General features: G+C 51.2%; 1 protein-coding gene across 2 annotated transcripts; it reads left to right on the plus strand.

The window, feature by feature from the left end:
• The first annotated feature begins 44,032 nt into the window (after nucleotides 1-44,032).
• On the plus strand, nucleotides 44,033-239,071 carry GALNT2 (polypeptide N-acetylgalactosaminyltransferase 2). Of its 2 annotated transcripts, none has more exons than XM_002717390.5 (16): nucleotides 44,033-44,270; nucleotides 152,553-152,646; nucleotides 174,902-175,055; nucleotides 207,679-207,777; nucleotides 207,969-208,036; nucleotides 208,274-208,339; nucleotides 215,387-215,508; nucleotides 217,336-217,423; nucleotides 220,103-220,190; nucleotides 221,295-221,398; nucleotides 222,890-223,016; nucleotides 227,358-227,450; nucleotides 227,676-227,759; nucleotides 229,668-229,794; nucleotides 233,558-233,677; nucleotides 236,636-239,071. In XM_002717390.5, the coding sequence occupies exons 1-16, from the start codon at nucleotides 44,145-44,147 to the stop codon at nucleotides 236,789-236,791; spliced, it is 1,716 nt and encodes a 571-aa protein (XP_002717436.2). In that variant the 5' UTR covers nucleotides 44,033-44,144; the 3' UTR covers nucleotides 236,792-239,071. The 2 variants fall into 2 exon arrangements, with proteins under 2 accessions (XP_002717436.2, XP_051676653.1); XM_051820693.2 differs by lacking the exon at nucleotides 44,033-44,270 and adding an exon at nucleotides 58,360-58,534.
• Nucleotides 239,072-246,102: the final 7,031 nt, after the last annotated feature.

Consider the following 246,102-nt stretch of genomic DNA (forward strand, 5'->3'; position numbering starts at 1 on the left):
TTCTCTTTGGGGCAGCCTGGGGTGGAAGTGCCTTAGGGACAAGGCTCTTGAAAATTTCCTACGCAGTGAGTTCTGAGGGATTGGGATTCTGTTAGAGGGCTTCCAGGTTACGCGCTAAGGCTTGACATCGGAAGGAGTGAGCTGGCAATTGGGGTCACACAGGTAGACAAGAAAGATCCCCACTGAAGAGGCAGAAAGATAAAGAAGAGCCTGTAAAGAATTCTGGGGAGCAACACGTCGGAGACAAGAGGAAGATGAGGATGGCTGTGGCCTGGGAGCCGGAAGAGGGATGTTTTCTAGAATAGTCCAGCAAAAAAGGAATTTAAATCCCTGCACTGGATTCCACAGCTTGGGGGCGGGGGAGGGAATGTGCACTGGAGACCGTGGTCAGAACCATTTGAGAAGGATGCCGAAGGCAGAGCTCAGGGAGAGGCTGAGCAGACAGGGGCTGGGCGAGAGGCCCAGGACAGCGGCTGGGGCCCCCTTCCTGAGCGGATGAGGTATGGCAGGAGAGGAAGGCGAGAGTGCGAGCTGCAGAGGCAGGTAATCTTCCAGCCAGACCGGGGAGCTCTGCTCTGCTGTGGGGCTTTCCCCGCCCTGGCTCCTGCCCTGCACAGGCATTGTCGCCACCCTCACGCCAAGCCAGGAGTCTGTGATAAAACGGAGACGCAGGCTCGATGAACGAAATCACACCGGGGATGTTAAGGGAGGAAGTCTAGCCTTGCCTTGCAGCTGTGCCATGTCGAGGCCAGATAACGAGAGCTGTCTTCCTCCACCCCTTTCCAAGATCCAAGAACCCCAAGAGCCTCCTCCAAGCAAAGAATCAGGCATCACACCAGGCTCCAGGCCCAGAGTGTTCTGCACCATTCCAGAGGCTGAGCAGAGACCAAGACAGGGTGAAGGGCAAGAGAGGAGAGGGCAGAGGGCAGTGCGCATCAAGGTCACAGCCTGGTGACTGCCGGGAAAGGGGGAAATGGCTCCACCTCTGGCTGCGAACCTCCTGACCATGGAGCAAGCAGAGAGCTCTGATTCTCCTTCTGTTAGCAACTGTGCAACCCAGAAACAGCTAAGGAGGTGGCAGAGACGGAGGAGATGGTAGTAGGGTGAGGAAATTGACAGCCCAGGTGGCTGGGCCAGACCCAAGGACCCCGCCACCAGAGGCTGGAGGGAGGTGGCGTGGTGGAGGCTGTTTTGTCCTGGGAGCCAGGAGGCTGCTGCTTGCTCACTCACTCGCTTTTCTTCCTGGAGAAGAAGCAAGGTCGTTCTGTGAAGGAGGCAGAAGGACATTTGAGAAATGTGATGAAGATTGGAAATACTGAAGACACGAGTGAAACTATCAGGACAGAGAAAGCAAGCCCCTCGGAATCTAATGCCGCCCACCCTGGCTCACATCCGTTCTCCCGACAGCACTGAGCAGCAGCGGGCTGGGAGCCAAGTGGGGCAGGGCAGGTGCAGGGCTGCTGAGGAGCAGGGTGAGGGCACCAGGGATGGGGCAGAGAGATGGCTTCCTTGATGGACCACGTGGGGAGGCATGGAGAAGGAGAGGATGGAAGGGGCTGATGGGGGAAGGCAGGAGGCCGAGCTGGGGGGATGGACCACAGCACTGTGAGAAAGTCGACAGCAAAAACAGTAATCAAAGCTGGAGAAGAGGCCACTCCATTCGCAGAAAATGCTCCGGAGGTAGAAGTCCCCAGGGAACTTTCGGTTCCGAGTCAGGGCAATCAATGTAATTGTTTCAATTAGAACTTGGTGGAGACATTCTGAAATTTGAGGATAAATGGCTTGTATTTCAGCAATTCTCACAGACCGAAGACTCAACTGCTTCCTGTAAAATTTCACTCCTTTGTTGATTTCCTCTTTGGAACCGGGATAATCGATTCTGCTTCACTTGACTTCGGATTGATAATGATCAGACGTGAAATAGTCCTGGCATTTGCAAAGTCTGTGACAGATTTAGATCTGTCGGGGTGAGGTGCCCGGGCTCCCCCAGGCCCAGTCTTCTAACCTTCGTCCTGACAGCAAGCGTTTCCAGCCATGGCGGTGTCCAGCTTTGGGTGGGGCAGGTTACGTTAGGGGGAGGGGTTGCCAGGAAGTGCAAAGTCAATGCTATCAGAATTCTAGAGTAGGATTTTTTTTAATAGATTTTTTGGAAGGCAGAGTTACAGAGACAGAGAGAGGTCTTTCATCCACTGGTTCACTCCCCCACATGGCTGCAACAGACAAGGCTGGGCCAGGCTAAAGCCAGGAGCCTGGAACTCCATCCAGGTCTCCCACACAGGTGGCAGGGGCTCAAATACTCGGACCATCATCTGTCGCCTTCTTGGGCACATTAGCAGGGAGCTGGATTGGAAGTGCAGCAACTGGGACACAAACTGGAGCTCTTATAGATTGCCGGCCTGGCAGGTGACGGCTTAACCCACCACAACGCCAGACCCCAGAGGAGGATTTCTAATTTAAAAACACCTACTAAGCCCATTCGGGCTGCTATAACAAGAGCTCCATAGTCTCCATGGCTTGTAAACAACAGAAAGGTGTTTCGCACAGTTCTGGAAGCTGAAGTCCAAGATCAAGGCCCCAGCAGATTCAGCGCCTGGTGATGGCAACTTCCTGTTTTCCCATGGTGTCCTCATATGGTGGAGGAGATGAGGCAGCTCGCTGGGATCTCTTCCATCAGGGTTAGAATCTCAGTGCATGCCTTGTAGAGGGCTGCCTGGAACCGCCTAGAACCGCCTGGAACCGCCATCGCCCTGCAACCTCTGGCAGGTTCCTGAATCCTGGGAAGCGCCTCTGATCTGGGCCGTCTGCTGCGCAGCTCTCCCTCTCTCCTCCTCCCCTTTCTCCTCCCCTCTCTTTCCCTCTCTGCTTTCTGAGTTCCCCACAGAGCCTTCCCGTATGCACCGCACATTCTTGCCTCGAGGCGTTTGCTCCTCTGCCTCATACAGATCAGACACACTACAGACAACTGTTGCTCAAATAATTTTTTTAATGAATTAGTGAGTAGTGACATTGAGTCTGCCTGGGACTCCTTCCTTGTCTTCACAGTTTTAAAACCTTTACTTGCCTCAGCTTTAACCCAGCTCTCCTCAGAACTCATACGACACCCACTGCCCCAAGCGTATTCCTTGGCCTCCTCCCAACATGGCTATGCATACCGCCAAGCACCACGTCTTCTATTCTCCGGGGCTCTGCCAGCAAGAGGGTCCCATTGTGAGTTGTGGATTATTCAACCACTTCCTGTGACTGTTTATAACATAAATGGTCTCATTTCACAAAAATAACTAACTCCCATGTAGCAGCGCTTTAGGGCTCAGAGCATGCTTGGCCACGCATTGTCCCACGTGATCCCTGCAACGACCATGATGGGTCAGGGTTGGGTCCCCACTGATCAGGTAACAAAACCAAGGCTCCCACAGGAGTTGCAGACAATGAGAGAGCTCCAGAGGCAAAACACACCACTCCTTCCACTGTCCCAGGACTACCAAATTAAGCTTGTTTAGGGACAGATAGTTCCTGTGATGGTTGATGCTGTATCAGTTGTGCACCAGGGGGCACCTAGATCACAGGTGAAACCTCACTCTGAGGGTGTGTGTGAGGGTATTTCTAGAAAAGGGCAGCATTGACTTGGCGGACTGAGTGCAGATCACCTTCATCAGTGTGGGTGGGCATCATCTCATGCCTCAAAAGCCCAGGTGCAACACAAAGGCAAATTCTCTCCATCTACTTCAGCCAGGGCGTCCGTCACTTCCTGCCCTTGGACACTGGACGTTGGCCCTGCTGTTTTAAGATGCCAAGGTTTAAGTCACTGCCTTCTGCTGGCACTGCAGGGCAGAGAGTGAAGCCACTACCTGCGACACCAGCACCCCATAGGGGCACCCCTGACACCCATGTGGGAGACCTGAAAGGAGTTCCAGACTCCTGGCTTTGACCTGGCCCAGCCCTGGCCATTGTGGCCATTTGGGGAGTGAACCAGCAGATGGAAGATCAAACTCTCTGTCTTTCCCTCTCTTTCTGTAACTCTGCCTTTCAAATAAATAAATAAATCTTTTTTTGTAAAAAAAAAAATTAAAATAAAGATCACTGCCCCCCAGGCCCTGAGGCTCAGGCCGGAACTACACCAAAGATTGCCCCAGGTCTCCAGCTTGCAAGCGGCTTTCATAACAGTGGGAGCCAATCCTTCAGGGTAAATCCTTTTCTGTGCATCGTTGTATCCATCCTATTGAATCGCTGGCTCCTACAGCCAGGCTCACTGGGTTCAATGTTTTCGCCAGGGTTTCCCCTGCTCTCCTGGGGTGCTGGTCAGTGAGTGGACACCTATGGCTCCTCAACAACTGGATCGTCAACAGCACATTCTTTTTTAACTAAAAGTTCCTTCTATTTAAATGTCTGTTTATTAATTTTTATGTATTTTTAAGGCAGAGAAAAAGAGGAGAGACAGAGGTCTTCCATCTGCTGGTTCATTCCTCACTTGCCTACAACAGCCACAACTGGGCAAGGCCAAAGCCAGAAGCCTGGAACTCAATCCAGGTCAACTCAATCCACCTGAGCCATTACCAGGTCAACTCAATCCACCTGAGCCATTACCTACTGTCTCCCTGGGAAACCATCAGCAGAAAGCTGGAATCCAAAGTGGAGCCAGAACCCAAACCCAGGCACTATGATATGGGTGCAGTGTCCTAACCAGTGACTTCACCACTATGCCAAATTTCCACCCCAACAGCACACTCTTGACCTGTCACCTGAGTTAATTCTACCTTCCTTCCTCTCCAAGGGTTTGCTCCCAGCATAGAGCAACTATTAGACACTTGGAAAGTGGTAAGGATTCTAGTAACTACACTTTATTCTATGTGTACCTTATGCTAAAGGTACAAATCACATACTTGCATATTAATTGCTTCACTTTATTAAGTTTTAAATTAGACTAAATTCCCCACTAGGCAGATGGAAGGCAGAAATAAATTGATTGGGAATAGAAATTCGGTGCAGCAGTCAAGTTGCAATTGGGATACCCACAAGCCATATCGAAGTGCTTGGGTTCAAGTCCCAGCTCTGCTGCCAATTCTAGTTTCCTGCTAATGCACGTGACAGCTCAAGTATTTGGGTCCTTGCCACCCATGTAGGAGACCTGGATTGAGTTTCCAGCTGCTATATACAACCCTAATCCCGTATCTAGATGTTTGGGGGAGTGAACTGGTAGATGGAAGTGAACTGGTAGGTGGAAGCGCGCGCTCTCTCTCTCTCTCTCTGTCTCTCTTCTGTCTCTTTTTTTCTGTCTCTCAAATTAAATTAAATTTAAAAACAAATAAGTGCAACCTTTCCTGGGAGTGGTAACTCTCATTGTCAGAAATCTGTTTTTCTTTGAGAGTAACAAGTATCTTTGAGATCGGAGAATCGTGGAAGTTTGCACCCGAAAAGGTGCAAGCCTCCATTGAGTTTAACCTTTTTGCAGGTTTGGCTTCTCCTTCAGTTTTTGTTCTGTGGCCTGGAGGTTGGGGGAAATGTCATCTTGTGCTTCTCTTCCAAAGCAATTTGAAGAAGTGTGTGGCTTGCTTGGTTCGTGTTTGTTTTGTGTTTCCCTGCAGCTCAGCACGCACTGTCCTGAGCACTAGAGAAAGCCTCCTTCTCTAGAAGATTCCACATGTTTCCTCCCCATCCCCCCCCTTTTTAATTTATTTAAGAGGTAGAGCTAAATACACACAGAGAGAAAGGGAGAGTGAGAGCAAGAGAGGGGTCTTCCATCCACGGGCTCACTCCCCAGAACTGAAGCCAAGAGCCAGGAACCTCCCCAAGACATCCCACACAGGCACAGGGGCCACCCTCCCAGGCCACAGCACAGAGCCGGACCAGAAGGGAAACAGCAAGGACGCAAACCAGCACCCACAAGGGACAAGACACCGGCAAGCAGGCAGCGGCCCAGCCCACCACACCACAGCGCCAACCCCTCCGCCACATTCTACTTAACCTGTCTTTTCCTGTAGCTTTCGATGCCCCCAGACTGGGAAGGGCAGGGGAGAAAACCTGATTCAACCCTGTTCTGGGTGTCCCAGGAGAGCTGATGATCCTAGCAGCAAACAAGCAGAATGGCACAGGGGCTCCCACGGCAGGGTCTGGAGCACAAGTCTCTGGAGCCACAAGCCTGTACCCAGGGGGGCTATCCTTTTCCTGATCTTGTCACTCAACATGCAAATGGCATTGTTTTCCAGGTCAACTTCACATCACCATAATTTAGGATATTTGGCGATGTGTCTTTTTTTTTTTTTTTTTTTTTTTTTTTTTTTTTAGTTATTTGAAAGGCAGAGAGAGATCTTCCATTTGCCAATTCACTCCCCAAGTGTCCACAATAGCCAAGACTGGGCCAGGCTGAAGCCAGGAGTCCAGAAGCCAATTTAGGTCTCCCACATGGGTGACAGGCACCCAATCTCCTGAGCTATAACCTGGTGCCTCTCAGAGTGAACAGCAGCAGGAAGTCAGAACAGAGGGCAGAGCTGGGACTCAAACCCAGACCCCAGGGGCAGGCGCCCCACAGTTATGCTTCCACCTGTGGCACCGGCATCCCTTCCAGCCCCGGTTCGTGTCCTGGCTGCTCCACTTCTGATTAGCTTTCTGCTAATGGCCTGGGAAAGCAGTAGAAGATGACCTGAGTGCTGGGGTCCCTGTACCCACGTGGAAGACCTAGAAGAAGCTCCTGGCTCCTGGCTCTGGACTGGCCCAGTTCCAGCCATTGAGGCCATTTGGAGAGTGAACCAATGGATGGAAGACTTCTCTCTGTGTCTCTCCCTCTCTCTGTCTTAACTCTGCCTCTCAAATAAATGAATAACCCTCTTTAAAAATAAAGAGACCCTCTGATGTAGGTCATGGGCATTGCAAGTGGTGTCCTCACAGCTGCAACAAAAGCCCACCCCTGATGGTGACCTATTGACCACCAGAAGCAGAAACCAGACCTCTGAAGGCACCCTCAGGGTTCCCCAATGTGATGGCAAGGAGTCCCTTATAAGCACAAGGATGACAACACCCACAGATCTCTGTTTGCAGGGTGTGCCCTCTGGCAGGGGTGAGGGGCCAGGCAGGGACTCCCAGATGTGGATGGGCCCTGCCTCTTGGAGATGGGGTGCTTTTATATCACAATGACCCATCACTAACATTGAGCCCTGGGGAGCCTTCCAGTTGCCAAAGTCTTTCCTTGGCCAGCCCTGATCTTTGAATAATCTCTGATTCCTACTGGGCTCTTCCTTTGCTCCCAGAAGCCTGGAGGAGCTCTTCTGTCTTCAGCTCTCTGTACCTGAACATTGCCTTAGAACCCTTCTCAGAACCCTGGCTGCTACAAATTGATTGGCATTGCCCTGGGAATTGAAACCTGTTCACCTTCCTCGATGGTGGATGGCGGAGCCCAGTGACCATGGCCAGAGAACAGGATTTTCAGCCTGCGTGAGATAGCACGGAAATTTGGGCAGAGAGGAGGTATATTATGAAGAATAAACATCAAGGTACAAATTAATGTCAGCTTTTGATACATTAGGAACACATGCTATAATTCTTTTCTTAAAAAAATTATTTTATTTATTTGAGAGGTAGAGTTATAGAGAGGAAGAGACAGAGAGAGAAGTCTTCCATCCGCTGGCTCACTCCTGAGATGGCTGCAGTGGCCAGAGCTGAGCCAATCTGAAGCCAGGAGCCAGGAGCTTCTTCCAGGTCTCCCACATGGGTGCAGGGGCCCAAGGACTTGGGCCATCCTCACTCTCCAAATGGTCGCAATAGCCAGGGCTAGGCCAGGTGGGAGCCAGGAGCCAGGAGCCCAGAGCTCCATCCTGGTGTCCCGTGACTTGGGCCATTTTTCACTCCTTCCCAGGTGCATTAGCAAGGGGCTGGATCAGAAGTGGAGCAGCTGGGACTTGAACCAGCATCTGATATGGGGTGCCAGCAACAAGCAGCCATTTAATCCACAGCATAACAACGTAAGCCTGTTTTCCAGTTTTTTAAAGTCTTGGTTTAATTATGTGGCACTTAATATGAGTCGCTCATTTTGATTTGGTCTGTTGGGGCCCAGACCAAAACAACGCCTTCTCACAGGTTTTTATTTAAACTGCACACCTCCCCAAGAAAGAGAGAAAAACCATGAAAAGCTGAGAGCCAGAGAGTGAGCTCGGATGGAGCCGGAGGCCAGCGTAGAGCCAGTAGGTAGGACCACGGGCAGACAGAGGCCAGTGTGCTCCTCAGGTCGCAGCGCAGGGTTCCAGGGAAACAGGAAATCTTGCTGCCTAACTGCAGCTTCCTGCATGCCTGCTTAGGCTTGCTCTTCCCTTGGGAGCCGTCCCCTGAGCCATCCTATTCCTGCGGCCCAGGATTTCTTTAGCAAGGGAGGAGGGGTGGGCGCTGGCATCACAGGAACACATGCACTTCTGGAAAAAGTATGACTCCAGTGAAATTTGCAAGGATCACGTGCCCAAGGTTATTATTATTGCCCCCTTTATTTTTTCCAAGACTTACCTATAACTTCACTTCCTGTCCCAGAGCTTAGAGCTCAACACTCGCCAGCACTGTCCTCACTCCACCAACAAAGCTAATCTTAGGGAATCATCCTTAATAGTATCAAAGACTAACCAGGGAGACCCTTCACAGCATGTGCAGAGATGGGGGGCCGAGGGTGTGCTCCAGACAAAGGTCTGGTGACTCAGCATGACTCATGAGTGCCAGTACTCACTCAGCCAACATTTACCCAGTGACTGCTGCACAAAATCCTAACTAGCATGGATTGAGCCCTCTCGAGGTCCCAGACATCAATCCGAGCACATAGCACGTACTTACGTCTTTGATCCAACAACCTCCCAAAGCAGGTCTTACTATGATGTCCATTTTACAAATGAAAACATAAGGCACCAAGACGCTGAATAGCTTGGCGTGAGATGGGAAAGGGGCAGACCTGGACATTAAACACAGATTGTCTGGCTCGACCTCGTACACACTCTGCAACGCTGAGGATTCTCAGGGCACGCTCAGCCCTCGGCGAGCTTCTGCTCTAGGAAGGAAGAAAGCAGGTACCACGTGACTCTAAGTCAAGAGGGGTGGCATGGGAAATGTGCAAGAGGGTTAAGTAGTGTTGGAGAAGCAGGAGAGGTGATGCAGTGGTAAGCCAGGGAAGGCTTCTCTCACCAGCCTCGTCCGCCAACCCTAGGTGCATAGAGAAACTGGCAGAGCACACGAGCAGCAGAAAATGCGTGAGAAAAGGCAGAGATCCAGCAACCCAGCTGCATTTGGGAAAGGGCCAGCGAAGCCTGTTTGCCCAGAGTCGAATGGTAACAATAAGAACAGCAACGACAACAATGATGGAAGTAATGAGTGCTTCCAATGAGCCAGGCACAAGTCCGAGCCCTTTGTGTATATTAAGTAATTTAATCCTCACCACCACCTGCGAGGCCAGGACTCTCATTATCCACATTCTGTACAAAGACAGTCATCTGTATGACATCCACAAGGCCAGGTGCAACAGTTGAAATACAAATCCAAGCAGACCAGTCCTGATGCCTGTGACCTACACCCCGACACTGAACTATCTTTCCCCTGTCGAGGGTGTCCACAGAGCCAGCAAGAGTCAGCAAGGAAAAGACTGAAGACCTGGATTCAGACATTCACTGCCTAGAGACGAGATCTGGGCAACTGATTGAACCTCTCTCAGTACCAACTCCCAAGGGTATAAAATGAAGCTGACCCTTGCTCACCTTGGAGTTTCCGGGGGGATTAGGGATGACATATGCCAAGCCCCTGGTGTGGAAGTGGAAGAGGGCGTCAGCACACCAGGTGGAGGAACACATACCTGACCCAGCAGCTGACCTGAAAGGCCTTCAACAAGTGACAGAATAGCAGCTGCATTGTGAAAGGCGTTTACTGGGGGAAATAGACTCTTGTTGGAAAGGCCTAAGGCATTCCAGGGAATGGCTGAAGTTCTAGGTTTATCTCATCCAGAATTAGAGGTACATCCTCTAGGAACTCATCCTGGGAAAATAAAAGTGCACTAAAGATAAGTAGATAAGGATATGTCATTTACAGGCAAATAAATAGAATCAACTGAACTTTTTAAAAATAGGATCTTATGGGGCCGGCGCTGTGGTGTAGTAGGTTAATCCTCCGCCTGTGGTGCTGGCATCCCATATGGGTGCCGATTCGAGTCCCGGCTTTTCCTCCTACAATCCAACTCTCTGCTATGGCCTGGGAAAGTAGAGATGGCCCAAGTGCTTCAGCCCCTGCACCATGTGGGAGACCCAGAAGAAGCTCTGGCTCCTGGCTTTGGATCAATGAAGCTCCAGCAATTGCGGTCATCTAGATAGTGAATCAGCTGATGGAAGACCTCTCTCTCCCCTACTCTCTCTGCCTCTGCCTCTCTGTGACTCTACCTTTCAAATAAATAAATCTTTTTTTAAAATACCATTTTAGAAGACAGTATGATGACTAGTGAATTACTGAAGTAAAAAAAAAAGCAGGCTACAGAACAGTTCGTATCATATGACCTCATAAATAAACATAAACCTGTTTACATGTACTGTAAAAAAACGAAAAGCTATAAAAACAATGTTAACAGTCATACTTAGTTTATGGAATTAGGAGTAATTTTAACTTTTCTTCCTTGCCTATTCTTTGTTTTCCAAATTTTCAAAATGCACATGTTACTTTTTATATAAGGAAATACTTTAAAGCTTTTAAAACATATTAAAAATCTAGGATATGTAGCCTTAATTGGGACATTTTTAGTTACAATAAACTCATCAGAGGGATAATAACTCTGAAACATGTCAACATGGTTGGTTACTAGGTGTTTTATTCTGTTTCTATATTTGTATTTGTTAGCTAGTTTTGTTCTTAGAATTTAGAGTGGAGTAAATCAGTGTGGGCATTTGGCAAAGTGGTTCAGACGCTGCTTAGGTTGCCTGTGTCCCATATCAGAGTGCCTGGTTTCGAGTGCTGGCTCTGCTTTCTAATCAAACTTCTTTCTAATGCACACCCTAGGAGCCAGCAGGTGTGGGTTCAACTACTTGGGTCCCTGCCACCCATGTGGGAGACCCAGAATGAATTCACAGCTCCTGGCTTTGGCCTGGCCCAGCCCCAGCTGTTGAAGGCAAGTGGGATTGAACTAGTAGATGGAACCTCTCTCTCTTTCTCTCTCTCTCAGCCTTTCAAATAAATGAAAATACATTTTAAAGGCTTTTTAAAAAGATTTATTTATTTGAAAGGCAGAATTACAGGGGGCAGAGAGAGAGAGAGAGAGAGAGAGAGATCTGTTGATTCACTCCCCAAATGGCCACAATGGTCGAAGCTGTGCTAATCCAAAGCCAGGAGCCAGGAGCTTCTTCTGGATCTCCCATGAGGTGCAGGGGCCCATCTTCCACTGGTTTCCCAGGCCATTAGCAGGGAGTGGAGCAGCCAGAACTCCAACCGGCACCGGTACAGATGCTGATGCTGCATACAGTGTCTTAACCGGCTACGTCACAGTGCCAGCCTTTATTTTTTAAGTTTTTAAATAAGTTAGATCAAATGGAAATGCTGAACTCATTTTGCTAAACTTTATAAGAACTAAAGTTTTCAAATTGTCGCCACCCAGGAGGAGCTGGGCATCCCATATCAGCGCACTGGTCTGAACAGACCTCTCCAGCCAGCCAGCCAGCGTGACGGAGGGCAGATGTGGCATTCGTCCCACAGCTGTGAAAACGGGGCAGACGGTGGCTATCTCTCACTGCTGGCTCCCTGTTTCGGACTCTCAGTGTCACAGCGGAAAAATCATCAGATGATTAAGGCTGTGCTTAGGAAGCTGAGGAGAGCTGTTTTATGAGCACCTCTGCGACCATTAAATCCATTTTACTGTGGGCTGCGACTTTCTTTTATTAAAAGCCTGGTGCGTGCTACTTTGAACCATGTAGGGGAGCAAGCACGTGGCTTTAGGAGGCAGTTTCCTGGCTTTTGAAAGCACCCAGAACTCCCAGGAGTATGAACAGCAAGGCAGCCTTGGCTATCTGGGAAAGGGCCCAGGCAGGTGTGAATCGTGCTCAATGCCACCGAAAAGTGTTGAAATGGGAACTGTATGTTACAAATATTTCAACACACCAAAAAAAGTCTTTTTTTGTAACTTCTTGCATTCTATTTGTCCAAAAACTTTTATTTTCTTTTTAAGGATTATTTATTTATTTGAAAGGCAGAGTTACAGAGAGAAAGCAAGAAGGAGAGATTGGGAGAAAGCTTCCATCCACTGATTCACTCCCCAGATGGCTGCAACAGCCAGAGCTGTGCTGATCTGAAGCCAGGAGCCAGGAGCTGCTTCCGGGTCTTCCATGCGGGTGCAGCGATCCAAGCACTTGGGCCATCCTCCACTGCTTTCCCAGGCCATGGCAGAAAGCTGGATCAGAAGTAGAGCAGCCAGGACTCGAACCAGTGCCCATATGAGATGCCAGCAGTGCAGGCAGCAGTTTTACCCGCAAAGCCACAGTGCCGGCCCCCACTGTTGGTCTTAACCTTGATCACCTACCTGGAATGGTGCTGGCCAGGTTTCTCCACTGAAATGTTACCTCTTTATTCTCATAAGAATAAAACTTCCTTCTTCCTTGTAAGAAGGAAGTTTTAAATTATGAATTCAATTTTCCTAAAAGATATAGGACTATCACTAACATTTCTTCTTAAGTGATTATTTTTATCATTTAAGGAATTCGTCCATTTTATTTAATCTGTTGAATTTATTGACACAAATATTCATACTTTGATATTCTCTCAGTGTTTATAGAACTGGGAATAGTGGCCCCTCTCTCACTCCTAACCTTAGTAATTTGTGTCTTCTCTCTTTAAATTTTTATTAGTCTTTTCAAGTCCTATTTGCAGTAACTGAGGGGGATGCTAAAATGTTGTGTATCATCTGACAACAGCAGCTCTGGGTATCCTTGATCGCTCTTTATTATTATACTTTCTATCTCATATAATTATCTTTTCATCTTCACTGTTTCCTTCGTTTTGATTAACTCGGCTTTCATTTGCTCTTCCTTTTCTAGAAATTGATGGTGGAACCTAACTCATCGATTTTAGAGCCCTCTCCTGATGTAAGTACTTCAGGCCATAGATTTCTCTCCAAGGGAAGTCTGCTGCTTTAGCTGTGTCTGACAAACTTTTCCACGTTATGTTTTCATTTTCTTCCCCTTAGAGGTTTTTTTTAATTGTTGTACATCTTGTATGCAAATGTTCCTCATTTCCTTAGTGTTCTTAGACCCATTGGTTATTTAGAAGTGTGCTGTTTATCTTTCAGACTTTTGTGCAGATCTTCCAGGTGTCATTCTATGAATGACTTCTAGCTTAGTTCTTCAGTGTTCAGAGCACCTGAATTCTTTTTACTTCATGAAGACTTGTAGTGTGGTCCACAATATGGCATGCTTTGGCAAATGATTCATATGTACTTGAAAATATTGTAAATCGTGCTATTCTTAGACAAGGTGTTACCTAAATAACAAATGAGTAGATGCTGTTGTTTAAATCCTTTACATTCGTACTGATTTTATGTCTTCTTGTTCTATCAGTTTCTGAGAGAAAGAGATGGTCAAATCTGCCTCTGGGGCCAGCACAGTGGCTCACTTGGTTAATCCTCTGCCTGCTGCGCCGGGATCCCGTATGGGCGCCGGGTTCTAGTCCCGGTTGCTTCTCTTCCAGTCCAGCTCTCTGCTGTGGCCAGGGAGGGCAGAGGAGGATGGCCCAGTTGCTTGGGCCCCTGCACCCACATGGGATACCAGGAAGAAGCACCTGGCTCCTGGCTTCAGATCAGTACAGCGCTGGCGGTAGCAGCCATTTGGGGAGTGAACCAACGGTAGGAAGACCTCTCTCTCTCTCTCTCTCTCTCTCTGCCTCTGTTTCTCTGTAACTCTGCCTTTCAAATAAATAAGTAAATATTTTTTTTTTTTTTTTTTTTTTTTTTTTTTTTTGACAGGCAGAGTGGACAGTGAGAGAGAGAGACAGAGAGAAAGGTCTTCCTTTGCCATTGGTTCACCCTCCAATGGCCGCCGCGGTCGGCACGCTGCGGCCGGCGCACCGCGCTGATCCGATGGCAGGAGCCAGGAGCCAGGTGCTTTTCCTGGTCTCCCATGGGGTGCAGGGCCCAAGCACCTGGGCCATCCTCCACTGCACTCCCTGGCCACAGCAGAGGGCTGGCCTGGAAGAGGGGCAACCAGGACAGAATCCGGCGCCCCAACCGGGACTAAAACCCGGTGTGCCGGCGCCGCTAGGCGGAGGATTAGCCTAGTGAGCCGCGGCGCCGGCCCATAAGTAAATCTTAAAAAAAAAAAAAAAAAAAAAAAAAAAAAAAGACATGGTAATTTCCCAGATATTAGGCAACAGGCAGTGCAAGATTGACAATTCTGAGATGAGACAAGATAAATCCTGCAATTGTCCCTGCTTAGTGCCTGGAGGCAATTTCCAGCTATAGTACAGTGAGGGTATTCCCAGATGGTCTGAGGACCACACTGCGTTCCGGAGAAGGAAATTAAAACTGGGGCAGGAAGAGGAAAGGCAGCTAGAATTAGTAGGACAGAATAATGGGGGAAGACGTGCTGCACTGAGAGAGCTCTGGAAGTCCAGTCTATGGAACGAGGCATTCATGGGTTTATGTCACACCTTGTGCTCATCTATGTGTGAGGACACTTGCAGAATCTGGGGTGGGGTGGGTGGGGAGCAGGCTAGCATTGCTAGTGCTCACACACGGAGAGGAAGAACTTGTTTTCACCCTAGCCAAAGTGGATAGGCCTTGTAATACACAGGCCATCAGATAGCGTCCTCAGGAAAACGCCACCTTCGGAGCTGGGGTACATCAGCCCTACACTAAAGGCTGCTCCAGATCTGCCTCTGAGTGACCTAACCGCAAGACTTGGCATAAGCAACCTGAGCCGAAGTAACTGAAGTGTTGGTCAGAAGTGAGTCCAATACATTTAGAAGGAACAGCAAAAAAAAATCTAGCAGCCAAAAATGATGATGTCACAATGCACAGCACCCAAATACGAGCCCGCATGTCAAAAGCAAGGACATATCAATTCATCAGGAGAAAAAACAACCAATAGAAAGAGACGTGGAAATGAGAGAGAGAGTACAATTAGTGCATAAGAACAGTAAAAACGGTCATAGAAATGTGCTCCCTTTCTATGAGGGAGTAGGGGAAAAGACAAACATGAAGAGGCAGGATATGAAGGCTATGGAAAGACCTGAAAGCAACTCATAAAGATGAAGAATGCTGTATCTGAAATAAAATACCCTAAAATGTCATAGGAGATGAAAGGCATCATTTTGTAATAATGACCCAGAGGAACATCAAAATGCTGAATCTACATTAACCTAAGAGCCCAACTTCAAAATAATAAACAAGTAAAGCGATAGAACTGAAAGAGAAATCTGCAAGTTCACAATTAGAGGCAGAGGTTTTTTTGTTTGTTTGTTTGTTTGTTTTTTATTAGACAGGTAGAGTTACAGAGAGAAAGAGAGAGAGAGAGAGGTCTTCCATCTGCTGGTTCACTCCCCAGATGGCCGCAAAGGCCACAGCTGTGCTGATCTGAAGCCAGGAGCCAGGAGCTTCTTCCAGGTCTTCCACATGGGTTCAGGGGCCCAAGGACTTGGGCCATCTTCCACTGCTTTCCCAGGCCATAGCAGAGAGCTGGATCAGAAGTGGAGCAGCCGGGACTTGAATCGGCACCAATATGAGATGCCGGCACTGCAGGTGGCGGCTTTACCATGTTTTTAAATTTTATCCATTTTTCTAGTTGTATAAGGTAAGAGGGTAATTTCAGTCCCTGTAGTCCATCATGGGCTGAAGTGGAATTTACAATATTACTTTAACAAGTTTTGTTAGAGAGAGAGAGAGAGAGAGAGAGACGATCGGACAGAATCAAGGAAATTTTTTCTTTAGGTTGGCAAAGATATTCCCTTCTGCCGACGAGAGAGAATGATAAATGCCATTAGAGCTAAAGTTGGTGATACTGGTGGAAAGTTTCAAGAAGCTCATTTCTGGTGACATTTATTTTCTCTGTAATGTGAGAGGTACAGTCATCCAGCAAAAACTGGTATGAGACTTAAGAACACGGTGACAGTTTAAAGAACAGCTGCTGGAGGCAGAGAGTGTAAAGTAGAAAAGATTAGGGAAGAGAAAAGAGACTGGTGGCCAGATTAGAGGACCCACGTGTGAGCCATCCATTTGTAAAGATGCCAATCAAAGAGGAAAGTAACGCGAACAGCAGCAGTGAGCCCCTTCTGAAACAATGCTCTTGACCGCGAGAACACGACTCAATAAATCCAAGGTTCATGCACACGGAGCTCTATGGAGAAGTCCTTCATGGCTTTGGGCTGCCGCAGCCACCGGATGTACAGGCAAGACTGATGCCCTGGAGCGTAAGCACCGTTAGCGCAAGGTGCTGTGTTTCCAGCTCTGTTCCGCAGGGCTGGCTGCACAACTGGCCTCAGCTTCCTGGCTCCCTTTACTCTATTAAAAATAGAGAAGAGTTCATTCATGGTCAGACGCTTAGGTCAGAACCACACCTCCTGCTCCTGTGAAAGAATACCCAAGGGTAGGGACTTAGCGCTTTCAAAGAGGCACTGTTGGAACTGCTGGAACAGGCCAGCTGGCTTCACCTGGGCTGACCACACACGAGCCCTTCCTCTGGGCCTCGTTTGCCTGCCAGTTCTTACCAGCCCGAGACTTCGGATATGCCTACAGTCTCAGTTTATCACCCAAGTGTTGCTCAAACATGACAGCCACCCTGGTACAGCGTATTAGTCACACAACTGCTCACGGCTGGCGCACTGCCCCTGATCTTCTTGCTTTGATTTCCTATGTCTCTCTTGATGTTAAAATCACGACTGGGGCCAGTGCCATGGCATAAGCAGGTAAAGCCGCCACCTGCGACACTGGCAACCCATTCGGGTGCCAGTTCAACTCCCCGCTGCTCCACTTCCAATCTGACTTCCTGCTCATATGCCTGGGAAAGCAGTGGAAGATGGACCAAGTATATGGGCCCCTGCCACCCATGTGGGAGACCCAGATGAAGCTCCTGGATGCGGCCTAAACCAGCCCTGATGGTTGTTACTGGGGAGTGAGCCAACAGATGGAAGAGTGTACTCTGTGTATGTGTGTGTGTGTGTGTCCAACTTTCAAATAAATAAATCTTCAAAATTAAAAAAAAAAAAACAATTACTAGTGGTTTTGCCTGCCAGGAAGTTCCTGGCTTCTTAATTCGCTGGGTTTTTGTTTTTGTTCTGTTATGTTTTGTTTTGTTTTTTCAAATAATTCAGCACAAGGGTCCCTCCAGACTGGCCCCAGTTGCACTGAGGGAGCGCAGGACTAAAAGCAGGCCAGGGGCCGGCGCTGTGGCCTGACAGGTAAGGCTACCACCTGTAGTGCCTTCATCCCATGTGGGCAACGGTTCAATTCCCGGCTCCTCCACTTCCAATCCAGCTCTCTGGTGTGGCCTGGCAAAGCAGTAGAAGATGGCCCCTGCACCCATGTGGGAGACCCAGAAGAAGCTCCTATCTCCTTCCTGGCTTCAGATTGGCGCAGCTCTAGCTGTTGCAACCATCTGGGGAGTGAACCAGTGGATGGAATACCTCTCTCTGCGTCTCTGCCTCTCTGTGACTCTGCCTTTCAAATAAATAAATAAGAAATAAAAGCAAGCCAAACTAACACCATCCCACAGCTCCCTGCCAGCCCGCACAAAGGGCAGTGCCTTCCAGACACTAAACAGAACAGGACAGAAGCCCCTTGTAAGGAATCCTTACCAGCGATGGCAAGATCTAGGTGTCCATGACGAGATGGAGGTGTCCATAAAAACAACCTGGAAAGGACTCCCTTAAGACGGCCCCGGCCTTCACAGTAACTAACGTGTAACTACCACCTTTGTTCCTCGAGACAACGCATTTAGGTCACACAAATACCCCTAGACTGCGACCCTCAGCGGCGTGGTCTCCCTGCCAGCCCCTCCGACTGTACTGTTGGGAGCTTCTGGTCACTCCCACTGTCGCAGCTGCGTTGGGTCTCATAAGTGGTCACCAACTCCAGGACACGAACGCGGACTCCTCTCACCAGGTTTCCCGCAAGGTCGCCAAGGTGTGTGCCACGACCCCTGCTGGCCAGCTGCTCCGCACCGCTAAGCCCGGAGCCAGTGGCGGTGAGGACAGCCATGACCCAGGAGAAACTTCCTCTCTGCAAAGGGCATTTACTCTAGCACCAGCGGCTGTAACGCACGTTATGTGAGGTGACCTGAGGTCCTGCGACCCTGCGAGGTGCAGAGAGCTGCGGCTTCCCTACCCAGCCCCTCCAGTCAACGTGACCAGCCAGGCCCGGGAGCCTTCTGCTTCCCAGCTGCTGACGCCCATCTCCAAAGGAGCCTGGGCCGTGCTCCTCCCTGTTAGAAATATTGCATGAACCCACCCTTGACCTCAGCCCTCACCAAGAGGCTGCCAGACTTCTCCCTGATTCTGGCAGGCTCTTATGGCTGCTTATCCAGGTAGGACTCCTTTGCAGGTGGAGCCTGGGCACCACTGGGGTCCCAGCGTGGCTAACCCAGCATTTGGGACCCTCCACTGCTCCCTGGCACTATTCCTAGGCTGTGGGTAGCATCAACACGTGAAAACATGGCCGTCCAGTCTCAGACTTCACCGTGGTCTCTCAGATGGTTTGGTAGAAGGCGAGTCTGGAACTCAGAGGCACAGTGAGGCCTGGGAACGGGTCGTGGCCATCGTTCTCAATTTCTGTACCAGAGAACACTTGTTCCATGGGATGTTTTGTGCATTAAACTTGGGGGGGGGGTGGCATGATGTTTGGGAGGTGGTAAGTATGTTTAAGAACTCAAGGGTTGGGGGGCCGGCGCTGTGGTGCAGCGGGTTAAAGCCCTGGCCTGGAGTGCTGGCATCCCATATGGGCGCTGGTTCTAGTCCCGGTTGCTCTTCTTCTGATCCAGCTCTCTGCTATGGCCTGGGAAAGCAGTACAAGATGGCCCAAGTGCTTGGACTCCTGCGCCCACATGGGAGACCTGGAAGAAACTCCTGGCTCCTGACTTCAGATTGGCTCAGCTCTAGCCGTTGCGGTCAACTGGGGAGTGAACCAGCAGATGGAAGATCTCTCTCTCTGTCTCTACCTCTCTCTGTAACTCTTTCAAATAAATAAAATAAATCTTAAAAAAAAAAAAAAAAAAAAAGAATTCAAGAGTTGGGCCGGCGCTGTGGCCTAGTGGATAAAACCGCTGCTTGCAGTACTGGCATCCATATGGGTACCAGTCCAAGTCCCAGATACTCCACTTCGTATCCAACTCTCTGCTAATGGCCTGAGAAAGCAGTGGAAGATGGCCCAAGTCCTTGGGCCCCTGCACCCATGTGGAAGACCTGGAAGAAGTTCCTGGCTCCTGGCCTCAGATCAGCCCAGCTCGGGCCATTGCGGCCATTTGGGGAATGAGACAGCCAATGGATGATCTCTCTCTCTCTCTCTCTCTGTACCTCTGCCTCTCAAATAAATAAATCTAAAAAAAAAAAAAAAGAAAAAAAAAAGGAAGAAGAAGAATCCAAGGGTTAGGGAAATAGAACAAATTCCTTTGTTATAGGACTCCTGGGGCTTTGGATATGCTAATGTCCACAGTGCACCTGCAAGGGGATTTAGAGTGTGAATCATTTCCCTAATTTATTTGATACCAGAGCAGGTCATGAAAAAGTGCTCCCTAGGATTTTCTTGGCAGAAGCTGGTGCATGGACTCCAGTCTTCTCTGCTTGTCGGGGTCGCTTTCGCAGAGTACTGAGCAGGACAGCAGGCCGCTGCTCCCTTCTCCGCTTCTGCCCCGGCCTCTCAGGTGAGGAGGAACCGCCTGTGTAATCACGTTAGCTGCCTGTGGAGCTGAGAAACAATCAAGGAAAACGCCTGCTGATGGTGTCTCTGAATTCCAGGCCCTCTGCTAGGGTCTGATTGATCTCCTCTGTTTAGCATGCAGCATTTGAATCTCCTGCTTCTGCATGCTCACCACTGCCTTAACAATGCGGCTCTTGAAATATGCTGATAATTTCCTTTGAAACAACCGGCCTGTTCATTTCGAAATGACAAGTTTTCGCTCTCAGTCCTTTAACTGAACTCTCCTTGATTAAAGGTGTCAAAAAAAAAAAAAAAAAAGACAAAAAGTTCCCTTCTCAGTTCTCCCAACCGCACCAGTGAAAGAACGTGAGGGGAAGTTAAAAAAAAAAAAATAAGCCATGAGGCCTTCACTGTGGTATAACCTGGAAAGCCGCTGCCTGCAATGCCAGCATCCCAAAGGGAAGCAGCAGATAGAAGATGTCTCTCTCTGCCTCTGCCTCTCCTGTTACTCTGACTTTCAAATAAATAATAAATCAATCTTCAAAAGAAAAAAGGAGAGGCCGGAGAAAATAGGAATTGTTGTGCAGTTGACTGAGGAAAGAAACATGGACAGCCACTAGCATGCCTTGCTGGGTGGGTCCCCTGGAGGCAGCATAGGGGACTCTCCCCACCCTGCGTGACAAGGCTGTTAGGTGGGATAACACTGTGCTGACGAAGTCTCAGGAGGAATTTCTGGGATTGCATGCCCCAAAAGCCAGAGGGCAATGTCCCAGTGAAGAGGGGTAGGGATGGAACAGCTCGCCCACCCCCATATCCGTAAAAACTCCCATGCATGCAGACTGGGCACGCAGTCCTCTCCCACGAAGCCCACCTGGCCTGCCAGGTGTGCCCTCCTCATCCAACTTTGCTACCTCTCTTAACCACTACTCTCAGACTCACGGCCTGAAATTTTTTTGCACCAAGACAAGAAACTCTGATCTGCTCTTTCTGGAAACATGAGTTCCTGGTAAGACCAGACACCTGGAGGAAGGGGTTGAGGTCTTGGAGAGACTGCTGGACTGGTGGATTTTAACGCTGATATCAACCTCTTGCCAACATAGTCCATGTGTCTTGCTCCTATTGAGCCAATCAGCTTCATATGTTCCTCTGGCCATGTCATTATTTTGGTGAGAGCACTGTATTAACTGTATTTTCCTATTTCCGGTATTCTTGATGCTCTCACGTCTGGGGCCTTCCTGACTGGGAGAGATTACCCCTCCCAGGACCAGCCAACCCTTAGAGATAGCAAGTGTGCACAAGGGGAGGGTGCCTTTCATATGCAAACTCACACTCTGACTCACCTCCTTTATCTGGCCCTTGCACTCCAGGCGGCAATATTCCTCTGCTCTGATCAGCCCAGGGCCAGGTACACACAGCCAGAGCCTTCGGGAACTGTCCAAACTAGCTAGCTAATCCCCAACCTGCCTACTCTGCCTTGCTTTGTCCAAAATAAAGAATGCAGCTCATTCTTTCCCTTCCTTCTCTGTCCCCCAAGACCAGCCCGGTGCTTCCCCACGGGGCTCCCCTGTGCCCGCTGTGCCATGGGGTGGGTGCCACCTCGTCTTGGGAACCATAATAAAGTGTCTAAGTGTCTTTTCCGTGGTGATCATCTCACGATCTGTCATCCTCCCCCACCTGAATAATAGTAAAACTGACATTTTCAAGCAAGAATGACCCAAGTCCGCACAATCAGGGTAAATTTCTGGAGTCTTTCTTGACACTGCGGCCCTGAACAGTCTCTCATTGCATACCAGAGACAATTTTGGAGCCCTTCTTACAAGTGGCAGGTACCCAATAACCACAAGGGGGAGCCACCTACACTGGGCAAGGGACTGGAAAGTGAGAAACCAGTCTTTCAGGGCATCGCTGAGCCTCTGAACTTGAAGCACACCCATCCTGTCAGCAAAAAAAAGCACCCTCTAGCCAGTTTTTTTTTTTTTAATTCATTTACTTATTTGAAAGGCAGAATTACCCTTAGGATTTCAGTTTCATGGACAGGTTTATGCTTACCGTAGATGGTTAGCAGCCTCAGCATATGGTATCTTTTCTTTCCTAACTCACTTGAGAACTTTCACCTTTCCACTTGAAGAAGGCACTTTCCTGGCTTCTCTTTGGCATGCCTGAATTGCCAACTTCACTACTCTTGTGCTTAAGTACAATAGGGCTACTTGAACACCAGCACCATGATTCTGTGTGTGGATCCTTTATTGGCTACGCAGTGACAAACAGGTGGGTAGCATATACAGTGTGGAAACACTGCACTAAAGGATGAATCCTATCCTGGATGGGGTATGATAGCCTGAGATCTCACCATCCTACTCACAATGTCCAACTTAAGTTTCTAGAATTGTCTGTGTAATAGTTCTGGAGCACAGTAGATCTTGGGTAAGTGAAACTGTGAACAGGGTGGGTGCTACTCTTGAATCCACCACGATGCCTAGGCTTTCCAGGTCATGAGCAACGTGAGATGCTTTTCACTGAGCTTGCAATTACAGCTTCCTACTGACATAGGATGACTTCAGCAGCTTCCACGCAGGAGCCCCTGGCCTGGATTGGGGTGGCTATGCTGGTGTTATTCACAAGGAGATGGGCTTCCCTCATAGGACTGCAGCTCTACCGCATTTACCTTGTGGTGTCAGGGGCAAAAGAATGAAAAGTAATTGGCTAGAAAAGTTAGATGATAAAATACATTTGGACTATGTGTTTATTTTTATTATAAGATTTTACTTATTTATTTGAAAGGCAATTAGAGAGAGAGAGAGATCTTCCATCTGCTGGTTCATTCCTCAAATGGCTGCAATAACGGGCTGGGCATGGTCAAAGCCAGGAGCCAGGAGCTTCATCCGGGTCTCTCACATGGGGGGCAGGGGCCCAAGCACTTGAGCCATCTTCCATCACTTTCCCAGGTGCATCAGCAGAGAGCTGGATCAGAAGCAGAGAAGCTGGGACACAAACTGGCACTCTGATGTGGCATGATGGCGTCACAGGCAGTGGCTTAACCCATGATGCCACAACACTGGCCCCTGAACTATGTGTTTCAATGAAAGAATCGGTTTAATTTTTTAAGCATTGAGAAGAATGAGTTTTGCCACCTTTTTGTGAGTATGATGTTTTGACTCTGACACCCAGGTCCACCACAGAGCAATAAGCATAGAATACCTATCTGTGGGGAGTAATGGACGAGGGAGCGGCGTGGAAGACAGTGGGGGACTGTTTGCGCTGTTCAGCACATGGAGCAGCTCTGTCCGCCTCACTCACATGCCACATGACAGGTCCCAGCAGGTCTGGGCTTGCAGCCAGGCCACACCGCAGTGCACCAGAGTGAAGTCCCTCTTTGGGGCTCAATCTAAGAACAACAGGAGTCCCTACCACTGCCATTCTTGTCCGTGGCTACCACTACCCACTACAGGTGTAGAGCAAGCTACAGGAGAATGCCATGCAACAACTCTGGGGATAGGTGACCCAAGAGGCTGATCAGCTCTGCTCTTTGCAAGGTCCTTCTACATGCATGCCCTGGGAGCCTCACGGCTGTAGCCTAGAGGAGTAGCTTGAGATGTCCATTTGAGAGTAAAGGCAACCCATATTCTAACAGTGTGACTCAACCACTATCTTAACCCAAGGTTTGCCAGATACAGCTCATTGCCTTGGCTAGGTCAGAGAGGCACAGCTGTCAGGACTGGTATTGTGTGTGAAATTTCATCCATCAACAACAGAATCATGGGTTGACACTGTGGCATAGTAGGCTAAGCCTCTACCTGCAGTGCCAGCATCCCATATGGGTGCGAGTTCGAGTTCCAGCTGCTCCACTTCTGATCCAGCTCCCTGTGTGGCCTGGGAAAAGCAGAGAAATATGGCCCAAGTGCTTGGGCCCCTGCACCCAAGTGGGAGACCTAGTGTCTCCTGACTTCGGATTGGCCCAACTCCAGCCACTGTGGCCATTTGAGGAGTGAACCAGCAGATGGAAGACCTCTCTCTCTGTGTCTCCCTCTCTCTGTCTGTAACTCTCTCTCTCAAATAAATAAACAAATTTTTAAAACAAACAAACAAACAAAAAGTCAATAGTAGTAAGATGTTTGAGTATTTCTAGGTGTTCCCCATCTTGGGGCAGATTCATTTCAGTCCATAGAGAACTGGTTTCTGCATTTGGGCTGAATTTTTTGTGCAATGCAGTGCAGTGTTATACACTGTACATATATATCTTATTATTATTATTCCTTTTAGTCTGTGGTTGGGGGGGAGAAAGAAGTTGGCTGATATTTCCCTGTGTCTTCTAAACACAGGAAAGGAACACCAGCACAATGAATGGTCTCTATCAGCCCTGAGGGTGCTGGGGCCTCCCTCATGTCCCCACGGTCGGGCCTCACTCTACAACCACTCTCCTACATTACCTGGCTTCAACTGCCAGCTCAGCTCAGCTTTCTCGTTCATATTTCTGACCCTCACGTTCCCGTAGCTTTCAGATCCCAGTTCTGCTTCCCCTCATGCCTCCTGAGCTCTCAGCTCCGCAAGGCCTATTTCAGGGTGGGGGATGGAGTTCTGGGTTCCTGGCTTTGGCCTGGACCAGCCTTGGCTATTGCAGCCATTTGGGGAGTGAACCAGTGGATGGAAGATTTCTCTCTCTCTCTCAAATACATACTTTCTTAAGGGTCTATTTCTGACTCTTCAAGTTTTCAGTTCTGACTCCTTCCTCTGCAGCCCGTCCCTCATCTCCCAGTGGGACTGACCCCCAGGAGTTCTGCAGGTGCATGTCTGTCCCCTCTGCTGTGTGTGCTCCATGCCACCTCATGTGTCCCCCAGGCCTTCACAGGTAGAAAATCTCCCCTCAAGGAGATTTCCAGGTCCCGTGGATCTGGAACCGAGCCTTAATAATCATCCTGAAGACCTGATAGGGGATAGGTCTGGGAGGGGGGTGGGTCAGGAGGGCCATGTTTGACTTTGTCATCCATGTAGTAGAGAGAGCCAGATGCTTTAGGGAAAAGCACAAACCCAGGAGCAGGAGAACGGCAGGTGCTGCAAGACTCTGAGTTGGTTCTCGAGGAGGTCCCTGTTCTAGAAGCCTGTCCCTGCGCAGCCCAGCCACACTTCCTGTCCTTGACCTTCGTGCTTAAGCTGAGCGGTTTCTGTTTGTTGCCTCTCTAACCGCTGCCTCACCTGACCTCATCCTTGACCTGGTAGGAGGCTTTAGCTGACAGCACCTGCCCCCAGCTTCACTCTAGTTTGATTCTGACTCCAGCTCTGCCATCTTGGAGGAATCTGACCCAACCTCACCCAACATGTTGTGGGCTGAAGTATGCCCCCACCTCCTTTCCTATGTGGAAGTTCTATCCTCCAGGGCCTCTGAATGTGGCCGTAGTTGGAGATGGGGCCTCGAAAGAAGTCATAAAGTTAAAATTAGTCACCAGAATGGGCCCTAACTCAGTCTGACCGAAGTCCTTCTACGAAGAGATAAGGGTACACACACACTCAGGCGGAAGAGCAGCTGAGGACACAGGGAGACAGCACCTGCGAGCCAAGGAGAAACCTGGGGATAGACCAACCCTGCCAGCTCCTGGATTCTGGACTCTCTAAAACTGCAACAACAACAACAACTGTCTGTCTGTCTGTCTGTCTATCTATCTAGCCACATACATATATGCAATATTATATACTATACTATACATTATGTATAATACACAGAGAGAGAGAGAGAGAGAGAGAGAGAGAGAGAACTAAGGGCAGCTCCAGTTTCCAGGTGCTCAGCACAAAATCTTGGGACCAACTTAGCTCTTTCTCCCAGACCCCACCTCCCACCTGTCAGAAACCCCTGTTGGTTTCGCTGTCAGGACCTCTGGAGGCTGGCCCTTCTCATCGTCACCTGCTGCCACCTTGGCTCAGCACAGCCCACTGAGGGCTTCCCGTGAGGTCTTCCTGCCTCCGCCCCCTACATCAAACTCAGCACACCCTCCAGCATCAGACACGTCCTTCCTCTGCCCAATACCTGCCCCGGGCTTTTGGTTTGGCTCAAAGTTTTTAGGACAACCTGTGGGGTCCTACAGTCACAACGGCTGCAACCTCTGACCTCTTTCTACCTGCTCTCCTTTTGCTGAAGCGACACTAGCCTCCCACATTAGCTGTGCAGCCTGAGCAAAGTCCCACCTTGGGGCCTTTGTATGGCTGCTCCTGCTTGGAGCACTCTTCTTGCAGGTGTCTGTGTGGCTAATTCTCACACTTCCCTCCAGTCTGGGATTGAACATCACCTGCTCACTGTGGCCAGGCTGACCATCCCACCCCTCTCCCCCCTGCCCACCATGTCCAGCTATCCAGGGCACATTTTACCTCCTAATGTACTACCTACTTTTTCTCTCCTCCCCCATCTGTCACTGTGCTAGAATATACTCCCCAGGAAGGCAGGAACCTATGTCTGTTTGGTTGCCTGATGTAACCCACGTTCCTAGAGCAGTGCCTGGCACAAAGCCAATGCTCCTAGGATACTGATTCAATGAGGAAATAGAATTTGTCACTAGTCCACCCCACAACGTCCTCCCATGTCCTGAAGTCTGAAGCCAGGGAGGTGCCTGGAGCCACGAGTCTCCTCTCCACCTGACTGCTCCCACTCGCCGAGCCTGCTGCTGCTGCTGTCTCAGAGCTTGCTCTTACTGAGATCTTCCTTGCCCTGCAGAGACCCCACTCAAGTTCAGACCCACTGCGGTGCCATCTGGTGACACAGCAGGCCAAGGATCGGCCCCTCCACTGCAGTGCATCCTGCAGTCACCTAGGTCAATCTTTTTAAACGTGGCTCTTATCCTACCACTCCCCTTGCTCAAAAACTAACAACCCCCTCTGTTGTTGGTTGGGTCAAGTTCAGAGTTGCAGCCTGAGAGTGCTGCATCCAGGGGGCACCCTCCACCACAGCCATCTGCCACCAGCTCCTCCCTAACGCATACTCTGGGGTCGGAACTGTACCCATTCTCCGAGGGCCAACTCCAGCCCTCCCTGTGACCCTTCCCCGGCCTCTCCAGTCTCCTCTCTGAACGTGTCTCCTCTCTGAATTCTCCCAACAATTGAGGGCAGCTCCTGATTTAAAAACTAGATCAATGCAATAGGAGACTAAGGACAGTAAAGCTTTTTTTCACTTGGAAATCCTAAAGAGAGTCTGATGGCAACCTGGCTTGCTCTCCATCATCTATATTGCATTTTAAATTGTCCATTGCCCTCTTAATTGTCCGTACCCAGCACTTGCCACTTTATTTACCGCCTTAGTATCTATGTCGCATGTGCCTGCTCTGGCTGTCAGACAAGGCAGTAAGTTCCTTGAGGGTAGAGGCTGCTTTCTACAGCGGCGCCTTGCTTAGACATTCCTCAGGAACAAGGCTCATTTATTCCAAGTCAACTATGTTCACGAAGAAAAACAAAACATCTTCATAAATCATCCTAAGCAGAACCGTCTGCTTACGGCTGCTTGTCAGAAATAGTCCGGTTACGGTTTCTGTTTGTCTGTTCCGATTCTGAAGTCAACAAGGCTCATCTGAGGGGGAGTCTGCTCGCTGGGAGGCAGGCCTGGGCATCCGGGCCTCCTCAGTGTCTGTTTGCAGCCAAGGGTGGAGCTCTCCAGCCTCCCCCGCCCCCTCGCCCAAACTCACCAGGGTGGATGGATCTAGGGCAATGTCCTTCATCTTTATGGATGAATGGAAACTTAACCCTGCGGCACTGCACTCAGCACGCTAGAAGCTGAGGGAGTCCTGTGAGGGCACAAGTTGTTCTCTGTGTTCCATCGTGGATGCACCCCAGCAATCGAGAACAGAGCTTGGCACAGAGTAGATACTCAAGAAATACTGGTGGAGCAGCTGAGAGTTCTCTCAAAGGGTGTTTGCACTGTGAACTTCATCCAATGACATCTCCACCGATGATCAGTTATCTACTTGGGGAGCCATGTTCTCCCTCCCCACCCCTTTAGAAACAAAAACAGCTCAGAAATGACCAACGAGTAGTGTTCATGGGAGGCTGCACCGGGCCTGACCTCACTTGGGATAGGGGGTGTCATGTGGCTCGTAGTCTGGCCTTGGAAGCGGAAGAGCGATGGCGGGGTCCCTCCCCCCAGTGCCCATCCTCCTCGCTGCCACAGACTGGTCACACCCCTCTCCTGACCCAGCGTCTCTCCAGAGCTCTGCATCACTCATCCCTGCAAAAGTCATGGCATTTTCTCATTCACCTTCAAAACAGACCCGACTCAGCTCTCTCCCCGTCTCCTTAGGATATCCAACACGTCGTTCCGTGTTAAAATGTGGGATCTCATTTAAGGATTTGTCATAAAATTTCTCTTCTGGAACATCCTGGAACATCTAGTGTCCTTTGTAAGAAATTTCTAACAGAGATACAGCAACCATTCTGGGAATCAAATCCAGTTGCTAACAGAAGAAGTATAACTGCGTTGCTTTGCATGGACCCTTCCAAGGAATTATACTCGGGGCAGTAAAGTGTCATGGAATTTAACCACTGGCAGCTCAAGGACAGGGACCCTATAGAGTACAGTTTCTGTTTCCTTTGCACTATTTGGAGAAGTTCTAGGCCCAGCGCAGATCTGTAATAAACACCTGTTGAATAATTGATTGATTGACAGCCAGCCAAGCAGGCCGGATGTTTCTGTCTGGTGCCATGTCTGGGATTTTAATTTTTTTTTCAGTAAGAATTGTTGATTATTTTCACTGCAGTTTTTCTCCAGATTCCCCTCATTTGATCTTTATTTTCCTTTTCCTCCCAACTTTTCATTTGAAAAGTTTAAGATACAGACCAAAGTTGAAAGAATAGAACTATAACCCCCTAATGCTCTCCATCTGGCTCTGACAATGAATGTTTTTTGCACATTTGTTTTACCTCTTTCCATATCTATGTCTATATAGTTAGTATTTTCAAGTCTCTAGAACTTTTTTTTTTTCTGGGCCATTTGAAACTCAGTTACAGACATTAAAACATTTCACCCATATATACTCCTGGGAGAACCAACTCCTAAGAATGAGGGCATTTTCTATGTTAACACAATAGCATTATGAGAGCTAAAAATTACTAGGCATTTCAAAATATAATCTAATATCCCTTCATTTAGTCTTAAATTGGGGAAGCTTGTCTTTTAATCAGGTAATTATTTTGGCCCCCTAAATTGAATTTTAGTCCTGGTTTCCTGTAAATCTACGAGGACTTACAGGTGTGACCAAGTCCTGTACACATGAAGTAAGACCAGCAAAGTGTTGCTTTGTGAAGCTGGGGGTTGCCAGAGGCCTTGCATAACCATTAGATTTGTTTCTTTCTTTCTAGAGGTTTATTTATTTATTTGAAAGAGTTACAGAGAGAGAGAGAGATTGATTTTCCATCTGTGGTTCACTCCCTAGAAGGCTGCAATGGCTAGATGCAGGCCACACCAAAGCCAGGAGCTTCATCAGGGTCTCCCACATGGATGGTGTCTCAAACATCTGGGCCATCTTCCACTGCTTTTCCCAGGCCATTAGCAGGGAGCCGGATCAGAAGTGGAGCAGCCGGGACATAAACCAGTGCCACATGAGATGCCCTATGCCACACTGTCAGGTTTCTAACCTCCATGAGCTATCCAGTGTATGATTGTCCTCTCTCTCTCTCTCTCTCTCTCTCTCTCTCTCTCTCCTCTCTCCCCCTCAAATCAGTTTCTACTCTCCTTTGTCTACATGCATTGTTGAATGAAAACACTATACACGAGTCAGCTCCACGTTTGGCAATTGTGACTCAGTAGGTTTGGGATGGGAACCTCAGGAAATTATATTTTTGAAAAGCTCTCCAGGATTAGAAATTTGGCAGGGGAAGGAGGAGGGGAAAATCCCCCACGAGTCGCGTGGTCTGCCTACACAGCACTTCTCTGTGCGTCTTATGTATATGTGTTTGCAGCTTTCTCTAAGATGACTCCAATTATCTTTGGAAGTAAGTGGAGTACAGACTATAAATAAATGACAGACTTTCTCAGAACATCTTTTATGTGTTGGGACCAATCCTGGGACTGTGCAGCTGACACGGGGGGTTGGGAGGAGGCAGGAAGGCTATGGACTTTATGTGAGAGGGGCCTGGCTGGGTCTGCACTTGTTGGCCTTTTGCCTTGTGCTAATTGCCTAGTTGGGTTTGGATGACTTAGCTGACTTCTCAGAGCCTATGTTTGTCATCCTGCAAGATGACCCAAGTTGTAACCAACTCATGAGCACTCAAGGTCATGCAGGTGGAAGTCCAGTTGAGTCGGAGATGGGTTCACCCCAGAACCCACATCTACTTGGGATACTACTAAGGCAGACTCCTGAGAAGTTGGTGACCAGCACAGGGGAAGGGCTAAGAAGAAGTATATCTTAAAAATAATAGTAATAGGCCGGCGCCGCGGCTCAATAGGCTAATCCTCTGCCTTGCGGCGCCAGCACCCCGGGTTCTAGTTCTGGTTGGGGTGCTGGATTCTGTCCCGGTTGCCCCTCTTCCAGTCCAGCTCTCTGCTGTGGCCCGGGAGTGCAGTGGAGGATGGCCCAAGTGCTTGGGCCCTGCACCCCATGGGAGACCAGGAGAAGCACGTGGCTCCTGCCATCAGATCAGCGCGGTGCGCCGGCCGCAGCGCGCCAGCCGCGGCAGCCATTGGAGGGTGAACCAACGGCAAAGGAAGACCTTTCTCTCTGTCTCTCTCTCTCTCTCACTGTCCACTCTGCCTGTCAAAAATAAAATAATAATAATAATAAAAGGTGCATCTTACAGGAAGGCATCAATCCCAGGGGGTGAGGGCATTGTTGAGGGAAGTAGAGAGGGGTCACCTGCCCTCCAGATGTAGAGCGATAAGAGCTACAACGCAGGAGGGTCCTTGCTGAGAACACTGGCTGGTTATCCTGACTGTGCTAGGCTCACTCCAGGGACAAGCATCCTTCGCCTGGAGGGCAGAGGTGGTAGTGCAGGAGGGCACATGTGGTCTGGAGCCTTGAGAGAGAGGGTTTGCACAGCAGGAGAGTTGGGAACCCCATCTCACAGCACATGGCTCCCTGGAGAGAACAGGGGCCCCATTTAGTAATGCAGGAACCGAGTCACCTCAAAGCCCTTGTGGAGGCTGAGAACCCACCCCACCCCCACGCCCCGCAGTGTGGAGCCCCGGCATGCCCTGCACTTCGAACCTAAGGATGCTGGAAGGGTTATCAAGGTTTCTCTGACCTTCTCCTGCCCATCTTTCTCCTGCTCCTCCCTCTCCCCCAAGGCAGACCAGAGAAACTAGAATTCCTCTTCCCCAAGGCAGGTCCTAGAAACCAGAGCTCCTCTCCCCAAAGCCAGCCCTAAAAACCTAGAAAAAAGACTCACTTCCCCTGCCTTTCTGTGTGAGAGTTGGCCATGAGGTTCTCCAATCTACCTTGTCTGATAGTCGATCACAAGATCCTTATTCCAAAAGGGGGTTTATGCCTGGAGGCAAGAATGCTAAACAGAGGAGCTGAGAGGAATCTGAACAGATGGCCTTCCTGGGTTCCCGCCTTCATCTATGAGCACATGGCTGCATGCTGTCCATTCTCCATCAACCCTAGTGAAAAGAGACCACTCATCGTGTGTCTGAGTCCTCATTTCTCAAGGCTCCTGTGTCACATAAAACTTTGATTCAATTAATCTGTTTTTGCTTTTCTCAATAACCTGGCTTTTATTTTCTTTCTTTCCTTTCCTTTCCTTTTCTTTTCTTTCTCTTTCTCTTTCTTTCCCCTTCCTTCCTTCCTTCCTTCCTTCCTTCCTTCCTCCCTCCCTCCCTCCCTCCCTCCCTCCCTCCCTCCCTTCTTTCTTTCTTTCTTTCTTTCTTTCTTTCTTTCTTTCTTTCTTTCTTTCTTTCTTTCTTTCTTGCAGAGTTACAGAGACAGAGAGAGCTTCCATCCACTGGTTCACTCCCTAAGTGGCCGCGACAGCCAGGGCTGGGCCAGGTGAAGCCAGGAAACAGAAGCTTCATCTCCGACATGGGTGCAGGGGCCCAAGTACTTGGGCCATCCTCCACTGCTTCCCAAGGTGCATTAGCAGGGAGCTGGATCGGAAGCGGAGCAGCTGGGACTCAAACTGGTGCCCATAGGGAATGCTGACGTTACAGGCGGCAGCTTAACCCTCTGCGCCACAGTGCCAGCCCCTAACCTGGCTTTTGTTAAGGTAGCACGGTGACCCTCAGGATGAGAGCAAAAAGGTGTCACAGCTTTCTGGCCCCACACGCTCAGCGAGGAGTAGTCCTTTGTACAGCTGTGTTTTCCCAGGCTCATGTGGCCCGTGGCTCAGGTGCTTTGGTGGCTGGAGAGCTATCCAGAAAGAAAGGGACTAACTCTTGAGCTGACTTTCCTTGTTTACGGCTCTGGACCGACAGAGGCGCCAGTGAGATCGCTGGAAGAAGGACTCTGGAGACAAAAGGTCACAGGGACACGTGCAACCAGGAGACTCAGTCATCAGTGGCTTGACAGCTGCCCCCATAGAGGGCGAGCAGCTCTGTGCCCACCCACCGAGGAGATCTGGTAGGCCTGGCCAATGAAAATGTTTGGGCTGCACTGACTCCAGCAGGGGGAGCTGCTGAGCCCTCAAGGAAGTGTGGCAGGTGACAGGACGTCCTTGTGCAGCAGTGGCTTCAGGCAGGGGCAGAGGAAAACATTTAAAGTAAAAGGAGCAATGGTTCTGAGTGCTTTTAAAATTGGTTGTTTTTTTTTTTTTTTTTTTTTTTGACAGGCAGAGTGGACAGTGAGAGAGAGAGACAGAGAGAGAAAGGTCTTCCTTTGCCGTTGGTTCACCCTCCAATGGCCGCCGCTGCAGCCGGCGCACCGCGCTGATCCTGGCAGGAGCCAGGAGCCAGGTGCTTTTTCCTGGTCTCCCATGGGGTGCAGGGCCCAAGCACCTGGGCCATCCTCCACTGCACTCCCTGGCCATAGCAGAGAGCTGGCCTGGAAGAGGGGCAACCGGGACAGAATCCGGCGCCCCAACCGGGACTAGAACCCGGTGTGCCGGCGCCGCAAGGTGGAGGATTAGCCTAGTGAGCCGCGGCGCCGGCTCTTAAAATTGTTTTAAACTGAAGTGTAACTTGCACATAGGCAAGTACTCCAACAAGTCTGTTGAAAATGGAATTAAACGATAAGGTTATTTATCTAGCGGCACAGATTGATTTTACCTGCGGTACGGCCAATCACCTCCTTCTGACTCACAGGCCCTGCTGTACCACTTGCTGAGCTGCCTTGGGCAAGTCACTTAGCAGGGCCATGCCTTGGTATAAACCTGGCATTGCAATGGACTCTACCTCCTCAGATTGCTGTGCAGACTTAATAAAATAATATGCAAACAGGGCTGGGAACAGTGCCTGCCAAATGGGAAGCGAGTCACTAACTAACGTTTGTGTGTTAAAGTCATCGAGTCCTTTCACCCAAATCCCGTTGATCAACTATTTCTCAGTGACAGTTCAGGTCAGGAAATTTCTGGGGAGACTGCAGCAGGAAGTTGCCAGTAGCCAGTGGGGACTGGGAGATTTGAGCTTAGTCACTAAGAGCTACTCATGGAGGACAGGATGGTGACACTGCCAAGTGTCCCCGTCTGATAGGGCCAGCCTGTGACAGTGTGAGCACGAGCTCTTTAAGATCTTCTGTTTACCTGTTTCTGTGTGAGGGGACTTCAAAAAGATTCATGTAAAATGGAATTAGAAGATAAGTTGATTTTGATGCCAAAAAAAATTGAATCCGTGCATAACTTTTTCATTTTCCATTCACTTTTTGAAGATCCCTTGTAAATGTGCTTCATATAATATTCTGATTATTTAATTTCAGGGCTTAATATTTTAGTCCTATGTGAGCTGTCATCATTTTGTTTGCCTTTCTCTCCTGATTGGATATTTTCCTCTGTTAAAATATTTCAGAGAAAGGAAAATTGGACAATCAGATTATAAGTTGCTTTTGTATCAAGACACAATGTATCATTAAATTGTACAGGGCTCCTGACATCCCTGACAACAGTAACTGGGACGGTGAACTGGCAACAGAAATATTGAAGCTATATTTGTGTGTTGCTGCAAACATGTAGCTGTTCTTATGGTGCTATATAGCCAGGAAAAACAGCCCTCAGGGCTTCTGGCAGGAAAATATTGATAAAGGAAGTCACAGTGCTCCAAAGTTCCGGGAGCTGACAAAAGGGCAAGGTGACACTTACTGGAGGAGTTTGCCACTTGGCCCATTACCTAAGGAAAACTGTGGAAAAAATGCACAAGTGGCTGGCAGCGTGGTGGAGGTGTGTTAGGAAAGCAAGGACAGGAGCAGTTGTGCGCCTACCAGGTACAGTGGGAAGCAAGACGCAGTGGAGCATAGAGGCCTGGGCTGTGCAGCTTTAGTCGGGTGGTTTCAGTTTTCTGTATTTTTCCTGATCAGCAAAATGAAGCTAATAACCAGGGTCTACCACCTTGCAAGTAAAATGATAACTTTTTAAAGAAAGAAATTTCAGGGCCGGCGCCGCGGCTCACTAGGCTAATCCTCCGCCTAGCGGCGCCGGCACACCGGGTTCTAGTCCCGGTCGGGGCGCCGGATTCTGTCCCGGTTGCCCCTCTTCCAGGCCAGCTCTCTGCTGTGGCCAGGGAGTGCAGTGGAGGATGGCCCAGGTGCTTGGGCCCTGCACCCCATGGGAGACCAGGAAAAGCACCTGGCTCCTGGCTCCTGCCATCGGATCAGCGCGGTGCGCCGGCCGCAGCGCGCCGGCCGCGGCGGCCATTGGAGGGTGAACCAACGGCAAAGGAAGACCTTTCTCTCTGTCTCTCTCTCTCACTGTCCACTCTGCCTGTCAAAAAAAAAAAAAAAATTTCAAACTTGCAGAAAAGTGTCTAAAATAATTCAGAAAAGGCACATATACCCTTTACCCAGACTCAAGCTTTATATATTTTGTCACATGTGTTTTATCATCCTCTGAGGTCTCTATTTTTCCCCCTGAACATTTTCAAAATAAAAAAAAAAGTTTTTTTTTTTTTGAGGGGCAGAGAGAGAGAGAGACAGCCCTCCCATGCTTCCATCCACTAGTCCCCCCACCCCCACATTCCCTCCAAATGCCCACAACAGCCAGGGGCTGGGCCAGAACCAAGCAGAGATCTGAGAACTCAGTGCAGGTCTCCCATGTGCATGGCAGGAACTCACCACTTGAGTCATCACCACAGCCTCTTAGCGCTTGCAGCGTCAGCAGGAAGCTGGAGTCAGGAGCCAGAGAAGAGTATTGAATCCAGGTACTAGGACACGGGAAGCAGGCATATTAACTGCTAGGCTAAACGCCCATCCCGTGTTTCCCAAAGCTTTTCAGAGAGCATATGTATATCATGCCCCATTAACCTTTGACACTTCTTATTTTCTAGGAACTCAATCATTCTTATGTAATCACAGCACAGTAACAAAACCAGAAAGTTTCATGCTATGCTGTTTACGATAGTGTCCTATATGGTATGGAACACTTGTCTTAGTCCATTGTGTGCTGCTACAACAGAATATCACAGACTAGATCATAAAGAAATTTTCATTCTCAGGGTCCAAGATCAGGGCACTGGCTGATGAGGGCCAATCTGCGCTTCCACGATGGCGCCTTGAACTCTGCACCCTGCGCAGGGCGCGAGACAGGGAAAATCCACTCCACCTCCCATCAGGCCCCTCCTCCCAACCCTGTAGATTTGAGGGTAATGTTTCAGCATGAGTTTTGGAGGAGTTAAAAACACCACTATTTAATCTGTAGTCCATCATCCAATTTTGTTTATTTTCTTTATAGTGTTTTTATCCAATGGTGTAGGATCTTGTATTACATCTAGTGGCATGTCTCTTTTTAAAAATTTTAAAGTGTATTTATGTGAGGGCTCCCATCCACTGGTTCACTTCCCCAAATATCCGTGAGCTAAGATGGCAATCCAGGGTTCCCACATGGGTAGCAGGAATCAATTACCTGAGCCACTCTGCTGCCTAACAGGATCTGTGTTAGAAGGAAGCTGGAGTGAGGAGCCAGAGCCAGGAATTGAACACAGGTACTCAGATGTGAGATGCAGGGGTCTTCACCACCAGACCAAATGCCCACTCCTTATCATACCTCTCCTTAGGCCTATTAATCTGAAATAACTCCTCACTCCGTCTTTCATCATAATGTTATTTTTGAAGAATACAAGCCAGTTATTTTAGACTGTTTCTGGGTCTGGTTTTTTTCTGATACTTAATGATTACATTCAGGTTTTGTAACCTTGGTTGGAACACTGAGACTGTGATGTTATCTCCTTCTCAGGGCCACGCTGCATGACCCTCAGGAGTGATGCTAATTCTCACCATCTGGCCAAGGTCTTCTTGTTCCTCGTCACTGCAGACCGATAAGTACTCTCTTGAAAGACATTTGAAGACCTTGAAAATACCTCTGCTCAGGAAAAACGCCCTCTCCTGCACCACTTCAGCTCTCACTGGTGAGTCTTCTTCAGTTCGCTGTGATGGTTGCAAACGGAGATTCACTCGATACACAATTGTGCTTTCATTGAGAGTTCAGGCTTTGGCCATAAGTTCTTTGTCTCACATCAGTTGGTGTCCTAGTGAAACAGCCCCCCACTGTCCCCCACTTATTTATCTGTTAATTATCAGTAAGGACTCTTATATTCCTGCTTTGTTATTTATTTTGATGCACATACTGTCCCAAATTTAATGGGGTGGGGGTGTCCTGTATTTTTCTTTCTTCCTTTTTTGTTTTTAAATTTTTTTAAAAGATTTATTTATTCATTTGAAAGGCAGAGTTACAGAGAGGCAGAGGCAGAGAGAGAGAAATCTTCCAGCTGCTGGTTCACTACCCAAATGGCTGCAACGGCTGGAGCTGCGCCCATCCAAAGCCAGAAGCTTCTTCCGGGTCTCCCATGCAGGTGCAGGCCGTCTTCTACTGCTTTCCCAGGCCACAGCAGAGAGCTGGATCAGAAGTGGAACAGCTGGGACTCAAACCGGTGCACATATGGGATGCTGGCACTGTGGGCGGCAGCTTTACCTATTACGACACAGCGTTGGCCCTAATATTTGTTTATTTGAAAGGCGGAGTTACAGAGAGAGAGGCACAGAGAACAAGAGATCTTCCATCTGGTGGCTCACTCCCCAAATGACCACAACAGCCAGGACTGGGCCAGGCCAAAGCCAGGAGCCAGGAAGGAATTCCATCTGGGTCTCCCATGTAGGTGACAAGTGGGGCCCAAGCAGTCACTGGCGTTCATCAGGGGATGCCGGCATGGCAAGCCACAGTTTAACCTACTGCACAGTAACACCAGCCCAGCTCCTGTGTTTTTCTAATATTGCTCCCCCTTTCCTCCCCTTCCTTACTTTCTATTACAGCAAGATGTCCCAGGTTCATCCAGTACCTTCTAGGAATCAATCGTCTGTCGAGGGAAATCTTATAGTGGAAAATATAGAGTAGCGTTGAGAAACCAAGATCTGGGTACAAGATGTGTTAACTGTTCAGGGGCTATTAGTGATCTTTTGATGGACAGAACTAGGAAATTTGTGTGTGTGTGCCTGCGCATGTGCATATCTAACTATATGCACAGTTATGAGCGTGTGTGTGCCAATGAAATCCTGCATTCATCCTGTTATCCCCATTTCCAAATCTACTCCATGGCAATTTGCCTTGCCCTTCCCTTCCATGCATTACTCCCCCATTCCATCCAAAACAATACATTTTCTTATTTGCCCAGTCCTATCCTATGCGTAAAATAGTTTCATTGCTATACACAAAACACTATTAAAAACCTAAAGAAGAGTTCAAAAAATTCTATGCACACCTTTCATTCTCTAGTCTGGGGGTGTATAGCTAAAGTCTTTCATGTAAAAGTGATAAATACGGGTTCTTTCCCTCCCTATGTTACTCCTTTGCAGGGACATTGGGTTCAGATATTTCTGTCTGGATTCCCATTTTAGCCCTGCCGCCATCTTTGTTGATTCTATTTCGCATTTTGAACACGTGGAGCATTCTCATGTTGGCCGAAGCTAAATCTAGGAGAAACATAGACTCAGAGGAGCATCACTCCACCTATCCTTCCAGCCTTCCCCTCTCTTCCTGCGTGGGCAACCAGCTTCATTGTTTTCATAATTGTGTATGTGAGTGTTTTGTCAAAATATGCAGATGTATATACCTGTGCGTTTTCTTACTTTCCCTTCTTTCTTACACAAAAAGGAATACTCTGTTACACTTTGCTTTTCTGATTGACACACATATCCTGAAAATCACTCCATGGCTGTTCACAGAGATCTTCTTTCTTCTTTCTAATAGTCTTTTTTTTTTTTTTTTTTTTTTTTTTTTTTGCCAACAGGGAGCTTTGTCAAGCTTTTGATTTTTTTTGCCAGTTTGATGAGGGGATAAATACTATCTCTGTAGTTTTGATTTTAAGCTGTATTATGAGTAAAGCATAATGTTTTTTCCTATGTTTATGGACTCTAGCTCTTTACTGTGAATTGTCTTAGTGATTTTGCCCATTTTTATTTTTTTAATATTTTACCAGTGTAAATTCGTTGTGTATCTCAGCTGTTAACTCCTTTATCTGTGCATATGGAAATAATTTATTATAATTTGTCACTTGAGTGATTTGTCACTTGAGTGGTAAAATATACAAAGCTTACCATTTGGATCATTTCTAAGGGTATAGACCTATGGCATTACACATATTCACATTGTTCTGCAATGGTTACCATCATCATACAGAACTTTTTCATCCTAAACTGAAACTCTGTCCCCACTGGACAATAACTCTCCATTTCTCCCTTCCCTGAGTGCCTAGTAACCACCATTCTACTTCTTGTCTTTGTTTATTTTTACTACTCCGGGTGCCTCATGTAAGTGTAATCACAAATGTTCGTGTGTGTTTATGTGTGTATGGCTTATTTCACTCAGCAAAATGCTGCCAAGATTCATCCATGCTATACATATTTTACCTGCTACGCCACAGTGCCGGCCCCCACGTCCAGATTTTATTCTGATTGCCAGGTCTGCACCTGACAGTGACTTTAGGCTTGACGCATGTACAAGGGAAACAAACATCCATAATCTTTTCCTCTACCTCCAAAGCTGTACAAAGTCCCTATAAATGGTAATTCCTATCATAGATCTTTAATTCCATGCCACTAATAATGGTTTTGTTTCTCAGACAAAATCCTGATACACAATTGTTGTGCTTTCATTGGGAGTTAAGGCTTTGGCTGTAAGTTCTTTGTCTCATTTACTGCTCTTTGGCCTCTATTGACTGAGTTGAATTTTCCTTTATGGCCACATTTGAAAATTTTTTCTTTTGTTAAAATTTTTAATGATTTTTTTTAGCAGATTCAATATAGCTCATAGATACAATCTAAGAATAAAAAGATATTTATTCCCTTCTTCTTGCTCTCCCTCCCTCCCTGAAAAAAATTTTTTTAAGATTTATTTTACAGGGCCGGCACTGTGGCCTATTGGGTAAGGCCGCTGCCTGCAGTGCTGGCATTCCACATGAGTGCCAGTTTGAGTCCCAGCTACTCCTCTTCCAATCTAGCTCTCCGCTATGGCCTGAGAAAGCAGTAGGAGATGGCCCAAGTCCTTGGGTCCCTACATCTGCGTAGGGGACTCAGAAGAAGGTGCTGGCTCCTGGCTTCCGATTGGCGCAGCTCCAGCTGTTGCGGCTATCTGGGGAGTGAACCGGCGGATGGAAAACCTCTCTCTCTCTCTCTGCCTCTCCTTCTCTCTCTGTGTAACTCTTTCAAATATTTATTTATTTATTTATTTAATTTATTGATTTATTTGAAAGGTAGAGTTAGAGAGAGAGAGAGGAGAGAGAGACCTTTCACCCGCTGGTTCATCCCCCAAATTGCTGCAATAGTCCGGGCTGGGCCAGGCTGAAGCCAGGAACCAGGGGCTCCTTCCTCGTCTCCCTTGTGGGTGGCAGGGGCCTAAGGAATTGAGCCAGCCTCTGCAGTTTTCCCAGGTGCACTAGCAGGGAGCTGGACTGAAAGTGGAACTTGGGACTCCAATGACGCCAGCATTGCAGGCTTTAACCTGCTGCTCCACAGCTCTGACATGAAAAATCGGTTTTTTACAGGTAAATTAAGCCCACTGTAAATTAATATGACTGACATGGTCTGATCTCAGCTTTGTCATATTGTTTTCTGTTATAATGCATGTATTATGCTATATTAACCACAGTTGTTTCACTATGAAAACATTTTTTTGGAGGTTTTAGAATAGGATTTCCAATATTTGGGCATATTTAAATTTTGTTTTAGTGGTTACAATTTTGTTCATATTTTTATAATACTCTTAGTTCCTTTTTTTTATTGGTTTCTAACCATTTAACATTTAGTTTTAGTTTTATATGCTATCCTTTGGCTCCTGTCTACTTCCTATATAACAGATGGTTTATTTCGCTCCTTTCCTTCTCCTTCAGTTGTTTTCAGATGCACCTGTTCTACTTTCTCAGAGACTACAATGTGAACACACTAGTCTTGCATCCACAGAACATGAAATGCTGTCCATCACTCATTCTGTATGTTTCCTCGGTTTTCTCTGGGAAATGTGTATGTGGAAGGTGTTCTCGGAATGTCTGCACTCAGTTCACACCTGTCTGTGATCTAGACACCTGAAGCTGGTACTTTCTGTCTTTGAGGTCCTGTGTGAGCTGCTCCACTGTTGCCTTGCCTTGTGTGATGCTCTTAAGAAGTCTGAGGACAGCCTAGACTTTTTTTAAAGGAAGATTTATTTATTTATTTATTTATTTATTTATTTATTTGAAAGGCACAGTTACAGAGAGGCAGAGACAGAGAAAGAGAAAGAGAGGTCTTCCATCCGCTGATTCACTCCCCAAATGGCTGCAATGGCCAGAGCTGCACCTATCTGAAGCCAGGAGCCATGAGCTTCCACCGGGTCTCCCACACAAGTGCAGGGGCCCAAGCACTTGGGCGGCCATCTTCCACTGCTACCCCAGGTGCATTAGCAGGGAGTTGGATCAGAAGTGGAGCAGGGTCGGCGCCACGGCTCACTAGGCTAATCCTCAGCCTTGCGGCACCGGCACACCGGGTTCTAGTCCTGGTCAGGGCACCGGATTCTGTCCTGGTTGCCCCTCTTCCAGGCCAGCTCTCTGCTGTGGCCCAGGAGTGCAATGGAGGATGGCCCAAGTCCCTGGGCCCTGCATCTGTGTGGAAGACCAGGACAAGCACCTGGCTCCTGGCTTCGGATCAGCATGGTGCGCCGGCCACTGAGGGGTGAACCAATGGAAAAGGAAGACCTTTCTCTCTGTCTCTCTCTCTCTCTCTCTCACTGTCCACTCTGCCTGTCCAAAAACAAAAACAAAGTGAAGCAGCTGGGTCTTGAACAAACGCCCACATGGGATGCTGGCACCCAGGTAGCAGCTTCACCTAATATGCCACAGTGCCAGCCCCCAGACTTTTACCTCTGTGACTGATTTCATCTTTTTAAAAATCTAATGATTTTACTAAGGTAAGTTTTTTTTAACAGAAAATTAGCTTTTTTTTTTTTTTTAGGATTTTATTAAAGTGATACAAGTTTCATATATTTTGCATATAGATTTAGGCTAAGGTAAATTTTGGAGTTGATTTTTCAGACCAAGTTTTCCAGGGTACATAAAAGACACTTTTGTTTATGGATGTGAAATTTTTCTTATTCCTGGACCATTTTCTGGGATTATAGGTTTTTTTTTTTTTTAAAGATGTATTTATTCATTTATTTGAAGGTCAGAGAGGAGAGGGAGAGAGAGAGAGAGAGGTTTTCCATCTGCTGGCTCACTCCCCAATTGGCCACAACAGCTGGAGCTGAGCCAATCCAAAGCCAGGAGCCAGGAATTTCTTTTGGGCCTCCCACGCAGGTGCAGGGGCCCAAGGTCTTGGGCATCTTCTACTGCTTTTTCAGGCCATAGCAGAGAGCTGGATTGGAAGTGGAGCAGCCAGGACTCAAAGTGGCACTCTTATGGGATGCCAGCACTGCAGGAGGCAGCTTAATCTGCTGTGCCACAATGCCAGCCCGTTTACAAATTTCCGATTGTAGCTGTTGTGTGTGTTATGTGTCTATATCCAAACCCACGACACTTGGTTCAGTTTGAGATGTGGGATGACCATCTTCTTCTGCTTCATAATTTTTGTTGGAGTGGGGGAGTTTCATCAGCTGAATTGTTATGCTTTGCTTTTCTCTGATCAGAAATCTTATTTTCTGGTTTCTTTTTACAGTAACTTTGTATGCAGTTAATCTGGTGTTTGTTACTAGGCATTTCGAGGCAATGTTCCTAGTTTAATAGTATTCTCTGGGGCCGGTGCTATGGCAAAGCGGGTAAAGACGCCGCCTGCAGTTCCAGCATCCCATATGAGACCCAGCTGCTCCACTTCCAGCCCATCTCTCTGCTATGGCCTGGGCAAGCAGTGGAAGATGGTCCAAGTCCTTGGGCTACACCATGTGGGGGACCTGGCAGAAGTTCCTGGCTTCCGATCAGCACAGCTCCCACCATTGCAGCCAACTGGGGAATGAACCAGGGCATGGAAGACCTTTCTCTCTGTCTCACCTTCTCTCTGTTTAACTCTTTCAAACAATAAATACATCTTTTTAAACAACAACAAAAAAGAATATTCTCTTCTATCTGTGTACCGAAGCGTTCTTTGTTTTTAATTAAAAATGTTTATTTTCATTTTATTTGAAAGGCAGTGTGTGTTTGTGTGTGTGTATGCGCGTGTGAGAGAGAGAGGGAGAGCGCGCTTCCAACTGCCGATTCACTCCCCGAGTGGCCTCCATGGTGGGACTGGGCCAGGCCAAAGCCAGGAGCACAGACCTCGACCTGGGTGCCCCTGTGGGTGGCAAGGACCCAAGTACTTGGGCCATCCCTGCTGCCTGGCAGGGTGCACATTAGCAGGAAACGGGAACTAGGAGCTCAGGAGCTGGGAATGACACTCTGATGTGGGCTGCTGGGACTTCACAGTTATGCCAAACGCCCACTCCTGACTGCAGTTTCTAATAACCACTGGCGGTGACTCCGGGTGGGGCTGGCTGTCTGTATTTCTGCATCTTTAATTTTCCCGCTGACTTCCTTCTTTCCCTTCACTGCCAGGTCTCTGAAGGGCATCGCCTTTTTTCTGATGACCTGACTTTTCCCCAAAAGGGAAGCTTTTTCTCTCCCCTGGGACTCTGTTGGAGTTGATGTCTTTTCTTTCTTCTACTTAAGTCATTTGAAGTTCGGTTTTTATGACAGTCTTAACCCCAGGAACGCGGGAAGCTGTTTGTGTTTTTGCTTTGCAGGGGATCTGGGTGGATTCCCTTTTGACTCCCTGGACTTTTTTTTTTTTTTTTTTTTTTTTTTAATCAAGCACTTAGGGGCACTGGAAACTTTGCCTGTGGCAAGGGCATGGCCAAGGTTACACAGATTGTATTGCAAGACAGATCTGTTTTCTTACATCCTGCACCACGCTTGGTGTGCTGACTTCGTTCTTCTTTTACGAAAGCCACCAATGAAAAAGGAAAGATTTAAAAAATGGATATTGCTTTCCTCCTGCTTGATTTCATGCTTACGTAAAGCCACCACCACCTCGCCACTAAGAGCTCTGTTCATCCCCAGAGAAAGGGTCCTTTGAAAATTACCTTCTCAGTTTTCACCTCAAGGCCCCACCTCTGCCTAAATAAATACTCTGCCACCTGGGGATCAGGGGCGTTTTGCTGCAAGATTAGTAACAGAACTGCAGCAAGCGGCAGAATCGCGTCTAGGAGCGAGGGTCTGTCTAAAACTCAGGTCTGTCTGCGGATAACAGCGCGTCCGCTCAGGGTCTGGCACAGGCGGCGCGGACGCCGGCAGCGCTGCGGTGACCGACAGCGTCCACGCCCGTGTGCACGTGTGCGCTCCCCCCTCCCCGCCCCGTCTGGGGACAGCCACCTGTCACTCACGGGGGGCAGCGGCGCGGGCACGCAGCGGGGCGGGGCGGCGCCCGGCGCTCCCGGCGGAGGCCCTCCCGGCGGATCCCGGCGTGCTGCAGCCATGGAGACGCGGCAGTCCCCTCCTCCGGCCCGCACCCGGGCCCCCGCCGCCGCCGCCGATTGGTCGCCCTTTGCTCTCTGACCCCCCTCGCCGCCTTCGAGGCCGGCGCTTCCTGCTCGGGCGCCGCGCGGCGCTGCCGGCCCGGGGCGGAGCTCGGGCGCCGAGTGCGCGCCGCCGCCGCCGCCGAGCAGCTGCCGCGCCGGAGGAGGAGCCGCCGCCACGCCCTTCCCCTTCCTCCGCTCCTCCCCCGGCCCCCACAGCGCCCGCGGCCGGCCCAGCCAGCACTAGCGAGCAGCGGCGGCCGCGGCCGGCGGCCGAGTTGGGAGAATGCGGCGGCGCTCGCGGATGCTGCTCTGTTTCGCCTTCCTGTGGGTGCTGGGCATCGCCTACTACATGTACTCCGGGGGCGGCTCGGCGCTGGCCGGGGGCGCAGGCGGCGGCGCCGGCAGGAAGGTGAGTGGCGCGCCCTGCTGCGCTCTGGCCCCGGTGCCCACCCGGGTCCCCGCGCGCGTCCCTCCTGGCGCCAACGCGCCCCCTGCCTCGCTGCGGGCCACCCCAGGCTCCCCCGCTGCTCCTGCGATCCTCTGCCGCGACCTCCGCCTGGGCCACCCGCCCCCGTCCCGGGCCTCCAGCCCAGTGCCCGGAGCCGGGGCACAGCCGGCGCCTCTGCGCGCCCGGGGCTCTGGCTAGAGGGACCCGCTCGCCCTCTCTGGGCTCACCCGCCCGGTGGGCGTCTCCCTCCATCTACCCTACATCATCTGAGTCCTGTCCTGCCTTCGGGAGCCCCATGCCCTCTAGTAGGAAGTTTAGGGGTGGGGGTGTTGGGAGACACAAAGGGGTGGGGAGGAGAGAAGGGAGAGGCGGCCGCCTTTCTAACGTGTCATGCATAGGAGGAGAGAAGAGTCCAAGTTTCTTTTCAGCCTAGCGATAGCAGCGGCTGCACATGCTCGCCCCCTCGCTCCTGGTCACTCCGTGTGCGTGTGCCGCGTTTCTCTGCCGTTTATGTCTAGGTGCGGGGGCGCAGGCACTCCCCGCGCCAAATCAAACCCCTGGGCTGGTGGAAGGCAGGGGCCGCTGTGCCCCTGCGCTGAGCCAGGCCGGTTGCGGCCACCCGTGGACTTTTCCCCCTAGTTGCGCTGGCTTACTCGGCCCTGACCCCTCCACGCGGGCCGGACGTGGCCTCCTGCTCTTGCTTTTCCCGGCTGCGACCCCCCCGATTACTGCGGATCCACTTTTTTTTTTTTTGAGTGGGGGGTATTGTGGACAGGCTCCGAGGGCCAGGGGAGTAGGCGGTGGGGACTGCGCTAGCCGCCCTCCCCCACCACCACCCTGGAACCCCGTCCCGAGCCGACCACGCCGGACGGCCACCGGTGTTCAGGAGGAAATTGAGCGCCCAGAGAAGCCGAGACGGCGCCGTCTTGCCGCTGTGCGCCTCTGGCGAGAGCCGGAGCCGGACTCGTGCACTGGCCGGTTTGCAGTGTTTCTCTGGCCGATCGGCTTGGAAAGCGGCGGTATCTTTTCCGGAGCCCTGTAACCCTCAACCCCACAAGCCCAGGAAATCCTGAGTTTAACGGAGGTGGACCGCGGGTTCGGTTGGAACAAGGGAATAACTCCCTGGAACAGGACAAATGGCCCCAACGGTAGGTGGACAGACTTTAGCCCTGAAATCAGACTCCTACTGCCCACGTTGAGGTTTCATTGCCTTGTTCATTCGTTCATTCATTCACTCCCAGCTAATGGCCTTAGGAGGAGGCTGGTGTCTCACTTGGGTGTTGGTCAGTTCATGGATTTGCTTTCCCTAGAGAGACAGAAATGGAAACAGATTTCCCATGTGCTGAAGTGGCCTCACCTGCACCCGTGCCGACCCTGTACTTGTAGCCCGCTTGTTAAACGGTGTGTGTGTACCTGAGAGCCCGGAACAGCCTGCAGTGGTGGAACGCTCGCCGCCGATGATGGGACTAGTTCTGTCCTTGAAAACCATCGCGGCCTTGCGGTGGAATGATTTTGAAGAACTTTGCTTCCCGGTAAAGTGTGCCTTGGCCACTCACGGAGCCTGTTGTGCCTGTGAGACTTGGCAAAGCTTTCTGCCTTGCATGCAGAGAGAAGCAAAGAAATAAAGCATCCCTGGCGTTTCACATTCTTGGCTTTGCCACTTTCATTCATACAGGTGATTAGGAAGCACCTGTGTGGTGCCCGCTGCCCGGAGGCCAGCTTCTCTCATCCTGGTGGGCTTGGGCTGCTGGGGGCTTTGAGTGGTCTGCCTTGGTGAAGTCTTCAGACACCCCTGAAGTGTGATAGGTAGTTAGAAAAATGACAGTCGGAGAACTCCTTTGTGGCCCACTGAAGGGCAAGTGGAAAAGTAGGGGAAATGAACAGTTACACCCGGATTGGTGATTTGGGACTCTCGTCTCTGTCAACGAACTGGAAAACTTAATCCTGGCCCTTAGAATGGTTTAGTGATTTGTTGGTTCAGGAACAGGTGTGTAAAAGCAATAGCTTTTGAAATTGCAGAAACCTCATTAACTCCACACGGTGCGCCCTGACGGACAGAGTGGAGGTTGGGATGGCTTCTGGAGGCAGCGGCTCGCACCCTGATGGCCCGAATGCCTCGTCCTTCCTGCTGAATTGCTTCTTCGGTACTGGAAGTCTCCCCATTCCCTCATCCTTGTGATAAAGGCAGAGATGGGGCTTGTTTAGCTTGTGAAGAATGGGTGTTCCAAAGGGTAGTAGAGAACATCTGTGAAGGCAGAACCTGAGTACTTGCTTTGGGTTTATAGAGAAGAGCGGACTTCCATTTCTTCTCTTGTTTCACGCTGTTCAAGGCAGGGATCTCATTGCCTGTTCAGCCCATCTCTCTGCGTCCTGACGGTTTTCACGGGGTACTGGGCTGCGGGGACTGTCGGAGGGGAGCTTGACTGGGATTTCTGCTGCTTCAGCAGCCTGGCCGAGCTCGTCACTGTGTGCCCTGCCTGTTAAATAACTCATCGCAGAGCTGTTATTCTCCATTTGGCAAAACCCAGACAGCCAGCTCACCTCGGATTGCAGATTCAATAAACTAAGCAGGAACGGGTGCTGAAAACCAACCCCGGACACTGCCGAACCGCTTAGGATGTGTGTGTTAAAACAATTTATGCATAATGTTGTTTAAGGTTGCATTTCATTTACATTTTGGTACCTCCCTCCCCCTTGCCTATTTTGCTCTTTCTCCCTAAATTGATGATTTGCACTTCAAGGCTGCTTTTCCTTTGAGCATCTAAATGCTTTACAATTTTAATCTCGTCAAGTCTCCTTGGTCCTGATCTGTTGGCGGTGGGTGGAGCCAAAGAAGAGAAGTCCTTTCTGTTGCAGTGAGTCTGCCTGTGCCTGAAGTGTGGCTGTATAGGATGGAGATGCCAGGGCGTGAAGAGTGACCTCTGCTGAAAGACTGTGTTGAGCCCCTGACCCCTTGCCCGTGCTCCCCTGGCATTCTTGGTGCCAGGGGAAGTCCACGCAGACCCATTCTTTCCCAGGGTAGCAGCGCCATTCCTGGAAGAGCTGGTACAGGTGCTGCAGTCCTTGCTTGCTTGGGGTGAGGGGAGTGGGTGTCCCAGGATCTTGAAGCAGGAGGTGGTGGGGGTGGGGTGGGGCTCTTGGAACGGTGAGGCACCTCACTTGGCTGGAGCATGCCACTCAACAGGTAAAGTCAGGGAAGGGATCTGGGACCAAAGAGTAGAGGGCTTCAAATGCGAAGCCAGCTTCTTGGTTCTTAATTTGGTTGACCACAGGGAGGGACCCAGTGATGTTTTGGAGCTGGGCAGCAGGCATCCAGATGAAGGGAAATGGGATGGATTGACATTCTGGCACTGGGTGACACCTGGCTTTCCACCTCTTTCCGCTCTGTGACCAGTACTGATGTACTGAACCTGACCCTTGGTTTCGTCTTCTTTACAGTGGGAAAGATCGTGTGGCCCTTTTTGAGAATTAAGTGCTATTGTTTAGGTACTGAATAACAGTCTTAACAAAACAAAATGGAAGAAAATGGAGTGAGCTCAGAATCTTAAGTGATCTCTTGATTTCCTGAAGGTTGTCGATGTCTTTCTTCTTTGATCTTTCACCCTTAGCTCTGAGTTTGACCTGATTGGTTTGTTTGGGGCTTGTGCTATGAACGTTGAAGGCCATTAACGACCTGCTGTCTGGAGTCACCCAGAAGCCCTTGCCAGCTCTTTTGTACCTGGAAGTGGTGTCAGAGGGGAGTTGTCACCAGTGGACAGCCCAGCAAGGGAGCAGGCTTGGGGCACAGCTTGCACTGGTGGTTATGTCAGTAGTTGGAATGTCACGGGTGGTCCTGTCCCTGATCAGGGACTCCTGTGCTCAGGAGGCAGGCTGTGGGCTGGCCGCTGTCCCTCTGCAGCCCTGCTCCTGTCAGGAGAGGAGGTGGCTATAATTACAGGAAGCGTGCATGGTCCATGGCTGAGCGTGAGACCACCACTCACTTCAGTGGCTGTCAGCAGATGTGTATGTCTGGATGCAAGGTGGGGGGAGGGCTGCAGATTACACCTGCCACCTGTTATGATCAGTTTGGAGTTTAAAGAAAGTCCATTTGAAATGAGAGTTTGAAACTGAATTACGGAGAACAACAGGGGAGGAGCCAGAGAATGTGACAAATGACACCGTATTACAAACTTTCCTCTTTAAAGAAAGTGAAATTTCTGTATTCTGAAGTCATGTTGTGGCTGCCTGAGGGTGCTCAGGCATACTGGAAACAGATTGTGACTGATAAATAGCACAAAAATAACAAGCTCTTCCCTAGATCCTCCAGCACACACGAAAAAGAAGCTGCCGTAGCCGGCGTGGGGTGGGGTCAGCCTGCTCAGGACCCCTCACGCTTTGCGGTTGGGGGGATGGGGAACACTCTGGAAGCTCATAAAGGTTTTATAGAGGCCACAGGCTCTCTGTACAATCTCTCTACCGTAACTGCTGTTTGGATCAGATGAAGAGAGGATAAGAAAAAATAGTTTGAGGGAGTTGAAGGAAACACACACTTTCTCATTACGGCTGCTCATGTTTCGCAGGTTTTCGAGACGAGGGAAATCAGTTTGGGAGGGTGCCAATTTCAGTGTCAAAGTGGGCAAGGCTCCTGCTCCAACTTCTGACAGATGCAGAGGCAGTGAGCTTGGAGGAGTGGGGCGGGGGGCAGTGGTGAGACCGCCTGGGGCAGGCACAGGTACCAGCAGGAGTAGACCGTGAGGTTCTGGCTGAGGTCCTGGGGATTGGGCAAGGTGTTCCTGGGGAAACCGGGAAGTCTCCTGGGGGGCCAGGAGAAGCTGGGAAGACCTGGCCAAGCCCTGCCCCCTCCCTGGCCTTTGGGTTCTTGTGCTTTTTTCCTGGTGAGGCCTGTTCCGGCAACTCTACACGCATGCTGCTGAGGTGGACGTGCGGGTGGAATCCGGATGGAAGCGCCCCGTGCAGCCATGCCATGTGGACTTCCTGGTGAGGGTCTTCTGTGCTGGTGGCTCAGTGTGCTGCTGGCTTGGGAACCCTGAGTGCCGCTTAGCCTGCAGCTGCTCTGGTCTTTCCTTGCCATCCCTTTCCCATGCCCAGCAACTAGAGGGTTAACTCCTGCGGCTGCACCAGCCTATCTGACCTGCTCTGTCGCCTGCCTGTGTGCTCCTAGAGTTGTATATCCCTCCCACAAATGTGCTACTCAGATGAAAGGGGTTTGGTCTCATATCCATGACCTGAAGGGCACCTTCCCCTTCAAGTCTCTGATTCTGTGTTGCCACTGGGAAACCTTGTTTCACTTCCATCACCTCAAGAGTCCTGGCCTTTTGGACTCCCTTATGGACGAGGTTTCTTAAGGAAAACCCTCCTGAATGCATGCCAGCAAGGGCTGGCCCTGTCCAGAAACGGTGCCCCCTGCAGAATGATGTTGGCTGTGTTGCTGTGAGCTCACTGGCAGACTCATGCCCTCAGAGTGGAACTTGATCTTCTTCTCTTTAGTGTACAGATTCTTGGCCCTGTGCTTGAGCTTAAAATGAGCTCCAGGTGTGCAGGTGCTAGGCCTGTGCATCTTCAGTTTACCTGTTCAGTCGAGGAAGCCTCCCCTACCTTTTTCCTTTGTAGACTGTTTGCCTCTATTTCTAAGGAATTTAAAAAATAGAAATCAGGCTTAAGATACTAATCAGTTATCCCTGTGGAGACCCCGCCCCCCATCCTGTCCTGGGGTTCCTGCCCTAGGTGGGCAGCTCTGTGCTCCTGCCCGGCCTATCCCTGTGGAGACCCTGCTTCCTATCCTGTCCTGGGGTTCCTGCCCTAGGTGGGCAGCTCTGTGCTCCTGCCTGGCCCCTGCCTCCGGCAGCACAGAGAGAAGCAGCTAGTAGTTTATACCTAGTCCCGTCCAGTAGTGTGGGCCCGGGAAGCCTGTGTCATCTCACACAGATGGGGTTTCTTGGCATCCTGAAATGTAGACCGCAGTGATTCATCAGGGCTGGATTTGGAAAAAACCAAGAACGGTCACTTAGAGCGTCACTCACGGGCTTACATCTCAAATCCCCTGTCCGCTGCGGCAGGCTGTGAGCAGTGGCGGTGTGGAGGCCAGCACAGCACGTGGGCTGCCCACTCTGGGCTCAGCCTGCCTCTGCCGGGCTGCCTCCCTGGTAAACTCTGCACCCACTCTTGCCTCCTGGGAGCGCCCCACAGAGTGCAGGGCAGTCTCTCCTAGTGCCCTCCTGCTGGCCACCAGATTCTGCCAGGGTCTGCAGTTCCTGTCCCTGTCTCTTGAAGAGGCAGAATGGCCAGGCAGGCTAGGGGTAAAGTTCTGACATTCCCAGAGCCCACATCATGCCATGCATTTCGGCAGGGACAGCAGTACTTTGTGGGGGCAGTGCTGGGTCTAATCGGGGTTTCTCAACCCTGGCACTGTGTAGCCGTTTGGGGCTGGGTGGTTCTCATCGTGGGGTGCTGCCCTCTGCACTATAAGACATTAGCATCTTCCCCAGCCTCTGCCTCCTGGGTACCAGTGGTACACCCTCCTCTGCTCCCCAGTTTTTACTGCCAAACCGGTCTGCAGGCCTTACCAAATGTCCCGGCGGGCGGCGGCATCACCCGTGCTGAGCAGTCCCTGCCGGAGCCACTGCTGCCTTTGCTCTCAGTTCTTGTCCCTGGGCCTTTCGGGTTAGGTCCTCTCAGAACAGAGTTGCCTGTCTGGGTGCCCCGTGTGAAGAGGACCAATGTGAGTTTCAGCTTCTAAATCTGATAAATGCTTTTCCAGCATCTGCCACGTGCCAAGCACATTGCACCTACATCCCAGGTATTCATGAATCTTCTCTTCCTAACAGCCCTTTTCTTTCTCCCATGTGCCTGAGGAAGGAAGTGAGGCACAGAAAGGTCACGTGACTTTCTCAAAGCCCCAGGACCGGCAGGTGGCGGATCCAGGGTTGTCTGATGGGAGAGGTATCCCCCTGGGCTACTGGAGACTGTGGCAGTTGGGCCCCAGCCCTGAGCCGTGCTTCTGCCCACTGGTGGTGTGGGGTGGTGCTCGCTCTGGCTTCCGGGCTGCCCACGGCCTGCCTTGCTCTGGCAGTGCCCTTGTCCCACCTGAGAGCATCAGTGTGTTCCTGGAGGGTGTCTCAGCGTGGATGCTCGCACAGGAGTGCTTTGGCCGCAGTGTGGCTCTGTTTTGCTCTTTTCTTCATTTTCACCTTTTGCTCTGTGAAATTTATGTTCTTAACCCTTAAGTGTCTGCTTGTCCTAAAGATAGTTTCTGGGCCATCTTCTACTGCTTTCCCAGACTGGCAGAGAGCTGGATCGGAAGTGGAACAGCCAGGACTTGAGCCAACACCCATATGGGATGCCGGCACTGCAGGTGGCGGCTCTACCTGCTATGCCACAGTGTTGGGCCCTCATTCATTTTTAAAAATTAATTTACTTGAAAGGCAGAGTTGCACAGAGAGAGGGAGAGACAAACAGGGAGAGGGGCCAGTGCTGTGGCACAGCAGGTTAATGCCCTGGCCTGAAGTGCTGGCATCCCCTGTGGGCGTCGTTTCTAGTCCCGGCTGCTCCTCTTCCAATCCAGCTCTCTGCTATGGCCTGGGAAAGCAGTACAAGATGGCCCAAGCCCTTGGGCCCTTGCATCCACGTGGGAGGCCCGGAAGAAGCTCCTGGCTCCTGATCAGTGCAGCTCTGGCCGTGGCAGCCGTCTGGGGAGTGAACCAGTGGATGGAAGACTGCTCTCTTTCTCTACCTTTCTCTGTAACTCTGTCTTTCAAATTAAAAAAAAAAAAAAAAAAAAAAAAAAGAAAGAAAGAAACAGAGATCTTCATCTGCTGGTTCATTCCCCAAATGGCCACAAATGGCCAAGGCTGGGCCAGGCCAAAGCCAGGAGCCGCAAGCTTCATCTGGGTCTCCCATGTGGGTGCAGGGGCCCAATTATGTGGTCCATATACTACTGCTTGGGGGCTAGATTGGAGGTGGAGCAGCTGGGACTTGAACTGGCACCTATATGGGATGCTGGCATTGCAGGTGATGGCTTTACCTGCTATGCTACAATACCGGGCCCACCTTTCATTTATTCTTTCAGTGAGTATTTCTTGAGCACCTACTGCATGCCTGGCATTGCTTGGATATTTGGGAAGATGGCAGTGATCGCAGCCGACACAGCCTCCCTGTACTCAGGCATCTTTCATTCTGGTGTGAGCTGGGTGCGGGGGGAGCTAGATAATGATGAACATGATAAACTTCATAGTGTGGGCAAAGGTGCATAGTGCTGTGGATACAGCAGAACAGAGTACAGGGATTAGCAATGGGAGCAGAGAGATAGGTTGCAATATTAAGTTGGTGGTCACCTGGGCTCGCTGGAGAGGTGGGATTTGAGCAGGCTTGAACCAGGATTGGAGGGAGGTAGGCCTTTGTGTCTCACTATGCTCAGGGGCAGCCCTCAGGTCTCAGCTGTGTCAGCTTTTATTTACTTATTTTTTGGATGACCTCTATACTCCCTGATCTCATTTGTTAGGTAAATGAGCCAGTTTCCCTCCATGAAGGTTGTCCCTCCTCTTTAGGTTTGCTAATGGAGGCTTCTCACCCATCGTGAGGACATCGTGGTCATTCATTCTTGTACCACGGGGTCCCCTGGGTGATGTGTGCTTGCATCCTGGCTAAAATGCGAAGCCCACTCCCATCCCCTCTCCATCTCCACAGCCTGGGCGTGCTGTTCGCTTCGTAGACTGTGCCCGTGGAGCAGTCTCAGGTCTTGATTCCCGAGCGGACTTACGTGAAGCGCCAGGTGTGACTGGGCGAGCCGTCCGTCCTTAGGCACACAGTTACAGCCATGGCGTGGCATGCCTGCAGGGCGCCTTCCACGCACACTGCTGTTTAATCAGTAATCCTCCAGGGTCCCTGAGCGCCAGCTCCAGCGAGAATTTCCACTGTGATGTGATCTCTGGGAGCTGCTTTGGGTGACTGGGATTCACTGATTCGCATTTGCCGTAAACCAGAGGGCAGAGGCCTGCCCGGTACGTGGGCTCTAGAGATGGTGTTCTCAGCAGTGTGGATCGTGCTGAGGCTCTGGGATCCGTGGACGTTGTGGAGAGGTGACTCCGTTGCTCACAGCCTCTGGGAGAAGCGGGGTGGTGGGAAATTGTAGCTCTTCCTGGTTCTCAAAGTGAGAGTGTCCTGCTGCACTCTGTAGAAGCCACTGGTGTGTTTATGAGGGGGTCATTGGATATTTTATGGGGTTGGGCACCTGGATGAAGCAACTGGGACATGGCCACAAAGGACGGGTCATTTTAGAGGCTTTCCATTCAGGGGTGGCCATGCAGGTTTCTACATCTTTCATCTGAGGCTGGCCCTGGGAGGGAGCCTTTTTAAATTTTTTTATTTTTATTTTTTTTGCCTGAGAGGTGCTGCTGTAGAAAGTTGACATACTTCAAATGAAGGGTCTTCCTTCCTCAACTAAATCACCCTGTGGTAGCTTGAGGAGCTGTTGCAAATTAAAGGCCTGTATTTTGGAGATGCCCATAAATTAAGCACTCTGTTATTAGGATTTGGCTAAGTGTAGCCGTCTCTCATGTTGGGGGATTATATGGCCTGGATGGCCAGCTGATGGGCTGCTTTGCAGTCTCATTGTCCCCATCAAGGCTTCCCCATTAACCTAGATCCTGAGTTTTGCTCTGTGAGCTTCAAAGCTCCCACCCCTGCCCTGCCCCATCTGTCCTCTGCCACCAGCAAACGCGCCTTGCCCGCCTTGCCCTCTCGCTTTTGACCATCACTGGTTCCCCTTGTCTGTGCCATACCTTTTTCATCAACTGGGAGCTACCATTGTTTATAAAACACAGCATTATTTTCTGTACCACTGGGGAGGAAAAAACACTGTCCATTGAACTGTGGCATGACAGTTACTTATCAGCTAACGTTTTTATTTTCTGCTTACTGAAAAAGCTCTTTCTGACTTAATTAGACATCGATTTCCCCATATATCACTCTTGTACATGGATAGGAAGGAAATATAAGTGAAATACACCGGGTCAGGTGCTGCTGCTACTTTTTCAGAGTCTAACCATTCTGAGTCACCTTTTGGCTCAGAGACGTTGATGGGTGCCCCCAGGTGCGTTGGTGATACAGCATTTCCTACGAAAAACAACAACACATCCACAGAAACACACAGAGCCATTGGCTCTGGACTCTTGAGACAGCTTGGCAATTCTGTGGAGCCAGCCAGCTTTAGGCTGTCCTGGGAATTTTGCTGAACTCTCCAACTCCCCATCTATTCCTGTCTCACAACGATTTGGTTTCTAGGGGTCAGGAGTGCTTTACTGTTTCTGGGGTCTTCTAAGCCGTTGACACGCATCCTGTAGGTGTAGATGCCTGAGCGTGAGCTGGTCAGAAGGCATCAGGATCTTGCCAAACCTGCAGTCTTCAGATGTCGTTGACCGTGGGCGGGGTTGTGGGGTGCAGGTTACAGAGACAGGAGGGGCAGTTTAGATCTGGCCAGTGATGGTCTCTTTTGTTTTTCTCATATGTCAGATCATTTCACCTTTCTGAGAACTCCCCAGGCCTCCTGTCTCTGAGAAAGGAAGCCAGTAGCTGTTGCTTGAATGTGTATGTTTGCTTCTGTTCCATCTCTATTCCCAGAATCTGTGTACTCAAAAGTACTACTTCTGCGTGGTCTTTTTGCGCCGTGAGCAGCTGATGAGCATGAACCCACTGGGGTCATTTCTGAGCGTTTCCTGCACACGTTAACATGTTGTGTACTGGGGTCTATGGACGAGCAGACACTGCATAGGGAGCTTGGAATCACTGACCAAGCCAGCATGTTTTGGCAGACTTTTTTTTTTTTTTTTTTTTTTTTTTTTAAGGTAAGTTGAACAAGATCCGGATAGCAGATGAAGTAAGGCATTACTATTTTATTAGCAGTGATGGTGGCATCAGGGTTACGTTTTTAAAAGGTTGGAAAAAAAAAAAAAAAACGCGATATGGGGTATTTTGGAGATGTTCATAAATATATCTCCAGAACACCCCATATCTCATGAAGATACAAACTAAAGTACTTCCAGATACAATGTTGTTATAGCTGGCAGAAATTACCAGTTGACTGATGGGTTCATGGCACTTCATTATGCTTTTTTATTTGTATCTACTTTTTTTTTTTTTTTTTTTTGAAAGGCAGAATGGACAGTGAGAGACAGAGAGAGAAATCTTCCTTTGCCATTGGTTCACCCTCCAATGGCCACTGTGGCTGGCGCGCTGTGGCCGGCACACCACACTGATCTGAAGCCAGGAGCCAGGTGCTTCTCCTGGTCTCCCATGGGCTGCAGGGCCCAAGCACTTGGGCCATCCTCCACTGCACTCCCTGGCCACAGCAGAGAGCTGGCCTGGAAGAGGGGCAGCCGGGACAGAATCCGGTGCCCCGACCGGGACTAGAACCCGGTGTGCTGGCACTGCTAGGCAGAGGAATAGCCTATTGAGTTGTGGCGCCGGCCTGTATCTACTTCTGAAAGTTTCCTCTGAAAAACAAAGTTGATAGATGTGTACAGGCTAACATAATGAACCCTCTAAAAACTCCTGCTTTTTTAAAAAGCAACTTAATGGCAGTACAGAGGCCCATCAGGCTCAGCTGTTGTGTAGTTTAGGAATATTCAATAATGAATCATTTTCTGTTTAAAGATTTATTTACTTATTTGAAAGATTTACAGAGAGAGAGAGAGAGAGAGAGAGAGAGATCTTCCATCTGCTGGTTCACTCTCCAAGTGGCTGCAACGGCCAGGACTGGGCTAGGCCAAAGCTAGGAGCTTCTTCTGCGTCTTCCACATGGGTGTCAGGGGCCCATATACTTGGGCCATCCTCTGCTGCTTTTCCCGGGCCATTAGCAGGGAGCCAGATGAGAAGTGGAGCAGCTGGGACTTGAACCAGCACCCATATGGGATGCCCTTACCTGCTATGCCACAACAGCGGCCACAACAGCAGCCCAATGATGCGTCTTCTCCATGGATGCTTCAGAGGTTGTGCAAGAGGCAGACTTAACCGCCCGTATACCCAGGGAACTTTCGGTTGCCCTTCCTGCTGTAAGAATCACCCAAGGTCTTCGAGAATTGCTCATTCGGCTGAGCTTTTTGGTGGTGGAGTATGAGTTGAGATCACTTACACCTCAGCGAGCTGCTCAGTATCCCAGAGACCCCATCGCCCACCAGAGTTCACTGTGCATGTGTTACGGCCTGGAACACACTCCTCTGTTGTCAGGTGTGTCTTTAAGTTTGTCTTTTCTTGCCAATGTTTTCACTCATCCATGGCACTTATTAAAAGCTATGTTAGTGCACAGACATAATGAATGGTACACATTCGCACACATGGACACACACGTGATGCAGGCACGCACAGTCACAAACATGATGAGCGACACCCACAGACACACACACAGATACACATGATGCACACTCACACACGCACACAGGCACAGACATGAGCGATACACACAGGCACACACACAGACACACATAATGCACACGCACGAGGCTGGCTCGGGGGCTGCGCTGGGAGCAGGCCTCCAGCATGGCAAACAGCACCACCCCCAGACTCCACACGTCGGCCTTAAAAGCGTTGTAGTCCTCCCTGAGGAAAACCTCTGGTGCGCAGTACTCGGGGGTCCCGCAGAAGCCCCTCACCAGCGTGCCCTGCTCCAGCCGCAGGCTCAGCCCGAAGTCCGCCAGCTTGATGTTCTTGTGCTCGTCCAGCAGCAGGTTGCCCAGCTTGAGGTCCCAGTGCGCCACGCGCTGGCCATGGCAGTAGCTCACGGCGGCCAGTGCCTGGCCGAACAGGGCCCTGGCCTCGTCCTTGGCCAGGCCGCCCTGCACCCACACGTAGCGCTGGAGCAAGCCCCTGGCCGCCAGCTCCGTGACCAGGAACAGGTGCGTCCTCGTGTGCCACTCCTCCAGCAGCCGCACGATGTTGTTGTGCCGCAGGCTCCTCAGGATGGCTGCCTCCCCCTGCGCGGACAGCGGGCTGCTGGGAGAGGCGTCTAGCAGGAGGATCTTCACTGCCACGAACTCTTCCGACGCCAGGTGCCGGGCCAGCTTCACCAGGCTGAAGCCGCCCCAGCCGAGCACATATAGGAAGTCATACCCGTCCAGAGGAGGATGGACTTCCCAGGGGCCTTTCATGCTGCCGGTCACCTAACTACGCTCTCTCGACTCCCTAACTCGCTCGACACATGCTAGCTAATCACTGACCCTCACTGCACTGCCTACAACACAAAGGGACCACGGGGCCTGACTGCCCAGCTGACTAAGACACAGCACCAGCTACTCTCACTACTCTAGAGGCGAAGCCACAAGACTATCTCAATAAAGCAGAAAACAACAAAGAGGAAAAGCCACTAAATCCTCGAAAGCTGATACTTCTGAGCATGCTAGCTGACTAGAGTGGGGGAAGCAAAAATAAAGAAAACTGCAAAAAAAAGGCCAAATGGGCAAAACAACAACGAGGAGGAAAACAACAAACTGAACAAAACGGGGAAAAAGCAAAAACCAAACAGACCCAGAAACCAACAACCAAGAAAACGCACAAGCAACACCAATGAGCGCAAAGGCTGGTTAGATGGGTCCTAGTTACACAGATCACAAAAGAGTTCTCTCTGGGTAAGGCGGACGAAAATCCAGGCCCCGCAGTGGCTATAGATACTTTTTGGGGGCTCACCTCACATAGTGGTGCCTTATGAAGTCAGAGCGAGAAACGGACCAATCCCAGCCCAGCCAGGGACTCTATAATAATACGACTTTCATAACAGTGAGGCATTATGGAGTCAGAGCAAGAAATTGACCAGTGGGAGCTGTAGCTCATCCACAGTGGCTTTCTCCAGAATCTTCCAATTGAATAAAAATGATACCCAAAGAGTTTTTGGCCTAGGTTGGTGATCGGGATGGATACTTAACTTTTGAGAAACTCCAACCTGTAGATTGCTTCGGTGGCCTTCAATTTCTAGTTTAAATATGATGATAAGTTGTGTCTTTCGAAGACCTCCTAGTGTCTCCACTTAGTATATCCCCTCCTTCCCTCTTGACTGTCACACAAATAGAATACAACTTAGAAAAAAAAAATGAGGCTCCCTGCTTCAGCTCCTCAGGACCTACACAGCCCAGAAATGACGAGACTTGGCCGCATCACAGCCTCGGATCTGTCTCCTTGGGACAGCCTCGTGCTGAGCCCTCAGGACCAGTGTTTCTCCCGAGGAAGCCACAACCTCCTCTCAGGTAGGAAATGAGCCTGGGAACCCCTGCCCTACACAGCAGGTGGATCAGTGTCTCCTGCAGTTCTTCAGGAGCCCCCAGGGCCCAGCACAGCCGTGGGCCCCAGGAACACGTGGTGGTCCCTCTGCACCGACTGCCTAAGCCCTCTTGGGAGAAGAACCCTCCTTGGGGAGATGACCCCTCCTCCGGTTGCCCAGGGACATTGCACGATGCGATTTCTCCATGATTTCCTGCAGTGCTGGTCACCTCTTCAAGGCTGGGAGGAAAGAACCAGTACCCCAGGAATTCTCACTACAGTTTTATTACTTAAGCCAAAAAAATTAAAGTATGATGACTCTTGTTACTGTTTTCCATTAAGTAAAGGTAATACCAATCTTAATAAATAAATAAATAAAAGCTATGTTAGAAGCTGTGGATGATTTGGGACGCTCCCTTTTTATTGCTCCAACAAGACATGACTGCTAAAGCCTCATGTTCTACACCGCATTTGTAAGCCAGAGATGTTGGCAAATATATGAGACTGCATATTTTCTGTAAGGTGTAATTCCTGGTAACTTCAAATTTATATCAGCCTTGTCGCTGGGATGCCTCAAATGCTTTAGAGCCATTGCTCATTTATCTTGCTTTTCAGCATGCGTAGAAGAATGTCAGGAATGAATTTTCTTTCTGCATTCACCCAGACAACTTCTGGTGGACCCCAAGGTTATTAGCTTGCTCCAGGTCACGCAGTAGCAGAGCTGGGGCTGGAATTTTGATGTCCCTCCACTACCTACAGGACGGATTTGGAGAAAGTCTGCTCTGGCTGGCCTGCTCTCAGAGCTGTAGCCCCTGGGACGTCGGAAACTACAAATAGCAGGTTTCCCTCCTGTTGCCGTTGCTGCAGAGCTGCAGCTCCAGGCCTGGAAGGTACTGATTACCTGGGCTGGTAATCGTCCACGTAATCCTTACTGAAACTGCTGACGTGCACGAGCGAGGAGCCGGAGCTGGGAGCGGAGTTTGGTCTGGGTTCTTGGGTGGTCTGAGCTCCAGGCCCGAGGCCCAGCATCATGAGAGGGTCATAGCTGTGGCCATCACGGCCTCGTAAACGAGCTTATGTAGACAGGTGTGGGCTCACAGAGGGCATCCGTGTGCAGAGGGCTCTCCATTGGCACTTGGGTAACTTAGGAGACCACACAGAAATAATGTGGGTCCCCAAGCATTTGCCTAGGAAGCTGTGAGTTGGATGTTTTTATTTTTTGAAAGAAAAGAAATACAGATTAAACCTCTCCGCCCCCTTACCCCATCCGCATCCTTGGGGATAAATCTGCCTCGATATGTGTCATTATTCCAGTAGATTTTGTACCCAGGACATGGGTTTTATTTTAAAGAATTTCCTTCCTAATTGGCAGTGGCAGCGTGTGTGTTGTCATTTGCCTGTAATAAGTCTGTTTTTTTTGCCCCAGCCTTGGGAAGTGCTGGGCATCATTACCAAATGTGCCATAGTTGTTCGGAAGCAAATGTCTCCCCAGCGCCGTAACTCGCTATTCTGGGCTGCTGTGGAGAGGAGGCGGCCTCAGTGTAGGGCTGCTGTGTGTGGGATCTGTGCTGTCTGCAGAAACGTGAGCTGCGAGGACCTAAGGATCAGGTCAGACGCCCAGCCCTGTGCCTGATGCAGGGTGATTTCCAGGCAGTGGTTCCAGGCCCCCTGGGAGGAACTGATGCCAGTGGGAAGGTTCTAGTGGCTGAGGGTTGCCAGGGCAACTCCAGAAACCTGCACGGGCATGGGGGTTTGGAAGCAGTGTTGCCTGTTTCTAGCCCTAGCCTTGTGCACGGAAGCTCCTGGTGATCCAGCTGGCTGTAGGGCAGCACAGGGGCCCCAGGCCCTGGCACCAGAGCCTAAGTGTGGATTCTGACTTCTCTGGGTAGGTCTGTGACTGTAGATGAGTCACGGAACCCTTCCGTGCGTGTCTCAGTTTCTTCACTTACCTGTGTCTAGCGTGCGCCCAGCGCTCAGAGTGGAGCCTGTGCTGTGGGAGGTGCCAACATGGCCAGGGCGCATCTCACGCGTGGCGGGCCATCACGAGCCCGGAGCCAGTGCCCCTGACCAGAGCCGCCTCCCCTGCTGTGCTGTGCGTGAAGTCAGCACCTGCAGCATCCATACCCAGTACCTGGGACTTCCAGTCCCACACAGCTAGGTTGACTTGGAAGGAGTGTGAGGGTGAGAGGCCCCTGGAGGTCTTTGTTCCTTCTCAGATAATGCACTGAGCCCAGAGAGGCTGACGGAGCTGCTCAGAGCCCCCCAGCCAGCTGGCGTGAGCACCAGCAGACTCTTAGTCCAGGGCGGGGGCGAAGCTGAGGCAAGGAGCTACAGGCCAGAGCCCTTCCCCCTCCAGATTTGGCTGCCAAAAGGTTATTTCCCAGTTTCGCCCCATAAGCTCTCGTAACTTGCTTATGAAAACTTATACCGAGATGTGGTTTTTAACTGCGCGGCTGTATAATTAATTTTTAAAACTCTAATTGGCAACTGGTTTTTTCAATATCTTGAGCTGTTATTATCTGAATATACCATGTTATTTGAAAACTTTTCCACAAGGTTTTAATTAGTAAATGTTCTTTAGTTTCATTAGTTCCATTCCTGGCATGCTTTTGAAACTGTAGGTGAGTGACAAGTGGTAGACAAATTAATAATTGTGGCAGTGCAGCAGAGCTTCTGTTAGGGCTGAGTACTCGTTCTGTCAATTAGCAGGAGAGTCCGTGTGGTCTCTCTGATGCCTCTGATTAAGACAGCTTACGGCTACATTGCAGGTTAACAGGTGCACTTGGGGTGACTTTAGGGAGGAGCGTTCCCATGCAGACGCCTGGATCTTTGCTGCTGCCTGCTGCTGTGAGGATGCTTGGTCCAGGAGTTAGGAGCCTGGCTGGCCCCGTAGACCCGGGCTCGAATCCCGCTGTTGCTACTGAGTAGGTGTGAGGCATTGGCTGCTTTTTCCTGAGCTGCTGGAGATGATGCCAGGGAGTTCAGCGAGGGCTTGCCCCTTCCCCAGAGAGCCTCTGGGCTGGTGCTGGCCAGGTGACTCTGATCTAGGACAAAAACACAGGTCCATGGTGATGCCGGGTGTGAACTGTTGGGCCAGGTGTCAGTCTGGCGCAGAGGCGCCCATGAGGGAGGATGCCCACTCCTTTGGTCCTTCTCCCTCCTGTGGAGCTTCTGGAGCTGCCTTGGATCTAGGAGGGTCCCCCTTGCCTTGTTTTGAAGTGGACCAGTGGCCATTGAGGAAAGCCAGAAGTGTCGTGTTTGGCTTGCATTGCTAAGGTGCTCTAATTGGCCAGAGTGCAGTGCAAGTTCCCAGGGGCACTGGAGAACTAAGCAGGCCTGCCTGATGGATTCGTGGACATGATCGAGTGAGCTGATGGGGTGGCGATTTCATGGGTGTCTGGTTGCAAGTCCTGCTTTGCCTTTCTAGGTGCACAGGCATTAGGGATTCAGGCTGCTCATCTCCCGAGGCCTCGGGAGCTGGCTCACCCCGAGGGGTCCCCCAGGGTGGCATCCCCTTGCTCCCCAGTAGGCTCTCTCTCACCACACTCCCCTCCCCCCCACAGTCCTGAGCTGGATGGCCCAGGCACCTTTGTAGTTTCTGTTTTATTTGTTTATTCCAGGAAGGGGGTATAGTAGCTGTCAGAAAAGGGAGCCTCGAAACTTAGTCTTTGCCACAGCTGATGGTCTGGAAGGTGCGCATTGATGTGCTGCTTGGGTTGGTGGGATGATGGGGCAGGGGGCTGGGATGAGGGAGCAGGGGGCGGGGATGAGGGATCTGGGAGCTGGGATGAGGGAGTGGGGGGCTGGGATGAGGGAGCCAGGGGCAGGGGGCCAGGCTGGTAGACTAGGGAGCAGGACTGAGAGATGACCATTAAAGGTTGCCTGCAGCCCTCTGGTGCTTGCATTGAGTTCAGAGAGTTCAGGATTTAGAACCTGCGTTTTCAGGCTTTGGCCTTTCCTTCAGGTAGCCATCTCTTCTGCTCGATGGCGCCCGGAGAGTGTAGACAGAGGGGGGCGGCATTCTGCAGGTAGTCGCTTCAGGGACTCAGGGCGGGGGCACCACCCTTCATGTGGCGTATTTGGGTACTGCATTGTGTGGACAGGTTGCACATTCCTGTGGGCCTCTCTTGGCCCCTTCCCCTGGGAGGGGCCTGGAGGCGGCCCTGCTGTTCCCCGCCTCTGAGCTGCGTGTGAGCTGAAGGGGCTGGTGTTGGCCACAGAGGAGAAGGACTAGGCCTGTGGATAGGCCTGAGCTTTCTTGACTAGCACTCAGATAGTGGGGTGCATGCCTGTGAGGTGGGGGCTGTACCTCAGGAACGCTCCCCCTCACTATGTGCTGCTGTGGGCACCCAGGACTGTCCCAACCTGCCCGGTGCCTCTGAGTGTTTTTGTTGTTAAATGTGTATTTCCATTTACTTCAAAGGCAGAGCAAGAGAGAGAGGGAGAGAGGATTTTCCATCTACTGGTTCACTCCCCAAATGGCCACAACAGCCAGGACTGGGCCAGGCTGAAGCCGGGAGCCAGGAATACCATCCAGTTCTCCTGCATGGGTGGCAGGGGCTCAAGAATTTGAGCCATCATCTTCTGCCTCCCAGGACTCATTAGCAGAAAGGCAGATTGAAAGCAGAAAAGCCGGGTCTGGAATTGCCACTCAGATACGGGACGTGGGCATCCCAAGCAGTGCTTAACCTGCTGTGCCACAAACGTCTGCTCCTCTCTGTCCTCCTTTATTGGCTTACCTGTATCCCAGCAGTGGGAGCATTGGGAGGGCCGGCACAACTAGCCCCCTGCCTGCCTGCCTTCCTCCCTCAGAAAGGGAGTCGGAGGGGAGCCAGGCAAATGTGGGCCTGGGGTGTATAGTCTGGGGGCGGTATGGGGAGTTCAGTGACCAAGCCAATGTCAGATCACGCTACGTGGGGCTTCACGAGGGATCAGGTCATCATCAGGAAACGTCCATGGGGAGAAGTGGTGACTAGAAGGATCCAGCCTTGAACGTGTGGTAGTTGTCTTTCCAGGCATGCAGACAATCCTGTGCAAAATTCCCAGGGCCAAAATGAACTTAACATTCTTGGGTAACCAAAGAAGGACAACTAATAGGAAGAGCAATCAGAGAGACGGTTGGCTTGGTGAGCCTTTAGGACATTGGTCTGTCACTGTACTCCCTGGATCAGGCTCAGCACCCAGGCATTGGTGGGTAAGGTTCTGGGCGCGACTGGTGGGCCCATGGTGAGAACAGCTGAGCGAGCTGTGTGCTGGAGGGCCTGTTGTCCAGGGACTCTGCCTCTGCTCTCGCTCCTCCCTCTGGGCCGTCTGCTGGAGGACCTCCCTATAGGTTACGACGTCATTCTGCCCTTCTTATGCTGGGATCTGCATGCTGAGTGTCTGATGGGTAACAGCCCCGGATGTAGCAGTGGTCCTTGCTGCTGGTCCAGGCGGGGAGTCTGCAGCGTGTCTGGGTGAGAATCTGGCTTTGTCCCCAGGTGCAGTGTGGACATGGAATTGGGAGACAAGCACATCCGCCTTGTCATGCAGAAATGTTGTATTGCCATTGCAGCCGCCAGGCCCCAGCTGTGTTTGTAAGCTAAGCTGCTAACTCCTCACTGCTTAGTAGATGGAGCTGCTGCTTTTGCTTGTTTGAGGAGTGGAGCAAGACTGTGCAGGGATGCAGTATAGGAGAGAGATAATGAGAAACAGAATTATAAATTGTTAAGCGGTCTAGTCCCTTCCAGCTCTCTTTGGAAAAGAGGCTTCCACTATTAACCCTTCTTAAACCAGTTCATCATTGTAGAAAGTAATCTTTAGCCAGTCACCTCGGCTGGAGAATCCCCAGGGTAGTCCACCTGCTTGGTCTACACAGCTAGATGTTGGGTTAGACAGCTGAAGGCCTTTTATTCAGTCTAGTCTGGATCTTTTGGAGCTCCCTCTGACTGGCTCTGTGTGTGTGTGTGTTTCAATTAATTTGCTTTGCAGAAGCAGAGAGAACTTCCTTGTCTACAGGTTTACTCCTGAAAGGCTTGTGATGGTAGTCAGGAACTCAATCCAGGTCTCCTGCGTGGGTAACAAGGATACAGACACCCAGGCTATCTGCCGCCTCCCATGGTATGGAAGGGGCCAAGTGTCCCTGCGTGGAGTCAGCCAGAATCAGCCCTGGTCATTGCAGCTTTTTGTGGAGTAAAGTAGTTGATAGAAGCTCTCTCTCTCTCTGTCCTTCTGCCTTTCAAATCAATCTAAAAACAAAACAAAACAAAAGCAACAAAACCACAATTCTAGCCCTGCACCTGCTGCTTATTTGACCAGGGAGGTGGAGTGGAGGGGGCAGGGTGAGTGGAGGGAGACAGGGGACAGAGGGGAGCAGGTGAGAGGGAGGCCTTGTGGGGGCTTCCTGCACCAGTACTAACTGGCTCGGTGGAGACGGGCGCCTTCTTTAGTTTATATTGTGTGTGTGTTGGGGAGTGTTTCTTACTGGCTGAGAAGGAGAGCAGCAGTGTAATGAGCAGGTTTCTTTGAGTCCAGGGGATTTATGTACCTTTTCACTCTGTTCCTCCTCCTCAGTTTCACCTCCGCCCAGGACGTAATTTTGGCAGAGGTGAGGCTTGCGTTGGCAGGCAGCCTCTCCTGGGCTGCCTCTCAGAGCAGTTAATAACTTGTTATTCATAAAATGTGTCTGGGCCACAGCACCTTCCACCCAGTGGCGCCTCTGCCCCGTGGCTGTACCTCTGCAGGCCGCTACGAGTGTCCTGTACGGAGGTGGCACAGGCGGTGTCGAGCTTCCGAGGCCTTGGTCACCTGGTTCAAGGCTCAGCCTTGCCACGTACCGGTGTGTCCTTGGACGGGCACCTCTCACTGCCTCAGTCACCTCCTCTAAGAGAGGGAGCTGTTCAAAGGCTTCACTGCGGTGTTGGCCTGGTGGGCACCTAACCTGCCCCTCTGCCCTGGGCACTGCAGTAGCGGGGGTGCCCGTGGCCGTGGAGATGAAGGGCCGGCCTGGGAACTGCCGCCTGCCTTCCTTTCTTTCAGACAGCAGGCACTGGGCCAGCATCTGCACCCCCCTGCCCCCGCCGCGGAGGGAAGGCTTGGCCTGCTGGAGCACGCTCAGTTTCCGTATGCAAGAGCTGCCTCATCTGATGACCAGTACTAATTATCGAGTTTCACAGATGAAATATATGCAGGGTGAAGGAATTTGCCTGTTGATTGCACTCGAATTAACTGCATTAAAATTCAATTTCAAGGACTGCAGTAGCCTCGGACTCCTTCCTGCCTTCGTCTTCCATCCCCCGCGTCCCAGCGTTCCTTGCAACTTTCTCCTCTCTGCTACCTCCCGCCAGCCCACCCCGTGGGCCAGTGGTTCCCAGTCAGCAGGACCCGGGCAGATTCTGCAGCCGCAGATGCCATGGACCCGTCCCAGACCAGGCTCCTTCGGCACATCCGACCTCGGGCCCCAAGCTTGTGTTGTGAGAGGGGGCAGGGGTTCTCACGGTCAGGTTCAGGAGCAGGTGGTGAGGAGGGCAGTGGTGAGTGCTTCCGTCTTCTGCCATCACTGGTGAAGATCGCGGAGCCCTCCAGTGTCACTGATCTCGAGTCTGGTCTCTCCCTCGGGGGCTTCGGTGCTGGCTTTCGTAGCCAGAGTTAAGTGTTGATGGGCGTGTAATGAAATGCCCATTTGGTTACTGAGCGATGTTGTTAGCCATGAGTAGTTGTGCTGGAAACTTCCAGAAGCCTGCCATGTACAGTAAAAACAATGAACAGCGGGTACTAAAATTACCAGATGACAGTTTAGGATGTCAAATCAGGCAGCGTTTCTTACCAGCTCTGGGCTATGTGAGTGTAGGGTGGGTTCAGGCGTTCAGTGGTACAGCAACCCTAGATTCTGGTTCTCCATGTTATTTCTGTTTTGTTGACCAGATTAGCTTTATTTAATTTGTGTGTGTGTGTGTGTGTGTGTGGTAAAAACATGTAACACAGAAGCTGTGCTCAGGCCGTAGCTGTGGCTCACTTGGTTAATCCTCTGCCTGCGGTGCTGGCATCCCATGTGGGTGCCAGGTTCTAGTCCTGGTTGCTCCTCTTCCATTCCAGCTCTCTGCTGTGGCCCGGGAAGGCAGTGGAGGATGGCCCAAGTGCTTGGGCCCTGCACCCACATGGGAGACCAGGGGGAAGCACCTGGCTCCTGGCTTCGGATTGGCGTAGCTCCGGCAGTAGCAGCCATTTGGGGGGTGAACTAACGGAAGGAAGACCTTTCTCTCTGTCTCTCTCACTGTCTAGCTCTATCTGCTGTGCTAACCATTTTTTCAGTTGTACAGTGTTACATGTGTTCAGATTGTTGTGAAACTTCCAGAGTCCTGTGAGCTGTTCAGTCTTGTGTCGTGACGATTCTGTACCCAGTCCACTGTGGCTGCCCTGGCTGTGGTGACCGCCACCGTACCCTCTGTCTGAATGTGACCACCGGAGGCACATCACGTCACCGGGGTCACAGGTGCTTGTCCTGTTGGGACTGGCTTATTTCATTCAGCATAATGTCTTCAAGGCTTATCCTGTGTCATAGTGTGTGACAAGATTTGTGTGTGTGTGTTTTTTTTTTTTTAATCGATTCATTTTTATTGAGGTGGACTTCACATAACATGAAACCAACCATTTTAAATGTACAGTTGAGTGGGGTTTAGAACAACTGTGTCTGGTCTCGGAGTATGTCTGTCACTCCACACAGAAACCCAGCGCCTGCTAAGCAGTCACTCCCCATGTCCTTGGTAGCCTCCAGCCTACTTCCCGTCCCTGAGGATTTATGTAAGATACTTGACATAAACGGAGTCTTACAGTGTGTGTCCTTTTGTGTCTGGCCTCTACTGCTTGCCGTAGTTTTTTTGAGGTTCGTCATGCTGTCTGTAGCGTGTATCAATACTTCATTCCTTTTTGTTTTTCCAATTTCTTTTGACTATGGTACAATGTAAGATCACTCACTTCACACAGTTTGTGGAAAAGTAGACTTAAAAGATAAGTTGATTTTTTAAAAAAGATTTATTTATTTATTTGAGAGGTAGAGTTTGCAGACAGTGAGAGGGAGAGACAGAGAGAAAGATCTTCCATCTACTGGTTCACTCTCCACATGGCTGCAACAGCTGGAGCTGGGCCGATCCGAAGCGAGGAGCCAGGAGATTCTTCCAGGTCTCCGATGTGGGTGCAGGGCCCCAAGGACTTGGGCCATCTTCTACTGTTTTCCCAGGCCATAGCAGAGAGCTGGATTGGAGGAGGAGTAGCTGGGACTGGAACTGGTGCCCATATGGGATGCCTGTGCCACAGGCAGAGGATTAACCTAGTGCACCACAGCACTGGCCCCAAGATAAGTTGATTTTAGTGCAGTTTTTTTTTTTAAGTTCATGCATAATTGTTTCATAATTTGCATTTTCCTCAAACTTTTTGAAGACCCCTCATGCATGTAACAAAGCTGACCATTTCACTCAGTACACTGGCCCTCAGTCCGTTCATCTTGTTAGGAGACCACCACCACCCTCACACCCCGGGACTCTCTTCATCCCGGAAGAGTGAAGCCCTGCATCCACTCGACAGTAGCTTCCCATTCTTCTTATGCACCCAGCCCTGGCAGCCACCACTCTGCCTCCTAGCCCCGTGAGTTTGAGGGCTCTAGGTGCCTCCTGTGAGTGGCATCGTACAGATCCATCCCTGGGTTGTCTCAGTCTGCATGATCTCACGGTTCATGCGTGCCGTGGGGTGTGTGAGAATTTCCTTCTTTAAAGCTGGATGATCTTCCATTGTCTGGCTGTGTACTGCGTTTTGTTCACCCCCTTCATCTGCCGGCGGCTGGCTGACTTGCTCTCCCATCCTTTGGCTGTTGTGAATAACGCTGCTGTGAGCCTGGGTCTACAAGGACCTCGAGTCCCTGCTTTGAATTCTTTCGGGTGGATTCCCAGAGGACTTTCTGGGTCCTGTGGTAGTTTTCCATGGCAGCCATACCATGTTACACTCCAACCAGCCATGCACAGGGGTTCTGGTTGCTCTTCATCTTATCAACACTACTTTTCTGGTTTTGATAGTAGCCATCCTCATAGTCCTAATAGTTGGGAAGTGATAGCTCATCATGGCTTTGATAAGCACTTCCCTGGATTTTTTTTTCCTCTTTTGGAGGGATGGAGGTGAGTGTCCGTTACTGAGGTAGAGTGGATAATATAATTCTCGGGGGGGGGGGGGGGACTGTTGAAGGACAGCCTTTTCTGGATCATGTCCAAGCTGATTGGAAGTGCCAGCAACTGTTGTATGACTGGAGGACCCTGCTGTCTGTTGTCCTGTTACACGTGAGTCGTGTACCTTCCTGGGGGTAGACAGGGTTGTCTCCCCTGTGACCTGGGTTGGTGGGAGGCATGACGTGTCCCCTGCAGCAGTGCCAGCCGCCCCCTCTCCACAGGCCAGGCGACCTGAAGGCAGAGGAGCTGCTGGCGGAGCTGCTCTCCTGGAGTTGTTCAGTCCCAGGGGATCAGTTGTGCTTGAACAGGGAAAGAGAGGAGAAGGCAGGTGCAGGGCTGCTTCCTGAAGTTCCTAGGCTTGGTTGCTTGCTCTCCGGTGGACACACTGGCCCGAAATTAAGAATGTGCAATGTAGGTTTATCTAAGCAGGAGATGCAGCTCTCTGTTCTCTGCTTGTGCACAGTTGTGTGTGTGTAACATATCTGAAGAAATACTTGAGGCATGCGTGATTCTTTTCTAAAGCAGGCCCAATATATGTTCCAGCGTATACAGCCTGTGTAATCAAACGTGTCGTTAAAATAAGAGAGGCCGTCAGGGGCTGTTGCAGACTGAGCTTTGAGGGAGAGAATCACGTGGGTCTGAGGTCTCACTCTTAGTTTTATAGGCTTGGGAACTCGATATTATTAGTTCACCCAGAAGTTATCAATCAAGGATTGGGGTTTACGTGAGTCAGAACTGTAGGATGCTGGTGGCAAAGAGTGACAGGTCATTAACTGGTGATGAGAGTGCCTTTCAGAAAAGGCCGTTGCTCCTGGGGTGTGTGTGCTCAGCCAGCCGGGACACGGTCGGTGTGTGGCTCTGTTTTCTGTAGGCTGCTTCCTTTCCATCAGTCTGTGCAGCCTTGATGCATCGGCCTTCCCCGTTCTAGGCATCATTCTGTATTAGAATCAATACTGTCTCCCTAGGATAGTGATGGGGACTCATTTTTCAAAACTCCCAATGTGCAGTTTATTGAATTATTGTCTCAGCTGCAAACCCATCTGTGGTGTGGGAGCCAGCATTGCAGGCCACACCGTCTGCTTGGCCAGCTGCTCTCCCTTGCAGGCTCCTCCAGTAGGGGGCGGTAGAGGCAACGGCGCCTTGGGAGATAAGAAGGGCTTGGTCCTTCCTGTTGGCTTCCTGGTTCCCCAGCACTGGCAGAGCAGCCCTGTGGAGATGCCAGCAGCAGCCAAACAGCGTCCCTTCTCAGAGGCCCCCACCTGCGGGGTCCCACCTTGGTGTCCATCCTGCAGGCCTCTGAGAGTCAGTGAGTCCAACCTCTTCCCTGGTTCCCCCAGTCCTGGGGTGGTGACTGCTTCCTGTGCTTGCCACCTCCCTGATATCTTAGTATTCCCGTTACCTAATTATTTCTGTTGCTTAGTCACCAACTTTATGCTCCAATAACAATTTATATTAAAAAGGCTTGTGTGGTTTCTGAATTCTAACTGGGTCCTGACTGATCTGTCTGCCGTTTTTCTCAGCGTTCTTCAGGAGTCAGCCAACAAAACCAGTTTAAAAAAAATTATTACTTTGCAAGGCAGAGTTAGAGAGAGAAAGAGAGAGAGATGGAGATGTTCCATCCACTGGTTTATTCCCTAAATGGCCACAGCAGCTGGAACTGGACCAGGCCGAAGCCAGGAGCCTGGAACTCCATTCAGCCTGGTCTCCCATATGGGCCTAGGTACTTGGGCCATCCTCTGCTGCTTTCCCAGGTGCATTAGCAGGGAGCTGGATGGGCAGTGGAGCAGCAGGGACTGGAACCAGTGCTCATATAGGATGCCGGTGTCGCAGATGGCAGCTTAACCCGCTGTGCTGCAACCCCGGCCCTGAGCAAAACTGTTTCGCGATCGGACTCACAGCACAGTTAGATTCCAGCTCACCTGACTGCTCATTGGGTGCTTTCGCTCAGGTCTTCCTGATGAGATATTAGTTAGGTTCCTCCATCTCTTCTCGTCAGCTACATTTCTAAATCTCCAGCTCGGCTGAGTGATCGTCTGGAAGGTGGGGGAGGTGGACAGTGCCATTCATTTTGTTGGTTCTTTTTGTCTTTATTTTTGGTGGGTAACATTTCCCAACCTGTCTCCAGATTGTACACCCATTATGCAACAACTCAGAAACTTCCTTCAACTTGTAAGTGATGGTAGTTGTGTCTCTAGGCCATATATATTTCTTTCTTTTATTTTTTTTAAAATATTTATTTATTTACTTGAAAGAGTTACACAGAGAGAGAAGGAGAGGCAGAGAGAGAGAGAGAGAGAGAGAGAGGTCTTCCATCCACTGGTTCACTCCTCAGTTGGCCGCAATGTCTGGAGCTGTGCTTATCTGAAGCCAGGAGCCAGGAGCTTCTTCCAGGTCTCTCATGTGAGTGCAGGCCATCTTCTACTTGGGCCATCTTCTACTGGACTCGGGCCTTCCTCTACTGCTTTCCCAGGCCATAGCAGAGAGCTGGATCGAAGTGGAGCAGCTGGGATTGGAACTGGTGGCATATGGGATGCCAGCACTGCAGGCGGTGGTTTTACCCACTACACCACAGTACCTGCCCCTAGGCCATATATATTTCTGAGATTTGAGGTCAGTTATCATAGAGAGCATGAGTATCACGTGTAAACACAGACTCGCCAGACTAAGAGTTTTAAAGTGGGGGTGGTTAGGATACCAGCATCCTGTCAGAGTACTAGGATTGGAGCTCCAGTTCCACTGCAGATTCCAACTTCCTGCTGAGGTGCACCCTGGTATTTGGGTTTTGCAACCCCCAAAGGAGACCTGAATTAAGTTCCTGGCTTCCTGGCTTCAGCCCCAGCTGTTGTCAGCGTTTGGGGGCATGAACTGGCAGATGGGAGAGCTTTGCTTAGCTGTATTTCTGCCTATGAATGCATATGTTTTTTAAAAATGTTGGGACAAATAATTTTTTTTAAGATTTATTTATTTGAAAGTCAGAGTTACACAGAGAGAGGAGAGGCAGAGAGAGAGAGAGAGAGAGAGAGAGAGAGAGAGGTAGAGGTCTTCCATCTGCTGGTTCACTCCCCAGATAGCCTCAACGACCGGAGCTGCGCTGATCCAGAGCCAGGAGCTTCTTCCAGGTCTTCCACATTGGTGCAGGGGCCCAAGGACTTGGGCCATCTTCTACTGCTTTCCCAGGCCATAGCAGAGAGCTGGATCAGAAGTGGAGTAGCTGGGACCAGAACTGGCACCCACATGGGGTGCCGGCGTTTCAGGCCAGGGTGTTAACCCGCTGCACCACAGCGCCAGCCCCAAACCAAATAATTTTCTGGGAGGAGGGGGATAGGGTGGGATTGAAAGGATGAAGAAAGCAAGAACTAGCAAACGAGGGAGCCCTGGTGCTGAGCACTGACCTGCTCTGTGTGGATCCAGGTTACGCCTTTTCCATCCCTATGTAGCCTCATGGAAGCTGGTGTGGCAGGCACTGTTACCCCATTTAGAGGTCGGGAGCCTGAGACCCAGACATCGGGCTGGGCTGCGCACCTTCAGTTAGGCACAGAATTGTACCTTGGTAGCCGAAGCCAGAAAGGAGACGTGCTGGGCTGCATCGTCCTCATTTTCTAATTAAATGAAGCGTTTCCTTGTCAGGCATTTTTCTCAGCCTTCCAGCTTGATAAGAATCCAGTGGGCTTCAGCTTAAAGGTCATTGGACATCATAATGGTTAGCGTCCACTGGTGTGAAAAATAGCAAAAGCAAATGCAAAGATGCACACGTGGTCGTCTGTTTAAATCCACACCTGAGGCTGACGCAGGGCTGTGAAGAGAGAGAGAGGAGGACTGCCTCTCTCCCTAGGAGCTTCCTGTGGCCCTGACCTGGTCAAGGGCCGAGCTGCTGTGGCCGGGGTGAGCCCCCACCCTGCCTGCTGCCTCACTGCCCCTCGGCAGCACAGGGAGCTTGCGGGGGGTGGGGGGGCAGGCTTCGCTAAGCGGCATGACCCCACCCTGGCTGGCCGACTGACCGTGCAAACTTGGGCGAGGTCCTCAATCTCCCTAAGCCCTGGCTTTGTTGATTATTAAGGAGCATTTTTGTTCTTTGCTATTTCAGTATTTGCTTTCCCGCCTTACCTGGCCCACTGCTGTTACAAGGAGCACAGGTAGTAGAACTCAGACTATGGTAAGAGAAATGAACAGAGCAGGACAGTTTGAGGCAGGGAGAAGGAGGCGCGAGGTGGATGGGGGACTCTCCTTGAGGTTTGCCAGGTACCTTGTGTGTGTGTGGTTTTTTTGTTTTTTTGTTTTTTTGTTTTTTTGACAGGCAGAGTGGACAGTGAGAGAGAGAGACAGAGAGAAAGGTCTTCCTTTGCTGTTGGTTCACCCTCCAATGGCTGCCATGGCCGACGTGCTGTGGCTGGCGCATTGCGCTGATCCGAAGGCAGGAGCCAGGTGCTTCTCCTGGTCTCCCATGGGGTGCAGGGCCCAAGCACTTGGGCCATCCTCCACTGCACTCCCTGGCCACAGCAGAGAGCTGGCCTGGAAGAGGGGGCAACAGGGACAGAATCCGGTGCCTCGACCGGGACTAGAACCCAGTGTGCCGGCGCTGCAAGGTGGAGGATTAGCCTACTGAGCCGTGGTGCCGGGCCCCTTGTGTGCTCTTTCTCCTGATGCTCCCTGCAGGTCTTCAAGGGGGTCGTGACCGTGCCCTCCCCCATTACACACAGGACACAGATTCTGACTCACAACCTTACCTGTGTCAGGTGTATCACTCCTAATAGAGGGTGAAGATTAAGCAAAGATGCAGGTAAAGCTGTCTTCGAGGGCTGTGATGCACAGGGTTCATGGTCATGAGGTTGTCGGTGTTGCTACAGACTGGCCCTTCTGTTCCGTGTGCTGGTTCTCAGCTCGGGCCTGTCTGTATCTGAGCATGCGGGTTGAGTGGCTGCCGTCAGGGAGCGAGACGGCACCCTGGAGCCAGGCTGTGCTCACGCCTTCAGTAAGCCGAGAAGTGGTGCGGAGTGTGGGCAGTGGGCAGCACACCTGTGGGTTGGGTGGACTTCAGGGTGATCCGTCCAGTGGGGGAATGAGTGCTTACTGTGGACTACATGTGTTTCCAAGCATTTTGTGTGTTGTTGAAACTCATATAAAAACTCCAGGAGGGGCTGGCATAGTGGGTAAAGCCACCTCCTGCGAGGCCAGCATCCCATATGGGTGCCAGTTCATGTTCCTGCTGCCCTATATCCAATCCAGCTCCCTGCTAATGACCTGGGAAAAGCAGCAGCAGATGGCCCAAGTATTTGAGCCCCTATCACGCAGGGAAGACCTAGATGAAGCTCCTAGCTTTGGCCTGGGCCAGCCCTGGTCATTCGTTGCAGCCATCTGGGCAGAGAACCAGTGGATGGAAGATCTCTCTCTCTGTCTGTCTGTCTCTCTGCATCTGGGCAGAGAACCAGTGGATGGAAGACCTCTGTCTGTCTGTCTGTCTCTCTGACTTTCAAAATAAATAAATGTTAAAAAAAGAAAAAGAAAACCTCCATGAAGTTTTGCTGTCTCCACTCTGTAGATGAAGAAGCTGTCAGGTAGACAGGCTCTGTGAGCTGCTGCAGGTCACAAGTGTAGCAATGGTGGGGGTGGCACTTAATATTACTCCCGCTGGTCGCAGTGCGTGACTGTCCCTCATGGCGTGTTCCGGGGTGGGGTCCACTTCCTGGGTGAGGTGTGGAGTTCTGGGGGCAGTGACAGCTGCAGAGGGGACACTCCCGTGTCCCTTGGTGGTTGCTTCCAGTGATGTGCCAGGCTGTGTCTGCTCCCTGTGTGCTCTGCAGGCCACTTCTCACCCATCATGGATCTGGGCTGGGGACAGGCTTGAGCCAGTAGGCTGCTGTCTACCAGCCGCTGGCCCTGGCAGCTCTCGCGTTCCCTCCTGGGACCCAGCGGCCATGCCAGCAGACACCAGGCTGCCCTGCTAGATACGGAGAGGCTGTGTGGACGAGGCCAAGGCCGTGGGCAGGTGGAGAGGCTCTGATGTGGTCCCGTCCCATGGAGGATCGGACCTGTCCTGCCCGTGAGCCCAGAAACCTGAGGGCTGCGGTTGCTGCAGCCACTGCACTGAGGGAGGGCCCCCCGAGAGTCCAGTGCTGGCGTCAACACTGAGCCACAGCCAGCCTGCCAGGAGTGAGCAGTAGCCCAGCTGCGCGTCAGCACGTGGGATCCCTCTCTCCCAGCCACGCTGAGCCCCACGTCCCGCCTGTGCTTGTGGGTCTTCTCACTGTGGCACCTGCCAAGGTAGGATGAGCTGTGTGCTAATAAAATGTCCCATTCAGAGACGATTCTAATTATTGAATGGAAAACATTAAATATGCGCTTATCTGCAGTAATTATGACTAAAGCTTCCTTATCAGTGCAGCTTAGTCATTTGCTTAAGTGGTTTAAATGTTATATTTGTTAATATGCATATCTTGTCAGAGAGAATCCTGAGAGGGAGGGTAGTTGGAAAAAAAAATGCTGCCTGCTTGTTACTGAGGGCCAAAGGGTGCCTGTGGTCCCACACCGGTCCTCCCCTCCCCTCCCTTCCTGAACCTGGCTGGGAACTGCTGTCCATGTTGAATCCATCAGATCCTTCCATGGATCCCTTTTCAAACAGAATTAGCTTGCTCTGGACACCAGAGAGTCAGAGCACGCCGAGGCTCGAGGGCGCACTTCCTCTCCGCTTAGAGCACCCCGAGGGCCTGCAGCCCAGCCTTGCGTTTGGCGAAGACTTCCTTCAGCAACAGATGGTAAATAAAGTCTGCAGAATGAGTAATTCCTTCATTTCTGTCTGAATGGTTTGTTTAGAAGCAAACAGAATGGTCCCTCTTCCTATGAAGTTTGTTGTGAGAACATCAGGATCATACTAAGTTAGTGTCCAAAGCTACATCTGGGAAGAGGGGGCGGGAGTGACAGAAAGAGAAAGGGCTTGTTTGACGTTGGAGATTCCGGCCGGGACCTCCGGCCTGTGCCACGCCAGGGCCTTGCTTCACAGGGCTGATAATCCAGGTTGTTAAAGCACCAGGCAGTTTGCTCAGGTGACATAGAGTTGTATCACAGTGAGGTGATCAATTTCTAGTGAACCAAATTATTTTCTTACCTTTTTTCATTTTCTAATTGCCTTGTAAAAATTTTAAATTGTGGACATAAAACAGCGCTTTAACCATTTTTAAGCATACTGGCCAGCGTCACCGAGTACAGGCACATTGTGGTGTAACCATTACCGCCGTCTGCCTCTGGAACATTGTCATCTTCCCAGGCTGTCACTGTGTACCCCCTTCAGCCCTCCTTCTCTCAACCCCTGGCAGCTGGCACCCAGCATGCTGTTCTGTCCTGTAAGTACTACTGCAGGTGGGGTTGCACGGTGCTTGCCCTTTTGCCGGTGGCTTGCTTCACTTCACTTAACGTCCCCAAGCTCCCCTGTGCTCTACAGCGTGCGTGGTGATTTCCTTCCTCTTAAAGACTGACTGCTGTTCTCGTTGATGTACATACACATTTTTGTTTACCCATTCATCAGCGGATACTTGGGTCATTTCCACCTTCCACCTCTTTCTCTTCCTTACGTTTTAACAGTGAGACAAGGCATAATTTATCTTTGCTATCTCAGGACATTTTAAAATGTCATTTATTTGAGAGCAAGAGAGACAGAGACAGACAGCTAGCTTCTGTCCGCAGAGTTACTCCTCAAATGCCTGTAACAGCTGGGACTAGGCTAGGCTGAAGTTGGAAGTGAAGAACTCAATCCGGGGCTTCTCAGTGGGTGGCAGGAACCTAATTACTTGGAACGTCATCATTGCTGCCTCCCAAGGCCTACATCAGCAGGAAGCAGGGGTCAGGAGCCGAACTGGGTATTGACCTCAGATACTCCTGTGCAGGATGTGGGCAGCTTATGCTGCATTTATTTATTTATTTATTTATTTGAAAGAGTTACAGAGAGGCAGAGAGAAAAAGGGAGAGAGAGGTCTTTCATATGCTGGTTCACTCCCCAGATGGCTGCAACAGCCAGAGCTGCACCGATCCAAAACCAGGAGCCAGGAGCTTCTTCCGGGTCTCCCACCTGGGTGCAGGGGCCCAAGGACTTGGAGCATCTTCTGCTTTCCCAGGCCACAGCAGAGAGCTGGATCAGAAGTGGAGCAGCTAGGACTTGAACCCGTGCCCATATGGGATGCTTGCATGGCAGGCGGTGGCTTTACCTGCTACGCCACAGTGCAGTCCCCTATATTGTATTTCAACAGTCAGGCTAAACAGCTACCACTGAGTGTCTTTTGACAATGGAGAGTTATAATAAAATATATCAGATACATGTTGTATCATTAATACTTAATTGGTTGGGAATTTGGGACAAGTTCTATATTTTGAATCTTTAGGTGGTCTCTATAAAATAGTACTGCCAATTATATTTGGGTTTCAGGGATCAACATGAGTTAGTTTGTGTGAATACATTTTATAAAAAAGGACTACATAAATGTATTTTTTTTTTTTGACAGGCAGAGTGGACAGTGAGAGAGAGAGACAGAGAGAAAGGTCTTCCTTTTCTGTTGGTTCACCCCCCACCCCACAGTGGCCGCTGGGTGCAGGGCCCAAAGACTTGGGCCATCCTCCACTGCACTCCCGGGCCACAGCAGAGAGCTGGCCTGGAAGAGGAGCAACCGGGACAGAATCCGGTGCTCTGACCGGGACTAGAACCCAGTGTGCCGCCACCACAGGCGGAAGATTAGCCTATTGAGCCGCGGCGCCGGCCAATGTATTTTTAAAAGAATTATTTATTTCTTTGAAAGGCAGAGAGAGAGAGAATTTCCATCTGGTAGTTCACTCCCCAGATGGACATAATAGCCATGCTGGGCTAGCTGAAGCCAGCAACTTCATCCAGTTCATCCAGGTCTCCCACATAGGTGGCTGGGGCTCAAGAACTTGAGCCATCATCAGCTGCCTTCCCAGATGTGTTTGCAGGGAGCTAGATTGGAAGTGAAGCAACTGGGACCTGAACTGGCACCCAGATATGGGATGCTGGCCTCAAAAGCAGTGTCATGACGCCAGCCCCTAAATGTGCGTAATAGCAGAATAAAAGCTGAATTTTCTTGTTTGCATTCTGTGGAAGTAGATTGTACAGGAGAGATCGGGCTTAACATTTTTCTGAAACTTCAGATGCTTCACATTCACTCTTTTCCACCCAGACTTGAACTGCACGGGGCTGCTGGTGGAGTTGTGAGGTCTGACGGCTTATTGTCTCGCTGGATTGAAATGGAAGGAAGCTGTGCCAGTCTACTCCCTGTGTCTGTAGTGTGCCACTGGGCCCCTTGCAGCTTCTTTGCATCGCATGGTTATGAGCTGGCCTGAGTCTGATGATCCACTTCACCTGGGGCGTGGTGTCTCAGACCCTCCCTGCACATGAGGATGGATAATGGCGTTTTTTCCTCCCTACCTGACCCAGGCTCCTTCAGGGTGTATTCCCACCTCCTCCTACCACCTGTGGTGCATACAAGGAGTTTCATAGATTGTCCAGTGAATGATTAAAAGCGGAAGGGTGGAGTCCTGGCAGGGGTTTTAATTTGCTACAGTCCTGGGCAACCTGCCCAAACATTCTGTGTTTTCTAAATTTTAAAGTGTAGCTGATATTTCTTCAAAGGCCCCAGAGGACAGTGGTGAAACCGCACTCTGCACCAGATGCGTGCCCTGCACTGTGCGGTGTCTGCCTTCATCCTTAGTCCTGCCAGGTGAGGCAGTGACCCCCCTGATTTTGCAAATGAGCAGGTGCAGAGAAGGGAATAACTTGTTCAAGGTCACAAAGCCTTTAAGTTAAGAGAGGTGTGGGGGAAATGCCTCTCAAAATCTGTGTGTGCATATGAGTATTTCTAGATCTGTGTACATACGGCACACATGTACATACACATAATAGACACTATACATGTGTGTGCATAGTGTATAGCACTCACAGATGTGTTATACACCAGAGGTGCCTCATTGTAACTCTGGCTTTTGTAATAAATGTTAAATAAACACCACCACCACCCCTGCCCCAAGTCCCTTCCTTCCTTTGAGTGGTTGGGACCCCTGGGCCTTGTGTCTAGCTCCTGTTCGATGCCCCTGTTCTGGTCATGCGCGGGCCTTCCTTGTCACACATGGCTTGCCCACCGCTGAGTGAGTCAGGTGCCACGGTTTGTTTGCCGAACTGGGATTTTTCAGCCTGCAGAGTGTATTCCCAGTTTGTCAAGATAAATAAAACAGAGGCCTTTCTTGGACTATTTTTAAGCGATTCTTGATGTGATGCCAGTGGTGTTTTCACAACTTTTCAGGTCCCGGTCAGCCAAGCTGTGGGCCCCACGTGAATGATGACACAAGCGGCAGATGGGTGATGGGAGGAGAGGGGCACCCTGCGTGGAGCTGCGCGGTCTGTACGCCGGGCGGCCCCGGCCCCTGCCCCTGCCCCTGCCGTGGTGGGTGTGGTTATTCCCATTCTCCCTGAGACTTCCCTCTCCGCATCACGAAGCCTATAACCCGGCCTTCTCCTTTAGTAGCTGGGAGCCCTGGGCCTGGGGAGCGGACTGATATGGTGAGAAGTAGAAGCCCCAGGAAAGATATAGAGGAGCAATTTCCTTATCTTCCTTCCTGTCCTGTCGCCAGACAGAAGCACAAAAAGTATGAGAATGCCCGGCCTCTCGGCAGCTCTCCTCTTTGTTTTCCCCGGTGCTTCTTGCCGGGTTGCTGCTGGCGCGGTGCTCCCTTCTGGGGGAGCTGGCCACACTGTGTTAGCAGTGCACAGGCAGGGGGCCACCAGGGGAGCTCATTTTAGGTGCTGGTAAGCCTTAGGGGCTCACGGGGCTCAAAACATTGTCTGTTTTCTTTAGAAGAAGTGCTTTTCTCTCACCGTGAGAGCATCAGCCGAGGGGACACCAGCCGAGGCCCGGTGAGGGCAGGCATGTCCCGTTTACCGCGGTGCCCGGTGGCTGGCTGGCGCCTGGCGGGAGCCCTTGGCCGCAGGTGGGCTTTTCCATGCTGTAAACACAGGAGCAGTGCAGCAGCAGGAAGAGGGAGTTTTTGCTGGAGACAGCGCCTGCAGCTTCAGCTTCCGAATAAACGCAGTCATTTAGGTTTTGAGATTGAAGTCGTGTCTCTGAAACTATAAACCCAAACAAATCATTTCCTTGTTCAGATTTTAGAATTCCAGATGTATTTTTCTGGAAGAGCCTGCGGCAGCTGTGGTTCTGCAGGGGGAACGTTTAAACCTCAGGGGTTCCAGTTCGGGGTCCTGGAAGTGCCGCTGTTTGCCTGTGGTAGGTGGAGAGTGTGCCGCACGGGCTCACTGTGACGAACGTGCCTGCATCTGGGTAGAATGACAGACACTTCCTAGGATAACTCACGACAGCTGATGGCTTTTTTTTTTTTTTTTTTAAAGGCAGTGAACAGATTGAATCCTTCCCAATGTTTCCGTGGCCACTGGTGGGACTGTAGGTTCTGGTGGGGAGGGAATGATGAAGGCGACTGGAGTAGCAAAAATGTAGGTGACAGTGCAGGTGCCCAGGGACCTTTCATGTGGGGGGCTGTGGAGAGGCTGGGCCACGGTGGAGTGGAGAATGCGCAGGTGAACATGGGGGTGGTGTTGGATGACATGGGACCAAGAGAAGTGATGTTTTGCTTGCCAGCTGTCCTTTTGAGGCCAAGATCAAGGTCTGTTGGGTTTTGCGAGGTGGTGCTTAGAGTACAGTCCTTTCCTGAGATGGTGCTTAGGACACAGTCATTTGCAATAAGGGATTCTGGGAACCTTAGTCTTTGCCGGCTAGGCAGGACAGTCCAAGTGGACACTTGCCAGAAAGAGCTATCTGCAGAGAGTTGGGGTGCAAGGTCCTGTCCTGTGTCGGTGATTGTTCCTTGGATTTCAGGGAGCTCTAAATTCCCTTCGAGCTTTGAGGGACGTGCATGGGCTCTCATTGGACGTAGTGAGATCTTAAGCGTGGCCTCTATTCTCTCCCCTTTGGTTTACTTTGTGTCCATGAGCAACTGTGCTGCTCGTATGCAGAGTGCTTATTTTTTATTCAGCCTGGATTAGCTGCAGGGCTGAGCTCTGCACGGCTGTCCTGCAGCTGCCTCCATTTCTCCCTGGTGCAGCCTCACACGGGTTTCTGGCCCCAGCCTTGGTGGTCAGAAGAATCGCACGTCAGTGTCTTTGCTGCCGGTTCTGTGGCAGGCGTCTGTGCACTGAAGGGTCCATCCGTGTCCGTGTTGCTGTTCAGGGCATGAGTTTCTGCTCCCAGGGAAGCACTTCCTGCAGGATTTTGTGTTTGCTTCTAAGGAGACAGTAGATGGCTCAACAAAACAAAACCATAACAGAAAAGAACCCCTAAAGCAAACAAAACAAAACAAAACCTCACAACATAAATATACACACAGCCAACCAATCAACAAACCCAAAACCAAAAAGCACATAATTATCACGTGAGCGCTGTTGCAGTTCGGCCTGATTTTGGCCTCAATTCTGGAACAGGCCAGCTGGTATACAAAGCCCCCGTGTAGGTTGTGGATTGTTGTGGGTTCCTTCCCTTCTCCTGGCTATTTTGCGAGAGCTGCACCTGCCTGGCATTCAGCGTCTGCGGGAGTTGCTGGTTCCCCCTCCCGCGGCCCTCACAGGGGTGGATCTTGCCCCAAGGAGCCCCCGTATCAGGTTTAATTCGTGAACTGGTTCACGCGGTGCGTACTGAGTGCTGCTCCTGCTAGGCGGGCATGTACTCCGTTCAGGAAGCAGCGTTTCCCTGCAAGCTCCGGAGCGCCCTGCGCCTCTCTCGCGGTGCTGTCCAGAGGTGCGGGCTGAGGATGCCCGGCCTGCAAGGGCCTGAGACACCGCGAGGTGAGCTCTGCCTTTATTTGGCACAAGGCCTTCCTGTTCCTACTCCAACGCTTGATGGAACTGCTGTCTCAAACAGGCTGAACTCTTGCTTCCCGGGGCTTTGGGCAGAGAAGGCTGGAGAATCCCTTTTATGTTGGTGGGATGGGTTATCAGCAGCAGAGGAGGCACCTCTCCCTTCAGCCTGGTGGTCTTGACTCCCAAGCTCCCCAGCTCTCTGGCCTCAGAAATGGGAAGCTTTAAGCCCCCTGCCTCGTTGTCGTCAGATGCGCACAGTCATAACAGAAATGTGACATGTAGAGTGGGGCAGGAGAAGGGAAACTCAGTCCTGCTTTTTTTTTTTTTTTTTTTAAGATTTATTTGAAAGAGTTACACAGAGAGAGGAGAGGTGGGGGGTCTTCCATCTTCTGGTTCACTCCCCAATTGGTCACAGATCCGAAGCCACCCCATGTGGGTGCAGGGGCCCAAGGACTTGGGCCATCGTCTTACTGCTATCCCAGGCCATAGCAGAGAGCTGGATCGGAAGTGGAGCAGCCAGGACTAGAACTGGCGCCCATATGGGATGCTGGTGCTTCAGGCCAGGGCGTTAACCCACTGCACCACAGCGCCGGACCCAAGTCCTGCTTTCTTGATAGGCCTCGTATGTCCTCGGTGGCAGAGTTCACCAGCCCGTGTGGCTCTACCCATGTACCCTGATCTTTCAAAACCTAAAAGCCTTTGCAGAGCTGGGAGGTGGGAGGCTGAATTCATGTACTTTTTCTTCGTCTCGCCCCAGAGCAGCGCCTCGCCCGGTGTTGCTGGTCCTTGCAGGAAGCTGCTCTGAAGGCACTTGGGACTTTGCCAGGCCAAGTCACTGCCAACTTAGCAAACGCCACACCGGGTGCTCGCCGTCCCCCTGTTCTGAGTGTGGGTTTGCAGCCTCATACTTGGGGAGTGAATCAGAGCGTGTGAGAGCAGCAGAGGAGGAAGTATGGCCGCAAGGCCGCGGTGACGTCTGCTCAGCTGCACTTTCAGTTCTGTGTAGTCGCTCTTGCTCCAGGGGTCCTCGTGCCAGAGGTCTGGAGGTCAGATCCATCGTGCTGTGCCCCTAGCCCCTCTTTTCCCGACTGGCACGAGCAGCGTGCCTGAGGCCTGGGGGCCATCTCTCTGCTCCCCACTGTCACATCCCAGGGCCTGACAGTGGGGTGGGGCAGGTGGGGGTGCAGGAGGCAGGAATCCTCCCCCACCTGTCCCTTTTAGAAGCAGAAGGCCTGGGTGATGAGTCACCCCAGGAGCTTTGAATAAAGGCATTCTGCGGACACCTTTGCCGCAGCTGTGGGCTCAGAGTCTCTGTGAGGGGCTAGAAAAGTCCAGCAAGTTCCCAGGGTTCCGGAAGAGTTTCTAAGCGAATGGTCATGATCACCCACTGGCCTCGAACCTTGTCCAGCAGGGGCCAGAGCCTGCGTTGGGGCCTGCCTGGGACACTGTCTCTCATGGATTCTAAAATGCACAGTCTTTTTAAAGAAGATTTATTTACTTATTTGAAAGGCAGATTTATATATAGAGAGAGAGACAGAGACAGAGAGGAGTCTTCCATCCTCTGGTTCACTCCCCAAATGGCATCAATGGCCGGAGCTGGGCCGATCCAAAGCCAGGAGCTTCTTCCAGGTCTCCCGTGTGGTGCAGAAACCCAAGCACTTGGGCCATCTTCCACTGCTTTCCCAGGCTGCAGTGGAGAGCTGGATCAGAAGAGGAGCAGCCAGGACTCGAACCAGTGCTCAAATGGGATGCCAGCGCCGCAGCCCGCAGTTTTACCCACTATGGCAAAGTGCTGGCCCCTCCCCTCACATTTGAGTATCTCTGAAATCAGGATGGGTCTTAAAACTGCTGGTGTTTCATGGTTTGTTTAACCAGCAGTGTTTTCCTTCTAAGTAGAATGCAACATTAATGGTGTGCCCGTACACCAGTTTGTGGTGCCGTAGGCGCAGTGAACCATTGTGTAAGCTGCTGTGGGAGCATCTTCCCGACCCTCCCCCTCCATCGTGGCGGCAGCCGTCAAGAGCCCTGTCAGGGCCAGCATGGAGCTCAGACACTTGGCCTATGCTCTGTGGGATCAGTGTCCCACTCACTGGCTCCTAAACTTGGTCACAGTCATCATACAAACTAGGGCGCTGGCACCCAAAGAAAGGTTCAAAGACTTGTGCAAGATGGACAGCTGGTAAGTGACAAGGCAGATCAGCACACACCTGCTGGTCAGCGTCTGACCTCTTCCCCACCCTCCCTTAGTGACGGCACCAAGTGCAGTGAGGGTGAGTCATTTCTTCAGTCTTCTCCTTGGACTGCAATTCCTGGAAGCTGGCCTTGTGCAGTAGTTGCATGTTAACCATTCGGTGAAGGAGGCGTGCCCACTCTGTCTGCTCACGGCTATGCAGGGCAGAATTCCCAGGCATTCGCCGTCTGCCGTGCTTCCTGGACTTTGGAGTGATTGCAGAGTTCTGCATTTTCTGCCTGGATGAGCCGCACGTCTCTGGCCAGCACGTTGGTTTCTCTGCATTAAGACAGCTTGGCATCTCTGAGGAGGGGTGCTGCGTGCAGGTGACAGGCAGAGTGCTGCGTCCCGGAGCTGAGCATCCCCGGGGCCAGGTGAATATCTGTGCACCTGAGGCTCTGACTCCCTGCGGTTTGCTGCAGCCAGCTGTGGCCCAGTGCCTTGGAAGCCCAGCAGCCTGGGGCTGTGATTTGTGGACTTTCCTACTTTGTGAGTAGCTTTCCCTTGCCCTGTGAAGCAGTGGGGAGAGTTCATTTTATTTTACATCAAAGGCTTTTAGAGGTTGACATGGGAACAGGATGATGCAACAGTAACGAATAATTGTTGAGCTTTCACTGTACGGCAGGCATGAGTGAGAGTGTGTTTGTTGACATTCTTGTTGTTTGGTCTGTCCTGTCATCAGCCCAAAACAGCTGCTCGTGCCAAGCTCTTTGGCCACAGCGAGCAAGCAGGCCCAGGGTGCCTGTGAGCGTGCCTGGGGCAGTGCAGGAGGGTGTCTGCCATTCCAGCGTGGGGACGAACATGTGCCTTCCACGGCCACAGGTGTTCCAGTCCATTTCATCCTGTTTCACCTACAGCATCTCATTTAATCCTCACAACAACACAGTGCGGAAGGCGGTATTTTTATCCGCATGTTTTCAGGGCTAAGGTGGGGGCCGGTGGGCCCACGCCAGCAATGGCGGAATTCCCTCTTCGGGCTGCTGGGGTTCTGGCCCCCGGGCCCAGCTCGCAGAGCTGACCAGGAGGCTGGCTCTGTGGATCCGGCTGCAGTACACAGGAAGGCCGCATCCCTCACAGCAGGGCTCCTTTGCCACACGGTGTTCTCCATGGCAGTGAGCTGACTTGCAGACTCAGAAGTGAGGAATGACAGTGGCCTCAGACAGAGGTCGCTGTGAATGCAGACTGTCACACGCCGCCCCACTTGGAGAAAATCAGCTGTTCTTAGGAATTTTGAAGTTGACTCTGTTGAGAAAAAAAATTCTGTTTGTTCCCCTGTACTGTGTGTGTGTGTGTGTGTGTGTGTGTGTGGTTTTAGCTGTTGATTAAAGAAATGAGAATTATAGAGCTCTTTAAACTTCCAAATAGGTTTCCTGTGATTAAAAGCGGTTTACTTAATGCTGCTGGAGCAGGAATTTTGGAGGGTGATTTACGTGAATAATTAGACCTGATGAATCGGGAGTCAGGAGGGGAGGAGCACGGTGTCAGTACTCCCTTTGGGGTGCTGTGGTCGGGCTGAAGCTTCCTTCCCCGGAGGTCGTGTTGTGAGCTGAGGGGGCCGGGCCCCAACTCCCGGTCACCGAGTCTGTCTCTGCTGCTTCTGTGGTCGAGAGCAGTCCTGTTTCTCCTTTTTTTCAAATGCAGGCACAGCCGGATGAGGGTTAGCAGTGTGAGTCGCAAAGTGCAGTGAAAGGTGTAGGGAGTGTTGCTCGTGTCCGGACACCTGGGCTCATGGGGTTCATGGCTTGTGCAAGAACTGGGTGCTGGGTCAGGGTCAGCACGGAAGGAGTAGGCGGGGCTGTGCTGCCAGGGACTCGCAGAAGCATGTGGGGCAGGGCTGTCCTGACAGGGAGGGAAGCCTGGACGTGAGAGGTCCTAGCAGGAGCTTCTTCGAGTTTTCTGGAAGTAGCGTGATATGCAGAAGTGTATAATGGTGATACCTATTTGTCTGTGTATGATGAGAGATATTTGTGTGTGTGTGTGTGTGTGTGTGTGTGTGTATGTGTGGAATATATATAGAATGAGAGAGAGATGCATGCATAGAATGAGATATATGTGTATATATACACACACAGAGGATAACATATACAGTTGGCTTTCATAGATTCAGCCAACTGTGGATTGAGAATTGTTTGGGGGAAAAAAAAGAAAAATACCAGTACAACAAAAAATAATGCAAATTGAAAGCCAGTGCAGTGTAGCAAGTATTTACATAGCATTGGCCTTGTATTAAGGGTAAAGAATCTAGAGGTGCTACAGAGTAGTGCGAGGAGGTGCAGAGGTCATAGGCCAACACCATGCCCTTTACAAAAGGAACTTTGGCATCTGCCGGTTTTGGTTTCCACAGGAGGGTCCTGGCATCGGTCTCCTGCAGACTCTATTAGATGAGATATAAATGAGGTACTTCACAAAGTTTGTAAAAAAAAAAAAAAGGGGGAGGGGAGACTAAAAAAGATAAGTTTATTTCATTTCAAAAATACTGAAATTCATAAAATGCATTTCCCACAAACTTTTTGAAGACCTCTCGTGCGTGACTATTTAGTTGAAGCCAGGTTTCACGAGCGGTACTGATCCTTTCTGGACGAGCTATCCATCCTGCTTTTACTGTCCCTTGAAACACTTGGCCGGTGTTGACCCACTAAAGGGGTCTCCTGCTCTGTTGATGGACCCCTCTGACCATTGGAGGACGCTGCCCTGAGGTGCGTGTCTCCCTGAGTCCTGGATGTGGGATGCAGTTGTGTAGGGGGGTTGTCGTGGAAGAGGGAAATCTGGCCAGTGGCTCACGAGCTGTGGACAGGGCGCTCACCGTGTTTGCATACACCTGGTGTTCTCACTGTTCTGCAGTTCTGCAAACCCAGAGAGTGGGGGGGGGGGTGGTATGGGGGTGGTAGCAGTGCTTAGAGCCCTGTTGGCTCCCTTGGTGGTATGTGAGGGGCACATCAGTGGTCAGCAGAAACAGGCAACCCAAGTGCTGTGTCAGCTCTGTCACATGCACAGGGTTGCGTGGTCATCCCCCTGGGACAGACATCTGCTTCTGGGACCAGCTGATGGCTCAGAGTCACCAGGGGGCTGCTCCTGGGTTCTCCAGCCCAGCGGGGACTGGCTCCCACGTGTGCACAGTGGCTTGTTTACCATGTAGGCCAGAATTCTGGAGGCAGGGTCACCAAATTCTGCCATCTGTGAGGTGGAAACAGGCAAGCATTTAGCAACACTGGTGGAACGGGGCAGGCAGAGACGGCATCAGGCTCAACACTGAATGGTAAAAGCAGGGCACGGCCAGCGGACCGCGAGACCATTCTCCCCTCTCAGGGACGTGCATTGAATTGGTCGGTTAGCCATCGGGATCCCTCAGAAACCAGTGTGCTGTTTGCCAGGCTGCTGGGCCGTGTTGGAGACGTGAGAGAGGTGTAAGATGTGTCCTGACGAGCAAGGGCTGGTCCTGGCTGGGTCCAGTGCAAGGCCCGCACCCCTCTCCCCTCCCTGAGCCTGAGTCTCCAGGGGCCAGGGCAGGCGTGGGCCTGCAAAGCCTTCTGCTGCCTCCGGCTTTCCCCCGTCTCTCTTGTGGCTCTCAGCAGCTCCTCCCCTGTCCTGGCTGTTTGGGTGTTTATCTTCTACTCTGATAGTTTGTAAGGTGAGGTAACCTTGTCTCTCTTAATTGAAGTGATCACTGGACCTTGACAGCTGGCGTTTTGGTGGGCAGCTGGGAAAGGAGCAATTCTGACAGGTTCATGAGCCCCTTTGTGGCACTTTGCCTAGGCCCTGCCACCTTTGTGCCGACTGCAGATGGGAGAGCACCCCTTTGCAGCCCCTTGCCCTGGCGTGCTTCAAGTTCCCGTGGCACAGCCGGCTGTTTGACAGAGGGCTGTGTGGCCAGGAGTAGCGGGTCCCTGCGTAGCCAGACGTGACTGCTCTTGTACCGGCTGGGGGTCCTGCCCGTGGTGGTGGCCATCTGCAGTTCAGTGAGCAGACTTGGACTCTGCCTGGCCTGTGCTCCCGGTGGCTCTGCCACTTTTCCAGTGGGCGTCCATCGGTCTGAGCCTCGATCTTCTGACTTGGGAAGGATGGAGAGTAGACACAGCTGCCCTATACGATGCAGACCAAGCTTTGATGCTGGTTACTGTTCTGGTCACCCACAACACCCCAGAGTACCCGGAGAACCCAGAGAGAGCTGGGAGGACTCTGCCACCTGTGTCTGCAGACCCATGTCTTCCTCAGGGCAGGAGGGTCCCAGCAGCAGTGTCTGAGCATCGGGGCGCCCTCCTGTCTCCTCATGTCACCTGTGGTGTATCTGGCATGGGCATTTCAGCCAGCAGAACGTGCTGGAGAATTTTGGGGTCCTGGTCTCCTGCTCACAGGTGGGAGGGTGGGTGCACAGAAAAGCAGCCGGCACGTGTGATGTGAGGCCTGTGAGTCCCATGCCCACCTCTGATGTGGCAAGAGGTGGGCACTGCCTGGCAACAGCAACAAGGAGCTCGGGGCCCAGCAGTGGCTCCACTGGCAAGGCTGGGGGGGGGGGGCGGTTAGCTAGAGACCGAGAGTTGGTTTCACAGAAGCAGTGACAGTCATTTCTTCCCTGGCCACCACTTCTGGGCTCTGGGGAGATCCCCAGATCTCTTCCCCTTGCAGCAAGCACCAGCGTGAGCGTCCTGAGGGTGTTGAAAGCTGTCAGCCCTGGCGCCTCCCTAGGCCATGCTGATCACTGTCCTTGGAGGACTTCGGGTGCCAGGGATATGGTCCTGTGGGATTTGGCGAAGGTCCCACTTTGAAACACTGCTGCTCAGCCCCTGAACGCACTGGGGCAGTAGTGGAAAGGTCTGTTTGGCCTCGTGGGCCATTTCCCGCGTTGGATTGAGGTGAATGAACAGCCAGACGACCTCCTGGGGTGTGGTCCTGAGGGGGCTCTCAGGGGCAGAACAGGCTGGGATGACTGTCACAGGAGGAGGGACCTCGGAAGCTGGGTGAGCTCGGGGCGGAAGCAGAAGAAGGGTGTGTTTTGGAGTCAGAGGAAGGGGGTTTGGCCAGGGCTGAGTGGTGGAAGGGCCTTTTGTGAGGAACAGAAGCCATGAGTGATCAGTTACGGAGGCGAGAGAGAGAGAGAGAGAGAGATAAGCGGTGTGGAGTAATTTCATGCGGCCTGGCCTGGCATTAGGAGTGAGACAGAACAGGGCAGGAAAGGATAGAATGCCCTGGTCCACTTTAGAATGAGTACCAGGGGCCGGCACTGTGCTGTAGTAGGCTAACCCGCCACCTGCTGCACTGGCTTCCCATGTAGGCACTGTTTCGTATCCCAGCTGCTCCTCTTCTAATCCAGCTCTCTGCTTATGGCTTACGAAAGCAGTAGAAGAAGGCCCAAGTTCTTGGGCCACTGCACCCACGTAGAAGAAGAAGCTCCTGGCTCCTGGCTTTGGATTGGCCCAATCTGGCCATTGCAGCCATTTGGGGAGTGAACGAGCAGATGGAAGACCTCTCTGTCTCTCCGTCTTTCCATCTGTAACTCTGCCTCTTAATAATAATAATAATAATGATAATAATAAACACCAGGGGCCTGGCATCATGGTGTAGAGGGTAAAGCCGCCACCTGCGACGCTGGCATCTCACATGGGCACCAGGTCATGTCCCGGCAGGTCCACTTCTGTTCCAGATTCCTGCTGGTGGCCTGGGAAAGCAGTTCAGATGGCCCAAGCTCTAGGGCCCCAGTACCCCAATGGGAGCCCTGGATGAAGCTCCTGGCTCCTGGCTTCAGCCTGGCCAGCCCTGGCTGTTGTGGCCATTTGGGGAGTGAACCAGCAGATGGAAGATTCTCTCTCTCTCTCTCTCTCTCTGTAAACTGAGCCTTTCTTTAAAATAGAGTGAGAGAGAGAGAGAGGGTGGGGGAGAAAGGATGCCACGAGGTAGGTAGGCAGTGAGCCAGCCGCAGGTCAGAAAGCCAGGAAAGCTCATTTCTCAGGTGTGCCGAGCATCAGCCTCTCTTTGGATGGGGACCTCTGTGGGTTTCTGTTTCCTCTCCAGCAGATTGGAGATGTGAAACTGACCAGCTGGGCAGTGGGTGCTTGGAGCGGTTGCCTCCTAGGGAGAGCACACTTGGCTTTCCTGTGTGGTGCAGATGCCACGAGGCCAAGAGCAGCCAAGGAGGGGGCCTGGGTGTGAATGTGCTCCTTCCTAGGAGACTGCTACAGCAGGATCTGCAGCTCTGGTTCTCTGGATAGCGCTTGTGGCCCCTTCCCCTCCTCATGTGTGTTTTCCCTGTGTGGTTAGGAGCACATGGGGGCTGAGGGGCAGAAAGCACCTGTGTCTCTTCTCTGTGTTTGCTGTGAGATGGAGCGGGGAATGTTCAGGGCTATTCTTCTCTGAGTCATTGGGCCGTTACCCGTCAGGGCTGGGATGGACAGAGCCAGGCTGCCCGCTGGTGTCCCACAGGAGCAGGTCACGGATGCCTTGAACATGGTCCAGCCTTGTTGTGTCGTGTGTGTGTGTGGGGGGGGGATGCCTGACCTTTGCACTCCGTTTCCCAGTTATACCAAGTCAGGGTAACCCGAGTTCTTGTGTGAGGATTACATGAATGGATGTAACTAGAAAGCCTATGGTGCTATGTTGCATGCAGTAGCAGTGCAATAAACTGCTCACTGCTGCTGTTGTATTATTTATTTGTTTTTTTTTTTTTCTTTTTTTGAGTTTTTCCATGCCTAAGCCTTGAGAGTCCAGCTCAGCTGTGCTGTTCTTTTTTCTTTCTTTTTTAAAAATCTTCAACAGATTTTTCTAGGGGCTTTTTTGGCAAAGTGAGACTGGGAATGCAGGTGCATTGAGCATAATTTGAGAGTGGTTTGGTTGTCAGCCTGACCTTGGAGAACAGGGGTGGGGTGAACGGGGACTGCAATATATAGTTTTCTCTGGGTAGGCTGCTGGCAGACCATTGGACCTTGGAGGAAATCTGCATTCTCTTTAAATGCAAAACGGCACTACTACCAGGCAGACGCTGATAAAGGAGGAATTGAAGGATTTGATCATACTGTGAGAGTGTAGTCTCTGCATGCATCTGTACATGTACAGGCATGCGAGATGCATGATTGTGTGCACACATAACCTCTACACATTCCCATGTATCTTCACACATTTGCATGCATATTGCCCAACCATACTTATGTAGCATACATGGCCAGTGTGTCTTTCCTGTATGCAGCCCATCTCAGTGTGTGTTTTGTATTTATGTATGTGTGTACATGACACATATCTGCATAGCTGCATAGTGCACATACATGCATGCACACTCATGCATGTTCGCCCCATACATGTATGGAACACGTTTGCATGCATATATGTATAGCATGTCACAGTACACACCTGCATTTATGTACTTGTGCACATGAGACATGCATCTTTGCCTGATTTATGTACATACATACTCATCCATTTCAAGGTGAACACTCCCCACATGACACTGCCAGGTGACGCTCTCCAAGTGTTCAAAGGCACAGTCCAAAAAAGCATCCCACCTTAGGGCAGGATCCCAAGCGGGCTTGCTTTCTTTTGCCTGCCAAAATCATCAGGGATTGTTTCAAACTTTTAACTTCTGATTTTTGCTCTTTCAAATCCCAGAGCCAGCACTTGAACAGAAACAAGTTTGCTATTATGCCTCTCACTTTGATTAGCTAGTTGCATTAAATTAATTGTCAGGCTGCCTGGAACCAAAGCTTCTTAAAATGAAGACTGTTTCACTTGGGAAATTTATGCAAGATCAAAAATGGAAGATTGTCTCATTGAGGAAAGGGAAAACCAGTCTGAATACAGAATCTAGAGCTTTGGACTTGAAATCTGGGTGCAAGATGTATTGCTGTTTTCTTGCCTCACCTAAGGGAGGGGCGGGGGTGGGGTGGGGGGCTTGCAGGTTTATGGACCAGCAGCTTCTTGTTGCTGTTATTTGATTTCGTTTTTCTGTTTTGTTTTTTTTTTTTGTTTGTTTGTTTTTTTAAATATATCTCCTTTTCAAAGACCCTCTTGCTTACAAGTGCAAAACAGCCTACTTCAGGCAGGGCTAAGCAGAGAAAGGAATTTATGGTGGGGCTATGGGTTGTCTCCCATTAGAAGAGGAAGGCCGGCTAGAAAGCATGGAAACAGGGATCTGGAACCAGCCCAGCCTGGTGGCCACAACTGGGTCTCAGCTCTGTAATTTCAGGCCAGGAGTCTGCTCTCTCCTCTCTGTGTCCAGGACTCCTGTGTTTAATTGTCTGGGTTCAGTTTCCCGGCCTAGACTAAACCTGTGCCTCCTTGGTTAAACCGGTTAGCTTTGCTGATAGCTTAACTTGGGCATCCACTTCTGGTGCATCGGAGTCGAGGCAGGTGGCGTGCAGTCTGTGCCCTGGGCTGGCAGTTCTTACGGGGAGCGCTCTCCAGAGTCCCCAGGAGGGCCCGTGTTGACAGCCTGGAGCATGTAACTCGCTTCTGTTTTCACGGAGTCTCGAGGATCAGAAAGCGTTTTGTTCTTGCCGCTGACAGAGATGCTCACGCCTGGCTGGAACTGGCAGGATCCAGGTGGAGGTGAGGGAGGGGCCCGGCAGCGCAGGCGGTCCGCTGTGAAAGGCCGCTCTCAGTCGCTGTATTCTTGCTCAGCAGTGTGATGTGTCCTTTTCCAGATGGCTCAAACAGAGACTTTATTCTTTGCGAGGATGCGTACAGTGAAGAGGCAGCGGGGCCAGCTGAGTGGGAGGAAGAAGCATGGTTGGGATGCCTGCTCGAAGCCTGCCGTCTGTGGCCTGGCCCTGGGGGTAGGTCTGACCTGACCTCGAGGGGCCAGGTCTGACCGTGCTGTGCTCTTGGGCTGTCTGCCAGGACGGAAGCATGCACCAAGAAAGCATTGTTTCCACGACGTCCTCCTGAGTGTGTGAGAGGCCCAGGATAGGTTGGTTCAGTCCTGGGTTTTTGTTCTGGGCTCCATTGCCTGTTCAGTGTAGACAGTGGCGGAGGGAAGCAGATGGAGTCGCTGGGCCCAGGGTGTGAGGGCCTGCACACCTTCCCATCCACCCTGTATGGGGCTTCCCTCAGGGTTATTCTGGTCCCAGGAAGTATCCCACCACCACCCCCACACCACGTTGTTTGGGCGGCAGCACTGTGTGCGAAGGGAGGGGTAGAACCCCAGGGTGGGGACCGCTGGATTGGCCAGCCGGGTCTAGGCAGCTGTGATGATGCCTGGAGCTGCCCCGCCTGCTCTGTGCAGGGCTGTGACGGTCAAGCGCAGAGAGTGAGACTGTTGAGAAAGGGTGAGTTTGCTGTCTTCTCTCCCTGCAGGCCTCTGTGCCTGGCCCTGGTGTCCAGTCTATACCTGGAACCACAGGGTACAGCCCCTCTCCACTAGGGGCTGTGGGGCGGGCTGTGGGGCCCGTTAGGACCTTTCCCCCGCCAAACAGAGTGCACGTGGGATGACACCTGCTCTCCTCGACTCCAGAGGCTGAAGGAGTGATGACAGCTTATTTGTGCCTGACCGGATGAAAGATGTCAGGATCTCAGTGAAGGTGCTTCTCGGGGAGGGATCCCCGGGCTCTGCCAGATGTGCAGCGCGGAGCCCTGGTGTGGGAGGTGGGAGGCCTCTGCTGCTGGCCCCGCCTGTGACTCATTGCTGGGGCTGAGAGCAAGCCATTGATTTCTTTTTCCCTTCCTGCAGAATAATATCAACATGAGCTGAGCGTGTGACTCACAGGGCGAGGCAGTAGAGGAAGGACTTAATCTCCGTGCTGTGCCCGACGGGAGGGAACGAAAGCCATTGCGTTAGAAGCCTTGGGTGTCAGATTCTCGTCGCCGGCTTTGAAAGCCACTTTTGACATATGGTTCCCCTTAGTGCGGAGCTGGCTTCAGTTAGCATTGGAGATTCCCAACCAGTTACACTTAGCCCCGGTAACCTGAGGTGTTTGGAAACAGGACACGGGGATTCCTCTTTGTGAGCACAGTCAGGTTCAGGTTCAGTTCCCTCGCCTCGCTCCAGGAAGAGGCTCAGCCATTCCTGTCGCTTCTCTTGCTGTCACCTGAAAGCTTGAGACCTTACCTTGTGAATGCATTTTCCCTAAGCGACACCCAGGGAGGCGTTTCGGGTTAATAAACTGAGGGGCACTTGCTATGGTATTATCTCTTCTCTTTGAAAGAATGCTTGGTAAGTGGAGTGAGGTAGGTAGGACCTCTCAGCAGGAGGACATGGGGTGGTAGGGCTGGAGTAGGCGCTGCGGTGACATGAGCAGGAGAAATGGCTCTGGGCCGACCCAGTGGGTGGGAAGTCCCCTGGCCTGGTTACGTCCTGGGCACAGCGCCGGGAGCTGGCCTGTGGGGTGGAAATGAGAATGTGCACTCAGCTTGTTGGATTGAGCTCTGGGATCTTTGCAGGAAACATGTGCTGTGGCATCAACAAAGACTGCAAAGGTGGACAGTTGTGAACTTCGTAGAAGGTGCAAACTTACTTTTAAAAGGTCTTATTTTTCAGTGCAGCCTTAGGTTCTCAGCAAAGTTGAACAGCAGGTGAAGAGGGTTCCCCCCGGGGGCAGCCTCCCGTCCCGTCAGCGTCCTGGGCCGCCATGACACATCTGTCACCACCACCACCCCCCAAAGTCCGTGGTTCACGTCACACTTCCCTCCTGGTGATGTGTATTCTAGAGCCTGCAGAGCCGTCTTCTGTGGGGTCACGAGTGTCAGCTGCAGTGTCTGATCACAGGCCACACTTCTCATCCGCAGAGCCCCAGCGCGATGGCTCCGGAGGAAGGGCCTCGCAGGATGAGCAGGCCTGTCCCTGCAGCCCCCAGCACCATGCTTCTCCGCCTGCCCCCTGCAAGGACTGGCTGGCCTCCCCACGTGGCTCTGGCCGTACCGCCGCTGGTGCCCCGTCATACCAGCCTGCAGTCCTTACCCTGCCCGACGTGGTTCGTGTGAGAGGCCCTCGCCCTCACCCAAGCCTGGTTTTAAAGAAGAAATTCAGAGTAGACCTAATAGTGTAATGAACCCCACATGCCATCCACCCTGCTCTGACCCATCCGCCCGGCGTGCCCTGTCAAGGGGCCCTCCAAAGTGGGCCTCAGAAATCTTGTCTCTAAATACTTCAGTACCTGGCTCTAAAAGATACCAACTTACAGTACCATACATTCATACCTAAAAAACAGCAAACGAGTATCTTTATACTGCCAAATATTAGATGATTGTTCAAATTTTTGTTTAGTGCATAAATGTAAATTTATAGTTTTTCTCCCTCCATTCTGGATTTACCACAAGATTTCCCTCTGTGATTGATTTATACAAGGGGTCTTTGAAAAATTTATGGAAAGTGCATTTTGTGAAAAAACTATGCATGGATTTCAAACTTTTTTTGCATTAAAATGGATATTTTAATTTCATTTCATTAAGAACTTTTGAAAGTATCCTTGTACACTTTACATCTTTTTTTATTTATTTATTTGAAAGTCAGAGTTACACAGAAGAGAGGCGGGGGGGGGGGGTTTCCATCCGATGGTTCAGTCCCCAGATGGCCGCAATGGCCAGAGCTGCGCCGATCCAAAGCCAGGAGCCAGGAACTTCTTCTGGATCTCCTACGTGGGTGCTGGGGCCCAAGGACCTGGGCCATCTTCTACTGCTATCCCGGGCCATAGCAGAGAGCTGGACAGGAAGTGGAGTAGCTGGGTCTCGAACCGGCACCCATATGGGATGCTGGCACTTCAGGCCAGGGCATTAACCCGCTGCACCACAGTGCCGGCCCCTACTTTACATCTTTTAAAATCAGACTTTCCTTCTTCCTCTCTTGCTTTTTGTTATTTTGTTGGTCTGTCTTGCAACTTTTTTTTTTTTTTTCTTTAATGCAGCAGGGTTTTTGCCTTTCATTTTTCCAATCTGGAGTTCGTGTCTATCATCTCCATGGTGTACTTTTTCAAGTTCCTCTCTGCTCTTTTGTTTCCTGCAAATTGGGAGTTGGGTTTAGATTTCATGTCTTTTTATTTCCTTCTTTGAGGGATGGGCCAGATTACTTAGGGGGTGGGGGATCCTTGCTTTCCTGTGTGGGGAGGCCTGCTGAGTGCGGGCTTTTTTCGCAAGCAGCTGTGGCGAGGTCTCTGGGTTCTCTAGGCTTTCAGCCTTGTGATGTTTCCCTCCTGCCCACGCCAGTTTCATTGGTTAGAATGCTTCTCTTCCCCATCCACCGTTTGCTTCCCCCGTGGCACCTGCCACCCGTGAGGGGAGAGGGTGCACACCTGGCTTCTCAGGGATCTGTTGTTTTCAGCCACCGGTGGCCAGATAGCGGTTTTGGTTTGGTTGGTTTTGCATCGTTGTGAACTCACAGGTTTAAACATTTGCATTTCAGTTTAATCCAGCTGTTCTTCACGTTAACGTTCAAGTGATCCCGGCTTTGATCAGTGAGAATGGCTTCAGGTGGGCCCCAGATCCCTGTGGCGCAGTCCTGGTGTTGCAGCCCGGTGTGACAGATTTCCAGGGTGCCTTTGTCTGTTCCTGCCTCAGACCTGGACTCAACTGTGTTCCAGAGACTCCGGCCTCCTTGCGCTGGGAAATTGAGCTTGCCGATCACTGTCCGGCCTGGGGGCACCCAGCTAGAGCTTCTCAGGCACCTGCTGGCCTCTCGGTCCTTCCCCTTCACTGAGGGGGCGGCGTGGGGGTGGTTCATCTTGGAATCCCAGTTCCCAGCATGGACCTGCCACCACGTCCATTGGATGGGCTTCACTTGCCTGTTTGTGTAGGGTGGGGTGGGGAGTGTTGGCATTAAGGTGGCACCAGAGCGTCTCCAGGCCTCCCCGCCTGCCGTACACTGAGCAATGGTGTGAGCCCCTCTTTTGCAGGCCCCACTCGGTCAGTGCCACGGTCCGGGGGCTGCCTTTGGAGGTTGCTGGGTCTCCGCCAGCCTTGCGGAGGCCACTCCCATAGCAGCTGTCACCAGGGCTCCTCCTGAGAAGGGCGAGGTCCCCGCTGCGGGTGTCATCTCCTAGAGCTGCCAAGCTACAGACCCTCCTGGTATCTCAGCCCCGCCGTGTCCACGGAGGCTGCTTTGTGACCACGGGCCTCTCCTTCCCGGGTCACCCTGGCAGTGGGATACCAGGCAGCTCTGCTCTGTCCCCATCAAAGTGGCTCCCCAGGGCCGCACAGCTCCTCGGGGCCGGTGGCCCACACGCCTCATACCTTGCTTCCTCACCTTTCCCCGAGGCTGCTGGGGGAGAAAGTCTCCTTCTTCCTCCTTCACACGCACAGGACGCGCCAGGAAGGTCCTGTCCAGCGGCCATGGGCGCAGGTGGTCACACGTGGCCAGATCATGCTGACACAGCTTCCACTTGGGTCAAAGTAAAATTCCCAGAGACTTCCTTCAGTTTATCTTTTTTCTCTTTGTTTATTTTCATCTACCTGAAAGATGCATTGAAAGAGAGAGAGAGAGAAAATCTTCCATCCACTGGTTCATCCAGGAGCCAGGAACTCCATCCGAGTCTTGCATGTGGATGGCAGAGGTCCAAGCACTTGAGCCATCCCCTGCCTCCCAGGATGCAGTCGCAGGAAGCTGAGTCTGAAGTGGAGATGCTGGGTGTAGACTGGCATTCTGATCTGGGATGTGGGCATCCCACATGGCAGCTTAGCCCGCTGCACCACAACATCTGCCCCTTCCTTAGGTTTTTGCAGGGGCTGAGGTGCTTGTCAGCAAACATTGGTGTGGATACCAGGCTAAAAATCACCTGTGAAGGCCGGCGCTGTAGCATAGCGGGTAAAGCCACTGCCTGCAGTGCCAGCATCCCATATGGACGCTGGTTCGAGTCCCGCCTCCTCCGCTTCCAATCTCGTTCCCTGCTATGGCTTGGGAAAGTGGTAGAAGATGGCCCAAGTCCTTGGGCCCCTGCACCTGTGTGGGAGACCTGAAGAAGCTCCTGGCTCCAGATCGGTGCAGCTACAGCCATTGCAGTCATCTGGGGAGTGAACCAGCAGATGGAGGACCTTTCTCTCTCTCTCTCTTGTGCTTCTGCCTCTCTGTAACTCTGCCTTTCAAATAAATAAATAAATCTTTTTTTAAAAAAAAGTTATCTGAGGTTAGGACTTCTCACGCCTCTCCAGATTCCTGGCAAGCTTCCCTGAGGATGGTCTTCCGACACCGCGTTTCTCTGTGGCGCCCGCCTTGTGCGGACCACATAGCCCTTCCCTGATACGCACAGCAGGGAGCTGGCACCAGGGCCCAGGCGGGCTGGAGCTACTTCCTTCACGCTTCCCAGGGTCTGGGTGCTTGCCTCTAGCCCTTCCCTTTTTTGCTGCACACATGCCTGCTGTGTGCTTGTGGGAGCCCTGGGCAGCTCCTGTGGGGCCCTGGGTCACGCTTGGAGAAGTGAAATCTCAGCACCACACGGTGGGGTGGGGGAGTGGGGGGAGTTGGGGGGGGTGGGCTCCCGGTGCTGCAGGAAGCACCAGCGGGCTAACTCCTGTTTGCTGTCCTGGCCTCACTCACCGCTTCCGCTCCTTGACTTACTCTCTCTGGGTCTGCCTCCACCCTTGTTTTGAGTCCCCGCACTCCGCGTCCTGCCGCTCGCCGGCTTTCCCGTGGGTGCATGAGGCCAGGTGAAGGGAGGGGGCTTAGGCAGGTGCACATCTTGCGAGGATTTGTTTGTGTAGAAGAGAGCAGCAGCGTGTGCTTCCGGTTCTCCAGCAGGCAAGGCCTGGTGAACACGGCCACTTGTCACCATCGTGTGCCTGTGTGTCCGTCCCTCGGAGGAGCATGATGTTGGGGCCACTCAGTTGCCGCTGTGCAAGTTACGATTGCTGGCTCTATCCCCAGCACGGTGGTGGGCACTTTCCAGGTCCACTACGCAGCCACTGGAGGGTGAGGGTCCTCGAGAACCCCATTCTGTGTAGACCCCGCTACTGAGACATCCGCAGTCTCACAGCTGGAAGAGGGGACGAGGGGACGAGGGGTATGGATTCCAGAGCCAGGCCTGTCTGGTTCCAGCGTTCACCATTCGTTCCGGAATCCACCAGCTCTCCTGAACCAGGCGGTCGCCTTGCTCCTCATGAAGCTTGGCCTCCCGCAAGGGTGGACACACAGTTCTTCCCTCTGCTGTGCTGGGTGAACCAGGGGTGAGCGGGCCCGTTGTTCAGTGGTTGCTTGGGAAAGATAGGGGTGTAGCTTTCTCTTGAAGATGTGCGTTCTCCATGAGAGGGGTGTTTACAGCCTCGAGTCCCAAGCCCGCGGCAGTGGCTGCTCCTCTGGCCTCTGATCCGGGACGCCACACCTTGCCTGGCTGCAGTGCGTCAGCACAGGGGTTCTGGGGAGTTCTGGTGGTGCCTCTGTAGGTTCTCCTCCCAGGTATAGAAAAGCAGCTCATCAGTCAGTGTGCAGGAAAAGTGCATAGGGCTGGCTTGTGGGGAGAAGGGGGCTTTTTTTTTTTTTTTGCCAAGGGCCATTTGGATATTTGTAACATCATACGTGGGCCATACAAAATTAACAACAGTTGCTGTAGATTTATTGAATTTGGAATCCCGGCTGCAGTTGCCTTGGCAGGACCAGACCCAGTGATTTCATGGACCTCTTATGACCTGCATGGCTCGCCATGCCAGCATCCTGCCTGAGTGTAGGTTCAACTCCTGACCTCTCCACTTCTGATCCAGCTTCCTGCTAATGTGCCTGGGAAAACAGCGGGGGATGGCCCAAGTGCTTGCCCCCTGCCGCCCAGATGGGAAACCCAGATTGAGTTCCAGGCTCCTGGCTTTGGCTTAGTGTATCCCTGGCCATTGTGGCCATTTGAGTAGTGAACGAGTGGATAGACAATCTGTCTCCCTCTGTCTGTCTCTCCCTCTCATTTTGTAATGCTGCCTTTCAAATAAATAAATAGACTTTCCTTTTTAAAGATGCTGTTTGGGAGGGAGGCTCTGCACTTAGGCGGCGGCTGCTGCTGCTGCTCAGAGCCTTATGGGAGCCGCATCTGGTGTTGCCATCGCGTTAGCTGATGAGCCATGTGAGAAAGCTGCTCTTGGTGTTTGTTGCCCACTGTGAATTTCTGACCGAGGATAAAATTACCAAGCTGCATCACCCGTCTTCTTCATGACTCCTGGCTCCGAGTGATCTGTAGCTGTTTCCAACAAACAAATGTGCCATAGCGGCCGGCGGGTCTGCTGTGGGCGCAGGGCCCAGTCCATTAGGGGACTTCCAGAAAGATTTTGAGTGATGGCACCATCAGGGCCGTCCTCCCCAAGGGACTGTTTTGAAGGCAGCAGGGGCTGATGGGTTACGTTTTTGTGTGAGTGCCAGGGTTCAAAAATAACAGCGGGGGCCAGCTCAGTGGCGTAGCAGGTAAAACCGCCGCCTGCGTTGCTGGCATCCCATATGGGCACCGGTTCAAGTCCTGTACTGCTCCACTTCTAGTCCAGCTCTCTCCTGTGGCCTGGGAAAACAGTGGAAGATGGCCCAAGTCCTTGGGCCCCTGCACCCACATTGAGACCTGGAAGAAGCTTTGGATTGGTGCAGCTCCAGCCATTGCTGCCAATCGAGGAGTGAACCAGTGGATGGAAGACTTCTCTCTCTTTCTCTGCCTCTCCCCCCCTCCCCTTTTAAGATTATTTATTTCTTTGAAGGAGTTACACAGAGAGAGAAGGAGAGGCAGAGAGAGAGAGAGAGAGAGAGAGGTCTTTCATCCGTTGGTTCACTCCCTAATTGGCCGCAATGGCCGGAGCTGTGCCAATCCAAAGCCAGGACCCAAGAGCTTCTGGGTCTCCCATGAGGGTGTAGGGGCCCAAGGACTTGGACCATCTTCCACTGCTTTCCCAGGCCATAGCAGAGAGCTGGATCGGAAGTGGAGCAGCTGGGACTTGAACTGGCACCCATATGAGATGCCAGCACTGCAGGAGGCGGCTTTACCTGCTATGCCACAGAGCCGGCCCCTGCCTCTCCTTCTTTTTCTGTGTAACTCTTGACTTTCAAATAAATAAATAAATCTTTTTTTTTTTTTTTTTTAAAGAAAAGAACAGCTGTACCAGTTGTGTGTGTGTGCGTGTGCTGTCCGCACAGCTACGTCCAAGCCTTTCAGGCCGCGTAGCTGGTCTGCATTACTTTTCAGGCTTTGATCTGTGCTGTTGGGTGTCTTCTCGCCTGAGCCTACGTGGAGGTAGCCCCTTTACTGAATTTCCTACAGGTGACGATTTTACCTCCCGATTCTCTGTTGTCATCCTTCTCCGACATAATGGAGGAATAGAAATGTGATTGCCATCCTTTGTCTACTCTGGCCCGTAATCACAGCTTCTGCTAGTTTCTCAGCATCTGCAGTTTTGAAAATGACCTGGACACCTGGTAGATGTGGTATAGAAACCAGACCTCCAAACCGTACCACGCAAACAGCTTAAAAATAGGAAAACACCATGGTCCTGGTTTCTTATTGTGCTTACTTGGTGAATTCTGCGGGCCCTAAAGGTGCAGGTTCGGCCGTGTAATTTAAAGCATGCCGCTAGCGACATCTGTGTAGATAACCTGTAGATGTAACTCGGCACCCACTTCTAAGTGGCACTTAAGCCAGTGACACGCCTTTCTGAACTGGAAAAAGGAGCAAAGATGTAGTCGTCAAATCTGTGTAATGTAATGTCAGCAGTATTACCCAGCATAGGTTTGGATGGCTACCTTCTTGGAGTTAAGTTTGTTTTCTTCGCTGTAATTTTTGATGCAAGCACGAAGATAGGAGAGAGGAAGACCAGCTCTCAAGTGTGTAGTGTGTGGGTTTCTTGGTAAACATTGCTGAAAGAGTTGTATACAACCAAAAGAGCCCTTTTGACCCAAACTGTAGTCATCCTGGGCTTGTGCCAAGCTGCCATGTCCCTCTGTCACGAGTGACATGTCTGTTATTCAAAAGCAGAGAGAACATAATTAAAAGTTCTTTCCAAAACCTCCGTGGTTGCACAGCGTCTGGAGTTAGTGTGGTGGAACGTAAAGGGAGTTCATTCCCAGACTCCGGCTATTGGAGAGGCAGGCAGCCGCCCTTGGTTAGGGAGGTTTGGGGTGAAGGCCCTGGGCTCTTCAGCTTTCCTGAACACACTGCATTCCTTTCGATCCTTTGAGAAGTGAAAGCCGTGGTCCTGGAACCTCATATTGTCTTTTGACCTGAGTCCTTTCCAAGAACTCAGCAACCAACATGGGTGTCGCAGGGTAGGCAGGACCTGCTCTGAGGGCCCCACTTGGCTCAGCTTTCGGCAGATGTGAGTCTGACCAGTAGGGGAAACTCTGGGAACCCAGCTGTGTGGTTGTTCACTCGAGATTGCGGCCCCGTGGTTACTGTGTGCACATCCATCAGCCAGACACCGGAGGACAGCACGAAGGTGTGTGTGCCAGTGGCTCTCTGTTCTGAGTGTTATTCTCCTCTACTCAACAGTCACATTTTGTTTTACTCGTTGGTGCAATTGGAAGGGCTCTGTGGAACCTGAAACTCGATGTCTACTAAGCAGCTGTCAGATGTGAAGGCTGCCCAAAGCCTCGACTGATGCCTGCTGGCTGTCGAAGCCTGCCAAGGGTTTGAGCATTCGTCAGCGAGATGCAGTAAGCCATGACACCATCGCAGGGCGGAATCTCTTTCTCCAAACCAGGCAAACTAGGATAGGGCTAAGGAAGGTGTGCAGGCCAGAGAGGGAGATGGGCAGAGAGAGAAAGCAGAGCGCATAGACAGTCGCTGTGTTTTTCAGATTCTCCAGTTTGCTGGCCACCATTCCTTGCGGAGGGCCAGCCATGCCTGGCTGGAGTGTGATAGCATCACATGTTTTAAATTAAAGGCAGATCAAGGAAGGAGAGATGAAAGGTTTACTGAGTGTAGATCACGAGCCTATAAAACCAAGACTGTGTCTTCAATGTTGTATCTTGTCATATGGCGCCTATGGGAAAGGTCAATAAAACACTGACAGGTTCCAGAGTTAGACCGAGACAGTGGGAGTTTCTCATCAGACGGTGATGCATTTGCAGGGGTTTGGTAGTCGCCTGCAGGCAACAGGAAACCTGTGCTGGGGTATGAAGGCTGACAGGCAGTTCTGGGTCAGATGATGGGCTGGGGGAGCCCGTGGAGCAGCCACGCTCACCTTCCCTTGTCATGCTGTCATCCCTTCACTTGTCAGACACCCCCTCCCTCTCCGCTTTTTTTTTTTTTAAAGGTTTGTTTATTTACTTGAGAGGTAGAGTTACAGACAGAGATAAGGAGAGGCAGAGAGAGAGAGAGAGAGAGAGAGAGAGAGGTCTTCCATCTGCTGGTTCACTCCCTAAATGGCCACAACGGCCAGAGCTGAACCCATCTGAAGCCAGGAGCCAGGAGCTTCTCCCGGGTGTCCCACACGGGTGCAGGGGCCCAAGGACATGGGCCATCTTCTACTGCTTTCCCAGGCCACAGCAGAGAGCTGGATCAGAAGAGGAGCAGCTGGGACATGAACTGGCGCCCACGTGGGATGCCGGCCGGCGTCACAGCTGGATGCTTAGCCTACTATGCCACAGCACCAGCCCCCAGACACTCCTAAGAAAGATGAGTTGTAGAATTTTATTCTCCCACCTGCCCCCACCCCTATCCCACATTTCAAGGACCCAGATAAGCCTGGTGATGGACAGGGCCATGGCCTGCCCTGGAGCTTGACACATAAAGACGGTGTGGTCTCACTCAGCCAAGCTGCCCTAGGGTGGGCAGGCAGGGGAGGAAGGAGGGATAGCTGATGGCCTGAACAGGGAAGCAAAGTGGGGCAGGATCCCAGAGCCACCCAGCTGATGAAGGCTGTATCCATACAGTTGTGTGTGTGTTACTATAATGAAGTACTCGAAGCTGGGTAACTGTAAAGAAAAGAGTTCTGGGGGTTCAAGAGCCCAGGTGTGGCCTTGTTGCTGGCAGAGCCCCAGAGGGCCAGGGCATCCCATGTGAGAGACAAGGAATCTCTCCTGACCCTTGATGACCCTCCCAGCAGGCTCACCTCCACACCCTGAATTTGGGCTAAGTTTCTACCCTTTAGCACCTCACCATGGGGCAGATTTCAAGCCCCATGCCTCTGGGGGACACACTCAAACCGAATGCAAACCACATCAAGGATGGGGCAGAGTGTGCGGGAGCAGTGGGCACAGGCGCTGTGTGTGACCGGGCTGCAGAGCACCTAGAATGGAGGTAGCAGAAGGGCGAAGACACCCCGTGGGGACCCCTCTGCAGAGAGGAGACGGCTTGGTGAGCAGTGGGGTGGGGGTGGGGGGCAGCTGTGTTCTTTGGGAGGGGCTCACTGGGGCCCTGTGAGAGGGCTGGCTTTGGCACAAGTGTCAGGCCTTGCAGACCAAGGGAACGGAGTCACGCTTTCACTTGGGTCACCTGAGGGTTGCAGTTGAAAGCTGGTGGGGCTGCTGCCTTGAGCGGGATTGGGATGCAGGAGGAGGTGGACTGTCCCATCACACCCCATGGTTGATGGAAAAATGAACAGGAGCGAGAATGGCACCCAGAGGCCACAGCGCCACTTGTGGTGGGCTGGGAGATGTGGGGCTGCCTCAGGCTGCGGGGTCGAAGGTTCCTGCGGCCTCTGGGGTTCGCTTTGCAAGGCAGGCAGCAGAAGGAGGCCTAACAAGAGGCCACTGCATCCAACACCCCACCACCTGCACCCCGGACTCTGCATTTGGAGTGAGGAGAAGAGGATTTACAAGGCTGCCTGTTGCTTCCAGACCTAAGCCATCCCTGTAGAATTACAACCTGGCTGCTCCATCTGGCAGTTTCACATTCCTGGAGGTAAAACATGGGTGTGGAAGACACCCCCACCCCAGAGCCTGGGGTGCTTGAGGCAGGGGCATGCCACATACCCCTTCATTGTGGGGGAGGAGCCTCGTGGGGGGAGAGGCGCCCCTGAATCCTGCTGTGAGCCCTGCAGATTGAGTGCCTTCAGCTGTGACTTTCCTGTTTGCCTGCTCAGAAAGACTGCCCTGATAGTTTGATTAAAATTTCATTGTGACAAGTTGGGTGTTATCACTATTGTTGTTGTTGTTGTTGTTATTATTATTAGAGAACGGACTCTATGCTAGCCCTCACTGCATGCCGTAGTATCCCTTGGGGACGCGCTTCCATTATGAATTCATCACAGCGATGTGTCACACCGCCCGTGCCTGCTGCCAGTGTGTGAACTCTGCCGAGGTGCGAATGACTATGCGGTAACTCATTCCTCGTTACCACGGCAAGGCTTACATTTTGTGTGCTACACCGACTTTATGGGTGGATTGCAGAGAGGATTGGCCTCAGATGCGGTTGTTCTGGGCTTCTCTAGAGCTCAACAAAAACAGGTGTGGTGTCTGAGTCCTGTGTGGGGCCAGGAAGCAGGCAGGGGCCGTCTCCCCTGCATCGTGTCCGCTGTTCTCCTCCCCAGGCCCTTTGTCACAGCACCTCTCTCACCCCGCACCCCATGTGCAGGTGTCTAAACGCAGGGCTGGGTGAGCCCGATCATTGTCAGGTCTGAAGGCGGGTGAGCACCCCAGGGGGGATGGTTTTAGTGGCCTCACCCCTGGAGCCCCTTGGACGCTTCCATCTGTCCCTCTGCTCCAGAGCTCTGTTCCTTCGAGGGCGTGGAGCCTGGCACGCATATTCCTGCTGAGTGAATAAAGATCCCCACTTGGGGCTGTGTACTGAGCCTGGGGCCACCAGTTTCTGGGTTTGCATCCTGACAGTTGCCTCTTCTTGGTGAGGGAGGTAAAGGAGAAAGAGAAGCAGAAACCAACTTCACCTAGAGAAGGGAATTTGACAGGGATGTGTTAGTGGGACTTTCCTCTCTTTCCCCAAGTGCATCTTTCCTGGGTGATCAGACAGCCAGGGCCCTGGCTGGGCGTGATACGTCTTCCTTCCAGGCCCCTCCGTGCTCCAGTCTCCCCTTCTCCCAGAAGTCCAGGGCATGGAGCTCAGGACAGCTTTCCTGAGCCTCTGCCTTCGTCGGGGCCAGTGTCCCCAAACCCCATCCAGGGTGCCTGCGCTTCCCCGTCAGGGACGTGTAATGGCCCAGCGCCGTCTGGACAGTCCTGATGTCCAAGCCTGCACAGAGGGTTTTTTTTGCAAGTCCTCCCCCACTTCCTGAAGCCCTGAGACCCCCATGAGGCACACGCCCTGTCTCCTAGGGTGGGGGTGGGGCCACGCTGCCGCTTGCAGTACATCAGTACTGTCGTATATTTTGGGCACTCTCACAATTTTATGATGAGCTTGCTGTTCGTTTGTAGTCTGTTTCTAATCTGGCTCATTAGGAATTAGCAAACTCGTCTCATGCTCAAAATAGATTGTGTTGCCAGGATTCAAAGCCAAATTCCGACTGCAGATATGCTGTGAATTTTTCTATTTCCTAACACTATTTTCTTTCCTATCCCGTAGCCTATTTATCATTGGGGAAGAAAAAAATCCACAAGTAGAACTTTTCCAGGAGGAGGCAGTTCCCTGTGGGTCCTTCCACAGGAGCTCGGTGCTCTGGTACTGAAAAGGGGTCCCAAGTTCTGTCAGTCGCTTAGCGCCAGAGGGCTGGGTCAGAGGGGATGCAGGTGGCATTGGGGCCGGGCTTCAGGCCGCGCGGGGATCGAGGATTCCAGGACCTCCAGCTGAAGAAGAAATGTAGAATTCCTTGGACTTCCCAGGACAAGAGCACACTTGGACTCCTTTCCCGTCCTGGGGCTTGGTGACCGTCTGGCTGGTGTGTCCACCACAGTCAGGTGGGACAGCTCTCTGAACCCTGGGAAAACCCCTGGTGGCTGGGTCCTGTGTCCCCTGCAGCTGGTCTTGGCCTGGCTGCACCTGGCAGTGGATGCTTCCTCATCTGCGTTGGCCGCAGAGCTGGGTCTCGGGATAAATGTGAAATCTGACGCCATTAGGGAGAGATTGGTGACTTGCAAACTGTCTTGAAGTTTGCTTAGCAAGAAGGGAGGCTAACAGTACTTACACGAAAAAAAAAACCAAGCTTGCGTTTCTTGAAGCAGGTACTGGCTGGAGGTTGAGAGATTGCAGCTGTCATTAGAAACAATACCTTGAGCACTTTGGTACAGAATAAAGGACTGTTCTGTTAGAAGACATTTTCTGAATCTGAGTTTATCTTGGTGTCAGTTGTGATGGCCTCGTGTAGCCTTAAACTGTGTTTCTTTTGCATGGAACAAGAGAGTGAGGGTCTTTGGCCGCCTCTCAATTGTGGAACTGAAGCCTTTTAATTATGAAAACCTGAGAGAGCATAAGGAAGCACATTTTCCACGCTCGCTCCGGGAGCTGCCCTGCCAGGCTCTGTTGCCTGTGATATTTTAATGGACTTGACATAACTAACGCGTTCTAGGGTTTCTTCCTGACTTGAAGATTTCAACGATACAGGAGGGTCAGTGAGTGTGCATGAACTGGGAGGCTTTTGTGAGCATTGCGTGGGTGTGTCCACTCTACCTGCCCAGCTGCCTCGTTGGTCGTCCAACGCATGGCGAACACCTTTTCAAGGAAACCCTCTGCTGCAGTTTTCACTGTTTCCTGAGAACAGATTCCCGAGAACGGAGTTGCAGGATCAGGGTGTGAGCATCGCGAGGCTGTGCAGGGCTGTCCCCGGCAGCTTTCCGCAAAGGCTGTCCCCGTTTGCACTCAGCCCGGGAGCGTCTCCCTTGCCGGCCGCACCAAGTGCTGAAACTCACAAGTGAGATCTCTGCTCATTGCCTCAGTGGTAGCTGACGTCTCCACTTGGATTTCTTTCTTCGGTTCTGTTGAATAAAACAGTTTTCTGCACGTTATCTGGTCTCACAGCCTCCCTTTGAGCTGTTTTGTAACAGCTCAGACCCGTTTGTCTGTTTCTGGCTAGTGTTTTTCCCCAGACCTTTTGTTTTCTTTTTTTTAAACAGGGAGACCTAACTTTTTGTAATTAAATTCTCACCCTCTTCCTTTGTGGTTTCTTCCATTGCCTTTAAGCTTAGAAGTGTGTTTCTTATTGAGAAATCAGTAAGTGGTGTTTTTCTGATGTTTGGTTTGGTTTGTCTGATTTTGGTATTTAACTCTTGGTCCGTCTGCATGTGTCTGGTATTTCTGAGAAGTGAACGTGTAAGTTGGTTTTACCGACCTCTCCCAGTATTGCAGCGGCTGTTGGGGTCAGGTGTGATGCTGTTCCCGTGGGACAGCCCTGTGCTGTTTCTCCATTGACAGGGAAGCAGCGTCTAACTCTCCATCCCTCCCTGGGCCTCCCCTCAGTCTGGCCTAGCTTCTTTTAAGGCCAGTGATGTTCTGTGTTTGGAAACCTCTTCTTGGGGCCAGCGCTGTGGCTTAGTGGGTAAAGCCCTGGCCTGCAATGCTGGCATCCCATTTGGGTGCCGATTTGAGACCTGGCTGCTCCACTTCCAGTCCAGCTCCCTGGACTGGATATGCCTGGGAAAGCAGTGGAAGATGGCCCAAGTCTTTGGGCTCCTGCACCCACGTGGGAATCCTGGAAGAAGCTCCAGGCTCCTGACTTAGGATTGACCCAGCCCTAGATGTTGAAGCCATTTGGGAAGTGAACCAAGTGAATGGAGGCTCTCTCTTTGTCTGTGTCTCTCTGTCTTTGTTTCTCTCCATAACTCTGCCTTTCAAATAAATAAATAAATCTTTTAAAAACTAAAAGAAACCTCTTCTCTTCTGTCGGTTCATAGACATTGCACACTTGCATTCTCACCTTCCTTACTGTGACTGAAAGGCTCTGGACAAGTCCCCTGCACCTTCCCTGTGTCATCTGCCCTGGTCACCTGGCCCCTCCCGTGGGCCCAGCTCTGGCCCTGTCTCAGTTCGTGTCTCCTTTTTTACTGAAGTGTGATTGGTGGCACTGAAAGCCTATTTGGTTGACCTGTTGTGAAGCTTTGTTTATTTATTTATTTTTATTTATTTGACAGATAGAGTTAGACAGTGAGAGAGAGACAGAGAGAAAGGTCTTCATTCCGTTGGTTCACCCTCTACCCTACGGCTGGAGCTACGCCAATCCAAAGCCAGGAGCCAGGTGCCTCTTCCTGGTCTCCCACGCGGGTGCAGGTGCCCAAGCACTTGGGCCATCCTCCACTGCCTTCCCAGGCCAGAGGAGAGAGCTGGACTGGAAGAGGAGCAGCCGGGACTAGAACCGGAGCCCATATGGGATGCCAGTGCCGCAGGCGGAGGATTAACCAAGTGAGTCACAGCACCGGCCCCTACTGTTTGTTTATTTTTAAAGATTTGTTTATTTTACTTGAAAGGCAGAGTTACAGAGAAAGAGGGAGAAGCAGAGAGACAGACAGACAGACCTTCTACCTGCCGGTTCACTCCCCAAAATGGCCACAACAGCCAGAACTGGGCCAGACCAAAGCCAGGAGCCAGGAGCTTCTTCTGGGTCTCCCATTTGGGTGCAGGGGCCTAACTTGGGCCATTTTCCACAACTTTCCCAAGCGCATTAGCAGGGAGCTGGATTGAAAGTAGAGCAGCCAGGTCTCAAACCAACACCCTTATGAGATGTTCCTATCCAAGGCAGCAGCCTGTTATGGAGCAGCTGGGGATTGTACCAGGGCTCACCTGGGATGCCGGTGCTGCAGGTGGGGTCTTAACCCACCCCGCCACAGTGTCAGCACCCTGTTGTAGAACTCTAAATGAGACAAAGTATTTGAGACCGTTTCTGATCATCTGAAGTGTTAATTTCAAAGCAGTATTAACATATTCCTTTGTGATGCTAAAGATTGTAAGCCAATCTTTAAATGTCTAAGCATTTTCTCTCCCAAGAAAACAAAATGACAGAATGTCCTACCATCAGTTTTAAGGTTCATCCCCATTTCAAAGATGTTGAAACAGGAAACATCGTACATCCTTAATGGATGGCATTTGGTCATGATGTTAATGAGAGGTGAAAAATGGTGGAGTTACCAGGAGTCCAGGATGGGGGGTGGGGACACAGTCACATTCACATCTCATTCTCTAATCAAATGGAACCTCTGGGACCGGCATCATAGTGCAGGGGGTTAAGCCACCTGCTAGGACACTGGTTTGAGTCTCAGCTGCTTTGCTTTCAATCCAGCTCCCTGCTGATGTACCTGGGGAAGCAGCAGAAGACAGCTCTAGTGGGTGGGCTCCTGCCACCCATGTGGAAAACCCAGATGGAATCCTGGACTCCTGGCTTCAGCATAATCCAGCCCCAGCTGTTGCAGCCTTTTGGGGAGTGAACCAGCAAATGGAAGCTCTCTCTCTCTAATGCTGCCTTTTAAATAAATAAAATATCTTTAAAAAATTTTAAATGGATTCTTGGTTTTCTTTTTTCATTTTATAATCCCCCTCAGTGGTGCTTGTCTTAGAGAAGAAACTGTTCTCCAGCTTTTTCCATCTCATTTCCATTGTGCTGAATTCAGCTACAGTGCCTCCCCTTTGCTTTCTTTTTTTTTTTTTTTTTTGACAGGCAGAGTGGATAGTGAGAGAGAGAGACAGAGAGAAAGGTCTTTGTTTTTGCCGTTGGTTCACCCTCCAGTGGCCGCCGCAGCCGGCGCGCTGCGGCCGGTGCACCGCGCTGATCCAATGGCAGGAGCCAGGTGCTTCTCCTGGTCTCCCATGCAGGTGCAGGGCCCAAGCACTTGGGCCATCCTCCACTGCACTCTCTGGCCACAGCAGAGAGCTGGCCTGGAAGAGGGGCAACCGGGACAGAATCCGGCGCCCCGACTGGGACTAGAACCCGGTGTGCCGGCGCCGCAAGGCGGAGGATTAGCCTAGTGAGCCGCAGCGCCGGCTCCCTTTGCTTTCTGTGGACTGTCAGGCAGGAGCCTCAGGAGTCACCAGAGTCTGGTGTCCTTGTAGAATGGACTTCTTCGTGCCCCCTACAGAGATTGTGTGTGTGTGTGTGTGTGTGTGTATATGTGTGCGTGTGTGTACAGTTGTATGTGTGCCTGCCTGTAGGGATGGCGGGTATAGCCTGGGTTTGGATTTGAGCTTTGCCTTTACCACTTATCATTTGAAGGATCCGAGAACAGCGCCGTCTTTCCGATCCTTGGTTTTCACTTCTGTAAGACGAGGATGAAGAGATGCGTGGAGTAACCATCAGCAGAGCCGGATGAGCTGCTGGGTAAAGCTCTTGTGGTTCCCAGGGCGTGCAGTGGACACTCAGTCAGCCTCGCCTTCCTCCCTTTCTTCCCTCCAAAGCTGCAGGGTGACATGACACAGCAGGGTTGAGAACTTGAAGATGCAGTGTGCATCCTTTTGGCGGTGTGTCAGGTAGCACCAGCTGAACCTGTATAAATATATATGCCACCCCGGGCTGTGCCTGGCCCATTTGCCACTGGTCTGACTGTCTGAGATCCCCACTAGCTGTCACATCTGGCAGATGCCTCTGCCATAGAGCCCCAGGCAAGCGTGGGACCTGCGCCTTGTCTCCTGAATTACCAGAATTGCGTCTTCCAGCAGGTAACCTGGCATTTCAAAATGGGAGCAAGGCCGTCCCCTCTCTGCTCGTCATGCACCTTCCAGTGAGCCGTGTGGCTCCTCTGAGCGCCCTGCCCCAGGCCCACAGCCAGAGAGAGAGAGCGTGCAGACGTAAAGCGAGCCGGCAGCCCCGTGGAGCTCTGGTAACTTCAGAGATAATGGGGGCAGTGTTCCGCCCCGATGCTTTTATTAGAATCTTCAAAACTCTGCTTGTTTGTAGCCTTGCAGGGACCTGGGAGAGAAGTGAGTGGAAAGAGGCTGATACCAGCATCATTCTACAGGAGCTCAATGTCATTTATCTGGTCCAAGGTCATTCAGCAGGAGCAGGTTGAAATAATCCTCAGACTCAAGAGCCAGCCGCGTGTGCAGCTCCCTTTCCCTGTAGCTCAGCCGGTCTCCTCTCTCCACCTGTGCAAGGGAGTGGGGATGAGAGGGGGCTCTCTGTAAAGAGACTATTTCCTAAAACAGAAAGGCTCATCCTATCCCGTTGGAACTTCCTTGGGAGGTGGAGCACTCCGGTGTGTGGGCTGCCCCAAAGTTTTACTTGGGGCCGGGGGAGCGGCCAGATGTGCTACTCACTGGAATGTGAACGGGTGCTAGCAGGTGCATACACTTCACGGAGAGGAATCCTGCTGTCTGTCTTGCTGCTCTGGGACTCCATCGAAGAGCACCTGTGGTCCGGCCAGGTGTCCTGGGTGGTAGGGAGGGTCTGCTGTGGAGGTGTTGCAGGCTGGGAGTGGGGCTCTTGTCTCCTTGCCCAGTGCCGCGGAGGGGGTGCTTATTGGGGACCATCAGCTGGACAGGCCAGTGGAGGCTGTCACCCCACAAGAGGAGCATCATTTTCTCTCCCGGGGTGGCAGGGGATTACTTAATCACTTGCAGAGGCTGAGGCTCTTAGCTTACATCCTCCTGACCCTCCCCTACTGGAGCACCTGGACCCCCCTGTGGCACACCCTTCGGCATCTTGCCCCAGGCTTTCTGGATGGCCCAGCTCTAGTTATAACCAGGTGAGCGCCACACATTGGAAAGAGAAAAACGGAGAAGGGAAGCAGGATTGGACTCAGGACTGATGCTGCGTGCACTTCATTTTTCGCCTTCTTTCATTAATAGGAGCTGAAACTTATTCCCTTTGACTGTCGTTGACTCTACATTGGAAATAAAGATTTCCTGGAAGTCTTTAAGCCACATTATTGTTGCTCCCTAGGTTCTTGGTGTCGACTTGTTTTACAAGTAGTTGTGCCTCCTTGTGGTCCCCCACTCATCCGTTTTACCTCTCTCTCCTTGGATTTTGTTCAGTGGTGACTTCATAGAAAAAGGCACTTTGGAGTATAGTGCCTCTGTCACTGCCGGGGACAGTGGGACCCAGGGAGCAGCACACAGTGTCTGTTCTCAAGGGTTTGTAATCTAAAGTGCGGATGGCTTCTGGCTGCCATTTTTTTTTTAAGATTTTATTTATTTATTTAAGAGGCAACAGAGAGAGGTAGAGACAGAGAAAGAGGGGTCTTCCATCCTCTGGTTCACTCCCCAAATAGCCACAACAGCCAGGGCTGGGCCAATCCAAAGTCAGAAGCCGGGAGCTTCCCCCGGGTCTCCCAGGCAGGTGCAGGGGCCCAAGGACTTGGGCCATCTTCTACTGTTTTCCCAGGCCATAGCAGAGAGCTGGATTGGAAGAGGAGCAGCCAGGACTAGAACCTGCACCCGTATGGGATGCCGGAGCCGCAGGGGGAGACTCAGGCACCGGCCCCTCTGGCTGCCATTGCCAGCTTCCTCTCCTGGCTGCGCCCCCTCCCCCCTTTACCCACCGTGGGAAATAGTCTCTTACCCACATGTCCAAGTTCTGTATTTAAATGAGGGAATTTGGGTGGGGGCACCAAGGACTTTTTGTTAACTCTGAGCAACCCTGATTTGAGAGTTGAAGCCAGGTGCTTTCCCCTCTGTGCAAGTGTCCCCTGCCTGGGCCTCCAGACAGCAAGGCCCGGAGTCCTGAGCCCTGGCCGGACCTTCTGCAGTGCCCGCGGCCCCTCCTGCCCCGTGAGGAGAGGCCATTACGCTGTCCCTGAGTGCTGGCCTGGGCCTGGAGGGGATTCCCTCACTGATCCTCAGACCCAGTGGCCTGGAGGCAGGTGTGAAAGCTCCATCCTTTCTGAGCATGAAGGACAATGGGGACAAACACATCTTAAAATAGAGCCAAGAGCAATGCGTGCAAAGAGAGGTTCCCTGGTGCTCAGAGCCAGGAATCCCGAGCGGGAGGATGTGCGAGGGCCTGTCCGTGGCTGGGCTGCCCACCCCTGGACTCCTGAGAGCACGTCATTGGGTAACACTGCAGCCTTCAGTGGAGGGCTCCGGTTCTTGGCATGGATCTGCTGAGCTGTTTTCCAGCTTCCCTTAGCGTGGAGTCATCGGTGCTGGCCCGGGTGTCCCGAACACCCGTGACCCCGAGCACAGCTTTCTGCAGGCAGGGACCTTACTGGGATGTCCCTGCACAGGGAGCAGCTGCACGTGGGTGAACCTTTCTAATTCTTTTAGGCCAGAGATGCTCTGAGCTGTGCAGTGAGCCCAGGGCCAGGGAGTCTCTCCTTGGCTCACAGCAGCTAGAATTGTGACAAAATAGCGCCCAGTGCACACAGCAGTGCAGCAGTAAGGGGTTGTTGTTGTGTTGTCGTTTGTTTTTAAATGAGATTCTAGAAAAAATAGCAGTGCACTGTGTCTTGCACTTTGCCAGGGTGTGGACGAACGGGGTGATGATGGGATGACAGGATGCTTGGAAGGAAATGCCGGCTCATTTCTGTCTACGAAGATGACTTGGGTTTCTGGGGAATCCTTTGCCCTGGTCACTATGGAAATCATCGAGATCCTGGAAGCTCTGGAAGCCATTAATTGTCCTGTGGGCTGGTCATCCAGGTTGTAGATTCAGACTTGCAGAACTGGGACAGTGCAGAGGACCATAGAGATGAGTTGGTCAGGCTTCCTTTAGACCCCGTGGAGACAGCCTGGGTCCAGGGAGGCTGTGCCTGGCTGCTGTGTCCCCACAGGCCCTCTCTCTGCTCCTAGCCCCCCTTTTCCTGCCCCTTGGGGTTTGGCTTTTTTTTTTTTTTTTAAAGATTTATTTATGGGGGCCGGTGCTGTGGCACGGTGGATAAAGCCACCACCATGCCTCAGCGCCAGCATCTCATATTGGCTCTGGTTTGAGTCCTAGATGCTCTACTTCCAATTCAGCTCTGTGCTATGGCCTGGGATAGCAGTAGAAGATGGCCCAAGTCTTTGGGCCCCTGCACCCACATGAGAGACCCAGAAGAAGCTCCTGGCTCCTGGCTTCGGATCTGTAACTCTGCCTCTCAAATACATAAATAAATATTTTTTAAATTATTCATGTATTTGAAGGCAGAGTTACAGAGAGGCAGAGGCAGAGGCAGATAGAGATGTCTTCCACCTGCTGGTTTACTCCCCAGATGGCTGCAATGGATGGAAATGAGCCGATCCAAAGCCAGGAGCCAGGAGCTTCTTTCTGGTCTCCCATGTGAATGCAGGGGCCCAAGCACTTGGGCCTTTGGCTGCTGCTTTCCCAGACCATAAGCAGAAAGCTGGATCAGAAGTAGAGCAGCTGGGACTTTACCTATGCACCCTCATATAGGATGCTGGCACCGCAGGCAGAGGCTTAGCCAAGTATGCCACAGCACTGGCCCCAGGGTTTGGTTTTTTAGTTCAAGAAGCCTGCAGGAGGAGTGGGGATGAATGCAGGAGCAGTGGGGCTGCCTCTGTGCAGTGCATCTGTTGAAGGTGGCGTGACTGACAGGGTGTGCGTGGGATTAGGGGATATTCATCCCCACTGGCCTGGGTTTTGGGACAGCAGAGCCTTCAGTGGGTGACAGTCCCTGCCAGGTGGCATGTAAATAAACAGTCTTGAGGTTGGCCGATCTGTCCAAGAATCTACGTGATTTCTGCTTCTGCTGGACTCTGCCACCCTGTACACCGCCCTAACCTCTGGACAGCAGTGCCCAGGTGGGCGAAGCTGGCCTCTGTCTTCCTGAGGGGCTGGGAAAACCAGTGGCTTGTGACTTCCCCATTTGAAGCTGCTGCCTGTTGCTACAGAGATTCACAGTCAGAACTGGGAGTGAGGTTGGGGGTGCTCGGGAGATGAATTTCCTGGAGTGGAGGCTCCTTGGCGAACGAGTTGTGTTTTCCTTGTTTCCTTTCCCACACTGAATTCTCTCTGCGTGGAGGGGTGAGATGGCATCTCTCCAGCCCTCCCCCTCTTCTCCCTTCCCCTGTTCCTCTAGCAGAGGCTCCTGTAGGGCTCAGTGGTCAATGAATTGTGGAAGAAATTTAGCATAACACAAAATGAGCTCACTCCCAGCAGCCTCTGCCTTGGCAGTTTAAAAGTGGTTGGGATGGTGGTCTTTCCAACCACCAAATGACCAAGGTTCTGCTTTCCTGTGGCTGTCTTTGTTGTGAGAGAGCCATACCCTCATTTTCTGGTTTTGTTTCTTGTTGAAAATTTCTAGCATTCTTTGCATATGGGTATATTTTGGAACCAACCGCAAACTCAGCAAGAATACACAGAGATGCGGGTAAAGCTACTTGAGAACATTCTAGGAGGTGAGGTGCTGCCAGGGACTGTGAGTTAATGTGAATCGAGTTCCCCTACAGGAGTCCAGTAGGAATTCCATTGGTTTTGGAAATGCTGATGGTGAGTCCTGGAGTGTTCCTGTTGCACCTTGCCCATCATTTCACATGGTACCAAGGGACCTGGCTGTGCCCCGCCCTTTTTCTTTGTTGTTGTTGTTCTTCTTTTTAAGGTTTATTTATTTATTTGAAAGGCAGAGTTAGAGAGAGAGGTCTTCCATCCACTGGTTCGCTCCCCAGATGGCCACAACAGCTGGGTCTGGCCCGGACCAAAGCCAGGAGCCAGGAGCTCGTTCCGGGTCTCCCATGTGGGTGCAGAGGCCCAAGCACTTGGGCCATCTTCCACTGCTTTCCCAGGCCATTAGCAGGGAGCTGGATCAAAAGTAGAGCATCTGGGACTCAAACCGGTGTCCATATGGGATGCTGGCGCTGCAGGCAAAGGCTTAACCTATGCCACAGTGCCGGCCCCAACTTTTTCTTATTTTTTTGGTCCTCATTATTGATTTTGTTTTTAGAGTTGGGGTAAACTGTGTGTCCCATAAAATGTAAATGTGCAGTAGCATTGAATGCTCCATCGCGACCATCCCGCCCCAGCACCCTCCGTCATCCCACCCTAAAATAAGCAGTAGCTCCCCTTCCCTGCCTTGCCTCTGGTGGCCACCGTCCTACTTTCTGTCTCTGGGTCCCTGCTGCCAGGAAATCACACAGCGTTCGTCATTCAGTGCTGGGAGTGTTTGTCTTAGCATCATGTTACAGCGGGAGTCAGGGTTCCCTTCCAACAGGCCACAGGTTGTTTATCCTTTCAGCGCTGGACACAGGTTTGCTCCCCTTTCGGCTGGGTGAGCATCCGGGTTCTCTTCAGGACCCTGCTTCCTGTTCCTCTGTGTGCACGAGAAGTGGGATCGCTGGGCCACTTCCTTCTCTGAGGGTCTGTGTCAGTCAGCTGGGGAGAGCCTTCCCCTGCTTACCTGGAGGCTGAGCTGGGTTTTGGGACCAGGGGCTCCTGTGGAGGCAGGAGAAGGGGAGAGGGGAGAAGCTTCAGACAGGGGCCTGTGTGGCGTGCAGTGTGGCAGGTCGGCCCCTCTCCCAGCTGGCCAGTTCTCCCCTCCACGCCTGTGTTCTCCTGCACCAGCCACCACACAGGGTCTTTGCAGATTCCAAGAGGGTCTCAGAGTGACACTCGCCCAAGCAGTGCTTCAAGGAGGTTTGCGTGCATGTGCGCATGTGTGTGTGTGTGTGTGTGTGTGGCCACGAGATTAAGGGGCCAGGTTTTACACGGGGCTCTGCCAGTGATCACTGTTGACCTGTGGCATGTAAATAAACCTCTTTGTAGTGTTGTTTCCTCCTGGAAGAAATGGCAGTAAAAAGAACCCCCGCCTCAAAGGGCTGTTCTGAGGACTACAGGAGTTCATACAGTCCAAGCACTGGGTGAGTGTGCGTTAAGACCTTTTAAGTAGCTGCTGTATTGTGAGTAATGATAAGCCAGGCCCTTGGTTAGTCTGGGAGTCTGGGATTTAATGTCTGTGAGCAGGGCATCGCTTGCCATTTCTGCTCACCTCCTTGATACAAGCTGTTTGCTTAGTTGTAAGCACTCTCAGTGCCCCTGGTCCACTGCTTCTCTTCTCGCCATGTAGACGAGGGCAGGTATTTCTGAATACTCACTGATGAAGTGTCCTCACGTTCACCTCTAAGTGGGAAGCCACCTGTGCCCTGGAGAAGGCGGGATGTCACCGGTCGCGGACGGGAGGTGGGTTCTTTTCCTCAGCTTAGTATGAAATAAAAAGCCAGGAAACAATTTGCAAAGAGGTAGAAACTTTCATTGGACAGAAAGGAAACTTTTATTTGATTGGCAAGTGACAGAGAAAGCGTCTAGGCTGGGAAGAGAGCAGGCGGAGTGCCTGAGCGGGACACAGGCTTTGAGGAAGTGTCCTGGGTTTTTAAGGCATTACTGTTTTTTCCCTTGGGTCATTCTGTAGCGGTGCCCATTGGTTGGGGGTTTCACATACCGTATGTTGATTGGCTAGGGGCATGGAGATAGCCGGGGTCTCCTGGAGACTGTCCTTCTCCTTAGGGGCCTCAGCCCCCTCCTCCGCTAGCTCTGCGTGGAAGACTGAAAGCGTGATTTAAAGTCGTCAGGTCACACATGCAGCACAGGAAGCTGTTAGTGGGGAGATGCCGGTTGGTCTAGAGACAGGCTTTCCAGCCACAGCTGGCAGCCTGCTTGTGAAGGACATTCTACCTATGTCTCAGGGGCCCACAGACCCCCAGGCCCACTGGATGGCCTCACAGGAGCCCCCTCTGAGTCCAGGGACAGGGGCCTCGATTCCACAGGTCCATTTCCTCACTTGCGGCTGCTCTCCCGGGGCAGCAGTCCGCAAGCTGGCCGGGCCCTCGATCCAAGCGGTTTTGGAAGGAGTGGGCTGGGCGACTTGCCCACGAGAAGGCCCCCGGCAGGGAGCCTGTGCAGACTTGGCTTGGCCTCTTGTACTGCAGCCTGAATCCAGAAGCAGAGCCTGCTGGTCCTCTCCTGGCAGTGGATTTTGGGAATTGGGATGCTGGGGCGCTGGGGTGCTGTCTGCTGTTGCTGATGAGCATCTTGGTCTTGGGCAGGGTCCCTGTTCTCTCTGGCTCTGTTTCCACATACGAAGAAATGAGGGGAATAGAGATCCTGACAGGTTCTCTGGAACAAGTAGCTATTTTTTGGTTAAGCGATGTCCTGCCAGGAGCTGGCAGGAAGGAAATGCAGGGACGGGGCCATTGGCCGGAGTGGTGGATGCGTGCAGGTGTCCACAACTCCACACAGCAAGGCGCCCATCCTTCAGGACACCCCAAAGCCTCGTGTGGCACCTGCACAGAGGTCCTGGCCGTCTGTGACTGCCACAGCTCCGAGTGGCTCCTGCACAGAGGCCCTGGCCGTCTGTGACTGCCACTGCTGCCCCATTGGAGCTGCGATAGATGCAATGGGGACCAAGGAGGACTAGGTCGCCTGTCGCCAGAACACACCCCGTTTGTTTGCCCCGGCTTGAGGCAGCATGTTGGCTTTTCCATATAAGAAACTGTCAGCCCCGTGTCCTTACTAAAGCATTGGGTTTTCCCAGGCCTCTGCTCCTGCCCTGGTAACATACAGGGTATTGTGGTTGTCTTTATCGGCCGGGTGCGCGGGGTCAGGTGGTGGAGGCGGCCGGGAGCTCCCAGCTGCAGCGGCTGCTCAGGGTCTGTTGACAGCATCCTCCAGCCGCCGAGAGCTTGGGTTGTAACTGTGCTTGTGTAGACAGGAGGGGTGTGGACGCTGGTACGCCCGAAGGCCTCTGCTGCCCCAGGTCAAGATGAAGAGTAGCTCAGGAGAGGAGGCATCGTGGCACTGCCTTCTGGCGGGGGTTGTTCGTAATGACACGGGGATGGCTGTGGGTCTCCACAAACAGTAGCCCTGTTCCACCAGGACGATTGCCTGTGACCAAACTGCCTCAGCTCCGATGCCGCCCGAGGCTCCGCACAACGAAAGCCAAGAGTCACAGGCTGCAGGTGCACGGTGGGCACTGCTCCTCGCCCCCAGAGTTATGACCGCAATGTAATGAGTCTGCAGACTTCTAGTGTTTTATTCTTTAAACGTTGCACTGTGTCATGATCCACAGAAGTCGCTGCTGTGACCTCCGCCTTCCCAGCCACCTTCTGCCACCGGCAGGGTTTGCCTCTGCTTGTTCTGTCTCGTCCTGCACACGCGCGAGATGGGGCGGGGTGGCCACCGGTTTATTGGAAATCGCAGGCGTTGTCTGTTTCCCCTTGGGACACTTACTTCAAAGTGAGAGTCATTAACCTTGTGTCAGTGTTGTTCACGTCGGGTAGGGAGAGTGTGTGGATGAATCAGAGGCCAGGGCACTAGGAGAGAGACGGTATCTCCAAGGTCTAGAGAAAGCAGGACCTTCTCTTTGGCAGCCTTCAGGCCTTGAGCAAAGTGGTGTCTTCACTCAGGTCTGGATGCCCTGCAGAGGACCAGCTGTCTTCGGAGGCAGTGGTTTTGTCCCGACTTGGATATAACGTACTGACAGAGAAGGGAGCTAGCCCTCTCAGCCGCCTGCCCAGCTCCCCCAGCACGTGTGTTCTATAGGTGTTTCTTGCCTGCATTTCCATCATCCTGAGATTGAGAAGGAGAAGACGGGTCCAAACCTGGTTCCGGTTGCTGAGTGTGGCCTCCTTGCGGGGTTTGGTTGTGGTTCTGCTCTTGCATCAAGGCTCTTTTTCTCCTTTGCTCCTTATTGATCTGTTGAAGGTTATGTTTTGTTTTGTTTTCTTTTGGCTTGACTGAAAATAAGTACTTTTTCCCATTCTCCTCCAGGGCTAGGAATTAAAAAGGCAGTCTTTGTACTTCTGCTGTTTGGAGCTGGACATGAGCAATCAGCAAGCTGAAAGACGGAATGGTTGTTTCCCCTCCGATGTCATGTCTCCGGTTAGGGAGCCCGGGAGGAGAGGGCTGCGGGACTTGCACTCACCAGTTCTTGTCCCCTGCACACGCAGTCGCCCCTCCTTGGTGTTCTTTGTTAACAGCTAAGTCATAGCTCTGATGCTTTGCTTAACGTGAGCACGATTGCATTTTCTGCCAAAGTGTTGATTGAAGCCATTGCCGTGCCTCTTCCCAGCCGGGCTGGAGTGAAGCAAGCGTGGCCGTAGGACAGCAAGCTCAAACAGCTCTCAGGTGCTCATTTACCATTCAGCCAACTTCTATCGAGCGCGCGCCACAGACTGCATAGCAGATGAGGAAGGCTCTCATTCCGCTGTCAGGGAGCTGGGGCGTTCAGGAGAAGGAAAGGCATGGAAACAAATTATCTGAATGCGGTGCTCTCCGGAGTGAACCAGAGAGAGGGCCCAGGCTGCTGGTGGAAGGGCAGAAAGGAGGCATGGGGTGGGAGTCATACCTGTTGGGGAGCTCCATGGGGCCCAGCGTGGCCCCACTTGTTGGGGGGAAGGGGTCCTAGTTGGCCGTTTCGCAGGTAGGGACCTGTCTGCCAGGCTGCAGAGCTTGGCTGCTCTGTCTGGTCACTCTGCAGGGTGACCCCTGGGGGCAGTGGGCAGGAGGCCAGGCAGCAGGCAGGTGTGTCATTAGGAGGCTCTGGCCAGAGTCCAGGTGAGAGAGGAAGTGGCCGCCTGTTGTGGTCAGAAGGGGGGGGCCAGAGCTAGATAGAGAGGAGGCAGAGTCTGTGGCATTGGAGGACCTGGTGGCTGTTGGGAACAGGGTTGGGCAGTTTGAGAGGCCGAGTGGTGGGTCGCTGAGCTGGGGAGAGGGGTAGATCTGATGGCCTTTGGATAAATTGCTTTTGTGCCTCAAACAGTGTGTGTGTGTGTTTAAGATTTGATTTATTTATTTGAGAGGTAGAGTTACAGACAGTGAGAGGGAAAGAAAGGTCTTCCTTGCGTTGGTTCACTCCTCAAATAGCCGCAACGGTTGGCCTGCGCCGATCTGAAGCCAGGAGCCAGGTGCTTCTTCCTAGTCTCCCATGCAGGTGTAGGGGCCCAAGTACTTGGGCCACCCTCCACTGCCCTCCCAGGCCACAGCAGAGAATTGTATTGGAAGAGGAGCAGCCGGGACTAGAACAGGTGCCCATATGGGATGCTGGCACCACAGGCGGAGGATTAGCCTACTGTGTCATGGCGCCGGCCCCCCCAGACAGTATGTTTTTCCTGGACTGATAAGCTAATGACCTCAAAACCATTTCTTCTGGCATTTCCTAATGTAAAAGACTGGCTGGGAATGATTTCATTTTATTACACGTTCATTATGCTGAAAACTTGCAGGAAACCGTCTGCTTGGGGCTGGGGTCTAGTTTTCCTGTCTCTTTGACTCCTGGGAAAAATTATGGAGCCAGCAGGTGGGGCTCCCCAAGGGCCACGATGGGCGCTGCTTTGCCCCTGCGAACACGGGGCTCCCCGCCAAGCACCGCTTGTCCACTCCATCTCCTTTCCTGGTCCTGCGGGTTTTTCTCTTTTCTTTCTCCCCTTCCTTTTTTTTTTTTTTTTAAAATCTCAGACCAAGGCCACTCCTAGTTCACATTTTTAGCTGACAGTGGCTGGATTCCCCAAGCAATGACTGGCTGGAGGCCTGGCCGCACGCCTTTGCAGGGGTCAAGGCTAAGGGATCCCATGGAGGATCCGGGGGTCCTCCCGCCCTGCCACTTTCCTGCCTTTCCCGGGGAGCTCCCTGGCCTCCACTTCGCCCGAGGGTGCTGCTGCTCCCAGCCTGGGAGGCGTGCGCTGCTGCGTTTCCAGGTGGTCAGCAGTGGGGGCACTCAGCAGCATCCACCCCAGTTCTTCAGGGCAAACCCTTTGCCCCTGGCCTTGCTTCTCTTTGTTTCAGGAACTGTTCCCCCTGGGAGAGTGATTAAGCAGAAATACAGGCGGTCTCCCTCTCCCAGCATTCACATACCTGGGGGCTGGGCACAGACTCGCCCAGCCGTCGGTACAGATCCCTATCTTTTTTAAAAATTTATTTTTTATTTTATTTTATTTAAAGATTTATTTATTTATTTGAAAGGCAGGGTTACAGAGAAGCAGAGGCAGAGAGAGAGAGAGAGAGATCTTCCATCCACTGGTTCACTTCCCAGATGTCTGCGATGGCTGGTGCTGGGCCGATCTGAAGCCAGGAGCCAGGTGCTTCTTCCTGGTCTCCCACGTGGGTGCAGGGGCCCAAGGACTTGGGCCATCTTCTACTGCTTTCCCAGGCCATGGCAGAGAGCTGGATCGGAAGTGTAGCAGCCGGGACTAGAACCAGTGCCCACATGGGATGCCGGCACTGCAGCCCGAGGCTTTAACCCGCTGCATCACAGCACTGGCCCCATAGCTCCCTATCTTAAAGCAGTGCTGCTGCCCAGTCGGAAGCTGAGCCATAGACTATGGATGAAGGGCTGCCTGCCAGGAAAGTGATTAGACAGAGGGCTTAGGGTATGCAGAAGGCACACTCGTGGGGAGCCCTCTGGAAGTGCGTTATTTTCACCCCAGATCTGAAAGCAGTCTCCTCCTGGCCACGGAGTTCTCGTCTACATCGGTGAGCCAGGAGAACCTGGGTCCGCCCCCAGATCTCAGTGGCCCGGAGAGCCCTTGTGTAACACAGGTGCCCCTCCCCATCCCCTGGGTCCTAACTGGCTCTTGGTGGAATGCGGCCTCACTGCCCACAAGTCATTCCCCGGCGTGGGTCAGCCTTTTCCAGGGGCTTTCCAGCTCTGATTCCCAATTGCCTGGTTTCACGAGCTGCCGCTTTTGGTGTTTTGGCTCCTGAGGTCATTTGACAGCCTTGACCACGTGTCTCCTGGGAAGAGCTCACTTTGGGTACGGGCGCCCCTCGCTGGAGCATGGGTGACGGTTACCACCCGATTGCTGGTTTATTTGGGTGTCCATGCCATAGACTGCCGAGCTGCTGACATCATATCATCCCCGTGATTCTTGGGTGTGGTGTTGTGGGCAGGGAGATTCCAAGCTGAGCGCTTTCCCTCTACATGGTAGTGATTCGGGGATGAGCCACTGAGGTTGGAGGCATGTAGTCTCCTCTGGTACAATAAAAAGCTGGGGAATCTTGGATTTAGAGGCTTTAAAAAAGCATCTGATTGGAGGTGTGTGAGTGTACATGTGCAGGCGTGCACTGTCACTGTGTGCCCCCGTAGCTTGGCTTAATGAGCTGAATGGTGGGCTCCTCAATTGCTTTGTTTTATATCTCAGCTCTGTAAATATAAACAGAGAAGGCGGATCATCCTCTGTGCAGAGGAGGGAGCTACAGCCGGGCACGCCTCTCTTTTTAGGACAGCGTGGTGTGGTGTGATGCACCAACCACAACAGCTCCTTTTAGTCTCTCCTTGCAGCTTGGGCAGACATGCCAAATCAATGTAGCAGGCCTCCTCTGGGGGCCGTCGGCTCCGTCTGTTTTGATGTGGGGTGGGGGGGCCCTTGGAGGCCGCCCACTCTGGATTCAGTCCGCAGAAGCACATGGTGGCATGGTCGGCACCGTGTTTAATCACGCCGTAATACAGATCGGCAGCCACCCAGTGTGACCGCTCCCCAGGATGCAGAGACCCGTGCGGGCGGGGCAGCGACTGAGCCAGACACCCACGCAGTTGCTGTCGGCTCCTGGGCATGGAGACTGTGAATAATGGCCCAGACGACACCTGCTGGCTTTGGGGCCGGGGAGCTGTCGTCTCGCTGGATGACGGAGAAGCTGCCCACGCTTGTGCTCTTCCATTTGTCTGTCCAGAAGGCTGTCCTCTTGACCTGCCCTTGGGGAGCCTGAGATGGAGCACCCGGAAGAGGCTTTACGGGCTTGGAGCAACGGCCATATTTCATGTGTCTCCCAAGGTGTCATGTTTGCTCCCGGAAACTTACATTTGGATAAAATGAATATAACTTTGAAACTGTTTCCAAAGACTACTTTGGGGAGGCTTACCAGAGCAAGCCCTTCACTCGTCTTTGCTCGTGTTTTTGTCTCCGAGAAGCCGGTGACTCTTGTGGGAGTGTGAGCTGGGGCTCAGGGTGGGGTGTGTGCCTTGGTGTGTTCTGAAAGGAGAGCCCAGTCTCCGCTGTTGTAAACCCTCCTCCTGTAGCGCTTTCCCGCGTGCTTTCCGACTTCACACTCTGCTTTCAGTTCTGTGCCAGACACTTGTGTTGAGTTGTGGAGTGTTCTCTCCACCGAAGGGTCGCTGGAACGTTCAGCCCTCCCCTTAGCCTGTTAGGGTGGCAGGGGCACACGCACACCCTGTTGCCATCCAGTGACTCAGCACTCAGAAGGGGGACTTGGAATACTCCACTCTGGCCGTGTGTGTCCCCCCCCCCCCCAAAGATTTATTTATTTATTTGAAAGTCAGAGTTACAGAGAGAGAGGAGAGGCAGAGAGGAAGAGAGGTCTTCTTTCCACTGGTTCACTCCCCAGTAGCTGCAATGGCCGGAGCTGCGCCGATCCGAAGCCAGGAGCCAGGAGCTTCTTTGGGTCTCCCATGCGGGTGCAGGGGCCCAAGGACTTGGGACATCTTCACTGCTTTCCCAGGCCATAGCAGAGAGCTGGGTCAGATGTGGAGTAGCCCAGACTTGAACCGGCACCCATATGGAATGCTAGCACCGTAGGCGCGGGCTTTACCTGCTACACCGTGGTGCCGGCCCCGGCCGTGTGGTTTTGTAGATGGGAGCCTGCTGTCTCCTAAGCACAGAGGACTCTGTCTTTGCTCTTCCTTCCCCAAGGAATCTGTCCTCGCAGCCTCAAAGCCACCTAGAATTCCCAGTGAGAGCCGTCATTCACAACTCAGCCCTGCGCTGGGTACAGCAGCCGGCAGGTGTGATTTGAACCTTAGTGTGACTTCCATTCAACTCTTGTATATTTAAAGTATTCTGCCCAGGGTTGCTGCCTGAAGTAGGATATTCTCTCTCGTGGGGAAATATGCCCAGAGTTTTCTGTGGTCTCCTGGATTGGATTTTGTAGCTTTGTCAACACAACAGTTACACTCGTAGGTGTTGACAGTCACAGTGGCCGTCTGTCTTTTCCCTCCACCCCCCTGTTCCCTACAACCTGCTGGACTGCCAGGACGTCTCCTGGCAGGGAGACCTTTGGGAAGGGTCCCCGTAGAGCCTCACTGGTGCAGCTGCTGCTCTGACCGTGCCCCCACTGCCACACAGTGCTGCTGCTCGTTGAGACCCAGACCAGGTGATGGCAAAGGTGGGCGTCTCATCGTTTGTCCTCGTGCCTCCAGGAAGGCAAGGATGAAGACCAGGCCGGCAACGGGAGCCAGCGTTACAGCACAGGGTGCCATGGGCCATGGGTCCCTTTGTAAAGCAGTGCTGTTGCCTTAGTAGGCAGTGAGACCCTAACTTCCTGCTCTCTCCAAGGTGGCCCCAGGAGGCCTAATTCTCCCATTAGCCCAGACTTGCCTCGGTGCCCCTGTGCTTGGACTCCTGGCCTGAATGTGCATCTGACACTGGGCTGGAACCTCGAGCTTGACCATTACAGAGGCGAGGGCAGGGATTCTCAAGTTCTCAGCTGTGAGCTTCTAATTAGATCGTGGAACAAATCGAAGAGGGTGGCATCAGTATTTAAGAGAAAAGTTAAATAGGAAAGAAACCACCGAGCATATCACACATGTAAAAGTCTGTTGTGAAGCCCATTACATGTGTATGTGAGTGTGTATGTATTTTAAGTATATGGAATGTGTGCTGGGTGTCTACACCAATTTCTTTTCTTACTGTGGCTTTTCGGAATGAAGTTTGAAAGCTGCTGAGAGGCACGCCAGGAGAGGAACGGGGTGGGTGTTGGACACGGCAGTTAAGACACTGCGTGAGACGCCCGCCTCCGTTATCAGAGCGCGTAGGTTTGAGTCCTGGCCCTGCTTCTGCTTCTCGCTTCCTACAGATACATACCCTGGGAGGCAGCAGGTGATGATTCAAGCAGCCGGGTCCCTGCCACCCAGGTGAGAGTCTCAGATTGAGTTCCTGGCTCCTGGCCTTGGCCTGACTCTGCCCCAACTGTTGTAGGTACAGGGGGAGTGAACTAGCGAAAGAAAGATGTCTTTGTCTGACTTCTAAGTATGTGTATATATATATATATATATATATATATATATATATATATATTAAAGAGAGAGGCTGTCAGAGAACTAGGAAATGTGGCTCATGGCATATTCTTCTGGCTTTTGTGGCCCTCATCCGTGGCATCCGACCACTCACAGGCGGCTCCCTCTCAGCGCCGCTTGTCCTCGTGGAGTAGGAGCCGTCTCCGCAGTGCTTGTCTTGCCTCCAGGCCACTGACACCTTTCTGCTTTCCCAGGCTTTGCCACCGTTCCCCTTACATGCACCTACCGCCTTCTCCCCTGCTCTGATTTGGAGAAAATCACTCCATCTTCTTTTGTGCTGAGTTTTTTGTCCACTGTGAGTGAAACGTGATACCTGATGACTTGACTAAGCTGCATTCATTCCTTCTGAATGCATTTGAGGGAGATAAAGACAACAGACATGCCTAGGTCCCGCCAGAGATAAAGACAACAGACATGCCTAGGGTCCCACCCGAGGTCGGCTCTTCCTTACACACAGGTGCATTCTGTCCTCAGATCTGGCATAGATACTACAGAGTCACTTACGAGGGCTTAGCCTGCAATCATTTAAAGATGGTCCTTCTTTTAAAGCTGAGTAAGTACGTTTTCTTGTGTTAGGCAAAGCCGGGAGAAATAACCCATAACGCTTGCTGTGTAGAAGCAAGCATTGCAGTGACCCTGGGAATAATTTTCCCAGCTGTTTGAAAAAGTAATTCACAGAGAACATCCAGTTTTATCTGAGGATGTCTTCTAAACTCGCCAGTCCTCAGTCCCCAGAGCACCGTCCCGGCCCCCCACTCTGCTAGCTTCTCATGATTGCAACCCCGAGGTCTCGGCAGTGAAAAGTGTCTTTTGTCAGAAACAGTGAGCTCAGACTGTGTTGGAGGCCCTGCTCCGCACTCCCGGGAGATGGATTACAGCCATTGTTCTGCCCTGCCCTCCTGGCAGGCTGACAGCAGGCAGGACGCCGGTGGGGGTTGGGGCTGGGCCCTCTGGGGCCCCTGGCGGTGGCACTTACCATTCACTCTCTTACCCTTGCTGGAGTCTGGTGGAATTGATACGTGAACAAAGGCTACTGGTGCCCAGGCCCTCTCATGCAGATTTATCATGTGGGTCTGTCTGCCTGGGTGTTTATCTTATAAAGACTCAAACGGTTTCTGTTTTCACCCTTTATTTGGAGAGAATAATAAGTCTCTGTCAGATTAGCTTGTTGGGGGCTCAAAGCTTTTTGGATAGAGCTTGCATAATTGAAGTGTCTGTTGAGCTGCTCAGCCAAAAACTTTTCTCTGTTGTGCAATGGGAATGTGTACTTTGTGCACTGAAAAAAAAAATTTTATTTGAGAGGAAGAGAGAGAGAGAAAGAGACAGAGATACGGAAAGAGCTCTTATCTGCTGTCCTTGGATTCCTGCAGTGGCTAAGGCTGAGCCAGGTCAAAGCCACGAGCTCAGAACTGAATCCAAGTTCCCCATGTGGGTGGCAGGGACCCAGTTACTTGAGCCATCAGCACCGCCTCCAGGGTCTGCATTGGAAGGAAACCAGAGTCAGGCGCTGGGGTTGGGACGTGGGTGGCTGAACTGTGAGACTAAATGCCCACTCCCTGTATCTGAAATACTTCTCTGTTGAATACTGTCAGAAATAGGCCCTTTGTCACACAGGGCACACGCTCTGTTAAGGTGGGGCACCTTAACAGAGAAGGACTGGGATCCCTACAGCTTGGGGCCCTCTGCTCCAGCCCTGCCCTTGTGGGGACAGAGCTGGTGCCGGCACTGTTTAGAAGCCACGGCCTTAAGTCACTTGCAACAAGAACAATCAGCCACGAGTTGGTGGGAAAGCAGCAGGCTCTCCTGAGACATCTCTGGAGGAGGGATGGTGTCACGAGTGCCCCCCTCCTGCCCCGGAACCTCAGACGATGACCTCAGGAGGAAGCAGGGTCTTGACAGACAGAATCAAGTTACAGCGAGGTGCACTGTAGGCCAGCATGGCTGGTGTCCTCATGCAGAGGGGGAATTAGGACACACGCAGACAGAGGTTGGAGCCTGGGAAGGAACCGAGAGAGGAGGGGCTGTCTCTGCAAGCCGAGGGGAGAGGCCCGAGGCAGCTTCTGCTCTCTGAGCCCTCGGAGGGGGACAGCCCTGCTCTCCCACCCCTGGAACCGTGCGACCATAAATTTGTGTTTTGTTAGGGCTGCTCTCGAAGACTCACTTGGGTGGTGTGTGTTGGGAGATCGTATATTGGTACCACGTGCTGCGTGGCTGCCGAGGCCCTGGTCCGTTAAGAGACTTTCTATGACTGCGCAGGGTCCCTCCAGGCAGGGCCCTGCACATGCCCAGTGGCCCCTGCAGCTCTCCGTGGGAGGAGATACTTTCCCCGGGAAAGAGCATCGCTTTCCCTCTGCATCATTGGACAGAAATCACAGGGGCGCTGCTGGCGCGCTCTGTCCACACACGTGCCGGGCTCTGGTTCACCCTCCAGCTCTGTCTCTGAGCTCGCCCCTGACCTCCTGAGGCTGGCCTCTCCCTCATCACAGCCCAGACATTGCTTCCAGCTGGGCTCTCTCTCAACTAAAAACTGGAATATAATTCTCTCTCTCTCTCTCTCTCTCTTAAGAAATGCCTTTTATTTAAGTTGAAGGCAAACTTCAGCTCATTCCAGGACCTGCAAAAGCAGACCAGGAATTAGGGGTTTTGGGGATAGTTCCCCTCCTGTCCCGACTGAGTCCTACAGGCTGAGCTGGGCTGTGTGAGGTCCGAAGACGCTTGTGTCATTTAAAGGCCATCCATGAGAGCAGGAGTGATTATAAACCCACACTGAGGTTGTAAGTGGACAGCACAAATCAAGAATGTGTATTTGCCTCTTCCTGACCGGAAGAGAAGAGTGACTGGCTTAGGGCCCAGGTCTCAGGAGCGCTCTGAGGGCTGAGAACTTCACCGAGAAGTTCAGCCTGAGTCCAGCCGCTTGCCTGCTGTGCAGGGGACAGAGGGAGCCCCTGAGTCAGATCAGGACAACACGGCGTTGAGGCCCCGGGCAGGAGTGAGGGAGGCGCAGCAGGTGGGGAGGAGGTACAGGTGACCCGGCTGGGTGCTATCTGTGGTGATTGATAGAACTGGGCCGGGGGTGGGGGGTGTGTGGGGGGTGATAAATCATTGATTAAAAATGCTGATGGGGCCAGCAAGTAGACTTGCCCGCTGGGTGGAGATGACTTGGGGCTGGAGGGTGGAGAAGCTGAGAATATTGAATGGAGATGGAATGTGTAATGTGATATATTATAATCTTCAGAGAAAGTCGGGGGGCAGGGGAAGGCCTGGGTCCTGAGTCTTGGGCAGAAGAGTAACGCTGTGGGAAACAGGCCCAGGAAAGCAGTCGGTCACCAGCCTGCCCCGCAGGGCCGCTTCCCAGTGGCTTCCAGCGACAGGGCCCAGGGCGGCCAGGACTGCCGTGTTATTTTAGGCTCGGTTTGCATTGTCATCCCAGGGAAGTCACCTTGTCCCTGGCAGGATATTAATTGGTTATTTAACTCAAGAGACCTCGTTGGTATTTCTTTTGCCTCCTGTGTTTGCTTTCTGAATCTGTTCTTTTTTTTTTTAAATAGCATCCCCAGCTATTTCCAACATACTTTCTAGACTTTAGATATTTTATTGTCATTTATCCTGAATTAATTTTTACTAAATTGGGGGAGGGGAGCTGTTGCTTGATCGCCTAACCTATTACATTTTTCACTACTGAGTTGTCTGAACTTTCAGATTGCCTTCCTGGGGGAGAACGTGTCCTGCAGGCTGTGGGACACACTGTGTGTGAAGCAGTGTGACCCTGCGGCCATGACTTGCAAGGGTGCTGGTGTCGTGCCTTCCGCCCATGATGTCAGAGCGCGCTCTGCACATTTTGATGCACTTCAGTTGGTGCCTGAAATGCAGCAGATAGGGTAGGAGTGCCAGGGTCGGGGTGGGGGTATGGGTAAGGGCAGAGGAGACAGCTGTCCTGGCCTCAGGATGTGAACTCTCTTGTTTGGGAGAAAAGATGCATGAGCTTTTTAAAGAACTCTTTGGTTCCCCAGTTAGGGAATTGATGAGCGCAGCACAAGGCCAAGTCTGACCGTGCAGTGTGATGCTATGGTTCAGAGAAACTACCGCATAGGAGGTGAAATTCAAGTCAAGGCCTGAAAAACAGGTGGAAAATTCACAAAAGGACAACTAAGACCATTCTAGGAAAGCCCTCCAGGCCCTAACTTGTGTAGTCATTGATCTGGCCCTGGGACCACCTTAGTTTCTGCACTTGAAAGCAGAGCAAAACGTAGAGCTCACTGTGTAGCACTGATGGGGGAGCCTCTGAGCCACTGGGCGAGGTGCATAGCCTGTGGTGAGCACAGTTAGAGCAGCTGAGAATACTGCCTGGCCCCCCTGCCCCCCTGCCCCCTTGCCCCCTGCCTCCCTGCCTCCCTGCCCCCCTGCCCGCTGCTTCCCTGCCCCCTGCATCCCTGCCCCCTGCCTCCCTGCTTCCCTGCCTCCCTGTATCCCTGCCCCTCTGTCCCCCTGCCCCCTGCCTCCCCCTGCCCCCCTTGCTCCCTATCCCCCTGCCTCCCTGCACCCCTGCCTCCCTGTCCCCCTGCCCCCCTACCCTCCTGCCCCCTGCCTCCCTACCCCCTACCTCCCTGCTCCCCTGCATCCCTGCCTCCCTGTCCCCCAGTCCCCCGCCCCCCTGCCCCCTGCCCCCTGCCCCCTGCCTCCCTGACCGTCTGCCTCCCCGCTGGAGTGTCTCCAGAGAGAGGGAGAGCGACAACACCAAGCACTGGTGAGGCCACAGGGCAACTGGAGCGTCTGTGCGTCCTTGGTACAGTGCCTCTGGGAAACAGTGGGCAGTTTCCTGTAAGGTCAACACAGGCTCTCAACTCAGCATCCCACCCTCAGCTGCATATTCAAGGGAAATGGAAATCTGACACTCGTAATGGCTGTGTCCATCAGCTTTTTGTGGCTGCAACAAAGTGCCTGCAGCAGCCTAACTTTATAAAGAAAAGAGATTTATTTTGGCTCACAGTTTTGGAAGTTCACAGTCCAAAGCTGAATTGTCCCCGTTGGTTTGAGCTCTGTGAGGGCAGTGGCTGAGTGTGTACAGAGTGAGGTACACAGTGGCATCTCACCCCGTAGTAGAAAGGAGACCAGCGTGGCACACTCGGCATGGGTGAAAGAAGCCAGAGTTGGAACGTATGTACAGTATGATTCTGTTTAAATGACATTCTGGAAAGACAGAACTATAGAGGAAGAGAGCAGAGGAGGGTTGCTGGCGGTTAACTGCAATGGTATGCAGGAGGAATTGTTTTGAGTAAGTGAACTGTTCTAGATCTTGACTGTGGTGAAGTTTGCACCACTGTGTACAGCTGTCAAAACTGACAGAGCTGCCTACCGAGAGGGGGGAACTTGATGTAATTATACCTGCATTTAAGTGAGCCCAGTTAGGAAGTGAGGGTGACCATGCTGTGTATAGAGAGCCACAACAGAACAGGTGTGGCTCTAGCAGAGAAGGGTGCATGGGCTGATTGGAGTCTGGTTCCAGAATGGTTGAAAGGAAAGTGTCGGGGCCGGCGCTGCGGCGTAGTGGGTAAAGCAGCCGCTTACAGTGCTGGCATCCTACATAGGCACTGGTTCAAGTCCTGGCTGCTCCACTTCTGATCCAGCTCTCTGCTATGGCCTGGGAAAGCAGTAGAAGATGGCTCAAGGCCTTGGGTCCCTGTACCTATGTGAGAGACCCAGAGGAGGCTCCTGGCTCCTGGCTTAGGAATGGCTCAGCTCCGGCCATTACAGCCATTTGGGGAGTGAACCAGCGGATGGAAGACACCTCTCCCTCCCTCCCTCTCTCTCTCTCTCTCTACGTCTCTGCCTCTCTGTAACTCTGCCTTTCAAATAAATAAATAAATCTTTTTTTTTTTTTTTAAAGAAAAAGGAAGGTGTCTGCACTAGATGTGGTGTAGCATGGAGAGCTATCCACGAGACACCCAGCAAGGTGAAGGTGGCGTCTCGTGGATAGCATGGGGAGATGGGCGGCTGGAGGGCCTGGCTTGGGCTGGTGCTGCTCCCCGGCACACAGCGGCCTGTAGGGGATTCCAGAGAGACGTGAGGCTTGTTGCAAGCACAGACTACCTTTTCTTAGAGATGGGGAAACAAAGGCACAAAGCCACTGACTTTTATTTAGGAAAAAATATCAAAAGTAGGAGTTAAAGCCCCCTGAGACACTGTCAGACTTCATACGCAGGACCTGTGGTCTACAGAAATGTTTTTCATCTGGGATCCCTCTGTGCACACGGATTCCACTTAAGAGCCCAGCAGCCAGAGCTGAAGCAGCCGGCAGGGGCCGCAGAGCAGGGGCACCCCGTCCACCCTGGGAGATGTTCCCATGGTCAGCAGCCGTCCAGGGCTCGCTCTCTCCTCTTCCCAGGGGAGCACCTGTGTTTTGCCACCCTAGTCAGCCAGCACAGTTTTGGACCATCAGCCTGCAAGCTAGCGGGATGAGTGCCGCCCGAAAGGCTTTGTTCATTTACACACGCGGTGGCGAACAGCTGGCAACAAAGATACTGGCGCCCTGGAGGTCGTGTTCCCGCGTCCGTGTGGCTTTGGGTTTCTGTGGCCTCCGCGGCAGCTTGTTTATTCTAACGTCTAAAGCGCGGGGCAGGTGCAGGGCGGGCTGAGTGTGTGGGAGGCTGCTGCCACCGCTTTCAGACGAGACAGGGAGCATTCAGGAAGGCGCACGCTGTGACCTGCAGTCTGCAGGCGCTCCTTTGGGCTCCCGCAGCCCTGGGGGGAGCCTGCCCCTCCGACTGCCGCCGCCCTCTGTTGTTCACAGAGCGTTTGTTTACCCAGGGACTGTCATCTTTGCTGTCACTGGCTGTTCCGTTCCCAGCAACGTATGATGCCCCGTGACTGCTCAGCTTGGCATCTGAGGCCAATTCCTCCTCCTGCCTTCCTCTCACAACGTTGGCTTCCAGGAGAGCTGCACCCGGTGACTTCGTGTCTTCATCTGGGCCCCCGCTCTGCGCCCCCAACTGGGTCTGTTGAGAACTGAAGTTCCGTGCGGGCTGGATGGGCCAGACTTCTCTCAGTGGGGGAGGGGACAGTTGTTGTGTTCCACACCAGGCCCGTGAGAACCACCCACCCAGAGCGTGTGCCACGGGCGTGGCGTGGAGTGTGCCACAAGCTGCCAGGGTCACTGCCGTTCCCGCCGCGGGCCTCACACTGTGACGGTGATGAACGCTGTGTCTGTGGAGTGGGGCCAGATGCCTGTGGGTCGGCTCCAGGAAGGAGCTGCCAAGGGCGCCCCCACCAGGGGGCCGGACCCACCACAGCAGCTTCCCTTCCTCTCGGTTGCTTTTTCACAGTGGACTGAGGTGCCAGCGCGGCCGGCCCTTGGCCAGGGCCCTGCTTCCCAGGCCTCGGAGGGGTTGGCCCCCATGTGCCTTCCAGAGTGACTGCTGAGAGGTGGCGAGGCCACGGTGGGGAGGCAGCAGCCCAGGCTGCCTGTGGGGAGGCAGCTGAAGCCAGGAGCTGTCCCACCCAGGCAGTTCCTTGCTCCCCAGCTCAGCCAGTGCCCAAAGCCTCTGTTCACCGGGCAGGCCCTCACCTTTCTTCTCCAGGAGGCGACCACTGCATCTCCTCTCAGTCTTCCCTGGCTTCCTCCCACCCAGGGTTCCTCCAGGCCCGTGTCCGTGTGTCAGAAAAACTGATGCTGCCGTTGGGATCAAGATCTCCCCTGGCATCAGTAGCAGTGCCTGTTGCTGCTGAACGTGTCCTGTGTGCTGGGCTCTGTTCAAAGCCTGTGAAAATCCTGCACCGTGCTCACTAACCGCCGTCCCCGGCGATGATGAGAGGACGAGGGACAGGAAGGGTGTCTGGTGTGGCTGAGGCCACACCGCATGCCTGTACTCACCGTGCCGCTGATCTCTGAATCTGTGCCGTGATCCGTGCGACTTCCTCCCAGCAGAGTACTCAGAACAGTGTGTGTCAGTGAGTAAGCCGGTCACATCAGAGATGGCTCCCGAAGCTCCGAGACTTGGAGCCGTGCTTGCGGACAGGTGTGGAGTACCCTGGATGTGGGCTGTTGTGGCTCTCACTACCTTCCGCTCCACGCACAGTCATCTCGACTGTGTTCTTTGCTCTTTCACGTTGTGCCTCCAAGGTTTCTGTAGGCATCCGGCAGACACAGTGTACTTCCTGTCCACTGTGAGGCTGTTGAGAATCTCCTGTTATTTCATTCCACACCCATGTCTCAGTTGTCCGTTGCTTAGCAAACCATGCCAAACGTAGTAGCCCCTACAAGGGGATGATTGATTACTGCTCACTACCGTGTGGCTGGCTGGGCAGTCCTTCTGCTGGTCTGCTGGGGATTCACGGGTCCCCTGTGGTCAGGGGGTAGTGGGGTTGGCTGGTTGGGTCCAAGCTGGCCTCACGTGTCTTGCAGTATTTGTGGCCTCCGGTTGAGAGCACTGAAACACTCCACGTGCGTGTTAAGCTCCCGTAGCCTAGACCAGCTTCCTTACAGCATGTGGTCCCAGAGCAGCGTTTCAAGAGGGCAAATCCAGTGCACAAGAGCTTATCAAGGGCCGGCGCTGTGGCTCACTAGGCTAATCCTCCACCTTGCGGCGCTGGCATCCCATATGGGTGCGGGTTCTAGTCCTGGTTGGGGCGCCGGATTCTGTCCCGGTTGCCCCTCTTCCAGGCCAGCTCTCTGCTGTGGCCAGGGAGTGCAGTGGAGGATGGCCCAAGTGCTTGGGCCCTGCACCCCATGGGGGATCAGGATAAGTACCTGGCTCCTGCCATCGGATCAGCGCAGTGCGCTGGCCGCAGCACACCGGCCGCGGCGACCATTGGAGGGTGAATCAATGGCAAAAGGAAGACCTTTCTCTCTGTCTCTCTCTCTCACTGTCCACTCTGCCTGTCCAAAAAAAAAAAAAAAAAAAAAAAAAAAGCTTATCAAGCCCCTCCTTACCTCACGTTTGCTGGCATCCAGTTGGCTGAAGCAAACCATGTGGCCAAGTCCAGGGTCCAACTCTGTCCATCATGCATGGCACAGACATATGGTTTTGCCAGTGAAATTCAGGATTGAAATGCTGTTGAGCCAGCACATGTAGATGTGAGTGAAAGTGAGTTTCCATGTTCCTCTTGATCCATTCAAGTGGTCTCTGCTAGTTTTTACAACTGTGTAAGACTGACTGATGCTCTAGAGTCTTCTAGCACTTGATTCACCTGCTCCAGCGCATTCCTAGATAGCTGGATCCCAAGGCTGGTGTGGTGGCATAGTGAGTAGGCACCTGTGACACCGGCAGTCCCGTGTCAGAGCTCTGACTCGAGTCCCAGTTGTTCAGCTTCCAATCCAGCTCCGTGCCAATACGCCCAGCAAGGCAGCAGAAGATGGCCCAAGTGCTTGGGCCCCTGCTGCCTGTGTTGGGGACCCAGATGAAGCTCCAAGCTCCTGGCTGCAGCCTGGCCCAGCCCCGGCCATCGCAGCTATTTGGGGAGTAAAACAACAGATCTCTTCCCTCTTTCTCTCTCCATCCCTCTACTCCCCACTGTCACTCTGCCTTTCAAATAAAATAAATAATTCTTTAAAAAGAAAATTAGGTTTCTTCAGGTATCATGATGAGGCTCTCCTCTCTGAACAGCCACCACTTTCCACACATTTTATGTGCACTCTGTCCTCTGAAAATTTCGCATTCTGGAAGATGCTTCTGAGATAGCGAGGTTCAAAATTTATAAAGCCTTAGAGTTCTAAATCTGTATCTGTCTGGTTTCAAAGTCAGTGGACACACGGATCCTTTTTTTTTTTTTTTTTTTTCACAGAGCATAAAGAGACAGGTAAACATGTCCTTTGAAAATCATCTTTAAAAAAAAAATCTGCCTCACGATGAATTGTTAAATTCTCAGACCTTGAGGTGCAGAGAAGTGAGAGTCAAGCACCACTTGGAACAGATCCTGTGGGCTTGGCGCTCGTTGGCGTCCGGCAAGCCTGAGTTACGTGAACTCCACGTGTCTGGGGTGCAGGGGGAGAAGACACGTGGCCCACGCCTGCTCTGCTGCTGGCCAGCCGCCCTGGGGCCCTGGGTGATTCAGGTGGTCTCCTTGCTTCACTTGGTTTGGCTGTAAAACAGAGTGCTGTGCAATGTATCAGGCGGTGCACGGTGCACGGGGAACCCCCAGGTGTCAGATCACATACCAGCTAGCATCATCGTGTAAGGAGACTCAGAAGTTTATGGAAACATGGAATGAGGATGTAAGTTCACTTTGGTGCAGAATTTTTGAAATCCATCTAAGGAGTCTTCAGAAAGTTGTGGGGAATAAGTATTTTAAGAAAACGGCACATAGATTTCAAAAATGTTTTGTGAGGCCTAGATGAAGCTGCCGTTTATGATACCAACATCTTGCTTCCGATCCAGCTCCCTGCTAATGCACTGGGAAAGGCAGTGGATGATGACCCAAATGCTTGGTCCCCTGTACCCAGGTGAGAGACCACGATGGAATTCTGGGCTCCTGGCTTTGGCCTGGCCCCGCCCTGGTTGTTGTGGCCATTTAGGGAGTGAACCAGCAGATGGAAGATCTGTCTCTCTCCCTTTCTTTCTCTCTCTGCTTCTCAAAAAACATGAATCTTAAAAATTTTTTTTTTGCCTCCAAATAAGCTTATCATGTTCTTCATTTTCCATGAACGTTTTGAAACCCCTTGTACATGTTAACCTTGTTTAATTCTCCTGATACCTCCACAAATACAACACAGTCCCTATTGCTGTGACCTCCAGGAACTTACCTTCCAGGGCTTGAATTCCTTGCCGCGACCCACGTCCTCCCCAGCTGCCCCATCATGAGCAAAGGAGAGAAAGTGTGGATAGGAAAAGCAGCCTTTGAACATGGATAGTAGTCAGATATAATTTTCCAAAACTGGCTGAGGGAAGACGAGAAGGTTGGGAAGCCCCCAGCCACTGTGTGAACAAGTGACCAGGCTCCGTGTCGGTGCCTCCATGGACGTGAGCTGATTGGATTTAGCCATCCTAACTCCATGGATGGGCTCTGGGTCAGTCAGTCCATCTCACAGGTGGATAGACCCTACACTGCGGGCCAGTCAGACCCTGATGTGACGGTGGATGCCCTGTCCCTTCGCTAAGTGCCCCCTGATTCTCTTTGTGTCTCGTTTGTTGAGGTGCATCTCTGTGCCACTCCGCTTTGCCTGGCACGTGGGAAGTACCCGGCAGATGGCGGTTTGCTGGAGGCAGCAGGGCTGCTGTCATTATTCGCAAGTTCCACGTTGGGAGATCAGGGGCAGTTGAGCCCGTGGTGGGTTGCTTGATAGACGTGCCCCATTGCCTGTGAACTTACCGTCAGTGCCCAGCATTGCCTGTAGCCTAAACGTTTAGTGCCAGCAGTTGCCAGAAGCATCCAACATCACTTAGGTCTTCATTGCCCAGTTTGGCAGAGAAAGATTGAGCAGGGAGAGTGGTGCACACAGAAGAGACGGGCCCCTCGGCGGGCCTACTGGAGCTCCCTCCTGTAGTGCCCACTTCTCTCCTGGCCCCTCCCCTAATGCCTGGGGTGAGATGGGGGTGGGAGAAGGCCTCCCTGCATTCTAAGAGGCTCCTGGACCCCATGTCTCAGGAGCAGAGGCCAGGCTCACTCCTGTTTTCAGAAACAGCTCCTGTGCCCTGGGGAGGGGTCATACTGTGTAGGTTCAAAGTTCCAACCTTATGTCTGTGCTAAACTTTTAAATTATTCATGAGGATAATTTAAAAACATGAAGGAAAGAAGTAGAAGCGGCACTCATCATTCTGCACTCCAAGACAACGTTTTTATTTCACTGCATTTCATTTCAGGCTAATCCATATGGATACACATTTTTATATAGTTGTTTCATTGTGTACATAAAATTTTTTCTCTGGCTTTTCATTTAACACATTATGGCCATTTTGCATATGGCTATGTGATCTTTATACTTTTTAATGATTATCTAATACTCTTTTAAGGGGCTGTGACATAAATTAACCTTTTATTGAACACTTTGGCTCTTTTTTCTGATAACTAATGCTATAATATTCATGTATGCGATTTTTTCCTTATTTTGGGTTTGTTCACTGGGATAGATTCTCAGGAGTGGGATTTCTTGGCTTAAAGGTTTCATGTGTCATTCCGGTTCTTGATCTGGTATGCCAGAGTTTTTTCCGTAAGATTGAACTAATCTACACCATATTCTTTAAAGATTTGTTTATTTATTTGAAAGGCAGAACAACAGAGAGAAAGGGACAGACAGAAAGAGAGCTCTTCCATTTGCTGCCTCATTCCCTAAATGGCCACAACAGCTGGGGCCGGACCAGGCTGAAGTCAGGAGCCAGGAACATTATCCACAGTCTCCCATTTGGGTGGCAGGGGCCTAATTACTCAGGCCATCATCTGATGCCTTCCCAGGCATTCTAAAAGGTGATACTGGAGTCCCAACAGCAGCAGCTTAACCCATTGCACCACGATGCCAGCCCCTACACTGCATCCTTTAGCTTTTAAATTCGACAGTGAGGCGTCTGCAGCCCATATTATGATACCAAATAGCGTGGCAGTGCCGAAGGCTGAGAATGGACTTGTAAAGAAGTGTGCCAGAGGTAGGGGCTCCTACAGCTTCTCCCTGCTGGGCACTGTCCATCCGGCCCTGGGGCAGGACTCAAGGGAAGGAGGCCCCTGCAGTAACCATCAGCCCTGGGAAGCACTGGGGCGTGCCCACTAGGGCTGGCGGTTTCTGCAGAACCCTGTCATCCGCCACTCACACTAGGGAATAACACGAACCCTCTGCTTGGAGCCATGGAAAGATGGCGGTTCGGGATCAAGTTGGAGTGGAATTTGGGAATCATCTTTCCCACGTGATTCCTTGGCTATAATATAAGCTAAGAAGGCAGGGTGGTGTTCTGTTGCATGGATTCTTCGTATTAGAATTTGTGGCCCACGAGAAAAAGATTTAGGACACTCTTAGAAGTTATTGGGGTAACACCACACAGCTAGTAGCTACTGACCCCCACAGGAAGAGGTCATCAATGAGAACACGTACATTTTACATTCATAAAAGCAGGTGCACAGTTCCCACGTGCTGCTGCTCACTGTGCAGCCTCTCTGAGGCTTCTTGCCCGCAGTGTCACCGAGACGCTGCTGGCTGCAGGGAGCACACGCACCGTGGGCTGGGCCTTGCACGTGGCGTTTCTGGGCTTCCGGCCATGTCAGCTGTCTTTCCAAAACACCCACATGGGCGATGTCACTCTACCGCCCAACCGCGGCAGGATTTGTTAGTTCTCAGGACATCCACCTGCTTCCTTGTCTTCAGCCCTGCGGAGCCCCCAGGGCGGGGTTGGGGGATCCCAGGGAGCTAGCCCCGCCCACTGTTCTGTCCCCTCCGCCGCCTGACACCCCTGCGTCCCTCCCCCTCTCCACATCCAGATCTGACTCTCATGGTTCCCAGAGAGAAGCGAATCTGCGTCCGAGCTACGCTTGCCCCGACTTCAGGGAGAAGCTGCTGTATCCAGTCTGCTGGGGAGACGTGAGAAGCTACAGAGAAAACAGTAGCGTCAGCCTAGTGCTTTCAAAACAGCAGTCCATGGCATTCAAACCTGGGTCAGCTGTACCTGGGCCCTACTACCAGGAATTTCTACCTCTGTATCAATTTGTGGTGGCCTATTTGGTGGAGGGACTGGCGGGAGAAGATGCTTCAATACAAATTTTCCATTCAGTTCCCACCCCCTCGCTCCCCTGGGGCTCCCATTATGTCATTCTGAGACTTAATCTTTCGAAATGCTGTTCCAAACAGATAGAAGATCTGGAGCCAGTTTTGATTCATTGGTTCCAGAGCTGGACCAAGAAAGGGAACCTGAACCGTGGAAGCTGGGCTCTCAGTGGGGATGACTTAACAGGGAGAGTTGGGGGTGAGAGGGCACCATCTTCTGGTGAGGGGGTAGCACTGCAGTGTGGTTCTACGAGACCTCAGAAATTCTGGACGAAGCTTTGCTGGGGGGAATGGACACACGTGGAGGTGATTTGAGTGGTGGGGGTGGGGCAGCCTGGATGTGGACTTCCCTGGCGATGAGCCGGGGAATCGCGGTGCCTGCGTAATCCTTCTGCCACTTGTCTTCTGGGAATTATTTCAAAATGCAGCTGATTTTTATCTAAGTCATGGGGGAAATATTTACTAAAGTGCCCTTTTTTTAAAAAATAAAAAGACATGTTCTGGTCAAATTTGATGAAAACCATCATTTCTCCAAAGGAAGAGAATTGGCTTTCACTGCCAGTGGAGGAACCCAGGAGAAGTGGGGCTGTAGTCGTGGAAGGCTTTCTCAAGCCCCCTGTTTACTGGAAGAAGGGGGGGGGGGAGACAGGGTGCAGAAGCAGGCCGTCCAGGGCTGCTGGACTGGCAGGAGCCCGCCAGCTCCTGGGCTCTCGTTACATACGTGTCATCCCGCTGCGCTTGCCCTCAGGAACAGGTGCCAAGAGCTGGCTTTCTTCACAGACTCTGATTACAACCAGGAAGAAAGAAACGCTCGCCTCGTGCTCCCCTTGCTCTGGGCTACTTCTCCGTTGGGGCTTCTGCTGTGAGCGGGAGAGCTCAGGAGGAGTGGGCTGCTCGTGAGAAGATGGCTGTGGCATGAAATAGGCCACTCGTTAGGATCGCCCTTTGCGTCTCCTGGAGCAGAGCCCATCACTCACTGCAGACTGGTTTTATTTTTTATTTTCTTTTAATTTTTTAAAATTTATTTTATTCATTTGAAAGAGTTACAGAGAGGTAGAGGGAGAGAGAGAGAGAGAGAGAGAGAGAGACTCTCTTCCACTGTCTCTCTTCCACAGTCTTCCATCCAATGGTTCACTCCCCAATTGGCCACAACAGCCAGAACTGAGCTGATCTGAAGCCAGGAGCCAAGAGCTTCTTCTGGGTCTCCCACATGGGTGCAGGGGCCCAAGGACTTGGGCCATCTTCTACTGCTTTCCCAGGCCATAGCAGAGAGCTGAATTGGAAATGTAGCAGCCGGGACTAGAACCAATGACCATATGGGATGCCAGTACTGCAGGCCAGGGCTTTAACTCGCTGTGCCACAATTCCAACTCCTTATTTTCTTATTTATATGTTTATTATTTTAAGATTTATTTATTTGAAAGAGTTAGACAGAGAGAGGGAGAGACAGACAGAAATCTTCCATCTGCTGCTTCACTCACCAAATGGCTGCAATGGCTGGAGCTGGGCCAGTCCAAAGCTAGCATCTTCTTCTGGATCTCCCATGTAGGTACAGGGGCCTACGGACTTGGGCCATCCTTCGCTGCTTTCCCAGGTGCATTAGTAGGGAGCTGGATTGGAAGTGGAGCAGCTGGGACTAGAACTGGTGCCCATATGGGATGCCAGCACTGCAGGCCAGGGTTTTAACCCGCTGTACCGCTGTGCCACAGCGCCGGCCCTAGCAGATGGGTTCCAGCAGATCGGTTTTAACAGGAGACTTACACCTTCACTCCCTTGAAGGGAGAGGGAATACAGAGGGTTAAAATTGTCATTAGTAGTGGCCAGACTGGGGCCTGCGCTGTGGCGCAGCTGGTTAATGCTCTGGCCTGAAGCGCCAGCATCCCATATGGGTGCTGGTTCGAGACCTGGCTGCTCCACTTCTGATCCAGCTCTCTGCTGTGGCTTGGGAAAGCAGTAAAAGATGGCCTGAGTCCTTAGGCCCCTGCACCCGCGTGTGAGACTGGAGGAAGCTCCTGGCTCCCGGCTTCGGATCAGTGCAGCTCTGGCCGTTGCAGCCAATTGAGGAGTGAACCAGCAGATGGAAAACCTCTCTCTCTCTCTCTCTCTCTCTCTGTCTGCCTCTCTTCTCTCTGTGTAACTCTTTCACATAAATAAATAAATAAATAAATAAGGAAGTGGACAGGCACCCTAGAAAGACTTAAAGTTGGCAGACATTGGCCCAGGTGTGTTTTATTCATATGATGAACTTCCATGTACATAAGTACAATTTCTACTTCTAATTTTTTAATTTTAATTTTTTTCTAGAACAGTTTGATTTATACAACATTCAGGAATTCAGAAATGCCACACCCAGTTTCTTCTTACTAAAATCTTGCCTTAGTAGGATTCATTTGTTCTAACTAAAGAACCAGTAACAGTGTTGTTAGCTCAGCTTCCCACTTGGCTCAGACTCCCTGAGGCTGCCTCTCATGTTCTTTTCCTGCTGTGACGTCCCTGCATCTCACTGCTGAGTTGCTGACAGGTTCATGTGCGTGACCTTGCTGGTTTCTAGGGGAGGCAACTGGAAGAAGTCAGGTTTAATGTTCCCAGGGGCAGGACTTAGCATCTGACTTGTGTCCTGCCTCACAATTCAAGAAACGCCTGTCAGCTGTGGTATTTCAGGGACTAGAATAGGGTTGCCTTTTAAATTTCTGTGTTCCACATTGGAAAACTGAGGCTCAAAGAGACCATCACAATTGCCCGAGCCGGTGGAGAGAGAGCAACGCTGATTGGCCATGCCGACCTGGTATTTGCAAACCTCTCCTTGTCCTGTATCAGGTGCTACAGGCTGGTTCACTGATGGCCCTCTCCTCTGGACGCGTCCATAGGGGTCCAAGTGGAAAGACTTCAGCCAGGTTAAGGCAGCGGACTGAGCGCGTCCGGGCTGAGCGTGCGGGATGGTCCTGCAGGCCCGCTGCATGTTAGGAAAGCGCCGTGCTGGAGGGACTAGCGGCCGTGCCATGGTCGTTCGTGACGTCAGTGCGGGTGACAGCTCCCAAATTTCCAGCCGCCTCCTGTTGTTTCTCACCAGCCTGCTTTTCTTTGAGAGCATGCAGTAAAATAAATGAAGCCGCGACCTTTATCATTAATGCAGCTTTTTTTTTCACTTGTGAGCAAGGACGTATTCCTATGTGCAGAGCACTCTTCTACTGTGAACCAACCCACAGTGGAAATATACCCTCCTCCCATTTCAGCTACCTGCACAGTTTTCAGAGCCAGGCTGGAGTGATGAATGGGAACCTGTGTGTGCAAGGATGCAGCCAGTGGCTCTGCCCGGAAACCCCTAGAAAACCCCCAGTCCTGGGCCCCATCCCCTGAGCTTAGGAGTAAGCTGGCTGGGGCATGACTAGGCCTTGGGAAATCCAGGAAGCTCGGCCTTCCTTGTTTCCTCGCTCTCTGCTCTACCCACGTAGTGATTCTTAGACCTTTCGTGTCTCTTTGGTTCTTAGCCCAGGAAAGGTTTTGGGGGCTTGCTGTGGGTGTGTTATTCCCAGTCCCAACTGTTGCTGGTGTTTGGGGCGGAGGGAAGATGTGGGAATCAGTAGACATGTGTTTTCTCCCTCTCTCATTGTATCTCTCCAGTTTTAAAGTAAATAAAAATATTTTAAAATTTAAATGACATCTGTCAGTTTGTTAAGGGTTCACCACCCTATTTTTAAAGTGAAAGTTTAAATAGTGACCCAGTATATCAGCCAGTTATTCCTCCACTTGTGAGAAGGTCCAAAGATGATTCCTCTGAGCTGCCCTGGTAAAACACCTGCCCCAAGCATTAGAAACAGCAAGTAGTCCCGGTTCCTCCTAGTCCTGTGTCAGTTTATAGTGAAAATGCATGACTGTGGGAGGTCCTGGTCTTCAGCAAGAAGCTAAGTCTGCTCTTAAAAAGTTGCCTTCCAGTAAACTGTGTGGTAGGGGTCTTCTAGTGGCTTCCTTTGGCAGCATGTTTTCACCTCTTAAGAAATGGCAGAGTGGGTGTTGTAGTACAGCAAGTTACGCCACTGCTGGTGGCATCCGCATCCTGTATCAAGTACCAGGCTGCTCCACTTCCAATCCAGCTGCCTGGCAGTGCTCCTGGGAAAGCAGCGGAGGAGCAAGTGCTTGGGTCCCTGCTACCCACATGGGAGACCGGGATGGAGTTCCTGGCTCCTGGCTTTGGCCTGGCTCAGCCCTGGCTGCTGCAGCCGTTTGGGGAGTGAACCAGCAGATAGAAAGTCTGTCTCTCCCTGCCACCCCCATCACTCTGCCACCCCACAAGATAAATAGATTTTTTAAAAAAAGATTTATTTATTTATTCAAAAGGCAGAGTTGCAGAGAGAGAGAGAGAGAGAGGTCTTCCAGGGCTGGCACCGTGTAACACTAGGCTAATCCTCCACCTGTGGCATCAGCATCCCATATGGGCACCGAGTTCTAGTCCCGGTTGCTCCTCTTCCAGGCCAGCTCTCTGCTGTGGCCCGGGAGTGCAGTGGAGGATGGCCCAAGTGCTTGGACCCTGCGCCCCATGGGAGACCAGGAGAAGCACCTGGCTCCTGGCTTCGGATCAGTGTAGCTCCACCGTTGCGGCCATTTGGGGAGTGAACCATCGGAAGGAAGACCTTTCTCTCTCTCTTCCTCACTGTCTGTAACACTGCCTGTCAAATAAAGAAAGAAATCTTTAAAAAAAAAAAAAAAAAAAAAAAAAAAAGAAAGAAAGAAAGAAAGAGGTCTTCCATCCCTATGGTTCACTCCCCAGATGGCCGCAACAGCTGGAGCTGCACTGATCCAAAGCCAGGAGCCAGGAATTTCTTCTGGCCTCCCACATGGGTACAGGGGCCCAAGGACTTGGGCCATCTTCTACTGCTTTCCCAAGCCATAGCAGAGAGCTGGATCGGATTGGAGCAGCTAGGTCTTGAACTGACATCCCTATGGGATGCCAATACTGTAGCTGCCACTTTACCTGCTACACCACAATGTTGGCCTCAATAAATAGATCTTTAAAATAAAACAATATCTCAAGGCTGGTGCTGTGGTATTGCGGGTTAAGCCACTGCCTGCAGTGCCAGCATCCCATATGGGTGCTGATTCGAGTCCCTGCTGCTCCACTTCTGATCCAGCTCTCTGCTGTGCCCTGGGAAAACAGTAGAAGATGGCCCAAGTGCTTGGGTCCCTGCACTGATGTGGGAGACCTGGAAGAAGCTCCTGGCTCCTGGCCTCAGATCAGCACAGCTCTGACCATTGCGGCCAATTGGGGAGTGAACCGGTGGATGTAAGACCTCTCTCTCTCTCTCTCTCTCTCTCTCTCTCTCCTTTCCCCTCCCCCTCTTCCCCCTTCTCTCTCTTTGTAACTCTGACTTTCAAATAAATAAATCTTAAAAAGACAGGTCTGTGGAAATATAAATTGGAAGTATAAATTATCGTGTCTTTTTAACATATCTGGCAACTTCGCTTTTTCCCCCAAAAACTGGACATTACTGTATGTTTTGGTTACTGAGCAGTCATTAAGTAACAGTGGAATGTAGACAATTGAAAAAGGAATCAGACATTCAGGTGGTATTTTTGGTATCTTAATCTGCCTCTGAGCTTATGGTCTAGTCAGCTGGAATAATTTGACAAAATACATTTCAGTAAAGGGAAGATTAAAAACAGCCTATTTTCTTTCTTCTGCAGTAATATTTTTATATCTCTGTTAACAAATATGATGTTAGCTATTTAAATGATGTGAATGCAGCCTCGGATGACTTAGCAATATGCATAACATTTACTCCTTGTTATCTGGTTTTATGAGTGCTGCCATGTTTATTTTGGTGGTATTTCCTAACTCAAAAATAGCACCTTCGGTGGTCCTTATCTTTGTATTGTGTTGAGGGATCAGTGTGAGACGGAGCATCGCTGCACTTGTGACTTAGTTCTTGGGCTCTATCCTCCCACAGGTCCTGCGTATGAATTAACTGCCTGGGTACGTCAGTGTCCGTCTACCTTTGGGGCATTCTGGCTTCACCGCTGCCACTGTCCTATGACATTGGTAGACGTGGTTTTAGAAGGTTGTAGATTTTCACCAATGGTCTGACCATCCTCCTCTCAGAGGTGGCATCTCATTTCCCTCCTGGAGAGCATGGAGGGGCCACGGCAACCCCAGTGTAAGGAATAGACCGCGGTGGAGTCGCAGTGTGTCAGCAGCATCGTGGCGTCTCGCTGCTCTCTGGGGGAAGCCGGCTGCTGTGTTGGGAGGACACCCAAGCCACTGTGTGGCTAGGTCGGTGGTGAGGAAGTGGCCCTGTGAGTGACCCCTCCTGGAAACAGCCCCAGCCCCAGGCACACCCTCAGATGGTGGCAGCCATGGCTAGAGACCAGCCAGATTCCTGGCCCTCAGGAACTGCGTGAGAGAAAGGCCTGAGTTCTGAGCTCGTTGGTTGTGCACCAGTTAACAGTATAAGTCGCGCAGCCCTTCTGAAATGTGTCTCCTCACCTAGGAAACGGGGGGTTCCACCAGACAGCGTCCTTGGCAGCTCACGGTCGTCTTCCCATGCCCAAGAGGCTCCTCTCCCAGCCAGTAGGGCCACGCCTCTGCCGCCCGGCCACCTTGCCTGCAGCTTCCTGGCTCTTCTCCGCTCAGCACAGCCACTCCCTGCAGAGCAGGATGGCTTTCCTTCAGTTCTTTTTTTTTTTTTGTCTTATTTTGGAACAGAGACAGATTATATTTGGGAATGTAATGGGGAATGTTCTTTTAATGACTAAACTTGCATTTACACTTAATTAACTTCCCCAACCATTCAGTAAACTAGCCAATTGGATTTGTTCTTTCTGAAAATAATGCCATTTAATTCAAACCTCATTGCTGTTTTATCTGCTTAGGAAGAGGATGCGTGTTGGCTGCTGGGCTCTCAGCGTAGGGTAGCTTAGTAGCATTGCTGCATTAGGAGTTCCCGTCTGGTACCACGCAGGGCCTGGTCTAATTCCACTTTTGCTTCAGGTACAGAGTCCGGCTGCTTCTGTCGTGTGCGTTTGTAAGAATGATGTGGGTGGAATGCCCAGTTTGAGCTCTTACCTGTGTAGGCTGTGCAGGCCAACCAGATTCTGGTGCCTGAGAGTAACAACTGCCGCCTTGGGTTTGTTCTTAAGTTGGATAAGGGGAATTCAGGTTCCATTATGTGGCCCAAAAGCCTTTTTTTTTGACAGGCAGAGTTAGACAGTGAAAGAGAAAGAGACAGAGAGAAAAGTCTTCCTTTACTGTTGGTTCACCTTCCAATGGCTGCTGCGGCCGGCGCACTACGCTGATCCGAAGCCAGGAGCCAGGTGATTCTCCTGGTCTCCCATGCGGGTGCAGGGCCCAAGCACTTGGGCCATTGTCCACTGCACTCCCGGGCCACAGCAGAGAGCTGGATTGGAAGAGGGGCAACCAGGACAGAATCCAGCACCCCGACTGGGACTAGAATCCGGGGTGCCAGCGCCGCAGGCGGAGGATTAGCCTATTGAACCACGGCTCCTGCCCCAAAAGCCTTTTACAAAGGGAAGAAAAAGTCTCAGGACCCAGTTTAGGTCGTCCAGCACCCTGGTAAACCGTGAGTGAGAAAGTTAAGCTCAAGGTGCCTTGGTCTGGTTGGCTGGGGCTCCCAGACGGGTTGGGATCCCACTTCCGGCCAGATCCACTGAGCCTTCTGCTGTATATGTGCATTTTTCTGCAGTGGGTTAGTCACTGCGTTCAGTGTCATCATCCATCTGTAGAGGGAGAAAGAAACAGTGGAGATGGGGCTGCGTCCAAACCCAAGCAGGCTTCCCGGATCTCAGGCCTCGAGTTCTCCGCCACTTTCCACCCAGCGTAAGCCACTTCGCTGCTCTTCTCATCTCCCTAGTTCACACTTGTCGCTGAAAAGACACCTGTCACTCCCCTTCCAAAGGGAGAAAACACAGGCACGGGTCAGCCGCCACACAGCCTGGCCAGCAGTAGACACGGGGCGGGAGAGCCTTCTTCGTCCATTTCTGAACGGGGCTGCATTCTGGTGTGGACGCATCTCCTAGTGCATGTGGATGTGCAGCTGGGGGGAGGCTGTGACGAAAAGCTCCCACGTGAGAGTGGGCGAGGAGCTTACCTTCAGCTGTGTTTGTGTTTGAGCAGCCACGCTTGGCACAACGAGAATTCGAAACAGGGATGTCACAGGCCTGGTGCCCTCCAAGGACCTCGCGTCCTTTTGGATCCCAGACCTTTGTGAAATGATGGTGTACAAGATCCAGGGCTAGCAGAGTGTTCCTGCACCCCGGGGATGCAGGGACCTCGATTTTTGAGAAGTTAGGTAGCTTTCGCAGGCTGCATTGTCACGACGAGGCCGTGGGGGGAACTCTGAGGCTCTGGTTTCAAGGCCAAGGCTCTTCTTTACATGCCATACGGTCTCCACTCCTCTACTGGACGCCCCTTCGACGCTGTCCTCCTGCTGCTTGGCCCTGTTCTCAGTCCATGCACACCTTCCCCGCGTGCCCTCTGTCATGCTCCCCGGGAGCTTGATTGACACGGCCCTTTCCAGACATGCAGATGGGCGGGCCCTTCCTTCTGCATATGCCTCTTCTTGGTATCTACAGGGTCTTCAGCTTCCCCACACCAAACTCCTCTTTCTCCCCTAGCGATGCTGTTTCTTATGCTGCCCAAACAGTCAACTTTCCTGTGCTTCTTGGTGACCATCCTTCCTGTCGACCAAGTGCTGGGGTCAGAAACCTGATTCCTTCCTCCATTCACCACCAGCCCCTCACAGCTGGACCTGCCTCCTCTCTTCATGGCCGGGACCAGGACCTATGCAGCTCATTGTCTCCCCATGGTGTTCTGCCAGCCCGGTCTCCTGGCCTCTTTCTGTCCCCCTCCAATCTGTCCCCACCTGCAGCCAGTGGTACTTACAGAATGTAAATCTCAGACCACTCACCACTTCCCGTGACTTCCTGTTTTCCACCTTGTTGTCCTCTCCATCTGGAACACCTGCCACCCCTCTGCCCCCACCCCCACCCTGTCTCTCCTTGCCTCCCTCACATCTCCGCTGGGGTGCCATGCACAGCCTTCTTTGCAATCCCTGTCCCCACCTGTCTGGCGCTGTGCCAGCATCTCCTTGGGCTTTGTACCAGGTCCTGTGTATACCACTCGCAGAGGAGCTTCCTGACCCCACCACCCCCACTTTGTGCTCCCAGAACTTGGGCCGGGGTGAGGAGGAGAGAATGGGACAGATGAGCTTCTGGGAGGTGAGCTGCAGGTCATTCCCAGGGCATTGTCTCTGCCACCGAATCCAGTCAACCATCCTGAACGTCTTTCAGGAATTTTTCCCGTTGGCCAAACATACTCTAATGAATAAAGAATAGATAATAGGTCATTCAACTTTGGCTGTTTAGTTTGGGGAAGAAGGAAAGTATCTTACCTAAAGACAGTGTAGCCAAATGATTGAGACCATGGACTCCACTGAACCCCCTGGGGTTCAGATCCTGTCTCATTACAGACTTCGTATTACTTAAACTTTTGAGTGACTGGGCTTCCTCACGTGTGACATGAGGGTAATAATTATGTCTCAGGAAGCAGATTGTGTGTGTGGTGTTTGGGATGGAGTGTGGCTCCTTGTGAGTGCTGTGACCAGTAGGCAGTGGCTGCCATGGCTCCGCCTTTACTTCCTCTTTCTCCCTCTTACTCTGAGAATATATAGTTAACATGGTAACTGTTTTCATGACAGTCCAAGAACCAAGCTCTTGTAACTTGGTTTAAATTGAGCCCTAGGTTATCATCCTCATCAACTTTAGCTTCTTACCAGCCGTGTAACTCTGGACAAACTAATATCTCTGATGTTAGGTGTCCTCATTGTGAGACAGGTATTATAAAATGCCAAGGTTGTTGCAGGATGAGGAATCACCTAGGTGCAGTGCTTGGTGCACTCGTAAATGACACAGTGTTGCTTCACCTGCTTGGTCCTTCGCTGTGCCCTGGTTATGTGGGCACAACTTCACCTCACACCTTGGTTTTACAAGGGGCATAGTTGAGTGGGAGGGGCAAAGAGGTTGAGGAAGCATTACTTGTGCACTAATTAATCTTGTTCATGGGAAGAAGTAGAAGTTCATTTTCTGCAAAAACACTGATGGTTGACCCTCCCAAAATGTTGATTTGGTGAATGCTATAGCTAATGACCGGCTTCTGACATGTAGACAACAAGACTAGAGCTGCAGGCTCCACGGGCAGCATTTGCTGTTGATTTAATTCAAGTACAAGGTTAAATGGTTTGACCCAATAGTCAGTGTATGTAGGAGGCCAATTGCCTGTGGGGAGTGGGGGTAATTATTAGCTACAAGATGTTGTAAATAAGCTACAAAGTTAAAACTAAAGCTTAATTAAAAGTCTATGCACTGTGATTCTAGTAACTTCATTGCTTGCTGATGTAGTGTTCTCACATGTTTCCTTGTATAGTAAAACCAACTGTTGGGTTAGATTCTCTTACTGGTGTATATTTGCCATACTTGCCACACCATTCTATCAGTGAACAACTGAAAGTTTATTTACAGCCAAATAATCTCAAAAACAAAGTTTACTTTTCAAGATTTTTTTTTTTTTTGAGCAAAAAAAATGATTACAGTGAGATAGGACCATCCCCAGTGATCCAAGTGCCTGACAGCCTGTGAAAGGTCCTGTGCTGGGTGGGTGGGGCTTGTACCCTCCCCCCAAGGCACAGACTGGTTTCCCTCACCAGCTCACCACACACCTGCTGCTTCCAGGTAGCCCTGGTGTGATGAGCCAGGCTGCACTGCTTCATCTCAGAAGCAGTCGGAAGAAAGACTGAGACAGGAAGGAGGCTGAGGCACGGTTTCTGTCTGTCTAATGTCCCTCTTGAGTTCAGCATGCAGGTTACTGGCAGAAGCACGTTGCATTGGTGGTGGGGGGAACCATGTCATTTGGCCCAGGTTCCAGGGGCTACCCTTCTCACAGATCTCACTTGGCATTTTAAAGAGCCAGAATGTGTCCTGTGACCAACCTCTGCACGGTGCATAATCCGAGCTGCTCCACAGGGGTCACTGGCTGCAGAAGCCTGTGGAGCGTGGACTGTGTCCCCGCAGGGAGGGATTACCGCTGCACAGCACCCTGGAGGCTCTGCTCGGGCAGTGGCTGGTTGGTGGTGCCTGCCTGTCCCTCAGGAGTCCGCTAGGGAAATAACTAGCCATGAGAGATCTCTGACTTGGGTTCCCTACAGCAAGCTTTCTTACTGTAGTCACAAAAATCAGTTCTGGTTTCATACTAAATCTTCAATTTGCAACTCTGTTTTGTTGTCAGCCCTATTTGAGTAAGCCCATTCCCCGTCCTGTGGTAGTCAGTGGAACTAACCAAGCATTAACAACTTTTTTTTTAAAAAGATTGATTTATTGATTTGAAAGGCAAAGTTACAGAGAGGGAGAAGCTGGGGGTGGGGGGCAGGGCAGAAGTCTTCTATCTGCTCGTTCACTCCCGAGATGGCCAGCACAGCCAGAGCTGCGCCAATCTGGAGTCAGGAACCAGGAGCTTCTTCCAGGTCTCCCACATGGGTTCAGGGGTACAAGCACTGGGCCATCTTCTAATACTTTCTCAGGCCATAGCAGAGAGCTGGATCGGAAATGGAGCAGCCAGGACTCGAACTAGTGCCTATATGGGATCCTGGCACTGCAGGCAGTAGCTTTACCCACCATGCCATAGCGCTGGCCCCAATTTACAACTTCTTTTTTTTTTTTTTTTTTAAGATTTTTATTTATTTATTTGAGAGGTAGAGTTACAGTGAGAGGGAGAGACAGAAAGGTCTTTCTTCCATTGATTCACTCCCCAGATGGCTGCAACAGCCGGAGTTGTGCCGATCTGAAGCCAGGAGCCAGGTGCTTCTTCCTGGTCTCCCATGCGGGTGCAGGGGCCCAAGGACTTGGACCATCTTCCACTGCTTTCCCAGGCCATAGCAGAGAGCTGGATTGGAAGAGGGGCAGCCGGGACTAGAACCCGCACCCATATGGGATGCCTGCACCGCAGGCAGAGGATTAACCTAGTGCGCCATGGCACTGGCCCCAATTTACAGCTTCTGAGGGGAGCTTAGAAGGGACCATCTGGAGAATCTGGTGCTTGGGTGACCATGTACCCGCTGAGGTGTCCAGAGCTCTGCCTTCGCTTTAATGGCTTAACTCCTAGTCAGTCATTTAGTCTGCTTTCTCCGTCTCACTTCCTTACCCTGAAAGCACTGGGAGTTTTTGGAGCCCAGTGTTCACTTCCTATCAAAGTGCAGAACTGATATAAAATGAAGAGGAGAATGCAGACACTTCCTGAGAGACTGTTATTCCCACACTCTTTCCCCTCTTTCATCGTGACACTCTGCCAAGTTCTCAGGTAGGAGTGGGGTGCTTAAGAACTCTTTCTCGTTCACCATTTCTTCCCCAGGGCCACCTGGCATTGGCAGATTCAGTATGTATTGACTTGGTGAATGAAGGTGTGCTTAAAGAAGCAATCAACTCATTTGGTGTCTCTGTTCCCCCTAGGAGGACTGGAATGAGATTGACCCCATTAAAAAGAAAGACCTTCATCACAGCGATGGAGAAGAGAAAGCACAGAGCATGGAGACCCTCCCTCCAGGTACTGCCGGGGCCCCGGGCCAGGGGGTCACCTTGCTTCACTGCATAGTCTTGAGTGAACTGAAGGTAGTGCCTGGGACAAGAGGCCTGTGGGATACGGAATGGATCTCCTAAGCCAGCTGGAGACTTTGCCCTGGAGTGCTAATTGACTGGCTTCCGTCAGGCCCATCAGTGGATGGTAAAATTGAAAGTCAAGCAGAAGCTGAGGGCTCATTTAAAGAGAAAATAGCAAAAGATAGAAAATACAAGAGTTGGTGAAGTTTTTAATAAACTTTTTTTTTTATAGTAGTTTGGGTTTGAAAGCAAAACTGAGGGGGAGATGCAGAGAGTTCCCGTACATCCCCTGCCCCTACACATGTATAACCTTCCCTGCGATCTCTGTCTTGTACCGGAATGGTACATCCGTTAGAATCCATTAGCTATATTGACAGATTGTCATCACCCAGAGCCCGGAGTTTATATGAGGGTTCATTCTACTGTGGATTTCAACAAACGCATAGTGACACGTATCCATCAGTATAGTGTCATTCAGAACATTACTACTGCCCAGGAGACTGGCTGTGCTTCCCCTGTTTGTCCCGCCCTCCTCCTTAACCCCTGCAACCACTCCGGGCTTTCACTGTCTCCTTTGTTCTGCCTTCGTTAGAATGTCACGGAGATGGAGTCATGCAGTGTACAGTCTTCACATCAACGCCTTTCAACTAGTAACAGTCATTTGAGGTTCCTCTGTGTCTTTTTCATGGCTTGAAAAATCACTTTCTGTCTAGTGTTGAATTGTATGCCATTGTCTGGGTATACCATGTTCACCTACTGAAGGATAGCTTGGTTGTTTCCCAGTTTGGGGCAGTGATGAGTAAAGCTACCCTGAGTATCTGTGTGCAGGCTTTTGTGTGGACATAGCTTTCAATTCATTTCCCTAAGTAACAAGGAACACGACTGCTGGTACGGATCATGGGAGAGCGTTTTGGAAGAGATTATCAGACACCTCCAGAGTGGCTGTGCCATCTTGCTTTGCCAGCAGCAGTGAACTGAGAGCTCCTGTTGCAAAGCCTCTCCAGCACTGGTATTTTCTGGATGTTGACCGTTCCACTAGGTGTACAGGGGGTTTCACTGTTATTATATTTTGCAATTTCCTAATGACATGGCAGGGAATATCTTTTCATATCCTTATTTGTCATCTTTGTATCTCCTTTGGTGAGATGTTCATGTCTTTTGTTCTTTTTAAAATTAGGCTATTTTCTTACTGTTGCATTTTTAAGTGCTCCTTGGATATTTAGGATAACAGTCCTATATCAAGCCAGACTATTGCAAACATTTCCTCCCTGTCTGTGGCTTCTCTTTTCATTATGTTGATAGTGTCTTTCCCAGAGCAGAAGTTTTTTTATTTATTGAAGTCTAGCTCCTAAGTTCTTTGCTTGTGGATCATGCCTTTGGTATTTGTCTTTAAATAGTCATTGCTGGACCTAAGGTCACCTAGATTTTCCTCCTGTGTTTTCTCTAGGAGGTTTGTAGTTTTGTGTTTTACAGTTAGGTCTGTGATCCATTTTTGAGTTCATTTTTGTGGTGGATGTAGGGTCTGTATTGAGATTCTCCCCCCCAACATATGATGTCCTGTTGTTACAGCACAGCTTGTTGAAAGTGTTGTTGAAAATACTGTCTTCTCTCCATTGTGTTGCCTTTGCTCTTTTGCCAAGGTTGGTTGACCATATTTATGTGGGTCCATTTCTGGGTTGTCTGTTCTGTTCAGTTCATCTTTCTGTCTCTTTTGCCAATATCACGCTATCTTGGTACTACAACTTTATAATCAGCCATGAAGTCAGGGAGTATCGATCCTCTGGTTTTTCCTTCTCCTTTAAGATATTGTTGGCTCTTCAGAATCTTTCACTGCTTCATAGAGAGTTTAGAATTTGTTTGTTGATAGCCATCAAGTAACTTGCTGGGATTTCCAAGGGGATTGCATTGGCTCTGTAGATCAAGCTGGGAAGGACTAATATCATGGCCCTCTTGAGTCTTCTACATGTCCATGAACGTGGAACAGCTCTCTGTTTAGTTCTTCCTTGATACCATTCATCAGAATTTTGTAGTTTTTTTTTTTTTTTTTAAAGCAGCCAGGAGCTACTTCCAGTTCTCCCATGTTGGTGCAGGGGCCCGAGGACTTGGGCCACCTTCCGCTGCTTTCCCAAACACATTAGCAGGGAGCTGGATCAGAAGCGGTGCACCCAGGACACAAACCGACATCCATATGGGATGCCAGCTTCAGAGGCAGTGGTTTACTCTGCTGTGCCACAGTGCCGGCCCCATGAATTTTGTATATTTCATCTTATAAATCTCCACATATTTGTTTAGATTTGTACATACTTATTTCAACTTTGTACTTTGTTCATTCCTGGTGCGTAGTAAAGTGATTGACTTTTTTTTTTTTTTTAAAAAGATGTATTTGTTTTATTTGAGAGGCAGAGTTACAGACAAAGACAGAGAGAGGGCGAGACAGAGAGAAAGGTTTTCCATCCACTGGTTCATTCTCCAGATGTCCGCCACAGCCAGAGCTGAGCCAATTGGAAGCCAGGAGCCCAGAGCTCTTCTGGGCTGCCCGTGTGGTTGTAGGGGCCCAAGCACTTGGACATCTTCCACTGCTTTCCCAGGCCATTAAGAAAGAGCTGGATTGGAAGTGGAGCAACTGGGACATGAATCGGTGCCCATATGGGATGCAGGCAGAGTCCTAACTTACTATGCCACAGCGCAAGCCGCAAATATGTATTAACACATTTACCTTTGTGTATTAATGTTACATTAACCTTTGTGTATTAACCTTGTATATTACAATCTTGCTATAATTGCTCATTAGTCCCAGAAGTTTTTTGGTTGATTCTCTCATATATTTTATGGAAACAGTAATGTCATCTTTGAACAAAGTTTTATTCCTTCCTTCCTAATCTGTATAACTCTTATTTATTTATTGTTTTGGCTTTGTACTTAGCTAGGACTTCCAGTATAGTGTTGCAAACAGGGGCTATCTTTGCCTTATTTCTGATTTTAGCAGGAAAGTTTTGAATTTCTCACTATTAAATATGATATTAGTGGTAGGTTTTTTGGTGGATTGTTCTTTATCAAATTGACATTTTCCCATTGTATTCTTAGTTTGTTCTGAGTTTCAATCTTGAGTGGGTATTGAATTTTGTCAAATGCTTTTTCTGTATTTGTTGACATGATTATGTTTCCTCAGCCTGTTGATGTGATGGATTAAAGTAATTTGTTTTCATTTGTTGAACTGCATAAGTAGTATAAATTCCACTTGGTCATGGTATCTAATTTTTAGTATATTGTTAGATTTGACTTGCTAATATTTTGTCAAGGATTTTTGCATGTGTTCATGAGAGATGTTGGTCTATATTTTTCTGTTTTTTTTTTTTTTTTTTTTTCTGGTATTGTCTTTGTCTTTTGGCATTAGGGTAATACTGCTCCCACAGAATAAGTTAGGAAGCATTCCCTCTGCTTCTGTCATCTGGGGGAGACTGTAAAGAATTGGTGTAATTTCTTACTTAAATGTTTAGTAGAGTATACCAGTGAGCACATCTGGGCCAGTCCTTTCTCTTTGGGAAGCTTCTTCATTATTGGTTCAATTTCATTAATAGATGTGGGTCTGTTCAGGTTGTTTGTTCTTGTGTGTGTTTTGACATGTTATTTTTCAAGGATTTCAGCTAGCTTACTGAATTTGTGGGTATGGGGTTATTCATACTCGTCCTCTGTGACCTTTTTAATGTCCATGAGATCTGTGGGTGCCCCTTCCTTCATGTCTCATATTAACTACTTGAGACTTCTCTGTTTTTCACTTAGTCTGGCTAGAGAAATCCCAATTTTATTTATCTTTTCAAAAAGCCAACTTCTGTTTTTGTTGATTCTTTGTGTTAGTTTCCTTTTTCATCATCACTAATTTTTGTTATTTCTTTTCTTCTACTTTACTTTAGAATTAATTTTCTATTTTTCTAATTGCTTATGGTAGTGGCTTAGATCGTTGATTTTAGCTCTTTCTTGTTTTCTACTACATACAATCAATTTTTTAATTTTCCCCTTGCAAGTACTTTCGTCAAATCCCACAAATATCAATAAGTTGAATTTTCTTTTCCATATTCAAAATGTTTTTTGAGTTTCCCTGGGCATTTCTTCTTCACTTAATGTGTTACTTAGAAATATTTTATCTCTAATCTCCAGTGTTTTGGGAGTTCTTAGTTAGGTTTCTGTTTTTGCCTCCTTGATCTGAAACCATACAACTTATGATTACTGTTCCTTTAAATTTGTTGAGGTGTGTTTTGCAGCCCAGAGTGTGATCACTCTTGGGGAACACTGCAGGTAAACTTGAGAAGAATGTATATTCTGTTGTTGGATAAAGCAGGCCTTAGAAGTCGATTATATTCAGTTGGTTGGTGCCACTGTTGAGTTTAGCTCTGTCTTGCTGACTCTGCCTGCTGGTTCTATTTCTAATAGAGAGGTGTTGAAGTCTCTGACTAGAACAGTGGATTCATCTGTTTCTCCTTGCAGTTGCGTCAGGCTGTGCCTCACGTATTTTGACATTCTGTTGTTGGGCATGTGCACATTGAGAATTATATCTTAGACCCATTTGTTAGGGAGTGTTCCTTTTTTATCCCTAAAAACTTCCCTTACTCTGAAATTTGCTGTGTCAGAGATTTATATAGCCATTTCTACTTTTATTTCGATTGGTGTTAACAAGTTGAATCTTCTATTCCTTGACTTTTAATCTATATTTACACTGGGCGTCTTGTAGGAAATATATGTTGGGTGTTGTTTGTTGAGCCACTCTTTCAATCTTCAACTTTTAATGGATGTATTTAGATCATCGATGCTACAGTGCGTGTTGGTAGTCTTAGTTTCTACCGTATTTGTTATTGTTTCCTATTCATTGATTGATTTATATGCCTGTTTTGGTCTTCCTTGCTTTTTGCACCTTTTGTGATTTCAGGTGAGCCTTTTATATTATCCTGATTTTATTCTCTTTAAGCTTTTTTTTTTTTTTTGAACTATTTTTACTGGTTTCTCTAGAGTTTATAATATACATTTACAATGAATTCAAAGTCACTTTCAAATAACACTCTGTGGCATCTCAGGTAGCACATGTAGCATAACAACAAAGCAGTATGAATTCCTACCTCCAGTCCCCATGTCATTGCTTTCATTCATTTCACTTAACAAATAAGCATACCCAAGCACCTGTATATAAATGACATATAAGAATGTACCATGGAATACCTTATTGTTACTTTGGATACACTGTGACCTCTTATGTCCGCTAAGAATAAGAAAAATGTTTTGTATTTTGCCTTCACTTACTTCTTCACCAGTGCTCATCTTTTAGTTACGTAGACGTGAATCTTTTGACCAGGATCATTTTTCTTCTCTCTTCTGGCAACCAATTCTCATAGTTTTTGTTTGTCTGAGAAAGCCTATTTTACCTTCATTTCAAAGACAAGTTTTGTAGGTTACAGAATTCTAGCTGCTTTGTGTGTCTTTCTCTTAAAACTTTAAACATTTCCCACCACGTTCTCCTTGCTTGCCTGGTTTCTTTGGAGAACTTTGATATCATTCTCATCTTTGCTTCTCTATCTGTAAGGTATTTCTCCCTCTGGCTGCTTTCAAAGTGTTTCTTTTCCTTTGAGATTCTCAGTTTGTATATAATATACCTACTATACTTTTTTTTCTGGTATGGGTTCTTGTTTTGTTTTGTTTTCCCTTAACTCACCTGATATCCTCTGTGCTGTACACATCTGTGGTTTGTTGTCTGACGTGAATTTGGGGGAATTTCTGAGTCGTCATTGTTGTGTATGTTCCTCTTGTTCCCTTTCTCTCCTTTCCTTCTTCTTCTTCTTCTTCTTCTTTTTTTTTTTTTTTTTTTTTTTTGACAGGCAGAGTTAGACAGTGAAAGAGAGAGAGAGACAGAGAGAAGGTCTTCCCTCCGTTGGTTCACCCCCGAAATGGCTGCTACAGCCGGTGCTGCGCCGATCCAAAGCCAGGAGCCAGGTGCTTCCTCCTGGTCTCCTATTCGGGTACAGGGCCCAAGCACCTGGGCCATCCTTCACTGCCTTCCCGGGCCACAAGAAAGAGCTGGACTTGAAGAGGAGCAATTGGGACTAGAACCCAATGCCCATATGGGATGCCGGCGCCACAGGCGGAGGATTAACCAAGTGAGCCACGGCGCCGGCCCCTCTCTCCTTCCCTTCTAATATGCCCAGGACATGTCTTAACACTTTTGTGCTTGCCCCACAGTTCTTGAATATTCTGTTCCAATTCTTTTTCTGTCTTTTTTCCCTTTGGGAGATTTCTGTTGATATGAACTCGAGTCCAGAGTCTTCTCAGTCCTGTCTAGTGTCCTAAGGGGCTCCTCCAAGGTACAGTATTTTCCATTTCTAGTAATTCTCTTCGATTCCTTTGCAAGGCTTCCATGTGTCTGCTTACATCATCCATCTGTTCTTACATTTGGTCTACTGTATCCATTAGAGCCCTCAGCATCCTAACCTACCTGTCTTAAGTCTTCTGTCTGATCATTCCAGCCTTGAATTCCTGGTTCTGATAATTGTTTCCTTCTTCAAGCTGTGCCTTTGCCTTTTAGTATGTGTTGCAACTGTTTTATTTCTGAAAGCCAGACAGGGTGTGATGAGTGGAAGAAACTGTTGCCATAAGCCCTTGGCGATGCTTTGTGGTGGACAGCTGTTGGGGAAGAGGACATGTTCTGCAGTCCCGTGATCAGGTCTCAGTCTGTTGGTGAGCCCGTGTCCCTGGGCTGTGACCTTCCCATAAGTGCCTCTCAGCGTTCCCCTTCCTGCCCCCATGGGTGAGACAAGAGGGTGATTGGGCCTTGTTGAGATCCTGGTAGGGATGACTGTGGTCAGGCAGTTGCTCCTGAAGCTGGGCTTTGGTCTTTTCCCTCGCTCCCTGATGGAGCTTCCAGATGTCAGACCACAGAGGAGGGGATGGGGACCCTGCCATTCTCAGTCTCTCAGCTGTGTCCCTTCCCGCTGAGCCTCACAGGTTAGGTTTTCCTACCTCAGGGCTGGTTCTGTGGAGGTTCCTGCTCCTGCAAGTTATGATTCTCTGTATTTGCCTGCCTGTGTCTAATTCGGGGGGCACTGGTTTACCCTGTGGTCTCAGTTCTCTAATGAATCTTAGAAGAATTGTTAGTTTTGCATTTGGTTTGGCCTTTTACTTGTTGGTGTGGAGTGATGGCTTCCAGTCTGCTTCTGTGCCATCCTGGACGCCAGAAGACTGTTCACGAAGTTTCCTCTGTTGGTGAGAAGCTGTGAGCTGACGTTCCCTGCTGCATCACAGCAGCCAGTACTGGACCCCCACACACATCGTGCCAGCGCACCAGACACCAGGCGTGTCACCGCGTGACGGCTACAGTGGTGGCAAGGAAAGGCGACCTTGGTTACATCTCAAGTGAAGGAAGAGTTTCCACGCTGACAAGGCAGGGAGCAAACCAAGATTTACTTAAGTCAGAAACTGCCTCCCACAGCAGCCAGGAGGGGCTCCCCGAGAGGCAGACCCAGGAAACTGTGACGGTCAAGTCTTTTTTAAAAAAGCACAATTTTGGGAGAAAAAAACAAAAAACAAAAAACAAAAAAACAGAACAGCAGCTAACCATCAGTCAGAGTGTGGGGACAAAACCCATCAAAGGGCCGGGTTTATAGTCCTCTTATCTTGTCCAGCTTGCTCAGGGTAAGACAAAACACCATCAGAGAGGTGTGATTGGTAACTTCTCCTTTCTATTCTCATGATAAACCAAAACTCAGAAAGGTAAAATTGTTACAGGTAAAACAGTGGTGGAGAGAATATAATTACCTCGGTTCTTTGTCTCACATGGAAGAATTTCCAAGAGGACAAACAGAGAGATTTAAAAGCAAGATTTATTAGAGTCAGAGACCTCCAGCCAGAGCAACATGGAGGGGAGTTTCCAAGAGAGGAAAAATCCCAAAGAGGCCAGCGGTACTGGGGTTTTCAAGCACAAATTTGGTGGAGCATAAAAACTTATCAGCTTGATATTCAGTTACAAGATGGGGACAAAACCTGATTTTAAACCTTTATCAGAGCCATCAGAAGGATGGGATGCCTAATTTACTTTATAATAAACTGGGAGCTCAGTGGGAATCACCACTCCCTTGCTAGTCTCCTGATAGGATCGGAAGCTTTCAAGGAGTGGGCAGGCAGGCACTTCTGACCTTGGTAAAGATAACTTTTAGGGGTGACATTTTCCACCCTCAATTTCCACTGACTGCCTATCAACCCACCTGACTCCTCACAGAGTCGCTACCTCCTAGCTATTCTTGTGATAAAACTGGAAACCCAGGAGTGGGATTCGGCATTTTCATCTTGCTAAAGGTCACTTTTGGGGAGAAGCAAGCACTTTGTACCCTCTTAAAGAGACTTCTCCTTTTCCTCATTCCAGCCGGGACTGACCTGACTGCCTATGAGTCCATCTGCCTCCTCACAACTTTCTCCTTCAGGGGCTCTGATAGAGTGTGTGCGCGCATGCGTGTGTGCGCGCGCGTGCGTGTGTGCGCACTAGATGTGTGTACTGGAGCTGCCACCGCCTCCTTCCTAACTCCTGGGTGAATCTGGAAGCCCTGAGCCAAGGTTCTTTCATATGTAAAACAGTGATTACCCACGCAGTGGAGAACATCCGAATAGAATAGCTAGCTAGCAGATATTTCTTTATTATAATAATAGGAAGCTGAGATATGCTTCTACTGTGTGGGCTGAGAGACTTCCTGTGAGTTATTTTCTATTAAAAAACAACCCAAGTGTTTTCATGGGTTTTCAGACATATGGAGGGAGGTAGGAAGAAACCTTTTTCAGAGTCTGTAACCATGAAGAGTCATCCTCTGTTTCACGTATGCAGTGACCTTGGTTTTCATATTCCCAACTCTTGTGAACAGTTGATTTTCTTACTTTCAAAGATGTAGGAATATATTGATTCACCTCTTTTTGTGAACTGTTATTAATTTTTGAATACAGTATGTCCTTCTATGTTTGCCCTTTTTTTTCTAAATTGAAACCTTTTTCTTACAAAACCAGCACAACCTGACTTTTAACTTAGAAATTATTTAGTGATTAAAAAGCATATTTCTCCAAGCATGATGGATATAGCTAGAATTTTATAGCTTGCAAATAAGCACTGGTATGGCAGTTCCTGGGGTATAAGTGGGTTGTTCAGGAAGCTGAGTGGCTTCCTATGTTCTCTGTGTTGGAAATCCAGTGTTTGTGGACAGATGGGTTGGAGGACATGGCGCTAAGCCGAATATTTTTATGACCACAAAATCTGTTGACAGAAGTGGGAGTAATATCTAAGAGAGTAGTGCTGTTTAAGGGCAACGCTTTTCAACTTTCTGGCCACAAACCCCATGAGCAAAAGTATTTTTAGATTCCCCCCAGTGCATATATTAAAATATTCATGTATAAATGATACATATATTACCTTGTGAATCTGTTGAAACATTCTAGATCATGTTTAAGATCATTTATTCTAAACAACCAGGAAAACTCTTGAACATGTCTATTTGACTGCTAAGCCCCAGAGATTGCCCTGTGTGATCTCACTTTGGAGACCATCGGAGCTGCCGTGGCTGAACAAGCCCAGGTTATTTTCACTCATTTATTGCCCTGGTGTACTCCACTTCTGGGTAGAATTTGGAATGTGGGGATGAGGCACACCACACCAGAGTGGCAGTCCCAGTCAGGAGTCGAGGATTGTGGACCCAGACACTGGCCTGGGAACTGGGGATCAGGGCTTGGAGACAAAGATGATGAGCTGCGAGCACTGGCCTCAGCCCCACCGCCGGTTCTTTGGCTTTGGAAAGGTCAGTGTGTATTGGGGTTTCACTTTCCTTTTCTGCAAAATGGCACTTTCTAGCTCCAAGACTCCTTGGTCCTGTAGACTCTGAGTCTTTCTATTTCCTGGAATCTTTATCCCCAGATCAGAAGCACTGATTTTATTATCCTTTAGGTGCTGTAAAGGTGCACCTTTAATGCCTCCCACCCCTGTTCCACATTTCATGCCTGTGGTGGCAGGGCTTTTGCCCTTCAACACTGGAACACTCGCTTCTACTTCGGCATCCTGCTTTCCAGTTGGTGCTGAATTGTTTCCCATACTGGTTTTCAAAGTCTCATCTTCAAATAGAGCGTCTGTGCTTTGTGTTTTTGCAAATCCACCTGATGGTGGTGAATCTCAGCTCCTCCCACCCAGTGTAGTGTCGAAGAAGTTCTTTGGATTGAAAACACGTTTCTCCCATAATTGCCCCTCTTCCTCTGCATCCACACTTCTTATCTCCTCTGCATCTTTGCCAGTCAAAGATGTCCTGGCAGGACAGTGGACGCTGCAGAAGGACCAGCCAGGTGGCTGAGGTCACCGAGGTTGGACGGTCGAGGTCTGTCTTGCAGGAGAGCTGTTGATGAGGCCCTTCTCGGGGGCCTGTCGTCCTTTGGTCAGCGTGGCCTCTTGGGACAGATTTCCTCTTTGCCGTGGTGAACCCTCCTGTCATTCCTGCCTTCATTAGATCCTCCTGTAAAGGGGCGAGGTTTAGGAAGGACATGGGTGGGGAGCCAGTGGAAAAGGAGCGTCCTTGTGAAGTTTGGATTCTCTCCGAGGTCCCTGCTGTCCTTGGCTGTGCTAGTCATCCTTCCTACCTCCCCCGCTTCCTCTTGCTGCGCCATTACCTCAGGCAGTTGATTTCTCAAACCAGAAATTGCTGATATTCACATAAAGATGAATGAAATGGGAATGGCAAATGTGTAATAGGGTGTGAATCGCGGAGGAGCCTAACAGAAACATTGTAGCTTTCCTGCTTCCCACCTGCCAGAGGAGAGCTGGAAGGTGCCTGTTGGTTTATTTAGCTTCACTGCTGCCAAGGGGAGAAGAGATCCCTGCCCCCTCTCTACTGTTAGTGGGTTGAATGGGTTTTATCTTTCTGCATTCTTTAAGTTGAAAAATATAGCATAAAAGTTACCATTTTAAGCATTTTTTAAAGACTTATTTATCATTTGAAAGGCAGAGTCACAGAGAGGCAGAAGCAGAGAGAGAGAGAGAGAGAGAGAGAGGTCCTCCATCCACCAGCTCACTCCCCAGATGGCTGCAATGGCCGGAGCTGTGCTGATCCAAAGCTGGAACTAGGAGCTTCTTCCAGGTCTCCCACATGGGTGCAGAGGCCCAAGGACTTGGGCCATCTTCTACTGTTTTCCCAGGCCACAGCAGAGAGCTGGATTGGAAGTAAAACAGCCAGGACTCGAACCGGTGCCCATGGGAGATGCTGGCACTGCAGGCGGCAGCCCTAGCCCCTATGCCACAGCGCTGGCCCCTTTAAGCATTTTTAAGTGTGCAAATCAGTGACATTTGTACATTCCCATCACCTCCATCTGCCTCCAGAAGTATCTCTTCTTTCAGACTGAAAGTCAATAGTCATTAAAGACGTACTCCCCACTCCTCTGCCTCCACCCTGGCTACCTCCCCTCCACTGGCTGTTTCTGTGGCTGTGACTGCTCTAGGTACCCCATATAAGTGGACTCGTATGTATTGGTCCCTTCAGTCTGGTTCACTCCACCTGGCATGTTGTCCTCCAGGTTCACCTGTGTGATCACATGTGTCAGAATTCCTTCCTGTGAGATGCACCATCTGGGGCAGAAGTGTGTGGCAGCTGAGGGGAGGCTGCCTCTGCATTGGGTCGCTGTGACCCAGGACTGGCACCCAGTGGTCTACACTGTATCATCAGAAGGGAAATAACCGGCTTTGAGTATAGGGAAGCAGGCTTTAAAAAGCAAGCAATGTATTTATTTTAGAAAACTTATGAAATTCAGATAAGCAAAAAATAAGACAGCTCTATTCTCACATATCATTTCTGCCATCCAGACATAGCCACTGTTGCTCTCCTGCCGTGTGTTCCTCCAGACTCGTTTTGGGCATGTCCCTGGGTGGGCACACTCCCCCCGGAGCTGAGATGAGGGAGTCTCCTTTGTATCTTTCTGGTTGCACTGACAATGGGCGCATGAGGCCCCGGGAGCCTCCACACAGTACCTGAGAGCCTGCTCCTGGGTCTTCTCACCTCTCTGCCCGTAGGTCCTGAGTTTTATCCCACATCCAGGGTTCAGTTTTTACATGAATTCCTACAAAAATGTCTGGGCTGTCCACGAGGTGACCAGTGTTCCGAATGATGGGGATTAGCTGAGAGATCCCTGCTCATCCTGCAGAGTCCCTCTCCAGCCCCCCAGTGGAGAAGGCCCTGCCCTGCCCTCCTTGCTGAGAGTGAGCTCTTGCCACAGGCCATCTCCTAGTGCCTGCCTACTTCAGTGTCGTCCCCGTGCCAAGGGCTGGGCTGTGCTGCCTGGTGATGCATCATGGATGCCTCTGCGTGTTTTTGATGGCAACTCCATGTCCATTACTCTCAGTTCATTGAATTCATCCTGCATTGTGGGATGTGTAGAATTATGGCCCAAGTGCTTGAGTCCCTGCCATCCACTTGAGAGGGCTGAATGCAGTCTGGCTCCTGGCTTCAGCCTGGCCCAACCCCAGTGGCTGTAGCCATTTGGAGAGCATCAGCAGATGGCAGGTAGGCAGATGTCTCTCCCTATCCACCACCCTCCCCAAACAGCTCCCTCCCCTGCCTTTCAAATAAATAAATAAATAAATCTTTTTTTTTTTTTTAAAAAAAAGGCTTCTAATGTCTCCCTCCCCCCATTTCAGTAAGTAACAAAGTAGCCAGAAGTTTGACAGAGCTATTAAAGCAGAATGATTAGCCTTATTAGTAGAATTATACCGTCCAAAGCAGTCAGGTGTCACGCAGGGCTCTCTGGGCTGTCACCCCACACCGGACGTGGTCTGCTCTGCGCACAGGGTCTCAGAGATTCTCGCACATCAGAGTCAGTCCAGCTGGTGACGACGCAGGCGTGAGGGGGCTGGAAGCAGTGTCGGACGCGAAAACACCTGCAGTAACTGTGGATGCTTTTCTGGAAGGGCTCAGGAGGGGACCTGAGATCGTGATGGCCAAATATTTGAGAGGCTGTCACACAAAGGAGCCTGAAGACTTCCGGGTTTTGGTCTTTTCACTTAAGACCCCAGAGAGTAGAAGTTAGAGGGAAGCAGTGTTTCTTTGGTTGGAGGAGGAAGCCTATGCCAGTGGTGCTGGCCCTCTAGGGAGCTGTCTCCCTTTGGAAACAGCAGGCCTCCCAGGACTGGAGACTCTGAGCTACAGCTGGACGTTAGAGGGCGTGAGGGAGAGATTCCCACACATCCCCTTTTCCTCTGACTCCTGCCACACATGACGTCATGTGTTCAGCAGAGAGAAGAGCCTGGGTGCCCAGACACTCCTTCACCCAGTGGCGGGCCTGGTTCTGGGGAAGCTGGGCCGGGGCTGGTTCCACACCTGAAAGGCCGCTGGATATGTGGGTGGGAGCAGCACATGCCTGGGGTTACTTTTTGGTGCTTCACTGAAGGTTTTTTTTTTTTAATGAATTATTTATTTGAAAGAATCACACACACACACACACACACACACACACACACACACAGATCTTCTATCTGCTGGTTCACTCTCCAAATGGCTGGAGCTGGGCCAGGACAAAGCCAGGAGTCATGAGCTTCTTCCAGATCTCCCTCATGGGTGCAGCAGCCCAAGCACTTAGGCCGTCTTCGGCTGCTTTCCTAGGCACATCAGTAGGGAGCTGGATTGGAAGTAGAGCAGCCAGGTCTCAAACCGATGCCATTATGGGATACCAGGGTCACAGGCAGTGGCCTTATGTGCTACTCCATGGCGCCAGCCCCTTGACTTCAGTTTTATCCACTTAAAAGTGTTTTGTCAGGCACAATGGAAGAAGCACATCTGTCACGGGAGAGTCCTGGGTTTGAATTGCATTCTGTCGTTTTGTAGCTGTGATACACGGATCCAAGTTTTAAGCTCTGAGCCTTAGTTTCCTAATATGAAAAATGGAAACTCATAGCATTATATTTCTCAGGGTTACCGTGTGGTATGGACGGGATCTCCCCGAAAGTGGTGGACCGGTAGGCACTGGTTAGTAGGGGCTGTCTCTCTCTCCTTCTGCCCCTTCGTGGGTCGACTTTGATTCTGGGGGGGCAGATTCACTTTGATGTCTTTACTAGTATTTGGGCTGAAACAGGAGATGAGTTGGGACCATGTACAGCAAGCTGGATTTATTCTAGTTAGGCACTGGCATGCAGAAGAAAATGAAGAGCTTTTACTTAAAATCTGTGGGAGAGATACCTGAGGAGTCGCGTATATGAAGAGTTAAGCCAGGTGTAGACCCCAGAAGGCATGTCAGCCTTTATTGTACCTTATCTTTGGAGACTGTTTCATGAATTTTTAAAGCTGTTTCGATAGCACCAATAACTTTAAATAAATGAAGAGTATTTTCCCTATTACCACTGGTATTTTCTCAGCTTTTCTTTTAAATCATTTTTCATCAGTTCTTTGAGTTTCTTGTGTTTTTTTTCCTTATTTTTATCCTTCATATTGAATTGTATAGAATTCCTTATTTCAGGAGCCAGTTCCTCACCTGTGAATAAAATTCCCTGTCTTACCAGGTATCCAGTAGCAAATAATAAAGCATAATTTACATGCCTTTGTCATCGAAATGGATCTGTTTGTTCGTAATCCTGGCCTTGCTGGTCTTTTCTTTCATATGTTGAGTTAGAGTCTTCTGGAGGTAGAATACTAGGAATGTTTTCCTTTTAAACACAGTAAAATTGCACTCAGTCTAAGATGAAGCACGAGGTTAAAGTAAGTCCGAGAGCCTGTCCTGTGGTTTTGGATGTGTGCTGTTTCCCTTCCTGGCTGCTGTCCCAGAAGAGGCCCTGTGTTTCACCTGGGGCAGCTTCACACAGTGTAAGCCGCCCTTCCTGGGCAGGGTTGGAATGAAGAGCTGCTGTCTGGCCAGGGTCACTGGGCAGAATCCCTGCCCCGTGCAGCTTGTACCTCGGAGGACACTCACCCTGCCCCACACACATGCAAGTGGCCGATGACACGTGTGTCCTCAGGAGCGTGTCCTGAGAGGTCCTCATCTGCCCAAGGACCCTAGCACCTGAGGGCTTTCTAACCTAGAGACCCCATCTGGGCGTGTGCCTCCTCACACCTAGGTTTCCACATGCTTTGTGGCGTTGATTCTTTGAAAGTTCTGTTTCATGGATTTATATATATTTTTTCAAATATGAAGTTTAGTAAAAAACAAAAATTTTAAGGGAAAAATGATGTTCAGAAATGTAATTAGAAGTTGTCTGAGGTGCCAGCATTGTGGCCCAGCAGGTTAAGCCACCACCTGCTACACTGGCACCCCATAGGGGCATAAGTTTGAGTCCCGGCTGCTCCACTTCCGATCCAGTTCCCTGCTAATGTGCCTGGGAAAGCAGTGGAAGATGGCCCAAGTGCTTGGGCCCCTGCACCCAGTTTGGAGGCCTGGATGGAGTTCCAGGCTCCTGGCTTTGGCCTGGCCCGGCTCTGGCAATTTCAGACATTTGAAAAGTGAACCAGTGAGTGGATGGTCTTTCTCTGTCTCTCTTGTTCTCTGTCTTACCCTTTCTTGTGTAACTCTGCCTTTCAAATAAATAAATAATATTTGTAAAAACTTTTGGTTGAACTTTAAAGCATCCAAAGGCAAGCAGCTCCCTGACTGTCAAATTGTCTTTTCCAGGAGTTCATTTAAGGATTGGTTAAGAGACTAGGGTGAACTCTGCCGTGGAAATACCGAGTTGTTAGCTAGAGGAGTGTGAGCACTTATCAGACCTTCAATAGCAGGTTTGTGGGGAGCCCTGTGTTAGGGGGCAGGAAGGCAGTTCCTGGGGAGAGGCTGCAGCTGGGGGCCCCACGGAGGGATCCTGGAGGAGTTACCCTGTTGAAAAGCATCCTGGCCTTCGAGGGCCGTACTTACCTATGAGTGTGCAGCTTCGGCTCTGTGTGCGTGGGTGGGACGCCGGGATTGTTTCCCCACCATGGCGCTGCAGCCAGCAGTTGAGCTGATCTCCCTGTCAGCCTGGGAGGCGAGGGGGCTGACGGGGATTGCCTCCCGGCACTGGTGCCAAGTATGTGCAGACAGATGGAGCGAGGTGTGGGAGTCGCCCGCCAGCCCTGGCAGCAGCCGGACATTTGTCGGTGCCAGAACAGCGCTGAGCGCTTCCACGTCACCTGCAGGGTTTGGGTTGCTCTTTCCGATCCTCCTGGGGTCCCTCAGACCCAGGACCTGGGTCGCACAGCGAAGCAGCGAGCTGGAGTTTGCCAGCTGCGCGCGTGGAGCGCTGTGGTGGCCCTAGGGGAGGGATGCAGCCAGCGGGAGGTCGGGTCTGTGATTCCAGCAGCTCGGTCCTCATTCACTTGGGGAGGGAAGACCGGAGCAGGATGGGGAATGGGAACGGCAGTGCCACACACAGGGCTGCCACATTATTTCCATAACCACATTTACCAAAGGAGCTGTTGCTGTGGCCTTTCTTGATGGGTAGCGTTCTCATTGTCTCCCAGTGGTACTTAACCATGTGTCTCGCTTGTCTGTGGTCTTTGGTGATGAAGCTAGTTTCTGCTTCCTTGCATAAAATTTTCCATCAGCGTAGTCACGCCCATTTTCACTAGATTTTCATATGTTCTTTATTTTCTAAAACTCTTTAATTCCCCCAAACTCTTTATAAAAGAATTTTAAGATGTGATAGATGCAAGGATATTTTACAAATGTCATTTAAACAGTTTTTAAAAATTTTTATTTGGGGCTGGCGTTGTGACGTAGTTGGTTAAGCCTCCGCCTGTGGTGCCAGCATCCTATGTGAGAACCGATTTGCGTCTCAGCTGCTCACTCCCAATCCAGCTCTCTGCCATGGCCTGGGAAAGCAGTGTAGAATAACCCAAGTGCTTGGGCCCTGTACCCACGTGGGACACCCAGGGGAAGCTCTTGGCTCCTGGCTTTGGATCCACCCAGCTCCAGCTGTTGTGACCATTTGGGGAGTGAATCAGCAGGTAGAACTTTCTCTCTCTGTCTGTAACTCTGGTTCTCAAATAAAAATAAATCTTAAATTTTTTTTATTTATTTACATATTATTTGAGAGAAACAGAGTTCTCGCATCTGCTGGTTCATTCCAGAAATTCCCACAACAAGCAGGGCTGGGTCCAGCCAAGGCCAGGAGCCTAGAACTCGAACTCGATCCTGGTGTCTCATGTGGATGGCAGGGACCCAGTAACATGAGCTATCAGCTGCTGCTTCAGGGTGCGCGTTCACACCTAGGTTGGAAGCAGAGGAGCAGGACTCAAGCCAGTCACTCTGATATGGACGCAGGTGTCCCAAGTGATGACCTAATTGCTACACCAAACACCCACCGCTAAATATAATTTTTTTCAAAAGTTTACACTGTCAGGCATTTTATCTGTTGTTTTGACTGTTTATCTCCAGCCCGTCTCACTTGCACTTCTTGAATACTTGGGGTGTGAACATCTGGCTTCCTTTCCCCTGTAAGGTCAGGCTGTGGCATATGTTTCCTCTTGCAAACCTTATTCTCTGTGCTTTTTCCTTCCTGTGTCCCCTAGGGTGGCTCCAACCCTAGCAATTCTGTGTAATACAGAAATAACCAATTTCTGTAATGGTTCTTTAGCCCAGTGTTTTTCAAATGATGGGTTGTGCTCCATTATTAGATTGTGAAGTCAATTTCATGCGCCGCACTCACATAAAAGAAGAATGTGCCTGTTCATCCCATATTGTGAAGGAGAGCATTGTACTGTGAGACTTCCATGTCTGGGCATGTGCACGTGTGTTTGAGTTGGGACATCTGGCTCCCGATATAAAATATGTGCCACAGCCAGGGAGACGGGAACGCCCCTGCTGTGGTCTAACATATTGCTAAGCTTTCAAAAAGGGAATATCATTTACAGTGAGACAGTCTCGTGCCTGGCGGAGATGGTCACAGGCAGGCCAGGGCCCACCAGAGTCCTCCTGAAGGGGGCGTCTGTGTGAAGGGAAGGGGTGATGGTGGGTGGGCTCGTGCCGTCTTTGGATGTTGAAGAAAGAAGACACTTCTGGGAGGTCTCAGAGAGCCTCTCCTAGTCTTGTACTCCTCATTCAGATCTCAGCTTCAATACTCCTTCCGTGGGAACGATGCTGTGGCTTAGTAGGTTAAGCCGCCGCCTACAGTGCCGGCATCTTGTATGCACGCCAATTCAAGTCCCGGCTACTCCTCTTCTGATCCAGCTCTCTGCTATGGCCTGGGAAAGCAGTAGAAGATGGCCCAAGTTCTTGGGCTCCTGCATCCGTGTAGGAGACCCAGAGGAAGCTCCTGGCTCCTGGCTTCAGATCAGCCCAGCTCCTGCCATTGCAGCCATTTATGGAATGAACCAGCAGATGGAAGACTTCTCTCTCTCTCTCTCTCTCTCTCACTCTGCTTTTCAAATAAATAAATAAATCTTTAATTAAAAAAACAGCAACAAAACTCCTTCCCATGGAGCCTTCCCTGGTCACACTGGTCTGGATAAGGTCTCTTTATTAGACGCTTCCACAGAGCACTTGGCTCGGGGATCAGTGATGCATTTGTTAGTACCCTTGTTCTGTCTCCGCCCACCTCCTAGAGCTCCCAGTGCTGGGCATCTGCCCTGGTTTTGCTTGATTGTGCCTCCAGGATCCAGCACAATGTCTAGTGCATAGTCAACATCTGGAATACATGGTTCTGACTTGCCCCATGGTTGCTAGGCATTAGGCTTCTTGCAGACCCCCTGCTGTAATCGTGTCTTTTCCCAGAAAGAGGGATGGGGGATCTTCTGGTACAGGAGGGCTGGAGCTCCGGGGGCTCCGCAGAGGCCTTGGCCACAGCCACTGCGCTCCTCACAGAGACTCAGGCACACCGACCAAAGTACTTGAACGTCACTGCCCATGGAATGCCGGGGTGAGAAGCAAGCAGGGTGCAGGCAGACTCACGTGAGCTGGTCCATCTCTCCAATGATGGTTTCTTCTCTAGCTTTGCCTGGGGCTCCACTGTGTTTCCTTTCTGTCGTTCAAAGTTCCCTAGAGCAGCGAACAATAAGATCAGGCTGCTAAATAAGTTAGAACCAATTCATTTGAATGCTGCTGTGGGTGCTGCTGGCGTAGATTTTGCCGAAGGCTTCAAAGGCTGTTTTGTGTTAGTCTAGGAGAGGATAAGCCCAGTATGGCGAGGAATGTGGGGCGCATGCTCTTTAACACAGGGTGGTGGTGGTGTTCTTCTCCTTGTCCCTGGAAATAGATGAGGATAAAGTCGGAAACATGCGGAGACAATGGAGGATCGGCAAGTGTTTGTCTTTGCATGGAAAGCATGTTTCCAGAAATTGTTTTGGAAGCATTTTATTTTGAGGTGAGAAAATGCTGACACCGTGGCTGGCTCCCCTGGCCAGGTATTTACTGGGGCCGATACATCCTTGCCGCGGCCAGCTCTGGGGTTTGGGAGCTGATTCCCTGTTCCATGTGCTGGACCTCCGTGACCCTGAGCATCATTTCCACAGCAACCAGCTGTGATGAGATGGGGGTTGTGACCTCGCAGGAGAATTGCAGCAAGAAGCAGATGAGCTTTCAGATAGGAAATTTACTCTCCAGCCTCGAGCAAACCACACGTAACCGAATCCGGGTTTCTTCATCTCTGAAGTGCAGAAAGCCGCACACCTCCTTTCGGTGGCGCACCAGCAGAGTCGGGCGGGACAGCATGCACTCACACAGGCACCCAGTGCTGTCGGCACACTCGTCCTGCTGATCTTAACGTGCAGCAGAAGAGAGCAGTGGGCCCTCACTCGCACCTGTTCTGCGTAGCCATGGGCAACCCTGCCTCACCCTGCTCTGGCTGGGCAGGCCTGTGCACACCTTGTTCCTCTGAGATATCTGTGTGTCTGCTCCCTCCACGGTTCAGGTCTCTGCGTGCGGTCATCCTGCCAGACCTCCCTCCCCATGGATAAAACCACAGCCCCAATGCCCCCTGCTCCCTGAAAAGTCTGTGTTTTTTTTTAATCACACTTAACAACCAGCTGAGATTTTATGAGCTTCACGCAGGCAGGGTTGTGTTTGCTTCAGGCTCCCCGTCCCCCGGAACCGGAATATGGTGGGCTGTGAAGTCTTCGTGAAACAAATCTCTCTCTCTCTCTCTTTTTTTTTTTTTTTTTGACAGGCAGAGTGGACAGTGAGAGAGACAGACAGAGAGAAAGGTCTTCCTTTGCCGTTGGTTCACCCTCCAATGGCTGCCGCGGCCGGCGCACCGCGCTGATCCGATGGCAGGAGCCAGGTGCTTCTCCTGGTCTCCCATGGGGTGCAGGGCCCAAGGACCTGGGCCATCCTCCACTGCATTCCCTGGCCACAGCAGAGAGCTGGCCTGGAAGAGGGGCAACCGGGACAGAATCCGGCGCCCCGACCGGGACTAGAACCGGTGTGCCGGCGCCGCAAGGCAGAGGATTAGCCTATTGAGCCGCGGCGCCGGCAACAAATCTCTTTTTTTCAAATGTTCTCCTTTCATTTTGTATGGAATGCGGTTTCAAAGACTGAACACTCGTCTGGGCTCGTGCAGGAAGCACGCAGCAAACGGCGGCTGACAGCAGACTGCCAGACCCTGTCTACCTCTGGGCCGTCTCTCCTTCCCCTTAGTGTTTGCCGTCTGAGCATCACACCCCTGCTCACTTCTCTGGTGCTGCTTTTCGTCCAAGCTAAGCCCACCCAGCAGTGCACTTTCACTCGGGTCGCCCACACTGTTCCCGCCCCAGGTCCCCGGTGCAACAGCTCCTCAGTGAGTCTGGGCCAGTGTGTCAGTGCTGGGCCTCCTTCTCCTCCTTCCTCCCAGGCAGGGAGCAGGTGAGACCTGCATGTGAGGTCATGGCCTTGCCTGCTTGGGGTGGAGGTCACCCCCTGGTGGGGTCAGGCATGGGCCCAGCTGCGAGGAGAATCCCCGAGGAGATCTCAAGGGAGGGTTTCAGATCCTATGGGGGTGGGGCTGGGGGTGGGGTGGGTGGAGGGACCTTCTCCCAAGGAAGCTTTGATGATGGAGTTTGCTGAAACAGACTGAGGACAGATTCATAGGAGAAAAGGCACACAAGTGGTTACGTGCACAGGAGTGGTACAGGGGTGAAGAGTGAGTACCCAGTGAGATCTGGAAGCTTGTAACCTGTCTGCAGGGGAGAGGGAATTGGGCTTGAAGGCACTTATAGAGGAAGACTTTTCGGTTTTTATAGGAGACAAATGGGCCCAAAGAACAGCAGCGTCCTGGACCCTGGGCGTGTGTCGACTCTCATCTCCTTTTCTGCTGGGCCCGTCGGTCTCCTCTGGCTGACGAGCTGTCTGGGGAGAGGACTTGAACAGTTAAATATCTCCTGTAGGGTCTGGCCTTTAGGTAGATGGGGGAGCCGCGGAGACAGCCCCTGGCCACACAGGCTGCTTTCCAAGCTCTTTCAGTGTGAAATAACGAATAAGCCAAGGGGCCTTCCTTGGTGTGATTGTCGTCCGAGCCCCAGCAGTGTAAATGTCTGTTTTCGTGTTGCCTGTTAGGATGCCTTGCGTTTCAGTTACGCGTCTTCCCTTCACCCTGCCGGAGACGCTCCTTGGCATTACCGTGATCCCTGGAGAAGTGCAACAAGCAGAGATCTACAGAAAACGTGCACGATGCCATGGTCTGACTCCGCTCACTGGGCAGACCCCTGAGCTCCAGGCTCCTAGCTTCCACTCGGCACACTGTCAGCATTGTTTTCCATTCTTGGACTTTTAGACCCAATGTTGCTGGCATGGGCCGTCTTCAGCCAGTTCGATGATTAAAATTATCATGGTGGGAAGGGTGATGGACAGTATTTCTTTTTCTTTTCCTTTTTTTTTTTTTTTTTTTTAAGATTTATTTATTTATTTGAAAGGCAGAGTTACAGAGAGGGAAAGAGAGGCATCTTCCATCCGCTGGTTCACTCCCCAAACGGTGGCAACGGCCAGGGCTGGGCCATGCCGAAGAAAGGAGCCAGGAGCTTCTTTTGGGTCTCCCATGTGGGTGCCGGGCCCCAGGCACTAGGGCCATTCTCTGCTGGTTTCCCAGGCACATTAGCAGGGAGCTGGATCAGAAGTGGAGCAGCTGGGACCCGAACCAGCGCCCATGTGGCATGCTGGCACTGTAGGTGGCGGCTTTACTTGCTACGCCACAGCACCGGCCCCAGACGGTATTTCTCGAGTGCACACTCACCACAGTCTCTGTGTGAGCCTCTGGTCTCCTTTTCCACCTCATCCCAAAACTCTTCTCTTTTCAGGGAAAGTCCGGTGGCCAGACTTTAACCAGGAAGCTTACGTTGGAGGGACGATGGTCCGTTCCGGGCAGGACCCTTATGCGCGAAACAAGTTCAACCAGGTGGAGAGTGACAAGCTGCGAATGGACAGGGCCATCCCTGACACCCGGCACGACCAGTGAGTACCTGGCCTGGTGCGGTGGCACCTTCGCCATGCCATAAAAGTGAGAGGACTCCTGTGGCGCGTGGCAGTGGGGTTTCCTCGATTGTGTTGTCGCTCAGGTGCCCCAAGGCTGTATGTGGGACGGGAGGCCCAGACATGGCAGTCAGAAAGAGGAAGTTGTGCTGGTCTCCTGTTCACTTACTATTTTTAAGATCCATTCACAAAAAGGCCACATTTTCCACTGTCCCCAACCTTGGAAGAAAGAAAATAAAAAGTCCTGCTTGTTGGGACGGCTTAAGTTGGCATGGTTCCAGAGACTAGAGGCAGGAAAGTAACCACCCAGGAGGGCAGATGTTAGATGGACCAGAAGCTCAGGACGCAGGAGGGACCAGGGACACGTCCCCACACCCTGTGTGAAGGGGCAGCATCTTGTCCACGTGCTTTTTATTATTACTGTGGTTCTTCAGGCGACTCGGATTTGAGGCTGGCAGGCACCCCAGAGACTGCCACGCTCCTGTGCAGAGGGCTCCCAGACCCTTTAGGCAGAGTCACCACTTACTAGGAGAGTGATACCCACACCCTCTTGGTCACCCTCCAACTCTAAGCCTTGCAGGCGAGAGTCTTAATCGGGAAGTTGCTCACATCGGAATTCTCAGTAGATAAATCTTAAATCCAGATTATTAAAAAAATAAGGAGCCACGTTTTGAGGGCAGCTGTTCTCCTGGCCGCTTGCTAGGTGCTCCCACCCTGCGAGTTACTCTCAGAGTCATTCCTTTACTTCATAGTGTGGATTTCACATCCACCACCCACCGGGCTCTGCACTTGCGTTCTGGGATCCTGTTCCAGCTGCTCGGGCAGGGAGACTGGCAGCAAGGGCAGGCAGCTGCCCGAGGTTGGGCCATCCGCCTGCCCTGTGTCAGTGCTGCTGGGACCCCCGGGAGAGGGGAAGGGTCAGCACAGCCCCCCAGCAGGGATGTCCAGGCAGGAGGTAAGTGCAAAAACCAAGCCCCGGCTCCCAGAGAGCCCACAAGGGACCAGGGCTGCATGTCTCAGGGATCCAGGAGGAAGGCAAGGGGGAAGAGACCCACACATACAGATGGAGGCAGCAAAGCTGCGTGTGCACACGCATCGGCGTCCTGCTTGCTGTGTAAGCCCTAGCGTGTGCTGAAAGAGGGTTTTTCTCCTCACTGCCACTTCCAGGGAACTTGATCCGCTGCCAGGGGCTCCCTTCCCTTACACCTGAGGGTTCTACTCAATGCTGTTCACTCAGAGCAGCTAGTGCTTCAGAAGCAGGTAGCTTCAGAGTTCTCTGGGAGAGAGTGTGCATGTGACTTAAGGAATGATACCCGTTAGCATACATACACATACGTGTAGCACACAGTGCTAGAAATCTCATCGTTTCTCCAAATGCACTCTGGGAGGTGATCTTTGCCTGCTGTTTCTTATCAAGCAGTAAGGGCCTTCCCACAAGCAGCTCCATTCGCTCTCAAATGCTGCGCTCCTGGCTTCCTGGCTGTAGTCACCTTCGTGAACTGTTAAATCCCATACCTAAAATAGCGGTTGCTCACCTGAAAGCCACAGGCCCCAGGGAGCCGGGCATGAGCTTTGGGGACCCCGTGCGAGTTCTGAACGGAAGCGGGGCGTGTGGTCTCAGGTGGCTACAGGTGTGCATTTCTGGGGGGAGGGTCTCTGGCTTTCCTTAGATGTTCCCAGTTACGTGTGTCCTCACTGCCCTCCTTCCCTCACCTGACCACCTCTACCACATGGCTGGGCCATGCTGAAGCCAGGGACCTGGACCTCCATCCAGGCCTCTCTCACATGGGTGACAAGGACCCAACTACCTGAGCGAACACCCCGTGCCTCCAAGGGCACGCAGGAAGCTGGAATTGGAAGGGGAGCTAGGATTTGAACCCAGATGCTCTGATCCAGGATATGAGTGTCACAAATGGCAGCCTCACCACTCTACCGAATGCTTGCCCCTCCCTGTTTGATGTAAGAGCTAGTTTTCCTCCTGCGATTTCACCTCTCCAGGCTTCTGCTGGGTTTCTCTTCTGCCGCCTCCACTACGAGTCCCATTCAAGTCTCCAAAACTATATATACATTTGTTCGGTGTTTTTTGAGATATGAGTTTATCCAAACAGATGTGTGAATATTCAGATCATGGTGGGATGTGTGTTAGGTGGGTTTAATTTTAGTTCCAGCCGCTGTGTCATGTTCATTTGCATGTGCTAAAGGAGCAGCTGGGCTAGCTTCCACATTTGTTGAATGCGAGCTAAATTAAAGTCTGTACAGAGTCAGTTGGATGCCTGGAAGAGAACCAATTTAATGTCCTCAAAGTACAAGCTCAAGAATAACTATTCTTGTTGAATGTCGGGTTAAGGAGATTTCCCCCCAGTATATTTAGTAGAGAGCTATTAAGGAATTTGACCTTCCTATATAAAAATCTTTTTTTCCTGTCTCTACAGTGTCTCCCTTTGTGTACACATGGAGACATGCTTGCACAGTAGAATTCAGTCTTTGTTGTGATAAATCCGAAAGCACTGCAGGTGGAGGTTAATTGAGAACAAAAGTCTGCGGAGTCCCATAGACCTAGGTTGAAATTCCAGACTCTCCAGTCCTCAGCTCTGTGGCCCTTGTTCTGTGTAAGGCGACACAGCCTTACCCTACCTGTAACCCATGAGGACCGATCGTGTTTACAAGCGCTAGTTCCTCCTCTGAGGTACTTCCTCAAGAACCGCCTTGGTAAGGTCCCTGCTGACTGACTTTTCTAGGACAGCAGTCCCTTGGTCCCCACCCCAAATAACGACCTGGAATACAGCGGCTCAAAATCCCGGTGTGTGAGTGGTGACGGAAATGATGGAGGAAAAGCAAGCAGGGGAGGGTGGGGAGTTCTGGGGGAGGGGTGTGGCCCTGGGGATGGCTCCGAGGATCCTGGCTGGAACAAAGGAGGAGGGCAGAGTCACCTCTCCGCAGTGCAGGGCGGGAGGCACTGTGAGTGGAGCAGGTTTAGGGGACACGGCAGGAGTTGAAATTGGGACATGTTAATAATGCAGCGTAGGGGGACTGTTGTGTAGGTGAGCGGATACGTGTCTGGTATTGACAAGAAAGATCTTAGTGGGAACATGCATTTGCAAATGGGCAACACAAGGATGGTATTTAGCGTTGTGAGACCGAGGTGGGCCTTTGGTGCCAGCGACTTAAGTCACTGTTTGGGATGCCTGCGTCCCATATCAGAGTGCCTGGGTTCAGTTGTCACCACTCCACTTCCAGTCCAGCTTTCTGTTCCTGTGCACTGTGGGATGAGTCCCTGCCACCCTCCTGGGAGACTCAGATGAAATTCTGGCTTCCTGGCTTCAGCCTAGCTCAGTCCTAGATGCTGCAGGTATATGAGGAGCGAGTTAGTAGAGGAAGATACCTGTCTTTCTGCTTTTCAAATAAAATAAAAATAAGTAAATAATTGCTTTTAAAAATATCATGAGGCTGGACATCACTCCCAAGGGAATGAACACAGATTGAAGTGAGGGGAGGCCCACGCCCGAGCCCTGGGCAGTTCCAACATTGGATCCCTAGCCATGGATTTCAGGCCCACAGCTAACTTGGAGGACAGCCTGTCACTGGTTGCTTAGATCTGGGGCTCTGCTCACATGGCCATGGGACATCCTTGCACAAAACTGCAATGGTAAAGTTCATAGGAGCCTCCAAGGAGTTTCTCATCCAGTGGTCCTCAGCCTAGGGTGGTGCCACCCACATGGAGCAAGGTTGGAATCAGGAGGGTGGGGCCTCTGGGGTTAGAAAGCCCACATGTGTGGTGCTCCTGGCACCTACCACCAACCACCAAAACCCAGTGATGCCACATGTCTTGTGTAGCATTGGGTGGTCTCTCACATTGAGGAAACTCAACTCTAGAAAAAAACTACCCCAGATACCAACAGGGCCTCCTGTCAAGCCCCTGGTTTGCCTAGCCTTTCTCCCCTACCAGTTACTCCACAAGTTGCTTCTGTTACTGCCTGGTCAGACTTGTCTCCTCCATCTGCCTCCCCTGCAAGGTGGCCGTGAGCCCTCACCTCTGGGGCTGGCTCCTGTGACGGTCCCTGATGTGCCTGGGAAAGCAGCGGAAGGCGGCCAGAGGACCTGGACCCCTGGCACCTCATGGGAGGCCCGGATGGAATCTTGGCTTCAGCCTTGCCCAGCCCTGACTGTTGTGGCAATTTGGGGAGTGAACCAGCAGATGGAAGATCATTCATTCCCCACCCCACCCCACCCCCCCACCCCCCCCCGCCCCGTAAATCTGCCTTTCAAATGAATGAGTAAATCCTGAAAGAAACAAAGCCATCACCTCACAGAGCTTTGTAGGCCACACAGGCTGCACCGGAAGTCTTTCTGGCCCTCTAAAATCCGAATGTTGGGGTCCCACACCCCACAGTGTGCCTGTTTGGGGATACTGCTGTTGTGGAGATGGTTGAGGGTCATTGAGGCTACAAGGGTGGGGCCTTGCTCCAATAGGACAGGTGTCTGTGTAAGAAGAGGGAGAGGGCCTGTCGCCTCTGTGTGTGAGAAGCCAGCGAGGAGGTGGCTGCCTGGGAGCCAGGAAGGGACCCTTCCTGCACCTTCTTCTGGGACTGCAGACTCGAGGGCTGCAGGACGGTCAGCGGGTGCGGTCCACCCGCCCGCCCAGTGTGTGCTCCCCCGTGACGGCAGCCAGAGCCCTCCTGTGCTCCGCTCCCAGCTCAGCAAGCTGCTGGAGCCAGACCCGGAAGTAGCAGGGTGCCAGTCGCCTCCGTTTGCCCTCAGGCTCTGCCAGTGCCTTCCTGGGGTGATGGGGTGCAGAGGCTGCAGGGGAGACGTTCGCCGGCTGCCTTCTGTGGAGTGGCGCGTGGTGAGGAGGAGACGGTCTTCCTGCAGCAGCTGTCCAGAGCCCAGCCTCCCTTCTAGGAGGGTTTCGTTTCTTTGCCTGGAAATGGATCTGATGGGAAAGTGAAGTGTGGAGGTCGGCCCAGGAAGCAGAGTCCTGGAAGTTTCTGGAATCTCGATCTGTGCTGGGGAAAGCTGAGATGGCTCACTTTGAAGCTATTTATAGAAGTAAAGTCAAATAAACCCTTGGAGGGGAAAAACAGGATCTTTGTTTTCTTTTTTTCCTTTGTCAGCCAAGTCCTGTCCGTTTTCATTCGTTTCATTAAATCCACTGGGAAAAAATGAGAGTTGCTTGGTAAAGCAACAAGTTTCCTTCAAGTTTACACACTAACTTCATTAGGAAGTTCCTCCCTGTGTTGCCACCACTTCCTTTTTGCCACTAAATTCATTTTTGAAAAAGCAATTATTCATTTTTGTTTATTTGAAAAGCAGAAGGACACACACAGGCAAGAGATCTTCTGTCTGCTGGTTGACTCCCAAAATGCCTCAGACAGCCAGGGGTGGGCCGGGCCAAAGCCAGGAACCAGAACTCCCACATGAGTGACCGGGCCCCCTGTGCTCGAACCACCACCTGCTCCTCCCCGGGCCGTGCCCTAGCAGGAAGCTGGCTTGGAGGTGGGACTGGATCCCAGGTGTGTGAAGTGGGGTGCAGACATCCCAGGCAGCACCTTCACTGCTGCCCCGAATACTCGCCCTTACCACGAAGTGTAGAATGTAGAGTTTTGAAAGGGTTTTGTGTCTCAGCGTGAAATTTGCTCCCGAGGACAGGGCTGCCTCAACAGTGCCCCCCCAGAGGAGCCCACGAGTGTGTCCAAGTTGCTCACCTAGTGGGATTTACCCAGCAGCCTGCAAGTCAGGACTGTGCTTTTTACGCAGCGTGGTTGCTCGGCCTCTGTTTTGTTTAGCAGAATCGCTGCAGAACTCTGACGGGGTGTCTTTGTGAAATGTCTGGCTCTCATCGCAGCCCAGGGCCCAGCTCTCCCGAGGGTGCTGCTTGTGTGTCTCTTCTCCAGGGACTTTTCTACCAGAGGGCAGGCCTGAAGCACTGGGCTGTGTCTTGGACTCTCACTGGCACGTCGGCTAGAAGAGTGGCTAGCCGGGCAGAAGAGTTGTGGGGGAAAGACCCCTCCCGAGTTGTCTTTCTTATCCTGGAAGAGTTAACATTGCTGAAGCCCAGGAGAGGTTTTCACCGTGAACTCAGCCGGCGCGGTGCGGAGGGAAGCTCTGGCTGAGTTCATTATTATGGGACTTGGACTTTCTCCTGAAGGGCCAGCAGCTCTGGGGAAATGCGCCGCCCAGCTCCCTGGTGGAGTGTGAGAACGGGGCATGGGATGGTCCAGAAATTGTCTTTGCACTTCTCAGATGCTGCCTATAGACGCGGCAGCCTGCCGTCACCTCCGGGAAGGAGGCTGGCTGCTCTGCCATGGGGTGGGCCCAAGCTCCACTGCACACACACTGACAGAGTCCTGTGTAGAGGGAGAGTGTGGGGGGGGGGTCACACATGTCTCTTGGTCTGGGTGGCCTGGCCTTGTTGGCATTTGGGACAGGGAGGATGTGGCTTTGGCTTAGCGGCAAGCCCAAAAAGATTTCTCCAGTAATCATAGTAACAAGACATTCGTTGAACATTTCATCGGGACCAGGGGCTGTGTCCAGCCTTTGAGGTGCATTGATTTGATTGATGGACAGCGTTGCACTCCTGTGGAAGGGTAGGGAGGTGGTCTCACTCCCTACCCCCAGAAGGCACAGGTGTTTCACCCAGGAGTCAGACTCGGTGGCGTGGGGCCGTGGATTGCAAGGCAGAGGTGGTCCCCCTCCTCGCTCCCCCTGCCCCCCATCCTACGTTGTCATTAGAAACATATCTGGGGGTTGGCAGGCAGGAGGGATACGTAGAGTACCCACTTCCTGTGGGAGTCAGTGGGTTTCACAATTAGTGAGCCATGACGGTTTCTCACTGTCGGTGAGGCGTAGTGGAGTGGCTTGACTGAGGTCCAGCAAGGCCCTGGAGAAGGAAGTGGACTCCTGCCCAGAGCGGTGCTGCACACGTGGCTGCCACGCCCTCCACTGCTAGTGTGTCTTCATTCACTCAGGCCTGAACCTTCTGCATGAGGCCCGAAAGCACTGACACCAGGAACAGATGGGTGTTGGCAGCCTGCAGCCAGCCGGACCCTACCTGCCCACGTGCTGAAGGACTCCTGGTGCCTTGAGAAAAACGTGCGGTTTTTGTTTTCCCTTTTACAGTTTTAGATTCTCCAAGAAAATGTACTGGAAGAATGCATTCTCTTTATGTTTCTTTGGAACATACTCTTGCCCTAAAAGTATGTGCTGGGATGTGTGTGTGTATGTGTGTGTGTGTGTGTGTGTGTGTTCAGGCACAGTGACATCTCTGCACGTGTGTGTGTGTGTGTGTTCAGGCACAGTGACATCCCTGCACGTGTGTGTGTGTGTGTGTGTGTGTGTAGGAGTGTTTAGACACAGTGACATCCTTGTCTATTCTCCGGCAGGCTCAGCCAGGAAGTGCTGGGCCAGAACTGGCCAACAGCAAAAGCCCTTCCTTTCCCAGGTGCCCCCTCAGCTCAGCCCAGGGACTGGCTCAGAGCAGAGCCACAGGTTTGTTCCTTCTTCATCCTCTTCGTTGGAGTCTTTATGAAACCGACTCCCGGCTTTCAGCTACGGGCCGTTCTTTCTTTGCAGGTTCCCTTCCTCTCCCTTCTTCCCCTCGGTGTTTCCCCCCGTCAGCTTGCTGCTCTGTTGACTGATGTGTCAGCGTAGACAGAGGGTCTGGGCTGGAGTAAAGCACTGCCCATGATGCTTAATTAATTGTATCCTTCTGTTTATTTTGCTTTGCTTGTGGCAGACAGTTTTCACTCAATGTAGAGTTGTTACCTTCGCGCTGGCATTCATCTGTTTACCGGTTTCCGTTGCTTCCAGCGAAACGCCAGCCGTTGCTCCTGTTCTCTTTGAGGGCATGGTGACTCTCCCGATGGCCTTTCCAGATACTCATCTTTTTCATTGTGGTTCAGCAATTTTGCGAAGCTGTTTTATGATGTTGTTTGTATTAAGCCCACTTGGGGTTTATAGAATTTCCGGACTGTATAGCTTCATGTATTTTGGTAGCTGTGCTGTGTTCCGTTTTCTCGCCTGTCTCCCTCTAGGACCTTAATTACATTTTGTTCTGTAGATCCACGTGTCCTCTGCCATTCCTATACTCTTTAATGTGCCTCTGTTCTTTTTATTTTTAATTCCCCGTGCTTCAGTCTGGGCACACTTCTATTAGCCAGCCTCCTGTTCACCATTCCATTCTTCTGCTGCATGTAATCTGCTTTTAAATCCATCTGCTGGATTCTTAATTTCAGCTAGTGCATTTGGTTGCGTATGAACAAACATAGAGATGTTTAAAAGCTCTAACTAATATGTCCATCCTCCAAAGAGGATTTAGTTTTGCTCTCCAACAGGCAACTGAAAAAGGACAGATCACCTTTCTCAAACCTGGAAGTGAGCTGGTGGAACGCTGGATTGCAGACTTCCGGGGAGAGTTGGTGAGGTCCAGTTCTCTTGGCTTCTAGGAAGTAGGCCTTGGAGAGCCTGCCTGACATCTGTTTACCAGAGCAGCGTCTCCTCAGCCAGTCCTGCTCTCTGGTTCTGACTTCCCAGCCCCCGGGACCAGCGCTGCCAGCCTGGCTTCCCCGTGTGCCTGCAAGGCCATCACTTGTTCAAGCTCTCAGCACCATGGCTCAGCTCTGGGGCGGCAGGGCCAGGGAACATCAGCCTTTGTCTCACGGTGCTTCCTGTCTTTCTGGGAACCTGGCCTCATAGCACCTGGGTGTCTCCAGGGCCTTCAAATAGATTTTGTGCGCGTGTGGGTGGGGGGAATATATTTCATTTGAAAGTTCTAGTGGATTTCAGTGAGCACATTGGTCTGCAACAAGGAAATTTACTATCCCTGAAAACAGGAAAACACCAAGTTTTATTTGGAATCCAAATTCGGTGTGAATTTGACAGTTCCTGAATCTTGACCTGAGCAGCTACGGCCCTGCCAAATGCGAGTAAAGAGACACGTCGGTGGGCTGGGGTGTGGAAGCGTGGCTTTGCTTAGTCGCTTTACTGCGCATTAGCCGTCACCCCAAGATTGAAATCACCTCTGTGAGCCCTGAGTTGCTTTTCTGCAGAGTAGTAATAATGCCTGCTCTGCTGGGGGACAGCATTGTTACTCAACTCAGATGTCTACAAGAGGACTTCGTGACCGCAAGTGGCAGTATGAATACAGGACATTGTTATGCGTGACTGGCGCTCGTGGGTGTGTGTGTGTGTATGTGAAGCCAGCTCCGTAAGGAGCGAGCTGTACTCTGGCCAGGCCTTGCCCTCCGCGTGCCAGGCAGGTGCCGAGGACAGACGCTGAGCGCCTCGTGTGTGAACGCCTCTGTTAGCCAGGGCTAAGTGGGTCTTCTCACCGTAGCACAACATCGGATGGTTTTGTCATTGACCAAAAATAGTTGAGAAAATAGCTTTGGAATGGCGATGCTATCTATTTCAGAAAGAAATTAGGGCAGGAAAAATGGAGCCAACCGAGTGTCACCTGATAAATGAGATCAATCTTCGGGTCTCAACAGACCGTCCTCCGTCAGACACCCATCTAAAAGCTATTGCTGGGAAATCACCTAACAGTAAGAACAACCTGGCTTTTTTTTTTTTTTTTTTTTTGGACAGGCAGAGTGGACAGTGAGAGAGACAGACAGAGAGAAAGGTCTTCCTTTGCCGTTGGTTCACCCTCCAATGGCCACCGTGGCCGGTGCACCTTGCTGAACCGAAGGCAGGAGCCAGGTGCTTCTCCTGGTCTCCCATGGGGTGCAGGGCCCAAGCACTTGGGCCATCCTCCACTGCACTCCCTGGCCAGAGCAGAGAGCTGGCCTGGAAGAGGGGCAACCGGGACAGAATCCGGCCCCCCGACCGGGACTAGAACCCAGTGTGCCGGCGCCGCAGGTGGAGGATTAGCCTATTGAGCCGCGGTGCCGGCCTTTTTTTTTTTTTTTTTTTTTGAAGAAAGACAGAAGCCTTCCATCCTGCTTCACTTCCCAAATGCTACCTGCAATAAATGTGGCTGGGCCAGGCTGAAGTCGGGAGCCCACAACTCAGTCTGGGTCTCCCACATAGATGGCAGGGACCCAAACCCTTGAGCCATCGCATGCTGCCTCGCAGGTGTGCATCAGCAGGAAGCTGGAATCCAGAAATTGAACCCTGGCACTTTGGTATGGGATGTGGACATTTGGGCCCTGAGCCAAATGGCTGATCCTTGTATTTCTCTAAATGGAAGAATTTCATGTATTTTAGGAAAATTCAAAACGAGCTTCAACGTTTTTGGTCATTTAGGCTGTATGTCCCACTTGGATATAGTTTCAGAGATCACATCTGACTTTTCTAATGCTTTTAAAAAGCAGCAGCCTCGATAACGACGGTGTGTTCATTGTTAAGTCAGAACACTTGTCTGTTTCCTGGTGAACTCACCAGTTCACGCTCGCTCTGGGGATGGAATCCAGGGGAGCCCAGCTCTGCATTTCAGTATATAAAATTCAGAGTACCTGAACTAGGCTGAGTCACCTGCGATTTCCTGCATCTGACATTGATGAGAAAATAGACAAAGATTCTACACCTCTTTTGATTTTCAAGTCCATTAAAAAGTCCCAGGGGAAGCAGGCACTTAGGCCGGCTGTTAAAATTTCCAGGTCCCGTAACAGAGCGCCCAGCTTCCATTCCTTGCCCTGGCTCCTAATCTCAGTTTCCTGCTGATGCAGACCCTGGGAGGCAATGCTGATGGCTCCAGTAAGTGGTTCTTGCCCCTTGCATGGGCGAGCTGCATTGCTTTCCCAGCTCCTGGCTTCCTCCCCGGCCCAGCTGCCCTTGTGGGCAGTAGGGGAGTGAACCAGCTCCCTAACTGTGTCTGCCTCTGTCTGTGCCTCTGTTTCTTTCTTTTGGTGCATCTCTGCCTACCGAAAGAACAAATTGAAATTTGGGCACTGACGCTGTGGTACAGCAGGTTAAACCACCACTTAAAATGCTGCCATCCCATATTGGAGCACGAGTGTGAGTCCTGGCTGCTATGCTTCTGATCCAGATTCCTGCTAATGGTTCTGGGAAGATGGCTGATGACAGCCCAAGTACTTAGGCCCTGGTTATCCATGTGGGAGAGTCAGATGGAGTTCTAGGCTCCTGTCTTCAGCCTGGCCCAGCCCTGGCTGTTGCAGCCATTTAGGGAGTGAACCAGCAGATGGAAGGTCTCTTTCTCTATCTGCCACTCTCCCTTTCAAATACATAAAATAAATCTTTTTTAAGTCATTACATTTTTTAAAAAGTACAGGAGTACTTCAGAAAGTTTATGGAAAGTGTGTATTATGGAAAACTTAATTCATTTTATAAATAAATAAACTTTTAATTCTACTTTCCACAAATGTTTTGATTTACCCTAGTAAATATTCCAGTGGGAATATTGCAGTGGAATCTGAAGTTTTATATTCAGTGTTTTTTTGTTTTGCTCTTGCATTCATTCAGCAAATTTTTGAGTAACTGCTTTGTGATTGGTGATGACTTTCTCATCACTGGGGACACAAGCAGTGACAAAAACTAAAAGGAAAAACTCTGCCTTCATAGAGCTTACATTAAGGAGATGGGGTAGAAGTCAATAAAAACAAATGAGTCATTTTATGGTAAGAGACTATGTCAACAAAATGGAGGAATCTGGAAAACATCATGCTGAGTGAAATAAGCCAGTCCCAAAGGGACAAATATCATATGTTCTCCCTGATCAGTGACAACTAACTGAGCACCTAAAAGGAAACATGTAGAAGAGAAACAGACACTATGAGAACCAATGACTTGATCAGCCCTTGTCCTGTCTGAGAAATAGCTTACTATTTTATTCTTTTTAGTATTTTCTTCTTCTACTTAGTACCACTGGTTGAACTCTTTTTTTGTTTTATAATTATTTCTATTTTTTATTTTTTAAACTTTTATTTAGTAAATATAAATTTCCAAAGTACAGTTTATGGATTACAATGGCTTTCCCCCCCATAATTTCCCTCCCACTCGCACATCTTCCATCTCCCGCTCCCTCTCCCATTCCATTCACATCAAGATTCATTTTCAATTATCTTTATATACAGAAGATCGATTTAGTATATATTAAGTAAAGATTTCATCAGTTTGCACCCACACAGAAACACAAAGTGTAAAATACTATTTCAGTACTAGTTATAGCATTACTTCACATTGGACAACACATTAGGGACAGATCCCATATGAGGAGTAAGTACACAGTGACTCCTGTTGTTGACTAACAATTTGACACTCTTGTTTATGGCGTCAGTAATCTCCCTAGGCTCTAGTCATGAGTTGCCAAGGCTATGGAAGCCTTTGAGTTCTCCGATTTCGATCTTATTCCGACAGGGTCATAGTCAAAGTGGAAGTTCTCTCCTCCCTTCAGAGAAAGGTACCTCCTTCTTTGATGGCCCTGTTCTTTCCATTGGTTGAACTCTTAACACAGAATTATTCTTAGGAGGTGTTTAAATCCAATCAAAAATCGATCCCTGTTAAGAATGGAAATAAGAGAGGGAGGAGATGTACAGGTCAACACACGCTCACTCGGACTTACCCCTAAGGGTAAAGCTAAAAACTGCCATGGCACTTCAAATCCCATTAAGTTGGCAGGTACCAATCCATCTTACTAGTTAAAGTGATCAGTTTAAGTTCATAACTGATCAGAAAGATAGGATTAAGCATCAAAGGGATCACATAAATTAGACCAGTGTCTGTGAATAATAATTGATAGAATCAAAAAGGAGAGAACGATCCAACATGGAAAGTGGGATACACAGAAGACTCATAGAATGATAAATGCCCTAAACAGAATTCTGGCCTCAGAATCAGCCCTTAAGGCATTCAGATCTGGCTAAAAAGCCCATGAGAGTATCTCAGGCATGGAAAGCCAAGACACTGCGGCAAAAAATGACCTAAATGAAAGATATCTGTGAGTGAGATCCCGGTGGAAAGAAGGGTCCATCGAAGAAGGAGATACCTTTCTCTGAAGGGAGGAGAGAACTTCCACTTTGATGGTGGCCTTGTCTAAATAAGGTCAGAGTTTGTGAACTCAAGAGGTTTCCATACCCTTGGCAGCTCATGACAAGAGCCTCGGGTGATTACTGACATCATAAATAAGAGTGTCAATTGTTAAATCAACAACGGGAGTCACTGTGCACTTGCTTCCCATATAGGACCTCTGTCCTCAATGTGTTGTACTATGAGAATTAATGGTAAAATTAGCCTTCAAACTTCAGTACTTTATACTCTGTGTGTCTGTGCAGGTGCAAACTGTTGAAATCTTCACTTAGTATATACTAAGTTGATCTTCTATATATAAAGATAATTAAAAATGAATCTTAATGAAGAATGGGATGGGAAAGAGGGTAGGAGATGGAATGGTTTGTGGGTGGGAGGGTGGTTATGGGGGGAAGAACCACTATAATCCAAAAGTTATACTTTCAAAATTTATATTTATTAAATAAAAGTTTTCTAATAAAAAAAAGAGAGAGAGACTATGCCAAGGGTAGTAGAGAGAAAGGAAATAAGGCGGGAGTCAGGGTCCCAGGTGAGCTGGAAGCCGGGAATGGGCTCATTGACAGGCAAGCATCAGGCAGATGGAAAGAGGGGTCCCACTGGGTGAGATAGCAGGCTGCAGGTCCCCAAAGAGGGAATGTGCCAGGGACATCCAGGGCTCAGCAGGCAGCCAGAGCAGCAGGGTTGTGCAGGAGGTGAGAGCTGAGAGGAGCCAGGGCCCAGGTCCTGGGAGCCTGACACTGTGGCTCTGCCTGTGTCCTAACCTCTTGTGCTGCTCTAACAGCATACCGCTGACTAAGTAATACAGGGTAGAAATTTACCACGTAGAATTCTGCAGACAGGGGAGTCCAAAATCAAGGCACCAGCAGGGTTGGAGTCTTGTGAGGGTCCAGTCCCTGCTTCCAAGGTGGAGCCTCCAGTGCTGACTTCCCTGGAGGTGAGGCGAGGGGCAGAAACTCCCTCCACAGAGCCCTTACCCAAGGGGAGGAGCCCTCGGGACCTGGACACCTCTTCAAGGCCCCGCCTCTTACAAACCATCACGTTGGCCATTGAGGCGCAACAGCTGAACTGGGAGAGGACACATTGCAGTCCCACCAGCCACCAAATGAGACAGAGGAGCGACCTCTGGATTATGTTTTAAAGGGTTGGTCTGTGAAAGGTTGCTATGTTGAGGCCAGGCTAATGGGGGTGGGGTGCAGATTGGAGACACGAGGCCAGCACGAAACTTGGCTGAGAGGATGGTGGCGCAGAGCAGGGTGGTCACAGTAGAGCCTGAGGGGTGGTTGGATCCTGGTCGTGTTTTGCAGCTAGAGATGACAAGATGTGCTGATGGATTAGTGTGAAGAAGAGAAGGGTGGCGGATGCCCCCAAGGTGGTTCTGTTTTTCTTAAAGATGTGTTTGTTTATTTATTTGAGAGGCAGAGTTACAGAGAGTGGGAAAGAGAGAAAAAGATCTTCCATCTACTGGTTCACTCCCCAAATGGCCGCAATGGCCGGAGGTGGGCCAATCCAAAACCAGCAGCCAGGAGCTTCTTCCAGGTCTCCATGTGAGTGCAGGGCCCATGCACTTAGACCATCTTCCACTGCTTTCCCAGGTGCATTAGCAGGGGGCTGGCTCAGAAGTGGAGCAGCCAGGACTCAAACTAGCGCCCATATGGAATGCCAGCATCGCAGATAGAGGCTTAGCTTAGTATGCCACAGAGCTGGCCACCACATTAGAGACCTTCAAAATTTAGAGATAGCATTTAAAACCATTTTGTTACCCATCCCTAAATGTGTATTTTTAAATCCAAAATCTGAATTATTTTTGAGAACTGACATGATACCACAAGCAGAAAATTCCACATTGGCCATACGTGGCAAGTCACAGCTCAAACGTGGGTATGCCGTATACATTTAGGCTATGTATATGAAGTGAATGTGAAATAAATTCCGTGTTCAGACGTGAATCTCATCCCCATGGTGGTGTCTCATTATGGACTTGCAAATATTCCAAAATCGGAAGCACTTCTTGTCACAAGCATTTCAGATAAGGGGTATTCACCTGTGTTCTTCACTGCCCTCCCAAACCTTCCTAAATGGCATACCTCGCTCAAGATGCAGCTGGCCTCGCTTCTTGCAGAGAACCACTTCTGATGGGCCCCATGCTGAGGGGTCATGCCCCTCCCCCCCACATTCATAGCCACTCTGCAGAGCTCCCTCGGCCCCTAGCTGCACACACCTCTCTCCAGGGATTTATGAGTTGCTGTGGGACTGAGACTGTCTTATGATACCACTGTCAATCCTTCATTTAAAGACTGGGAGCATTTAGGTATTTTAAAAAAAAACTCTAGATAGATAATTTGATACATTCACACTTTCCTGGCTAATATCCTTAATTGTAGGGCAGTATCTTGGAAGAAAACTCACTGATTTTTTTTTTCCAGCAAAATAGATGAATATTTGCACCAAATGGGGTAAATAAAGATCAAAGCTATCAGTTCAAATCAGTTTTTACTGCCAAGACAATTCAGGTGGGGTCATATCCAGGATATGATATGATGGCCAGGTGCCATCAGATATGATAGGTATTTTCCCCTAGACGGGGGAATTATGGACTCTCACTCGGTTAGGTAAATAAAGAAGTCGTATTCATTCTGTGGGCGCACATTGAATAGCTAGTCCCACAGGGATCGGAGTAACTCTGGAACTGGGTCTAGGTTCAGGAAAGAACAGGGGGAGAGGTCCTAATGGGCAGTAGAAACCCCCAGAAGAGTCTTCACCTCCTGGGTGAGCTTGCCGGCACAGTGTTGTAACTGCCGGAACACGTCGTCACCCACTTGCTGACTGCACCAAACTGGATCTGTGGGTGGCTGCCTTTCTGAAAGGACTCTGGGATCCTGTTGGCAGGGAGGCACCCTCTGGGCGTCAGGCTGAGGCACCTGTCAGACCTCCTGAAGGGAAGAGGAACTTGGGGTTGGTTCCTTCCTGGCTGGGGCAGTACCAGTCCTGAGGACGTCACGGTGGGTCAGTGGTGGTCACTGCTGGCAAACCTTATCCTAGGCAGATGTTAACCAAAAGTTTGAATTTCTGTTTCCTCTCAATGTGAGTAGTCCACACTTGGCGGGGAGGGTCTGTTCCATCTTGTGTAGAACACGCTCCTCGTGGCCACCCTACATTCTTCTGTTAAATACACCCCAGTTCTTTTCATTTCTATTGAAAGTAGCTTTTTAAAAGTGGACACATTTGTTGTATGCCAAATAAATAAATAGGAAGCTACACCAAAAGTTGAAAAGAGCTCATCTCTTCCTGTGAATGTCCTTCCTCACTTATCTGTCGTGTCTTGTGATTGTTAGATTCATGTAATTTTTAAATATTTTTTAAAGATTTATTTATTTATTTGAAAGGCAGAACTACAGAGAGGCAGAGGCAGAGAGAAAGAGAGAAGTCTTCCATCCTCTCCCAAATGGCCGCAACGGCCAGAGCTGGGCTGATCTGAAGCCAGGAGCCAAGAGCTTCTTCTGGGTCTCCCATGCGGGTCTAGGGGCCCAAGGCTTTGGGCCATCTTCTACTGCTTTCCCAGGCCATAACAGAGAGCTGGATCAAAAGTAGAGCAGCCAGAAGCCAAACTGGTGCCCATATGGGATGCCAGCACTGCAGGTGGCACCTTTACCCAAAACACCGCAGCGCTGGCCCCCATCCATGTAATTTTGTATAAACAAGATGGCGCTGCATTTGCTGTTTGGCCATCTGCTTTGAACATTCAGTAACACACAAGAAACATTTTCTCAGTTCTTCAGCCTTCATTGTTAACAGCCTTTTTTTTTTTTTTTTAAGATTTTATTTATTTTATTTGAGAGTTAGAGTTATAGACAGTGAGAGGAAGAGACAGAGAGAAAGGTCTTCCTTCTGTTGGTTCACTGCCCAAATGGCCACAGTGGCCAGAGCTGCGCCAATGTGAAGCCAGGAGCCTCTTCCAGTCTCCCACGTGGGTGCAGGGGCCCAAGCACTTGGGCCATCATCTACTGCTTTCCCAGGCCATAGCAGAGAGCTGGATTGGAAGAGGGGCAGCCGAGACTAGAACCGGCGCGCATATGGGATTCCGGCACCACAGGCGGAGGATTAACCTACTGTGCCACGATGCTGGCCCCTGTTAACAGCTTTATGTTTAGTTAGCTAGTTCTCTGGTGATGGATATGGTATTGGGGTGAATATTTCTAAGTAGCTTCTTTGCTCACGCATTTGAAAGGACACACTATTTGAGATGACAGTATATTATTTGTTCGGAGAATGTACCAAAATTTATGCAGTATGTTGCCGAATTTAGCTACTGATTCATTTGGGATTTGGGTGTTTTATATATTGGTTTTTTTTGTTTGTTTGTTTGTTTTCCTGAGAGGCAGAGAGAGAGAGAGATACCCCACCCACCATTTTCCTCCTTAAATGTTTGCAGTGCCCATGCTGTGTCAGTGCCAAAGCTGAGAGCTGGGAGTTCAATCCAGGTGGCCCATGTGGTGGCAGGAGCCCTGAGCCATCACCACTGTCACCCTGAGGCTGCATTTTCAGAAAGCTGGAGCCAGAGGCAGGTGTCCATCCTAGGCTCTCCAGTACGGGGTGTGGGAATCTTACCACCAGACCCAGTGCCTGCTTCTGTGTGGGGCTTTGAGTCAAGATTCATTATTGAAGTTGTCTGTGGCCTGCCTACCTACCTGTTTCCCTCCCCCATGTCTCTCCCTCTTCCTTCTCTCAGCAGACTTTGGTTCATAATTATTCTGGCTTTGTAAAATGAATTGAGAACAAATGCCTGTCTCTTTGGGTGTTTAAGAAACATTTATTTGCAAAGGTATTGTTTGTTTCTTGAAATTCAAAGTCATCTGAACCAAGAGCTGTTTTTGTTTTAATCAAAGTAATGCTTTGATAACTTAAAACTTCTTGCATGGATATTGACATTTGGTAAACTTTCCTGTTTTACTTGAATTAATTTTGACAATTTATATCCTCCTGGAAGATCATAAATTTCCTTCAGCATTTCAGATTTATTGGCATAGTGTTATACACACACACACACACACACACACACTTAGATCTTTGTTAATTATAAGCGTTTCTATTTTCTTATTTACAAATGCCAGTGTTCTGGTCCCACCTTCTCATCCTCTTCTCCTCCCCCTTTCTCCATGTCATCATCAGTAATCATAACTGGATTATATATAAACTCTAATGCTTATGTATTTGTAGTACATTCATATCTGCCTGCATTTTACTGTTTTCTTACCTCTTGCCTCTGCACTCCCTCTACCTCGTGAATATTTAATGTTTAGTGTTTATTTTCTGTCAGTTTAACTTGTTTCTGAGTGCAACTCTGGCCGAGTCTCATGTGTTGTGAAATGTAGCATCTTAATGTTCATTAATTTTTAACTTGATTTTAAATTATCAAAATGTTGTTGTTTCTCACTAGTCTGGAATTCTACATTTACTTTCTCTTTTAACACAGAATTTATAGAGTAGAGTGTTTCAAAATTGTAAGAAATTTATTTTTTTATCTTATTATCTGTTTAAACTGAAGTCTTTTGGTGTTTACTTTATTGCTGTGTAGTCATATATCACAAGTTTATAATTTTTTAAAAAAATTATTTGTTTAAAAGACAGAGCCATAGAAAGTGAGATATACATGCACAGAGTTTGAGAGAGATAGGACTCTTCCATCCTCTGGTTTACTCCCCAAATGCCTGCAACAGCCGGGTGTGGGCCTGGCTAAAGCCAGGAGCCCAGAACTCCATCCAGGTTTCCCACACACATAGTAGGGCCCAAGCACTTGGGCCATCATTCACTGCCTTCCCAGGCACATAAGCAGGCAGCTGGATTGGAAGCAGAGCAGCTGAAACACAAACTGGCCTCTGGTATGAGATATGGGCATGGAAAGCTGTGGCTTAACCCATTGTGCCACAATGCTGATCCCTCAATCTTATAATTTTACCCTTTTGCATATATGGGGGGGGTTATCTATGATTTTATAGATAAAACCTGAGAAACAGAGAGGTTGTGTAACTTGTCCAATTAACTAAGCAGTGGTAGGGCGTGAGCTATAGTATTTACTTTTCCTTTCTATAAATATTTGATGAGTGTTTTTTTAAAAGGCTAGAAGTACCTCCAGTTGTTTCAAAGTTCAAAATTTATCCTCTAAATCAGCCTGATTGATTACATTCAAAAACGTCTTGGGGCCAGCATTGTGGCTTAGCAGGTTAGGCCGCCGCCTGCGACACCAGCATCCCATATGGGTGTCAGTTCAAGTCCTGGCTGCTCCACTTCTGATCTTGACTTCTAGCTCTCTGCCAGTTCACCTTGGGAAAGCAGCCGAGGATGGCCCAAGTGCTTGGGCCCCTGCCACCCACTGGAGAGACCTGCATGAATGGGGAGTGAACCAGCAGATGGAAGACCTCTCTGTCTCTGCCTCCCTCCCCACCTCCACCCCCAACTGTGCCTCTCAAATAAATAAATCAATCCTTTTAAACACACACACACACACACACACACACAAGATCGTATGTTGTAAACAAAATTAAAAAAAAAAAAAAGCCTTATAATCCATGTTGTTGTCTACTTGACAAAAGTGTTTGAAGCTTCCACTGCAGCCATTTCTGAGCATGTTTGCTTGATCTACTTTTATGTCATGCTTTGAGGTCTGGAAGGCAGTGATTAACGTTTAGTGTTTGATTTTTCAGCCATATATTTTCTTTTGTATAATGCTAATCTCCTACTTTATCTTGCTTATTTTTGTTCCACTTTTCTCCCTCTTCTATTGTCTTTCCTTCTTTGGGTAACGCTTCATGTGAGGATGTGCCATCTCCTGCTTTCTGTTGTTATAATCAAATCCTTGTGCACTGGTGATTTACACAGAAAGGAGATTCATTTTGGCTCCTGGTTCTGGAGGATAGCCGGCATCCTGCCAGCTTCTGGTGAGGGCCTTGTGCTGCTTCAGCTCGTGACAGAGAGAGGAAGAAGGGGATACACACAGGAGAGAGAAGAGGGGGCTGAACTCCATGCTAGTTAATGCTTTCCCATTCATTCATGACCCAAGCACCTGCCACTGGACCCCACCTCCCAGCACCACTGCCCTGAGACTTCTACTCCTGGTAGACAGACTCAGGCCATAGCACTGTATCTTTTGTGAGCAGCTTAATACTGTGTTTTAGTCTTTAAGCCAACCTGACAGTCTGAAATGTACTGGTCTCCTAGTCATTTTCATGTTTCTTCTATCATCTAATTGTTTTTATCATTCCGTGTTTTACTGATTTATTCACCTTTTTCTTTCTTATGTGGACAATGTTTTTTGTCTTTGTTGGGTTTTGTTTGTTTTGTTGTTTGTTTTTTTCCTCTAGTTGGTTAAAAAAGAATTGTTCCCTACTTGTTATTCAATTACTTGCAATTTTTTGTTTATTAAAATTCCAGCAAAATATTGATTAACTAGAGAAGCTTTGGTTTAATGCCAAGAATAAAACAGTACATGTTTTAAAATGAAGAATTCATATGCTTTTACTTTCTCCCACCCAGTTTCTGGTTTTGTTGATATAGTCTGGAATTGCACACAGATTGTTGTTAAGTATTAAGACATAATTATCTTCTTTTGAGAATTTTTCATTTGCATAACCATATTTACACCAGGCTACTAGACTGCACTGCTGAAATAAATGGCTTTAATGCTTCTTACCATTTTGTGCTGCTTAATTTGAATTTTATTTTATTTTATTTATTTTTATTTGAAAGGTAGAGAGAAAGGGAGATCTTCCATTCTCTTATTTATTCCGTAAATGCCTGCAGTAGGCAGGGTTGGGCCAGGACAAAGCTGGGAGCCCAGAACTCAGTCTGGGTCTCCCATGTGGGTGGTCTAATACCTCGTAGGTGTTCCTTAGCAGGAAGCTGGAATCAGAATCAGAACCAGACTCGGACTCCAGTATGGAATGCAGGCATCCCAAGCAGTCTCCTGACCACTGTGCCAAATGCCCGACTGTATTTTTTTGCTTATTTGTTTTAATAGATCTTAAAGTAGTTTTTCAGAAGGCCCATGTAATTGAAATACTGAGCCTTTGCTTAGCTAAGAATATTTTTCCATTCATAGGAATGGTAAACTCACAACGTATAGAATTTTTGTGTCGTGTCTTTTTTTCTTCCTTTAAAATTCTATATATGTTGTTGCATTGTTATTTGTTTAGTGGTATTATCAATAAGTCTGAAACCATCCTGATTGTGTTCATTTATTATACTAGGAACCTTTAAGCAGAAAAAAGATATTTTATTGAATTATTAAACAAAATGCCCGGAAGTAGCCATCCACACTGCTGGCCCTGGACTGGGAACGCTTCCTTTCCTTAGCACCCTTGTAAGCATTTCCGTTTTCCAGTTGCATCCTTTCTGCTATGCATGGTTGCAAGAAGACTGCCACAGCTCCATGCACCAGGATGACATTTCAAGGCAGGGAGCAAAGGGGTCAGCAGGGGCCTTTCCCATCAGAGCCCTCTGTCCCTACCTGCAGGGCAGATCTCCCCGGAAGTGTCCCCCCTGCGGAAAACCTGCTGTTGCAGTCCCCAGGCCAAAACTAAAGCTGTTTGCAACCTCAAGAGAGGCTGGGGAAATGAATTTGTCTCATACCAATCAGGACTCACCCCTGCGGCTTGGCTGTCCACCCACAGCAAAATCTGCAAGAAAAGCCAGAGGGGAATGACTTCTGTGCTACCAGGAAAGGTGCACCCTTCTTCAGACATACGCAGAAGGCTCTTCACAGCGTCCTGCAGGCAGGAGGACTGAGTGTAAATACAGTAGCCGTTAGTGTTTCCAAGCCACGTGTCCAATACCGATTCATTGTTTACCGTAACATACCATTCTGTCTCCAACAGAAAGTTGATTACCCCCCTACACACACACACACACACACACACACGCACACCAGGATGCCGACAGAATTCTGTTTTGTTTTACTTGAGCCGAGTTTAAGGGGCCCAGACAAATGACCCTGGGTACCGTGGGGGCTCTGTTCTTCGTACAGCGCACTGATAGGCCAGGAACAAGGAGAGTTCAGCTCCGACTCTTCTACGTCGTAGTCATATTCTCATCCTTATCCAGTGACTGGAGGACCTGTTTGCCTTTCATCTGTGGGAGGAAGCGTATCTAGTAACAATGGAGTTGAGTGAAAAGTTGATTTTCTCACCACCCGCCAAAACACAGCAGTGAAGTATGTATGGAAAGAGTGGTGCCCAAATGCATCACCCTTGTCATCACTTCAGCTCTTCTCCCGGCTGCTTTTAACAATTGTAAAGCTGCATAGTAGGCTGGCACCATGGCTCACTAGGCTAATCCTCCGCCTTGCAGCGCTGGCACACCGGGTTCTAGTCCCGGTCGGGGCACCGGATTCTGTCCCGGTGGCCCCTCTTCCAGGCCAGCTCTCTGGTATGGCCCGGGAGTGCAGTGGAGGATGGCCCAAGTCCTTGGGTCCTGCACCCACATGGGAGACCAGGAGAAGCACCTGGCTCCTGGCTTCGGATCAGCGCAATGCGCCAGCCGCAGCAAACCAGCCGCGGCGGCCATTGGAGGGTGAACCAACGGCAAAGGAAGACCTTTCTCTCTGTCACTCTCTCTCTCACTGTCCACTCTGCCTGTCCAAAAAAAAAAAAAGTTGCATAGTAGCCCCACAGATGTCTTTAGTTAGCCCAGATTTTGGGGGTACTTGAACAAGAAGGGCTGTGGGAGCCCCGAGGGTACCCTTTAGAGCTGGTCTCCTTTGCCAGACAGCAGGGAGCGAGCAAAAGAAGAACCCACACTCATGTCTTCATGGAGCAGTGGAAAGGCAAAGGCAGCCCCCCACAATCTGGAAATCCAGTCTCATCAGAGCGGGAGACAGCAGCACCCACGCCTAACAGGTGCCATAGTTGAGTGAGACCCTGGGTGCTGCCTGGCCCTGGGGGTCGGGCAGGGGCGAGGCCTGGGGCTTGTGGTTCTTGCTGTGTGATTGGCAGTGTGAGAAGGTGCCTTTCTCCCTGGTGTTGGGGCAGTGAGCAGTTTAGAGGACAATCACTGTGTCTCCTGCAGCGGCTGTAGTCGGGATGCTGAGCGGGTGCTGGCGGCTGAAGTGCACTTGCAGGGTATTATGGGAGAGCTCAGACGGCTTCATCCTGTTCTCTCAACTTTCCATAGCTCTTGACTCTCGAAAAAAAGCTGGCAGTTAAAATGGTGTGTCTGTAACACTGGAGGTAGCGCAGGGTGGAGGATGCTGTTTGAATGAGAAAACAGTTTCCCTGCATCAGCCAGCGGCCTGCTGGAGGACCGCTCACGCCTCCGTGCTGAGCCAGGAGTGTCTGGAGCACCGATTCTCTGCTTGCCCTGGGCCGCCTGTGCCTTTTGCCTCCGAACCATTGGCTTTTCAAGGAGATTAGAGGACTTCAAAGGGAGAGCAGTAAATAGGACAGCTACAGTTCCTTGTAGGAGGGGAGGATAAATATTTTGTTTTGAGAACATGCCCCTGTTTGGCTAGGCAGTGGAGGATGCGAGGCCCACAGCATTCGAGAAAGCTGTTTTAGACTAATAATTTCTAAGTGAGACAAACCTAAGGTGATTAATGGGGCTTATTCAAATCTCCTGCCAACCAGATTTTTAAGAGGCTTAATTTCAGAGGGGTCCTGCCGAGATTTTTAAATATCTTAGGATTTGCTTCTCTTCGGTCTTAAAAGATCTCTGTGGAGTAAGCTCTGTAGCTATTAGGACTGATCAGAAATTAGTTGATTAGGTGGAATATTAAGCCATTATCACTGTTTGCAGGATTATTAAGAATGTGCTTTAATTAAGTGAGAAGTGAACAGCAGCTGTGTAGCATCAGCCTTTGTCGTCCTTTTCCGAGTCACATTCCGTGTGGCAGCCCACTAGAGGCCCTGAAGGCTCCGGGGTGAGCCGCCATGACGGCAGGCAGCTGAGCGCCTTGATTGGGGGAGCCGGGGTAGAGGCGCCTTGAGGTTGAGAGGTGCGTGCTCAGGCCATTTTGGGGCTGGGGAGAGCAGGGCTTGTTTCAGGTACCCCTCTCTTTGTTGCGGATCCCGATTGCAGGGGTGGGGGGGCGGGCCTTGTTCTCAAGGCCTGTTGGGGGCGGGGAGGGGGGCATTGTGGCACAGTGGTTTAAGCTGCCTTTTGGGACACCTGCATTCCATTTCAGAGTGCCTGAGTCCTGGCCGCTCCTCTTCTAGGCCAGCTCGTTACTAACACATGCTGGGAGGCAGCAGATGATGGCTGCAGAGCTCGGGTCTGTGCCATTCACACAGGAGTCCCGCATGGAGTTCTGGGCTCTGGCCTCAGCCCAGCCCAGCCCTGGCTGTTTTGGGCATTTGGGGATTGAACCAGCAGGTAGAAGGTATCGCTGTCTGTGTTTCTGTCCATAAGTCTGTCTTGTCTGCCTCTGTCTACCTTTCAGGTAGATAGAAATTGCTAAATAAGCATTTAAAAATATAGAAAGGTCCTGTCGTGTTGGAGGCTTACTCCAACTGTCCGGGCCTTGTCTCCAGGGCAGGTTCCATAGCCATAGTGGAGTTTGGGGAGCAGCAGCAGGGGCAGCGCCCCTGTGTGCTGCATGGCCCCCAGGGGCGAGGTGAGGGCTGGAAAACCACAACTGTGGCAGCCGAGTATTCGTTACCTTCTGCGTTCTGCGGTTCTCTGCATAATTCCAGAGCTAGGCAGCTGAGTCTGTGGCTCCGCCGTCGAGAACAGTTAGCCCTGAGAGCATCCCTCAGTCTCCTGCGTAAGTGCTGTGACAGTCTGAGAACAGCCCAGGTAGGCATTGCCTGCAGCAGCTCTCCCAGCCCTGCCTGTTCAGATGGGAGAGGTGTGCAGGGCCCAGGCCTGGTGAGTCTCAGCTCACTGCACTCACTCTGAGAGCCTTGTGATGATCAGAAGCAAATCCAGGCCCTGGGCGAGGAGCATGTACCCACGTTATGCTTGGCTGCCAACCAGAGGAATATGTGGACCTTCTAGTACCCATGGGGACAGCTGTGCCAGGCTGCCCAGACAGTCGCTAAAGCAGCAGACTCACCCTTTCCTGCCTTTGGAATGGGAATGGAGCAGCACTTCCTGTGGGTGAGGCAGCAGAAGATGGAAGGGAACGGAGGGATCCAGAATCTGTTCTAAGCAATTCTTTTGACTTTTAAAGCATTCTGGCCCAGCCCCACCCCAGCTTTCTGGGCCCAGGGGCAGGTGGAGGCTCCAGGCTTTCAGCCCCAGATCACCAGATCCACTGGAGAGACAGGTCAGAGCGGCTGCAGGGCACAGACCACAGACCGTGGTGTGCACCATAGCCAGGGACAGAGACAGGTGCCCCAGCACCCTGTGTCCAAAGTTAAGGAAGCCGATGGCCACACCCATGGACCTTTCTCCCCATATCTCCTACCCTTCTCTTGGGATTGGATTTACACCCACTTGATCCTTACATAGGGCAGCTCAGGCCACTCTGTAACTAAAGAAGATATTAAAAAAAAAAAAAAAGTAAATGTAATGGAAGCAGAAGGGTGGAAATAATGAAGGTAAAAGAAGAAATGAACTAGAAAAACAAACAATGCAGAGGACTACATAAAGCTTCATTTTTACATCTCTGAGAACACTGATTAGCAAAAATAGAGAAAAGGCATAATTAGATAATAACAATAAAGCAGGCACTAAGATCCTAAAATTATAAGTAGACTTTCATACAAACAAATTTGAAACTTATTTAGAATGGACAGTTTTCTAAGAAAATGTAAATTACCAAAGTCTCTGAAGAAAGAGAAAATAAGAACAAATGCAGACTGTCAAAAGTAATTTTAAGCAATAAAAAATTGTATTCTCAAAATATACGAGGCTCAAAAATGTTTGCATAAAACGCAGACTGATTTAGAGACCAGAGAGAGAAAGCTACTCTATTTTTTTCAGGAGTACCTAGCAGTGAAACTGGAAAAAGAAAGTAGAATGGAAAATTATAGATCAACCACATTGATAGTTATAGATTCAAAAAGAGAAAAATCAGAACCAGATACCACCAAATGTAATCTATTTCTAATTTAATCTGCCTAAAAGAAATGTAATCTATTGCTTTCTTTGGAAAAAGTTATTTTAGGATAAAAGAATGACTCAACATCAAAATTTATTATAATTTATATTTTCAGTGGATTAAAGGGAAAAAGTGATAACGATTCTCAAAATAGACATAAGGGGAGAAAAAAACATTAAAAGTCAGCAATCACAAGGAAAAAAATTTTTTAACTCCGATAAAAGGCTTTTTTTAAGCATCTATGTCAAATACGAAACTTAATGATGAAATCCTTACCGTGTTCACTTTAAAGATGGATTAAGGCAAAGATGTTCTCCACCACCTTATTAAATTCCATGTTGTGTTGCAGGCTATCACTGGTGCCACATTAAGACATGAATTGAAAGATGTGTAAGGAATGGGAAGGCAAGGACTGAAGGCAGGTGCATTGATGGGTGGAAAATCTGAAAAGCCATACTGGCCACCAGAACTAATGAAAGAGCTCAGTGAGTTGGCTGAATATGGGTCCGCGTGAAAACAGTTTCAGGCACGGCCTATTCAGACACAGACTAGGAAAAGAGACCATTTCAGTACAGCAGGCCAAACGCTTAAGGAATTCAAGAGCAGATGCAACAAAAGTTGTGTTAAGACATTTATGAAAAAAATTATAAAACATTTAAGGACATTAGAAAATGTATTATCAAGATTCATTTTCTTCAAGTTAATCTACAAATCCACTGCAATTTTGATGTGGAACTTAAAGAGTTACTTCTTAAATTCATGAAGAAAAGCAGATGTCCACAAATACCCAGTACAGCCTTGAAAATCAACAGGGCTACTTGCCTGTCAGACATGAAGACTTAACTTCAAAGCCATAAAAAATAAGGCACTGTGGTTAAGGGTGCAAGATTATACAAATAGGTGAACAAAATAGAAATAGGTGTATCTGTGTGTGTGTGTGTAAATGATATGACTGCAGTGACGTTACTAATCAGGGATGAACTACAGAGCTAAGTGATGCTGGGACAGCAGATTAGCCACATAGAGAAAAATGAAATTACCTGTACCACACGTCTGTGTGAAGATGGATAGCCTTAATGTTGAAAACATTTGCAAAAGTTAAAAGACATTTAGAAGAAAATCTGGAAGAATATAATAATGACCTTGAGTTAGGAAAACTTTCCTGAATAGTAACTCAAGATGACAGATATAAAAAAATTAAAATTAAAAACTTAAGCTTGTCATAAGGCCTCATGAAATTAAAGGATCTGCCTCACGGTTGGAGACTGCTTCAATGCATGTAGCAGACAAAGGATGATATCCAGAATATATAAACTCCTGTAATCAAATAGGAGGTAAAAGCCTAATCAAAAAGTGGGCAGGCAGTTAAGTATAAGCAGACAGGTCATGGAAGAAACAATCCAATCAGCACATAAACAAGGGAAAAGATGTGTCAACACTCCAGTAGCCAGGGAAATGAAGATGGTAAAGGGCTGTTTGGTAGCAGTCTGGCTGGCGGGACGGTGAGAGATGCAGCAGTGTGATTTCACACACGTGGTGGAGGTGGAAGCACAGCCCCGTCCTCGGCGCGTGGCGTTCGGGGGCCCGAGCTGTGCCCAGTGGTCCCCCGTGCAGGCCGGTTCTCAGGTGGGTGGAAAGGCGGGCTCCACTGGCTCCTCGTTGTTAACAGAAATCAGTAGTCAGCAGAGAAGGGCGTGCGCGCGGTGTCCTCCAGGGTGAAGCCGGACAGCAGGGAGCGTGAATGACTGAGAGCTCTCTGTGTGCCACAGCAGGCACGGGTCCCAGCGCAGCGCCACCCGTGGGAGCGTGAATAGGTACAGAATGCCGCAGGCTATCTGCTGGGAGTGTGGGCTCGTGCCGTTCATTTAAAACACACCTGGGAGTAATGAAGCGCCAGGTTCCGGGCAGGGGTTCCCTCTGCTGGGTGTTGCAGTGGACTGGGACACAGAGGGACTGGTAGTGGTTACCTGCTGTGGGTCATTTCACATTACACAACTGAATCAGATGCCAATCTGCAAAATGTTACGATTGGGTAGAGCTGTGTGGGGGCTTGTGTGACTGCTCTGTATTGTGTTTGAAATAGTTCATAGGTACCCACATGGTAGTGTTCGTTGTGGCCTCCGGAGAGGCCACGCAGAGCCTGCTGCCTTGGGGAATGTCCAGTGGTCCCAGACTTGACCCTTAGCTTTGCAAACCCAGAAACTTTGTTGGTTTTGTTTGTTTATTATTTACCTCCCCCTCCCCCCCATAGTGCTTTGCTTTGTTCTTTTGCCAGCAAATCCAAGATTGATTTGTCTCTCAGGGACAGACTCAAACTCAGTTCACAGATGAAGTCACTGCAGAATGCCGGTTTGATCACTTGTAAAGAGAAGTCTATGTCAGAGGAATCCGAGCCTGGAAATGCCCTAGGCGATCCTGGTGGGAGGCTGGGCCGGGACTGGAACGCCTGCCTGTGGGTAGCTGGTGTGGATGCTGACGGTCTGAGACTGTGTGGCCAGCACACTTGCTCCCGCGTGGAACTCCGAATCCTAATCAGAGTGCATCTGTCTAAGGAAGTGATGCAGAGATGGACCGGGCACACTCCGAATCCTAATCAGAGTGCATCCATCTAAGGAAGGGATGCAGAGATGGACCAGGCACACTCCTGGGGCTGTGTAACACAGATGCCCACGGAGCCCCAGTGTTGTTTTCAAAATTCCTTTTTTGTCTTTTAAAGTATGTCCCTTTCCCATCTTTCCTGTAATAAAAATGCACCCGTGTGAACATAAACAAATGCTTAATGACCGATCACTGTGATCTGATGGCTTCCCACAAAATTCACGTCATAGTTGGATCACCATCGTGCCAGTGTTGGGGCCCTCAGGAAGCACTGAGGTCGTGAGGGCTCTGCCCCCATGAATGGATTAGTGCCACTGTCCCGGGAGCAGGCGGGCCTGTCATAAAGTCCTCTCCTGACCCACCATGTTAGGAAGCAGCGGGAAGGCCTTCACCAGGTGCTTGCCACTGTGCTCCAGGGCTTCTCAGCCTGCAGGACCCCCGCACCCAGTCGTTGGTAAATGAGCCCTACTCGCAGGTATTCAGTTACAGCTGCAGAACGTGGACTCACACCCTAAGCAAGAGTCTAAGAGGCACTGCGGGGAGATAGATGGGGCGTGTTTACCCAGGGCTGTTCTTCCCTGTGACCCTCTTCCGCTTGGTGTGCATGTCCATCTCACAGGAAGTGTAGACCTGCTGTTGGCCACATCCCCTCCCCAGTCCCTGCAGAAATCCTTGAGCCCTAAACCTGGTGTGTTTCTCCATCTACCATTCCAATCTTTGAGCTCCTTTTTAAGGCCCTTAAATTGGGCGTTCCTCTAGGTACCCCTGTGGACCCCTTGTCACTGGCCTCATCTCCCAAGGCACTAGAGAGAGCCCACTGCAAACCCTGTGCCCTGAGGGTAGTCACCTTGCATCTGCCTGCCCTGAAGTGGGATCTTGGATTTATTGCAGTGACCTTTCTGTTTTGCAAAGTCCTTTGGCATTAACCTGTTTCTTCAACCTTCCCAGTAATCACGAGAGACTGGGAAATCGCAAGGGCCGTTGTCTGAGATCACACAGGAGTAACCAAGGTTAGCACGGGCCCTTTGCAAGAAACCACTGAAGCGGGATAGTGAGGCTGGGAACGGCACAGGGCCAGGGCCGAGAGGAGGCATGCTTCTGTGTTCCTCCGCACCAGGAAACAGCCTTCTGCCCTAACAGAAGCCCTGGCTTCCCAGTCTAAAGGGCTTAGACTTGATCCTGTGCTTTCTTCATGGGCCTCCCCAGAGACACCTGGGCCAAAGTCAGGTCTGCCCCAAGTGCGTCTGTTCTCCCACCCCGGCTGCCGCCACTCGGGATGCACCAGGATTTTTCCTGTTGCAAGCCAATCAAGAGGTCAGATCTCGATAGCCTTTAACCTCAGGGCACTTTACCACCAAATTGAGGATTAAAAGAAAATCTGTATCTGGTGTTTATACTCTCCAGTACCACTTCAGTACCAGATGCTGGGAAACAGAGGTGAGCTGGAGCTCTTAGAGGCAGGCCCAGTGTCACCAGTGTCACAGCACAGACCCACCACGGGCTCCTCCCGCTGCTGACTTCAAATAAACTACAGTCCTACTCTGGCCCCAAAAACAGCCAGGCAGGCAGTGCCCCGCAGCCAGTTCCCTGTTGAGTCTTTTCTTCCACTGCCTCTGACTGGGCTTGTGGCTCCTTAAATGCAGAATTCATTTCTTATTCATGAAATTCCTCAAGCCCACCCTCCTTTCTTGGCTCATTGTGAAGATTTATGGTCTGCACACACACACACACACACACGCACACGCACGCTAGCATGCGCTCGCTCTCTCTCCTCTCTAACTCATGAGTGTCAAATCTTTCTCTGTTTCTACTTGTTATCCGTCTTTGCCTTAAAAATAGGATCCCTGTTAAGTTTGCTGATTGCCTATTCCTAGCAAATCTTCCCGCCTGTCAATATGCAGAGGAATTTTAATAAAATGATGCAAATGCTACCACCCTTGCATGTTCTGAAAAATGTCTCCAGGGCTCTGTGAGACTTCCAAGTGCTCACGGAAGATGAGGCTTCCCGCAGCGAAAACGAAAATGAGAGAACAGGACATGATCGCGTTGCTTCAGTTCACTGTGATTTGAGAATGAAAAACGCCGCCTTGTGTCTCTTTTCCGATTCTCCTGTGGCTGCAGAAGCCGGCTTTCAGTCAGTCATGGAGCGCTGGTCTGCGCAGCTCAGCGCTCCCGCTGCGTTAAGTGGAGCCTAATTGCAGAGGAGGTGACTCCCCCACAACGCAAAGTCCTTATTTCATTAGCATCACAGATTGGGTTCTTGGGAATGACATTATTCCATAATTTGTTTACAGCTGAAGCCTTGCAGCGTCTCACTTCCTTAATCTGACAATCTGCTCATTCTCCACATTGAAAAAAAACACTGGCCTATCTGTCAGCTTGTCAGCAAATGCTTAGTGCAGGAGGTCTAAGGAGGTGCGAGGTACGAATTCCAGCCTGCATTCCGCCCCCCGGGCCGCAGTGTTCCGCAGTTGTCTTGTGATTAATTAAAGCAGGCCTCACCGTAATAGCGGAAATCAACAAAAGAAGCCCATTCTGTGCTTCTGGCCTGATTGCTTTTTGATTGTACCGCCTTCCTTGCTCCTTTTCCAAACTTGCTCCTCTGGAGCGATTTGCCGGGTCACGAGGGTCAGTGGCTGTCTGGAACATCTTCCCTGAAGGGGCGTTGCGTCCCTTTCAGGTGGAGTCGCTGGTCAGTGTCCAGCAGCCGCTTCAGTCCTTAACCACTTAGATGCGGTCAAAAGTCTTCTGAGCTTTCCCCTGGTTTCCTGTTTAAGACAGTTCTGGGAGCAGAGAATTCGCAGCCACGGTAGACTGCGTTGAGAACTAAAAGCCTGTTTTTGTATTTGAACGTACTGGTCTTGTGCGTGGAAGGTTTCTCCACTCTGCAAGGCCAGTGGCGTGGGCTCACCTGCGGGGGCTGCAGGAACGTTCTGCCCATCATCAGCGTGAGCAGGTCCCCACTGCTGCCTCACTGCCAAGGCCTGTTCCTCCTCCCAGCCTCCGAAGTCGCTCTTGCCGCCCGCTTCCCTTTGCCAGGCTAGTGTTCACTGCGCCACCAATCGAGCAACTCTGGTTTCACGGTCGCTGGGGACCGTCACCAGCCCTGAGCTCTCCCAGGAGTCTCAGGCACATTACTTCTTCAGGGCCACATGCGCTGCCTTCAAGGGTGCCTTGTGCTGGATTCCACAGAGCCTGAGCCCGCCTTTTCCTGTATACTTGAGTGTATGGTGCCACGGCACTGTTAGGAGCCCTGCTTTTAAAGTAGCCGCACAGCGCTCTTCCAGTCCTGTGTCTGTAGAGCCCAGACTTGAGAAGCATGGTGTTGAAATCTGCCTGTACTCCGTGCACCTGGCCCCTCAGTCGATTTCTGCGGTCAGGGGTAGCCCCAGGGCTCTTTGAGTCCTGCTTAAAGGACAAGAGAGCACTGACGGCCCCGGTCCCCGTCGCTGGCAGCCTGCACCACCGTCGCTTGGGCCTTTGGGAGACGGCCCAACAAGGTGACGGGCGCGTGTCTCTGCTGCCCAGCGTAAGGGGGGGCAGACAGTGGGTCCGTCATTCTCGATGAGAGCCAGGTTCCAGATATCACCAGAGCACCACCTGCTTGTTGTAGTAGAACAGAAAAGAGCAGCGGCACACAGTTGGTCCTGCCCCACGGAAGTAACTGCCATGAGCAGGGAAAAGCACATCTCTCGAGGTGTATCTCATGCAAATCGAGATGAGATCGCTCTGTTTTAAAACACGCTTTTTACAAACATGTGAAAAAGATGTTCTCAATATGTTACTCTTTGCCAAAATCTTCCATCTCCTTAAAGCATAGCTCTGATTGTGTTTTTCCGTTTCCTTCTGTCCCGCTGGCGCTCCGTCTCAGAGCCGGCCAGTGACTGCAGAAAACAAGTTAATCACAGTGTGTCCGTCCAGGCAGTTCAGTGCACCTGTTCTCTCGAAGAGTGAAACCGGCTGAGGCTAGTCTGGGCCATCTTTCTCTCCCTGCAGGTGTCAGCGCAAGCAGTGGCGGGTGGACCTGCCAGCCACCAGCGTGGTGATCACGTTTCACAATGAAGCCAGGTCGGCTCTGCTGAGGACGGTGGTCAGGTGAGGCCGGCTCACCTGACGGGCGCTGTTCTCTGTCAAGGATGCCGGACCCAGCTGGGTCCCAGGCACAGTCCAGCCGGGGTGGTCAGAGGGGGCTGCAGACTCTGTCAGCTGACTCTCCCAGCCAAGTTACAAGCATTCCCTACTCCAAGTTGTATTCCCACAACCTGCGTCTTTTTGTCTTTTCTCAGTGTGCTTAAGAAAAGTCCACCCCACCTCATAAAAGAAATCATCTTGGTGGATGACTACAGCAACGATCGTAAGTACTGAGCCCCGCACAGCCGCCCGGGCGCCTCCCAGCACCCGCCTTCCCATCCCGTCGCAGGGTTGGGAGTGCCGTTGAAGAGCGAACAGGCCAGGGATCAGGGAGCCAGAAAGAAGAGGCGCCTCTTGGGGCCCCCAAGGAGGTGTTCAGGCCTTAGAGGGCTGGGGATCGCTGTGCTGGGAGGCAGGGCCCTCTGTGCACTGGAGACTCAAACAGCTTTTCTCTTCCCAGCTGAGGACGGGGCTCTCTTGGGAAAAATTGAGAAAGTGCGAGTTCTTAGAAATGATCGGCGAGAAGGTAAGACTCACTTCTGAATTCAGTACCAAGACGGTTGAATGCTGATTTTTCTTTTCCCAAGTCCAGTCATAAAGAAGAGCTTCGACTGAAAAAGAGCGATTGATTGTCTAGTCTTCTTGACTGTCCCTCTCTGTCTACTAGAACCACTGGGGAGCTCTCTCCCAGCAAACACAGGAAAGATATTAAATGCTTAACTAATTGAGATTGTCTATTAGGACCAGAGTTCAGATTACATTTTTATTTACATATTTAGAAAATTGGCTTCTCTCTATTTCACGAGCTAAGAAATCGTATCAGTCCCTTGAGTACGCGAGTTTAGAACAAAAACAGAGATTTAGCAATGAGAAGTTTAATGACTCCATGCCCCAGGCATCTGATAAAATAGCTGGGATTCAAGTTTGACAGCCTGATGAAGGTGAACCATCCAAAACTGAGAGAGAGTACGGCAATTATATGCTTCTGCGATCTTGCAAATGCCAGCCTCTGAACCGGCTGTCAGTCTAGTTTGTGCCAGAGCTGAGCTCATGGAGTCTACTTTGTTGGCAGTCATAAGAGAAGCGCCAAAGGGGGAAGAGTAGGATTTTGGAGTGCCTGGAAAGGAAGCTCTAATCACAGTGTAATTAACATCTAGAGCACCGGGTGCTGTTAGAGAGCCTCGTGGCTGGAATTTAGACTCCACTGCAGCCTGAGAACTCTTTCCACATAAAGAAATGGCAGAGCTTTGAAACCTATGCCACTTAGGCTATTTGAGGATGACCCCGCTGACCTGGGCCTGCTGGCTGTCTTCTTGATCAGTGCAGACTCTCCTAGTCCTCTGGGTGGTCCAGCTGGAGCCGAGAATCTACTCAGGCAACACGGTGACTGAGCCTGTTAGAGCAACGCAGCCAGCACTGTATTTTAACCAACTAAGGTCATCAACCCAGACATTCGCCGAGTAGGGTAGGCCTTGCCCCTACAAGAGTCCTGTTGGTGGACTCGTCTGAGTCCTCCAAATCTGGAATGCATCAGAAATCTTGTGATTTGTTGCACTATTTTTACCCCCTAAATAACCCATACAATAACTTAATGAATTTAAACCCAAGGCATCTGCCATCCCATCCCATCACCTAAAAAGAGAACAAGGTAGTACAGACCAAAGAAGAAACAAGAGGAAGAAGAAGAAACAGAGAAGAGAGAGAATTCTGTTTCATGTGGGCAATTTATACCTGATTAGTCATTTGCTGGCCTTTAACCTGCTTAGAAATCAAGGCAATACTTCTAGATGCCAGCTTCTCATTGCTTGAGATTGGGATGTTTATTTGGGTAAGAACTCATACTGATAGGTTGTTTTGAGAAGGAAGAAGAGAAAAGGTTATGGGGGACCAGACTATGGAGGAAGTGTGAGTGAGAGCATACGTGGATACATGTTCACACTCACACATACATCTGTACTTGTATATGTGTGTGTGCGTCAATCTTATGTGTGTAACACACAGACGCTTCTCATGATGCTGCTAGATGACAGAAGCAGTCAGTTGTACACAACACTGAAGTAGTGGAGGGGCAGCCTTAGGCTCAGTAGTGCTGACATATTTTCTAGTTTCCTTTATGATTTCTTCTTTGACCCAATGATTAAGTTTTTTATATTCCAGATATTTGCGTTTTTAAAGGTGTCTTTTGGTTATTTTTTTTAAGATCTATTTATTTATTTGAAAGGCAGAGTTACAGAGAGGCAGAGAGAGAGAGAGAGAGAGAGGTCTTCCATCCCCTGGTTCACTCCCCAGATGGCTGCAACAGCCTGAGCCGGGCTGATCCGAAGCCAGGAGCCAGAAGCTTCCTCCAGGCAGGTCTCCCATGCGAGTGCAGTGGCCCAAGGACTTGGGCCATTTTCTAGTGCTTTCCTAGGCCCATAGTAGAAAGCTGGATTGGAAGTGCAGCAGCCAAGACTCAAACTGGCAGCTATATGGGATGCCGGCACTGCAGGCGGCAGCTTTATCTGCTATGCCACAGTGCAAGCCTCGTCTTTTGGTTATTGATTTCTAACTTAATTCCATATTTTCAGAGAATATACTCTGCAAGACTTCCAGTCTATCTGTGGCAACAGCTGTGTTTGACAAGTTCTGCAGGGTCCAGCCTCATGGTCTCTATATAAATGTTACATCAGAGTGGTCAGTGATATTCAGCTGTTTCAGAGCTCAGCAACCTTTCTTGGTCTACTCTGTATCAGTTACTGAAGGAAGATTGTTAACATCTCCAACCTTGGCGGAGGATTTTTTTTTTTTTTTCCCATTACACCGACAGCTTTTCATCTATATGTTTGGAGGCTACTATGTATGTACACATTTATGAATATTATATCTTCCTGATGAATTTATCCTGTTCAAAAATGGAATACCTCTCTGCCTCTGGTAATAATGCATGTCTTGAAGTCTACTCTGTCCAATATAAATTAAGCTATACCAGTTTCCTTATGCTTTGTGTTTGTATCCGTTTCTATCCTTTTAAATCTGTGTCTCTTATAGACAGATTATAGCAAATCTTGCCCTTTTTTTTTTAAACCACTATAACAATCTTTACTTTTAAATTGGAGTGTTCATTCTGTTTCCATGTGATGTCATTATTGGTCTAGCTAGATTTGGATCTACTGTTTTATTCTACATTAGTCTCATGTAGTTGTCTTAGATTTATTTATTTGGCAGAGAGAAAGAGAGAGAAACAGAGATCATCTGTGTACTGGTTCACTCCCCAAATGGCCACAACAGCCAGGGCTGTGTGAGACGGAAGCCAGGAGCCTGGAACTCCATTTGGGCCTCCCAGGTGCATGGCAGGGGCCCAAGAACTCGGGATATTTTCTGTTGCCTTCCCAACCACATTAGCAGGGAACTAGATCAGAAGTGGAGCAGCTGGGACTCAAACCAGCACTCTGGCACGGGATGCTGGCCTCGCAAAAGGCGACTTAATCTGCTGCACCACAGTGCTGTCTCCTCTTGTGTGCTTTTTCCTTTTTATTTCTCTGTCTCTACTTTTCTTGCCTTCTTTTGGATTAGTTTTTTTAAGTATTGCATTTTAATCTTTCTTGGCGTTTCTTAGCTATACTTATTATTTTGTAGTGGTTGTGCTGAGATTACAGCAGACGTTTTTTAAGGTTCATTCATTTATTTACTTGAAAGACACAGCACCAAAGACAGAAGGAAGGACAGAGAAAGGTCTTCCAGCTGCTGGTTTGCTTCCCAAATAGCCACAACAGCCAGGGCTGAGCCAGGCTGAAGCCAGGAGCCGGGAGTTCCATTTGGGTCTCCCAAGTGGCAGGACGGTTCCAAGCACTTGGGCCATCATCCACTGCCTTCCCAGTTGCATTAGCAGGGAGCTGGGTCACAAGTAGAGCAGTGGACTCCAATCAGTGTCCCAATATTGGATGCCAGTGTAACAGGTGGTGGATGCCAGCCCCCAAAGCGTACTTTCTAAATTTATAGCTGAGTTGCTTAGAGTCAGTGCCATCCTACATTACATAAAATGTAAGAACCTTGCAAGAGTTCAGTTCTGTTCCCTCTCCTGTGTACTGTTGTTATCATATTTGCCTTCTACATGTCTTAGGCCTCACAAGACAGTGTTAAATTTCTGCTTCAGATAATCAGTTTAAAAGCTAAGACAAGACTGTGTAAAGACAGTTAAGCTTACCCTCAAACTGTTCACTCTCAATTTCTTCACTTCTTTCCATAGACTCAAGCTTCCATCTAATGTCATTTCCCTTTAGCCCAAACAATTTCCTTTAGAACTGTCTTGTAGAGGCCGGCGCCATGGCTCAGTTGGTTAGTCTCCTGCTTGCAGCTCCGGCATCCCATATAGGCACCAGGTTCTAGTCCCGGTTGCTCCTCTTCCAGTCCAGCTCTCTGCTGTGGCCCAGGAGGGCAGTGGAGGATAGCCCAAGTGCTTGGGCCCCTGCACCTGCATGGGAGACCAGGAAGAAGCACCTGGCTCCTGGCTTCGGATCAGCTCAGCATTGGCTGTAGTGGCCATTTGGGGAGTGAACCAATGGAGGGAAGACCTTTCTCTCTGTCTGTCTCTCTCTCACTAACTCTGCCTGTCAAAACAAAACAAAACAAAACAAACAAAAAAAAACTGTCTTGTAGGCAGCAGCAGTTCTCAGCTCTTCTGTCTTTCTTTATCCTTCATTATTGAGGAAGTCTGAGTTGACCATTACTTTTTCTTTCAGCACTTTAAAAAAGTTCATTCCAGTATCTGTCTTGGATTTCCCTGTCTAGATGTAGACATCATTCATATTGTGCTCCCTTGTATATTACAGGTCATGTTCTCTGGCTGCTTTCCAGATTCTCTTATTTTTTTAAAGATATATTTATTTTATTTATTTGAAAGAGAATATATATAGAGAGATCTTCCATCAGCTAGTTCACTCCCCAAACGGCCGCAATGGCTGGAGCTGAGCCGATATGATGCCAGGAGCCAAGAGCTTCTTCCTGGTCTCCCATGTGGGTGCAGGAACCCAAAGACTTGGGCTGTCTTCTGCTGCCTTCCCAGGTGCATTAGCAGGGAGCTGGATTGGAAGCGGAGCAGCTGAGACTTGATTTGGCGCCCACGTGGAATGCCGGCACTGCAGGCCAGGGATTTAACCTGCTATGCCACAGCACCGGCCCTCAGATTCTCTTCATCTTTGTTTTGTCTATAATGTACCTAAGCTTAGTTTCCCTTATTCTTCTCCTGTTTCAGATTTGTTGATCCCCCTGAGTTTGTAAGATTGACATTTTCCACCAAGTTTGGGAAATTTTTGGCCATTTATTTCTTCATGTATTTTTTTCAGCCTTATTCTTGGACTCCATTTGTGCCTGTATTATTACCACTTGATACTGTCCCATAGGACACTTAAAATTTTTTTTTTTTGAAGATTTATTTGTTTATTTGAGAGGTAGAGTTACAGAGAGGCAGAGGCAGAAAGATGGAGAGCGAGAGAGAGAGAGAGCTTCTATCTGCTCATTCACTGCCCAGTGGCTGCAATGGCTGGAGCTGGGCCAATCTGAAGCCAGGAGCAAGGAGCTTCCTCTGGGTCTCTCTCACAGGTGCAGGGTCCCAAGGACTCGGGCCATCTTCTGCTGCTTTCCCAGGCCATAGCAGAGAGTCGGATTGGAAGTGGAGCAGCCAGGACTCGAATTGGCACCCATATGGGTTGCCGGCTGCACACAGTGGCTTTACCTGCTGTGCCACAGCACCAGCTCCTTAAATTTTTTTTCTTTAATATTTTTTCTCCCTGTTCATCAGATAGATTTATTCCTATTGATCAGTCTTCAAGTTCACTGGTCTTTCTGCCATCTCCAATCTGCTATTAAGATCAGTCAGTGAATTTTTCATTTCAAATAATTTCATTTTTTCAGCTTTGGAAAACCCATCTGGTTCCATCTTAGGGTTGCCATTTGCCTCTTAATTCTCCCTGTGTTCACTATTTAAAACCACCACTTCTTTGAGTTTCTTAGCGTGGTTATATCTGCTGTTAAATCTTCGTCTGCTGATTCCACATCTGGGTCATCTTAGGGTGAGTTTATTTACTTTTTGTTTTGGTTATAGACCACATTTTCCATTTTTTTCTCATGCCCAGTGACTTTTTACTTTATGATGGGCATTATATAGATTATTTGTGGTTAAGAAGCTGGATTATGCTCCTTGTCTTTGTTACACTGGCCAGTTAAATTGCTGGCTGATGACTGACTCTGCAGTTGTGTAGACCTGTCTTTGTACTTTGCTATGATGAGTATGTCTGGGGCAAGTTCTCTATTCCTGAGACAGGCTGATTGCTCTTGGAGTTTCTGTGGAAGAACTGAAATGTTTACCAAATCCTTTTAACTTGGCAGAACTCAAATTCCAAACTCTGTGTCCAGTGCAGTAGAGAACAGCTGGTATCTTGATCTTTTCTTGTCTTCTAACTGATGCTTTTTGTGGACTCCTTAGAGAGTGAGGAGTCAGCCAAGGATTTAAGGAAAGGGTATCACCAGATTCGGGGCTTGCTTCCTCTGTGTGATCCCCTCCTTCAGTTTCTAACCACTCTAGAAGCCCTAAGCTCTGTCCTCTGACCCCACACCAAAGAGGACTACATTGCGGGGGATTGGAGAATGTCTTTAAGGGAACAGCATAGAGAGAGAGCTCTCACTCCATGTTATCTTCGTGTTTCAAAGGTTGGAACCCCTCTAGCTTTTGAGGGCTTCAGGCTTCTCTCCAACACTTTGAGTTGTTTGTTTGCTTTGTTTTAATAGTTTAGTTGGACTTTATCATTGTTGTCAGAGCAAGGGTTTGCTCAATGCAAGCAACCAACTTTACTGTTACCAGAATTAGGAATCTCTCATTTTCTCCCTGCCTTAGCATGCAGCTATGTAAGAATCGTTGAGAATCAGTTTTGACCATGCACAAAGAAACTTAAATCACGTGCCCTCACTGGTTGTGAGGCGCCACATTGTCTCCCTCCGCATAGCCCAGCAGTCAGCCAAAGCCGTCGGTGACAGTTTCCACGAATGAGTGTACTGTTTATAATAAAACTGTGCGTCAGAAGGAAAATGTGTGTTATTAACAGATCACAGATCCATAGTTTATATTTATAAGTTGACAGTATAGTGTAATTTTGCGTAAAAGCCAGACAACCAGGTTTCGCCATGTACGTTATTTGTCTGTGACGAGTCTTAGAAGGCAGACATTCGTGGCCTCTTGCTGATGTTGCCACCACGAAAGGCAGCACCATTAGCACTGGACATGTGTGGGGGACACCTCCGTGAGCCCAGTTATTCAGGAGAGTCTGTTGCTGTGCCAGAAGAAAAGTGGCTTTGAGCATGCCACGTGGGAGACTTCAGTCCACAAAGGCCTTTCTCGGAGGACAGCCGTTCCAAGGAAGCCGTCTTCCCGTCACCCGAGTAACTGCTGTTTTGAGAGCTCCTCCCAGAGCGCTGTCTTGGTGACCTCAGGGCAGTGTTGACCCTGCGCGCCAAGCTGGCGGTGAGCTGCCCTGCGGGCCGGGCCTGCTCTTCTCCCTGCCGCGGTCTCTCCCCTGATGCACTTCGCAACTCACACCCGCAGGCCTGATGCGCTCGCGAGTCCGCGGGGCCGATGCCGCCCAAGCCAAGGTCCTGACCTTCCTGGACAGCCACTGTGAGTGCAACGAGCACTGGCTGGAGCCGCTCCTGGAGAGGGTGGCAGAGGTGAGGCCCGGCGGGCCCAGCAGGTGGGAGGTGCCTGGGAGGGGCGGGGCGGGGGCCTGGGGGAGGCTGAGGGGCAGCGAGCTGCCTGTGGGTTTCTTGATGCCTTTGAGCGTTCCTTTGACCGCCTTGTTGGCTGGGGGAGTCTTCTGAGGAGGAGGAACGGTCACCAGGCAGCTGCGAGACAGAGTTGAGGGAGGCGGGTGGGAGCCCCTTTGTTACACCTAGGAGCCTCTGCCTTCTTGGCCTGCAGCTCTGCATCCAACTCCTGCCTTCTGATGCCCGTGTCTGAGGGGGGAGCGGGGCGGGGAGGGGGAGGAGTGTGGGCGCCGCCCCTCCACGGCCTGTGAGGAGGGGTCAGCCCAGCCTGCCCCAGGTTCCTGGGGAGAATGCAGGGTGATGACCACACCGTGGCCAGGTGCAGCTGCCGCTTCCTGCCTCCACTTCCTGCACCCTCTGCCTTTCTGGAAACATCACACCAGTGCCACATTTGGCCTTGGATTATTTCTCGTGCCTTCCACTGGTTTTATTGACTTTGCTTCCTTCCTACTAAGAAAGTGTTTCCTTGGGGGAGATAACAAGCTTAATGAAACTACTCCAGAAATGGAAAATGAGCACGGTCTTCCGCCTGCAGCATAGCAGGGGTAGCTGGCGGGCAGCGAGTCAGGAAATACTGAATAACCACAGGCTGCCAGTAATTGCGAGAATTCCTGTGCACCGCTCTTCACTGAACTGGAAGTCCATGCTAGGTGCTTTTGATATGAACCCTTTAGTGCAGGTAGCACCTCCATTTGACAGGTGGGATTTGGCGAACTTTCCTCACACATCCGGCCAGAGCAGGTTTCTCTGTCCCACGTCCCTCCCCACACCTGCATGGGAGAAGGACCCCTCTTGGCACCCATCCCTCCCACCACCGCCACCTCTCCCTCCACCAGGAAAGCAGAACCCACGTTCCTGTGCTCAGAGCAGCTTCACACGCCGCCCCTAAACCAGGGAGCACTGGGGCTGAGCCTGTTAATCCTCACTCATCCAAATCCTATCAAAAAGAGACGTAAAGTGTGCTTGACTCCAGCACCAGGCCAGGGTGGGCCAGGCCAGGCGGATTTCATCCTCCTGGCTTTTCCCTGTAATGGCCACCTAAGAGGCGCTGGCACTTGATGATGTTCTCTTGGTTTGCTCCTTGAGGTATTGTGTTCTTAGCGCTGCTGATTGCGCTGCTGAGTTGTTTTCCTTTCTTCTGGCTAACGGGGGTTCTGTGAATGGCTGCAGGAAAGCAGTCGCTCTTTGTTGACTGTCAGCACGAGGCAGAGTTGCAGTGTCTCTCACCTGCATCAGTCATTCAGATTTAAAGAGGTCCCAGAAGCCTGTTCAGAAACTTACGAGATGATAATGGGGTAGCACAGAGACATGGCTCCATCGCAGGGGGAGATCCCTTCTTGGGAGAATCACAGCTGAGGCAGATTTAGAATCTGGAATTCTCTGGTTGATTTGGTTTACCTTCTGCAATAATACTGACTGTCTGTCTGTCTGTCTCTCTCTCTCTCTCTCTCACACACACACACACACTCTCCACATTTCGCCATAGAAGTACATTCCTGATCTTGTCGTGTGGCTGTTTTAGCCGTGGGCCTATTCCTAAGGCTGACTACAGCTCACAGCCTGATAACAGCCGAGCTCCGCCTGTGTAGGGGTGAAATCTGTGAAATGGGGAGGTGGGCACCCGCCCTGGCGCAGGGTGATGGCGCTGAGGGTGTGCCCCGTCGTGACTGCCTCGCGGGAACACTTCGGGTGGGGTTGCCCATTCTCACCTCGTCTGCATCCGCATTGCAGGACAGGACTCGGGTCGTGTCTCCCATCATCGACGTCATTAACATGGACAACTTCCAGTACGTGGGGGCGTCTGCCGACCTGAAGGGCGGTAGGTGTCCGTCGCCGTGCACCTGCCCAGCGCGTGCGGTCTCCCTCCCAGTGCAGGAGCGGGGTGACGGCAGAGCTTCCACCACAGTGAGCGTGCTCCCAGTGCAGAGCGTGTGTGTGCTTAGCAAGTCGGGCTTCGCAAGGAGACCGAGAAACAGCAGGGCTTCCCTACAGAGCTTCCTGTTCTGTTGCACCCTATCTCCTTGTTCTCCCATTGCACCTCTGCCCCGCAGAGCTGAGGCTTCGCGGAGCGGGAGGGCTGGAGCCTACCTGTGCCTCCTCTCTCCCCAGCCCTCTTGCGTGAGCCCCACGCCCCCAGAGGGAGACCAGGTGCGGTGACAGCTCCCCATCACCACCCAGCCCTGTGGTTCCTGCCCCTTGTGTGTGCCGTGACCCTGGGCCACCTCGTGTTTGAACGACTCTGGGTCCTCACGTCCTCCATGTGTGACCCTGCACATTCGCCACCTGCAGAGCCCCGGGAGCCATTTGTCCAAAGTGCCCCTGCCGCCTCATCAAAAGTATCACAGGCCCCAAACAGCCTTGGCCTGTGTGGGCTGTGTATGTCCACCTTGGTGACTGTCCCTCAGCCTGTGGCCAGCTGCAGACCCCACCGTGCGCGTGTAGGCCATGAGGTCTCCCTTTAAATATCAAAGGCAAGAGTTGGGACTCGAATCTGCACTCCAGTGTAGGGTGCAGGCATCCCAGGCAGCAGCATGATCCACTGCACCACAGTGTCCTCTCGGTAGAAAAAACATCAGGCCCCTACTGAGAAACCAGGATGCTAGGACTGCTTTGTGAGACGGGACTTCAGCCCCACCTGCCTCTTACAGGCCTTGTCATTGTGGGTGGGCTGTTTTCCTCTGCTCCTCAGTTTTTCCACCTGAGAAATGGTACAATAACCCTGCAAGCCACTGAGGCTTGTAGAGGGACTCAGGTAGCCCGCATGAAGACAGCACTGCATTGGCATTTGCTGCAATTGGATGTGACCAAGCAGCCCCCTTCCCAGGGACACCAAGAGGGTGGCGTGCTTGGGGGGATGGGGGTGCTGTATTGAAGTTGGGAAAGATAGACCTCAGGACCGATTGATAGCCCAGGGTAAGAAGTAGAGTGTTTGGGCTTTAAAATTTAAGGACAGACCCCATAGATACCAGAGGGCTTGCATGTTCAAGGCAGCTCTTTCTCCCAAGTACTTAGAGGAGCTATCTCAGGGCCTGTGCTTCTCCCAGCGTAGCTGCCCAGGTCCGAGCAGGTACAAGGACAGTGGGGCACTTGGAGAGCGGTTGCAAGCCTTCTGCTGGGTCTGAAGAATGGGGCCAGAATCACTGGTAGAGCATCGTGAAAAAAAAATCAGGGATGACGTGCCTAGCGGACTTTTAATCTAATACAGCTTGTCCGTTTGGTCCAGATTCATAGGACACATAATAAGAATCACAGACATAAAAAGTAAAAGGTAATGGCATGCTGATTATTCATAGTCTCTGTTAGAGAAACGGCCAGGACGCGACTTTTTCTGGTTTGCACGCGGTGCATTTGGGGCAGATTTGCATTTGTCTGCCTAAGGAGATGCTGGGGAGGGCCTGCGACGACTCCCTTCTGTGTGTTGCTGTCAGTGCCCTCTTGCTGAGCCTGCCCCCTACCCTGTTGAGAGACAGCTGAGAGATCTTTGTGTCCCAAAGCCTCTGGTCAGGCTTGCTGAGCTGGCCCAGGAGCCCTCGGCACGGAGGCCACCAGGGCAGACGAACCCTGAATTCCGAGCACGCAGATGAGAAATCAAACGTGGCCTTGCGAGAGCCCTGTTGACAAAACGCCGGCTGGCAGAGAGCTTAACCTGCTGGCGCAGGGCTGAAAGGTAGGTGGCCTGGAGTGATTAGGTTTGGCTGGAAGTGCAGCGGCTAGAGCCACAAGCTCCCTGAGAAGGGGGTCTCTGGATGTGCTTGGAGAGCCGCAGCAGGTGGAGCTCCGAGTGCTGCCGGTTCTCTGGGAAGCACAGAGGAGACCCTACTGCTGGGGCCCTGCAAACGCCCGAAACCAAGACTGGGTCCAGACCCTGAGTGGTCTGTGGGCCCTAAAACTGAAACAGGGCAGGTGCCAAATTTTTGTTTGTCCAGTTTGGCGACTCCCCCCCGCTCGTTTTCATCTGAGAGTTTTCACATGTCTTCCTTGTCCCCACCCTGTTCTTGCCACAAAGACAATTTCTCGTGCAAGTGAGAGAGACTGCCAAGATCAAGTTTGCCGACCCAGGGAACCCATGACCCCTGTGCCCTCTGCTGCATTCCCATTGCAGGGCAGCACTGGAGGAGGTGGCCAGCGGTCTTCTTGGTCACTCTTTCCTTTGCCTTCTTAGAGCCCTTGGATGTGCAGTGGTGCTCCAGCACACACCCCGGCGCTCTGTGCATGCTACATTTTTGCTTCTGCACCTGGATATCAGAAAAGGCCCACCCTGATTTTCTTTCTGGGGGCTGGCAGGGTGAAGATTTTAATGGACGCCTTACCCACCCACCTCTCTCCCCCAACACCACCTCTCAGGTGCTGACTGTCTCCTTCATATCCTCTCCATCTTTTTGCTTCATTTTGGTTTTCAATCAGCCTCATCCAGACGCCGAATGTTTTCCACTGGGGCGGGCTGGGTGGCAGGAGCCAGCCCCTTGTCAGCACCCTGCTTTCTCTTCCCGGCCGGCAGGTTTTGATTGGAACTTGGTGTTCAAGTGGGATTACATGACACCTGAACAGAGAAGGTCCCGGCAAGGAAACCCTGTTGCCCCCATAAAGTAAGTGCTGGCCGGCCCCTGGGGAGCCCCTTGCAGGTGAGAGCTGCCTCTGGCCCTGCTGCAGGGCCTGTGTTACCTGGAGACCTAGCCAGGCCCTTCACCTCCTGCCCTGCCATCTTCTGTCATCTTAGCTCACAGACAGGTACCTGTGCACCAGATCATAGAGTAATGTCCGCTGAGGTATCTTTTTCCCAGGTGAAGTCTGGTGGATATTTATGAGGCAAATCTGCCAGTTCTGTGTGTCCCTTCTTGTTTGATGTATGGTTCCTGTAGCAGAATAGGGGCCCCAGGTTGATCTCAGGGACTTCCTGGAAGAGGGGACAGTGGGCCAGCGTGGGTCCTGCTGCCGCCTCCCCTTCCTGGTCACTCCCCCAACCCCCAGGCAGGTGTCAACTCCTCGTGGGCCCACAGACCAGCTCCCGTGTGCTCCGAGACTTCCAGGCTGCACAGGGGATCCTGGCTGGGAGTTGGGATCGCCTTCTCAGGCTGAGAGGGCACGGGGGACACCCAGTTCATGCAGATGGCTCCTGCCAAGCACCAAACCCTGAAAGACGTTGCCTGGCACTTCACCGCTTAGAGCCACCAGCACTCCCCACTCAATTCTCGTAGTATCTGCCCTGGGAACCAAGTCGGGGGCTCAGAAACGCCCCAGGGTGCACTCCTGCCCAGGGCCGGGTCCCCCCTTAGGGAGGAGAAGGCCGACCCGTGACAGTGACTATTGGAACTGATGCTTCCAAGCACCTCCTGAGTGTGCTAGGAGCCGTGTGTGTGTGTGTGTGTGTGTGTGAGTGTGATTTTTGGTAGTTTCTTTAATTACCCTATAAGGGGACTGAGACATAAAAAGGCAGAGTCCCAGAGTCAGCAAGAGGTCCCAGCGGCCACAGTGAGGCCCTCCCAGGGGAGGTTCAGGCCAGCCCCGGGCACTGTGGGACAGCTCAGGCAAAGCCAGGGGGAGACACTGAAGGCAGAAATAGTGAGGCAGACAGAGGCACCCAGGGCTCAGGGCCTGGAACAAGGCCATGTGCAGCGTCCTGGAGGTCAGCTGGGGCTTGGCTTTGGCGAAGGGTGCGACCGTCTCTTCCCCCTCTCTTCCTGCCTCTCCAGAACACCCATGATTGCCGGTGGGCTGTTCGTGATGGACAAGTTCTACTTCGAGGAGCTGGGGAAGTACGACATGATGATGGACGTGTGGGGTGGAGAGAACCTGGGTACGTATCCCGCTCGTGGCGGGCAGCTAGGGCAGGGCAGGGTGCGTGGGGAGGAGAACTTTAGAAGACCTCCGTGTGTGCACACAGCACCCACACACTCCTGGGAGCGCCTTGCGTCAGTCACAGAACGTGTGCCTGTTTGTTAGCACACAGCATGCCAGAAGACAGAGAAAGTCCTTAAAGGGAGAGGCCGAGGATCCAGGGATTTGGAATGCAGACCTGCAGGGATGAGGGAAACAACCCTGGTGCCTCCAGCCAGGCAGAGCGAGAGTGAGCTGTTGGAGGCTGGGGGTGGACTGTATTGTAATCTGGGAAGTCAGACTGGGTGGAGGAGGCCTTGGCAATTAACCCCTTCGTGATGATTTTCATGAATGGCTCTAATGTGGCCTAATTTCTTTTTTAATAACCATGGACCTCATTTCTACCCAGGTTTAGGAGCAATGAAATGTTACAGACTGTAGTCTACAAAGGTAGCTCCCTCCTTTTCACTGCGTGAAAGACAGGAGGACGCTCGTATTTTGTCTGCTTGGTTCGTTTTTTTCAGGGCTCGTGATTTCTTTTGGCTTGTTTCTCGGGAAGCCTTGACTTTCGGGTCCTGAGCCGCCCCTCCTGTCTGTTGAACGATGTTCAATGGCTTTTATCCTTGGGGGAGGGAATCCCGGGGGGACAGGGGGGAAACTGAGGCCCCTTGTCATTCTGAGAACTTTTTACTTACAACAGAGGCCATGGTCATTTTTTTATTTTGTCTCAAATCAAAGACTGGGCCACCTGTTACTTTGTCCATTCTTCTTCTTCTTCTTCTTCTTCTTCTTCTTTTTTTTTTTTTTAGAGAGAGAATTATTTTATTTATTTGAAAGAGTTACAGAAAGAGGTCTTCCATTTCACTGGTTCAATCCCCAAATGACCGCAACGGCCAGAGCTGAGCTCATCTGAAGCCAGGAGCCAGGAGCTTCTTCTGGGACTCCCACATGGGTGCAGGGACCCAAGGACTTGGGCCATCTTCTACTGCTTTCCCAGGCCATAGCAGAGAGCTGGATCGGAAGTGCAGTAGCCGGGACTTGAACCAGCGCTCATATGGGAAGTCAGCGCTGCAGGCTGGGGCTTAACTCACTGCACCACAGCGCCAGCCCCGACTTTCTCCATTATTCTAAGGTGTCACAGTCAGAGGTGGTGTCTCTGCTCCAGAGGCCCTTTGCCTGGAAGCTGCTTTAGGCTGTGTCACGGCACTCTTTAAGGGCTTTTGGTGACGCACTGCCCTCTAGGCAGGGTTTGGGTTGAAGAAGGCATTTGGACAGGAAAGGCCTTGGAATTTTTAACCCCCGGGAGAGAGTTCTGCATTACCCTGAAGATCCAAGGTGTGCCGGATATGCCCCCTGTGGACAGCTCTGGACCATACCCTGGAAGGAGCCAGTCCCTTAGCAGGTCCCCACGGGCCGGTGCAGAGCTGCCCCCCGACTCTCTGGGTCACCTGTGTCTCCTCCACCATCCCAGAGATCTCGTTCCGCGTGTGGCAGTGCGGTGGCAGCCTGGAGATCATCCCGTGCAGCCGCGTGGGACACGTGTTCCGGAAGCAGCACCCCTACACGTTCCCGGGCGGCAGCGGCACCGTCTTCGCGCGGTGAGTAGTGAAGGGGTGAGCAGGGACCGGGACGCGACTGCCTGCCTCTGAGACAGGCCTGGACCTCAGGCCGTGTGGGAACAGGTGTCCTTTAACAGGAGTGCTGTGTTCGTACAACAGATTGCACTCACAGTTAAGGGGAGCAGGCTGTTGACGCGGTCGTACGGGCCCCTCTCCAGGGCACTGCGGTGAGTCTCTAGTGACAGTGAGCAGTAGCAGCCAAGGCTGGGGTTGGGGAGACTGACGGGAGGGGGCAGTTCCAGAGCATTTGGGGGGCAGCTCTGTTCCATCTGCGGATCTTCCATCCACTGGTTCACTCCCCAGATGGCTGCAACAGACTGGGCTGGGCTAGGCTGCTCTCCCACATAGGTGGCAGGGGCCCTAGCCCTGGGCCATCTTCTGCTGCCTCCCCAAGTGCATTAGCAAGGAGCTGGATTGGAACCGGAGCAGCGAGGACACAACCTGGCCCTCCAGAATGGGATGGTGGCATCACAGGTTGTGGCTTAACCCACGGCACCATAAGCCATCCCAAGGGAAGAACAGTTTATGTATTTACTACCCAAGGCACAGTTAAAGATTATATAGCCTTGGACTGTTGGAGCAGTATACCACGGAGTGGGTGATTTAGAAGGAACAGAAGCGTACACAGCTCTGGAGACTGGAACGTGCAGTGTGGAGGTGCGGGCACCTGACGAAGGCCACCCTGCTGCACCTCAGGGCGGAAAGGGTGAGAGAGGACAAGCGGCAGCCAGCCTGCCCTTCTCCGTGGTACCCGCTCCACCTTTGAGAGCGGGGCCCGCACGCCTAACCACCTCCTAACACTGGCAGTTTGTTATCACAGCCGCTGCATTTCAGCCTGAGTTTCAGCTCTCAAACTATGGCAGATATTAAAATCAAGTCATACCCAGAGAGACCGTGACATGTGGATAGAATTCATGATAGAACATAGGCAGGTTTTCGAAAACGCGACGAACTTTCTGGAGAAGAATCGCAGATGGCCATTCCATCACATCAGATTTTTTTCCTAGGGAATTCTTTTGGTTGCTAAAGATAGAACAGTGTACAAGTCCGACCTTGGGGAGGTTCCCTTTTCCCAGGGGTCAACAGTGAAACACACAGCAAAGGACATGGTTTCAAAGACTGACCTACCGCAGGCTGTGAGGAAGAAAGTGCGTAGACCTGGACAGGCAGGGGCGCGAGCTCGTGGAGGGGCCGAGGAGCAGGTGTGAGAGCTTAGACCTGGCAGTAGTGAGGGTCCCTGCAGCAGAGGCAGGTCCAGGCTGCTGACACAAGGGGCAGGTTGGCACGTCCACACCCCAGGACTACAAGGAAGCCAAGGTGACAGGAGCCCAGGGAACGAGGGGACAGTGGGCAGGTGTGGGAAGAGTTAGGCAGGCCTGAGGCTGCACCCCTGAGGTCTTGGGAAACCTTGGATGTTGTTTGATGGCACAGGGAAGCCATTGGGGGTTTTAAACAGGGGCCTGACTTCTCTGCTTAAAGCCTCAGAAAGGTCCTGCTGGGCGGAGGTGCTAGGAGAAGACACCATGATAAAGCAGTGGTGCCTATGCCTGTTCTACCAGGGGGCCTCTGAGCCCTGTTACGGTAGCCCAGGCCACAGAGGGGGCTCCTGGAGCAGGTATATGACAACAGAGTTGGGACCAGCACCCATCCCTGTGATTACTCATGGATGGCAGAGACCAGGGAGGTGGAACAAGGAATTAAGGGTCACACCCAGGTGTTTGTCACACAGGTGCTGATGGGGTGCCCTCCTCAAATGGGAAAGCTTTGGGGTGGAGAATGGGGATGATTACTAACTTATCTTTTTCATGTATTGATTGATTTATTTGAAAGGCAGAATGACAGGGAGAGGGAGAGACAGAAAGAGTGATCTCTTCCATCCCCTGGTTCACTCCCCCAAATGCCCACAACAGTCATTGCGGGGCCTGGCCAAAGCCAGGATCCAGTAACTCCATCTGAGTCTCCCACATGGATGGGCTGGACCCCAGTACTTGAGCCATTACCTGCTGCATCCCAGGTGTTCCTGTATTTGTCACATCAAGAAGACTGCGGTATAATAGGTGTCGAGTTAATACCCCAGTGAATGAACAAGCGAAACCAGCACTAAGTAGCACATGAAGCTCGTGCTTTGAGGCTGCCTTGATCATCTTTCTCTAGTCAGTAGACAGAATAGGTTGTTTTGCATTTAGTGATTAATTAAGAAATGACTTAATCATTGAAGGACTTAAGCAATTGCAAAACACTGTGTGGCTAGAATTCACAAAACCTTTAAACTGTTAGGGCTGCAAGGGACCTGGAGCAGCGTCCTTGAACCGAATCCAGCATCCTCCTGCTGGAGAAAGCCCGTGCCAGAGGGCTGTAGTCACACCTCGGGAGAGCACAGGTTAAGGCAGGGTCACTCAGCAAGACCCCAGGGTGCCTCTCGGAGTATGGAATGGCTCTCCTGAGAAATAACCCTTGAGAACCAGTGTCCCCAGCACTCCCAGTACTCATGGTTATATTTATGTGTTTTCTCATAGAGAGAAAGCAAGAAATTACTGGTCTCATGGTTAAACCACATTGTGCCCTGGTACTTTTGTAATCTGATGTCTCAGCCTCTCAGTCTCTCTCCCTCGCTCCCTTGCTCTGTCCCCTCCCTCCCCCACCACGTATCCACTCTGTGTTGGCCTGTAGTCTGTCTGTTTTTCATCCAACATTGAGTCAAGGACGTTGTAAGACGTACACCTGCAGTTTTTGTGACCACAGAGCTCACCTGACGCTCATTTATTTGATCACTTCCCTGTGTGTTTGGCCACATGTGTTTCTGATTTCTGATTTTTTTTTTTTTTTTTTTTTTTTGCCATTATGAACAGTGCTGAAGTGAGCATATTTTCACATATATTTTCACTCCCGGTGGATTATTTCCTTGAGGTAAATTTCTGGAAGTGAAACTGCTGGGTCAGAGCATCCGTGCATGCGTATTGTCTTGCCTGTCTCCTCAGTGGCGTTCTGACCGTCCATGGCCCACTTCAGTAAGAGGAAGAAGATGCACACGTCACTTTATAGGAAAGATAGCGGCCTCTCACAGAAATCACGTTCATTGGTCTAGCTCCGATCATTTGAAGGGCTCGCCATTCAAGGGTGCTGCTGGGAGAGCAGAGGGCACGTCGCCTCCCCAGCGTATTTATTGTGCAAGAACAGCATGTCCCACGTGAGGGTTCACCGTACGCCTTCCTCAGAAGTGGGTTCAGGACAGGAGAGCAAAGAGGGTCGCTGTGTTAACGCTGCTTCCCGGACGCTTTAAAAAGAACCATTGGCAGGGTATGCTGCTGACGGCTACCCAGCTCGGTAGCCTTTCATGTTTGTCCGACCTTCAACACTGATGTGTCCCAGGGCCCTGTTCATCGTGGCTCGGGGATCCCTCCGTGAGTGTGTGAGTTAGGGATGTGGCTCCGCTCCCTCCTAGGAAACCCCCGCTTTGCCTGTGCCCTCAAGCCGTAGGAACCCCAGGCATGGCCGTGACGCTCCCAGCCCCTCGTGCCACTGTCCCTAGGCTCTCAGCTCAGGGCTGCAGAAGACAACGCAATTTGAACAGCAGCTCTCATCTCATCTTAACTTCCCCCAGAGCTGCCTGGTGGTGGTAGCGCCATGGCCCTAGAGAGGCCAGAGAGACCAAGACTGGCCTTCTGTGGATGCGTAATTTGAATTGTCCCCAGGCGACTCTCTTTTGTCCTCCTGCGTGGTACAAGGCAAGCTGTTCTTTAAAACACCACCTGGGGGCCAACGCTGTGGCGTAGCAGATAAAGTCTGCACGCTGGCATCCCATGTGGGCCCCGCTTAGAGTCCCGGCTGCTGCGCTTCAGATCCAGCTCCCTGCTAACGTGCCTGGGAAAGCAGCTGAGGACGGCCCAAATGCCTGGGCCCCTGCACCCATCTGGGAGATTCAGAGGAAGCTTCTGGCTTCTCACCAGCCCAGCTTCGGTTGTTGTGGCCATTTGGGAAGTGAACCAGCAGATGAAAAATCTCTGTCTCTCTCTGTCTCTCCCTCTCTCTGTAACTCTGCCTTTCAAATAGTTAAATAAATCTTTAAAAACAAAGCAAAACTAAAAGTACCAGTCGGTACTGTGACACTGCCTTTGACTTCTGCTTTTTGATAGGCTCTGTGCAATGAAAGGTGAGAAAGCAGTCCTGCAGGCACCCAGAAACTGGGGCGGGGAGGGGGGCAGTGGCTCTCGCTGCCCCGTGCACCTGCAGGTGCCTCCCTTGGTCGTACTCTGAGCAGACAAGTGCACAGTGACGCTGTCAAAAAGCAGCTCACACCTCAAGATTCTGTTTTGTCTGTAGCAACACCCGCCGGGCGGCAGAGGTCTGGATGGACGAATACAAAAATTTCTATTACGCAGCCGTGCCTTCCGCCAGAAATGTTCCTTACGGGAAGTAAGTGCCCTGGGGCCCCGTGGCCAGAGCAGAACACGGCTGGTGGGGTGTCAGCCAGAGCCCCTGTGCAAGGCTGGGAGGGGGCGCCGGGCCCCGTGCCGGGACAGCGGGTACTACCCGACCTGCCCCGGCCCCGTTTGCATCGTGGGTTTTCAGATTTGGGGTGGAGAGCCTATCTGTTCATACGATTTGTAAAGGCCTCACCACCACCCCTCCCCTCCCCAGTATTCAGAGCAGACTGGAGCTTCGGAAGAAACTCAGCTGCAAGCCTTTCAAGTGGTACCTTGAAAACGTCTATCCGGAATTAAGGTAAGCGCCCAGGGACCCAGAGTTTTGCTTTGTAAGAGCTCAGAAGCAAAGATCAGAGGGACTGCGGAGGCAGGGAGAGGGGAGATGAAGGTCGAGCCTCGGAGGCAGGCCTGGAGCCAGGACTCTCAGCGAGAGCTCCCCTCCTTGGCCCATGGCCGTCCCCCGGCCTCTCTGGGACCGTCCTGCCCCCTCTCCTGCCGTTCCCCTTCCGGCCTTCATCACCCAGGAAGCAACCCCACGGTGTTATCTCACTTTAGGTCGTTCCCCACCAGTAAGAGGTCAAGCCAGGGGACCCAGGGGACGACTGCATCACAGGCTCTGCCGGTGCCAGAGGAGCGCTCCCTGCCACCTGCCTCTGTCTCTGCAGGCCAGGGGTCCTCGCCCGGGGGCCCCCTCCCGCCTTCTGTGTGTTTATAGCCTCAGGAGGCTGCAGGCTTGGGGCCCTGGGTTGGGGGGGGAGGGTGGGACAGCAAGAGACAGAAGGTAAAGCAGCCCCACTGCTCCCACCGCCTCCACGTTCAGAGCACCGCTGTACTGCCTGTGAACCAGCGGGGCTCCGGGCCCAGGGATGCCACCTCGGTGCCTCTTCCCTGGCTAGCTCTAGCACCGGCGCCCTGCCTGCTTCCCTCCGGCCCAGGGATTGATGATGGCGGAAGCCCTCCCCGGAGCTTTAGTTCTGCCCCAGGCCTGGGCTGTAAGCAAATGTGAGCCCCGCCCCATCCTGCGGAACCCCATCACCCCAGCTGAAGACTCACAAAGCTGCTCATTTGTGGGAGCCAGCAAAGCTCCAGCTTATTCAAGGGGCCCTCAGACAGGCTCTGCCTTAATGCAGCACATTTCTTACCCTCCACAGTCCCAGGGCACTTAAAGTGACTGCCCCATCTCTAGCAGGGGCGCTGTGAGCGCAGGAGTGGCCGCCGTCGCCGACGGTTGTTTGAGAGGTGGAGATGCATCTACCTGCGTCTCCTGGGAACCGTTTGCCGTGCTTTCAAAATGATAGATGAGCCGGCGGGCAGCCCACATCCCCCAGGACAGGGCAGCGGACAGCCTGTCCTCTCCCTCGGGTCCCCTCCATGGAGGACGGCTCTCCCCAGGGATTAGGAACAGTGCTTGTGGCCAGGACCAAGCCCTGTCACCCCAGCCCCACACACCTGGAAGGGCTTCTCAGCAGTAGATTTTAACCCCACCGGGCCCCCCTCTGTTTTGGCTGTCATGATCACCTGCGCCCTGGTGTGTGGGAGTGACGGTGAAAACTCCGAGTGGGGGTGGCCTCACGCCCTGCACCCACCCAGGACCACCTGGGAGGCACCTGGTGCAGCGGCTTTGCGCTTCTTGGAGGCCACGTACCGGGCTTGTCACTCTGTGGGGGGTTGCTTTATGGAGCACACACCTGCTTGCTCAGTGCCAGACAGAAGAGGCCTAGAGCAGGTCCTACCCAAATGAGCACACACGCGGGAACGTGGCGAGGGTTGGAGCTCGGGAGCAGGTCTCACTCAAAGCCGGTTGCTGTCCCCGCTCTGGTGCTGGCACTGACGCTCTCTTTGTAGCAGGTCACTCACAGCTTCCCCTGAACAGAGCGGAACATCCCAGGAGACAGGGGCCGCCCACCCTGATTTTCTCCATGGCTGTGAATGACTTCCATCCGACTAGCACTGAAGAGTTAATGGGCTGTTCCTTGCCAAAAAAATGTCCCTGGTAGAGAACACGAAGCCTGCGTGGCTCCAGTGTAGTCTTCAGAGTTAGCAACCCTGAGACTCGCAGACGTGCCGTGTCGCCGAGGCAGCCTGCAGTGGCAGGGAGGAGCTCCGTGCCCTCCTGCCGCCTGGGGTGGAGTCACCAAGCAAGTGGACAGGTGGGCGGGAGCAGAGGGTCCTAGGAACGACTCGAGACCCTCCTGTTGCCTTCCAGGGTCCCAGACCATCAGGATATCGCGTTTGGAGCCTTGCAGCAGGGGACCAACTGCCTCGACACTTTAGGACACTTTGCTGACGGTGTTGTTGGGGTCTACGAGTGTCACAATGCTGGGGGAAACCAGGTACGTATCTGAGTGAGCCTGAGCACCTGCAGGCCCAGACCGGATGCAGATGCGGTCTTGAGTGTAGGAGGCCTGGCTGCCACCTGTCCTCGGGACAGAAGTGCATGTGAGGAAGCTCTGGGCTCCTGCTGGTCGCAGCCTCTCGGTGGGGGGCTGTGGGCTGTCACAGGCCTTGACTGACGCGTCAGAGCCGACATCAGCTGACAATACTACAGTGGCAAAGGGCGCACTGATCAAAGTTAGCATCTGTTGCCCCCAGCATGTTGGCAGTGCTGGTAGACTTGGGTTTCTCTCTGCCAGCTGTGTCTCTCCTGCTATGTGCTTGCTCCAAAAGCACCCATGTCTCCATCTGGACTTGAGTGTGATGCTAACGCCTGAACTGGTGTCCCTGCTTAATAGGTACTTCTCCACAGGGGCACAGTACAGCTACTGCTAGTGTCACTGTTGTACACTTCTTCCTGTTAGATAATGGTCATCCAGGTTGTAAAATGTTAACTGTCAGCTGCTTCAGTCACACGCATGCCTTTCCCTGGAGGCTCAGCAATCTACCCCCTTCTGTCTTCATTGGAAAAGACACATGGAAGCGAAAGCTTGATGGGCCAGGCCCACATGGTAATCGTAGACATCAGTCTAATTCAGTGAGTGTAAACCACTGCATGTGGCCGTTGGCTAGCATGTTAGCATGAACTGGAGGCAACGGAAGCCAGAGATCACACGTGCAGCTGTGTGTTCCTACTCCTGAGCCCCCTGCCCTGCCCCCAGAGTCAGTCTTTGGGAACTGATGGGATGTAGTGTGTTTTGGGGTAGCGTGGCACGTGCATGAGACCGGAGAGGGCAGATAAGATTTCCTAACTGCAGATTGGGCCCGGCACCCTGCAAGAGTGAGGTTTGTTGCCTGGTTTCTGGCCAAGCCTCAGCAGACACATAGGAAGTGGGAAAATTAATGGCCGTGCTTTTTAAGAGTGGCAGCTCAAAAAAAGCATTTCTTAAATATTTATGAACCGTGTTTTACAAATTCAGATAATTGAAATGCAACAGAAGAACAAAACGAGCTCTGTTGTTTGCATAGCTGAATTAGTTTTTCTGGATTTCAGTGTAGAGTCTGCTTTAAAATAATTAAGCACACAATAGCAAGAAAGCTGCAGAACATTCAGACACGATCTTTAAGTCGGTGTCAGCAAACCTTCCGACATCTTCCGGCACCTGCTGCCCAGGAGGTCCAAAACCCTGCTCCACAGCAAGGCCGTCCCACTGGGGCTCCTCCGAGCTGGGAGTGGGCACCTCCGTACCGCAGGAGTGGTCAGCACCTATGTGTGAATGGCAGGCAGTAGGGACGAGCCTCTCCCTGGACCTCTGCATCAGAGTGCTGGCTGTTTGCAGGGAGACGCCACATGGCTTCGGTCTCTCCTCAGCACCCGCAGCACCCGCTGCAGCCAAGCGAATACTCTATACTCACATCCAGGAGTGTGCTGGTGACACATGTGTCGCTCCCCAGCACCTACAGGCACCCACAGTTTAATTCAGTCCTGACACCGACTGCTCTGAGTTTGCTCAGACACACAGGATATGGGCTCAGTTTACAAGCATCCCCCGCTCCACCCCCACACACTGCCACCCTCTTCTGCCAAGGCCAAGCTCAAGTCCAGCTTGTCACCTGTACTTCCCACCCGCCCCCTCAGACGTCATCATTTGGTAGAAGCGTTCACGGGCAGCAGTTTCCTTGCCAGGTTACTTGCTGCTGCAAGAAGCTACAGCTCAGGGCCAGCCGGATGGAAGATTGAACAGGGTGTAGGGCGCAGTGGGGGAGGCGGGCTGGAAGAGCCTTCTTGCCTCTTATGCTCTCAGAACCTCTGGGTGTCCGCCAATCCAGAAGCTGCCCAAGCCCCATAACTCAGATGTGTGCGGCATGGCTGGTCTTTAGCTTAATCTCTAGCCCATCTCCCCATCCTGAGGGGTGGGAGTAGGGCTGGAAGTTCTAAGCTTCTGATTAATCAGAGCCTGGTCTGTATGGAGCCTGGACTCCACCTGGGAGCCCCTTAGAACAGAAGGCACTGCTGTGGCTGAGGAAGATCTCAGCTCTGTGTCAGCCAAGGCCAAAGACAAGAACAAAAGATGGTACCTAGCACTAGGGTAGCCCGGCAGGTGACCAGGGTCTTTGCTGCCTTGCCCCTGTGCAGGCGGGGAGCAGACGCACACCTGATGCTGCGTTGCACTGTCCTGCGGCGTTGGGGGGGGGGGGGTCCACTCCACGCCTGCGGGTGCCTGAGAAGAGCGACAGTCCTGGCGGAGTGGGGGTCCCTTGTGTAGCCTTTCCCGGAAGGCAGCCTGCGGGTGGCTGGTGCCCAGAGTGCCTGGCAGGGCAGGTCGGGCTGGGCCTCTGTGTGCCCAGGACATGAGCCTACAATGCCGCAAGGAACGGGCCGGGCATCCCTTCTACTCTAGGACCTGTCAGAATCCTAATCGAGCATGCTGTGAGTGTTCAAGACACTGATCCCTGGTATTTATTTGACCTAGAGCCAATTTCTCACTTCCTTACAGAGGAAAATTAGCAAAACACATAATTAAAAGGTGAGGAAGTTAAGGCCAGGGAGGCAGTGCACCTGCCCACATCTCCCTGCTGGGGGAGGAGGGTGCCTGCGGGCAGGCCCAGGGCCTGTGTGTGCCCGTGCATGGGCACTCATAAATGTGTATGTCTGTAGTGTTGAACATCGTGGGCGGGCAGCGCGGGCGTTTGGTGCAGGGCTTCCTTCACCGGGTAAGACTCCCGAGAGCCATGCTGGAGTGTCTGGGTTCAGGTTCCCGGATTGGAGTCCTGGCTGCACTGTGAATTCTAGCTTTCTGCCGATGCAGTGGTGATGGCCCAGGGTTTCTGGTCACCCACATGGGAGATCAGGATCCGGCTCCCCAGCCCCCAGCTTCGGCCTGACCCAGTCCCAGCTGTTGTAGGCATTTGGGGAGCGAGCCAGCAGATGGGATTCATTCGCTCGCTCGCTTGCTCACTCTCTTCCTCTCTTCCCCCTCTCCTTCTTCCTGCCTCCCACATAAATAAAATAAAATAAAATAAAATAAAATAAATTGTGTTTTTAAATCAGGAACCAGTTATGTAAGCACTCCCTGGCTCTGTTTTCTCATTTGTAAAATGAGAATAATAATATTAGGCCCTCACGGGGGTGTTGTGAATGCACTTGGCACACAGTCAGCGCTCAGCTACATCTAGCTGCGTGTGCCATGTCTGCACAAACCCGTGGGTCCCTTCCTCCGAGTTCCAGAGAGCATCGGGAGTGTCAGTAGATCGAGTTAGGGCTCGATTCTGAGCACCTAATTTTTCAGTTTAACTATGCAGTTTGTCGTTCATCATTTTCACACATTGCTGTTAGATTCACAGATGCTGCCTCCAAGCCATGCCTGCGCGGGGGCAGGCCTCGTGGAACAGTGCAGGCGGGACGCCGGACCCTGAGCTGTCCGCCTCGTGCAGGACCAAGCTTGGACTAAGCTGCATTTGGGGCGAGCTACTCACTGTTAGCGCGGCTACGGAGCGCCCCAGTGCACTTCCGCACGGCTCGCTGCCCCCTGGGGAAGCTCCCGGCCGGCCGTGTCCTCTGCCCTCAGGCGGAAAGTCATTTGCTGGCTCTCCGCTGGCTCAGAGGCGCTGAACTTGGTTCCCCAGCTCAACCTGTTTCCCTTCTAGGCCCCTGACCGACTTCCTTTGCTTAATCTCACAGCCCTGCGTGGCCTAGCCCTGATTCCCCGTTCTGTGTTCCAGGAGTGGGCCTTGACGAAGGAAAAGTCGGTGAAGCACATGGACTTGTGCCTTACTGTGGTGGACAGGGCGCCTGGCTCTCTTATAAAGCTGCAGGGCTGCCGGGAAAATGACAGCAGACAGGTAAGCTCCCCGGACACCTGTGGAGGCCCGTGCACCAGGGCAGCTCCGTGCAGGGCGCACGCAGCCTTTGTGGCAGCCTGTGCGCATGCGTCTTTGCATCGTTATCTGAATAATGTCCAGCCTAAGCCCAAGGGGCCGAGGGTTGCATATTTCCAGTATATACTTATTTTCCTCCCCCATGCCACTGCATATTTTGTAGAGTAACTACATGTTTTTGTTTACTTAATATTTATCCTGTTTAGTTCAAGGTGAAGTGGGTGAGGCTGTATTCACCCCCCCACACACACACACATGTTCTATGGCTTTGTCCGAACACTTGAGCGTGTGTTGCACCTTGTGCACTGGTGTCTGACGTCCTCCCTGGTGGAGAGTTGGAAGCACGTGCTTTCTGGAGCCATAGGCTAAGAGTTGGGGCCAGGAATGGGAATGCAGGCACAGGAGGGTCTTCTAAGTGCCCATCTGTGGGCGGTGGACTCCCCTTCCTGCAGTGCCCGCGGCAGACATGGACAGGGTCCAGGGAGTGGAGGCAGCAGGCTGCTGGGGCAGGTCTGCTCCAACACGAATCTCACAGAGGTGGAGACTGGGGCCGGGGAAGTCGGTGCCTCCGCCGCAGCTTTGCCCGAGAGGAGCAAGACGGGGACTTGGTCCCTGGATGAAATCCCAGTTGGCAGGGAGGTGCTCCCAAAGGGCCCGCTTCCATCTGTCTGTCTCCGAACTCCCACACCTGTGTCCGCGTGGCCTCTCCTTCCCCACTCTGCAAACCCCAGCCTATGCTGGTAGTGAGTTTTCCTCTTCAGAGCTCCAATGCTCCCTTTCGGCTCCCCTAAACGTTCCTCTGTGTTGATGCTGCAATGTCATAACTTGCTCAATACCTTAGACAAAAACAGAGTGCCTGTTGCCCAAGGGAAGGCGGCTTTCGCTGGGAGCCCAGGCTGAGGCCGTCCCCGCCCAGAGCGCAAGCTGCATTCCCCAGGGACAGAAGCCACGATGCAGCGGTGCCTCTAGCTGGCCGCCAAACCTGTTATAAAAACAAATAGTTGCTTTCATCTGGCTCAATTTCAGGAGCTGATGGGCATGCCTTGGTGAGATGGGAAAAGGCTGCAATGATTGGATGCACGGTGCGTGTGAGCGAGGATCTGTTGAGCCGTGAACCCCTGGCAGCCTGCCCGAGAGGCTGTTTCAGGCCCGGCTGCTGTCTCTGTGGTCGGCCCTACCCCACCTCAGTCCCGCCAGACGGACGCAGGGGGCCGAGCCGACTGGAGCTGTGGGGCGGTTGCTTTCTGTTGTTCAAAGGCCTCAGTGTAGCTTACCCTGGCACCTGACCGGCAGAATCCCTCCTGAGGTCAGAATCAGATCCCATCCATCGGGCATCCTCTGTTGAGCCTTTCCTGGCACTGGCTGCCCAGCGTGACTTGGCAGCCTCCGTACACGCTTTGCATGACAATGGAGGAAACCAGCGCCCAGGGGTGGGTGACTGACAGCAGCCAGGCAGCAGCCGGAAATGAAGGAGGAGATGATGGGCCTCTCCTGGGCTCCTCTGACTGCACGGACTCTCACTCTTGCCAGGAGCCCTGGAGGAGCAGGTGGGCATCGGTGAAGCTGGCAGGGTCCCGAGGAGAGCATCCTCCCAGCTTCCCCGGGCCCCGGCTCCTCCCCAGCCCCTTCTCTGCCAGTGCTACCCCAGAGCTGCCCCGCCTCGCCAGTTGGCATGTTTAGTTTCCAGGCACGTCCGTGTGTTCGTATTATGTGTGCATTTGTGGAGTCAAAGGGGAAAGGGAGGCAAGAGTGAGAAGATTTGATTCCACAGTGTCGAAAGGATTTGCAAAAATACTTAGTAAAGGAGCTTTAGTGCATACAGTGTAAAAAATTAATTAGAACCACAGACTGCATTAATGAAGGGAGAGCTTTCGGGAGGAAAAAAATGCCTTACTTCTCTAAAGAGCAAATGTGAGAGATTTGTTAATGGGGATATTTGGTTGCTTACAACCACACAGCAACACACAACACACAACAACAACAGTGGGGCGAGGGAGCCTGGATTCGGGCTTTGTTTTCTGGCTTGGGTGGATGTGGGTGGTGGGGATCGGCGGGTTGAACTTGTATGAGGGTTGGCAGGGAAGCACAATAATTATACCCCAGAGGCAAGTTCAGAACAGAGTTCAACAGCCATTGCTCGGCCCTGCGCACAGACTGGGGCCCGGAGGGCGACCCAGGCAGGTGCTCACGCCTCCCAGCCAATACACGGCCCGGTAGAGGCAGACAGAGTAGACACGTGCGATGTTGCACTCCCACATGTACCTCCCTCCCTCTCATCAGGCTGTTCCTGTGGCTCAGCCAAGCCCAAGACCCCAAGTGGGACCGTGGAGCGGCCTCTAGCAGCCTTCCAGGCAGGGCCACCTCCAGCAGCCAGGGGAATGCGGGCCCCTCCAGGGCCAACCCGGGTTCCGGTGGCTCCTTGCTTGGAGTTAAACTTCACTGGATCAGACTGTCCTGGAAACAAATGCAAATTCCCCTATATCGAGTCCTTGTGGTAGCAACTGGGTGGGGAGGGAGGTGGTGCCCCGACCACCGGGGGGGCTCTGGCGAAGGGACGCCCGGTGAAGGCGGCAGCAAGGTGGAGCTTGCCTGCTTCCCTCCTGGGTCCTCATCGGTGCCCGTGGCTCTTGTGTCCTGGGACCATCGCTAACTGCCACCCTTTATAACCAGAGGCCATCCGATAAAAGGACGCAAGGAAGCTTGCCCGTCTGCTTGTGGTGGTATTAACATGCGATACTTTCACATTTTTATGGGGTGCCATGCGATATCCCAACACATGTCTACAGCCTAGACTGCCACGTCACGTCAGTCAGCGCCTCCATTCCCTCCCCTCTTCCTGGCCTTCGGGGCGCCCCCAGTCGGAAGGCGTCTCTGGGCCTCTCCCGCGTGTGCTCATTCTCTGTGCTCTTCTGCCTCTTGCAGAAATGGGAACAGATCGAAGGCAATTCTAAGCTGCGGCACGTGGGCAGCAACCTGTGCCTGGACAGCCGCACAGCCAAGAACGGCGGCCTGAGCGTGGAGGTGTGCAGCCCGGCCCTGTCGCAGCAGTGGAAGTTCTCGCTCAACCTGCAGCAGTAGGAGGGCCCGGGGTGGGGGCCCCTGCCGTCCCGCCGCCTGCACCAGCGGGCTGAGTCTGCCGATCACATTCTTGATTACGTTTCTTAAACTTTCCGCGAAACTATATACCTCAGTATTCCATCACGGTCCGCGAGTCGGAGGACTCGGCCGAGCCCCCTGGGAGGACTGTGCAGACACAGCCGCGGCCGGCAGAGGGCCGCTCTTCTCACCCTCGCCCGGGGTGCAGCCAGGCCCCCTCCCGGCCCGGCCGCTGAGGAACAGCCCAGCAACCAGCAGCATGCGGAGAGAAGCAGCCGGACACGGCCAGGTCGGCTGCAGGACAGGGAGGGCGAAGGGGGCGCTGCTGGTGCCCACCCCACCCGCCACGGCCAGGAGAGCGCTTTCGAAATCCCCGTCTCCGACCCCGTCTTTCACTCCGCAGGGCTGAGTCCCGTCGTTGTGCAGGTCCCTGCCGTCCTCCCCTGTGCCCAGCGGTCTTCCCAGCCCAGGCCACCCCCCTACCCAGCCACCCCCTCCACGATGTTCTTGCTGTGTTTGAGTATGAACGCACCTATGATGGGACGCTGGACGGAAGCGCACAGGTGGCTCACCCACAGAGGAGCCGGCGGCCAGGATGGAAGCCTGTGGGTGCTACTGTGCTGCGGGGCCTCCCCCCCACCCCACCGCCACCAGCTCCGGCCCGCCGGCCTCTGTGGCTTCCGCCTGGGAGCCACTGTCGTGTGTCAGAATCCACTTGGCGTGTCATTGCCATCTGTACACCTGGATGGGTTACTTATCCTGACAAATATCACTTTGGGTCTTTTCAAATTATGCTTCTTTCCTCTAAGAAAAATAAACACCCAACATGAGTGGGAAGCAGGGAGCACCCCCACTGCTGTCTGGTGACAGGGCTGATCGGTGACACCAGGCAGGTGTCGCACACCTCCGGGCCTGCCAAAAGACCAGCTCACAGCCCCCCACCCCCCGCCACGCCCTCCCCTCCCCGCTGGTGAAAGCGAGGCTGCAGGGGCTTCGGATAAAGAATTAGGGAAGGGGAAGAAGCAAGTGACACCTTGCAGCTTCAGGGCGTGAAACAGGAGCCCTCATGGTCCTGTATAATGCACAGCACAGCTGTGAACCGGAAGTCCCAGCCAGGGGAGAAGCCGGCGTGTCTGCCAGGGTGCCCAGGCCGGCTCCCCAGAGCCACCCCACGCCCCTATCGGACGGCTCCATCATCATCATGCCCACATCCTGGCCTTGCTTCCTCCTCCACTTCCCCCCTCCCCCCAGCACACACACACACACACACACACACACACACACACACCCAGTCTCAATGGGGCTGGCCAGGCCAGGCAGCCCTCTAGCTCCCGGGTGCATCATCAGCCACCCGGGGGTCACCAGTAGCCCCCGGAGATGGCACTGGCGCCGCTCTCTTTTCTGAGGCCAGGGTCCATTGGTCCTACCCTGTGCCACGGGAGCCCACAGTGGGGCCCGAAGCGAAGGCCTGACTGGGGCACTGTCCCACACCTTCTCCCTGTTTGGCCCCTTGCTCAGCAGCCGGGTCCACCTTCAGAGCCAGGGCAGCCAGGAGCGTGAAGAACTGTGCACACTTCCGTCTTTGGAGCTTTCAGCCCCGGGACCCGTGCGAAGTTATGGCAGACAGGCCTGGCACTGGTACGCCGGGCCCGGGCACCTGTGAGCTGCTCACTGCCGTTGGAGGGGAGAGCACGCCGAGGTTGCACCAACCTGGCCTGTGCCGTTGGATCAGGGCTTCTGAAGATGCATCCTTTGGCCGTACACCCCTCCACATGACCCAGAAATCCTACCACCCTCGGTACTGTGGGGACGTCTGTGTCTACCCAGTGCCCTGGGCTGGCTGCGCCCCGGGCGGCTGGGGCGGCTTTGGAGGGAGCGGGCGTCCGCAGGAGCTATGTTTACATGACGCAGTGTGCCAAAGTGACTGACTGCGGCTGCCTGGTTTTCTCGTCATCGGGACTGCCCCACTCGCCCACGCCCGTTTTTAAAAAACTTGCAAACTTCTTTGCTAAGAGCCGTCGGAGTAAAGCGTGACACAGTTCGCCGTCTTCTCTGTGGTCGTCCCACGTCCTCATAAAAAGCCGGAATGATGGTACCTGCGAGTATGTTTTGCAAAATTCAAAATATAGTTTGGTAATTTTTTTTTCCCAGTTGATTTTTAAAACAAACTGCTGTACAGAGCTTGTACTTTGTCCATTTTATAGATGGAAACCATCCTTGACAATTGTTTAACTTAAATAAAGAGAAGATACTTTATAGATATTGCCCTCTGCTGCCGGCTGCGTCTTTCCTGGTCTCCACAGGGTGGCTGCGCCGTCCCCCGGGGCCCCTGCTCGGCCGCTCTCATCACCTCTCTAAAATGCGTTTGCCTTTTATTGCTCTGCCCTTTTGTTGTTTATTCTCATCTGTAATAACCTGTAGAGTATTTATGATGTGCCCGGCACCCGGTGAAGCCTTCAGAGAAAATTCACGTGCAGTCTTTTGGGAGGTGGAGGCTGCAGCGGCTCACCTGTTCAGGACCAGCAGCCAGCAGGTCACACCACTCCTGGGCACCCACCCGGAGTCGGCCTGGGCATTTGGACCCATACCCAGGCTCCAAACCACGAGACCGGATAATGTTCACAGTTGTTAATGTGTGTTAAGGTCTTTAGGCTTGTTTTCCGGGATGTGGGACCCTGCAGTTCCATCCCAGGCTACTTGGCGGTCTTTGGATCACTTTTAAAATACCTGCGTGCCAACCATCCCGCAGGTGCCGGGGCAAGCGGCATGGACCAAGTCTGTCTCTGCTGCCGTCCGCTCATCTCCTGGTACCCAGCAGAGCCGGGAACTGTGCATCCGTCCAGCAGTGATCTGTTGAGATGCTCTGTGTCACATCGAGAGTCCCAGGGAAGACCTGGGGTGGGGGAGAAACATGCTACAGGCCCCAGAAAGGGAGGAGCAAGACGTCCTGCTGGCTGAGCACATGGACCGTGCCCCAAAGGGGTGCGTCTGAGCTGTGCTTCCGTGGGATTGGGACACAGACATGAGCACACGGGCCGGGGACAAGAGGAAGCCTGGGCAGGCGGGCTCTGCCGTGGGCGGGTTGCTCAGGAAGGGGCTTGCCCTCCCCATCCCCCATTCTGTGGACAGGGGAGCTGTGTGGATTCCTAATGGGAGAACAGAGGGTGGGATTTGCAGCACCTTCCAGAGTAAAATCTCAAACTCCACCCAGCTATAGGACTCTGCAGTATGAACTCATGTGGTTTTTTTTTTTTAATAATTTATTTTTAATTAGTTGAAATAAAGAGTTCCAGAGAGAGAGAGAGAGAAGTCTTCCATCCAATGGTTCACTCCCCAAATAACCGCAACGACCAGAGCTGAGCTAATCCGAAGCCAGGAGCCAGGAGCTTCCTCCAGGTCTCCCAGGTGGGTGCAGGGGCCCAAGGATTTGGGCCATCTTCCACTGCTTTCCTAGGCCATACCAGAGAGCTGGATCGGAAGTGGAACAACCGGAACTAGAACCAGCGTCCACATGGGATGCTGGCGCTGCAGGCTGGGGCTTTAACCCACTGTGCCACAGCACCAGCCCCTGATCTCACGTGTTTTAAAATGTACAGGGCAGGGCGGGGGCGGGGACTGGCAGTGTGGCATAGTGGGTACAGCTGCCACCTACAGAGCTGATGTCCTGTACGGGTGCTGGTTTGGATCCAGGCTGCTCCACTTCTGATCCAGCTCACTGCTAATGCACTTGGGAAAGCAGTGCAAGATGGCCCAAATGCTTAGGCCCCTGCCACTCATGGGAGACCCTGGATGGAGTTCCTGGCTCCTGGCTTCAGCCTGGCCCAGTCCCTGCCGCTTTGCCATTTAGGATGGAAGATCTCTCTCTGCGTCTGTCTCTCTCTCTCTTTCTCCCTTTCATATAGATAAATACATCTTTAAAAAGAAATGCAGTGGTAATAGGATCCGAGTGGATCCTGGAACAAACTGCTTCCTGTCTGACCACCCCCTTCCCACTTGGCTTCCTCTGTGCTACTTGCCGTCTTCTCTGGGGGAGGGCACGCGTTTCTCAGCAGCCCCCCACCCCCCATGGCCCCTGCTGACTTCTCAGGCCCCGTCTGCGCCCTGCTGTGAGGTGCGTGAGAAGCCAGGAGGCAGGGTCCTTCCTGCTGCTGGACGGGAGGCCAGGGAAGGAGCACCGCCATGCCCAGCTCGCTGGCGCCCCTGGAAGAGCTCTGGCAGCAGCCTGGGGGGCAGGGGCAGCGGCACGCCCTCAGGATGCCTGCGTCTAGGAGAAGCAGCTGTGTGGACTCAGCCCTTTACCCTGTTCGGGCCATGAATGTCTCGACCTCCTTGGCAAAGGTTTTCCCATGAATGAAGCGCATAGAACAAAGACGACTGATTATACTGACGCAGTTATCTCAATATTTTCATAATGTGCCGCTTAATGCATTAAATAACAAGGCCTCCTTATCTAATCGCTGCCCTGATTCCCAGATAGTGATGAGCATAAACAGTATTTTGAAAGCTCTTCAATAATGTGGTGAAAATATCTGCGATGTTTTAAATTAAAGTTCCCAGTGTGTTGGCTACGCTCATAATAGAGGAAATGCTGGGTGTCACTCAGAAGTTTCCCCGTGGAAGTTTCTGGACCCTGAGGGACGCCTGCAGGGCCGGTGGAGCGTTCTCCGGGTGTGTCCGTGGGGAAGTGGGCATTGATACCGTGCCCTGAGAGGGGAGGAGCTAGCTCCAGTGTGGTGGACGCCCCCTAATTGGCTGGGCCAGATGGAGCGGGGGCACGTGGAGCAGGGACAACCTCTTCCCAGGTCTCTTGCCTTTGGATTCCAGGACTTAACGCCAGCGACTGCCTCACCCCCTACCCCCGAGTTTCCCTGGTGTTGGACTGGAAGTTGTACCCTCTGCTCCCTGGTTCTGAAGCTTCCAGCCTTGGCCTGAGCCGTGCTACCGAGGTTCATCCCAGGTCCCCGGCCCGCGGCCAACCAGCTCCCTCGTAAATCCCCCTCCTCTGTGTGTGTCTCACATGTGCACAAAGCCATGGAAGGTGCAGGTGGCAGATGTTTGTTTTGGTGCATTTTGAAATCCATCCATAGTTTGTTTTCTTCACAGGCATTGTTCATGAGGCTTGTGAAGACCCTTTGTATGTGTGGATTGCAAAATGTGTCTGTGCCGAAATAAACTTAGCTCCCAATTTTGTTTTCGACCTTTTCAAGCTGTCCTTGCAGTAGATCCTGTTGGCGATCTGTCTGTGCTGTTGGAGGCCTCTGACGGATGTGAGTCAGTTCTCTGCCCGCTGCAGTGGCATCCAACGGCAAGGTGGGAGACGGAGAGCGTCTCTGGGGCTTGAGCTGTCCTGGACACTGAGCCTGGGCTCTGGCCCAGAGTCTGGGCACAGCGTGGGCACAGATCACCCTGAGTCACTGCTTCCCGTTTGCATTGAGAAATAGCAGCAGGCAGGTGCCCCGGGGGGAGGTGGCTGAGGACGAGCTGGGAGGGGCTGCAGGGAAGACCCTTGCCCTGGCAATGCCCGCTCCTTGCTTTGGCTGAACCTGGGGTGCGTGGCAGGCAAAGGGCCTGGGGCTTTGCTGACACTTGTCTGCCCTCTGTATTTCTGTATTGGAGAAGGACTGGTCACGTGCTCTTCCCTGCGAACAATGGCAGCGTTCCACGATCACCAGGGCACGGCCTCGTCTACCATGCTGTCCTTAGAACCCTCCTGGGCAGCACTACAGCTCGGGACGAGCAGGTGCCCACTGCCCACCACCTCCGCTCTCTGCTCATCCTGGGCCTGCGGGTCTGGGTGAGGCCTCCAGGAGCCGGGCTCGGGCGGAGCCACCACGCAGGACTGAAGCTCAGGAGTCGGGAGAGAGGCTTGAGGGAAGGGTTTTAAATGCTACCCCCTTCTACCACCAGGGAAACTGAGCCCCCGATGGACCCCACCATGTGCTCAGTCTGCACACGCTCAGTGACGCCCAGTGCTGTGACTGTCCTCTGTCCAGGGGCAGAGGCAGGAGGCCAGGGGAAGGCAGGCCAGCCTTTGGGCATGGCCAGGGTCGTGGTAGCGACTCCTGGTGCTACCTTGGGAGAGCTGGGGGAGAGGGGGCTCCAGCCTGCATGAGGAAGCGAGGGGCCATGGGAGCCAAGAGGCTGGACTTCCACCCCCAGAGCCTGCCACTTCAGCTGCCCCAGGCACCCCAGGCTGTGAAATGAAGACTTCCCACTGATGTCGGAGGATTCTTGGTGAGACTGGAGGTGAAGGATGGCAGCCACCTCCCAGTCCGGGCCAGCCCATGGACGAGCTACCGCGAGCCTCCCCGGCTTTCCCTGCAGGCTCATGGGACACGGGGAGGGCCTGCAGCCGGGGGACCCCTGGGCCTTGTGCCAACACCCGGGATATTCATTGATGGTAAGACAGGACCACGTGGGTGGGGGAAGTGAGGCCTGGGTGGAGGAGCCCATCCTGGACCACCACCAAGGCTGGGGCAGCACGGGCGGGGGCCCCTGGCTCCTGGCTCTGGCCTGGCCCAGCCCTGGCCATTGTGGCTGTTTGGGGAGTGAACCAGTGGATGGAAAATCTCTGTCTCTCCCTCTCTCTGTGTATCTCTGACTTTCAAATAAATAAATCTTAAGGAGAAGAGGAGGAAGAGGAAGAAGAAGAAGAGGAAGAATCGTGCTCATCATGTTGTATTAGAGTCTTGGTGACAAACACACCCTGCCACAGTTGAGACCGGGTCACCTGGTGTTTCTGTGGCCCTTGTCCTAGCCTGCATACTGACCCCAGCAAGCTCCCCACCCCCGGCCCTGGTGCCAGGCTGTGAGCCCAGAGGGTACAGGATTAGGCCCCTGAGGATCCCCCCAGAACTTGAAACCCATGGCTGTCTGGCTCTGGGGTTTCTAAGCCACTCCTTGCTCATCACTCCTTCCTCTCCTCTCCCTCTTTCGGACAGGAATGTCTGTGTCTGGTGCACCACGGGCGTCTTGCTGTAGTATTCTGGACACAAGTTACTTTCTAGTTTCACTGGTCCAGACAGGGACAGGAATTTTTCTCCAAGAAGGAACTTTAAAAAAAAAATAAAGATTTTTATTTATTTATTTGAAAGGCAGAGTGACATAGGGGGAGAAGGAGAGAGAGAGATCTTCCATCTGCTGGTTCATTCCCCAAAAGCCAGAGCTGGGCAGGACTAGAGCCAGAAGCCAGGAGCTCTGTCCATGTCTCCCACATGGGTGCAGGGGCCCAAGCACTTGGACCATCTTCCACTGCTTTCCCAGGTGCATTAGCAGGGAGCTGGGTCAGAAGTGGAGCAGCCGGGACTTGAACTGGCATTCCGCTATCCCGGGCTTAACCCACTGCACCACCACACCGGCCCCTGCAGGAAGGGTCTTGTCCAGCCTCCTCTCTGCCGCAGCGAGATGATGTGATTTGGGACTTTGGAGTTGATGAGATTTGGGACTGGAGTAGATGCTGTAGGGGTGGAGACTTCGGGGTGAGGAGAATATGTTTTGCATGTGGAGTGGACGTGAACATTTGGAGACCTGAGGAGGGACTCTGGTGACTGCAGAGTGGCCCACTCAGGGACATTAGGTCCCACAAGTCCTGGAGCCTGGAACCGTTCGCTTTTAAGGAATGGATCTTCATTGTGGTTGCTTTAAGAAGACTGTGGAGGGAGAATCCTGGCTTAGGCAAATGAACCTTAAATCCAGGCACAGTGTCCTTATTTAAAAGGCAGAGGCAGGGGCCGGCGCCATAGCACAGTATGTTAATCCTCTGCCTGTGGCGCCAGTATTCCATATGGGCACCGGTTCCGGTCCCGGCTGCTCCACTTCCAATCCAGCTCTCTGCTGTGGCCTGGGAAAGCAGTAGAGGATGGCCCAAGTCCTTGGGCCCCTGCACCCACGTGGGAGACCAGGAGGAGGCGCCTAGCTCCTGGCTTCAGATCGGCACAGCTCTGGCCATTGCAGCCATTTGGGGAGTGAACCAACGGAAAGGAAGACCTCTCTCTCTGTCTCTCCCTCTCACTGTCTGTAACTCTACCTCTCAAATAAATAAATAAATCTTAAAAAAAAAAAAAGCTTAAAAGGCAGAGGCAGATTTAATGCACACCGAAGAAATGACAGTGTGAAGTCCATCAACTGATGACTGGATAAAGAAAATGTGCGTGTGTGTGTGTGTGTGTGTGTGTGTATATATATATTTGTGTGTGTGTATATGATGGAATATATATATTATGTAATATTACTCAGCCATAAAAAAGAATGAACTCCTGACTTTTGCAACAAAATGGATGCAACTGGAGACCATTAATGCTAAGTGAAGTAAGGCAGACCCCAACAGAAAATGTCACATTTTCTGTTATTTGTGGTTGTTAATATATATAGAGAGAGGGTTAAACAAAAAGACAGTGTGAAGATGGGGGCAGAAATTGGGGTGGTGCTGCCCAAGGCCAGGGAACACCAAGAGATGCCGGAGAGTCTCCCAGGTTCTCCCCGGAGAGCGCACAGCCCTCCCAACACCTGCTTCAGAGTGCCAGAGTGGGCAGAGGTGGCGTGCGAGCGAGAGCCAGAGCCTCTGCTGCTGTCCGTTGCCAAGACCTTGGTCACTGCTCACGGCAGCCTGGGGGACGAAGGCAGCGCCTCACAGGTGAAGCGCTTAGCCGGGCCTGGCACCCAGAAAGTTCTCGGCTGGCTGCCGGCTTTTACGACGAGAGCCTCCCAGTCATCTTCCAACGCAGGTTATCTAGCACTCAGCGCTCAGCAGGGCCCCGGGATGGCTCAGGGCCACAGCCGGTGTCAGTGAAGTTGCAATCCCACAGTCCTGCCGCCGTGGCCAAAACTCCTCTCTGCCCGTGAGAGCCTCCTTGGGCACCAGGCCTGCCCCTCTGACAGCCCCGCCTCCCCCTCCCCTCAGTGCAGGGAGAGAAGCCGGGGTGGCTGTGAGCGGCGGCAAAGGGCCCGAGGGGCCAGCCCTCCCTGCAAGGCTTCATCTTGCAGGCAGTTTGTCTTCCTCAGGCTTCCAAGATGCCTTTCCAGGACGGACTTCCCGCCGATGGATCATGACCTGACCTGTGTGACCTGTCTGCTTAGGTGACACCTGGGACAGCATGGGGGTCATGTGGGTTGCCCATTTGCGCAGTCCTTCTACAATGGCACCTTACCTGCTGCTGCTCACAGCCACAGGGAAACTCAAGGGCTCCAAGCTGACGTCTGCCGTGCGTTTGGAAAAGAATGAAGCAGGGCCCCCGTTCTTACTCTGTGCTAAAGTCTGCTTTTGCCCTGGTTGCAGAACCAGCCCTGCAAGAGTA

Source organism: Oryctolagus cuniculus, chromosome 13 (assembly GCF_964237555.1).
Source record: "Oryctolagus cuniculus chromosome 13, mOryCun1.1, whole genome shotgun sequence".
NCBI classification, from domain to species: domain Eukaryota; kingdom Metazoa; phylum Chordata; class Mammalia; order Lagomorpha; family Leporidae; genus Oryctolagus; species Oryctolagus cuniculus.

What these genes read in the sequence shown, in the direction of transcription:
- GALNT2 (XM_002717390.5), top strand. Translation starts at nt 44,145, where the DNA reads ATGCGGCGGCGCTCGCGGATGCTGCTCTGTTTCGCCTTCCTGTGGGTG. An exon ending in CCTGACACCCGGCACGACCA is followed by an intron (nt 175,056 to 207,678) that starts GTGAGTACCTGG and finishes CTCTCCCTGCAG; the next exon opens with GTGTCAGCGCAAGCAGTGGC. An exon ending in AGCGGCACCGTCTTCGCGCG is followed by an intron (nt 223,017 to 227,357) that starts GTGAGTAGTGAA and finishes TTTTGTCTGTAG; the next exon opens with CAACACCCGCCGGGCGGCAG.